Source organism: Scleropages formosus, chromosome 17 (assembly GCF_900964775.1).
Source record: "Scleropages formosus chromosome 17, fSclFor1.1, whole genome shotgun sequence".
Classification (NCBI taxonomy): domain Eukaryota; kingdom Metazoa; phylum Chordata; class Actinopteri; order Osteoglossiformes; family Osteoglossidae; genus Scleropages; species Scleropages formosus.
Genome location: NC_041822.1, coordinates 2,821,934 through 3,110,291, shown reverse-complemented (window position 1 = coordinate 3,110,291; position 288,358 = coordinate 2,821,934). Strand labels below are relative to the sequence as shown.

Here is a 288,358-nt window from a genome sequence, read left to right as displayed (position 1 = left end):
CTTAAACTAAATAACTAAATTAGACCTGGAATTATCATGGACCGCTATAATCATTGCACTAGGGACTAAATTCCTCCCCACTCCAAAGCTGACATCACTAGACAGGAACATGAGTTTAGGAGAAATGAACACTGTGATGGACTGGTGTCCCATCCAGGGTGTTCTCCTCCTAGTTTAGTACCCATCGATTTTGGGATAGTCTCCAGACTACCATGACCCTAAGAAATGCACTCCATAAATAAGTGTGAGCGAGTGAGTAAAAATCATGTAATAACACGACACTACGATAACATGTGGTTGTTGTACTGACTCTGATTTATAATTAAATTTGAAAAAAAATGTATGTCATGTTCCTGGAGTCAAACTAGTGGAGTAATACAAAACTTGTAAGGAAATAGTGCTTAAAACACATATTATAACTCAGTAGGCAAAATAGTGGTCATTTAAAGTTATTTATACACATATTAAAATGAAATCATCTTCATTTTGAAATTAAGACACATTTATACATGCATATATATATATGAAGTAAAAAATCTCCCTCTCACCCCCCACTTGGAGTGGTGTGTGTGTGTCTTCCTCAAGCTTGGCTCCTCTACCAGAGGCCTTGGAGTTCGAAGATCTGTGAAGTATCTTAGCTGTTCCTAGCACTCTTCTGGACAGAGACTTCAGATGTTGCTCCCGGAATCTGCCGGAGCCTCTCTCCCAGTTTGGGGGTTACAGCCCCCAGTGCTCCTAGTACCACTGGGACCACTCTGGACTTCATCTTCCACATCTGTTCCAATTATTCTTTCAGCCCTGGGTACTTATCTATCTTCTCACACTCCTTCTTTCTGATATTGCTATCACTTGGGACTTGATGTCACAAATGCAGACGAGAAACAGGTGACGTGTGGACCCAATTGCAGGTTCGTTTATTTCGGGACTTGACAAGGCAGCAGACTGGAATCATGGTCTTGGACGGGCATGGGTCTTCCGAGGTGCAAACATGGTTCTGATGGACGTGACGAGTATCCAATACAATCAGGCAAAGCAGGAGGTATAAAGCTGAGAGGTCCGAAAACAAGGGACAAAGGGACGGAGAGGGACAAGGGTGTTCAAGGAGTTATGCTGAATCGCAAGCCAAGCGGGTGGGTCCCCTTGAGATTTCGCAACCCAGTGAGTCGATGCAGCTTCTTTTATACCTGGCCATGGGTGCGACACTTGGGAGCTATACATATATATATATCTTGATATTCAGAATACATCTTTAATGTTATGTAACTTACTGAAAAATTGACAGCACTAATATTCTGGAGTTAACTTTATCTCAGTGATGGAATTTTGTGGTTATTAAAATACTGCCATTTGTGCAATCAAATTTGAATGTTAGCCATAGTTCGCAACAGCGGTTAGGAAGCAAGAAGTCCAGGTCCCTGTGGTAATACAGCAGCAATGCTAAATTGTTAATGAACCAGCACCCTTCATTCCACAAGTTCATATTACCAGGAAGATGAATATGCTACAACAGTTACGAGGGACTAAATGATGTCAGTCAAATGAGGAGTATTGCGGTCCTGTTTTATTATTAAATGAAGAAAACAGTGACTGAATTTACATTACAAAAAGTAGTTGGACACCCAAAAACTACAGAACAAAATTATGGGAAATCAAAAAAAAAATCAAAAATCTGTCAGTTAGAAAGTGATCTATTTAGTGCTTACTCCTATGTGTAATATACATCTCACCATTATTTTAACTGTAATTTGCAGCTGTTTGTCTTTTAAGTTATGAAGACGTATTTGATGAAATTACTCAACTGCAGATTTCAGGTCAATGTGAAAACAGGACTCAAAGCTGAATGTACATTTACAAAGAAAAAGTCGGGCAGCTTGAAATTAAAATACTATTTCATGCAGTATTTGATGGTCAATAGAAAATCAAGGTTATTCAGTAGTTATAATTACTGCAGTTGAAAAGTCTCTCTTTGAAGAGACTTTGGACAGAAAAATCATGTAAATATATGAAACGGTTGTGAGACTTTTTTTGTTGTTTTGTTTGTGAAACTCTCTTTGAACATGACCTGTAACAGTAAGTTTTTTCATCATTAAATTACTTACAGGATCGCGGGGGCAGTAGTCCAAGCAGAGCCCCTGAGACTTCCCTCTCCCCGCACACCTCCTCCAGCTCCTCTGGGGGAACCCCAAGGCATTCCCAGGCCAGCTGGGAGACGTAGTCTCTCCAACGTGTCCTGGGTCTGCCCCCAGGCCTCCTCCCAGTGGGACATGCCCGGAACACCTCCCCAGGGAGGCGTCCAGGAGGCATCTGGAACAAATGCCCGAGCCACCTCAACTGGCTCCTCTCGATGCGGAGGAGCAGCAGCTCTACTCCGAGCTCCTCCTGGGTGACTGAGCTCCTCACCCTATCCCTAAGGGTGCGCCCAGCCACTCTGCGGAGGAAACTCATTTCTGCTACTTGTATCCGCGATCTCATTCTTTCGGTCATGATCCAGAGTTCATGACCATAGGTGAGGGTAGGAACGTAGATCAACCGGTAAATTGAGAGCTTCGCCTTACGACTCAGCTCCCTCTTCACCACAACAGACCGGTACAATGACCGCATTACTGCGGACGCCGCATCGATCCATCTGTCAACCTGCCGCTCCATTTTTCCCTCACTCGTGAACAAGACCCCGAGATACTTAAACTCCTCCACTTGAGGGAGCAACTCCCCCCTAACCCGGAGGGGGCAATCCACCTTTTTCCGACTGAGAACCATGGCCTCGGATTTTGGGGTGCTGATGATTCTCATTCCCGCTTCGCACTTGGCTGCAAACTTCTCCAGTGCACGCTGTAAGTGTTGATTCGATGAAGCCAACAGGACCACATCGTCCGCAAAAAGCAAAGATGAGATCCTGTGGTCACCAAAACAGACACCCTCCGTTCCCTGGCTGTGCCTAGAAATTCTGTCCATGAAGATAATGAACACAATCGGTGACAAAGGGCAGCCCTGGCGGAGTCCAACATGCACCAGGAACAGGTCTGACTTACTGCCAGCAATGCGAACCAAGCTCCTACTCCGGTCATACAGGGAACGAACAGCTCGTAGCAGCGAGCCCTGAACGCCATAATCCCGAAGTACCTCCCACAGGATGCCACGAGGGACACGGTCGAATGCCTTCTCCAGGTCCACAAAACACATATGGACTGGTTGGGCAAACTCCCATGAACCCTCCAACACCCTAGTGAGGGTATAGAGCTGGTCCAGTGTTCCACGGCCAGGGCAAAAACCGCATTGCTCCTCCTGGATCCGAGGTTCGACTATCGGTCGGATTCTCCTCTCCAGTACCCCGGCATAGACTTTCCCAGGGAGGCTAAGGAGTGTGGTCCCCCTATAGTTGGAACACAATCTCCAGTCCCCCTTCTTAAAAAGAGGGACCACCACTCCGGTCTGCCAGTCCAGAGGCACTGTCCTCGAACTCCACGCAATGCTGCAGAGGCGTGTCAGCCAAGACAGCCCCACAACATCCAGAGACTTGAGAAACTCGGGGCGGATCTCATCCACCCCCGGAGCCTTGCCACCGAGGAGTTTTTTGACTACCTCAGCAACGTCAGCCAGGGTAATGGACGAGCCCTCTTCCGAGTCCCCTGCCTCAGCTTCCTCTACGGAAGGCGTGTCGGAGGGATTGAGGAGATCCTCAAAGTACTCTTTCCACTGCCTGAGGACATCCTCAGTTGAGGTCAGCAACGCACCACTTCCACTGTAAACAGTGTTGGTGGAACACCGCTTCCCCCTTCTGAGTCGCCAGATGGTTTGCCAGAATCTCTTTGAGGCCGACCGAAAGTTTTCCTCCATGGCCTCACCGAACTCCTCCCAGGCCCAAGTTTTTGCTGCGGCGACTGCCAGAGCCGCGTTCCATCTGGCCCGCCGGTACCCGTCAGCTGCTTCAGGAGTCCCATGAGCCAGCCAGGCCCGATAGAACTCCTTCTTCAGCTTGACGGCATCCCTTACCTCCGGTATCCACCACTGTGTTCGGGGATTGCTGCCGTGACAGGCACCGGAGATTTTATGGCCGCAGCTCCGAACCGCCGCCCCGACAATGGAGGTGCGGAACATAGTCCATTCGGACTCAATGTCCCCAGTCTCCCTCGGGACCTGGTTGAAGCTCGCTGACAGGGGCCTCCACCAAACGTTCCCAACAGACCCTCACTATGCGTTTGGGCCTGCCAGGTCTGTCCAGCTTTTTCCCCCACCATCGAATCCAACTCACCACCAGGTGGTGTTCAGTTGATAGCTCAGCCCCTCTCTTCACCCGAGTGTTCAAGACATATGGCCGAAGGTCAGAAGAAACGACTACAAAGTCGATCATCGACCTCCGACCTAGGGTGTCCTGGTGCCAAGTGCACTGATGGACACCCTTATGCATGAACATGGTGTTCGTTATGGACAAACCGTGACTAGCACAGAAATCCAATAACACCTCACCACTTGGGTTCAGATCAGGGAGGCCGTTCCTCCCAGTCACGCCACTCCAGGTGTCACTGTCGCTGCCCACGTGGGCGTTTAAGTCCCCCAGTAGAACGACAGAGTCCCCAGTGGGAGCGCTTTCCAGCACGCCCCCCAGGGACTCTAAAAAGGCCGGGTACTCTGCACTGCCGCTAGGCGCATAAGCACAAATGACAGTGAGAGACCGTTCCCTGACCCAAAGGCACAGGGAGACGACCCTCTCTTTCACCTTGGGTAGACTCCAACACATGGCGGCTGAACTGGGGGGCTATTAATAAGCCCACACCCTCCCGCCGCCTCTCACCCTGGGCAATGCCAGAATAGTGGAGAGTCCCTGGATAAGTGGAGGAAGATGGATGGATGGAAATTACTTACATTTTGGTCAATATCATGATTTATGACTAAAATATTTTATCTTACATTGACTTGGTTTGAGGGGGTGAGGTGGCGCAGTGGGTTGGACCAGGTCCTCCTCTCTGGTAGGTCTGCGGTTTGAGGCCCGCTTGGGGTGCCTTGTGACGGACTGGCGTCTCATCCTGGGTGTGTCCCCTCCCCCTCTGGCCTTACGCCCTGTGTTGCCGGGTTAGGCTCCGGTTCCCCGTGACCCCATATGGGACAAGCGGTTCACAAAGTGTGTGTGTGACTTGGTTTGGTTGAATTCAACTCAAATACACATGAACAAATGAATTAAGAAGCTAAATTATGTTTCACATGGTTTCAGTTAATGCCGTTGTTCAGAGCATGGAAATTTTTAGATATGTTTCACTTACAGTTTCTTGCCGTCTAATTTTTAAACCTTGAGTTATTTCGTTTTGTGGTATTTTCGAACAACCCAGGTGTAAACTTATCGAAACCGCGCATAATCCATCAGTAGCTTCATCAAACATGCTGGCTTCTCTCCGAGTGATTGAACCATAAGTTAATATAGATCAGGTGGCCCACCAACTGATCTAGGTGGTTTTCAAAAGCAGCAAAAGAGTGACAGTAAGGGACGATGCCATGTCCACTGAGAAAATTGGCAGGATACTGCTTAAGGATCTTATTACTAATTAAGCGTAGGTGTTAAAAGCACCGTGAAGTTCTAGGTTCTAGTTCTAGGTTAGGCTACTTGTTAGATTGGAAATATTGTGCACTTTAGGGCATTCATCATATTTGGTGTTGTGAGATTTTGATTCATACACTTTGTATGATTAAATGAACAGAGAAAATGAATAAACAAGTCCCTTTATTTTTTGTTTGTGGGCTCAGAAACAATTAAAAAGCCATTTTTCTCATTTTTCAGCTTTAAATATTAAATCAAAAAACAAATGAAGGCATTGTAATTTGCATTTTGTGTTTCAATTTCGAAGCAAAAAACGAATGAACACAACATACACGGACCAGAAAGCTGGCACCACAGTGGACACAAAGGTTGCAGGTTTGATCCCCATCTCTGGCTGTAGTACCCTTGTGCAAGGTACTTACCCTAAAATTGCTCCAGTAAAATTACCCAGCTGTATAAACAAGTGAATAATTGTAAGTAGCTTAACATTGTAAGCTGCTTTGGAGAAAAGTGTCAGACAAATGAATAAATGTAAATGTATGTACAGAAAGAAAAACACAGGGATGTTGAACTGTTATATCAGAATTCAATCTCGATCCCATTGAGACGACTGAATTAAAGGAGTTGGCAGAACAATGTTCATTCTTTCAGGGGGCCCTGGGTTCCTTGCTACAGCCCTGCCTAGAGGCTTAGTGCTGAAAACTGGAAGCTGTTACAGCATCACTGTGTCTTAGCCCAGCCAGCACTGCATTAAGGCTGGAGAGACAGGATCCTTGGCTCCCAAGTAAAAGCAAGGCTTCCAATCCAGATGTCCTCCCTTGTGGTGTTGGGATACTGCCTACTGTCTCTTGTTCTCAGTTGTGACACAGGTGGATCCTGGCATGCTCATGGGCAGCTTGGACTTCCTCCAATGACTCCCTGCAATGTTTGATTTTTTGGTAGAAAAAAAAAGTCCAAACAACATACCTTTCTTTCACAATATATTTGCTTTTAAAAAGGTTGGTGATATGGGAGGTGAGTGTTCCACATGCATAAGTTTCTTCAATGTTCACTAGCAAAGTCTTTCAAATTCCATAAAGTGGCCCACCTCAGATTACATTCGAGTCCTCTTAAAGGTGACACCTGGAACCTCACCTGACCATAACAACATCAGAATCAGAATGGGTTTTATTGGCCAAGTGTGCTAACACACAGAAGGAATTTGCTGTGGTGCTTGATGCTTGTAGTATTACAGACAACAGACAAAACAGACAGCTGACAGCAAATTACAGAATAAGTAAATAGCATATTTACAGAGTAAGAAAAAATACACAAGAATATAAATAGTAGTATAAATACAAAAAATATAATTAAATAAGAAGTAAATTAGAAAAATGATAGTTTAAATTACATCTCTTTAACAGGTCAATTGGCAATGCTGTGACTTAAAAGCAACTTGTATCTGAAAATATGTAAAAAAAAATTTGCTGATGTTCACACCCACAATCATTTTACAGCTTCACATATTGAAGTTCAAGTTTATTGTCATAGATACAGTACCATGTACATGTATCATGAAATTCTTCCTGAATGCTTCTCCACAGACCATGGACAAGGACAGAGACAATAGAAATACTGCACAAACAAAACAGTGACAATGACAGTGAATAGTGCAACAGCAATAGCAAAAAATAATGGTAACAGTAGTAACAATAATACCAGTTGACAGCCAGAGAACTCAGAACGAGAGAATGAGAATGCTCATTCTGAGCATGAGAATGCTCATATCAATGTGCTTGGGTGTAGCAGTCCAACTTTAGTTACTAGAGGTAGCACATTGGTTAGTGTTGTATATTCTTACAGCAGTGGGGTAAAAGCTGTTCCTGTACCTAGCTGTGCAGGTTCGAATAGACCTAAGCCGTTTTGCAAATGGTAGGGAAGAGAATAGTGCCTGTGCGGGGTGACTATGGTCTCTCATGATGCACATCGTCTTTCTGAGGCAGCGTGTGGTGTAGGTGTCCTGGACTGCTGGTAGCTGTGTGCCGATGATTCCCTGAGCTGTTTTGACCACCCTCTGTAGGGCTTTCTTGTCCTGTACGGAGCAGCTGCCACCCTGTGAGGACGGACTCCACAGCACACCTGTAGAAAGTGGTGAGGACTGTAGTGGACATCCGGGCTTTCTTCAGACGCCTGAGGAAGTGGAGGCGTCGATGAACCTTTTTGATGGTCGATGCTGTGTGCTCAGTCCATGTGAGTTTGGCAGTGAGGGTGACCCTGAGGAATTTGAAGCTGTTGACCCTCTCTACCATGTCCCCTCCTACGTATATGGGTGCCTGAACCGTATCCTGTTTCCTGAAGTCAATCACCAGCTCCTTAGTTTTACTGACATTGAGAGACAGGTTGTTGTCCTGGCACCACTCTGCCAGGAGCCTCACCTCTTCTCTGTAGGCCGTCTCATCGTTGTTGGTGATCAGACCCACAATGGTGTTATCATCAGCAAACTTTATAATGGTGTTGGAGCTGTGACTGGCCACACAGTCATGTGTGAAAAGGGAGTATAGCACTGGGCTCAGGACGCTTCCCTGTGGAGTGCCAGTGTTGAGGATCAGTGGGGAAGAGGTATTACTGCGGATCCGCACACGCTGGGGTCTGTTGGTGAGGAAATCCAGGATCCAATTGTACAATGCAGCACTCAGTCCCAGCCCTAGTAGTTTCTGGATCAGCTTGGTTGAGATGACAGTATTAAATGCTAAGCTATAGTCTACAAACAATAGCCTTGCATATCAGTTTTTATTATCCAGGTGAGACAGAATGGTGTGAAGTGTGTGTGATATCGTGTCTTCAGTGGATCTGTTGTGGCAGTAGGCAAACTGCAGTGGGTCCAGAGTGTCTGGGATGGTGTCCTTAATGTGTCCCAGCACCAGCCTCTCAAAGCATTTCATTGCAATGGGGGTCAGTGCCACTGGGCGATAGTCATTAAGGAAGCTCACTTTGTTCTTCTTGGGAACGGGGATGATGGTGGTAGTTTTGAAACAAGTGGGTACAGTTGAGCTTTTTAAGGAGGTGTTAAATATGTCCGTGAAGACAGCAGCCAGTTGCTCACTGCATGCTTTTAAAACTCGCCCTGAAATTCCATCCAGACCAGCAGCTTTGCGGATGTTACTCGGCTAAAAGTTTTTCTCACCTGTGCCACAGAGACGGTGAGACCAGCGTTATCATGTACTGTGGGGATTCGCAGCAGGGTGTCTTCGTTCTCGAACTCAAAGCAGCCATAAGACACATTCAGTTCATCGGGGAGAGACAGAGCAGCACCTGTCAATGTCCGCCTCTGTGGTTTATAGTCTGTTAATGTTTGGATTCCCTGCCACAGCCTACGTGCATCTGGAGTGCAGTTAAACTGTGATTCCACCTTCCTGCTATATTTCCGTTTCGCACTGGCGATGGCTTTGCGGAGCTCGTACTTGCTCTTCTTGTACGCGTCTGTGTCTCCGGACTGAAACGCGCAAGTTCGCGTGCGGATCTTATTTCGGACTTCGGCGGTTATCCACGGTTTTTGGTTGGGGCATGAGCGGACTGTTTTATGTGGTATGCAGACATTTACATAGAACCCGATGAAGTCCGTGACCACTGTGGCATACTCATCCAGACTGGAGGATGAGTTTCTGAACATGTCCCAGTCCACGGAGTCAAAGCAGTCCTGCAGCCTTTCCTCCGCTTCTGGTGTCCAGCGCTGCACAGTGCGCGTCACAGGGTCCTCTCGCTTGAGTTTCTGCTTGTAGACTGGGAGCAGCAGAATTGAGGTGTGATCTGACTGCCCGCGGTGTGAACGCAGCAGGGAGCGGTACGCACCTTTGTGTGAAGTGTAGCAGTGGTCGAGGGTGTTTGAGCCTCTGGTGGGGCAGGAGATGTGCTGATGATACTTGGGGTACACGTTCCTGAAATCGGCTTGGTTAAAGTCCCCAGAGATAATGAACAGTACATCTGGGTGCTTGTTCTCTTACTTAGTGACGACATGGTACAGTTCGTACAACTATTCCGTCATGAAGGCTACAAAGATCATAAGAAACATTTTGTAAACAAGACCATAAGCAACATAAGTTACACCTCACATTTCTGCATAAACGTTAAACTGCATGTCTCTGTAAACAAATAGAACACATACACAGCATCTGAACCGCTTGTCCCATACAGGGTAGCAGGGAGCCAGAGCCTAACCTGGCAATACAGGGTGTAAGAGGACACACCCAGGACGGGACGCCAGTCCATCGCAAAGCACCCCAAGCGGGACTCGAACCCCAGACCCACCAGAGAGCATGACCCGGTCCAACCCACCGCGCCTCCCACAAATGGAACATAACAGCACTAATAATTTTACTTAATAAAATAACTTTGTCCTCTCAGACTCTTCTATACAACTTGAAACCTCAGAAGTGTAGCACAGCTTTGTGGGGAACTTCAGGTCGAGAGCATAAATGAGACCAAACAACATTGCAGTTGCAAAAGCCACATTCTTCTTGAGGTCTTGAAGCACAATCACACCCTCAAAGAAAAGAGAGCAGCAATTAGTCATGAATAACATGAACAACAATAAATAAGTTTAACTATTACTAATAATTTGCATCGAAGTTACATTAACTTGTGTCAGTAGTGACAGTGAAGCAAGTGAAGTAATCTAGCTATGGACAGGGTGGGTGTAACTGTAACTGTACTCAATGGAAGCTCTTAGTCTAGGTCTTGTGCTCATTACTAATCGTGACAGTTGCTCGCGATCGCGACAGTTGCGGGACTGTTACAACTATCATGATCGCGGCCACTGTTGCAACTATCGCGAGTGCGATACGATGATCACGATACTGGGCGAAACTATATAGGCCTAATCTTTTAACGGTCGACATGATTTAAAAAAAGAGTGTAGCATTTTCTTAACACAATTTCTTGTATTTAATGTTAGCTGGACAGCTATTATCAGAATACTGTCAGATTTTTATTGCAATTACCTTCTATTGAATTCCAGGTCCCCGCAGGTGTCACTCTCCAGACCAATGCAACGGTCGTGCTTTGCAAAGCGCACATGTGCTCGCTCACTTTGAAGTTGCTCCCGAGCAAATGAAAAAAAAAGAACTTGCAGAAGGCAGAAACAAAAATATGTGAGGAATAAAGTTGATATTTCTTGAATACAAGCTGAATACATGGGCATTGTTTCAACAGAAGTCCATCTATTTTTTTTTCCCCATAGAAATGAAGCTGTGATAAACCTTAGTGGAAACACGCATTCTCAAACTGAAGCCAACATTTTCTGTCTTGTTTTTATCATCTCGAAAAGAAGCTTGAGGTTTTCTCTTTTTTCGAAAAAAAACAGAAAAACATATCCTTATGTCATCTGCATAACATTATTAATTATACACACACACACACATTTTCAGAACCGCTTGTCCCATACGGGGTCGCGGGGAACCGGAGCCTACCTGGTAACACAGGGTGTGAGGCCAGAGGGAGAGGGGACACACCCAGGACAGGACGCCAGTCCGTCACAAGGCACCCCAAGCGGGACTTGAACCCCAGACCCACTGGAGAGCAGGACTGCGGTCCAACCCACTGCACCACCGCACCCCCATTATTATTAATTATATTTATTATTAATTACATGTCATTCATATATATTTCATAAAGTGATAGAATGTTAAACTATATAATAAATTATACTATATAATACAATATACTAATATATATACTTTTCAGTTCAGTTTCAGCAATACACTGACCCAACAACTATTATTCACATAGTCCTAATACAACTGGATTAAGTAAATGTAGATAGATTGTACACAATGAAATTAAGTAGAGACAAAATGCAAAAGAATTGTTGCACTAACTAATTTTAATAAAGCAAATTGAACAAGCAGTGAAAATCATGTTGAGTGAACACTGTTAGAAATCTAAATAGATTGGAGCATTTTTACTGCAGCGTGATCATATCTCTTTATGATGACTGTTGCATTTCACTTGGACTTTATGCAATATAATTATGTTCTCATCTCAAACATACATGTATTAAGTCGATTATAAATGGATTGTTTTAGTATTTTCAGTAGAGCTATTTTCCATTTTTTTCAGTGTATGCACTAGTAAAATAAACCCTGTAATCGATTTTGAACTAGTCAAGCAGCTAACCAGTATATAATTAATTGGTAGTTTTAAATATAGTAGCTTATGTATTTTAGTACTCACAAGGTTCAAAAATATGGAGTGGAATTAAGACATTTGCTTACATTTCATAGTTTCCGTATTATTCTTGGGTAAGTTCCTGCCAGACTCACATGTTCCGAATACATGCTTTCTCCCTTCCAGCTGCAGCCTGCTTGCATTGCTGCCGGCAACCAATTAACATTACACTAACACTCAAATTCTATATGAAGAATGTCCCATAGCCGTGGAAGTCATCACATGTTATACTGGTCACATTTTATGAGCGGTATTTGACACCAAAAAAGTTTTAATGTAATTTTTACTGCTCTAGCAGAAATTTTCTTCCGTATGAATGGGTGAACTGTTCACATTGGAAAACTGTGTCAGATAAATGTAAAAATTAATGGTATAACGATCTGGGGCAGTGGGTAGAGTAGTACTAAGAGCCATTGAAATCAAAGGATACAGTTTCAAATCCCTGCTCATACTGCTGTACCCTTCCTTGATAAAGGTATTTAGAACTACTCCACTAAAAAGTATATACCGAGTTGTATAAATGTGAAAATACCATTTCTCAAGAGAACTTACAAAGTTAACAGTTAAATAATACTTATGACTATGGCATTTTTGTTTTCTATTTATTTAGTCTACTTGACACCATAATTTTAGATTTAATTTATACAAAAGATATAATAAATACAAGAAAATGAGGATAGTGAAGATGTGTCACAGAATGTTATTTATTGAGTGACATGATTGACACTTGTTCAAAATTCCAAGAAAGCAACTTTTACAAACTGTTACAAAAAAAGCGGTCCAATATGTAAATTAGTGCAATGCTATAATCTGTCAGACCTTTATAAACATTGTGCTCTTGTCATAAACATTGTGGCAACATTGATTGTTGCACAGAAACATGTAGAGTACCAATGGTGATAGCTGGCAGAGCCAACCAGTAATAACCAAACCAAGTCTTGGCTATGCAGTTAATATACCATTTTTTTTTCCCCCATTTTGGACAGAGCTACTCCAGAAGTACTCCAGTGTGTTAGTCAAAAGGTTATAGGGTAATGTTGGTGTTACATGTGTCATGCGGTGTGTGACGGCTGAGCCCTGGAGGTGAGGTAGAGATCCAACTGGAGTCTCATGCTGTGCACACACTGGGACTGCAGCTCCATGATCTCTTCAAGCATCAACACATAGTCATTGAAGTCCTAAAAGAGGACCACAACACAAATCATTTCAACAACTGCTCGAAATGACACACTGCATTACTTCAAAGTTATTAGAAATAGTGTTAATATAAGCTTTTTAATTTGTGCGAATGGGGTAAAAACTTTTGCAACCATAACAGTACAGTAAGAGCCTAATGAAATTTCAAGGACATGAATGTTGCGCAATCAATCTGACCACTGCAACCAACATCCTTGTTTGTCCAAGTTTCGCCTAATAATGAACTGAAGTTCAGTAAAAAAAAAAAAATTCTCACTGTGGCTGAATCTCACATGGCACTTTGTTTTGGAACTACACATTTACTCTTTGTGAGTGAGCTGAGGGGGGTGCGGACTCTTACCATGTTTGGCTGCATGCTTAACAATGCTTCCTCTCTCCGGCACAGCAATTCCATCTTTGCGAGCTGTTCGCAGTGGGCCTGGACCACAAATCTCCTAGCGAGAAAAGAAAAGAAAAACAAGCGATCATAGAGGCTACTGGGCACATTTTATTTTGCTGGGAGTATATTGGAAATGCTTAAATGTCTCCCAGTGTACCAGAAATTTGGCTTTTTCACTGTACACTTCCAAATGTAGAAAATTTCACACGGAAAATCCTCAATGCCCACTTTTTAAAAAAAAAAAAAAAAAAACAACTTTTCTTTGTTCTGAGTAATTCCTATAGCAATTTTTCCATTCAATTACTAATATATTGAATATTCATTAACTTTACTAATTGCATGTTTCTCGTGATAAGCAAATGCGAATCTGATTGTACAGTATATTTGAATGGCAGGCTTCACTATTTTTCCTAATTGTGTTTTGAAAAAGAAGTACATCAGTTACGTACCGTGCTTCGCCCAGTTTAGTCTTGCATAAAAGGGCAGTGTTTGGCTCTGCTGCAGACATGATGCTCTCAGAATGTGAGGATGCAGCACAGCTGAGCCAAGCTGAGTCCTGCCTGGGGCTGTGGAGAGGCTCCTCTAGACATCCATCTTTCAAAACTTGATCTGCTAGGACTGCCTTCCTACTTGAAGTATCAGACACGAGCTTCTCCAGACCTACTCCTGAGATATGTACTGCATTGCTGGAGTCCCAGTTGCTCACCTTTCCTACATTTCCACTTGCCCCAGGGGAGCCTGCACATGGGAACCCGTCTATTGAAGTGGCAGCATGCTGCTTTAACAGGTCAACATCTTGCGCAAACTCTAGAGCTACCATTTCTCTACATAGGTCAACCTGGACTTTTTTTGCAGGACTGTAATCTTGCTTGTGGGTAACTCCAATACAGACAGTGGGATCACTGTGCACTTTCCCACCATGCTGAGCAGCAGTCTCCAAGGAGTTACCTGGAAAGGGAAAGGGAATCATGTTAAAGGAGAATTATTTGCTTGAGTCAAAAAAAAAAAAAAAAAAAAAAAAAAAAAAAAAATATTTACTTCTGCAAAACGCTATTTATGCTGCAACACGAAATTAGGCACATGATGGTATAGAAATCTATTTTTCTAGTATTACACTATACAGGTGGTGTCCGATTTACAATGGGGTTACATTCTGTGAAACCAATAAAAAGTCGAAAATACATTTAGTACACCTAATACACATCTCTGTCTGACAGACTGGGAGATGTGGATCACTGCCCGGAGGGGAATCTAAATTCAAAATTCAAAGTAAAGTTTCTACTGAATGTCTATCACTAGTGCACCATCATGAAGATGAAAAATCATAAGCCGAACCATCGTTAAGTCGGGGACCACCTGTATTTATATAAAACCCAAGAATCTCCTAGGGTTTTACATTAAACTCACCGTTCAAGAGTGAGGGATCCATAAAGCTCCACTGATGTCGTGTCTGACCCTTCAATTTTACAGCACTTTTAGAGTAATTAACACCCCTTGCAGCGTCTGAGAAAAATAGAGGCGCTTCTTCTTCAACCCCTTCTTCTTTTCGTTCTCTCACAGAATTGCAAAGTGGACTGCAGTCGTGCTGAAAGATGGAATCAGTGGCTGCTTGTCTTTCAACATCTAACAGTGAGATGGAGAGAGGGCCCATAGTAGTGTTGCTGCAGGTAGAGGTGTCTGTTGAGTTGTCTGAAGTTATCTGAGGTATATTTAATGGGGCCCTTGAATATGCATCTCCCTTAATTTCTTTCAATTCTTGAGATCCTTTCTCTGTCTCTGCATCAGGTGATCCATAAGCATCTGCTTCAGATGACGCTTGGCCTAGTGGGAACACCTCACTGGAGAACAAAGGGCCAGTTTCCACTCCCTGTGCAGAAGCTATACACTGGATCCCTTTCATCCACCCAGCTATCTGTACCTTATCAGAGCTACATGAACATGAAGGTTCATGACTGTTAATATTGCCCCTCAGTAAAGGGTAAGATGGAATATCAGAGGTGTCATGGAGATCTCTGGTGCATAGTCCATCCTGGACACCATGACTGACTGCTTCGTGGTCAAGGGATACATTACCATGATCTTCTGGATTAAGGAGTGTTTTGTAAATAAATGAAGATAAAGGCTTCTCGGCTAGTACATTAGAGCTGCCATTGCTGCTTTCTGACAAATCACAGGTGTTCCACGCTCCATTGCATTCCTCTTCTATGCTCCATTTTGACAATCCATAAGTGTTGCTCTGTACCATTCCTTCACCCTCTCCTTCCCAGGAATCAGATTCCTCTCTTGCTGGCAGCTGGAGCCTCTCAAATGTTAAGTCATCTACAGTCCTACAGATGGTTGGCACCTGCGCTCCCCCACTCTCCTGTTTGTCTACATCTAGCCTTTCCATTTTCCCTTGGAGCATTGCCCATCTGGACGCAAACAGTCCATTCTGTTCCAACATTTCTCGCGTACCAGCATATCCTGAAAAATCAAGTTGATAACTGCTCGAACTCTCCTGACTGCTGCCAGTCACTTCAGCACTTTCTTCTCTTCTGGACAGGATTTGTTCAGGTATTACACCTCTGGAAAGACAATCTTTAGTTTCCCATACAGTCATAATGGTTTGTCTACTACTCCTACTGCACCAAACTTTATCCGTTTCTAAACGGTCTTTACAAAGATTATTGGTGGGGTCTTTATCTTCACCTACCCAAACCACAGGTGTGATCTTGGGGGAAGTGTGAATAGCAGTGCCCCGATTCACTGCTTGGCTTTGTACTACACATTTATTCATTCCTACCAGATCTGCTAAAGTCTGCTGAACCAGTCTGCCTGAGAGTGAAGCAGGAGGATATGGAAGCTTCTGCAGTTGTTGATGATATCTTCTCAGATGTTTCACTGCCTCTGTCTCTTCCTTCTGTCTCACTTTCTGATATTCCTCCCATCTGTCTTGGTCTTGGTTTTGGTTTTTTTCTCTCTTGTCCATGAGTTTGTCTTTCTTTGTCTTGATAATGTCATGGACATCCCTCTCACCAGGAAACTTTTCCTCCAGCAGAAAACGCTGCTCAAGTTTCTTCCAGCAAATACTTTCCTGTACCTCGTGTTCTCCTGACTGTTTTGTGGCCTGTTCTGCATTCTTAGCTGAGCCTTTGAGATAGTGTCCCACATTATTTTTTGTACCCTTTGCTACCCATCTCTTTCCCAATTCTTTAGAGTGCTTACTCATCCCATTTCTTAGTGTCCCTCTCACAGGCGTAGTGTGATCTAGAAAAACTTCTCCTTTTTGTTCATGATGTTTTTCTTCTGTTGCAAATTTAGGAGTTGAGCAGAGAAGGGCATCAGCAAAGGGAAATTCTATCCTCAATGGAGAAGATGCTGGAAAACAATCATCTATGCCTGTGGTGTATCCCCCTGACCTTACTTTTTTCAAGGGGCTCTTTTCCATCTTGTTTTTAGAGAGTTTTGGGGAAGGACCATCTGAATATTTACTATTTGCTGTGGGAGGATTCAACAGGTTTGTGTTTCCCTTTTTCAGTTCTTTAACCCTGTTTGGGGAAGTAACACCACTGAGAATGACTTGTGAAAATTAATTCCAAAGCACTTCACACTGACAAATTCTCTCATCAACCAAGTAACAAAACCAGTGGATATTACTGCTACCCATTCAATGAAAATAGTGTGGCTTATAACACAATTCTATAAGATTAAAAATTTTAATATTTAGTTAAAACAAAGAAAGCTAGCACTTAAATAGGGTTTTAATAGCAAGAATGATAAATTTCAAGCATGTTTTTGTAGGAACCTTACCGGTCAGCATATCGCAAGGTATTGAGGGTATGCTCTGTAGCCAGGTGACTGGGAGAAATATTAGCTATCATGCATGTTTTTGAATTCCCAATAAAAGAATCTTTCAGGACCTAAAACAAATCACACATAAGATGAAATTTAGTGGTAAATTGTATTGTACATAAGTGTGTATATTACAGGTGGTCCCCGACATGGGTGGTTCAACTTACAATTTTTTGACTTTACGATGGGGAGCTGGTGATAGACATTCAGTAGAAACCGTACTTCAAATTTTGATTTTTTCCCAGGCAAGCAATATGCGAAGCTATACTCTCTTGCGATGCTGGGCAGTGGCAGTGATCCGCATCTCCCAGTCTGTCACGCAGGTGTGTATTAGGTGTACTAAATGTTATTTTGAACTTACAGCATTTTCGTCATACGATGGGTTTCGCAGAATGTGACCCCATCGTAAGTCAGGGACCACCTGTATAAAGTGAGTCCTTCACGAACTTTTGAGTAATTAAAATTCATAACAGAGAAAAGTTAAGTATTTATTTTTCATAAAGAGAACTAGTCTATCAATTCAAATGCAACACCAAAGCTTCACCCGAACTACCGGCAGATAGTAATCATGTTTAGGAAATGCAGCCTTTAAAGAGTGGAGAAGCAAACAGCTGGCAAACAAGCTCTAGATGATCCTATTGCTTCTAAATCTCCCAGTTCTGAGCTGTCACTGAAGCACTGCCTCTCCATCATCCTCCACCTCCACGTAACACCTCCGGTTCAAAAGTGATGTACAGCTGTCTGTGCTTCAAGGTAAATAACATACAGCTTGCATTGTTTTTTCAATTTGTTAAAATTATTATTTCAGTTCTTATTATGCTTTCATTGCATGTTACTGAATTTCATGCAATGTGTGGGGTACAAAAAAACAAAAGAGCAAACACCCACAGATGAGCACAAACACCATGGTCCTGCTCTGGGCAAGGTTCATTACTGTGCTTTCTTATTTACAATGTGTTATAAATAAATATCAGGGTCCAAGTGCATACAGGAGCCACCCTGGTTAAGAGAGATAGAGAGATGGTCTGTCCACTGTTCTGCTCTGTCCAAAAAGCCCCATAGTTTACATTTATTTGTTCAGCAGACGCTATTCTCTGATGTTATGTAAATCTCATGGCAAATAAATTTGCATTTAACCAGCAAACACAGAAATACAGACAGACATGCGATTCTCAGAAGTAGAGCCACTTATTTCCAATAGCACCATTACTGCTGCCATACATTACAGGAGCAGCCGGATATAGAATCATCCAGAACTGATGAGGAGCCCTTGCCTGCTCTGTGTTACAGTGAACCTACAAACTTTTCAAGTAACAAAACCAACAACATCAAAATTAAGTTAGCAAGTTGGGGACCAAGTGTATATATACACACACACACACACACACACACACACACACACACACACACACACACACAAAGACAAATGTTCATTAACTGCATACTGTATAATGCAATTATACATCTAAATACTAGACATGAGGGTTGTTACCTGTGTAAGTTTGCTCTGCCTGAATGGTGGGTGCATATGCTCTTGGTCCAAAGCTCGAATACACTCCTTAAGCTAGAACAAACATATTCAAAGTAAAGTGTACATTTAACTAATCTACAGGTGTAATATGTTCAGTTCTATAAACAGCATACGTATGAAAGCATTTTCGATTTACCGCTAGAAGGCTCTGGTTGATCTCTGCTCCCTCTATACGATTCTGTCTGTCTGGCTTTCTGGTGTCGGCCGCCCTTTCGCTGCCTGCTAGGTCTACGAAGGAGATCCTATAATTCGTAGCAGAATAATGTCTCAGTAAAAACACCGTGCTCATTCACAATTGTACATCATCTATTTAAAAACTTAATGAAGAAAAAAAAAAATATATATATCATTCAGTATCTACACACCACCCTGAGTCTTGAGTCAAGCCTCTTGCTGACTCTGGATTTGTGACATTAAAATTCCTTAGTAAAAGAAATAAAGAAGCGTGTATTGATGATACCCAGACCTGCCAATTAGCTGATGCTTGGAGTCCCTAAGGTGGATCTGTAGTAGGGCATGGGAACGCGAAGAGTCACAATTTACACCACTTGCACCTTGGCGTCTCTCCCGGCTGCCACAGGAGATTACCTGCTCAGCAATGAAAAGAGGAGGGAATCCAACCAGTTATGAAGACACAGAAAACAGGAAAGACACCATATTAAAAAGGAAAAATGCTCATCACCAAACTGTTTAGGACATACAGTATATACTTGCTGTATCCTTGAGAAATACACGGAACTGCAATTTACTATGTTTAAAGAAAAAAAGAAAAGTGAACCGCTTGGGGGGAATAGAATGCTGCAAGAATGTGAAGATAAAGCAACAGTACAGACTCACCTCCAGCAGGTTATCTACACAATCCACCATCACCTCCCTCAATCCTACAATTTGGACCACATGGTGTTGATCTTCTCGGGCAAACAACCTAATCAGACAGATACAGCAACGACAAATTTGAAGAAAAAAAGGAAAATATTTTTAAAAATGTTCTTTAAAAAAAAAAAAAAAAAAAAAAAATTATATATATTTCATTCTTAGAACTCCACACCACTGCCAGAGATGGAGGATACTTTCTTACCGTTTTCTGTGATCTAATAGGTCATATAACTGTCCACAGTAAATCTCGAAGAAGCTAAGGAAGACAAGGGGAGCTTCAGGAAGTTTGGTTACACTTGGTTCAGAAAGAGACTGCCCAAGTTGTGCAAAGATGTCACGACCTGCCAAGGCATACAGCCCTGGTCTCTGTGGTGACCCCAGCATGGTGTATGTCTTCCCTGCACCTGTCTGGCCATACGCAAAACACGTGGCTTTTCCCCTGTAAATACATAGAACTTATTGTGAAAACAATCAAAGAAACATAGATCCTACAAATGGAACAAAAATAAATAAATAAAAATTCAGGAGAGCACGCATGTTCCTTACAATGAACCATTTGCATACCCTGCGAATATGTGCTGGATCAGAGGGCGGGCAGTCGTCAGATACACATCCTCATTCGTGCAAGCTTCACTAAAAACTTCATCATAATAAAATTCATGCTTTGGGGGTAAAGAAAGAACAGGCACTAATTTATTATGCACATACAGCTTTGTAATGACAGGAGAGTATAATTAAAGTTATAGTTCATGTTTGGCCCAAAGAACATTCATTCAACTACTACGCAGGTAATTCCACACCCATACCTTTCGTGGCTAATGATATCAATGCTAGGCAGTATATGCTGCATATAATACATCAAGAAGTATCACACTGCATTGATGAAACCCTATGCCACAGGATTGTCTAGCAGGGAATAATTATTTCTGGAGAAGGATAATGTATGCAGTACATGAGAGGCAGACAATACATCTCATTTACCTGCAGAACATACTGACTGAGGTCCACCGCTTCTTTTTTCTCACTGATCAATACACAGTCTCTGTGTTGAGCCACAACAACATCAGCCTCCCCTCTCCTCTCCTCTGAACAGCTCAGTGGTCTCTTCCTCACACACACCCGAATCCTTTCGAACTCCACTCTGCCACACCTAGCCACCCTAACAAGCACACAAAGCAAGAAGAATACCAACATGCGACGCAACATGGCACTTAAGGAAGTGAATTAATAATACATCTACACAGAAATTATTGTACTGCCAAGACTAATTTTCCAGTGCCTTACATAAATGTTATTGCTATGGGTGGCACAGTGAGTAGCACTGCTGTCTCACAGTGCTTGGGTGGAGCAAGAGGACATGGGTTTGATCCCCACTCAGTCTGTGTGGAGTTTGCATGGTCTCTGTGTGGGCTTCTTCTGTGTGCTCTGGTTTCCTTCCACAGTCCAAAGGTTCACCCATAGTGTGTGAGTGACAGAGAGAGCTTGTTCCACTGATGTATGGATGAGTGACTCAGTGTAAGTAGTGTATCTAGCAGTGTAAATCACCTTGGTGAATAAGGTGTGTGGGCTGATAACACTACATAGAGTTCGTTGGAAGTCTCATTGGAGAAAAGTGTCTGCTAAATAAATGTAGATGTACTCTGACTGCTTATAAATTATTATTCAGTGCATTCCGAAAGATGTCCAAAGAAGAACATGGGATACCTTGTAGAGGAAACTGGAGAGGAGTTTGGCAAACCATAGTTGTAACCTTGACTGTGTTTCACCTTGTACACTGGAGCAGACTGCTGTTGCATCAGAACCTTCCTGTGCATTTCTTTCAGGCATCCAGCCTGTTTCTTTGTTTTTCTGTTCTGGGGTGTTTCGCCGTCTTTATAGATGTGGCGTCCCATAGCGGCCCGGTTAATGCAGGAGGTGCTCTTGGGAGTCTCCGTGGAAGTGCAAGCCTTGCGCCTCTGGTTCGCTGTCATAACAGGAGTGTGACAACTACCTGCCTCCTTGTCTCTCTGGGCAGCATATCTCATTGTGTGACTCTCATCTACAGATGTGTTGGTTTTGCAATCTTCAGCGAGAATGTCAAGCTGAGACTCTGGAGACGAGGGGCCAAAATATAACCGTCTTCGTGGAGCAGTAGGAAAATCCATTACCCCTCGCTCTTCGTCATAATCGCCATGATCTTCACATTCATCATTTTGCTCTTCATCAAGGGCTTTCATAACCTGCACCAGGTAGAAAAGCCGAGTCCGGTCCTCCATGGGATGTACCCCCAGTTGGGGGTAATCGCTCATTGTGAGCTTTGACAGCTGGGCAGGGTGACTGAGGCCAAGGCTGCTGAACTGCGCATAATAGCGCTGCAATCCAACCTCACGTAAGCACTCGTACAGGAAGGAGGTCATCTTCCCTTCCACCCCACAATGACCTCAGACACAAAACACTCCCCAGGGACCCTGAAAATGTCAAGATTGCGTTACCAAGCAACAACTGTTGTACTGTAAGTGTAGCACAAGTTCAATGAGCTTCAAAGAATTTCTAGTGCTACTTACTCGGACCCGGCGTTCTGTTCTTAAAGATGACTCACTTCTTGCTGCAGCCTCACGCACACCAACAGCTCTGACAAATAGTACAGCCTGTTAGTCCACTAGAGAAGGCAAGATCCGAACAACTGGGCTATTCCAAATGTTCATCGGCTCTTTGGGTTGTATCCAATGAATGACCGAAATAAACCATCTGCTTGAAGTTCAGCTACACCAGGCACTTTGGAGGCATCTAGGGTAAGTAAACAAATAAGTAGGCTCCTTTGTGGTGGAACAACCTCCCCCTCTCACTCAGAACTGCTGAATCCCTGTCTGCATTTGAAAAGGGTCTTAAAACTCATCTCTCTCTTCCAGACTCACTTTGCCCATCATGATGATCTCTTAAGTTCAGGTGTAAATGTTCATGTACTATAACTTTAAGAACATGCCCGAATAAGCTTCACGCAATTATATCTCAAAAAAATATATACTAGGAAGGTGATCAGATATCGTGGATATTCGGCAGTTATGCAGCTACTCGTGTGATAAACATGATCATTGATGGTTCATCATCATCATGGTGGAAGAAAATAAGAATCACGCATCTTTAGACTAAGTCTCTCTTTCGTTATGAACACATTGCTTTTCTATGTACGTTACGTCGCTTTGACGAAAAACGTCTGCTACATTAATACATCATGTAATGTAAGTTAACTGGCGCTCGCGCTGCCGTTGCTAGGGCGCAAAAAGAAAACTAAATACCTACCAGGCTACCTACCTAGTTTGTAAATTCAACTGGGAAGCTTGTCAAGTTGACTGAGGTAACAACAGCTGTGTACATTTTCAGCCTAGTCAGTCCACGCTATCGTTAAAATCCCCCAAAAAAACCATTTTTTCAACCATCCGCATGATGTGCTTGGTCTAGTAAACACTGTAGCTCCGCACACGAACAGCTTCCTTGGCGACGGGAAACGGTTCGAGCAACGCGCTTTTATTCCCGCTGAAGATTCAAGCCAATGGGGTTGTAGAGTTTCCCTTGAGTGACAAGAAGGACAATCCAATCAGCACTCCTCTTCGGCACAGGATGGAGGGCGGGATAAACTAAAAAAACCTGAAGGTTAGATGTATGTGTCGTAATGTACGATGCATCGACGAGCACAAACAGAAACACAGAACAGGCCTTTTTAAAAGTAAAACTGATTGTATTAGATGGGTATCATTGAATTTCTCAAAGGTGCTATTTTGTTTGACATTCTCGAAGCTTATTCCTAAATATTATATATGCCCCAAACCACAGTTAGTCTAACAGTATTTCGACACATTATTCTTATTATTACATAACCCATTGAAGAAGTTTTGTTAAAAACTGATAAGGTCTAAAACAAGGTCTAACATTTATCCTTCATCCAGATAAGGACAAAACTCGTAATGATATAGTATAATCGACAAGTTTCCCTTGGATTTTTTACACGAACAAATAATAATAAAACTAGCTGGCGGTAAATATTTTGTCTTACGAGGCTGCATAGTGATCAGAGCTGTCGCTTTTCAGTTGACGGACTCAGACTCATATCCCATCTCTTGGCTATAGTACCCTTTAGCAAAGTAGTTATCCTGTAGTGTTTCAGCAAAAAAACACCCAGTTGCATTAAAAGGGTAAATTGCTGTAAGTAGTCTTGTATATAAACGTAACGTAGTAAGTCTTGCAGGACAAAGCCTGACAAAGGCGTCTGCAAAATAAATCTTAATGAAGACATGAATTATGATAAAAAGTTGTTGCTACCAGATATTTTGCTAACTTTTGATGTTCGACAAGCTAAGCTGATTTTGTAAAATGTAATTCCTTGATTTTTCATATCGTAGTGACCTCAAAACTACTAGCAATATGGAATATCACAATGTCCCAAACAAAAGTTTCTATTAGCTCCATTTCATGTCTCGTTCTTTTTAATAAATAAATAAAAAACACAATTCACCAGAGGTGTATTATGACTGTAAGAATTTAGATAAATCGTTCCCAATTAGTACTGAAGTGTGTGCCGGTTACGCTGAAGTGATTTTATCACTTAAAATGCTAACGGAAGAACCATGCGCACCCGTTCAGTTAGAACGGGTGGCGCACGTTGGAGTACGTCTGTGCACGTGGGAGCACGTTGGACTACGTCGGTCGGTGTACGTCATACGTGCTCCTCGGCGTGCGAAAGAGTGGCGGCGGCTACGCGCCGACGTGACGCTGAGGTGTCGAAGCGCATTCTGTCAGCCGGAAGCAGAAGGAAAGACAGCGCGAGCTAAAAAAGCAGATGGAGTGAAACGAGTCCCCTCTTCCTCCCACCAGCGTACGCATTCGATACGTGTGTGTATTGCGAAAACCCCAATCGCCAAGCTTCGGCGTTAGTTAGGGAGACAGAGCGCCCGGTCGTACGCGGTGCTTATAGTTACAGCTACGTGTGGCGAAGCGGACACGCGCACAAACAAATACAAACACGGCCGGATCAGCTGGAGACCCGACCTAGCGGGAGGAGGAGGAGGAGGAGGGCAGATGGACAGCGGAGAGACGCGGCGACACGACGCACGTTGCCAGACTCTGTGTGTGTGTGACACTTCTGTGTTTGTTTTCACCCCGGACAGTCGGAAACGCAGCCGCGTGGATAATACAAGTGTGAGCACACAGGAGTGAGCGTGGGGGGGGGAAGGAAAAGACGCTGTTCTGTTCGCCAGCCCCTCCCTGTTTTCTTACTTTCCTGATCATATAGGAGTGTGGGGGGGCAACGGCGGGGTACCGAGTTGCGGGATCAACTCTGTCGACAGGAGCGTAACTGAGAATCGCCTCCGACTCGAGTCCGAGGGCTCTGGAGCTGCGCGCTACCGCTAGCCGCCGGCTCCTCGCTTTGTTTACATCGGCTCGACGGAGCGACACGTCGGAACGGGCTCGCAATACACCTCGTTCCTTGTCCTCCGCTCGCCTCCTCCTCATTAGTCGTGAAAATTCGCTCACAGTTGCTTTTAATCCGAGCGAATCGCGCAGGAACGAGCTGGCGATGAGCTACCGACACTCGAGTCGCGGCCGTAGCTCTCAGTAACACGAACTAATGTTTTCCCTAAAATTCGCGGTAACATTTTTACTGCCCCCCCTTCAGAAAAATATCAATAATTAGTTTTGTCACTGACGCCGATGTTTTGACAGAAGAAAGAATCTTAACACTTTGTGCCATGGAGATTTAACTAGCTGTCCCTCACTATGATTTTTTTTCTTTTTTTTTTCTTTTTTTCTTTTTTTTTTCTTTTTTTGGTGCCCATTGGCCTGTTGTGGGGTTCCAAGTCCGACATGTCATTTGGCCGCACTTAGCTGTGTAAATATGTTCTGAAAGAGCCAACAGGAGTGTGAATGGCATTGCTGGGAAAGCTGAATTTGCCCTGTGAAGGTTGGCGGTGAATGTCTGCTCAGTGTTGTGTCTTTTGCCACCCATCGTTCCCTTGAAAGGTTTTTGTTGAGGTGCGACACCTGAGCTGAGGAGCGGGAGTGTCGGCTTCACCGAGGGACCCGCATCTCGGTCGCCTCTGCATCTTAACGCCGTTGGCTCGAGCCTTCTCGTGGTTCATCGCGGCTGAAACGTCAGAGAAGCACGCTTGTATTTTTCTCCCGACTCTGAAAGTGAAAGTGACGGATCTTCCCAACACTGCCAAGATAACAAAAAAACAAAGTCTAAAGTCTTTAGTCCAACTTTGAGCTCTCCTTCTACCCTACTGGTTATTTCTAAACAACCCTTTTGGCTTTGACTTTGGCCGGCAGCATCAGCATGGCGCAACAGCAGATGCCAAGTTCCCAGAAGGCTCTCATGCTGGAGCTGAAGTCTTTGCAGGAGGAGCCGGTAGAGGGGTTCCGCATCACGCTGGTCGAGGAATCGGACCTGTACAACTGGGAGGTGGCCATCTTCGGACCGCCCAACACACTGTATGAAGGGGGCTATTTCAAGGTAAGTTTTGGATCACCCAGACCTCATTTGGGAAGGGCAATATTTGAGTCACTGAGAGGCGGAGGATCGAAAGAGGGAAGAATGGACATTTCTCCTATCTAGATCGCACCTTGTTTTTTTTTTTTTGCTATTGTTACATCTACTCAGCCTTTAAAGTCAAAGTGTGGTGAAGACAGCTGGAGAGGTCAGCAGAAATGTCAAGATGAATTTCTTGGAGTTGAACTGCCTTTTGCTTTACTCTGTTAATCAATAATGTTGATCCCCCCCCCTCCCCATCACCTCACACACTTCAAGGTAGACTTGAATGACCAGGAAAAAGGCAGCAGGCAAGAATGAACAGATTCTGACTAATTTTAGGGTAGTGTACAATCAAGTATAACTCAGTCAGTTTTCAATGGTGATCCATTATGAACATCTTGTTTCTTCTTACTGTCTTTGGTAGGCAGTTCTGGTGAACTGCCACCTCTCTCTCTCTCTCTCTCTCTCTCTCTCTCTCTCTCTCTCTCTCTCTCTCTCTCTCTCTCTCTCTCTCTCTCTCTCTCTCGGTTTTCAGGATCTAGGGGAATTTTCTTCTGTGTTAAACAATTCTAGGTATTGGAGGACATGGTTTTCACATGCTGAGTTGATTGTGAGGTATTGCTTTGTGCTGTGGTGAGAAATGTTTACCTGTTGATGCGATACCAGTGGCTGGGAAACACAATAGCACAACGCTGACCCAAACCAGGCACTCACTCGTGTCCTGCCAAGTGGGGTAAATAATTCAAAGTGCATTGCTTTGTAACAGGGGACTGGCTTCTCCCTATATACCAACGGTGCAATGTGAAAAGCCGTGAACTAGTGTCATTTCTGTTTAAACCATTTCAGAATAATTCATCAAAGAACTATGCACCAAGTTCTGGTGGCAAGTTATTAAACAAGTTGTCAGTAGGTTACAGAAAGGGAAAACAACCTGTCATCAGTAATATATTTTGGCATTAGGCCACAATATCCAATAGAATGGTATAATATTGAGAATTGCAATAATGCCAGAGTCTGAGTTAAAATGCCTGCTCTCCCTGCAGTGCAGTCAACAGGACTGTTCTGTGATTTAGCATTGTCAGTTGGTACCAAGCCAGGATCAATACTCTTTTAGTCACATCAGGATGTAATGAGAGAGCAAACTGAGTTTCCTCCTCCTCTTTCCACTGAGGAAGGGCTTGAACTTCATCTATAGAAAACATACACAGTTCAGTGCCAATCCTGGCTGCCTCTATTCAGATATTTTTGCCAACGATAAACTTAATAAAATGCAAAGCCTGTAGGCTGCTCGGTTGGCAAAGCTGAAGTGCATTTTGTTCCCTGTTGAACTTGGCATGTAATATGAGAATGGCCTAATTTTTTACTTTTACGCTACACAAGTAATTTGCTGTTCAAGTTTGTCAAACACACATTTCCTTTCCTTAAGTATATTTTCTTCAAAGAACGGCATTACTTGAGATTTTCGGTTAACACACCAGTTCTCCCATTAAAGTATTTTTTTATTGATCAGTTAAAGCCAAGGTGAAATAGTGAGATACTGTTATGTAATCAGCACCATAAGATATTTAAAATTATACATTAGCTGTCAGTTATTAAAACTACAGCTCATCTTGTGACCAAGTTAAACATTTGATTTTATTAATTTAAGCTCCACAGGATTGGTTAAATCGTTTTAAAGTGATGAATAAATAAATACTGCTGCTGCACAAGTATATTTTCTTTCAAGGTTTTCTTTCTGATGAAGTAAAACCTTTGTTTACCAAAACTTAGGTCTTTGGATTTTTTAACAAGATTGCTTTATTAGATTGTTAAATGATTTTGTTGTCTCCTTGTCCTGTATCTTGAGGCAAACTTGTCATGCAGAACTAGACCTGAAGTGCAACAATGTTAATGTGATGACATATGATTTTTAAAGTAGCCATTGTAAGGCTGCTAATGGGACAAAAAATTGCATGCTTTGGGTTTTTCCTATTTATTTTTAGGTGCTGTGTTTCCAAAGTATATAGTGTATGTTAAACCGACTGTCCAGAAATTAACGGGAGTAATTTAGGTAAAGTAACTGTGTTTACTTTGTAAACCATTGTTGGATTTTCACCTTGTTAACCTTTGTACCAGTGTCTACATTTCAGTACTTCTTATTTTGTCCCTTGGGTTGGGTTGACCTGCACCAAGTTGTACCGTAAGTGTAGCAGTTGTTGTCAGTTGTTTTCAGAATAAATTGAAATGTAAGGAATCTGTAGACTTTGATTTGTCACAAAGCAGAGGAGTCACAAACTTTCAGTTAGCAGCGTTGTGCTGGGGGGGGAGTAAGATAATGGCAGGTAATCAAATGAAAGTAAGGAGCTGTAATTACGACGATAAGTGGAAAAAGGAAGACAAATTAAGGAGTAAATACAGCTTGTTTTCATTCAGAACACAATCAATATCAAATGTGATATGTGTGTTGAGGATGGAGGGGTGGGTGTAATAAAGATGTTTATGAAGAAGAAAAGCAACAGTTTATACGTTAATAAAGGCACTTATGAAAAACACAAGCAACGGTTTGTGTCTCAGCAAGGAATTGCGTGGTGTGTTTGTACACGAGTGCTTGTTTGTGATCTTAACACTCTTTTCTGTGGGACTTGGACTAGTGACACAATGTAGACTGCTCCTTTAGTACCGTTTTTCTCCCTCCCTCCTGATTCCTTCATTCCCTGCCTTTCTCATCCTCTCCCTTTGGCCCCTTTTCCTGTCAATGTGATTCGTGTCTCCTACTTATAGCTCCGCGAGGATATTAATGGTATCTCTAAGGACAAGAAGCGAAACTGAGAAGGACGGTGAAAACACGTGCATCTTGTTCTGTGATCCTTGATCGGGTTGTTTTGGGATGTGCTCTTGAATTGTACCATTAGATGTGCAATGGTTTGTACAACACATCGGAGGAGCCCTCTGGGTGCTATGGTTAGGTTTTGCTAAGTTTTTTGCAAAGCTGATCAAGGTACTTCAGGTAATAAAAATGACAAGAACAAAATTGAACAAGTTGCCTCTTTGCGCTCATTCTGCGGGCGAAGGCTATACATCAACTGCAACCTTACAGGAGTAACTGCTTTAGAAGGGTTTCTCAATTCCAAAACTGCTGTACCCTGTGTCAATAGTTCTAAAAGGCTTTTTAAAATATGCTGTAAATAAGTGATGCATGTACTTGATTTATTTGATCTTATTGTTTTAGCAGTTGTATGATTTGAAGTGGTGTCATTGGAGCTCTGTGAGACAAAGTGTGGTCAAAATATTTCCACCAGCTCTTCCTGTACCTCCGTGAAGAATAGACTGGTGAAGTTTTTGTGCCAGCTCATTCTTGGCTGTTTGGCAGTGCTGTCCTTAAACTAGGTCACCATGCAAAAATTAAAAAAAAAAAAAAAAAAATCAAGACAGTAAAGTGTTACTGTCTTCTGACTAGCAGCTTGCTGTGTCTGTCTCCTGGTTTTCAGGAACAACTTGCTATTATTTTCTCATCAATTTGACCATAGCCTTTTCAGTCCTATCATGTTTAAAGTTTTCTGTTGACATTATATAAGTATTTTGCTTTTCCATAAAAGATTCATTAGCTTTTTCTATCTTGCTGCCTAAAAACAAATTACCTTAAGCTTATATGTAGCCATTTGACATGGGGAAATACTTATGATTCTAAATATTCTGAAAATGAGTTTTTCTGATTCTGAGGTAGGGGCATCAGATGTTACCGATAAGCAACACTCTGTGGTTTCATGTTTTTGCAAAAATCTAGATAAGCTGTAAAACGTGTTACGTGAAATATATAACATAAACCATAGTTTTTATAGTTACTTGCTTTCACTTATGTTACTACAGTTATTAAATTTTGCATAGAATTACATTGACACAGTTTTTGCATGTGACAGGTATTACATTTACATTGTGGCTTTCCTCAATAATCCATCTTTACGGTCTGCATAACACTCAAGAATGAAAGCAATTTGAGACATCCACAGGTACACAGAATGCAGATGACTGAAGAGATTGTGCATCTAGACACACGATCTCTAAAGAAGAATGAAGCTGGTTAAAGTTGAGAGAGGGAAGGGTACAACTTGCTGACTGCAGAATTAATAATGCATCTGATCAATAATCTATAAGCAAACCTGCTTGTCCTCTATTGGATCCTTAGTGTTCAGGGTGGGCAAGGAGAAGGGTTGTAAGGGAAGCAAGGCCAGGCCAGCAGAGCACTGGTCGCTTTCTCCTGCCAAACTGGAATTTGGTCAGTAATAGCAGTGATAAACAGGACAATTTAATGGATTGTCTCCCCAGTAGAAGATAACCTGCTGTAAATTTTGCAATGCTGTTTGAGTGTTCTGATGTGTGGTACCCTGCCAGTTCCTCATTAGCGTTGCATTCCCTCTGCCACCTTGTCAGGTCCAGAGTTTAGGGCGTCAAATGATTTCTGTACCGAACTTGTTTCAAACCACGCGTCTTTCCTCGTAAAAAAAACTTCTTCCCCACCCCCACACTGCTCTCACACACATTCATTTCTCTCCCTTAAGCCAAGTTCTCCCATGCCAGCAGCAGTTACGGTGTGTGTTCATTGGAGGGTGGGTGGAAAAATGATCTCTAGCAGTACCAGTGTACCTTGCAGACCTTGTATTTTGAGCTCTGGGTGTTGATTTACTCAGACTTGTTTGATGATGTGTTCATCAGTGACTCTGCTGTCAGCACAGTGTGTCTGTCCAACCAGCTGTGTTGTATAGATGAGGTGCTTTATTGTCATTATATGTAACCCAGTGAAATTTTGTGTGGCAGCCTTCAGAACAACAGCAGCAGAAAGAAAGAACACTTAAAGAAATCAGTAAATAAATAATCAGATTGAAACTTAGAAGTCCTTTCGTGTAGCTTTTCTAAAGTTAACGTAGCCTCGGCTTGTTGGGCAACGTATAGCTTGTTCTGTTCACAAAGACGCACAGTCCTCCACCTCTTCCCGGAGCCCCACGTCCGATCCACGTCTGATCTCCTCCTTCTCATTTGTAATAGACCTGGAAGTGGCAAGGAACAGGCTCAGAAGTGCTGGTCTGTACGGGTTAGCCTTTAGCCGAGCGTTTGGCCCGGGCCACGTCCCTGCTTCTGTTTCCCCTCCCTCCGCCACCTGCGCTGCCTCACTGGTGAGATGAAATTCAGATTGGCTCTGAGGGAGGCATAGGATCTCCAAGGTGATAAAGGTGGTGTCAGATCTGAAGCTGGAGTTGGTGAGGAACGGGCTCGGAAGTGCTGGTCTGTGCGGGTTAGCCTTTAGCCGAGCACGTGGCCCGGCTCATGGCCCCGCTTCTGTTTCCTCTCCCTCCGCCACCTGCACTGCCTCACTGGTGAGATGGCAATTCCGATGGGCTCTGGGGGGGCGTAGGATCTCCGAGGTGATGAAGTTGGTGAGGAACAGGCTCGGAAATGCTGGTCTGTACGGTTTAGCCTGTCGCCGAGCACGTAGCCCGGAGAAAGGCGTATACATTCGTATTTTGGTTCTTTACGTTTTTTTTTCCCCCTCCCTGTGTGAGTGTAATACACTCACACTTTCTTTCCCTTTGGAGAAAGAGAAACAAGTATTTTAGATGAAGGTTGGTGCACACTTGTGAAAGTGTGAATTCGTGGACGTGCAGACTATGTTGAAAAGTCCGATAGCAGTATCAGTTTCCCTCCAGAGACCTCTGTCCCTCCCAGAGGTGCAGGCGATAGGCCTCTTCAGTATTAATTCTGTCTTTTTTTTAATGACTCTGCTGACAATTAAAATATAATGTGTATTGTATATATGAAACCTTTGTTTGCAGTTACTGGGTATAGAACATATAGTTGGCAGGGTGTTCTTTACAAAGTTATTCGTTTCCTTTCTTTTATGTAGTGCAAAATGTGTTTTGAACATGAAGGTGAATATGTGTCTGAATTATGAATCAGCTGCGAATATTTGCTAGTGCTAAATGGTCATTATGTCTAAAACATAATGTGTGTGATCGATTTAAAAGAAGTGTAACAGTATGGAGCTAAGTAGGATGTTTCGTCTTGAAGGAGAATAAGCGTAGTTGAACGCCAGCGGTAAGTGGAAGTCTGGAAAAGAAGTTGAATCGCATGGTGGGGTTCACCATGAGTGTTTGAAAGGAGCAAGTGTGTTGCCGATCCGGAGCTAACGGCTGAAATGGAGATGGGAGTGTTCTGTGTACAGAGAGCATGGGGTTTAAGGAGAGCGTGCATGAATTTCTCCCTCCAGCTTTCTGACAGCTCTGTCCTAAATGCAGATCACTCTCCAGCAGAGACCCTGCTATATTTAGCACAGAGAAAGACCAGCCTTCCACCTGCTGTCTCTCTTTCCCTGGCTCCCCTCTAGATCGGCCCCCTCCCTTATCCCTCCCCTCTCTCTTTCTGTGGGGCTGGAATTCTGTTGTGCAGCATGGCACAAAAAGGCAGCTCATCTCGACATTCACAGTGAGTCAGCAGTACTGGAGTTCGCCGAGGGTGTGGGCCACGGACGTCGAGTCTCTCCGTTCAACGAATACCCCGTTTCGTTTGCTTGAAAGTGCTTTTATTCCTAGTCTCTCCTTGAGTAAGTGTTCGCAGAGCCAACATCTGTCATCCTCGAATAAAAGGAGCTTTGTTTTGGATCAACGCCTAAATCTCATTTTGAATGAAGGTTTTTGTTTCGATGCTGTCCAGTAAGGTCTTACCCGTTTTGCAGCAGTTTAACTAAAGCTTTCCGTAGTTTCTTTGAAAACATGCGTAGTTAACTGTAGTAAATCCAGCAATGCAGACGGGGTTATTACCCTTTTCTCCAGCTGCATATTTGCCGCAGGAAATGAGGCGCTTACGGTAGTTCTATACGTGTGTTGTAAGTGACACGAGTAGGAACAAGAACACTGCAACATGATTTCTAGAGCAAATGTAGCTGCACCACTGTGGCCTCTTGTCATTGTTAATTCCCCCAGATGAGTTCTCCTCCTGACCTGGGTGCTGCGGAGAGATGGAAGGGCTGCTTTGTTCTGTTAAATGAAAAGTAACACATAAATGACATTTCTGGTTTGCACACTGTAAAGAAAAGCTGATTCTTTATGTATTACATGTCAGTCACACACTACTGTTGGATATCATTCAGACTCTTACGTGCACGGTACATTCAGTTGTGTAGTGATATTTACATTTATTTATTTAGCACTTTTCTCCAAAGCGACTTTCAATGAACTTTATGTAGTGTTATCAGCCCACACTCGTTATTCACCACGGTGACTTACACTGCTAGATACACTACTTACACTGGGTCACTCATCCAGACATCAGTGGAACACACTCTCTCTGTCACTCACTCACTATGGGGGAACCTGAAGAGCATGTCTTTGGAGTGTGGGAGGAAACCAGAGCATCCGGAGAACATGCAGACTCCACACAGATCGAGCGGGGATCAAACCCGTGTCCTCTCACACCACCCAGGTGCTGTGAGACAGCAGCGCTACTGTACACTGTACCATCATGCCATCCATATTGACAAGGTCTGGAAAGGGAAAAAGTACCATTGCTTTAGTCTTGGAATAATTCCCTCATCATCATCATACCCTTATCTGTTTTTGGTCCACAGGCTCACATCAAGTTTCCCATAGATTATCCATACTCCCCGCCTACCTTCAGGTTTCTTACCAAGATGTGGCATCCCAATATCTATGAGGTAAGACCCTCAATATACCTTTTACAGAACCTATTTTATCTGGGACATATTGCTACAGTTTCACCATATTATTACTTTTTGAGCTTGATAGTGCAGTTTTTTTTTCTCTGGCTATAAATGTGATTATAGTATAACTGACATAAAATGTTGTACTGTGAACAAGTACATGTATTCCTTTAGCTGACACTTTTCTCCTAAGCAATGTTAAGGTATTTACAGTTATTTAGCCATTTATACAGCTGGGTAATTTTAATGGCACAATTTAGAGTCAGTACCTTGCTTAAGGGTTCTACAGCAAGAGGTAAGAATCAAACCTGTGACCTTTGAGTCCAAAGGTAGTAGCTCAACCTCAATGCTACCAGCTGTCTAGTATAAATACTGTCAATATTTCTTTTTCCAATTTTCTCCATTTCTGCAGATTTTTTACGTATTTTCGTCAGTTTTACTGGTATAAATGGAGCCTAAAGGAGTATTGTTTTCATGTAATTTTCTTAAAGTAGGAGGTAATGAAATGTGCATTCATAGGTGTCAAAGTAAATGCTCCCTAATGTTAATCCGCCTAGTTAAGGGTCTAGTTAGCATCAGCTGTCTGAACATTCAGTCCAGATTTGGGGTACGTCATCCAATATAATTCTGTAAATTTCTTAACTACTTAAACCACTAAACAACTACTTCAGCCCTTACCAGAAAAAGTCAAGTTGGCAAAACAGAGATTCATAGAAGGTCTCAACCTCAACTGTTCAGAGCTGTACTCATTAAATGGAGGAAGTCTGGAACCGTGGTGAATCTAAGACTGGCTGTCCTGGTAAAATTTTTCCACGTGCAAGGCATAAAATCAACGAACTCGAAAGACTCCAGAGCAACATCCAGGGAATTGCAGGATTGTCTTATCTAAACTCGTGTCAGTGTTTATGACTCCACAATAAGAAAGGCATTGTAAAAATAAGACGCACAGGAGAGTGACAAGGCAACAACTACTACTTTCAAGAACATGAAAACTCATTTTCAGTTCACCAGAAAGCACCGTCTTGTCTCAAGACTTCAGGAAGTATGTTCTGTGGGCTGATAAATCAGAATTAGATCTTTTTGGACCACATTTTTGGAAAATTAGATCTTTTCAGTCTGGTGAAACCCAAACACGGCACTGCAGAATAAGAACCTTCTATCAACAGTCAAGAAATGGTGGCTTTCTTATAGTTTGGGGATTTTTTTTTTTTTCCATTTTTGCTGCCACAGAAGCTGGGTGTTTTGCCGTCATTGAAGGACTGATTAATTCCTCTTCGTATCAGAAAATTCCGGAGGAGAATGTCAAGCTATCAGTCCACTGAAGGACAGCTGGGTTACGCAGCAAGACGGTGATCTCAAACATACAAGCAAGTCAACCGCAGAATGAGTGAGGAAAAAGTAATGGAGTACCCTAGTCAGTTTGCTAACCTGAATCCAACCAAGATGTCATGGCAAGATCTTAATCAAACTGTTTGTACTCAAAACTTGCAAATGTTGCTGAGCTAAAGGTGTTCTGCACGGGGGCTGAAATTGATCCACAGCGATGTGTTACCCTGGCCAACAGCTACAGGAAGTGTTTTTAGTTGTAGTCACTGCAGTTAAGGGTGGCACAAGCAATTGCTGACTGTGAAGGGGCAATTTCCCCCCCCCCCCACTAACAGTGTACATTACATTATCTCCAGAACCAAGGAAACGATATAAAAACCATCGTGGTGTAATTTTTCTCTGTCTGTCTGCATTCACATGCTGCTAGATCTGACAAAAGATGTGGTCAAATTTAAAAAAAAAAAAAAAAAAGGGAACTTTTACAGTTCAGTGAATTGTCACTTGGCTTATCCCGCGTGTGTGTGTATCCCTGCACATCTAATCAGCTGTACTGTTTTGCAGAATGGGGATGTGTGTATCTCGATCCTACACCCGCCTGTGGATGACCCGCAGAGTGGAGAGCTGCCATCTGAAAGGTGGAACCCTACCCAGAATGTCAGGTATCATAAAAGAGAACACTCCCATTTACTTTGGTTGAAAAGTGAAATGAACCTCCAGTGAATTTTAGGATGTTAGTAGACACACATACATGGGCTTTTCTGAATATCTAGGACCATCCTGCTGAGCGTGATTTCGCTACTGAACGAGCCAAACACCTTTTCACCGGCCAACGTGGATGCTTCCGTGATGTTCCGCAAGTGGAGGGATAGCAAAGGCAAGGACAAGGAGTATGCAGAGATTATCAGGTTAGAAAATGCCCCTTAGTTGCACACACTCCATCTGTTAATGCCTTTTCATGTAAATTTGTTGAAGTTTGTAACTTGGGAAACAGCTATGCTGTTTAATTTCAAACTTGCTAGTAATATATAACATTATACAGTGTAGCAGAAGGTATTGCTTTGTTCCCAATAGGATATGTTTTAATACACATTTGTCCATGAAGCAAAAGTGTAACTGTCCACTTTTCACACTTGCAAAATGTCTATAATAAATGAAAAGTCTTTCTTAACTTACATTTATGTCAGCTGAGTGTAAACTAGTTGGTTATCACCTGCAATATCAATGCTCCACTTCAATCAATACAAATTTCTTTTTATGATATGTGGAGGGTAGAATTTTGCAGCATAAGGGCAGTGGAAGATGTGAAATGGAGTACCTTTGGATTCAAATACTGGACAAAGGAATCATCATAGATATGCCCAGTGGTCCAACTGTGTCTCACTGCAGTTTCTTTTTGGACACAGGAAGCAGGTGCTGTCCACTAAGGTGGAGGCTGAGCGGGATGGAGTCAAGGTCCCCACCACGCTAGCTGAGTATTGCATCCAGACCAAAGTGCCTTCCCACGACAGCAGCTCTGATATGCTCTATGATGATCTATACGATGACGACATTGAGGAAGAGGAGGACGATGAAGATGGGGAGGTGTGCGGGGCCGGTGGAGAGAACAGTGGTGAAGGAGGAGACTGTTATAATGACGAGGATGACTCTGGCAACGAGGAGTCCTGACCGTCTTGCCCATGACACTCTCACACCTTGCCCTTCCCCTTCTGCCCCCATGTGTCCTATTAATGTCCCTCTGCAGGAGCCCTCTCCCTGAATACGTGCTCACAGGAATGCACGTGTGCTCCTGCCTGTCTCTCCTTCCTAGTACTCACTTTTCCTTGATTGCCATGCTCCTGTCTTCTCTCTTGCTGAAGAAATGCATATGTCAATAGTGCTGCTGGATGATCCCAGTGCTCACCTCTTCCTTCCCAAAGAATACGTGTACCTGTACACTATAGCACAGCCACGAACATGTCTCATAGCAAGGCTGCTTGGCCACCGATTCTGTCCAGACACATTTACTAAGTGACTAGAAGAGCCCCCAAATAAGTAATGTCTGTCTAAAACAGTCCTCCCCATATGCCATGGCCCTCTTCCTTCGCAAAGTCAAATTAGTGTCTTGCCCCTGTTTAGTTGAGCTGTGCAATGCTCTGTACTGTGACTCATTTCCCCATAATCATTCTCCTCCAATGTCTTGTTGACCAACCCATGCAGATGTACATGCTGACTTTGGCAATGACATTGTTCACTTCATTACTGGCCCTATCATTCATCAGATGACTTTAATTATGAGAGTCAAAGAGTCCCTCTTACAGGACTGCAGCAGTACACTCAAAATTCATATTGACAGTAGGTGTGGCCTTGCTCTTTGCACTAGTGGAACTATCTACCTGGAGGCACGGCTTTTGCCGAAAGTGCTGATGAATCTTTGCTTCTGGTTTATTTCCATGTTTAATTTTTACTGCACTTTCTCTCCTTAAATATGTTTCAGTACAGCTTGTTATTCATGTTACCACTTTTTACGGTGCACTAAGGCCCCATTGGAGCGATCCTTTCACCTCCCCAACATTGGAGTGTCAAAATGCAGCTGATGAGAGATGGAAGTGGCTTCTCTCCGCTTTGTGTGGAAGACTGCACATGCTCTTTTCTACAGCAGAGATGTGGACTTGAAAATCCTATTTCTCCAGGCCTGTCAAACAGTGCACCAATGGGGCTGCTGCCTTGTCAGTGGAATGTACAGGAACATGACCCCACCATCAGGAGGTGGTAGGTTTTACTGACCGGAGGTCTGGAGGTGCATGTGCTATGTGTTTACTCATTCTAAAATTTACCCTTTAGGAAGGACTAATCACCCTGCACCCATGGAAACCTTTGCATACATAACCACAAATAAAAATGCACTTTTTAATACGGTAACACAGAGCATGACGCCTCCAGACACGATGGTGTTTTCAGTGTTACAGGAACTGGCAAGTGTTCAGCAGGTACATGGGTTTTGAGGAGCCTCCCTCTTGTGTCAAGCCACCTTTCTCTTAGGAAGAACCTGCATGTCTTGGAATTTCCTTTCTTGTTTTTTGGTCTTGATCTGAGAATTATCTGGACTGAGCAGCACATCAGATGAGGGAGTCTGGGAAGCAACACTTAATTTTAAGCCCCGGTTATGAGCCTCATTTTGTTTTTGTGCGGTCTGCTCCTTTAAAGCTGTTTAAAAATAGTGATTTAAAAAATTTGGACTTGCGCAATGCACTCTGTATGTGCTCTGCTGTGATGCTGTAACCATGAACAAAAGGCCCAAGCCTGAAGGACAGAGGAGGACGCACTCACACAACCTTGGGAACACAAGTGCAAAGGAGGATAAGGTTTCAAAACGGCAACAATAATTGTAGAAAGGTAGCAAGTGGACAGTGCTACGGATGTGTGCTATATGTATACAAGGGACAGTGCTCCACACCTAAGGTAAATGTACCCAAAGGAAAATACTATGGAAGCAGGTTTTTGAGGAAAGGCCCTTCCAGGCGCCACACAATACTGACTCCTGCCACCAGGGAGCATATTGCAGGTTTTGGATGTTAAGTATGTCTGCTGGCCCCTGCTCCACAAGCAGAGAGAGAACATGAGAGTATAACTCTGAAGGACTGCTGGATTGAGTTTGAGATCTTTGAGGGACTGCCAACAACAAAGTCATAAATGAAACACTTTTTTCTTCCCTCCCCCCCCGACACGGCAACAACAGAAGCAGTAAATTCATTTCTTGGAAAGTCTTTCCTCACCTGTCACACTGATGTTGAGACATCTTCTTTTTAAACAGTCAAATGCAATGATGGACAAGGAAAAAAAGAACGCATACCATAAATACGCTCCTGAATAGGATTTGAAAGCATTAGTGTTGCTGGGCGCTGTGCATAGCTGACACCAGCCAATTTAGCTGTTTTTGTTTCATTCCCTGTAGTGTGTGTGTGTGTGTGTGTGTGTGTGAGAGAGAGAGAGAGGTGATAACTTTATGAAAGTATTGAGTCACTTTTAAAAATGAAAAATTTATATTGCATAGCTTTTTAAAAATGTCCTGAAAATGTATCGCTGGAGTGTGGAAATGGGATTGCTGAAAACAATACAAGTCTTTTGGTTTTCAAGTCGGTGAACTTTGCTTAGTGAAGCCTACTGCTGAGAAACTTCATTCATTTTGAGAAGGGTTTTAAAAAAAAAAAAAAAAACCTTGCCTGTCGGCAAAATAAAATCTTGTTCATCCAAATGCTTTCGGATGACAAAGGCCTGATCAGGGCCAACCCAACATATGCATGGATGATTTATTTGAACACAACAGCTTTTGACAGTTTAATCATTTACTATCTTGTCAAAAGGCTTGGAGATCAAACTTGACACGATGCAGTTTGAGGTGTGTGTGTGTGTGTGTGTGTGTGTGTCTACAAGCGTACATTTCAGTGATACTGATATGGGCCAAAGGCAATTTAGTGACAGGCACAAATGACGAAGCAGTGTTTTTTATTCTGAGCAGGAGCTGTCAGCATGGCCTATGATACTGTGAGATCATAATGCATAAGAATTAATGAAACAGGTAAGCATGATATGCAAAAAGTAGTTTAGTGGTACTGCTGGATTAGGAAGAGATCTTTAAAGGGTTGTACAGCTGATGTAAATGTTTTCAGAAGTCATTGTCAGGTAAAAGCCATGCAGTATTTCATACAATTCTGTGGTGTGTTCATTAAACTTAGTCTGTGTTGAAATTATGTTACATTCATGGATTGCTTGCCAAATTTTAGTGTAATTAAGAAGAAAAATTAAACCCGGTGTTATAAATACTGTTTTAACTGCCGCTCTGCTGAAGCCAGTGGTTCCTCTTTAGTAAAGACTAAATTAGAAATGTTTACTTAATAAAACTGTGGAATAATGTGTTACATTTTCTCACATTGGCCTTGTATGTTGCTTTGGATAGGAGTGTAGGTTGAGTGAATAAAGTTTAAATGAGTAGATCAATTTAAAATGGAATGAGTACCAGGACAAAGACTCAAGGCTATTATCAAAAAAAAAAAAAACATCCGCCCAGTGTGAAATACAAATACGTAAACGATCGAACTATAGAAAATGTATGCACACTGTTCTGAATGAATTTGCTTCTGCACCCCACTCACATTAGTGGCACAACAGCCTCTTATTTTTGCATATTGATATTTAAAGTTATATTTGATTATACATATGCAGAAAAAAAATCTCTGGTTTCATAGCAACATCTGCAACATGTTTCAACCTTGGAACAAAGCTGATCTTGCAGACTAGAAATGACTGAAAGGTTTGCAATCTGGAGCAGTAGAGAAGTAGAAGCTCTGGGATGCAGAAGCACTGAGGTTGAGTGTGAGTGTCGGAGAAAAGATGCAAGACATCTTGCTCAGTTCTGGTCGTATGACCCTGTGCTCTTGCTCTTATTAAGCTATAAAGCTGGTTTAATATTTTTCCTTAGGGGATGGATTTGAAAAAGGTTGGACTTTTGTGTTAAACGTGTGAACAAATAGTATATTTGGCTGGGAGAATCTATTTCAAGTGGTAAAAACAACAACCGTATAAGTCTACAATTTCCATTAAAGTTTCAATTGTGTCTATCTGAAATTTTACTGGCCTCAGTTTTTGTCTGATGATTGATTTGTGTTTATCAGATTGTTTTGAATTTTCCATGGTTAATAAAGTTTCCCCTTAGTACCTGCAGTTCTAGTATAATCTTATGCACTCTTTCACAAAACTAGTTTTGTCTCTGCATCAAGTTAATGACAAGTGAAATAAAGGATGCTGTATTATTGATATAGCCCATCACATTGTCCTTTTCTGTACCCGGATTGTAACTTATAAACCTGAAAGGTGTGTGTGTGTGTGTGTGTGTGTGTGTGTGTGTGTGTGTGCGTGCGCGTGCGCGTGCGTGCGCAGTACTAGTGAAAAGTGTGGACACTTGAATTTGTTTTTCATAAAGACTCATGCTTAAATGTTTTTTTTTTTTCTCTCTGAGACAAACACAGACAGTTAAGTTGATGCCTATGTCTGATTTCTATGTGTGATAGAACTTTACTGAAATTTAGAGTTGGAAATAGTCACCTGCCCTAAACCCAGGAGTGAAATTTGGACCAGGGTGAGAAGCAGCCAACTAGTGCTCAGCATATGTGGGAACTCCTTCAAGAGTGTTGGAGATGCATCTCAGGTGGCTCCTCATGAAGCTGCTTGAGAAAATGCCAAGTGGCTCCTTTGAAGCAGCTAAAATGTTACTTTTCATTTATTCAACACTTTGTCACTGCATAATTCCATACGTATTATTTCATACAGCAGAAATAAAAAATTTATTGGGCGCATGGTGGCATACTGAGTAGCACTGCTGTCTCACAGCGCCTGGGTGGTGTGAGAGGATGTGGGTTCAATCCCTGCTCAGTCTGTGTGGAGTCTGCATGGGTGTCCTCTGGGTGCTCTGGTTTCCTCCCACAGTCCAAAGACATGTTGTTCAGTTCCTCCCCCCATAGTGCGTGTGTGTGTGTGTGACAGAGAGTGTATTCCACTGATGTATGGATGAGTGACCCAGGGTAAGTAAGTGTATCTAGCAGTGTAAGTCACCTTGGTGAATAAGGTGTGTGGGCTCATAACACTACATAGAGATCATTCAAATAAATACATGTAAAAAAAACCCCTTCTGAACAGGTGTCCAAACTCTCTACTTACCGTAACTAGGTGTATTTTTGTTTAACCTCAGCAAACATCACCACTCCACGCAAACAAAAAAATTTACACTTATTACAAGGCTAAAGCCTTTTGTGGAATAAAACTCAACAGCTGTGTGGTGTGGGGTTGTCTTTTGTAAATTTCTGTAAACGCTAAAGTTTATTGCGCAGCCGGGTGGTGGGCAAAGTCCGTTGGGAGACAGCAGCGCATTTTATCGTACTGTAAAGAAAAATGTGCGGTCATTTTATTATAAAAATACAAGGTGTATTTTTTTTTAATTTTATGCATAACGTATAAAATTGCTTTGTCAAACACCAGCATATTCTGGAGATACTAGCTTATGCTAACTACTCGAGCTGAAGCCACTTCCGGGTCCGCTGCTTGAGGGAAGGTGACTTCCGGTGTCATGGAGGTCAGTAAAGAACATGGCATGTGATCGTATTATTGTCACGTACACCACTGTAAACCAAAATAGCTTGTTCAGATAATCTCAACAGGACAAGTTTATGTCTTAATTCACGCATATTTAAAAAAAAATGCGATCGTCATACCATACTCAGTAAAACCTGATACAACCACTCGCTAAACTAAGACTCGCAGTTTTTAGTACGTACTTTAAATATGCTTAAATGATGACGTTCTGACCGAGCAGTTTCCTAAAACGGCATACTGTGTATTGCAGGAGCGCCCGACACTTCCAGGGAAGCAAGACCACGCCCATCACGACTTAATCGCGCGCTGAAACAGACGGTGTTTCGCGAGCCCCTACATATGTGTGACAGCGATAAAGTCCCACGTGTACGAGCTGTCGTGCGCGTGCATCGTGTCCTCGGCACAGCAGCAGCGTCCCGATTGGGGCTCCTTTCCTCTGCTGTCCCTTGTCCCCTTGTCCCCTGTCCCTGTCACAAGCCCTGTTCAAACCCGGTCGCACACCCCAGGCTGCTACTGTATATCCATAATTCTTTCACTAGTCTAAACCATAGCGTATCCACCGGTATAAAATAAAGGTAAGTCAGGCTGTAAAATGTCATATTTTAATACATTTATTACCATCCAAAGGAAACCTTTGAAAGAACACGTAGGAATAATTCACTTTTTATCATAATGCGCTTGCTGAAATGTCAGTAATAACTTGTAACTGTAGGGCGATGTGAAAGTAGCTCGTTCAGTTTGGGCGGGAAAAAAAGCGCGGTTTTCCTCCTTTTTTTTTGTATTACCAAATAGGGCCTGTTAACTTTTCCTTTTTTTCAGTTTTGCGATCCTTTTTGCGGTGATCTGCGGTAAATGGCTACAGAAGGCGTGTTTGGCTTTAATGTTTCAACACAAGTTCTCTTTTTTTTCTGTTTCCCTTAACAGATTGAATAGATTTTTGCTGCTGTCATGTCTTCAGAGGGGGGTAAAAACTCATCACCGCCCTCATATTTAATAGGGAAAAGGGAAGACATCGTTCACGCCAAAAAGGTTACAAAATTTATTAATGGAAGAGATGTCCTGGTTCTTTACCATGATGGTGTGTTCCATGCTGTCGACATGCGTTGCTATCGTAAGTACAGCACGTGTTTCCTTGTGAATTATTCAGTGTGATTTTGAACATATCTTTGTAGGCAATGCAGTTTTCTTGATTTTTTTTTTCTCTTTTTTTTGGCTGCAATGATTTTATTGGAGGGATTTTACTGCATGTACCTTGAAACAGCAATTCCTCAACATACGTCCGAGTTACGTTCTGAGCGACTGGTGGTCCCGAAATGGACGTAAGTCGGACGTATGCTCGAATGGCACGTACAAGTGTATACCTCTACAGCATTCTTTTATCCTACTCAGTTTCTATCATGATTATGTCGTTTTTTATTAACCAGCTTTATTAATTGAAATTTTATATGATTCTGTAGTTTTTTAAATATTTTATTTAAGATTCTTTAGTTCATATTTCATCATTTTTATTTTTATCTTATGCAAGTTTTATCATGATCATCTCATTTTTGTTTAACCAGTTTTATGAATTGACATTTTTTAAAATCACTGTATGCTTTATTTTTTTTTTTTTTTTTTAAAAAAGATTCTCTGCATTATTTTTTACCTTCTTTAATACACTAATGGGGGTTTAATACAATAATGGTTTAATCGTGCATGAAAATTTGTTAGACTTACTTGAATAACGCTCGCTTACCGAATGGCAACTGAGGACGAGAACTGAGAGAGATGCTGTGATGTACACAATGCCTGGGTATCGTCTGACGGTCACTATCGTACGCACGCAGCCGTTAACACTGGCAAACATACGACCAAGCATAAATTTTATATTTACATATATTTTTTCTTTATTTTTTAAAATTTTTACAGTATTTTTTTCGGTCGTGTGTACGGATGGTCGTAAGTCGCATAGGTCATAAGTAGGTGAGAGGCTGTACTACCATGATTCCCTTTTTTGCTGCCTTCTAAAACCTCCCTATGCTGACTGAAACTGCAGTGCTTTCACATTGATTGTTTAATTTTATAATTTTGTTACATATTTTTTCTTTTTTTGGCAGACTCTGGGGGACCATTGCAAAATGGAGATATTGAGGTTGGTCATGATTTCTTCATGATTTTTCCTTCTAGGATTTCATCTGAAAGTGATCATCCAGAAGAGCAATTAATGCACTCCTATTTATCTCCCCCTATTCTGTGTACAGGAATTCAATGGCCAGTTGTGCATCGTATGCCCATGGCACAAGTACAAGATTACACTTTTGGAAGGGGAATGTTTATACCAAGCTGTAGATCCAGCAGCAAAGGTCCCCAATCCCACATGGATCTCCAAAGGCAAGAAGCAGAGAATCCACACAGTGAAGGAGATCAATGGAGATGTGTTTGTCACATTAAATGACTCGCCCACCTTCGTCGAATCTGACTACTATCAGACTGAAAAGTTCAGAGCCACTCTCCGGAAACCAAAGAAATGACAAATTATATAGAAATGACGGTGCATTACAAATTCAAATGTTTTTAGTAAAATAATTGCATTCCATTTATGAAAACCATGAGGGATCTGCTATGTAAAGTTGGTTATACCTATAGTAAAACTCATTATGTTTACCAGGGGGTTGTGTCTTGTGACCACTGGGGAAGTGGGTTTCTTCTACTAAATGCAGTAGTATGAGCATTTTTTGACCACTAGAGGGGGATTTTACTCAACACATAAATTGAAGGGAATATTTTTTCATCTCTGATGTAAAAATGTCAGGAATTTTGAGGGTGTGGTGTTTTCATTATTGACAAGAAAGCCAAGCCAACATTCCTTACGATATACTTACTCAGCACTGGATGTAACTACGTCTTATGTCTCATTTTAATCCTTCTCAGTTCTGGATTTGGTCAAATGGGTTGCAGAATATCACCAATGTTATGGTATCTATGTTTTCAATGACATACAGTTGTTAAGCGCAGAACTTGTGCTGAAATAGTTTGTTATCTGTAAGCACAGGGATACATTTCATTTTAGTGAGGAAACAGGCTGCCTGCTGATAAAAATCACAAGATGGTGCCACAGTGCCTTAGAATTTGACCAGTTTAACTTGTTTGTCAAGTACCATTTGTGAGCATTTCAAATGGTAAGAACGAAGAACAATCCTCTTAAAAATATTAGTGCGTTAAGAACTGTAAAGAATTTAGAGCTTCAAATGGTAGTTGTTGCAAGTTTGGTCTTGCTTACCCTTAGAATTTATTGTGTTTGACACATGAATGGAAAGTCCTTTTTTCAATGCATTACACCTTTATTGTCTCTAAGAAACACAATAAATACAATGGCAGTTACTAAATAATTTCCAGAGCAACTTTGTTAATAAATTACATTAAAGTTGGCATTTGGGTGTTGGAGGAATGCAGAGGGGAAAATGTTGTTTCCATTAAATCACACCACAACACTTTATCCTTCTCTGTCACCGTCACCCACCTATTGCCACCTTCCTACATTTGTTAATTTATTAATTTCTCAAACACTTTTCTCTAAAGCGATTTCTAATGAAAACTATGTAATAGTACCAGCCCATACCTTATTCACCCAAGATACAGTGCTTACAATGAGTCACTACACTGGTGAAACTCACTTTCTCTTTGTCTCTCACACTATGGATGACTTTTTTTTTTTTTAAAGAGTCACCAATTGACCCGAGCAGCATGTCTTTAGGCTGTGGGAGGAAACCCACGCAGGCTGGTGATATTGCTTTTATTTGTTTCATATTTCTTTTTTATTTGTTTTCTTTCTTTTCATTTAATTTGTTTAATACTTGTCAGCATGTGATTCTATCTATCTATCTATCTATCTATCTATCTATCTATCTATCTATCGCCCAAACTTCTTAGGCCCTGCTGACTACTATGAAGTGAGCAGCCTAGAAACCCTGCTGTTGTGATGATCAAGAATAGCATGATGGCTTTAGGGAGATTTAAACTTATCCTTAAATGTCATTTTGCTTTGTTTTTCGCACATGACTTTTGAACTCTTGGATGTCATTTGGTTGAATATGAACAATTGTTTAAAATTGAGCTTTTATCATTTAACACAGAATCAAGACTAAGTTTTCAGCAGCACTCACATTTTGCAAAACATATGAAAATATCAAAGGCAAAACACACACACTTTCTGAACCGCTTGTCCCATAGGGGGTCACGGGGAACCGGAGCCTAACCCAGCAACACAGGGCGTAAGGCTGGAGGGAGAGGGGACACACCCAGGACGGGACACCAGTCCATCGCAAGGCACCCCAAGCGGGACTCAAACCCCAGACCCACCAGAGAGCAGGACCCGGTCCAACCCACTGCGCCACTGCGCCCCCCGATTGGGAAACAAAATGTGGTTTTTTTTTTTCAGTAATGCACCCAATTTTCACAGAGAAGTGATAATTCTGGGAAAGTGTAATTTTCTTTGTTTCCCATAAGTCTTTGCCAGTTTCTACAGATGAAACTAGTTTTGTAACTATGCCATACAAAACTTGTCTAAAGCGCATATTTAAAACTTAAATGCATTAATGCATAGCTTGCTTTGTCCTACTAAGTTTGCTTTTATAAGATGTATGCTTTTAGCATAGATATTTGCCAGCACAGTACAAAGTAGGCCTTTGGCACTCACTATGAATTGATAGAGTATAATAATATCCTGCTCTTTTAATGACTAGAAGCATCAACACCTTCTTAGTGTTCAAACATCACTGAATGCTGATTTGGACAAAGGTGTGAGATAAATAAAAGCTAATTACTATAATTATAACTATAACATAAGTGCTTTGCTGCGATGGAGTGATGTGCCCTCCTGGCTTAGTGCTCAATGATCATGGGATAGGCTCCGGAGCTCCGCGACCATGACACAAACATGCAGTTAATGGAGTGAACAAGTCAGTAACTTAGAGCCACGGATGTTGCTCTAGACTGGTGAATGTCCGCGGGTTCCCACAGTCCCGCTGTCCCATGTGGCGCCTTGTGTAAGAAAGGCAGGAGGAGATGCTTTTTTTTTTTTTTTTTTTTACATTTACATTTATTTATTTAGTAAATGCTCTTCTCAGAAGTGATTCCCAATGAACTCTGTGTAGTGTTATCAGCCCACACACCTTATTCACCAAGGGTCACTCATCCATACATCAGTGCAACACTCTCTCTGTCACTCACTCACTATGGGGAAACCTGAACAGCATGTCTTTGGAGTGTGGGAGGAAACCAGAGCACCCAGAGGAAACCCACAGACAAGGGGAGAACATGCAAACTCCACACAGGCTGAGTGGGGAACGAACCCACGTCCTCTCGTACCACCCAGGTGCTGTGAGACAGCAGTGCTACTCTTTCTTTATTATTAAACAATTCAAACATGCACAAAAACAGTCTTAATAGCCTTCATATTATCACACTCCTTAAGTCTTTATGTACTACTTACATTCTCTAAGAGCAACAGAAAATATAGGATTTTTATTACCAAATTTGGACCGGTGTGTATGATACTTGGCCAAAATCATCAATAAATTAATGACATATCATATGCCTGTTTCTTTGTACTTCTATCAAAATGTAATAATCCAAAGTGCAAAGCAAAATCCTAACACAGTTTAATGAATTTAGAAACATCTCTCCACAGCTTTTCGGTATAACGACACTGCCAGAATAGATGAGGATACGCTCACATACAAGCAGCGCCTGGAAACGCGTCAACGACGGACCATGAACGCGCGTTACATAAAAGATACTCTGCCCCCCCCCACCCCCCCAGCAGGAACCGAGGTCATGAAGCAAAACAGTTTAACACACGAAAAGGCGGTGTCGAAATAATAGACCCAAAGCTCATGTGATTTTGATGATGGGCAGCAGAAAAACGGACACGGCGCTAATTGTGCTCCGCGAGGAATTCAAGGCAGCGCGCGAGCGCGGAGGGGGAGGGGGTCGTGTGCGCGCGCAGCGTGCGGCGCTTTAAATGACACCATCCTGACGGCTGAGGCGTCGCGCCGGGCTCAGAGTCGGGCTTTCTCTCCTCGTTCGTATAGCCTGTCCGGACCGAACCAGAATGCCGAGCAAAAAGAGAAAACATCGTCGCCGTAGGAACAAGGTGCGTATATATCAGTCGGTACTCTTTACTTATTTATTTATATTTTAATTAATACCTATTACCAGTCCGTTATTCGCTGATGATTAAATCGGAGATGCACACACACACACAGTGACAGCAGCTCCGACTTTTACACAGCAGTGGCAAGGACTCGGACACAAGTAACTCCATGAAATACTCGCAGTTCCTTCGCCACTGGGGAACGGGCGTTGAAAGTAATCGTGACGTATTCGTGGAATTCGCAGCATCCGTGGGGGAGTTCGTGAGACGCGCTCGCTCGCCTGCGAAGTGGGGTTGTTGTATCGTATGTTGACGTGCGGTGGATTGAGGCGCGCGCCGCTTTACCGACGCTCGGTGCGGTGGGAGTTTAACGCGGCCGCGTTATTGGAGTGGAGGTGAAGCGCGGCGCGGAGAGCGGAGAGCGGAGAGCGCAGCGCGGACGGAAGGCGGCGGCGGGAGAGGCAGCGCTGTGACATCATGGCCCTGCAGGAGCCCCGTCACCGCCCATGCACTTTGGCAACAAACTGGACGGGACTCGCCCTCCCACTGAGTGCTGCGAGGAGCAGCGTGGACGGATTGCGGGAGCCGCTCTTCTCTCTCTGTCGTCCCTGCGGGCTGCGATCGGGGCCGCTCAGCGCTTCCTTCCGCCATGGCTTACGCAAAGTACTGGATATGGCTTGTGAGTAGGAGCGCCCCGTCCCGATGGCGGGGGCCGCACCCAGCGTCGTCCCTTCGCCTTAGTTTGTAGTTCTTTTCTAAACTTTTTTTTTTTTTTTTTTTTTTTTTTTTTTACTACTACCACTCTTGAAAACGCGTTCAAAAGCGCGCGTGTTTGCCGTGGGACACCCCGTGCCGCGACGCCTAATGCTGTCAGGTGTCCCAGCCGAGTGGCTCTTTCTTTCTTTTTTTTTTTTTTTTCCCCCGCGAACTTTAGAAACGTCCACGCGCGTTAACTGAGCTACGCGAATGTGCTGCGCGACGGCGCTTGCGATGAGCTCTCGCGCGCCGCTTTTGACGCGCATTCATTTATTGATTCAAAAATAGCTCTTCACCTATATAGACGGCGAGGAAACTTTCGTAACGGATGCCACTGGATTGTTCGTGTGGTTTCGGATATTTCATTTAGCAGTTTTAAGTACATTATTCTAAATCAGTTACAAATGTGGGCCAATAATTTCTTTTTCAAAGAAAAATTGTATAAGTGGTGTATGTGTGTGTGTGTCACTCTATGATGGAGTCCTGTCCAGGTTGCACTTTCCCAGGACGGGCTCTGTACCACAGCACTTCCATCTGATTTCAGTGGATCGAAGCTGAGAATCAGAATTAAACCTGATAATGTAATCTGTGCCATATTTATGCCAAAAAACTGTGCAAAGCAATATATATTGCATATTTTATTCAGCAGAAGAGTCACAAAGTGTGTGTGCCCAGCGTGCTGTCATAGGTTTGTAGTGTACAGCAGAGGTGCCCTGCCCAGGTCCTTTTCAACACCCTTGACAGCTTTATTATAGTAATTATTTGGACTGTAATTCAGCCTTTCAGCTATCTGAAACATCCTGGACTCTGGACCTCCATGAGGAGATTGGAAAGACTTCCCTGCCTATTATGATTTGCCCTTGCAGAACCTCTGGACGTTTATCCTAAGGAAAGCGTGCTTGTCAAGTAATATCTCTGGTACACAAACTTGATGTTGCAAGATGATACCGAAGAGCAAACATTTCAACACTTCGAAAAAAAAAAAAAAAAACTTGTTGGGTCTTTCATTAGCAGCGAATCATCTACTAATTTCCCCATATAACTATTAAATTATGTTAATTAAATTAATATTTTAGAAACTAATGCAAAACTTACTGTGACTTTATGAAATTCATGGTGGAATTTCATGTATACATTGTTCTAAACCGGGGGTCACTAATTGTCATTCTTTGGATTAATAGGGTTTTCAAGAAATGTAAAAAGTAAATCCTCTAAAACCCAGAGGAAGGCCTCGCAAGATCATTTTATTCGATCGTGTAGCTTTTGTCTTGCTTCCACCTTCAATTTGAGCTTCATGTACTAATCTACCGAGAATTGTTTCTTCCAGTTGTTTAATTTTGCATTTATCAGTTTAAGGTAAGTAGCTTGCTCAATGGCATTACAGCAGAAACAAGAATTTTAACCTTTATTTATTTATTTATTTAAAATGCAAAATGGAAGCTCTCACCCCTGTGTTACCTGCTGCCCCAAATTTATTATTTTTACAAATCAGTTGTATATATGTGTGTGTGTGTAATAAACGGCAGCGCAGTCCCTAAAATTCCCCTTGTTATTTTGTTTCGTAAAACCCTAGGGCCTCTGTAGTACTGTAAATGTAAGGCATGTTTTCACACCCAGAAACTGGTTCCTCCAGTTGTATATGGCTGTCGGCAGTTTGATGTAGCATAATGAAGTACGTTTCCATCCTTGTTAATTTATTTTCATGTTTATGAGCGCAGATCCACTAGGACTGCTGGAAATGCGTCTGATGCATCTCATTAGATTTAAAATTTCTGAACAACACTTAGGCTGCACCCACCGTATCTACCCAGCCACCTGAAAGGAGATGGTACCGATTTTGGTTGCCAGTGAGAACTACGAAGATACAAAGGTCTGAAGAATGATCGAAGATATTCATCATTCCGTTACCTGTGTACAATCTTGTTTTACATTGATTTACTATGTTATAACCCCAAGGAACAGCAGCAACAGGACAGATGAATAATGTTGCTAAACTGTAGCTTGGGGGGCACGGTGGTGCAATGGGTTGGGGTGGGTCCTGCTCTCCAGTGGGTCTGGGGTTTGAATCCCACTTGGGGTGCCTTGTGATGGACTGGCATCCCGTCCTGGGTGTGTCCCCTCCCCCTTCAGCCTTACGCCCTGTGTTGCTGGGTTAGGCTCCCGTTCTCCGTGACCCTGTATGGGACAAGCAGTTCAGACAGTGTGTGTGTGTGTGTGTGTGTGTGTGTGTGTGTGTGTGTGTGAACTGTGACCAGCTTAAAATGTATATTATTATACATTTAAATTTTAATATAGTGCATACACTGCTGGACCAAAGTAAATGCTCTTATAAATTCTGGTAAATCTGGTTTTTGTGCTACGGAAAATAAAATAACTTTTAGGCCTTACACACTGATGTGCTACACAATATTTTGGAAATAGTGGTCTGTTTTGTAATTGGAAGTGTCTTGTTACGATGTTGCACGTTAAACAATGTTAGTGAAAATAATGAACAGTTTTAATAATTTTAACTGATTTGCAGTGATTTCGATCCTCAGCACATCTTACAGGGAATGTGCGGCATTTGTGTGAACACAATACTCACAGCTGTCACGCCAAAGAAGAGCATTTTTGTTGCCAAAAAGCATCATGTTTAACCGTACTGGTTAAACGTGTCTTCTTTTTAGGTATGTGTTCTGTTTGCACACATCCATAAGACTTTAGAGATGTACAAAAATATGGAATCGCTTGTTGCCAAGAGCTTGCGACACAATTATTACCAAATATGAACTTGTACGTTCCTGTCACTCGTTTTCCCAGTAAGTGGGAGTGCAGTAATCAGGGTGAATCAGGGTGAATGAGGGTGTATCTTTGGTTAAAATGAGTTTCCTGTGTTTTCCCTCTCCTTGTGTGATGCAGGGTACCCAGAAGAATGCTACTGCCAACACCAAAGACCCAGGGACAGCAGGTATTCTAGCCAAGGTAAAGTCCTCACCCCCACCCCCCACCTCCACCAAGCACAAAGCCATCTTGTTACTTCCTTTTTACCCCATGCCTGTGGTGCACAAGGATGACTGAAGCCAAAAAAGCTGGAAATAGTTTCCCTTATCTGCAACACTCTTGTGCTGAGGGACTGTTTTGCTGTTTGTGTTGCGCAGAGTTTCAGCCCCATTCCTGTTCTGCCCCTGCTGACTGCAGATTTGAAGCTCAGGGTCTTATGAATGATGTTAGAAATAAATAAATAAATAAATAAATAAATAACTGTTAGGGATCGTTGATATTCGGACAAAGTTTCATGCAGCTACTCGCGTGATGTACATTGGTTCATATGGTGAAAAGAAACAAACCAGCTGTACTTAAGAATCTGTATCTAAGTGTCTCTTCCTGCTAATGTAATGAACACATTGTATTTTCTACGAGATGTACGTCGCTTCGGAGAAAAGCGTCTGCTAAATGAATGCACGTAAATGCAAATGCTAACATGCAGTATGAGTGAGGGGGTTAGGGTTAGGGTTAGCTATGTCCAAGACATGGCTCACTAGAATGAAAAAGATAACCAGTAACTGTTACTTCTAATTATAGGAAGGAATGGATATAGATTGTTTTTTAATGCACAGTCTATGGCATGTAGCCAGGCCACATTCTCAGCTCCCCCCCGGCGGCTGAATCCACCTATGAGCAAATCGGCAAAGTCATCAGGCGCGGCAAGTTAAATCCTGTTTGAAACTTTTCTCATTTTTCTTATTATTTCTTCGTGTCCTGCTATGTACTGCTTTTCAGGAGTGGCCAGTTAAAACTCGTTTCACTAACTTACATACTTCGTTCTGCTTCTTTTTGCATTTACCACTTTTCCTTATAGCGTAGCAGCAGCCAGTCTCCCAGTTATTGTTTTAATCTCAAAACGTCTCATAAATGCAGGTACACGCTTTCACTCTGTATATGTGTATCACGTGGTCTCTGTTTCTTTTCGCTCGGCATGCTGCACGGATCCCCCGAGTGACACGACACCCTGGGAAAGTGCTCTTCACCCAGTTCCGCTGAACAATGTGGTGTAGAGAACCCTCGGTTATCATACGCACCCAAGGAAACATAACTTGATTTAAGGACAGTGGGGACTCGTATTTAGCGTGCTCATTCATAAAGCAGTGATTGACAGCTGGATCATCACATTAGGCTGTCGTGACGTAAACTGCATTAGCCTGGGAAGACTTTGTGGTCTCTATACGAGGCCACATCCCTGTAATAAAAACCTACGGCTCGTTGGTTTATGATCATCGTTTTTGTCACGTGAGCGTAATTGAACATTGGATGTTTACCAGAGACAGGTGAGGAATGTGAGTCTGTAGATGTGCAGGCCTTGAAACCTGTGGGAAATGCAAAATCCTGGCGCTGCTACCGTTTTGCCCCGGCACACAAACAGCAGGATGTCACACGTCGTAAAACTGCAGCTGAAAACGAAATGAAAATTAAATGTGTGCGAGCTGAACAGTTGCGCGGCTGTCACTCCCCACCTTATCTCAGAGGCCGGTGATCCTGTTATGAAAAATAAAGAGCAGATGTAAAGTGAAGCAGCGCACGGAGCAGTGTGTTTTCAGGCTTTTCGCACTCTCACTTGTCCTGGTCAGGGTCGCGGTGCCTATCCTTGAATCGCTGGGGGAATGTTGCTTGGGGGGTCATTCTGGATAAACCTTTATCAGCTACTCCTGTAATGTAATGTAAATCTTTATATATATTTCCAAAAAAAAAAAAAAAATTAGTAGGATGGTGGTCGGGAATCGTGGATATTCGGATAAAGTTTCATGAGGCTGCTCGTGTGATGAGCGTTGGTTCATATAGTGAAAAGAAGCAAACTGTACTTAAGAATCACAAATGAACACATTGTGTTTTCTATGAGATGTACGTCACTTTGGAGAAAAGCGTCTGCTAAATGAATAAATATTTCAACATGACACTCATATGTCGCCAGGCAGCCACACACACACACACACACACACAAACGCAATATTACACCACAGGCAGTCCTTTAACCATCTTTACATTTAGTCAGTTAGCAGATGCTTCTCTCCAAAGCCACTTACAATGTTAAGGTTCCAATTATTGACTCATTTATACAACTGGAGCAATTTAGGGTAAGTACCTTGCTCCAGAAAGCTACAGCTGGAGGTTGTGGTCAAACCAGCAACCTTTGGATCCAAAGGGGTGTAGCTGTAACCACTACGCTGCTGGCTGGGCGCATGTGTCTACCTCTGTAGTTTTACTGTCTGTGCTACCAGTGTGCACAAAGTGCGGCGTTTTGCCTTTTGTTTTTAGATATTTGCAATAATATCTAACAGATCTGAAAGTTAAAAGGGAAAGGATGTGCTGGAGGTGGGGTGTTTTCCGACAGGATGTCTTGTGCAATCCCGGTGGAGTGGGCTGGGTTCCATACGTACGGCAGCGGACAGACTCAGGTTTGTACTCATGCTGAAAGGGCCGTTTTAAGGAAAAAGGGAGTGCCCTGAGATTTTCATAAGCCTCACCTCACATCCAATGTTTCTCCCAGAGCTTTCCCTCACTACTGCGAAGTGAGAGGGAATGCTTTTTGCAGCAGACTTGTTGCATGGCGTCTAGGTGTTCACGCTTGACTCACCTTGCATTCCATCCGGGGAGACAGAGCCCAGCCTGTCTCCTGTTGTTCAGCACAGTTCATTAGAGCAAGACGTGATTCAGGGTTCACACCCAGATGCTGTTTTGGCTTACTAGTGTTTTGAATACTTGATGTAATCAGTGCTGTGCATTCGGAGTCGTGGAGTCGGAAGCAATTATTGGTGTACTGGAGACTAAATGCACCGTATATGCGGCATATGAGTCGATCCGGCGTATAAGTCGACCCCAAAAAATGAGAGGTGTAATATAGGTTGAGGCCTATATTCGCCAGATAAGTCGACCCTCAAAATAATGTGCAACTTTTGGGCAGTGCTGTAGGGTCGGAGTCGGAAGCAATTATTGGGTTGCTGGAGTCGGAGTCGGTAAAAAGTACCAACTCCAACTAAATGGCATATAAGTCAATCTGGTGTAGGAGTTGACCCCAAAAAATGAGAGGTGTACTATAGGTTTAGGCCTATATTCGCTGGATGAGTCGACCCACAAAGTAACGTGCAACTTTTGGGCAGTGACATAGGGTCGGAGTCGGAAGCAATTATTGGGTTACTGGAGTCGGAGTGACTCGTGCCTTGCGATGGACTGGCGTCTCATCCAGGGTGTACTACACCCTTCAGCCTTGCTCCCTGTGTTTTTGGGATGGGCTCCGGCTCGCCGCAACCCCGGGGTTGGTTGGTTTGTTGGAGTCGAAGTCGAAGGTTTTGTGTACCGACTCCACAGCCCTGTACGTAATGGAAAAATCCATATGCGGCTACTCATGTAATGCATTCTGGTTCATGTGATGGATTGTGGCGAATCGATCGTGCTCTAGAGTAACACGTCTGCAACCGAAATCACTCCTCCTCTTGATGTCATTCACTTATTGTGTTTTTTTTTTTTTAGATGTGATGATGCTTTGGAGAAAAGTGTCTGCTAAACGTAAATATGTGCTCAAAGGTTTAAATGCGGTTTTAATTTGAACGCAAACCTCTGCAAATATTTTGAAATGCATGTGCAAACTGCCGTAGAGCTTATCTAAAACAGAGTACACTTGTAGAGTTGCCACAACAGCTCTATTAACATGTAAGTGACTTATTTATTTATTCCTTTTATACAGCTGGGTAATTTTTAGGGGTCTTGTTGGGCGAAAGTACCATGCTTAAGGTTAGTAGACCATAAGATGGCACTCAAACCCGGATCCTTTTGAGCTCAACTGCACCGCCTATAACCATCATGCTACCTGCTGCCATGGAGCGCAAAGAGGCTCGTTTTTTTTTTTTTTTTTTTTTTTTTTAAGAAAAAAATTCTGTTCCAGAGAAGGTTCTAGAACTTGTATTTTTTTTTTTTTTGCAGAACTACTTCTGCTTCTGGGGGGTGCGGTGGCGCAGTGGGTTGGACCGCAGTCCTGCTGTCCAGTGGGTCTGGGGTTCAAGTCCCGCTTGGGGTACCTTGCGACGGACTGGCGTCCCGTCCTGGGTGTGTCCCCTTCCCCCTCCGGCCTTACGCCCTGTGTTGCCGGGTAGGCTCCGGTTCCCCGTGACCCCGTGACCCCCCCCTTCTGCTTCTGTCTTTCTTAGATAATTTTATTTAGTAGTCATAGTGCAGCTGCTAAAACTGGTACTGTAGGGGTTAGCGCTGCTGCCTTTGGACCCAAAAGTTGCAGGTTTATCTCTGGTCTCCAGCTGTAGGCTGTAGTACCCTTGAGTAAGGTACTTACCCTAAATTGCTCTTCTACAAATTACCCAGCTGTATAAATGGGTAAATAATTGTAAGTAGACTAACACCTGTAAGTTGTTTTGGACAAAAGCATCAGCTAAATGAAAAAATGTAAATAAGACAGCTTATCTGCTTCTGATATCAGAAGAATGTTCACATGATTCGATGTTTACTTTATTAGAACATTTCTAAGCCACTGTGGCTGTTTTCTGGTGGTGTTTTAATGCTGCTTAGGTGTGTGTATGTATCTGCGTGTTTTTTTTTTAATGGATTTTGTAGTCGGCTGACAAGGTGGTGCAGGGGTTAATTTTGGTGCCTTTCAGCTCGTGCTCCATAGGTTTGGATACTGCTCTCATTCTCTCTGTGTGGGGTTACCATGTTTTCACTATGTTCACATGGGTTTCCTCTAGGTGCTCTTTTTTCCCTGAAATCCGAAGATATGTGACTTGGTTGCGTTCCATCCATGGTATTCCCTGCCTCATGCCTCCAGGATAAGCTCTGGTCCATGGCCACCCTGCACTGGACAAGCAGTTATTGATAATGGATAGATGGACGAATGTGTCTGTAATTACTTGCATCCCCCATCCCTCCAAATGTATGAGTTCAGTTCAGATCCCAGGAAAAAAAGCCAATATAGTTCAGTTGTTATTAAACAGGACTCATCTGTCAGTTGGTGTATCTTGGCTCACCCTCATTCTGGTTACTGTGCTATCTGTGTTTTGCCTCTGTGCAAGGAGTGTGCTTTTGATTTTTAGCATTCCAGAGAAGTGTGGATCACTGCCACTTGCTTGCTTTTTTTTCTTTTAACTGGCGTCAATAATGTGGTTTCTGTTCTGGGTTCCAGTCCCTTTGCCTTTCCCTGTTTATTACACACACACACACATTTTCAGAACCGCTTGTCCCATACGGGGTCGTGGGGAACCAGAGCCTACCCGGTAACACAGGGCATAAGGCCGGAGGGGGAGGGGACACACCCAGGACAGGACGCCAGTCTGTTGCAAGGCACCCCAATCGGGACTTGACCCCCAGACCCACCGGAAAGCAGGACTGTGGTCCAACCCACTGCGCCACCGCACCCCCTACATTGTTTATTACACATTGAACCTTAATGTAGTGAAATACTGAGCCAGCCAGTAAACACAGAGTTTTTGAAAAGGCCGTGCCCCGTTGCCAAGCGGGTTCAAATGAGCATAACTGTCTGTGGGAAAAGTGAGTATGAATAACTCCTTTTTTCCCCCCTCTTTATATAGTAGAGCAAATTCCAGGTACAAAAAGTGGCTCTTTGTGAGTTTTGCTGAAACGGAAATGTGGGGCAATTTTAAACCGGCATACCGTGTCCTTTTTTGCCGTATTTCGTAGATGTTACTGTTTATTGTTGAGTATTGTATGAAAAAACAGGAATCGGGCCATCACACACAAGCAAAAACATGGATCCACATGACTTAAGTACCCATTTTCAAAGAACCGGATGGTAGAAATTTTATTTATAGGTGAAATTACTCGTACTTCTCAAAATGTAGTTTAGAAGGAGAACGACAGATACCAAAGAACTAGAATGCCAGTGTCGCTCCTTGAAATGACCCAGATGAATTGGGTAAGTGATGGGTTGACCCTCCCAGCGGCCCTTAGCTGATGTGAGCAGCCCTGATTTCTGCCGTTTTCCTGCGGTCTGCTTTGTGTCGTATGCACTTCCCTGGGGGGGGGGGGGGGGGGGTTGTGTCAGTCAGAGACGCACAGGTCATGGTGCAATCGGAGCCTTTCCAACATGTGCTGTTTACGCATTGTTGTTCTCGCCTGGCAGCTTGTAATAATTTAGCAATTCTGTGAGAACATTCTTTACCATTTTACATGGAATTTCTCCCAGAGATTCTTGTCTCTGTATGCTAGTTAATCGTTTTGTGAATATTACTTGTACTCATTACATTTATTCATTTTGCTGATGCATTTCTCCAAAACGACTTACGGTTAAGGTTACAGTTATTTACGCATTTACACAGCTGGGTAATTTTACTGGAGCAGTTCAGGGTAAGTACCCTGCTCAAGGGTCCTACAGCTGGAAGTGGGGAGCAAACCTGCGATCTTTAGATCTGAAGGCGGCAGCTCTAACATCACGCTACCAGCTATCCCCCGGGGACTCTGAGTACAGTCCACCAGCTGTCTGCTCATGTTTTTTCTTAAGTTATGGAATAATTTAAAGGAAAAACATTTCATCTTGTCAGATCATGTTATTCTCCAGCACATTTATCAGTCATGTATGGACTCCTGGAATGACAGTTTAATGTTATTTTGGTCTCTTAATTAACAGTCCCACCTACCCCCCAGGGACTCGTGAGTACAGTTGGTTTTTTTTTTTTTTTTTTTTTTTTTTTTTTTTTTAACTGAAGGCAATTGAAAAATCTTTTAATCCCATTAAACAACAAAAAAACCTGTCTTGTTAAATTGTCTTCTTGTGTTCAGAGAGAGGAACAGCATTCTCTTTTAGTGAGAGAAATTTTGCCAGTCAGTCACTTTCAAGGCTCAGTGCACTTCACTGCGAGATCCACAATGACTGGTGACTGTGACATTAAGCTGGGTTGAGATCACTTTATTAGAGTGTTTTTGGTCCTGGAAGGTCACAGTGGATGAAGGTATACCAGTCCTTCATTTTAATGGCTAACAACCTCAGCGCTCAGATAGAAGGATTAATTAACTGAATTAATGGAATACAAATTTCTATTTATTTTTAGTTTTTTCTTAAACTGACCCCTTTGTCCAAGACTGCTGATGCCATTAGGTTTGTGTCGTATATAAGGGCTTAGAGATTTACAGGGTAACAGCCATACTTGATATTCCAAGTTGAAGTACTGTGGTGCAATTCACACAAGGTAATCATAGCTCTAGATATAATTTACATTTGCATTTATTCATTTAGCAGACGCTTTTCTCCAAAGCGACGTACATCTCGTAGAAAATACAATGTGTTCATTACATTAACGGAAAGAGGCACTTAGATGCAGATGTGTGATTAAGTACAGTTAGCGTGTTTCTTTCTACCATATGAACCGATGTTCATCACATATGTAACTGCATAAAATTTATCCGAATATCCATGATTCACGATCACCTTCCTAGAAAGCTTATCTTTTTTGGAGATTCATACAAACATTTCCATTTCATTACAGGAGTGGCTGCGTAAAGGTTTATCCGGGCATGATCTTAAAGTTATAGTGCATGAACATTTACACCTTACATGAACTTAAGAGATCATGGGTGAAGTGAGTCTGGAAGAGATGAGTTTTAAGACCCTTTTTAAACGTGGACAGAGATTCAGCAGTTCTGAGTGAGAGGGGGAGGTTGTTCCACTGCATCGGAGCCAGAATCGAGAACCTCTGTGCTTTATCTTTAGTCCTGGCAATTAGCCCCACAAATGTGAGAAAATGAAAGAGAATTTATGACTAACAGCATACCGAGGTGCGCTAGAAGAGCTGATGTTAGAGAATTCCAAATTGATGTGTGAAGAAGCAGTTCTTTAGAAATCAGCAGAGTTGAAAGTGAGTGCAAGCTCTTTCCACACCTTTGGACATAGAAGGAATGAATGATCATTTTATTGTGTCTGGGCATAGACAGCAGGATTCCAAAAGTGGAAATGCAGATATGTGGTATACAGTAGGGACAGATCAGTCTTAAAGTAGTGATGAAAAGAGCTATGGAGGGTAGCATGAGTAAGCTACCTAGAAACGGGAGTAGCTAGGTGTGGCCATTTCTTTCTCCATTCCTCCAGATGGAGGAAGACCTCCCAGTAGGGAGTTACAACAAGGGCAAGAAGTTGAACAGCATAATCAGAGCGAAGGGCTGGATTTTTGATATTGTGTAGGAAGAAGCAACAGATCTGGCCCTGTGAAGAACTGTATTGACTGTAGGTGAAGGATTCTTGAAATGTAATGTGAGTTTTGTCTTTTTTTAAAATTTTCAAATAGCAGTTGGTGATGGTGAATTTTTGAAGATTTGATGTGAAATCTTGGGTGCTTGAGCAGGCCTTAACTGACCTCCTGGTTTCAGTGGAAGGCAATCTGAGAATTGCTGAGTCCAAACAGCATGCAAATGAATTCATGTCTACCAAAAAAGCATGCAGAACATGATCTTACTGTAGTATTTCTCATTGACCTGTACAGAGATTAATCGACAAGATGGTATAGTAGATCTTCATGGAAGCGCACGCGGTGGCTCCCAGCGAGGAGGATGGTGTTTGCCCATGATTTGGGCTGATTTTTCTTGTGAAAGGAACTGTTTGGCGGGGTTTTGGGAGGGATGGAATACTGTGGTGTGGTTGGTTTGTGTCCAGCCCCCCCTTGATTTTGGCACGAGGGATTGAACATCTTTCCCTGTTTATTATTGTATGTAGGAGATCTTCATGGTTTCAGGACGTGAAGATGGTGACAAGTGATTTTTTTTTTTTTTAAATACCATTGGCTGAATTATAATTTGAAAACAAGTGATTATTCCACATATCATATGTTGTAGTGTTTGATATTGTAATGATAGTTGAACAGATTGTGAAAATCTATTAAGCGCAACCCATTTCATAATTTAACTTTTCTGACAGATGTGTCATCTGCACTAACTCTCATGTAGTGCCAGTAGAAAGCAAAATGTAAAGTGAGGTTGCTTTTAGGGAGGGTTGCTGAGGAGCAGTTCATCCAACAAATTTCCTTTTGGGCTTTAGTTTAAAATAAGAAATAAAACAACTGTAAGTACCAATATCAATAGTATCAAGTAAGTATCAAGTATCATTACAGACATTCCTCATTTAAGATTCCCGTTCAATGAAAAATCACTAGAATGCCTTAAGAAAATATGTACCCATCATAATATTTCAGTACATTTACTTATTTAGTAGACACTTTTCTCCAAAGCAACTTTCAGTGAACTCTATGTATGGTTATCAGCCCACACACCTTATTCACCACGATGACTTACACTGCTAGATACTCTACTTACACTGGGTCACTCATTTATACATCAGTGGAACACACTCCCTCTGTCACTCACACACTATGGGGAAACCTGAACAGCATGTCTATTGACTGTGGGAGGAAACCAGAGCACCCAGAGGAAACCCACGCAGACACAGGGAACATACAAATTTTACACAGACTGAGCAGGGATCAAACCCATGTCCTCTTGGACCACCCAGGTACTGGAAGACAGCAGCACTACTCGCTGTACCACCATGCTGCCCTGATACGCTGGCATTTTGCCATTTATACAATTGTTGTCATTCTGCTTCCATATATGGCCTGTGTGCAGTCTTGACAAAAGTGCAAAACAGACTGTGCCATCACACAGCCATACACTCAAACCCGCATAGCTGATTCCCAACAAGCCAAATCCTGTTAACAGTTAAGATCGGTCACTGAACACAGCAACAACATAGACATAAAATAAACACTTATTGGAACATTTGACACATTTTTGTGTCACAGTGAGGAAGGCCCATAACCGAAACACGTTTGTGTTATATCGTCACTTTTGCGTTACTTTTAAAGAAAAAGTAAGTGTGTGTGTGTGTGTGTGTGTGTGTGTGTGTGTGTGTGTGTGTGTGTGTGTGTGTGTGTGTGTGTGTGTGTGTGTGTATAGAGTGCTGGCTTTGTTTCCATTTTTTCTGGAGGCTTCAGCACCGATTGTAACTGTTTCTCCTGCATTTTTTGGTGAGCACGTATTTAACTTTTAGCTCTATACAGAAATTTAATTCTGCTTTGGGCAGAACATTGGGAGAACTGTTTTGTTACCTTGACATCTTTAATCAATCACAACCATCGACTGGTGTGAATGTGATCTCATAACCGAAACTGCAGATTTATTAATTTGATTCATTTACCTGATGCTTTACTCATCAGCTTTCAGTGTTAAGCTACTTACAGTGATTTATTCATTTATAATGTAGGGGTTTTACTGGAACAAGTCAAGGGTACTACAGTAGGAAGTTGGGTTTGTACCAGGGTGTTGAGTCTGGATAGAAATAAACTATAAACATGTATATATCATCTGTTAACTTGGTTGTGACATGCAGGGTTCTTTCAGGAAGCAGGACTTCTTCCTTTGTGCTGCTGTGGCCACAATCATACTGACAGCTTTAATAATACGAATATGCCTACATTATCATAAATAAAGCCTTCAGCTCACGATCCAATAAAATCTAATGTCAAATACTTGTAAGTAACATTACACAGCTTTTAACAGCTTGGATCTCTGCTCTGATCCAGTCTGATCTCTTAAGATCATGATAAACATTTAAATGTTCATGCTTAAAAATTGTGTGGTTAGAAATTGAACTATGGATAAACCTTTATGCAGCAATGTGTGTGATGTTTATGTTTAATGATCGTGTGTTTAGAATTGTAGAATAATGGATAAACCTCTTCATATGGTGGAAAGTAACAAATTAACTGTGCTTTAGAATAATGCGTCTACATCTATGTCTCTCTGCTAATGTATTGAACACATTGTATTTTCTATGAGATGTTTGCCACTTTGGAGAAAAGCGTCTGCTAAATGAATACATGTAAACGTAGTACGGTGTTCTTGTACTTTGCTGAGTGAGAGTCACAGGCAGTGATCATGGGATCTTCACTTTTTTTATATTATTAACATTGAGCCAAGTTCTCGAAATGTTTCCATTCAGAATGTGTGTTTCATCTTACTCCCTTTACTTCTGGGTTAGACTGCAGACCTTCACGACCCTGTTTCACACAAGCTGATAACGATGAATGAATTAAAATATAACAATAGAAGACAAGGCAGAAATAATTTTGTTCTGAATATGTTATTTTCATGCGAAAAAATTTTTTTTTGGTATTTGAATTTATTTTCGGTGACGTGATTTTAGTCTGGGTTCTGATTTTAAGTTCTTTTTACAATAAAGTGGTATAATGGTAATTTTACCTGCTTACACCAAAAATTTGTCTGACAGAGTGATTTCACGGACTTCGTTACATTACTCTTCGCTGCATTCCCACAGGATCGCGCCATGCCCTTGAGCGCTCTGAGCGCTCTTGGGGAAACGCTGCCTGCTCCAGAGTCAGTACTAAAGCCTTGCAAGATCAGCCCTGCAGCCATTATTGAGGTACTAATGAGAAAGTGGTAAATGCTAAATAAATCCAGTAAAAACATGGAAATGTGCTGAACTAGTCCTGAAGGGAGTTGAAATACTGACACCCCTCTACCTACGTAAATTTGACTTACGTAAATTTGGATTTACGTTAAATTCCCGGCATACGCATAATTTACGGATAGCGCTTTTATTTTACGTAAAACTTCTGAAATACGTTAAGTGCAAGTCGACGTAACCAGACAAGGCAGGAAGCTGCATCTTCCCAGTTCTCACATGTTTTGAGCCATGGACACATCTCCTCTCATTACTGTAGTGCTTTTTCCCCACATTTTTTACTCATTTCATTATTCACAATGCCTGGTGGTAAACGTGCGCTTGAAGGAAAACAAGAACCATCTCGCAAGCGTAGAGCAATCGATTTGAAGATTAAATTGAAAATAATAAGGAAGTATAAAGGTGGACAAAGATTATCGTCTATAGCACGGGAACCAGGTTTAGCTGCATCGACTGAATGCGAAAGTGAAGGATGCTGTACATATAAAGCAGCATGTGAAAGGAACAGCTAGCATGAAAACTACAATAATAACGGAGAAACGTCAAGGTGCAATAACTGAGATGGAAAAATTATAAATTACAGCACCCTCTTGTGTGCCAGCATACTACTAGGTATAAAGTAAACATGCACAGTACAATACCGTATGCGTTAGTCTATTTTTTTAAATTAAATTTATACTGTATAGAAATTTAAAAATTTATTTGACTCGGCCTATGTCTTATAACAATATTCAATATGTCTGACATTTACAGGTGGTCCCCAATTTAGGATATGGTTACGTTCCGCGAAACTCATCATAAGTCGAAAAATATCATAAGTCGAAAATGCATTTAATACCCCTAATACACACCTCTGCGTGACAGACTGGGAGATGGGGATCGCTGCCGTTGCCCAGCATCGCGAGAGCGTATCGCTTCGTGTATCGCTTGCCGAGGAAAAAAGTCATAATTCAAAATTTGAAGAACGGTTTCTATTGAATGTCTATCGCCAACTCACCATTGTAAAGTCGAAAAAATCGTAACTCGAACCATCGTAAATCGGGGACCACTTGTACTAGAGATTTATATTGTGTAATTTTTTTTATACCCATGTTTACAACAAATGAGAAGGCTTGGCTCTGTATCAGAGGGCGAGGGGGAGTCCGACATACGGAAATTTTGATTTACGTAAGGGGTTTGAAGAACGGTCTATTTGCGTAAGTCAAGGGGTGTCTGTATAATTTATCTAAGTTGGTCAACATTCATTAGTTGACTCTTTATTTCCATGAGTACAGCTAAGTCATCTTGTCACTTTGTACTTTTTATGCAATTTAAGGTGTAAATATGTATTCCATATATCACATTTATATTGTAAATTTTGTTGTTGTATTGTCATTCTTTTATCGTATTGTATTGTCCTTTGTACCCCCCGACCCCACCCCAAAATGTGTGTTGTTGTGGGATGAAAGGACTATATTCACAAGAGTCTCATTCTGTTTGTCGAATACATATGACCGTAAACCTGAAGTGTTTGAAGAGATCATGAAGTGTTGCCGACATTATTCTGAGATGCCTTCATGATGGCTCTGTGGGCATGGATGATGAGACAAAAACAGTGTTAGTTCAGTCATCATCACTTTTGTCTGCGTGGGCTGCAGGAGGGCAGCCTGAAAGCTTCGACGGCCATACGAGTGGGCGAGAGAGAGGACAGTCTCCCACCAAAATACAGGACCCCTAAGGAGACAGTGCCACAGCCCCCGGCCCCTGACAAGATGCCGGTACGTCGCGATTTCTCTGGACCTCGGCAGTGCTCAACTCTCATGCTCTCTTACACGTTTAAACCATTTCATCAGTGGTGCATCATGTCTGAAATTATAGGACGAGCAGGTTTTCCATCGTGCATATTAGCATAGGTGAGCGTTTAACTAATGTTTGTCAAGCAATGATTGTACTGCAATTTTTGCAGAGATCATTGCAGATGAGACATACTCCAGGTTTTACGGTACAGATGCTCCTCGACTAACAATGGGGTTACGTTCCGGTCAAACCATCGTAAGTGGAAAAAGAATACAGTATTGCACCTACTGATCGTGGGCGTGATCGTTACAGAGACTGCAAATGTGGTTGAGTGGATGCTGCGGCTCGCTGCCATCGCCCAGCATCGGGACAGAGTATCGTACCGCATATCGCAAACGCGGGAACAGGTCGAAATTCAAAATTCGAAGTACAGATTCTACCGAATGCGTATCGCTATCGTATCATCGTAACTACAAAAAATTGTATGTCGAACCATCGTTGAGTAGAGGAGCGTCTATTCTCGTGTTGTTTTTCAGGTATGGTTCAGCATATAAAAGTAATGGTGCATCCTGCCGGAATATATATGTCCTCTACTTTCAGCCTTCGATGGACTCTGCTGGTGCTCTGGACATACTGTCTGGAGACTTCAAGTCCCCCGAAGGTCTCCCTGATCACCAAACGTGTGGAAACACACCCAAAGCATCGAATGAACGGGTATGGTTACAAAGTACTGCATCGCCACCCAGAGGATCACTCTGTCATTACACTGTGGTACTACAGTATATGGGGTCCACGAGAACATTTGTCTTTAGCTTTATACTATACCCACCATAAATACTATGAATTCTGCAGTTATAATTAGACACACATCTGAACACACTGCACCTAAATAAAATGCAGTAAAATTAAAAATGTTCAATTTAGACATTTAAGGTTCAGTGTTTCACTTAAATGATGTTCGCAAGTGTGGCCCTTAAGTCAATTCACTATAATGATTGGGCCCCTGGGCCAGAGCTGGTTTGCATCGTTTCAGAATTTCGTCAGACAGTTCATCATTCTGGGAGCAGCTGGTAGCATAGTTGTTAGAGCTGTTGCTTTTACACCTGATGGTTACAGGTTCATTTCCCACCTTTAAACGTAGTACCCTTGAGCAAGGTTCATACCCTAAATTGCTCAAGTAAAGTTATCCAGCTGAGTAAATAATTGTAAGTTGCTTCACACAAGAAGTGTCAGCTAAATGTGAAAATTCTGAGATATGTTTTCAGAGGTTTAAGGCCCGTTGTGGACTTCTGTGTTTTTTTTTCCTTTTAGCCATCAATGGACTCTGCAGAAGCTCTCAACATACTATCTGGGGACTTCAAGCATCCTGTAAACCCCCCTCCTGATCAGCCCTCTCTTGTTTCTGCATCCACCCATAAACTGGTATCTGGAGCGTGACGCATTATACTGTAGCGAAGCATTGTTAAGGAGTGTTTTTATTTCTAACAAAATGTGATTTGTTAGTTCTCCAACTCTAATTCTCACTTGTGTATTCTTAGTCCCTTGTAGATGCTGCCCTTGGTAGCCTCGAGGAGGATTTGCTTGCCCAAGCTGTCACACCAAATTTCAAGAGTAGCATGGAAGTGCCAACCAAGGCTAAACAGCAGGTGAAAGGCATCCTTATGGATAATTAACTAGGAACAGACAGCAGATAATTGGGGACTATAGTGGTATACAGTGTGTGTGTGTGTGTGTGTGTGTGTGTGTGTGTGTGTGTGTGGTGGCACGGTGAGTAGCGCTGCTGTCTCACAGTCCCTGTGTGCTGCAACAGGACGTGGGTTTAATCCCCGCTCAGTCAGTGTGGAGTCTGCGTGGGTTTCTTCTGGTTGCTCTGGTTTCCTCCCACAGTCCAAAGACATACTGTTCAGGTTCCCCCATAGTGTGTGAGTGAGAGAGAGAGTGTGTTCCACTGATGTATGGATGAGAGACCCAGTGTAAGTAGTGTATATAGCAGTGTAAGTCACCCTGGTGAATAAGGTGTGTGGCTCACAACACTGCATAGAGTTCTTTGGAAGTCGCTTTGGAAAAAAGTGTCTGCTAAGTGAATAAATATAAATGTATTTTTTATGTAAAATAAACATTCTTATTCTTTACCTCTGCATAGTTCTCTGCTGGGCCAAGCGATGCTTTTGATGCTTTGTCCAACACCTTGATGGATTCTAGCTCCGGCTATGACCCCACACCTGTCCCAACGGAAGAGATCATTGAGGTGAGTCCTGCCATTATCACATTTGCACAGTTAAATGCAGAGAGGAGGGAGTGGAGGACACATGAGATGGCCTTCCAGCCGTCCTTTTTCTGAACCTCATCTCTGTCTTATGTTTGCTGTATAGAGTAATTTCTACACATTTACATGTAACTTTTCCTCATTTCTAAGTTGTCCTCCCCAGCAGACTGTCCTGGGCTATTTCCTGTAAATTTGAGTTGGGTGGAACAGTGGCACAGTGAGTAGTGCTGCTGTCTCACACCGCCTGGGTGGTGTGAGAGGATGTAGGTTTGATCCCCATTCAGTCTGTGTGGAGTTTACATGTTCTTCCCCTGGGTGCTCTGGTTTCCTCCCACAGTCCAAAGACATGCTGTTCAGCTTCACCCATAGTGAGTGACAGAGAGAGTGTGTTCCACTGATGTATGGATGAGTGACCCAGTGTAAGTAGTGTATCTAGCAGTGTAAGTCAACTTGGTGAATAAGGTGAATAAGGTGTGTGGCCTCATAACACTACATAGAGTTTGTTGGAAGTCGCTTTGGAGAAAAATGTCTGCTAAGTAAATGTGAGTTACACATGTTTTTATTTACGTGTTCACATTTTCCCTGTTCCATTGCAGAACATAATTGTAGAAAAACATGTGGGAAAACTTGGAGAGAGAGACGACACGCTTCCACCAAACTACCGATTCCCAAAAGCGCCACTGGTTGGTATACAGTCTTTAAGAAAGTGGAACAATGTGTTGTGTACGCATTCAGTACCCCGTTTACTTTAATTACTGTGCTTGAAAATGAAGCAGTAGTGATGAAGTGGGTTATAGTTTCATAGCAGGATGGCTTTTCCTTTCTTTAAGGATGGAGGGCAGAACCAAGAGAAAGACACTGCTTTCAAAAAGGTAAAATATGTCGAGCATTTCATCCAGGCTGTGTTTAGTTTTAACAGAGTACAGTAAAACCCCGATTTACCGCGAATTCGGATATAACGCGATGGGTCATTGGACCCTTTTTTGCTCTTTCCATAATGTGAGAAGCTACTGAAAATTTCAAAAGTTGGCAAAGTTTAAAAACTCAGCACATCGTCTTCCAGCGCAAGTGGGTTAGAAATGCTGAAATGCCTCTTAGTTTTACAGCTGTCTGTCTCAGCACCCGCCATCGATTCATCGTCGCCAAATCATACTTACCGAACTTTGATGTCAGTTTCAAAAGGCTGTTCTAAACTAATATCAAACGCAACAAGAACTTTTTTTCAAAACGTCCAAAGAACGCAAACAAGTTTCGCGTTAATCTATCAAAATTAATTTTTATAACTTACGTGAATGTAGACGTGGTTTTAAGCCCAAAGTGCTTTTTGTTGTTTATTTGTTTTGTTGTTTAAGTAAAAAATATGTAATTAAAATTAATTTGTGTTTAGCTTTCTACTGTAACTACAACCATTAATTCGCGGAATTCAATTCAAAGGTAATATACTAGCCAGAAAGTAAATGGATCAAATAGGGCGAAAATAGGGTTGATTTAGGATGTTTGGTCAACATTTGGTTAGTTTTAATGCTGGTTTTTCTTGAACCCTGATTCAGCACTACCCCGCTTTTTTCACAATGACATTTTTACGGACCCCAACGATCGTGTTATAACGGGGTTTCACTAATTCATACTGTATGTGTTGCATGTATAATGTTGGATTGATGGTTACGTTTTACATCATGAAAATACATTTATATAATTGTAATGATATCATGATTCTAATTATACCCTTACATGTCATCAAAATGGAACGGAATTTGAACAGAAATTAATTTGGCATATTTGCATGTTTTGGAATTGTTCGCTTCTAGTGAATTAGTATGAGAACTGATTTTCTTTGAATATCATAATATATCATAATATAATTTTTCCCTGGAAAAAATGCATTGGAGGTCATCTAGTCGGAAATAGAATAACTGCAAACGTGCGAGTCTCCACAGCTGAAATACAGATCCCTTTAGTTAAATCTTTCGCAGTAAAAATAAAATTTTTGGTGCTTCACGTTTCATTGTAACATGGTTGTCTTTAAAAATATGGCTTTCCTTTCACAATGATAATGCAATACATGTTCTGTAGTACTGCATGGGTTGTTGTTGGATTATATGATGCCCTGAGTTCCGTTTGCAGGAAAGGGGAGGATAAACATTTTTTTTCCCCTCATTTTGTTACCCCCCCAAATTTCAGGAGTCAGAGAAAGTAGTGGAAAAGATGCCAGCCAGTGGTGAAGGTCCTGGTCAAAATGGATCAGATGTGTTGCCTGTTACAAGCTAGACCCATGAGGTAAGGGCCAACAGCAGAGACACCGGCTGCACGGTCATACATTTACGTTATATTGTACACACATTTGCATTTATTCATTTAGCTGACACTTTTCTCGAAAGCAACTTACAATGTTAAGGTCATAAATATTACAGTTAAACACTTAGTTATTTACCCATTTATACAGCTGGGTAATTTTACTGGAGCAGTTTAGGGTAAGTAACTTACTCAAGGGTACTACAGCCAGAGGTGGGGATCAAACCTGCAACCTTTTGGACCCAATATGAAGCAGTTGTAACCACTACCCTACCAGCTGTCACTGGTCATACTGTCATAGTGCGCCAGAGTAACAAAAGTGATGCATGTTGTCATTCTTATTATTATTTATTCATTTAGCTGACACTTTTCTCCAAGGGGATTACCATGTTAGGTTTTTATGTTAAGCTACTTAAAATTATTGACTTTTTTATTCAGCTAGGTAATTTGTAGTGGGGCAATTCAGGGTCAGTACCTCAATCAGGGGTACTGCAGCAGGAGCACCGAGTCAAACCTGTGTTCTCTGAGCACAAGGTGGCGGGTCTAACCACTACACCATCTACTGTCCAAAAAGGGACCAGCAGGGACTTTAACTGAGGTTCTCTAGACACCGAGCAGCACTTCAAACAGGGCATCATCTTAAAACATTTTTTTTTTTTTTTTTGTTCAAGTGTAGTGGTTTTGTGTCTGGACATACAGGTGGTCCCCAATTTATGATGGTTCGAGATACGATTTTTTTGACTTTACGATGGTGAGCTGGCGATAGACATTCAGTAGGAATCGTACTTCGAATTTAGAATTTTGATTTTTTTCCCTGGCAAGTGATATGCTGTACAATACTCTCTCGTGATGCTGGGCAGCGGCAGCAATCCGCATCTTCCAGTCTGTCACGCAGAGGTGTGTATTAGGTGTATTAAATTAATTTACGACTCACGATATTTTCGATTTATGATGGGTTTCGCAGAATATAACCCCATTGTAAATCGGGGACCACCTGTAATCCTGCTTGTTCATGAGAAGGAGACGTGTTAATCATAACATCTGAGATTTATTGATGAGTAAATGATTATTGTGGATGAGAGGTGATACCTGCACAGGCACCACATTGCCATGCTGACAACACACACTTATTGTCTCTTTTCACAGGCTAGAAAATGTCAACCTTTAGGCCAATAGGTGACAAAACTTCAAGGAGGAAGCTGGACAAACATTCCCGCTTAAGAGTGTCGTAGGATGCAGAAGACCTACTTTCCAGCATATTAACACGTGTGTGTGTGTGTATGCACATTTACAAAAGTGATGTCATAAGGGAAACAGTTGCACCTTTAGAAGCAGAAGCCATTCCTTTAGTTGTGTTAGAGAAATGCTGTATAAGAAGAGAAATTTTTTGGGTATAGGTTTAATACTTGTGCTTTCATTCTTAATGTATTTCGGGAACTACAGAGAAAACAAATATGAGTTGGATATGGATTTTATATATTATGTAATTTGCATATGGAATATGTTTAATATTCTGGGTAATATCCCACACTGAGCCTGTTTTGTGTGTCAAGCAACCAAATGCATTCCGATTCCATACTTAAAGTGAAATTTTAGGAGGTTTCAGAGAGAAGTGTTACACCAGCCCTTATCCTCAGCAACAACTTGCCCTGGTCAGATCTCCTTAAATTCCTATGCGATCTCCTATGTTCTTACTGCTCGTGGAATCCCACCACCTGTACATCATCCATCTGTGAAGACATCCCGGTGGGGGTCCAACAACTTCACCCATCTGCCGCTGTGAGCCAACCATTGGACTCCGCGCCAAAAAAACTGCAACAAGTATTCTCCTGTTGCTACTGCTGTGGTCTAATACTTCTAACTGTTGAACGTGTATTAAATCGCAAACAAGTTTTTTTTTACTTTTATCACATTATTTTAGTACCACTTAAAAGGTTTAGATATTTGGGCACCGTGATGTATCTGAAAGCACACAGGTGATGGATAAAATTTAGTATACACAGTAGAAAACTGCATCTATTATAGAGTGGGTTTTTTGTTCAGGTGGTAGTTGTTTGAAAACTGACTTTTTCAAGTGTTATTTCAAGGACAATAAAACAGGATAGAGCTTTACTGTTTTTGTGGTGTGTGATTTAAAATAAAAGCACACATTCTCACTCTTCAGAGGGAACATCTAACGTAGTAGCTTCCTGCGATGCCTAATACAAGGTGGTATTTTTAAAAACCTATCAGCTTGTGGCGTTTATTTGAACAGTGACATTTTACCAAATGTGGTTAAATTTATATTATTTTCTTGGAATTGGTGACCTTTTGATAACTGTTCTATCAGAATGACTCAGAGGTGCCAAAACATGCGTTTGCAGAGATGTCTATGGACCCAATTTGTGTAAGAAAAATGTTAGAGGTCCGCCAGTCTAATCTCTTCACTTGTGGGTTTCCTGGAACCTACCTGGAACTGAATAAATTACCACTGAAGAAATGTTAATTAAAAATAGTTTTACTACTTTGAATCATGGTATATAATTAACTTGAGTCATTAATTCAAAAACAAGAAGATAGTAAAAGAAAAAAAATCACTGAAAGTTCCTGAATTGCTGGGTGGCTCTTGTAGAGCCATATGATGCGATGCCAAGGGTGGATGCAACCTGACAGACCACATCTTCGTTTGTTCTGCTGCTGTTTTACTCATTGAATTTCTCTCTACTATAGTTGCACAGTGTTTGACCTTTAACACAGCAAAATGTAATATCATCACTAAGAAAACTGCTGAGGAATCAATTTCTGAGTACCTGCACTCAAATTCTGTAAAGTTCTAATGATAATGAAAAGGTGATGCGGGATGGCTGGTACATTTGAACAGGTTTGAATCTCACCTCCAGCTGTAGGACCCTTGAGCTAGGTACCAACCAACCAATGTCAACAACTGCTTGTCCCAAGTGGGGTCACGGCAAGCTGGAGCCTTACCGGGCAACGCGGTGCAAACCGAAGAGGGAGGGGAAACACCCTGGATGGGATGCCAGTCCATCGCAAGGCACCCCAAGCAGGGCTTGAACCCCAGACCCACCACACAGTGTGCCCCAGGCCAAATTGAGCAAGATTTACCCTGAATTGCTCCAGTAAAAATTATCCAGCTCTATAACTGCCTAAGTAAGCGTAGGTAGATTACCATTGTAAGTTGCTTTGGAGAAGTGTCAGATAAATGAATGAAAGAAAATGTGGGATTTGTATTAAAACTTTAGCACAGTGTTTTTAAGGTAGTGCAGTGTTCCATTTCCGTACGTAAGCTGTGTCTTGTCAAAATTACGATGACATTATTAGCCTGTAGTTAGCAGATGCCTGTTGTTCAAGCAGACTTGCCACATTTCATATGCAACTTCAGAATGGTTTTCCTTCAGGATAAGTACCTTGATCAAGGGTAATACAGCAGGAGTGGGTTTTGAAGCGAGAACCTCCGTAATGTACATTTACAATTATTCATTTAGCTGACGCTTTTGTCCAAAGTGACGTACATCTCAGCAAAAGTACAATTTATGCATTAGGATCATAACCCCAAGCCCAACCCTGAAGTTTGAATCCCATCTTCAGCTGTAGTACCCTTGAGTAAGGTACTTACCCTAAATTTCTCCAGTAAAAAAAAAATTATTCAGCTATGTAAATGGGTAAATACTTGAAGGTAGCTTAACGTTGCAAGTTGCTCTGGACAAAAGCATCTGCTCAATTAATACATGTAAATAACCATTGAACTACCTGACAGGGAAACTTTGTGCTATGATTAACTACCCCTTTTGTCTTCTTAAAAGAAGAAGAAATGCCAATACGACTAAAAAGTGGCAATAGCCTGATCTGGGAATATATGAGATGTATTATAGTGGCAAAATCAAGGGCTGCTGCATTGTCAAGGAAGTCCAATCACTGCTGGGGTCACCGCTGAGGCTGGCCTGTATTCAGTGGCCCATTCCATGTATAGACACCCCACTACTTACGCAAATTTTATTCATGTAAATCTGGATTTACATAGAAAAATTTCCAGCATATACATTATTTATGGATAGCGCTTTTATTTTACGCAAAACATCTGAAATACGTTAAGCGCAAGTCGGCGTAACCAGACAAGGCAGGAAGCTGCATCTTTCCAGTTCCCGTGTGTTTTGAGCCATGAACGCATCATCTTTCATTATTGTAGTGCTTTTTTTGCATATTTTCTACCCTATTTGTTATTCACACTGCCTGGTGGTAAATGTGCGCTTGAAGGAAGACGAGAAACGTCCCAGAAGCATACAGCAATCAGTTTGGAGGTGAAATTAAAACAATAAGGAAGTATGAAGTTGGACAAAGATTATCGTTTATAGCACGGGAACCAGGTTTAGCCGTATCGACTGTGAATACGATTGTGAAGAACTACAATGATGTGTCGCGATGATGTTGAATGATGGGGGAGGAGGGGGAATCTGACATACGTAACTTTTGACTTCCGTAAGGAGTTGAAGACGGTCTTTTTTGCATAAGTCGAGGGGTGTCTGTATCGGGAGATCTACTTTCAAGAATACAAAAGCCCTGTCTCACCTTAACTACATCTGACAAATGGCATAAAAACTATATTTTCATACATATGCTTATACTTAATAGCCATTTGTGTGTTGATGCATTTTAACAGTTTTAAGCGGGGCAGATGATATTGACACAGTTTGGTTCCCAGTTGTAGTACCCTTGAGCAAGGTACTTACCCTAAATTGCTATAGTAAAAAAAAAAAAAAAATCACCCAACTGTCTAAAAGGGTAAATAATTGTAAGTACCTTAATGTTGTAAGTTGCTTTGGGGGAAAAAAGCATCAGCTAAATATAGCTACTCTTAAGTCATCAGTTGATCTGTATAACTATGTATGTCATTTCTAGTAGCTTAATATTTCTACTTAATTAGAATGGTATTTTTAAAAATCAGATTTATTTTGTGAGTTATTTCTAATAAGCATAGCAAGGGAACGGTGGGTGGAGAGAGGGTTCGAGACCTCTCTAGAATCCCGTGTCTGCATCCAGATCTCTCTTTCTGTCCATGCGATGCACTCTTTCTATTGTTCTCTGAGACGTACCTCACTTTGGAGGTAAATGAATAATATAAAGGTCAATATGTCCGATCAGTGTCTGTCTCAGTATAACTCAATTGATTCCTACTGATATAATATTTTGGGTCCCCCACTACCTGACATGTAGTTCCACCACCTGGGTGGCTTCCTTAGTCCGTCTGTAGGCGTTAGCAGTTCCGTTGGAAACACGAGAGCCCCCTCATAGAGAGTTTGAGCTTTGAGTTCGCTCACTTCTCATTCTGTGTCATTTGGGTTATTTTCTTTAACCGAGGCGTGTTGGAAACGCAGCCCCCCCCCGCATCACATCGCCTCCCCCTACGTCAACATCAGTCGCTGAGCGCGAGAGACACTGGGGAGGAGCTGTGTCTCCACATCCGAACACATCCTTTTACACACTTCACATTTGGGTTTCTTTGCTAGAGTACTACTTTACATTTTTCATAATTCACTCGTTTTGATATTCACACCTCATGTGTCACTTCAGCACATTTACTTTTTTTTTGTTCACCTGATGCCGTTGTCCATGGTACACAGTTAGGTTTGTACACTAATTTACAATTATTTACCATTTGTACAGCATGTTAATTTTACTTGAAGCAATTCAGGGTAAGGACCTTGGTCAAGGATTCTATAGCTGGAATGTGATTTTAAACACAGTTACCTATATTAAAGTCATTCGTTTAGGAATACAATGGAGCAAAGAATGATGCACAGAAACTATCCGTAGTGAACATTTATGGGAACACCAGTGTACTGTAAGGGGTATTGGCAAACATATTTACATTAGTTAGTTCAGCAGACACTTTTTTCCAAAGCAACTTGTAATGTTAAGGTTACAACTTTTTACTCATTTCCCCAGCTGGGTAATTTTACCAGAGCAATTCAGGGTAAGTTCCTTGCTCAAGGGTACTCGAACCAGAGACAGGACTCTAACCTGCAACCTTTGGACCCCAAGATGATGATACTAACCACTACAGTACCTACTGTCCCTAATACAGGACACTGTGACTGCTCTCAGTCCCAGGAGCCACCTTTCATCACAAACCAGCTCTCAAGCCATACTTTTATAGCTTTCAGAAGTGCTCACCAATTTATTGTCCCTGATAGTCCCCTCTGCGGTTGCACAACTTTTGTACACTTCCCAGCAACCCTTGCTCACATCAGCTATTCAGATTCAATGACCCTTCCTGCTCTATGGGTGCCTTCAGTAGTGTGGGTCGCTATAATATATTAATGAAGAATTATACTTTGCAGGAGACTGTTATATTCTATTTGTTCTTCAAATTATAATCAAATTAGAATTTGTTCTTTGAACAAACTGCTTTCTGAGAAATTAGTGGTTTCATGGAATGTCCTCTGATTTACCGTTTGTCACTATTCGCACTGTGGCTTTTTATTTGACATTAATGGGTTTTGTGAGACATGGGTAAATGATAAGGGATCAGATTCATCCCTTACATCTCCTAATATATTTGTTAATTTTCAAATGAATATAAATATTTAGATGATGAAATATGTCCCTTTTCCCTAATCTCACTCATTTTGTAAATTTAATTAGTTCTGAACAATTACGGTGTGAGGACTACTTCTTTGAGTTTTCAGCTAATGTGATGTGCCGTCATAATTTATTAGTGCTAACGTCACTAATTTTTGCTGATGCTGTGAGCTACAGTTAACCTCGTTAAGGTAGACTAAAGATGAAGTTGCCAGCTGGAGCCATACAATATTGTTTAAATTCCATACTTACTTGCACCTGAGCTGGAGTGTCTATATTAAGAACATTTAAATTTTGATAAAATATTAGCTTGCAGGGGGGTGCAGTGACGCAGCGGGTTTGGCTGTGCCTGCTCTCTGGTGGGTCTGGGGTTCGAGTCCTGCCTGGGGTGCCTTGCAGCAAACTGGCATCCTGTCCTGGCTGTGTCCCCTCAACCTCTGGCTCTGTGCCCTGTGTTGCCAGGATTGGCTTCAACTTGCCATGACCCTGCTTGGGGCAAGTGGTTTCAGCCTGTCTGTGTATTAACTTGCTCAAGTTACTTCATTGCTACAACTACATTAGCTAGTACTAGGCTGAAATAAAGAGAATTTCCATATTGTTTACATTTATTTATTTAGCAGGCACTTTTCTCCAAAGCAACTTCCAACAAACTCTATATAGTGTTATCAACTCATACCTTTATTCACCAAGGTGACTTACACTGCTAGATACACTACTTAAAATGGGCCACTCATCCATACATGAGTGGAACACACTCTCTCTGTCACTCACTCACTATGGGTGAACCTCAACAGCATGCCTTTGGACTGTGGGAGGAAACCAGAGCACCCAGAGAAAACCCACACAGACATGGGGAGAGCATGCAAACTCCACACAGACTGAGCAGGGATCAAACCCAGGTCCTCTCATGCCACCCAGGTAGTGAGACAGCAGCACTACTTGCTGTGCCACCCAGAACTGTTAGCTTGTTATATGAAAAAGAATATACATTTACAAGAAATTATAGTGGTCTCTCATTATAGGGGACTCTTATCTGTGGGATGGGTGTAAATCAAAAATTAATTGCAGTGGCACTGGAAAAGAATAACTTGAGGTGCGCATTGGATCTTTGTTCCTCAACACTTGGTTTAAATAGAAAGATAATTCATGGCCACCTCTTTGAATTTTTCATATAACTTGTCCTTTTTAATCTGAAAACTGTCATTCTACAGCTGAAATGTAAATGTTTGTGTACGGAGCATCCTGTGTAAAGTTCAGATTCATCTTTATGACTTCCGGCTAGAGCACTACAGACTTACAATGTGACATACAGTAGGCAGGTGGTGTAAAACAGTCGAGCCTCGGCTGTGCAAGGACACCAGGGTACGCATTGTTTTGTGCTAGTAACTGCGTTTTTTCTGTGCACGTACCCTGGCTTCTTATTTTACGAACACGGTTTATAGTAGACGGCTGTTTGCTGTTAGATTCGTTTGTAACTCCAGAATCACTTTTACTACGAAGTCGCTATCAATTAAAGGTCATTGATACAGATGTACCTCCATTTATTCACTGGTTGGGTTCTGTAAAAACCTTTGACATAGCTACAAAAAGAGTTGCAAAACTATGAAAATATTTCACTAACCTTGCACTATGTTTAAATGAAAATGTAGGAAAAGACTGAAAATAAAGTTGTTGGTGACACAAACACCTAGTCAACACTGGCTGTTGACACATTTATCCCATAAACTTATGTAACGTTTGTCATACTGTTGTTGATGAAGAACACACACGGATACAATCCTGAAACATTGTGGAAGTCAGTTGGACCCACACACACTCCTATAGGTATAGCGCATCTGTCTTCGTTGTATTTATTCATTTACACTTTTCTCCAAAGCAGCTTATGAGGTTAAGGTTACAATTATTTACCCATTTATACAACTGGATAATTTAAGGTAAGTACCTTGCTCAAGGGTACAACAGCCAGAGGTGGGAATCAAACCTGCAACCTTTGGATCTAAGGGCAGTAGCACTAACTCCTCTGTTACTAATTGTCCCCTTACTTATGCCTTCTGTTTGCTGTACAAGAGATGAGATTCTGAGATTTTGTTTCGTATAAAAAGCTGTCATGTTATACATTCATAATTTATTTGATGCTGATTGGTTAGATAAGATGAGAAGCTGGGTAGTTCAAGTCCAGGGATGAGTATAAACCAAATGTTTCAGAGGCTGTCTGGGGAAGACTGTGTGATGTCTGAGTCAGTGAGCTTGGCAGGGGGATTCTGTTTTTCTACAAAAGGTGTAGGTGTCCAGAGACAAAGGCAGACAGCAGGGGTTTACTGTTAGCCAGCCCATTCATGTTTCCATCACCACCTGCTGCAGCGGGGGTGAAATGAGTCAAATATTCTTCGCTATGAGTTTCTCTTTCAGTGCAGAGGCCCACATGGGGGACCCCTTTTTTGAGTCACCAGGGACGCAAGAGTTTGGGATCCCACCTGAAACCAGCCCCAATGACAGCGATCTCCCGTGATACAAGTGGACGCTCATGAGCTTCAGGTTCTCCTGTTTGTTGCTGTTCCTGCACCGGACCTCACTGCGTCCATCACGGAAGAGGAAAAGACATAGGGACTCATTTTGTTGAGCATATGCAAACCAGGAGACTGATCAGTAAGTAAAACTGAGAGCCAAATTTAAAGAGAGGGAAAAAAAATTGGTCCGGCTTAAGTTTGACTGCAGTCTGCTTGCTTAAAAGGACGTGATCAACTTAGTAAATGTTTCATTTCCTTGTTTATAATCTTATTTCTTCATAGTGTTAGTTTCTGTAATCCAGTAGATCTCTGGATCAGGTGCATGAAAAATCGTTTTAATATTGCACTACATGTTCCTGATCTTGGTATCGATGGATCTTTCTTGAGTTTGCGCGGCAGAAGGTTGCATAGAAGGTTGTTTCTGTGGGCCAAATTCATCGTGCTTGATTAAGCTCCTTTTTTAAAAGGCCTGTAGGGACAGAATCCTGGGTCTGTTTTAAGAGTTATATTATAGTCAAAGAGATTTTTTTCTGTGCTCAGCTTTTTGCAAGTGAATATTAAGCTAAAATATAGCTAAAAATTCTGAAAGGGATGGAGGGACTACAGAGGTACTTTAAAAACAATAATCTATAAATAGCTGTGTGTATTTTCTATCTGCACTTACTAAATTGTTACAGAATTATGTACATTTCATGTAATGTATAGGAAATGAAAGACTAATTTTTACATGTGCAATCCAAATCCATTATCTTGTGCTCTCGAGGAACATTGCTAGTGCCATGAACATTTTTCTAATATGAAGGTCTCTTATAGAACATACAGTATTTATTATAGAAAATATGTGGATTATATTTGAACATACATATATATGAAATGCCAGACTGATCCACAGTGCCAATGCCTGACTACAGTGCTGCGTGTAACTTGAACAGTGCTACTCCTGGGAATTCCCAGCAACGTCATATTTAAAATTATGTTAAGCTCTTGCCTAAGTGGTGATACATTCATTGATCAAAATTTATTGTATGTTTACTACTTTATAACGTTTCTCAGCTGTTAATGTGTTCCTATAATAGTGTTTACAGTGAATATGTCATGTACTTTAATTGATTACAAGTGGCCTGTGTGGTGTATTTTATGTATTTTTTACATTATCAAATCTACCCAATGGTGCAATTTTTGATGTTATTCTAGGTTAATGTTCATAAAAGGCTCACATTGATATCAGACAAATACTTTTCACGAAAGTTTCAAACCTCCTTATAAACCACTTTAATTTCTGATCTAGATTTATAGTGTCAACATTTTTTCTTTGACATTATAACGTCACACAAAACATACTTCGTACATTACAGTGCATAGGATTTAGTATAGCATCTTTTATTTTGGGCAATGGAAACTCGGGGGATACCTGGAATGTTTTGGCTTTTGCTACTATGAATGTGTAATTATATTAATTATGAATGATGAAATAAACAGGTCACTTTCTGTTGATTTCATGTAGAAATTTAAAGTTGTGCGATTCATGAAAGGTCTGAATGTTACAGTGTCTCGAAAGTGATGCAAGCTACTTAAGTGGTTGTTGACAATGACATGACATGACAATGACATGTTCTGCTTTTGGGATAAAACAAACTGAATTGGGTCAAATAAATTTAAATTGAATGAATCCTGATGGTCCCTCAAAGCTCCTGGACTGTTGGTTTGGAAGTCGTTTCAGCTGGGTTCGGTCTGCGTGGTCTTTGTTTGTTGCTTCCTCCCACAGTCCAAAAACACGTTTCTGGTAAATGGTGTGTGTGTGTGTGTGTGTGTGTGTGTGTGTGTGTGTGTGTGCGTGTGTGCGTGTGTGTGTGTGTCTATCAGTGAATGATTACCCAGTGACACGTTGGTACCTCATCAGCGGTATATCCTGCCTCGTGCCCTATGCTTCCAGACCATTGAAACTGACACTGGGTGGATGATAATGAAAAAAATTCAGGAGTGAACTGGTGTCCATTAAATGTCATTGTAGAAGAAATTACAGCTTGTGCTAATGTGTGATCCCAGTAATGACATTTCATCTTCCGCTCAACATCACTCCATTTGTTTCCCGTTTTGCATACTAAGGAAATAAGAGTCACGAAATTAGCTATAATATATACATCCATTCTTCGGTTTGCAAATCTGATTTGTTCCTGGAAATCCATTTTTAGGGAAAACATCATAAGTCAAAATGACCATTATTAATGTACATATTTATGATTTTAAAAGCCATTTGAAGCATTAGTCAGATATACCCTAAACAATCACCAAAAACTGATATTACTCCTATCTCACCAGAGTAACGTAACGTAAGGTAATATAGGAGAACGAAATTTAGTTTCTCTTTGGACCTCTGTGTCACACAAAACATACTGTTCATACACACTGTCTACAACCCAAATGGAGTTGCGGCAAGCCGGAGCCTAACCCGGCAACACAGGGCGCAAAGCTGGAGGGGGAGGGGACACACCCAGGGCGGGACACCAGTCCATCACAAGACACCCCAAGCAGGACCTGAACCCCAGACCAACCCCAGAGCAGGTCTCAGCCAAACCTGCTGTGCCCCCGCGCCCCTGCAAACAGTTCAGTTCGTAAAAAGATAAATACAACAGAACAGACAAGTGCAGAAACAAGACAAGACAGTGCAGTACGCAGGCCAGAGTCTGGCGACAACATACACAACATATAATACTCACAGACATTGTACACAATGCTATAAAAACATTAACATAAAATATAAATTCCGTATAATATAAACACAGAAAAGGCTATACAGAACATCTAATTTAACTGTAAACTAGAACAATTAACAGACACTCTCATTAAACAATTACAAATACTGTAATAAAATACAGTACTGTAAATACATACAGGTCTGGAGGGTATGTATTTACAGTATCTATGTCGTGTATGTATGGTGAAGAGAAAATGATCAATTTCAGCCAAAAGATGAATTATATTTGAAAGATTATTCCTACTTTATCATGAATTAAGCTAAACGTAATGAACGATCAAGTTAACTTGTTACATGGTTAATGAAACTGAGAGGCGAGAAGGTGACTAGCCCAGTGAACAGATTATTTTCATTTTTGGCAGTAAATAATCACAACGCACAGCATAAACAGCCACCATCAAGAAACTGCTGCAATACGACGGAACTGGACTGCAAATTCAAAACGGGGCACCGACCGAAAAAGTTCACGAAAAAAACTACGAGCGGAAATGTTTGTATCTGCAAAAATATTGATCATAGAGCAGATTTAAAGGTTTAAATACAATGGGTTCACGAACATGAAAACCCTTATTTTAGATGTTATGTTTCACTTTAAATATTATTTTAAAATTTACGACTGACTTCAGGGTAGCTTATGAATATCCCCCTTATTATGAACTAGAACTCTAACTATTATTAGGTCACACAAAATACTGAAAAAGTGTTTAGTTTTTATGTCGAACATTGTTCGTGGAAAATGGGAACTTTTCTGAGTGCGACGTTGTTAACTTTTTAAAATAAATTAGTGCTAAACCCTGTGATCTGATGTGTGTGACTGTGCGCTGTGAGTAAGAATAAGCGCATGCCTTCTTTGGGGAGGGAGCGTGGCCTCTGTGTGGCCTACTCTACATAGAGCCGACCACGAAGCTCAAGCACACACATACACACACACACACACACACACACTTATCCACGGAGACCGACAGGCACATGTGCAGCTGTACTGCACAGCTGTGTTCCCTCCCTTGTGTTGGAAATCACCCCAATGTACTATACGTAGCAATGCACAAAACGCGTGCACTGGATTCAGAGCTCACACACAGTAGGTGCGCTCACAAAAAACTGCCAGAAAAAACATGCATCGCACAGCCACCCAAGAGACGCTCTTATTTCGATGCATAGCAATGCATTTTTCAACACTTGCTTCCAATAACCACAAAAAAAATTCTGTATCTAGCGGTGTAAGTCACCGCGGTGAATAAGGTGTATGGGTTGATAACACTACATAGAGTTCGTTGGAAGTCGCTTTGGAAAAAGCATCTGCTAAATATATAAATAAATGTAAATGTAAAACCCCATTTATATAACGCAAGAACATGACGACAGTGTCCCTAATGGGACTTTGACCTTCCCACTTTTAAAATGATGTTCCTAACTGGCGCAATATTTTGTGTTCTTGTGCGGTCTGGGCTGAGGACCTAAAGCCAATTTGTAACGTGTTTTTCTCACTAAAATTATTTTTTTTTGCATTTTAGGAGAATTTTTATGTGTATTACATAAGAAACTAACTCTCCTCCTCCCACTTCTCAACCCACCCCCCCTTTTTCTCGCTCTGTCTTTCTCTCTTCCTTTCTTTCTCTTTCTCTGCATGTGGCGAGGCCTGTGGTCTGTGTGTGGTCTCTTTGTTTCTGCGTTCTATTGAGAGGCTCAAAGTCAAAGCATTGCTCTGGGTTCGGTTCACAACCTGATGTAGAGATAGCGTCGCAAAGTTCGCCTTCCTTGCTCCCCCCCTCTCCCCCTCTCTCTCTCCCTCACACACACGCATACAGGAAAGTGTTTTGATCAGTTGTGAACTTGATCATGAACGCGACATTAATGCAAGCACCGCTTTCCCAGTAAGTGTATTAATAACACCTTGAAAAAAACATGGTGATAGCTTAGAGGAACGGTGGAAGCGAGACATAATGAGTAATAATGCCATTAATTCGACGTGTGTGGGCACAAAACACCAAAGACCCCCGTTTAATAGGCGTGTGGCAGGAAACGCGTCTCAGAATAAAAACAACAGACAGTAGAAGCCGTTGCATCAGTCTTGCTTCAGACCGCTGGGATTTTAAGGGCTCCTTTCTCCACCAGACAAACGTGTATCAAGAGCCGTCTTATTTATCCAGCTTTGTTTTACCAGCTTGGATTCTTTTTTTTTTTTCGTTTGTCCATAAAGTCTGTTTGTGTAGGTTGAGCAGAAAAAGAGGAGCTAGAAAGTCCAGAGAAAGCAGGTAACCTGTGGGAGGAAGACAAAGACGCGCCCCCAACGGACCCCTGGCTGCAGTCTCCACGGGAAATACTTAGTCCGTGGATGTACGGCCTCACACACACACCAACGAGCCACAGGCAAATTCCCAGATCCACAAACAACAATCACGTCATCTTCATACTCCTTTTCTTTTCTTTACTCCTCGTGGCACATACTTTTTTCCGCTTCTTCGTATGTGGCGTAATACTATCGGCATTGTTAGTTCGAGTGCATCGTGAATTTTTCTTTGAAATAGGTAGGTCTTCCTGAAAGTAAAACACTGTAACACATCTACAGAAATGCATGATGTGAAATGGAAAAACAGTATGAATGTACGGCATAGCAACTGTGGAATCCAGTTTTTCAAATGCAAGTATCATCCCACGCACGGTCCTGATTAGGGTCCTGAACATGGTTCCCTGTGGGCGGGTAGGGAACCCCATATAAGGTGGTGTTTTCTGGAACCCACCAAACAGGAAGTGTCAAGCTATCTGTTGACATTACACTGGTTTTGTTCTGAGTGGTGCCTTGATGAGATTCCATAGAGAAACCAAAAAATGATTCCCCTAAATGTTGCTACACAAACACGCCTTGGCTCTGTCCTTTGGCCCAGCAGGAGACCGCAGTTCACGAGTAGGATCTCCTGGATAGACGTTGCTGGAGCACCTCCTGAGCAGGTGTCAGGTACTAGTGTATCCCTGGCAACCAACTGAGAGACACCGAGAGGTTCTGCAGAGCTCATGCGAGTTCTCAACACGGGCTTCAGTTCGGAGCGGCAGCAATCGGCCTGGCAGGGACAGTGACCGAGGAGCGCCTTCCTCATCTATGCCAACTTCAACGATGATAGACAGATTTAACAAACAGATCAAGGAGGAATACATAACAAGAAGGTTTAAATGTTACAGTGGATGGCATTAAAAAACAGCTTAATGATCACACAGAAACACACATTAAAGTAGAGAAAACTATGTATATTTATTTACAAATAAAACATGGCAGGTATTTGATGCATAGAAAGATACAAAAATATGCAGTGACACAATACTTGTTTTCCTATAAAACATTGCAGTAGCATATATTCTTTATAAACGATTGAGGCGACGACATTGGGATTTTAGAAGTTATAGAATTTTCTGGAACTAGTTTTATTTCTTAGAGAAAAGCAAGGGCTGGAAGGGAAAACCACAAGAAACTGATTGCAACCTAGGGGTTGGATAACAACCGAACAACGAAACTCTCCTGAGCCGAAGAAAATATTTTCACTGAAAGCCAGGATGTTAAAATATGAAAAAAGATTTATGTATTACAGTGCTAGCCATCATACCTTTCTTTTTCCCATTAAATTTAATTTTTTACTTTATTTCAGTTTTATGCCCTCATACACAGTTATGTGACTAATTAGCATATTGTGTAGAATTTTTTTAAGAAAAAATTGTTTCATTCACAGAGGCGAACACTCTTGAAAAGAAGAAAATACTTTTCTTTTTTGAGTTCTGTGTGATAAAAGTTTCCAAGAAAGCAAGTGTCATCTTCTGCATGGGCCATATATCTAAAGACAAAAAAAAACAGTAAAACATACATTGTAATTATTTCCAAAACCATATGTTATAACATTAAAACATATGAATTGAAAACATTTTTTTGTGTTGCAAAGATTTTCAAGTGCAGTACCTGTACCTGTAACATCATCTTGTAACAACCACACCAAGATCACATTTATTCCCACAATACATGGTACCGTTGTTCTAAAAACAAGGGTTGCCGTTTGTCGAATGTGTGTTAAACGTAGCACGTGTGCAGCCATGTGTGTATGCTGATGCTCCGCTGTATACTATGTGTGCATGTGCAACGACCAGGTGGCAGACCAGAGGAAAGACCCACCTGTATTGGTCCACCTCGACATCACATTAATTGCTGTTTTCTAAGGGCACAAAAATAGATGACGCGGTGATCAACAAAGGAATGATTTTGAAAGCGCACAAGAGCAGAAGCAGACACCATATGTCACTGACAGTAACTGTATTGACTTGTATATTTTAAATCATAGTGAGGAGGGGGAAGCGGTAGGGATGTGAGAAATAAAAACAATTTAAATGGATGCTTTGTGTGGCTGTCGGTGGATGAAGGAGTGACGGATTCTTACTTGACAAATTTGTGTCGACACTTCTTCGGAAGTCCTGAAAGTCAAATTTTCAGATCACGTCAGAAAGAAAATATCCCACAATCATATTTCTTGCTTGATTTTTCGTTTCAGCATCTCCCAGTTTGACCACCTCACACAGATTGCGTTAAAGTACAACCACAGGACAACTACTGGAGAGTTGCTGGAAAGCACAACATTCGGTCATACTTTTATCGTACATCTACACGTTAAAATTCATCTTTGATGCTCTCACCATGGTATGAAATTATTTACATTCATTCCTTTAGCAGCTACTTTTCTCAAAGATGATGTACAACTCAACGCACTAAGACAACTGCATAGTGTAAAAACACACTCATGTTCAGCTCTTTTAAAAACCATTTATGATTACGGTTAGCGCAGCCTTTACGCTCTATGTCAAAAATAAATGTTATTTTTGATGATTACCCATCAAATCAATAATTCAAAAAAATCACTTACGGCTGAAGTAATAAAGTGTGCCGATCAAAACTACAGCCAAACCGAGGAGCACTCCAACCAAAGGCCACAGAATTTCGGGATGACAAGCTGTGGAATCACACACATTACACACTCAGAGAAACACATGGCATTTTAAAGACAACAGGTGGACAAAATGCAACCTGATGGTTTCTTTATTGAAAGTAAAATATTGGCAAATATAAGCATGACCAGTATAAATATCAGTACAGCTTTATAATACCTGCAATCACAGCTACATGTATTTTATTTCAAATGATTTGGATACCAATAGGTGAGGGTGACATGTATTTTTATTTACTGTGAGCGATTTCTCGCAAGGTTGTCCTGATGTGTGGTTACTATGGAGTGGTCAATGGGCCTTTCTGGTCACCTACCTCGCAGTGGTTCCTTTCGTACGTTTCGTACATGTTTCCGACAATTGCACGGTGTCGGTTTCGTCGGTCTCTTGGTGGGGGGTGGACTAGTTGGTGGTGATTCTGGATGAATATTGGACATAAGAGATAATCAATGGATCCATCGGTGGATCCGTCAACAGACTCTCTATTTGTGGGATCTGAGATGGCAAAAAAGGAATATGGCAGATGGAATGCACCAACAATGTTTTATTACCCAATATGGAAACCCAAACCAAAGAAGAAATGAACACTAAACTGAAGGGAGTCCCTTACTGTTGGGTTTGATTTATTTACTCAAATAGAATCAATATAGAAGATTTCGGTATGCACTCCTGTTTATTAACATATTTAAGGGGATTAAGCAAAAAAAGCATTATGAATATAAAGATACGCATAAATACAATTGTACATATCGCGGAAGTTTAAAATTAAGAAACCTATTCAAATGTTTACGTTTACACACACGATGGCTAAAGCTGCTTGTCCCAAGCTGGATCGTGGCAAGGCAGAACCTAATCCGGCAACACAGGGTGCAGGGCTGGAGGGGGAGGGGACACACCCAGGACGGGACGCCAGTCCATCACAAGGCACCCCAAGCGGGGCTCGAACTCCAGATCTGCCAGAGAGCAGGACCTGACGAAGCCCACTGCGCCACTGTGCCCCCCTCATTTATGTTTAGTAGAAGTTTATTAGTATTTAGTAGGCAATAAGTAATAGGAATATAAGAGTTTAGTTCTTTCAGAAAGCAAAAATGTTGACTTTGTGACCCACCTCCTGGTCTCAACTCAATCCCAGCGCCCCCAGGTTCTATGCCACCTGGGTACTGGATGAAGCAAAAGTACCGCCCGGCATTATTCTCCTGGACAGAAACAATACTCAGCGTGTAGATTGTGGTCGATCCCTCCCTTTTGCTACTCTTGAAATTGCTTTTCAGGGCGTCGTTGGCGTACTCAACCCGCTCTGCGTTGTTGTAGTACAGGAGAAACTGCAGCTTGTTTCCGGTGCCTTGACCCATCCAGCACCAGAACACAGCCTGACAGGCCTTATTCTTGCACTTGCAGTTGAGATTTTCTCTTTTGCCTCTTGCTGGGTATTGGATCTCCAATGCGTGCCACACAGGGACGGTCACTACAATGGATAAGAGGGGAACATGCAGTGGGAAGGGGAAGGGGGTGTCTCGTAAAAGTGATTTTTAAGGTCTTTTCAGTGAATATAAATACAACCAACCAACCAACGTCAACGACCGCTTGTCCCAAACGGGGTTGCGGCAAACCGGAGCCTACCCGACAACACAGGGTGCAAGGCCGAGGGGACACACCCTGGACGGGACGCCAGTCTGTCGCAAGGCACCCCAAGCAGGACTCAAACCCCAAACCCACCACACAGTGGGCACCGGTCAAACCCACTGCGCCACACACCACACCTCCCCAATATAAATACAGAACAATGCAATTTCATCTTATTCATTTATGCATCATCAACAGCTGCTTGTCGCAATGCAGGGCTGTGGCGGTTCAGAGCCTATCTCATAAACAAAGGACAAAAAGGAAGGGTACACCCTGGATGAGAGTCCTTCACAGAGAAAACCCATGTCCAAACCCATAGCCTAGGATCTGAGAGGTGCCAGGGCTACCTGCTGTGCCACTGTGCTGTCCAATTTGAGTTCGCTGCTAAATAAAGAAACATTACTGTCATTTTATTGTTGTTATTATTGAAATCTATCATTTAGAAAAGGATTTACTGTGGACTGTGTACCAAATAAATTTGCCAAAAGTGAAAAAAATTGCAACAGCAGACACAACTATATTTATTCATTTAGCTGATGCTTTTCTCCAAAGCAACTTACAATGTTACGGTTACAATTATTTACACAGCTGGGCAATTTTACTGGAGCAATTCAGGGTAAGTACCTTGCTCAAGGGTACTACAACCAGAAGTGAAGCTCAAACCCGTGACCTTGGGGTCCAAAGGCAGTTGTTCTAACTACTGTGCTACCAGCTGTCCGAACTAGTCTCTAATTTAACCCAAGACATTTTTTAGCGGTACTGAAGAGCTGCCAAAATGGCCGATAGAAATGTCGATTCGGTACAGCTATTGGAGGAGAGAATGTTTTAATGCAGACAGTAAATTTAAAATGAAGGTCAAATAAAATTCCTGAAAATGTTGTCTTGGATTTTTAAGGAGAAAAACCTCAATTTCTGGAGTTGGAAGTCTTAGATGGTGACCCTACGACTGGGCGAATGCCCTGTGTACTTTCCATCTGAATGTAGAGTCGGATGGAGGACCTGCACCTGCTGCCGAGCGAGATTGTTGAACCATCGTGAACAAGGGGAGGTGGAGATTGGACGGTGGTGGACGCAGTGTAAGTGGGAGCTGGAAGGACTGTGGGGCCTTTATAACTGTTCTACAACTGACTCCAGTACCTCTCTCCCGAAATTTCGTTTGCACAAAACTCCAAGTTGTCTAGCTAAAAGCAATTTTATCGATAATAAATAACAAACTACCTGAGGAATCCGTCATCCACCATCGACCTTATTCGTTCTTTCCATAAAAGACATTAAACGAATGCAATGTTTAACAAAGACGTTCACAATACGATATTATTTACCATGCAGCAGTTACGGCTGTCATGGATTGATAAGGTGTTTCCTATCGTCCTATTGGCCTTGTCGGACAACTTTTGTTCACGGTCATTAATCTTACTGTGTATATATGTGTAAAAAAAAGTGGAGTTTTGCATTAAAATACGAGCTGGAATATTTTTAAAAAGCTGCAAAGAACTCATAATTGTTAAAACTTATTATACTCTTCACAGTACAATGTAAAGGAAAACATAACATGAAATATTTTAAAGCCGTAGTTAGAAATAATCTGAGATAAGAAGTCTAGTGTCAGGAACAATGGTACTGTGCAAACGTGCATAACCTGAGAAAACAGCAGAAAGCAGAAAAATTTCTAACGATCAGCAGACTCACTATTTCAGGCCTTCGAGATAAAAAAACAAAACAAACAGCAGGAATGTGCCATTGATACCCAAGATAAAGAACATACACACCCTAAACTTAGTGTGGGAAGTGACAGGATTATAACTGTTGGATCTGATTTATTGATTCATGAAAAAAAGTTGGTAGATTTTTGAGCATGTATGTATTTATCAATTTTTAAGAATTAACAAGGCAACGAGGGCACTATGAGACAGTAGTCCTGCCTAATTTGAATGGAACAGAATAACATAAGGATGAAAAAATTCAGATGTCTGATTTTAACGCTGACAATGACAATTTAGATTAAAATACTTTAATGCATTCCAATTCACATATTTGAATGTAATGTATAATAGACGTTATACGTTACACGTTAATCTTGAAATACAGAATGCATTGCAAAGCATTAAGCATTAAACTCATATTTTAAGTCAGTTCAGATACTCCATTTGAAAATTATTTGAATATAGAACTTATAGTGGCTTTTGATTTTTGGTAGTTAACTTGTCAGAAATGTTTTTAAAATACGGCAGCTGAGGACATTGACAGGTCACAGTAAATGACTGCCCTCAACAATTTAAAATGGATCAAAACATAAATACATTTTATGTCATAAATCTGAAAAGATATAGGCTACTTTTCAAATCAGTTCAACAATTAGCCATTTTGTCTGACAAAACGGCGGAACAAAGTCAAGCGCTGCATTAACCATGACCCTGGAATAGTAGATCTCGCAATTTCCTTTACCTTTCATGGCATTTCAGTTGCGTAAAAAACATTTTAAAAATTTTAATAAATACGTAATATGCGTCTATGTCAATTTTTTTTATTAAAATAACGTTTGAAAGGGACATGTGCAAAACGTCCCGTGCTAAAGGCCACGCTCTTCGAAAGAGAAAGCATGGAAAAAGACAGCCGAGGGCATCTTGATGACCCCCAGTGAACGAGATTGTTATGGGGCCTACCTGCTGTCCACACACAGACTGTCCATAGAGACAGCCGGGCCATGGTTCCGGTGTCTCGGTGGTGTCCGCAGCCCTGTCTCCGTCTACCGTCTCCGTCTCTGTCTGTCAGGGCCAGCTGAGGCAGGGGAAGCAGCTCTGCCTCTATAAATGTGCTCACTGTCATGTCCCCTCTCAGCCAATCACAGCTAAAGCTTCTGATCACAAGCGTAGACGAAAAAAAACGAAGGTCTAACAAAATGGAAAAATACCCCCGGTATTAAAACAAAATAAGCTGCACGTGTGCGTTAGTTGCAGGCTATCGTTGAAATACTTTGTAACATCGGTACATTTCCCTTGAAGGGACATGTAAAGATGGAAAGATGCTCGGGTTGCATAACAGGAGAAAGGCGTACTTGTAACCTGGGGACATTTATTATAGTCATGCGGCAGAGCTCCTCATGAATCATGAACATCATAGATCATGAATTAAAATAACAGTTCTGCCTGTTTATATAAAAGAGTGAGGGCTGTTGTTTGACTGGCACACGGTGGCACATCATGGGTGCACCTGTGGCAGTGGTTCTGTGGGCTCGCAGACCCCGGCTCCAGGTGCTCTTCATGGAGCTTGCAGACCGAAGCTGCAGGAGCAAAGGCTGAAGTGCTGCCAAAAAGTTCAACCTCGCAACACAACGACAATAATACACAACGGTACTTAATATGATATGTGCACCTCTGATTCATCTGTTAAACAGCAAACTTTAATCAAAGTGAATGAATTTCAGTTGCGGAACAGATTTAGTCAACGACTTTTATTCCATTTCCCTGAAAAGGTCAACAGTTCCAGTGCAAACTGTAATAGAAAATAAGTATATATATATATATATATATATATATATATATATAGTATATATATGTGTGTGTGTATATACATGTATATATATATAAATATAACAACATAAATAAACCACAGATTACTGTCGCTCTATCACCAAGAACAGAATCAGTATTAGTAGAGGTAACAGCAAGTACTCAAGGATGACAGCAAATATTAAAGGACAGATTAATAGTTAACTGATGAGGTATAAAGTGCATATCTCTTTTAATACAAGAACAAACTGAAATGTATAAAACAGACTTTAAAAACAGTCAACAGAAGCAGGAGACGACGCGTTGAGTCAGAAAACTTTCTTTCTTGTGATAGAAAAATATATTGCAATCATATGTTATTTTAAACATTATTATTATAATAACTTGATTGTAATAATAAAATAGCAAAATATAACACATGGTTTAGCTTATTTATTTAATTGTGAACTTTTTTCACGTTATATTTAACCTCGAAAAAGCATCACGTTTGATACGATGTTCATATGCTGGTTAAAGATAGTGATTTGATGACAAGTAAGTTATATTTAAAAAATCAATTTTTTTAAAGGATGTAATTTTTTTTTAACTTTTTCAGATTTTTATAATTTACACTTATAATTTAATTCATAATTTAAACTACAATAATTCAGATAGCAGTTCAATTGGAATAGTTGAGACGGAGGAAAAAGATGGTAAAAGACTTGATTTCCAAAAATGTGAGAAATTAGAGCTTTCAAGATTCAGTATAAGGGGGGTTTTTAATTCTGTTGCATTCGGACAAACAGCGTATGACGGAGAGGTTGGTCGTACCCTGTGCAAAGTACATATTGAAGTTTTTCAGCTGTCAGCGCAAGATCCAGGAATAAGTCAGAATTGAAATTTAAGGTCAGTGTACAGGTGTTCAGCACTGAAAATTGTGCAGGTGAAGCTGAGCTCAGTACACAAATGTTCAGGTGTGTTGGAGCTCATGTCACCCAACGCTCCGGGCAACGTGACGCCTCTGAGCGGGTCTGCGGGGGTCTCGGAAAGGGAGGATGCGGGCGGGCACACCACACCGTCAGGGGGTCTTGAACACGACTGCATGGTGTTGCAAAACAAGCCGCACAATTCTTTGAAAACAGGAGATAAAAAGTGGCTTCAGTCTCCATGAAAAACACAGCTCTATAATATGAGCTGAGGATGTCAGTTGTAAAGGTACAAACTCTTAAAAACAATACAATTATCGTAAATAGCTATAAGAATGTCTTGGACTGTAGGATAGGCGTGCAACTTCAGATTGACAGTTCTTTCAACGGGAGCCTGGTTAAACTAGCCAATAAATCTCATAAAATGAAATGTACAGTATCACACACACACCGTCTGAACCGCTTGTCCCATATGGGGTCGCGAGGAGCCGGAGCCTAATCCGGGGCGAAAGGCTGGAAGGGGAGGGGATACACCCAGGATGGGACGCCAGTCCATCCCAAGGCATCCCAAGCAGGACTCGAACCCCAGACCCACTGCACCCCCCATGTACAATATCATTGCATCCAAATTCTATGATATTTTTTCATTTTGCTGACACTTTTCTCCAAGCCAACTTACACTGTTAAGGTACTGACAATTATTTACCCATTTAAGTAACTGGGAAATTTAGGGTAAGGACCTTATTCAAGAATAATACAGCCCGTGGTAGGATTCGAACCTCTAACCTTTGGGTCCCAAGGCATCAGCTCTAATCACCACACTACCAGTCATCCCACAAGCACATGAATGTGTTTAAATTGTCGTGGTAAAATAAGAGCTTTAAGACAATTTTGGAGTGTAGCAGTTACAGCTGCTGCCTTTGACCCCACAAGGCTGCATGTTCAAATCCCATCTCCTGCTGTAGTACCCTTGAGCAAGGTACTTACCCTAAATTACTCCAGTAAAATTACCATAAGTACCTTAGCATGCAGCTTTGGAGAAAAGTGCTGAATGAATAAATGTCAATTTTCGTTTGGCAGTTTGACTGTAAACTGTGATCATTTTAAAATATTTTACACCGGTTTCGTGAATCACTCTTGATGGTTACTAAAACATTTCTTCTGAGCCCTGAACAAACATCTGTGCCAAAGATGGCTTGTAAACCACAGTTTGTACTGCGGATTGTATGCAAACGTGCATCATTCCACACTTTGTGCTGAATATGAATTATGAAATATGTAAAGAGCAAAACAGGGTGTTTGAAACGGTTATGAAGTGTAATATTCCAGAGCCTGATAGTGGTGCCAGGGCTCATTGGGCATAATCAATAACTTCCACTACCATCTCGTTGATGACAGAGCTGATCGCAGTCAAACTAAAAGTGCACCTGATGGATCTGTAAGCTCCTGAAAAACTGTTTTTGACTTCAGTCCCCCCCCACTCTACTCCCCACCACCCTGCAAAGTGGGCGGGGGGGGGTTGGCCTACATCCTTCTGACATCATGCATAACTCCTTAAGAAGCCATTGCAATACCATCACTATGAGAAGTTGCTTATAACCAGATACCTTCCAACTGCCTCCAGTAGAGCATGAAAATAATATTTACATTTACATGTATTCATTTAGCAGACGTTTCTCTCCAAAGCGATGTACATCATCTCATATAAAATACAATTTGTGCATTAAATTAGGAGAAAGAGACAGTAATATGAATACACACACAGTAATATTAATACAGACACCCCTCTACTTATGCAAATTCAACTTTCGTAAATCTGGATTTACTTTAAATTCCCGGCATACACGTTATTTACGGATAGAGCTTTTATTTTACACAATACATCTGAAATACCTTAAGTGCAAGTCGGCATAGCCAGACAAGGCAGGAAGCTGCATCTTCCCAGTTCCCATGTGTTTTGAACTGTGAACGCATCTCCTCTTGTTAGTGTAGTGCTTTTTTCCCGTATTTTGTACCCTTTTCATTATTCACAATGCCTGGTGGTAAATGTGCGCTTGAAGGAAAACAAGAACCGTCTCGCAAGTGTACAGCAATCAATTTGGAAATGAAATTGAAAATAATAAGGAAGTATGAAGGCAGACAAAGATTATCATCTATAGCATGGGAACCAGGTTTAGCCGTATCGACTATAAATGCGATATTGAAGGATGCTGGAATCTGACATATGTAACTTTTGACTTACGTAATGGGTTGAAGGACGGTATTTGCAGAAGTCAAGGGGCGTATTAATAGCCCTGCAGATACGGAAGATGTTGAACAAAAAGATTTGTATCATTAGAATTTGATTTTCTTTTTCATGTTCGTTCTCCCATTTATAAAGAACGTTTCCACATCTGTTAACATCTGGACATCTTGTTCGCATGGGAGGTCTAACGAGCCATTATTTTGGAACTTAATTTCTACCGACTCACCTGAATTGATTTTGCTGGCTTATTACTGTTACGCAACCATGGTTATGTAAGCCTGCGCATCACAAAGAACGTCTGACATGTTGACTCGTATTTCTAACATTACAAGGTCTTTTTAACAGGTCCAAACAAGATGAATAACACATATGTATTGGTTCCCAGTTTCCACTTTGAACTGCGTAACAGCACTAGTGAACATTTTGGTGTAGTGAATCCTGAAAAAAATCACTACCAAACACTCAAAATAAACAGTGCTAGTAGACTTCAAATCTGATGACAGCATTTAACACACTGTTGTAAAAGCATGTTACAGAGCGGTGTTTGAAAATGCATTTATGTATGGAATATTTCGTATCTTGCCATAAATTGTTGCATGATTTTCTGTAACAGGTATGTCGAAATACATCAGTCACAATATTTAGTGACGTTTATGCAGCAGTGAAAGAATGAGCCCATATGAAGACAGGAAGGGGGGGGGGGGGAAATTGTATTCTTGTACTCTTACACTGTCCCACCTACATCTTTCTCCAGGACCCTTAACTTCTAACTCTCTCCCAGGCGGTCGCTCGCATTACAGAAGACAAAAGTGTCTTACGCCACATGCATCTACCTTAGATGTTTTAGACTCCATTTTGCAAGACATGCATAATGGAACATGTGCGATGCTAAAAGTTTCCTAAAAGTTTACCAGACCTCTTGAGTAGCTCAAATGTAAAGTCCCAAAAAGAGTGAAGTCTACAAAGGACTTGCTGAAGACCACGTGAACACGGCCTTTTCAATGGATCCAAAATTTTTTATTTTATAGGGAGGATGTTCAGACAAGTTGTTGAAAATGTTAAATGCGATTCAAAACTTTGAAAATAATGGATCTAAAAGTGCCTTTGGCAGAATTCAGCATTTTAATGCACATTCACTCCGTTTGCTACTATGCAAAAACCAGTTATATCTAGAGCTTTCAAACAGTAAAGAACATCCCAGACACATAATACTTTGACTATATACACAGTAGGCAGACAATGTCAAGAATTAACACACAACATCCATCAGCAGTGTACATGAGCCACACTTTTAGAGCGTTTCTCAAATGCTCAATTCATTCAAGACCCTCATTTAAAAACTTGATATTAGACCAAAATTGAGAAATGTTCAGCAAAAAGAAGCCGTAAGACTTGACAACATAAAACGAGAACACATTTATTGCATAGTTTAATAGGAAATACAAGAAAGGGTTTCAGAACCAATTAAAATAAAAATTCAAACATTAACGAAAATGCAGAAGTATGCTTGAAATGCAAACAAAAAAAAAAAAAAATTGACGACTAATAAGGCTTTAAAATTTTGTCAGACTCCGATTAACAACTTCTTTAACAGATAAGTAGCATATTTTTCTGAAGCAAAGGAAGATTTCAAAACTACTTGAGCAGCAGTCTCCAAGGTGTGTGTATATACACACACACACACACACACGGAGCAAAATTTACTACAATTTTAAGGCTAGAGGTGATATTACGAGGAACCTTTCGCATGCATGCACACATTTTTAAAAAGAAAATAACCCATTCCCTTGAATGATGCAAGAAATAGCTTCCTTCTACCGCCTGAGTTCGTTCATTCAAAACGTTATCAGGCACAAATAACGTGCAGGCTTTTCCATCGCATGTGTAACACAAGTAAATTCCCTGAAGCAAAGAAACAGTTTGCATATAGAAAACTGGAATGTAGAGACCTACATCTTATCCCATTCAAACCCCAACACCCCCCGAACAGAAAGAACAGCAAGACATGTGTAGCTAGAGTTCAGTCAGAGTCTTCGTCATCAAGGTACTCCTCTGCGTTGCTGTGCGTTCGAGTGATGTCTGTTGAAAGGAGCACAAAAAGACAATCACACAGCAGTACTAAAGAGGATGTGGTTATAAAGTCATATTTACAGTAACACAATCAGCTACGGGTTACCTGTTATAGAGCAAAGTCCACCATACATTTCTGTAAGTGTTATAAAAGTTATACTTCTAGCTGTAAACTTCCTCCAGTGCTGTCAAGTGCACTTTGTCAATACGGTGCTGTCAAGCTCCCAGGAAGGGGGTTAGGGAAATGCAGTGCTGCTCTCTGGTGGTCGGAGGAACTTACTGCTTCCTAGTTTTCGTTTCAGTAGGGAGGCACACTGTGCGTTGGTGGCCATATCCAAGGCCAGCTTCTTTTCATTGTTCAGGACGTCTGTTCGGGCATCTGCAGGACAACAGTAGTGACTGAACATTCATAATTAGTACTTCAGCTTATGAGCTATTCTGGTATTTTCACTCTCAGTTCCTGACACAAAATGACAAAGTGAGAACGTCACCATTTCTTCCACACTTGCACTCTTTACAGTTCCACGTGTCTGTACCTCAAGTGAGTTTCATGTCAGTCCCTCAAAACAAAAAACAGCATTTAATATAATAAGCTTGACACCATCCACTCCCTACAAAAACTTAACATATTAACCCAAGTTATAAAACACTCCACTGATGTATGACAATAGTTCCTGTAATAAAAGTTTATAGTTTTATTCATTAGAAGTTTCAATAATGAAACATTCATACTGTTTTGAAATAAACATTGTAATTTTTTATCAACGCTTCATATCTAAGAAACAAATTCTATCACAGGAAAAATGAGGAGAAATTTTGCATCACATTTGAAAGAAATTTGCTTACTGATTAACTCCCACTGGAAATTTCTGGAAAGCTTGTTACCACACACAACCATGCCTTCATGTACAGGAAAGCAACAGTAAAAAAATACTGTTTAATCCTGTCTGATGTTGAGTATAAAAAAATAACCGCCTTTAAAGCAGAAGCAACAAACTGGCCTTTGCTTTTCATGTTTTGACATTTTAAAAAAAAAAAAAAAAAAAAAAAAAAAAAAAAAAAAAAAGTTATGTTGGGTCATTTACATAAGCTGAATTTTAAGGAAAAATGGCTGAGCTAAAACAGCCTTTGGTACTGACAATCCAGTGCTACAAAAAAATTTGAATGCAAAAAGGGTGAAACTTACCTCCCTGAGTCAGAAGCAGGGCTGCAAGAACACTAGAAATGTTTGCTACTCAAACTTATGGTATGCTTAAATTTTATGTGAAACAATGTACAAAATTTGTTTGCTCAACTAATACTCAAACAATGGAAAATTTTACAAAACTGGAAAAACTCAAAGTGCAGAAGTAGAGGAAAAATAAAAAAAGAAGCATTAGCTAAAGAAGAACATGAAGAAAGTGCAAAGTTTAAAAAACAGCACACAGTAAAGTAATATCCTGTGATGTAGCTTCATGTTGTATATTTGCTGCATTGTAACCAGTTCTAATAAAAATTTTCATTGCATTCAAATGCAGTGAAAAAGTTTTTTTTTTTTTTTTTTTTTTTTAAAAAAAAAAAAAAAAAAAAAGTCTCAGTTTCAGCACCATTTTTCCCCAACAAAATCCACGGGTTCCTGAGTAGTACCCTGATGTTGTGACACAGGGTTAATGTGGTTATCTTTGTCAGTGTGGACGCACTGCAGGCTCCAGTGACAGCACAGTCCACTGTGTGATACCTGGGCTTATCTCAGTTTTGTAGGAGGTACTTACTCTTGTTGAGCAACATCTCCACTATGTCGGCGTACCCTTTCCATGCTGCAGCATGCAGTGCCGTGTCTCCCAGTTTGTTCTGTGAGGGAATTGAGGAAGAATAAGGCGGCTGCTAAACTTACTCATCTCCAGGAGTAAGTTCTTTTATGTCTCAAAGAACAAGCCTTAGACATTGTAGCAGGGCATTCTGTTTACAGTAAATTACAAATATTTTTGATATTTTTACCAATACAACAGTATGTTCTGGGAGTAAAAACTGACTGACTCAAGTCTCTACTTCTCCCAGCATAAGGCAGCTGTAACCCCATCTTGCAGACACCTGCTCTCCAACATCCACAGAATCCACCAGTACCTCACACCACACTTTGGCTAACCCCTGGTCCAGTTTATGGTGATACAGTCGGGTGGTGTCAGCACAGTATCAAATTCAGGACTCTGGTTATTGCAAAAAAAAAAAAAAAAAAGTAATTTGAAGGGTCAGTAGCCTGATACCTATAGGTTCTACAGGTTCAGTCCCTTCACTGCAGTAAGAGCACTGTGCTCCTCCATCTCCGGCCACCTGCTTTTACCACTCAGAGGTCCAAAAGCAAAAGCCCGCTGGTTCTCAGTTCTTCACCCCAGTGTGGTGGAAAAACACTGACTGACTGCCTCAGAACTGCTGAATCCTTCCCAGCATTCAAGAAGAGTCTCAAAAGTAAGAATATAGGACCTCTTAGACTCATTTCTTACATCACAACTTTATAAAATTACATCCATTACTTGCGTATAAGTACTTGCTGCAGGCATGTAGCCTCTAAGTAATGTGGACAAGCAAAATGTTGGTTTTACACAAAAAAGGTATAATTATGACAACTGACAGTGTAGTGGTTAAAGCTGATGCCCTTGGATCCAAAGGTTGCCTGTCTGAATCTTTTCTGCTGCTGTAGTATCCTTGAGCAAGGTATTCATTCTAAATTGCTCTAGTAAAGTTACCCAGATGTATAAATGGGTAAGTAACTAAGTTACTAAACATTGTAAGTCGCTTTGCAGAAAAGTGTCAGCTAAATAAATAAATGTAAATGTGTGTTTGTATCTGAAGCTCTGTTGCTGAATGCACTTCTGTACACAAAACCATATGTCACTTTACAGAAAAGAAAAGAATCTGTCAAAGACTCACTGGCAGATATCTCTGGAGTAAAACCTTTCTTGAAGCACAACAGTGACACTGCTCAGCTAAAACAGCAGCAGCACACCAGCCTCACTTTGTCTTCTCTAAAGGGGGTTTTCAGGCCTTCCTGCGTCTTAATTTTCCCCATGGGAATCCCCTTACAACAATTTACATTAAGCAATTAAGCTCCAAAATAAAAATTCATCTAATCAAAACACTCAAGCTGTGCATGAATAACTGCAACAGGTAAAAGGTAGAAAACAAACAAGTGAATCATCCAAATTAGCACATCACAGTGCTATTGGTCCTACAGCCTTTGTTCTGAAATGTTCTGAAATGCAGAGTGGATACCGTGCAATAACTATTGTCACAAATATGATTAATTGTAATGGTTTGATCAGTATTGGTCTGCACTGTCTTTTTTTTTTGGATGTTCTTCAGATTTTAGGTGCAGCTTTGTGATTCTGGGAACACCTTTTGTGCCATAAAATAATTATGGTACTTTAATGCCATATAACAGTGTCCCTTCTAACAGGGTGAATTCACTGAATTAATTAGTTCTGTTAAGATGGGGGAAAACCTTCACTTTCTGTGTATGCATGAGACAAGATGGCTTGGACAAGTAAGACGTACCTGTTGATTTAGTTCAATATTAGCATGCCCCAGTAAAAGCTCAACGACATCTGCAAAAAAAACAAAAAATTCAAGACAAGTGTTAATAAAACTGAACCATAAAGAGCTAAAAATATAATTACAACCCTGTTTCATTCTCTACGGCATGGTTACACCACAGGAGAATAACAATGCATTAAGTTTATGTAACTCCATTAAATGTTAATTACATAATGGAGCAACACTGAAAAAGGCAAGATCTTTTGTTCTGTACAATAAAACTGAAAAGTAATCATTTTGAACTGAACACTGACACACAAAAGCTAGTTCTACATAGAGACATAGGTAAAGTATGAATTTTACCTTTGTGTCCACCATGGCAGGCCCAGTACAGGGCAGTATTTCCAGCCTTGTCCAGGCCATTGATTCCCACCTTATTGTCCAGACACTCACGGAGCCAGCTGAGATTTCCTAAAATTAACATTCTTTATTTTTTCATTACAATAACATTTACCTGTATACTGTGCAAGAGATGAAACGAAAGAAATGATGACATGAGTCTCCCACAATTGTCCCCTCACACAAAGTGCAGCCAAGAACCGTTCTTGTTAGTGCACTTCTGCTTACACTTACCTTTCGCACTGGAGAAAAGCATGTTGCTAAATTTATAAATGTGAATGTGAAATGTTAAAACTGCACATTTAACACTGTTTGTGAAGATTTTAATATTTCCCTTATAAAAGGGATTTTCTGGAGAAAATTAATTTGTTTTATCCTTTAACTTATTTAACAACTACGGATTATAGTTGATCATGAAGACCCCACCATATACGTTATTCTGTCTATATATGAATAACTGTCACATTCTGGGCATCCAAACTGTTTTTTTTAAATTAACAAATCAAAATGTTATGTTAAACACTTCGTTCAGGCATGGCTATGGGACACAGCACTTAAAAAGGTTCATACAACAGCTGCAACAAGAGTGACATGTATACGTTTTGTAAAACACTGATTATGATATAGATGTTTACAATAACTTTTCTAGATTATCCTGTCTCTGAGGACCTCAGAACTGCACCCTGATCTTATTAATACTAGGTTTTTCTCTTTAATGTAATGATACCACAGAGTTTAACATGGAACGGAAAGCGTGAATGCAGAAAGAACACAAAAAGACAGGGAATCAACACTAAGATGTAAATCAGTGTTTCCTACCTCGTTTTGCAGCTTCATGCAATGGATTATCTATTGATTCAGCCTGTTCAGCAACTGGAATTCAGAAAAAAGGCAAAAATTAAAAAACACATATTGGTAAATTTGTAGGCAATAAGAGTAATGTGCTGCCATCTAAAGTTTGAATACCGTTTTGAGATATTTAGATTTTTTTTAACGATGATATACAAAATTTCAGTCTGGTCATATAGTAAAGCAACATGAAGGCATTGGAAAATGGCCACTCTGATGCCTGTATGCAATACCTCTGATTGCTGTAATCTTGAATGTCCTGGATACTTTACCACAAATGATCAGTTGACTCAAATTCCTGAAGCAGCACAACTCCAGGAGAAATAGGAGTTGTTCTATTCAGGACTCTTTTGCGTTTTTACATAATTTTGTCCTGATAAACTTTAATTTATCAGAACACTTAAGGCAAAACAGACCTTCTGAAGAAATGACCATCTGAAACTCAACCTTTCTAGACCAACTATGGCATATAGCCACTGGGTAGCTGTGCCAGTGGACTGAATAAAGGTCTTTCTTTAGTGCGATAAGAAGAGAAGTTATAAACCTCATGAAGAAACGTCACTCTGACACATCTTCTCTTTTTCATTGCTTTATGGAACTTCACTGAATTCAAAAATAAATTTCTTTAAATAGAAAACTTGAAGAAGTTGAATATGAAAAAGATACAGAACAGCATAGTATAGGCAATTTTATCTGACTTTTTTCCAGATCTGATCTCATAATTAAAATCAAACAACATCTTGGACAGATACACCTGGTAAACATTTTTTCAATCCAACATTACACAGCGGAAATCATTTATAAAAGCACATCTGTCTGGCAGGTTGGCTACGTAGAAGCTTCACCCTACACCTTGTAAAAGCAATCTGTACTAATATGGCCTTTGTGCCATGATTACAACTGTCTACATTAAACTGCTCTTACCATAATTGCTGGGAATTAAGCCTGTCCTTCCCCTGCAGGTCCCCTTCCACCAGTTACTGTCACTCTGCAAAAGTTACACAGCAGATGACCACCACCAACCAAGCGTATGGCAGCATACAGTCCTGAGCAAACAAAATAAACAAGTACTACACAAAATCAAAGTAATATCCAGTGCACTTGTAGAAAAGGAACTTACAGCTCTGCCTATATGACCTAAAACAGAGTCATTTTTCATTATTGTACAATGCAGTGACAACTGTGTGCTGTAGCAAGACTCACTGTATCAGAGATGTACAAAATGTCTCCTTCTTCAAAGTAGAGTTCATCAGGCTACAATATAGCAAAAAGAGACAATAAGATTATAGAAAACATAAAATCTCTTTATGAAACACTGACATGCTGACTCATTATGTGAATTCTAGAGACAAAAAGACATAAGGTTCACAAAATTTTTCTTGCTTGTGTCAAGTAAAATTTGAGTTAAAAAATAAAATAGCTGTAATATGTACTGACTGAAAGTATGATCTATAATTGGGTGGCATGTGCAGAGTTCAGAGAGGCAAAGACAACTACAGAAAGACCTTCAAACCATGTCTACTTAGTACAAATATGGCTTGATGGGGTGTACAAATACAAATTTTAACATGATACAAGAGATCAATCTTATTACAAGCAGCGTGAGCATTTTATCGATTGGTAATTAGTACAGCATGTGTACCTATTGTTATAGGAGTTTTTGCCCTATCACAAATTTAAAAAAAGATTAAGGCTGTAATAAATCAAGAAAACACATCTTTATAAGAAAGCACAGCCCAATACTTACAGTTCTTGGGTCAAAGGTGAATAAAGCTCGATACACTTTGACCTGACCTAATGGGCAGAGAGGAAAACAAAAAACATTGTTCATAATTATACATTGGGGTCTCATGTTATTGAGAGATGTCCATCAAAAATACACATCTAAATCACACTTCATCACATCACATCTCTCAGATTGGAAACTGCTTTATTAGTTAAACTGCAGAACTGAAATTAAACAAGAACACTACAGATAACTGCTAAAGTATTGTTGAGCACTGGATCTGCAAACATTTGCCACCCTTCCCGCTACCAACAATTACTTAACTTGTATAACCATTAAGGCAAGGCCTCTGTAATGGTCAGATTTCAGCTATGGTGGTTAACACTCAAAAACAGCTCTAATCAACAGCTGGTAATGTAGATAACTTTGGACCTAAAGGTCGCAGGTTTGAATCTCACCTCTGGCTGTAGTACCCTTAAGCAAGGTACTTACTTACTAAATTGCTCCAGTAAAAAAATCACTCAGCTGTATAAATGGGTAAACAACTGTAGGTAGATGAACACTAAGATGCTCTGGAGAAAAGCGTCAGCTAAATGAATAAATGCAAAATGCACTGAGTATCAAAGCCTGGGGTGACAGATCTACACCCATGACAGATAAACACACACACACACAATGTCTACAACCGCTTGTCCCAAGTGGGGTCGCGGCAAGCTGGAGCCAAACCTGCCAACACAGGGCGCAAGGCTAGAGAGGGAGGGGACACATCCCGGACAGGACGCCAGTCAGCCGCAAGGCACCCCAAGCAGGACTCAAACCCCAGACCTGCCACACAGCTGGTCCTGGCTAAACCCACTGAGCCGCCACGCCCCCCGACAGATAAACAGTTGACACATTATGTCTAATACTCTTCTTCAGCTATGGGGGGGAAAAAAAAAAAAAAACAGGCAATGAGAGATGAGACAGACTGAGCATTGTATTAACATTAGTATAGACAGTTATTGCTTTGATCTTGAAGTTCCTCATTTTGACACAGAAGACGCAACCAAAGCCAACACCCAACATTTGGTCATTGTTAACCATTTGCTCATTTCAACACATTCTCTAGATAAACTCCAGCTTGCATAACAATGCATTCAGTATAGATAAGTACAAATGCTGAACTAGTCTATGACTTCAAAATGATGTGCAATCATGCCATCTTTACAGTCTTAACACATGTTTAATTGCAACAGGAGTCTCTGTTGAAAGAATATAAAGGACACGTGTACTGAAACAACTAGGTTCTCAATGCAGGTATATCTGTGACAGAGCAAAATGTCAGCAATTTTATTAGTTGGCATTTGATACCTGAAAACATCGCAAGGATGATAACTTTTGCACACCAAGTTCATTTAGAGCTGTTAAACACTGTCAGAAGCTTATTCATTCTTTACATTTATATATTTAGCCGATGCTTTTCTCTAAAGGGACTTAGAATGTTAAAGGTACAATTATTACAGTTACACACATAATTATTTACCTATTTATACAGCTGGATCATTTAACTGGAGCAATTTAGGGCAAGTACCTTGCTCAAGGGCACTACAGCCGGAGGGGGGGATCAAACCTGCGACCTTTGTATCTAAAGGCGGTAACTCGAACCACTACACTCCAACCTGTCTTTCTGTGACATTCTGCAAACCTCCACAAAAATAAAACTGGTTTCGTTGGAAGAAAGTGGAGAAAGCACAGGGCCAGCATTAAGTCCCTCTGTAGCTCAACGAAAAGCGAGGCACTTCAAACATGTGTCCTGGGCACGTCACGGCGAGCACAGGCTTGCAAAGGCACAGTGAGCCAGGAAAAAAAAAGGGGGGGGGGGGGCAAGGGGATTCAAATAGACAACAACACATTATTTGCCTCTATTTATGCAAGGAACGACTTGAGACGCCATTGAGAAGCTGGAGATGTCACTGGTGACCAGTCTGCACACCCGGATGGAGTTCGAAGTGCTTCAGGGCTCCCTTCTACCCATACTAAATTTCCATTGGCAGAACGTACTTACTTGGAAAGTATAACAGATGCGGTATAAGCGGGTCCACACCTGGTTTCTTTACATATAACATAAAAGTTTTCGTCACAATATCACCTGTAACCTTCTCACTCATCCGCCACTGACTGTCTTGGACACCCGGCAGTCCTAACAGAATACGCGGCCATTTATCCCTGAGACTGCCTGTCGCCTGTATTATATTATTAGTACACCAAGACTAAGCAAAGGCAAGTGAGTTTTACGAGGATGAAAGTAGGGATGACGATGATTTAGATGACAGTAATAATAATAATAATAATAATAATAATAATAATAATAATAATAATAATAAAGCTCGCGAAAATGGGAGGAAGGCCGCTTTTTCAGGCAGCTCACCCCCCGTATCCGTAAATATTAGCCTACTGCCTAGGCGCTGCCTTCGTCAGAACTCCGTGGAGAGGAACGGGAAGTGAGACACTAAGCGGGTTTTAACGGCTAAATTGCAAAGGAAACACAGTACGACGCCGAGGAGTTTTACGTGGGAAGGGATGTAAAACTAACCGACACTTGGTGCTGGTGGTCTCAAGTCACACGGACGGTTCGTGCAGAACGCTTCGGAGACGCGTTGTCTCAGTGTGCAGCACAGCAGCTGCTCACGAACGAGCTGCTCAGTCTCGGCTGCTCGCGCCGCGCGACTCGTTCAGCTCTTACCGGGTTTCGCGGGTTTCGGAGGCGGTTTCGACATCTCGGCTGCTCCCGATGACGGCGTGAATCGCGGCAACGAAGAAAGGGCGAGCGCGCGAACGGCACGAGAACTCGTCTGTTCTGGCTGCGGCGGCGACGGACGAGGAAGTGGCGGAGGACAGTATGCGGAAAAGCCGCACCGCGCATGTCGCCCCGCGGCGGCAGGAAACGCGCGGGCCGCTCACGACGGAGAGCGCGGTCACCTCACACCCACTTCAGTGCTACAAAATGACAGGGGACCACTGAAACGTGCGTTCTGTCAGAATTATTTAAAGCACCTTTGGCAACACACCATGCCATGCACTGCGTTTTATGTGACGTATACTTAATTAATGTCAGCAAGGTTTTTTGATGAAAATGTGTCATAGAAATATGTCTGCATGCAGCACTGCCATGACGTATTCCTTCCCAAGTTGTTAGCATACATTTTTTTTTTTTTTTTAAAAGGACGTGTAACGTGAGCGTAACATTTGCTGTGGGTAACAACTTAAGTTCATGTCATGATGCGTCTTAATGAATTCGTCATTTCTTTGTAATGTTTCAGAATTCGGTGCGTTATTTACTTCTGAAATCGTAATTAGTCGCAATATTTCACACCTCTCCGACGGGAAAAATCAACGCAGTTAAAAAGCCGATGAGTTCACGGAAGGTCACGTGACTGTCTCAGCCCCCACCGGAGCGTTTGGCTATGCATTTAGTGAGGCTCTAATGTGCAAAATTATAATGCCTTTACGTAATAACGTTTGGGTTGTATTTTTTTTTCCTGCATCTTACCACTACGGAAAAAATATCTCATCACACCTCTTACCATTTCTCAGTCCAAAAGAAAATGAGAAAATTAATTATTGGCATCGGAGGGTGAGTACATGATGACATGATGATGTGAGGCTATAGTATTTTATTTGGTCCAAAAGTATTATGTGTGTTTGTGTTTTCAAAGCATGAAGCATTGAAATTTGAGATGCTGTACTTCCACTCGATTGTTTTTAAGTACATTGCTAATTAAAGATTTGATTTTGTTTCAGAATAACCAATGGCGGAAAAAGTACTCTTGCGAGGAGTCTCCATGAGCACATTGTCAACAGCTACATCATTGCCCAGGACACTTTCTTCAAGGTTTCTTTATTGACACTGTTCTCTTTTAACTGTTATTTCAATTACTTTTATTATAGGCAAAGGATAAAATGAGTTACGAGTGCTTTCTCAAAATATGCCAGTACAGGCAGGCAGTTTCCGGGTTACGAACGTCCAACATTCGTAAAACCCGTAGTTACGAACCACCCCCTGCAAGGCCTCTTATATTAAATATTCGAGTTACATGCAATGATTCGTAATAGCAAACAGGTGCTACTTTTGCGACGCACCTAAAAACATTGCGTTTCTACAGCGGTTTGTAGCGGTTTGTTGGCTGTATGGGCCAGAGGTAGGACAAAGATTCTTTTCAGTCAGACGATGTTGCTGTTAACAGTGTCTCGTGTGTTACTGTATTTGGCTTTAATTTTTTTTTTTTTGTTTTTACCCTCGTAATCATGGCACCAAAGCGTAAATGTGATGAAAGTGATGGTGATGCATCAAAGAAAAGGAAAATGATCACGGAAGTGGAAATAATAATGCGATCGGAAAAGGTGAAACACCAACGAACATTGGAAAAGCATTAGGCTACAGTCAGTCAACAATCGGGACAATTTTAAAGGACAAAGCGAAAAGAATGCAGCATGTAAAAGGCTGTGTCCTGATGTCTCTCTCGCTTATGAATACTGTAGTAATATTTATTATTACTGTATTATTATGTTAAAGATGTTTAGTGTACCTGGAAGTGTTTCTTTAATGTTTTTTATGCATAGAAAGGTACACTATATACTAAGACAAACATTTGACTAACTGACGTTAGATACGAACCGTACCTAACTGTTCCGACTGTTCCGTACAAATTCGACTTAAAGACAGTCTTAGGAACGGAACTCATTTGTAATCCGGGGACTGCCTGTATACTTTAAAATATGTAAATATTTCCTTCTCAGTCTGAACCACTCGGATTTTAGACCAGAATCACAGGTTGATTTCCCCACTAAATGGGCACTTTGCTTCATGTGTTCCACTAAGTATCCATTTTATGAATAAACTCTATTGTATTCACAGGGTTTTTTTATTATCTCAGGTAAAGGCATCTGATAAGCAGTTGGTAGTAATTAACCCATTTGTTTTTAAATTTAGGATGACTCATTGGTAGCAGTTGACAGTAGAGGATTTAAACAATATGATGGTAAGGGTAGCATTTTATAAGGTTCCCTTTTCTTTTTTTTGCTTCCTTGTTTACTTTTTTGTGCTTATGCTCCTAAACAAATTAAAAAAGTAAAACAAGGCATATACTTGTTTTTGCTATTCATAAAGTTAAGAGTAATACATTTTAATACATATATAGGTATAATACATAATGAAATGTATACTTTTAAAAAGGCAAAATCTTATTTACATCAGTTCTGAGTTTTATTTTAACTCCCAAACTGTCCCAAACGCATTATCAGGTTAATGTTTGTTGTCCTATAACTATCAGTGGGCATTCTGTAAAGAAGCTGAATGCTCATGTTGCTCTTTCACTGTAGTGCTTGATGCTCTCAACATGGATAAAATGATGAGTGAAGTCCAGACCTGGCAGAAGGACCCAGTGTCGTTTCTAGCTTCCCATGGACAGAGAACCCAGAGTTCAAGGGTGTCAGAGACCCCGGAAGACATGTATGTTCTCATCATAGAGGGTTTTCTCATCTACAATTACAGGTAATCGCGTGCATGGCAGTCAAGTCGTTTTATTAGCGGTGGTCTTGTATTCTCTCGTCTTTTCATATGCTGACATATCCATGTGTTTCATTTCCAGGCCCTTCAATGAAATAATTGATAAAAAATACTTTTTACACATTCCTTATGACATCTGCAAGGCGAGAAGGTGGTAAGGACACATTTGATTATAAAACATTATATTTGCTCATGTTTAAGTCATGTTGTAGTTTTTTCCAGGCATTTGTAATTAGAGTGCTCCGTTAATATTGTCTGGATCGATGTAGTGAGTGTGATTCCATTCATATGGTGTTATTTCATTAAGTTTTTCAGTCATACTATGAATGAAACATTTTCTGTCCATGTCTTTGCAGTGGGCGTCATGTAGTGGCACTGCAAACAATGAATTGTGTTCTGTGTCTGATTTATAGTAACCCTTGTGTGTTTGTTTAAACTTTAACCCACCTCTGTCTGAATGAGAGCTCACGGACGTATAATCCTCCTGATCCAAGTGGATACTTTGATGGACATGTATGGCCCATGTACCTGAAAAACCGAAAAGAAATGGAGGATACAGTCTCAGACCTTGGTGTGTTTTTAATGTTTCCCTAAATTGATCTGTTAAAATAATCTACAGTTATTTGGTGCTTTGGTATCAAAAGCAACATAATCTTGGCCTGTCAGTGTATAACCGATGACTGCACACTTACATGCTGCACACCTACCTATGGTAAAATCAGTATTACGTTGTAGGGTGCTTTTTGATGTGTCGTCTGTTAGATGGAGCTAGAAAGGCACAGGGTCATACTGGACATTCAAATCTAATGCCAGATAGACACTGACTAAATCGGCTTAATTATGACTCTTCATTTTTAGTGTTCTAAATACTTTCTCACATTGTAGTCTTTTTGGATGGAATCCAGACAAGAGACCAACTTTTCTCCATAGTATATGAAGATATTAAAATGGAAATGCAAAGGCTAACAGGTAGGACATTTTTATGTCATTTAAAGAAATTGTATCCAGTGTTTTGCTTCAGTGAAACTAAAAACTAAACCCTTTGTGTGAACTGTTGATGAAAAATACGTTGTAAAGTTTCTCAATTAAATTTTTTTTGTGTTTAAAAGCGACATCCTTTAATTTTACAGCTGATTTTTCTTTGATTTTCAGGAAATGACTGAAGGATTATGTGTGGACTTGTAAATAATTGCTTTTTTTTGCCCAAGTCACCTGCTGCGGCACTAGTTTATATAGCTAGTTAGTGCCTTAATATGATCAAACCTGAGAAGAAAATTTATACAGAATATTATTTAAATCCATAATTTTATCTGTGCTTTTTATTCCTAATTGTCAATATGTTAATAAAATTGAATAAATCATGGAAAATTATACAAGTGTCTTTCTGTTAGGGTGTTTTGTGCATGCATATTACTATATATATTGTACTTTACAAATGAAACATGATAATTGAAAAAAAAAAACTATTAGCAGCACTGTGTGGTTATCTTTTGTGAATACTTTGAAGTTAAATGGGAGAGGAAAAGGAGGCAGAGGATGCCTTTGAGTCAGTATTTAAATCATTTATAATAAGTACATGAAGTTGTTGGCATGGTGGTGCAGTGGGTAGTTCTGCCACCTCACAGTGTCTTGGCTGTGCTGATTTTGCATTTTCTCCTCATGTCTGTGTGGGTTTCCTACAACATTCCAAAGATATGCATTTCAGGTGATCTGGTAATGCTAAAGTGGCCATAGTGTGTGTGTCTGTGTGTGTGTGTGGTGTCTCTGTGATGGACTCTTGCCCTGCCTGGAGCGTACCCCTCGTAGCCTAGCACCCAGTAATTCTGATACACTCCAGGCCACTGCAGCCCTGACCAAGACAAGTGATTAAAGTGAGTGGGTGAGTGAATGACATATGTAAAACATCAAAGCATTTATGCTGAATTAAATTCATTTAAATATATGCTTCTCGAATTATGAAAAACTAACAATGCTGATTTATCTTGGAATTATCAGCATTCTTGTTTGTTGGTTAATGATTCTGTAAAGCAAATATAATTTAGAACTCAAACAGTTCAAAGTTTTACACTGACTTTGCAAAATAAGGCCTTTCGCCAAAATATATAGATTTAGACAAGACGGGAAAAGCAGAACTGCTAAGTACGGTATTACGGTGAGTTAAATGAATTCTCTTCTACGTTTACATTTACAAAATGTTTTTATGCAATGTAGGGACAATTTTATAAAATATTTGAGAAGTTTAATTACAATAATTCAATATTCTACAATTACAGGAAAGATACCAGTTCTAATTTTGCATACTATTACAAACAATTGCTTAGTTCACAATCTAAAACTATTTTTTTTTTTTTTTTTTTTAGGTATTGACACCGTTAGTAAAATGAGGCTAGTTCTCTGTTTGTACATCGTGTTGGCAGTGCTTTACATTCCTGTCCAAGGTGATCACCATGACCAAAACGATGGGTCCCATGAAGAAGTGCATGGACAAGGCCGTGACATTCTGAACATCTATCATAAGAATGCCAACTTTGCCTTCCATCTGTACCAACAAATTGCCAGTCAGTCTGACTCCCAATCGAAGAACATCTTCTTCTCCCCACTGAGTGTGTCACTGGCCCTGGCTGCTCTTTCTCTGGGAGCAAAGGGCGAAACACACCGGCAGCTCTTCAGAGGCCTCGGCTTCAATGAAACAGAAATCACTGTGGAGGAGGTGAACGAGGCCTTCCACCAGATCCTCTTAGACCTCAATAAGAAGGCAGATGTAGATCTTTCAGTGGGCAGCGCTCTTTTTATGAATGACACCTTCAAGCCTCGGCCGGAATTTCTGGAGAACATGAAGCGTTACTACCACTCAGAAGCTTTTACAGCAGATTTCACCAAGACCACTGAGACCAGAGATCTTATTAACAAACATGTAAAAGATAAAACTCATGGCAAAATTCCTGAACTGGTTAAAAATATGGATACGAGTACAGTGATGTACCTGATCAGCTACATATATTTCAAAGGTAAGTATCCTCATGTAAGGAACTGAAAATTTTATGACGAAAATAGATAGTGTACCCTGTCTGTCTGTCTGTTTGTTTATTTTATAAAGCCCTCTGTGTTTTCCACCAGTATCTTAACTAAACATTGTTGCTTCCACTACAGGTAAATGGGAGTTTCCATTTAGTACTCATGAAACCACGGAAGATATTTTTCATGTTGATGAAAAAACAAGAGTTGCTGTTAAAATGATGTCTCAGAAACGATATTTTAACATCTACTACGACCAAGAGTTGTCTACTGATATTCTAGAGCTGCATTATGGAAAATCTGTTTCCATGATGCTGGTCCTTCCTCGGAAGGGACTAAAGGCATTAGAAGATGTTTTAGACAAGTCACAAGTGGCAAAATGGCACAAATGGATGAAGAAAATGTAAGCAAATTTCCTGCTAAAGTTTAAAAAATTGTTGAAAATGAACATTTAAAATTAAGATAGTGGAATACAGTTAGAGTGGCTGTAATTATCACTGATAACTTAATTTTGAAGATGTTCTTTAAACATTTGTGAGTTTTTTTCTATTTGTGTTCAAGATATAAATGGGGAAAAAAAAAAACTCAGCTTTTGGTCTAACAAATTCATGCCAACTTTATTTTTGTAGGGAATGCCAAGTGTTCATTCCAAAATTTTCTATTTCAACATCTTATTCTCTTCAAGAGATATTGACTAAAATGGGAATCACTGACATTTTCGGTGAAAGAGCTAACTTTACAGGAATATCAGAGGAAGAAACACTCTCAGTCTCCAAGGTAAGAAAGGTTTATAAATTTTAATATAAAAATAGAAACCAAGGAAAAAGACAGTTTCTCTGTGTGTGTATACCGGTATGCATATTTCACTTTCCAGATATTTTGCACATAGGATGACTGAGGACTGAATCTGATTCCCTAAACTTTTAAATCTAAATTTAAACTTTTAATTTTCAGATTATTCACAGGGCTACTTTAGATATCGATGAAACTGGAACTATGGGATCTGCAGTGACACACATTTTGCTAAAACCGCTTTCATTCAGCTCATCTCTCACAATGAAATTTAATCATCCTTTTATGGTCATCATATATGAACAGGATGTTAAAAGTATTCTCTTCATGGGAAAAATTGTGAATCCAATGGACTCATAGTGTCCTGTGTTTACTGTTTTAATTACAAATGTCACCATTAAACTGTGAACCAAGAAACATTGTTTTATTGTGTTTTATTATCTTAATGTTATCATTAAAAATATGAAATATGTAATTTACACATTACATGAACTTAGGAGATCAGGGGAGAAGTGAATCTGGAAGAGGTGAGTTTTAAGACCCGTTTTAAATGTGGGTGGAGATTCAGCAGTTCTGAGTGAGAGGGGGAGGTTTTTCCACCACAACGGAGCCAGAACCGAGAACCTTGTCCTTTACCTTCCGTACGTGTAACCACAAAGTGGGCAAATGTGGAAGGGCGTAGCAGTCTGGTTGGGGTGTAACGGATGATCAAGTCGTGTAGATACCTAGGAGCAGTTCTATTGATGCTTTTGTAGGCCATAACCAGGGTCTTAAATTTGATCTGGGCATGGCAGTGGTCAGTATGAGCTGAGTTTGACTCCATGGCACTAATCCCAATCAATCCCAACCCTAAAGGACCCCAAATCCAGTTTTTTACAAAGTGAAAGTCAGCCCATGACTCAGATAGTCATACTCATAGACGTGTGTACCGCAGAACAGAATTAATACAACACAAGCATAGGACGACAGGTGACGTGTGCAGTTCTATTTTAAAAGTTAAAGTGCAAATGGAAATGAGACGTGAAATACATTAACGCCCTCTTTTTTCATAATTTAAACAAGTGTGGTCCATGATTATTCTCAAATAAGCCACGTAAACACATTTTTTTTTTCTTCTTGTGTTCCCTTGTAGCACTAAGTTATACCTGAGAGAAACAAACAAAAAAAACCCCTTAAAATTTTATTTTCAACAGCTTTTATTAAAGTCAGGAAGAGATAATCTATTTTATTTATTTGCACAAGCGACCCCGATAAAGATACTAGGCTACGAAGCGTACTAGAGTTTTTTTTTTACCGTTTGCGCGTGAAGAAAGTGCCCACGTGACCGCCACAATTCCCTGACTGAAGTAGTTTCCGTTCACGTTCAGACTCGATTAGTTATCCTGGCAGCATATGCCCGGGAATATTGAACACTTTGCTCAATTGGTTCCGTCTGATGACGTCAGCGTTTTAGCGATGGCTGAAGGAACTGGGCGACTGAGTGCTGATCGAAAGCAAGAAGAAACGTATCGTTGTAAAGAGAGGGGTAAATGTTCGAAGGAGGAGGAAGAGAGGCTCGAACGGCAGCACTTTTGGAAGGTCATCGACGCTTTCAGATATTACAGGTAAAAAAGGAGACGGCAATCAGCGGACTGAATCTGTCTGAGGGCAGCTCGGGCCAGCTGCCTAGCCTTGGCTGTGTGTGTGTGTGTGAGTGAGAGAGACAGAATACTGAGTTTTTTTAATGGGTCTTTGTTCTTAAAAGATGTTTGTTATGAAAGTGATCATCATATCCTCAGACAGAATGGCTGAAACATTTTCGTGTATTTGCTATTATAGGTTTGGACTTTTATGCAGTATAAAAATGGGACAGTTGCTGGTGGAGTAGCAGTTGATGCCTTAGCAGCTTAGGTTGCAGGTAGGGCTGTCACTATCGATTATTTTGGTAATCAAGTAATCGGACAATTATTTTGGCGAGTAATCGAGTCTTACTATCGATTATTTTGGTAATCGAGTGATCAGACAATTTTGGCGAGTACTTGAGTAATTGTTTTTTTTAGTCACAAAAATAGAATCAAGTGAACAATAATGCTTTGCATTGCAAAACTGAAAATAAAGCCATGGTTAATTTTTGTAGGGATTATAATTTCTTGATTTGTGTGATTAGTAACCAAACATGCTAACCCAAGCGGGAATTTATGAGTTATGAAATCGCGATGAAAAGTAATTTGAACATTTTTTTTTAAACATTGAATATAGTCACGCTTTAGGCTTAACTTCACATTTCGTGAATTTGTCAGAGTTATCATCTACATTCCATTATTCTGCTCTCTGATGGGTGTTTAAGTGGTAACTCTTTAATGCAAATATATCATACATATGATATTATATCTTGAACTTCGGTCTTGTGTTTAAAACGGCGCGCAAATTAAGAGTATTCAAAATGATTAAATAAAGCTAATAGTGAACTTACCGTGTTGGCGGAGCATTACGCCGGGTGGATGTCGCCTTTTCAGCCAGCCAGGTGCTGCAGCATTACAGATGTGCTGTTGTTGTATTTAACTTAAGTTGGTTTTTCGCACAGACTGCAGACAGCTATGTTGTTCTTTTCTTCTAACGTAAAGTGTTCCCACACCGTTGACATTTTTTGCACGGACCCCTAGTCTGTTCGCCGCCGCCTTTTCCGCCATTTTGCCGAGTACTCGTTTTTTTTAAACCGGGTACTCGAAATTAATCGAGTAATCGTGGCAGCCCTAGTTGCAGGTTTGAATCCCACCCCCTGGTTGTTGTACCCTTGAGCAGGATACTTACAGACTGAGGGACCGCTCTCTGTGCTATAAACTATATAGGCTTCTTATGGCAAAAAATTTTCTACCATCAGGTACATTTGCCTAAGAATACATCTCATTTTTTAAAGCAATGAATGAGAGGTGTGAACCAAACGTGATGTTAACATGTTTCTATTAATATTTCTATTATATGTATGATGTTAACCTGTTACACTAATTAGACTGAAGTTAAGAAATACAGCATCGTGAGAGAGTATCGCACCCCGTATGATCACTTGCCCGGGAAAAAAATCGAAATTCGATGTACGGTTTGTACTGAATGTCTATCGCCAGCTCATTGTCGTAAAGTCGAAAAATCGTTAGTCGAACCATCGTAAATCGGGGACCAGCTGTATGTAAAATATGAAATCATTTACAGTAATGTGAATATATTATAACTATATATAGTAAATAAGTTCAAGTTGTTTCTGTCATTACCCTATAGCTTGTACGCAGTGGAGCGTGTCGTTTCTCCGGAGACCATGGCATGGGTGCAACACAGGAGTACAGGACAGGAAAAGAGGGCTGTAAATGAAATATAAAACTTAAAAAATTAGAAAATAGATCTTTTCATTTATGGTACAATATATATTATTGCATACCTAGCGAAATTTGAAGGTTTTCGTTATTTTTTTAATTCGTAAGTTCGAGTTTCGGCACGTTCCATTATGCGGGAAACCATCTATTATAAAATATGTTGTTGTTTTCATTGTCATAATTTTAGGTGACATATTTTTCATACAGAAAGCAATTGTTTTATTCTCCAAAAGAAAAATGGTAATACATTAATGCCCTGCTGGGGGACTCACCTGATCTGTGATTTCATCCAACAAATTAATGCTGTTATGTGAGTAATAAGTGTAGATATATTGTGAAATTTTTGTTCCTTGCAACAATATTCTCTTTGTAGGTGTCTCATGGTGTGGAATACTGATTGGTTTACGTGTGGTGTATCCAGCATTGCTAGTAAACTGACGGAAGCTCTTTTCCCTCTTTCTTTCTCCCAGGATTCATGTCCACGAACGAGTGAGCCGTGCAGAACGGCAGTTCCGATTACTTCCAGAGCACCAACAGCAACTTTTGCCAAATTTCTTGACGCACCTGGCGAAGATTCGTCGATGTGTTGACCACAACCAAGAGGTGCTTCGAGCCATTGTGCTGAACTGCGTCCACATGTTTGAGAATATGGAGTATGGAGAAGATGTAAGTCGAAGGCTTTATGGCTGCTGTTTCTGTGTGTGTGTGTGTGTGTGTGTGCACGCACGCTTTGTTTTTTTGTGTGCTGTGGTAGGAAGAAAAGACTCAGTTCACCAAGACAGTCAGATTGCAGAAAAGTTCATTTATTCATGTGCGCACATGGGTGAGCCTCCTAGAGAGAGAGTCACACACTAGCGACTAAGCAAGCGGATATTTATACATTTCAGGGCGGTTCTTCGCAGGCATAGGTAAGACATATATCCGTTTTTGTTTCAACATTCCAGGCATGTCACTGTGCCCCTTAACCTCCCATCCCCTTAGAAAACACTTCCAGCAGTCACCGGTGTTATCTCTTTCATTGCGCACAGTCCCTGGGGAACTATGCAAATCTACGTTCAACAACTGGCACCAGACTGCTGCCTGGAATGTGCTTCCTTGCATAGGTCATTTCACCAGTTATTCATCCTTGAACATTCTAGGCATAGTAAAGCTTTAAAACCAAACTTTCATTCCACACTCCCCCTTTGAGATTTCTTTGAAAAGTCTCACCAAAAAAAGCAGAAGTTCCTCGCCAGTCTCCAGACACCAGGCAACCTTCAGGGCCGGGCATTTACCTGCAGGCTAAACCCACAAAGCCTCAGTCACCCCTACCCCCCCAGGCAATGTAGATTTTTCCCACTAAAATCCTTGAGGCAGGTCAGCCACCTCAGGAAAGTGCTGCAAGGGAGTGTACATTTACAAGTACAAGGGAGTAACAGCTCACCAAGAAACGTTTCAGACAAGAAAAAGCACAGCATAATAACATAAGAAAAACGAACAGAAGAACTCCAGAAATTAGAATAGGGTGAAGCCAATCCGCCCACCTGGCGAAAAAGGAATCAAACCAGGATTTTCTGACTCCGTAATCCTGAAACAACTTCCCTACTGCAGAGATGTGATCAGCGAGGGAATTAATGTGCTCCGAGTGATCCGGGATATATGTACAACACTCTTTACCCATAACAGCACACGTACCTCCAAATGCTGCTAGGAGATAGTACAGAGCTGTCCGGTTCTGGAGTTCAACCGTGCGAATTGCAACCTTTTCAGCAGAGATGTCCTTAAGATGACCTTTATATAAACTTTTTTTCTTTGTTCACTGTATATTCTTCACACAAAAATAAATTTTATATAACACTAGATGGGGAAAAAAACAAATTCCACTTGGCATATTATTTATTCATTTAGCCAACACTTTTCTGCAGAGCGACTTACAAGGTTAAACTTTGTACAATTATTTACCCATTTGTATAGGTGGGTAATTTTTACTGGTGCAATTCAGGGTAAGTACCTTGCTCAAGGGTACTACAGCTGGAAGTGAGATTCAAACCTTTGGGTCCAAAAGCAGCAGCTCTAATCACTGCATTAATAGCTGTCCTGCCTTGTTGATTAGATGAATGAAGAGTATAGGACCCACAGTCCCGTCACATTTAGTGGTCCGTTTTTTTTTCAGGATAACTTGAGAAAGGTGCGGCCTTCGTCAACCTTTGACATGGATAAGCTGAAGTCTACAATCAAGCAGTTTGTACGAGATTGGAGTGAGGCTGGCAAGGCCGAGAGAGATGCCTGCTACCAGCCTCTCATCACTGAGATTCTAAAGCTCTTTCCAAGAGAAAAGTGGTAATTTTGTGCAGAGACTTTGGAAAATATAAAAGGATGCATCAGGTGTTTTTAATGTAGTCTCAGTAGTACATGTAGGATGCCAATAATCTGATTCTTTCTACTGGCTCCCAGTGAGGCATCGAAAGTGAGGATCCTGGTGCCGGGGGCAGGGCTTGGGAGACTAGCTTGGGAGATTGCCCGACTGGGCTATGCCTGCCAAGGCAACGAGTGGAGCTTCTTCATGCTCTTCTCTTCCAACTTTGTTTTAAACAGGTAATCTTTCCTCTTACCATGTTATTTATTATGTATTGTTTAAGTTACACAGACTGTATGCAATGATCTAATCTAGTTTAAAACATTCACTAGTTTTGCCTCTAAAACACGTTACTTGTATATTTCATTTCACATGTATATTTAAACTGATATATGCAGTTATCCATCTTCTATATTTTCTAGTATGAGTAGTAAAAGTTTATACTTGATTTAAAGTTGACAGTAAAAAATGATGAATAATAATTATAATCATTATACAAATAAACCGTTGACAGTTGGTATCATTTGCTCTGAATCTGTTGTAATGCTGTCTTGAATAAGTTAAAATGATGTTAAATGTAATCTGTTTTGGATATCGAGCAAAGTGAAAATGGCAGAAGGCAGGACGCACCAAATCAGCTAATGTAAGATGAACATCTAATGTTACTTTCAGGTGCGATGAGGTGAATTCCATGACCCTTTACCCATGGATCCACCAGTTCAGCAATAACAAAAGATCACTTGATCAGATCCGACCAATTAAATTTCCGGACGTCAACCCACAGAGCCTTCCAGCAAATTCTGACTTCTCCATGGTGGCAGGAGACTTCCTGGAGGTTTACACTGAACCAAGTGAGTAAAACACATCATATCAACAAATAAATGGTTACTCTGTCATACGGGACATGCCTGTACATTAGTTACAGTTACTCATTTAAATGATGCTTTTCTCCAAAGTGACTTACAGTGTTAAGGTTACAAATTATTACAGTTCCAAGTTTACTCATTTATACAGCTGGGTATTTTTACTGTAGCAATTGAGGGTAAGTAGCTTGCTCAATGGTACTATGGCCAGAGGTGGGATCAAACCTGCAACCTTTGGGTCCAAAGGCAGTAGCACTAACCACTACACTACCAGCTGTCCCTATATCTGTCCCATATATAAGTACTCTTACGTATTACTGTTTACATTTTGTTTGAAATATGAATATGTATTCTTCATAAACGTATGGGGAAAAATGTACTCAATTTCAGATACGTGGGATTGTGTCACTACCTGTTTCTTCATTGACACTGCTCATAATGTCATTGACTACATAGAAACTATATGGAACATTCTTAAACCAGGGGGAGCATGGATTAATTTAGGTGAGTTCATTACAAAATTTGACTATTTGCATATAAAATACTCAAATATTACTGAAAGTCACTGTGACCTAACATAATAAAAGTGTAATTGTACAAATTATATTTTTATCCTAGGCCCTCTGTTGTACCACTTTGAAAATATGGCCAATGAACTGTCAATTGAACTCAGCTATGAAGATGTAAAGGCAGCCATTTTACAGTATGGATTTCAGATGGAGGTAAGCTGTTCTTTATGGCATTTTCATTATTCACGCTATTGATAATAAAATTGAGTATTCAGTCTTTGGCTCTTCTTTCTCTCACAAATCAAAACATAGTGTTGTGTAGTTGTATTTCCACTGTGCCTAATTTTCTCTTTCTGCAGCTTTTTCACATTAAATTTGATCATATCTTTTTCTCAGTTCTAGCAGTACAATATATCTTCGACATTGCCGAATTTCTGTTAAATCCAGATGTCTGAAAAAAGTGTCTGATATTTAATGGTTTCATACAAACACATGAAACACAATGCCACCCATATTTCCATTAAAAAATGGCAGATTTGCATATCCACATTTATTATGTATCCTGCATTACAAAATACAATAAATTACCAATGCTCTTTAGCAGTAGAATGACTTGTATACTACATACATTTTACATTTGCGAGGCAGTTCACAAAGCACATATCGACATACAAACCGGACTATTACAGGGAAGTATTAAAAGTACTGATCTCTCAAATCAGAAAATAACAGGGAAGTACTGACATATGCACTGTAGAATTTTGTCTGATAAATCTAAAATCTTTCAAATTGGGGCTAAATTGAGGATTTACTGTATATGAAGGGAGCTCAGGAGAGGGGAAAAAAAAAAAACACACCAGGATTGTTTTTGTCATTTATCTGTTTAAGGCATGGAATCATAAGTGTAATTGTTAATCAACCTAATTAAGGGACTAATTTGACTCAGCTATTTGAACACAATGAAGTGTGATTTGCGCAGCCCTGTCCAATATGATTTTCAACTACTTAAACCCTTACAAGATAAATTAGAGATTCATAGAGGCACATCCTGCCACATTCAAAGGAAATTTATGGAGGGCTCCAGAGAAGAATTGCTGAAACCTATAACTCTGGACAGTGTTACAAAGGTTAAAGCTCTGAACCTGAGCCCATGGTCAGAGCCAGACTCATGAAATGAAGAAAGTTTGAAATAGTGGTGTTCTGTCAAAAGTTCTCCACAAACAGGGTCTAAAATCAATAATGAGTTCACAAAGGACCCAACAACAGCATCAAGAGAACTGCAGGCCTGTGTCAGTGTTCGTAACTCCACAGAATATTACAAGACAGTATGGAAAAATGGGATATGTGAGAGAGTGGCAAGGTGGAAACAAGTGCTCACTAAAAAGAACATAAAAGATTGTCTACAGTTCACAAAATCACATGTCTGTCTGACTTCTGGAAAAATGGTCTGTGGACTAGAATTTTTTGGATAACATGGGCCTTGCTACATCTGGTTTTTAAAAAAAAAAAAAAAAAAACCACGTTCAAATTTTATTTCGCATACACAACCATACTTAGTAGGATGTGCAGTGATGCTTTTCCAATTGTCCGTAGTACAGATAAATAAGGCAATTCACATAAAGTAGAAATTAGAAAAACACTACAGAAATATGAGGAATACACACACACACATCTTCAGAACCGCTCGTCCCATACGGGGTCACAGGGAACCGGAGCCAACCCGGTAACACAGGGCGTAAGGCCGGAGGGGGAGGGGACACACCCAGGACGGGACGCCAGTTCGTCGCAAGGCACCCCAAGCGGGACTCGAACCCCAGACCCACCGGACAGCTGTCCAACCCACTGCGCCACCGCGCCCCCCTATGAGGAATATATAATGATAAAAAAGGGGTGCGGTGGCGCAGCGGGTTTGGCCGGGTCCTGCTCTATGGTGGGTCTGGGGTTCAAGTCCTGCTTGCGGTGCCTTGTGACGGACTGCCGTTCCTGTCCCAGGTGCATCCCCTCCCCCTCCAGCCTTGCGCCCTGTGTTGCTGGGTGAGGCTCAGGTTTGCCACGATCCTGCTTGGGACATGAAGTTTCAGACAGTGTGTGTGTGTATAATGATGAACATGTACATCATTTTAGAGTAAGAGTTTTCTACTAATGGTGGTAGCAGTGTAATGGGAGGGGTGTTTTACTGCCACAGGATCCTGGTGATTTAGTATTATCAAAGGAGCCATGAATTCCTTTTTACCTCAGAAAAATTAGAATATTGAGCCATCATTCTGGAAGTTGAAGTGGAATCACAATTGGGTCATGCAGCAAGACAATGATGATAAACATGCAAGCATCAACATCAGAATGGCTGTAAAAAAAAAAATCAGTTATGGAATGGCCTAGTCAAAGTTCTGACCTGAATCAGATTGAGATTTTATGGCAAGACCTGAAAAAGGATGTTTTGTGCTTGAAAACCTCCAAATGTTGCTGAGCTAAAGCAGCTTTCCATGGAAGAGTGGACCTAAAAAAGCTTCTTTCAACAGGAAGTATTTAGTTGCAGTTGATGGTAACGCAACCAGTTATTGACTGTGAAGCACCAAATCCTTTTTCAAACTTATGTACTTTTCATTGCCTTCAACACCAAGGAAATGGCATAAAAACAATACAGGTATAACTTTCTGTCTTGCATTCCCCTCACAGACGACTAGAACAGACAAAAAGATGCAATCAAATTTAATGTCAAAAAGCTGTAAAAACAGAGAAATTTAATTCACTTTATAATATATTCAGATGCTCCTCTACTTATGATGGTTCGACTTACGATTTTTTAAAGTAATAATGTTACGATAGCGATACGCATTCGGTAGAATCTATGCTTTGAATTTGGATCTGTTCCCGTGCTTGTGATATGTGGTACGATACTCTTCCCGATGCTGGGCGATGGCACCGAGCCTCATCATCCACTCAACGGCGTTCACAGTCTCTGTAGCGATCATGCCAACGAGTGTAAACAACCGATACTGTGTTGAAAGCGTTTTTTTTTTTTAATTTATTTTTGTGTTTTCCCATCCCATTATGTCTACTAAACACCCATGTGTGTCTCCTGCTTAAATTTGCCCAGCTGTAGTGTAAGTGTTCTAAGCACGTTTAAGGTAGGCTGGGCTAAGCTGCTATGTTCAGTAGGTGCGGTACTGTATTCTTTTTCGACTAACGATTTTTCCACTTATGATGGGTTTATCGTAACCCTACCGTTAGTCGAGGAGCATCTGTACTTTTTTCTGCACTGTAAACTTACCAGTAATGGACCTTAATGTTACCTTTGCTCTTATCAGCGGTAAGTTGTGGTTTTTTCCAGGTAGAATTAGGACAAAGCTGTATTGATTGTGGTTACATTATAAGACAAAATGTAATTATTTTCCTTTAGGTTGAGAGAGATTCTGTTCCTACAACCTACACTGAGAATGACCAGTCCATGCTGAAATACCTATATGACTGTGTCTTTTTTGTGGCAAGAAAACCAGCTCGTCAGTTTTCCAATGGCTTCCAAGATGAAGATGCTGGTCAGGTTGAGGAAACACAGCCGAAAGAAGGCAATGACTCTACGACATGACACCGCTTGAAATGTGTCAAGCTGACAATAGGAATAATGCTGACCGAAATGCAGATCAATTTGAATTTATTTGCTCAGTTTTTTGTGTTGGAATGTGCTGTCCTTGAAAGTTTGAGCACTCCAATTGTACAGATGAAATGTCCTAAGGATATACATATACGGTGTTACCAGTGACACTTTTTCTTCCTTCTCATTGAATGAAGACTTATTAATCCCAGCGGGAAATTGGATGCGGTTGCAGCAGCGTACAGTATACGCCATATATGCACACATGCGCACGTGCATATATACAATGACAAAGTAGACAAAATTAAGTAGAGGAGTTAAAAAGTGAATAAGCAAACATGTTTATAGACTAGAAGGGGCACGGTGAAGGGAGGTGTTGTAAGATCAGTGCCTCGGTCACTAAGAGGTCACCTCTATGGCAAAATGAGGACTTACTGTAGAGGCTGATGCCTGCAGGTAGAAATGATCTGCAGGACCTCTTCCTGGACACCATAAATGGACTAGGCTTTTGCTCAAAGTGTCCCCATGTTTACTCCAGTGGCCTGCAGAGGATGACCATTGTTGTCTACGACAGATCCGACTTTGTTCTGTGTGTGCTTCTGTGCGATTTCCAGCAGGGAGTCGAACCTCACTCCTAGGTCGAGTAACATGATTTTGGTGCCTTTTGTCATCGCAGTCTTTCAGTCCAAAATAAGTACAGTAGTTTCTTATTCTGAAGTGCTCAGTTCAAGTACATGCATTGCAGAAGTTTTCTGTATTTATTTTCTAAGGAATATATTTGTTTTTAACTTCACGTGTGACTGGATATTGATTTCCAGCTTCATAATCAGGTTAAAGTGTCAATTCTTTACAATAAAGGTGAACATTTTTAACTTTTGAAGATGTGAATATTAATGTTTGGTTTATGTGATTTTTTTTTTTTTTTTTGCCAGTAAGATGCATCATTTGTTAAGATCCCTCATGTCATGTCATGTAATAATGTCTGATGTATCATTTCAATATATTCTTATTCACCATTTAGTTGGCATCTTTACCGAAGCTTCCCAAGTGTTATTTTGAAGCAACGGCCGCAGGGGGCGCTGCGGGAAGATCGAACACGCGTTAGTGGTGCGTGCGGAGGGAGCTGCGCGTGTCCGTGTCCGTGTCCAACGGCCGCACGTGTGGCCTGGGATGTGAGCGACCTGCGCGCGCACGGTCTGTCTCGCGCGACGTCTTCGGGGGAGCCGCACGAATGACGAAGAGACGCGCCGGAGATGCGCCGCAGCACGAGACGCCCTTTAAGCGGCCCGCGGGCCCCGCGTGCGGCGCCGAAGCGAGGCCGTCCGCAGTGGCAGGATTCCGGGCACCCGCCGCCCTGCCGCCGGCCGCCGCTCGGACGGGCACCCGCGAGAAGAGGCCGCGAGTTTGGGAGGAGCGAGAAGCGGAGACCGCTCTTCCGCGTAAGAAGGCGCGCGTGAACAGCGTGCGCGTGTCGAGAAACGGCAGCGTTGTTGTCGTACATTCTGGAAGCTTCCAAGACGAGAACAACACAGTTGGCGAAGCTGAGGCATTAACGTTACCTGCAGGGGTTCCCGAAAGCCGGCAAGAGGAGGGCGCCGCGCCTAATAATATGACAAAGTCCGATAAGGTGAATTGTCTGGTTTATTCGCTCAAAATATAATACGGTTGCACGCTGCAGAGATGAGTGCAGTACCTGCAGTGTCCACGCGATGTCGCCAGAAACACAACGACAACCTGCCTTGTCTTTCTTTAGTCACGTGAGCTAGTGGTTTATTTCCCAAAGACTTAATACGATTTTCTAAGGCCTGCAGTGTGTAGGAACAAATGTAGCAGTATTTAAAAAAAAAAAAAAAAAAAAACATGGTAGGCACCCATATTTTATACTGGAAAGTGATGCTTGGTACCATGACACATATTGCTTCCTAAAATGACATACATAATGATATACATATTAGGTCTATATATTGTCATTTAATGCTTTTCTCCAAAACAACTTACTTTTTACCCATTTATAGATCTGGGTAATTTTTTTTTTTTTACTGGATCACTTCAGGGTAAGTACCTTGGTAAAGAGTACTACAGCGAGGATTCCAACCTGCGACCTTTGTGTCTAAAGGCGGCAGCTCCAACCACTGCACTGCCAACTGTTCCTGCCCTGTTGATTAGATGAATGAAGAGTATGGGCACCACAGTCCCATAAAACTCAAATGTGTTATAAAGTTCAAATTTACCATGGTTTACTTCAGTATTCACCCATGATCTTTTAAGTTCATGTAATGTGTGTTCATGTTCATGGTATATAACTTTGAGATCAGACCTGTTAAACAAAGGATAAACCATCATGCAGCTACTGGTGTAATGTGATGTCAGTGTTTATATAAAAAAAGTATATTATTAGGAAGGTGATTCTGGATCTTGGATATTCTGATAAAGTTTTATGCAGCTACTCGTGTGATGAACATCGTTTCATACGGTGGAAAGAAACTAACTGCACTTAAAGAATCACACGTCTACATCTAAGTCTCTCTTTCTGCTAATGTAATGAACACATTGTATTTTCTATGAGATGTATGTCGTTTTGGAGAAAAGTACCTGCTAAGTGAATAAATGTAAATGTATCCATTAATTTGCTTAATGTATCAGGTTCTCACATTTTGGGGATCTCCATTATCAGTTATCTCAGCTGTGGACAAAGCAGTGTTTTTACATTTAACAAAAACTAATTGTATTGCACCACTTTTTAAGTTTCTGCCAAAGTTAGAAGATAATGCAAAGAGGTAAAGCTGTTTATCTTTTCTTTTTTTTTTTTTTTCCAGGGGGTCCCTACAGATGATGATGATGATGATGATGATCTTTCTGCTTTCAATTCATTCCAGTTCTGGAGAGCCCCTCTCCCTGATCTAGACTTTTCCGTTCTGCAGTGTGATGATGGAGAACCTGCCAGAAAGAACTCTGTGTTACTGGAGGGCGATGCTATGGAAACGTGAAGAATTTAATAATAATAAAAAAAAAACGAAATTTTTTTGAATATATTGTTTTATAAGTTTGGTTAAGTGCAACTGCTAGGAAGATCCACAGACAGAAATGACAATAGCAAAGACAGTTGTGTATAATTTGTGTTTTACTGCAGTCACTGGATACACTGCAAGTTCTGACCAAGATGTAAAGGAGAACGTTACTTTCCAGCTCTGGAACTTACACGTACATTTTCTTATTTACTTAACTGTTTTCGCTACTGATGCCTTTGTTCAATTCTGTGATTATTGGTTCGGCTGTAATGAAAGGTGTTTGTAAGATATAATACAATACGTGAAAATTTTTTTGAGTGTGGCGTGTTGTAGGAGCTCGATTGATTTTCAGGCTTGTCGTTGCTGGGTTTAGTAAAAGCACATGTGTCACATGGGCATGGTCTGATCAGAGCACCCACTCTGAAATTCATCATCTGTTTCTTTCTGCAGTGTGTAAAATTACTCCTTATTAGCAACACTGACTACAGGCAGTCCCCGCATTATGAGTTCCGTTCCTTAGTCTGTCTTTAAGTTGGATTTTGACAGAAGTTGGAACGGTTAGGGTTGTGTCTGTCAATTAGTCAAATGTCTGTGTTAGTATATAGTATAACGTGTATCTTTATATGCATAAAAATCATTAATGAAACACTTCTGGATACATTAAAACATCTTTAACATACAGTAATGATAACAATAATAATGATGTTACTATAGTTTTTATAATAGAGGGAGATATCGGGACAGAGCCTTTTACATGCTCCATTATTTTCTCTTTGTCCTTTAAAATTGTCCTGATCATTGACTGACTGTAGCCTAATGCTTTTTCAGTGTTCGTTGGCGTTTCACCTTTTTCTGATCGTGTTATTATTTCCACTTTAATTTCAATCGTGATCGTTTTCCTTTTCTTTGATGCATCGCCATCACTTCTTGCATCACATTTACGCTTTGGTGCCATGGTTACAAGGGTTAAAACAAAAAAAATTAAAGCCAAATACAGTAACACACACGAGGGACTGTTAACAGCAACGTGGGCCAACTGAAAAGAAAGAAGCCTTTGTCCTACCTCGGGCTCACGAGCCAACGAACTGCTGTAGACGCGTAATGTTTTGATGCGCGTCACAAAGTAGCACCTGTTCGTTATTACGAATCATTGTATGTAACTCGAATTTTTAATGTAATAGACGTTACGGAGGGTGGTTCGTAACTACGGGTTGTACATAAATCGGACATTCGTAATCTGGGGACTGCCTGTATTGGAAAAACAGATTTATTACTTTTAAGGTTAGTTCTGGATTTTACAGCACTAATAAAAAAACTCTAAGCTACAGTTTACAGGTTAGAAATTCAGTTCTAAATGTCAGTCTTTTGCAGTCTTTTTCTTAAAATGTCTATATAGTATAACCACAGTATAATCATTTTAAAATTGAAAGCTGAATTTGAGGCGTGCTGCTTCAAACATTCTTAAGATACACTTTGCTAGGAATAATGTGATCGAGTATGGAAAATTTCACTGGTAATGCTGGCAGCAAAGTAAATAAAATACCATGGAGATGGTAATTACTAGTTTGATGTTTGCACCTTTTTAAAGCATGTCATTATGTTCTTCTGTTAATGTTTCACCTTATGTCCATATAACTATATTACAATTCCCAATCTGAGCAAGGTTATGATTCGTCTTTAGAGGGTAACAGGCTGAGTTCTCAGAAGCCAGCTCTCATTTTGTGAATTCACGGTCATAATAGTCTTGCAGAGTTAGGTATGAAGCTGAATATATATACACACACATATACAGTATAAACAGACTATAATAGAATATAATTGAATATGGAAGCTGAATAGGGGCGGCACGTTGGTACAGCGAGTAGCGTTGCTGTCTCACAGTGTCTGGGTGGTATGAGAGGACGGTATGGTATGGGTTCGATCCCTGTTCAGTCTGTGTGGAGTTTGCACGTTCTCACCGTGTCTGCGTGGGGTTCCTCTGCGTGCTCTGGTTTCCTCCCACAGTCCAAAGACATGCTGTTCAGGTTCACCCATATTGTGTGACTGAGAGAGAGAGAGTGTGTTTCACTGATGTATGGATGAGTGACTTATTGTAAGTAGTGTATCTAGCAGTGTAAGTCACCATGGTCAATAAGGTGCGTGGGCTGATAACGCTACATAGAGTTCATTGGAAGTCGCTTTGGAGAAAAGCGTCTGCTAAATAAATTAATGTAATATGGAAAGAGGTGTCGAAAGCCTTCCGGAGCTTGCCGCATGGATCAAATAGAATAGAAGTCCAGCATCCCATACTCTTCTTAGCACTTGTGAAGGATTTAAAAATGAGTGTATGTGCGACGTACAGGCTGTATTCCCCAGACGTAACCTGTCCCATGTTCCTCCAGCTGACATTTAAGTAAATAAAGTAAAATGTGCAAGTTTCATTCTTTAAATACCACATCTGTTACCTGTTGTCCCTTGTAGTAATTCGGCAGAGTTACGCTTGTTTGTCAGCCAGAGTGAACTTCCTGGCCTTCTTATGATAGGAGACAGGCACTTCTTAGTGGACTTTAAACAGAAGCGACCCAAGGATCACAGCTGCTGGTCGGAGTGAAGAGAAGTGCTTCTCAAAACTGTCGCTGCAACTGCATGTGAGCAGGAAGCTCTGGAAGAGTTTTGCCAACGTTAGAAGAAGTTTGCGAAGAATGGAGCTTCAGAGGGAGGTAATAAACTTGGGTCTCATTTGAGTATCACATATACTTGCGCACTGTGCGTAATCTGTAGATTATTAATACATTACTTTTCTAGCGATAGCAAGCCTCGAAAGAACACCTTATAATGACTGTTAAAGACAGATCCTAAATAGCTGCGAAAGCAGAGGTGTGTTTACATTTATACTGAGTGATTTTTGTCTTTTTCAAATCACACGTAAAGGTTAACATCAATGGTCTGCAGGTTGGGTTTCTTCATTTAATTGTTTTTTTTTTTTTTTTTTCCCAGCTCTTGCAAAATGCTGTCTTTTTGGAAAATGCTCAATGTACTCTTCACATAGTGAGGCCGTCACTAAAAATCATTATTTGCTCGTTCCCATTTTCGCAACGTTACATAGCTGATTGTCATGCTGAACTTCATAAAATAGTGAAAAACCGCCAACTCTACAATCAGCCTTAGTATAAATGCTTTTGGCATTTTGTTTTGATGCCAGTCCATTGCAGGGTACCATATGTTATTTCGTATATTATTATAGACACCGAGGTTTATATATTATTTGAGAGAGACGACTAAACGTAATGTTTAACAATACATAGCGACTAAAAAGAAATGAGCTGTGTTGTACATCAGATCCCGTTTGTTAGATCTGAGTCGACTGCATAATCATGGCACATGTTACCAGGGCCGTGGAGTCGGTACGCAAAACCTTTGACTCCGACTCCAGTACAGACAGTTCCCGGGTTACGAACGCCTGAGTTATGTACAACCCGTCGGTACGAACCACCCTCTGTAAAGCCTATTATATTAAAAATTGGAGTTAAATACAACGGTTCGTAATAGATGCTACTTTGCGACGCGCATGAAAACATTGCGCATCTACTGCGATTTGTCGGCTCGTGAGCCCGAGGTAGGACGAAGACTTCCTTCTTTTCAGTCGGACCACGTTGCTGTTAACAGTGTCTCGTGTGTTACTGTATTCGGCTTTAATTTTTTTGTTTTTACCCTCGTAATCATGACACCTGTCACAGTCGCAGACAGGAGACACGAGGTAAGGCTTGGACCTAATGTGGGTTCGTTTATTTTGGGATGGGACATAGGAATAGACAGGAATCGAGGTCGTGGGCGGCTGTGGGTCTTCTGAGGAGCGGATGTCTGTTTGAGGGGCGAGGCAAGTATCAAAACCAAGTGGATAGGCAGGAGGTCAGAATCCAGGAAATCCAAGAACGAGGGACAAGGGATATAGAGGAGGAAGAAGTCGTGCTGAATCACAAGCCAAGTGGGTGGACTCTGTAAACATTCCGCAACCCGGTCAGTTGATGGCACTTTTACACCTGGCCGGTCTGATCTGCGGCAGGTGTGGCCGCGACAACACCAAAGCGAAAATGTGATGCAAGTGATAGTGATGTACCAAAGGAAAGAAAAACGATCACGGTTGAAACTAAAGTGGAAATAATAAAACGACTGGAAGAAGCTGAAACGCCAACGAACATTGGAAAAGCGAACATTAAAGTTTTTATAATGTTTTTCATACCTACACACACATTCTCTCTCGCCTCCTCCTCTCTCTTTCTCTTATGAATACTCTAGAGTCTAGTAACATTTCTTCTTCTTCTTCTTATTATAATTACTATTACTATTATTTTTATTATTATCGCTATTATTATGTAGGGGGATGTGGTAGCGTAGTGGATTGAACCGGGTCCTGCTCACCGGTGGGTCTGGGGTTCGAGTCCCACTTGGGATGCCTTGCAGCGGACTGGCATCCCGTCCTGGGTGTGTCCCCTCCAGCCTTACGCCCTGTGTTGCCAGGTTAGGCTCTGGCTCCCCGCGACCCTGTATGGGACAAGCGGTTCAGACAATGTGTGTGTACTATTATTTTTATTATTATTACATTGTATTATTACTATTATTACTGTATTGTTATGCTAAAGATGTTTAGTGTATCCAAAGTGTTTCTTTAATGTTTCTTATACATAGAAAGGTACACTATACACTAAGACAAACATTTGACAAACTGACGTTAGATACGAACTGTTCCTAACTGTTCCGACTTACGTACAGCGTTGTACAAATCCGACTTGAAGACAGTCTTAGGAACGGAACTCGTTCGTAATCTGGGGACTGCCTGTAGCCCAGTAATTGGTTCTAACTCCACAACTCCGACTCCACAGGACTGCCCAAAGTTGCACATTTTTTTTGAGGGTCGACGTATCCGGCGAATACAAGACTAAACCTATATTACACCTCCAAGTTTTGGGGGTTGACTTATACGCCAGCATATATGGTACATTTAGTCAGGATCGGTACATTTTTTCTGACTCCAGCAACTCAGTAACTGCTTCTGACTCCGACTCCACGACTCTGAATCCACAGCACTGATTAAAACTTTTTAATTGTTATTATGAATGGTCATAGGCAGTAAGTAAAACTACGCTGATATTGCAGTTAAACATGAGATAATTGAATGGTTAACTATTGCAGCCCAAGAGATCTTGGATCGAAGAGACCTTCTGCAAGAGAGACTGCATAAAATTTATTCCAACATCACAAAATCCCCACAGGTAGGAAAATACACTTGTCAGAAGCTGAAAGGTGTGCATAGGCAACAAGGAGTTATTGCTGAAGCTGATTTCTCATATAAAATCCAATAAGCTCTAAATATTTGATTTGAGGGGGGCGCGGTGGCGCAGTGGGTTGGACCGGGTCCTGCTCTTCAGTGGGTCTGCGGTTCGAGTCCCGCTGGGGGTGCCTTGCGATGGACTGGTGTCCCGTCCTGGGTGTGTCCCCTCCCCCTCCAGCCTTACGCCCTGTGTTACCGGGTAGGCTCCGGTTCCCCGTGACCCCGTATGGGACAAGCGGTTCTGAAAATGTGTGTGTGTGTGTGTGTGTGTGTGTGTGTGTGTGTGTGTGTGTGTGTGTGTGTGTGTGTGTGTGTGTGTGTGTATGTATTTGATTTGATCCAAAATGAATGTTCGTTTGTAAATACATTTATATGTTTAACAGACACTCTTGTCCAAAGTGGCTCCCAGTGAAATCTATGTAGTGTTATGAGCCCACACACCTTATTCACCACAGTGACTTACATTGCTAGATACACTACTTACACTGGGTCACTCTTCCATACATCAGTGGAACACACACACACACTCTCTCTGTCACTCACACACTATGGGTGAACCTCAGCAGCATGTCTTTGGACTGCAGGAGGAAACCAGAGCACCAGAGGAAACCCACACAGACACAGGGAGAACATGCGAACTCCACACAGTTTGCCTACAAACTCCAGATAGTTACAGAATCAGCTGAAGAGACGTGTGTTTGCAAGATGACAATTAGATTAGGTCATGTTTGTGTTCAGTGACTTTTTTGATGCGGAATAAGATAATATTTCATCTGCTCTGGAAGGAAGAAAAAAAAAGGTTTGCTTTTCTGAGATTTCATGAAAACTGAAGCTATTACATAATTTCAGATCTGAATATGACAAGGGAAGTAATCAGAGTCCTGTCAGCTGTGGATTTATTATTTACTATGAAATATTTACTATGCTGTTCAGCTTTACTCATTGTGTGTGAGTGACAGAGAGAGTGTGTGTGTTCCACTGATGTATGGAAGAGTGCCCCATTGTAAGTAGTGTATCTAGCAGTGTAAGTCACCGCGGTGAATAAGGTGTGTGGGCTGATAACACTACATAGAGTTTGTTGGAAGTTGCTTTGGAGAAAAGCGTCTGCTAAATGTAATAAGAAGTGTTTTGTGCTCTTGAATGCAGTCTCACTGCTACATTAACATCTTTTTTTTTATTATAGGTGCTACCCTTTGTGCCAGATATGCCAAGGCCTCATCAGGTATAACCATCAAATATGATATATTCTCCCGTTTTGTTTTGCATGTATGGCTTTTTCTGCAAGACGCTCAAAATATGAATAAGACCTATTCATAAAAAAGCATTCGGTGACTGAATATGGAACATGCAACAAGGCTTTGGAGTACTGCACTAAATATCTATGTCTAAAAGTAGATTTACATTGCTAGTTAGATCTGTATGTTCGTTGACATAATAATCTGACTAACCCAAAGCTTCCACCGCCCAAGTTCAGGAAAAGGTTTTACTGGAGGACTCTAGTGAAGGAACAAATTCGGTGGTAACTATCTGAAACTCAGACTGGTGTTGAGCACGGAAAGGCCGTAACGTTAGGTGAGACACTGGTTCCACTTCTACAGGTGCTGTTGTGGGCGCCTCATAGGGGAGCACCGTGGTCTTGATGTCAGGCTTCCCAGATCCTCCCCAGACAGCCCGAGTCCTACCCCACTGGAGTGGCCAGCGACGGATGGGGTTGAAAGGTGGTCTGTCAAACAACACACGCAGGCCAGCCCTACTGATGCATTTGGGACTATTGATTTCCAGGACAGCGCTCGATCATGTCGTGCAAAGGTCAGTAGGGCAGGACAGGGGTGGGACAAGGACAGCACTGGAGCTGGGGTAGAGACGAGATATTAAAATGTAGAATACCATTAAAGTTGTTAGGTGACTGGAATTTAGTGCCACCTTTGTTCAGGAACCAAATGGTGAAGGCGCTATGAGCATCATACCAATGAGCTCCAGAGGGAAACGTGAGTCCATCTGTTACAGCTAAAGTGAAAGTCTGTGGAGTTGACCCCGCTGAGATGTTGTGGCAGATCCTTAAAAGAGCTCTATATAAATAAATAGCCCTGAACACCAACAAGCTGAAACTGTCTTGTAAGGAGAAGTGGCCCAGAATTCTATTCCAATCACACAACGCAACAAAATTTTTCTTGACAGAAGATCTTAGTTATGTCGAGTTTTTTTTTTCCATTGATTATGATTAGTTGAAGTTTACTGATTACAAAAATAAGACTTCTTCTAGAGTGTCAGTTTTTGCCACGGGAACTTGCTTTCGCTATTTTAATGAACATTTTCAAGAATTTATGAGAATTTTCACTCTTACATACCATATAACAAACACTATACTGAAAGATTTTAAAAGCTATTTACTATTTATTACAGACCATACATGGTGCCATTTGCAGTCGAGGGAAATGTAAGCAAACGTAAAGATGCAGTATCAAATCATAACTGCATAAAATTAACTGAAGTACATACTGTAATACTGTAATAAGTAGTCTATTTTTATCATTTACTACCATAAACTACCCACATTTCTTAATAAAAAGAAACAATTTTGTGAAGCAATCGTATCGATAGCACTAGGCTACTGTAAAGCAATCATTGCTTCTTCTTCGTTATCAATGCAGTATTCTTATACCTGTAAATAAATATGAATTTCTTTTTCACATTATCTTTTCATTTTCGATGTCTACTGTTAGTAATAGATATAACATCTACAGTGCTTTGTATCATATAAGACAGTATTGACGTAGGTACTGACAGACGATTCATCTTGTAAACAGATGACGTAAAATTACGGTATTGATAAATACAGTACGGTACTGTAAATGTATTTTCTCTTCCTTTTGATTTTCTTTACATTTTCTTTTCTCTACTTTATTGTAAGAATACAGTATATAATACACATAACATACAAAATATGTGTTAATCGACTATTCGTGTTATCAGTAAGGCTTTCGGTCAACCGAAGGCTATTAGTAGTTAAGTTTTTGGGGAGTCAAAAGTTAGTATGCGGATTTTTGACTGCGCGGGGGGTCTTAGCCCCTAACCCTAGCGTTGATCAAGGGTCAACTGTTCTACATTCAGAAAAGCAAAATGTGACTACTTGTATTGTCCGCTATCGTCCCTCAGTACCTCCGGCTGTCGTGCGACACCAAACCCGACCAAGTGCTGCAGCTGATGCTGAAGGAGTGGAAAATGGACATGCCAAAGCTGGTCATCTCCGTGCATGGTGGTACAGAGAACTTTGACCTTTCTCCGAAGGTGAGGCACACCTTTGGCAAAGGGCTGGTCAAAGCTGCTGAGACAACTGGAGCTTGGATAGTGACGGAGGGCATCAACACAGGTGTGTGTCTATCTGTGCTCGTGTGTGCGAGAGGCAGTAGATACCTACGCAAAGGACAATAAGAACAGCAAGGATTGTTTTGCGTGAAGTCCTTATTGTGATTTGACAGAGCAACATTGCTTTGCGTGTGTCCCCGTATGTCTGTACGCCCTCTGGGGGATGAAGGATGATGTCAGTGACAATACTTTTACATTGTTCTTACGTTACTCCTCCAGGGGTATCGAGATACCTGGGAGATGCAGTGAAGTTGTATGGCACTCGTGAGTTCCGTAGGAGATACACCGTCGGAATCGCTCCGTGGGGGATCATCCAGAATCACAGTGACCTGATTGGAAAGGATGTAAATATGCCGTTTGACCCTCAAACACAACCGCTGAGCTGTTAGCGGGCAAACGTTCCGGTCCTTTTGTCTTCGAGCTGCTGGATTTTTGATTGTTTTGTATTCGGAACATAATGCAGCATGTGCTGTCTAATCTTCTCCTGCTGTGCTCATCTGTGTCGTGGCAACTGGACCCAGCTTGTGCGGTCGTACCAGACTCTGGGGACCCCCGTGTACAAGAGAATGAGTCTCAACAGCCAGCACTCGCACTTCCTGCTGGTGGACGATGGAACTGTGGGCATCTATGGTCGCCAGTTGGAGCTCAGGAGAAGACTGGAGAGACACATCAGACTCCAAAAGATCCACCCCAGTGAGTGAGTGTGTGTGTGTGTGCGCATTTATGACACGCAGACATGTGTCTGCTTGTGTTGAATGTGTGGTGCATGTCTCCTTTACTCTCTCTCATCCTCAGGACTGCGAAAGGGGGTACCTGTTCTCTGTGTGGTTATGGCGGGGGGCCCGGACGTCATCTCTGTAGTGCTGGATTACGTGAAGAGCGTCCCCCAGGTACCAACAGTTGTGTATGAGGGGACTGGACCAGCCGCTGACCTTCTGGCATTCATGCACAAGCAGACCTCCACTGGCAGGTGGGGGACATGTCTAGAAGACCATCTGAACGCTTCACTTGGGTGCTGAAGCTGCAAAACTCAAACGTGATTGGTGTTTGGCTCTTTTTAAGGCAACTGGATCCAGACATCAGAGAAGACATTCTGCTAAGGATTCAGACGACGCTCGGCTTGGATAAAGCCGAGTCCAATCACATCTTCAAACTTCTCATGGAATGTATGGACTTCAGGGATTCAGTAAGTGAAGGGCAGAAAGGAGATGTTTTTAGACATCCCAGGTGGCGCTTAGCTTCTTCCCCCCATTAAATATTTTTTTGCCTATGTGGAATTGCTGCGATTATTTACATTTGCATTTACATGTATTCATTTAGCAGACACTTTTCTCCAAAGCGACATACATCTCAGAGAAGATACAATGTGTTCATTACATTAGGAGAAAGAGACAGTTAGATGCAGATGTGTGATTAAGTACAGTTAGTGTGTTTCTTTCTACCATATGAACCAATGTTCATCACACGAGTAGCTGCATAAAACTTTATCCGAATATCCACGGTTCCTGATCACCTTCCTCGTAATGATTTTTTTTAAAGATACATATAAACATTAACATTACGTTACAGGAGTAGCTGTGTAAAGGTTCCTGTGATCATCATCTTAAAGTTATAGTGCATGAACATTTACACCTTAAATGAATTTAGGACATGATAGGTGAACTGAGTCTGGAAGAGGTGAATTTTCAGACCCTTTTTAAATGTGGACAGAGATTCAGCAGTTCTGAGTGAGAGGGGGAGGTCGTTCCACCACAACGGAGCCAAAACTGAGAACCTTCGTGCTTTACCTTTCGTGTGTGGAACCACCAAGCGGCCAGATATGGAAGAGGAAGGGCTCTGGTTGAGGTGTAGCGAATGATCAAGTTTTGTATTTCAACTTCAGATGTATTTTCCTTTGCCAGAAACCGCCAAGCCCCATTGTACGATTAATTTCTTGGTGCTGTCACACAAGAATACACACAGAGCCCTTTGTTCTCTCGGGTAATTAATTACTTCTGCTTATTTTCACATGTCACACAGCCTATAGTCTCTCGTTTTTACCCCGTGTCGCATTTTGGGAGAAATACACGGGCTTTTCTGGCAGCCTCAGCCCTCGTTTGGACTCCGCCGCTTGGCGCAGGCGCCATTTCCTCTCGCGCTCTGCTGAAAATAATGATTGTTTTGCGCGCCAAGCAGAGGCTGGCAGGCCCGGCGGCCCGCTGCGGATTGAGAGGGCCTCGACGCCCGGCGCCAATCCAGCGCAGCGGCGCTCCCAGGCTGGGGATGTCAGCTCCGCTTAGATCTCAATCAAACAGAATGGGATAGTTCACAGTCAGCCGCAAATCAAAAGCTTTTGGATTTCTAAATTGAGAGTTAACAGAATAATTGGAATAATAAGCACGAAGTGTACTTGCATATTTATAAAACGGGGGATATTAATTTGTTCCCTGGACACAGCCGGTACGGAACAATCGGGTACGTATCACTGAAACGATTGAATTTAAACTGCAGATGTACAATCATGTTTATATTCTGATATTCTGTGTCGTCCCCCCCCCCCCCCCCCCCCCAAGTACCTCGATGTTGAATACTTATGCAAAAGAGAGAGTACATGTGAGAATAGAGGTTGTATTAGATGATATATGGAGAAATTTAATGCCAATTAAAGGAAGCTTCAGTAAAATTTTATTTCCAAGTTTTTTTTCACTTACATTTATTTAATATTTGAAAAGGTAATAATGATGAAGTATATTGGAGGATAAATAAATGAAATTCAGTTAATCCTATAAATTATTGAAATGCTGTAATATAAATGTATTTTACAAGTTCATTTTCTGCTGGGATGAAAGTGTGGGCTGACAGCTGGCGGAAATTTAGTTTCACTGGTGATGCTTGAACATAAAAAAAAATTCTTGTACTTATTTGTTTAATGTACTTATTTGTTTAATCTATGTATTTGTGCATGTTTTGGGAAAAATAAAAACAGATAACCATAGTGGACCTTGACTCTGAAGACCAGCAAGACTTGGACACATCAGTTCTAACAGCGTTACTTAAAGGTACTGTGGATATGTTTGTATAACCAGAAAATATTCACTCATGTAGATCATAGGTATAAAGGGGGGGGGTGCCCCCCAATATTCAAGTATTTCTGTTTAACTCCTTCACTGCCAGTAATATTTTTAATCCCCTTAATGCCTGTGAAATTGTTTTGCTTCTGATATATATATATATATATATATATATTATCTGTTCCTTTTTTACACACAATAATTACTTGTGCCAAACATGACCCTGCAATAATGATTTGATATTGTCCTTATGTGAGGTTATCTGTGATAATATGTGCTCTGCATCACGTAATATGTTCTTTATGGAATTTCCACCCTGGTGCATTATGCAAGTCATAAAAAAATGAGTTTTTCCTTATAGCCACAAACACAGAAAAATGAGGTATAGAGATGTGTCCTCAGCGCACGGTATAAAAATATGCCTTTCGTGCTCTGCATTCTTGTCGGCTGACTTCCCCGCTTCCCTCTGAAGGCACAAAAGCATCAGCCCCTGACCAGCTCAGCATCGCATTAGCGTGGGACCGAGTGGACATTGCCAAGAAGTACATTCTTGTCTACGGACAGCACTGGAAGGTACTGTAGGTTTGCTGTGAAATGCTCTTTTGCAGTGTGGGTGTGCAACAGGTATCATAGTTACACATTATTGATCTATACAGCTCCTATATGGCTATACGCCGTGTACAACTTGTAATCTGTTTGTGATCTGCAGCATCTACACTTATTTTCCATTTCTTGCCGTGTGTGAGAGGGTGTAACTGAAGTGCAGTGCAAAGGTTTGCGCGCACAGCTGTGTGTCGGTGTGTTTCATGGTCATGTCTGCTTTGCCGGTGTGTTGCGTATTTTACTGTGTTTACGTTAAAGGAGGGCTCCCTGGAGCAGGCCATGCTCGATGCCCTGGTCATGGACCGGGTCAGCTTTGTGAAGCTGCTGATCGAAAACGGGATGAACATGAACCGCTTCCTCACCGTGTCTCGACTGGAGCAGCTCTATAACACGGTGACACAAACTATAACCAGACTTTTTCTATCATTTTGCTTCAGTTGCAGTTTTGCAGTTGTTAAAGCCCATTAGTTAAAAAAAAGTTTTGTTTGTTCTAATTATAGGTAAGATGCAATGTTTACACCCTGTACCTAGCTGTTATTTCAATATTCTCTTAATAAAAACAATGATCGATTAATTCTTGTTACTCTGGATTGCACTAAATACAATTAAACAACTTGTTATAACATAATGATACAATAATGTCATGAACACCATAATTTAGGTTTAAGGAAAATTTAGCTTCTGAAATGGTTCTTAAAAATATATATACAAAAAATACAAACATTGTGACATCTTAACAACTCTGTGAACTCGTAACATACAGCAAACAAAAGAATGCAATAATATACAGTATCTGGGTACAAAATGTAGCATAAAGAAAATTATGCACAAATCAGTGCAACTCTGTTTTAAGAAAATATATATGTATTTGTAAATTTCTATTGATTCTAAAAGATGACTGAAATCATCTTTTCTTTTTTCAAATTTTAAATTATTTGTTTAATTGTGACACAGTGTTTTTCTTATCTATCTCCTATAAGAAGTATTAGCGCCTTTTTATTAAAATGTTATTTTATTGATGTTTTATGTATTAATGGTTTGCAGATTTCTTTTTGAAGAAGTTTCACAAAGTGCTTTTTTATGGGCCAAACTGTTCTTTTCTTCACCCAGAAAGGCAGGGCTGTTCTTTTTTCTTTAGCGGAAAAAAAAAAGAAAATCAATAATTAATATTCCTTTAAAAAGCAAAAATAATTCCCAGCTCTCCTTTATTTTTTACCTAATAAACCATCTCATTATGGAGATTACTTAGATATTGCAGATCGGTTAAAAATTCAGATAAATTCTGATCTTGCCATTTTTTATCCACAGAAAACAAACCAACAATATATTTATTGCAGCTTAATGATCTTTTTTTTAAGGAAAATATTAAGCACAATGAAAAGAAATCCTACACAAATATAAATATCTAAATATTTATAACTGTTTTGTTAATCTGTTTGTTGTAAATATTTTAACATTGTTTCATTTATATTTTATTTGTGTATCTTTTCCGTTAATGTCATGTGTTTGTTTATTTCTTTATTTTTCAGCAGGAGCCGACAAACAGTGTTTTGTATCATCTGCTGGAAAATGTGAAACAGGTAATTGCTCCCTCTAAAATCAAGCTAAAAAAGTAAAACTCGTTAAGTTGTAGCTCTACACTGAATCAAGTGCAGTTTCAAGCTGTTTTACCATACAACGAGCACACTGGATATATACTGAATGTGCAGACAAATGAACAATACTCATGCTATCCTTTCAAACATATCATGAACGTTGCTCTAACCTTTTCAATATACATCTCTTATTTACCTTGACTTTAGAGTGGCTATTGGGGTTTTCCTCAGCAGTGGCGTCACTAGGGTTGGTGTCACCCAGTGTGGTAATTCATGGTGTTACACCCCCATGGACCTCCTCCCGTACCAGACCGTTAAGAATCATTAGTAATTTTTTATTTTTTTATTTTTTTTTTACTAATGTTACTCGTAAATCGAAATTTCCATATATCACTGAATGTAATGGCAATAGCAGTGGCATAAATTACTAGCAAAAGTAAAATTACACCTTTAAAATACAATATCACATGCACAGCCTAAATGTATTTACATTTACATAGTTTCATGTGGTTAAAGTGAAAATTCGGTAAGAAGACAATAGAATTCAAAGTAAAAATGTGTAAGAACGACATCAAAATTATGTTTATTTTAACGTTATTGATATTGGTTCAGAAATACTAATTACTACAATATTGTAGCTAAAACACCAGAAAATGCGGCAAAATCAGCAACTATAAAAACAGCAGCGGCAACGAAAACAAGAGCGTGTGCTTGTAGCGTGTGGAAACAAAACCACGTGATTCGAAGCGTCACTGCGTTGGGTAATAATGAGAGCTCTGAGCGGAGTGCATTGGAAGGGTCAAAAAGTAAATGAGCACAGTTTTACCCTTGTAGGTATATTGATACATGTCATCTGGGCTTTATTACGAAAAATGTTTCTGTTCTTATAACTAACTACAGAGATATTTTTCTAGAAAATAATACATTTCTGCTGAAACACTGCACACAAATTTTATAGACAGTCATTTTGGTGTCACCTGATGCGGTCTACACCCCCCGCACCCCCTATTGATGCCCCTGTTCCTCAGCAACAGTTGTCTGTACCTGTCCCCAGAGCCACCTGCCTGCAGAATACTGGATCTCCCTGATTGATGTTGGTCTGGTGATTGAGTACCTGCTTGGCGGTGCCTATAGCAGCACCTACACCCGCAAGCGTTTCCGTGCCCTTTACAGAAATATTAGTGGAAAGCACAAGGTACCGTCTCTCTCAGTCTTCAGCCAAAAGGGCAATCTCATATTTTACCTAATTTAGCTAATTTAATCCTGCATAAAGATCAGCTATTGTGGTAGTTTTATCGAAATGTCTTTTACATTGTTTTTACATTTTTTCCTTGTTAGCTGGAGGAGAGTGGCAAAGAGAACATGGGCCAGTTTAACAAGCTGAGCGTAGGGCGCAGAACACAGCTAGAGAAGGAAGACAGTGGCTCGTCCGGCTCCCACTTCTTTCGGACTGCTGAGCCATACAAACACAAGGTCATTAGAGCCATCCTCCCTCATGAGCCGAACCTTGGAAGTAGTCATTACTTTGAATAAAATCCAACTGATTACAGTGCAGACATAGAGATCCTTTGACAAGCAGAGAAAATATAAATGATGAAAAGTAAATGCCTGTTTTTTTGTGTCTCTTCCTTAGGAAAGTAATATTCTCTCTCTGGGATCGAGAATGGGTAAAGACGCGGAGATGAACGAGCTCCCACTGTTCACGTACAGTTTCAGCGACCTGTTTGTGTGGGCGGTGCTGAAGAGGCGACAGAAGATGGCACTTTTCCTGTGGCAGCATGGCGAGGAGGTCATGGCCAGGGCCGTAGCGGCCTGCAAACTGTACCGTAGTATGGCCTATGAAGCCGTGCTGGCTAACATGGGGGACAGCACTGCGGAAGAGCTCAAGAGCTATTCACTGTCAGTCCCGTCTTACTTCCGTTTGGTGTCAGCATCAGTCACTTGCTCACTAATGGTAACCACTTGTCAAAGCCAGAGTCACAGTGGTCCAGCGCCTATCCTGGAAACCCAGGACCCAATGGTGGTCAGGGCACACCCTAGATAGGATGCCACCTCTATTAGTACCTTCCACTGTAATTCTTCTGCTGTCAGCATCACCTTATATCCACTGTACTACACTTACTTCCACTGAGCTGTCAATATCTGTCAATATCATTTTATCATGCCAACTTTATGGCGCTACTCATACTCACCATTTAGTTTCCACTATTGGAACCTCTGTAGTTCCTCTTCTGCCGGTTTCATCTTCCTTTCATTGATCTTCTTACTGTCAGACCATTTCATTCTCATCATAAAACTCACACACTACCAGTTTTAGTCCATTGAAAATGTCTTGCAACTCTTTATATTAATCTTAAAATATTTTATGCTATTTATTTCATTACAGTTTCAAAGTGTGATCTAAGATCAATTATTTCTTTTATCCAGTCAAAGAAATAGCAAAGTGTTCAAAAGAAATGTGAAAAAGAGACATTTAAATATAAATAAGCCTTGGATAAATTTTGATGTCAAACACTACATCACAGTTAGACACCCTGACTGTCATTCTCAAACATCATATTAGATTAGGCAATCTAACTTGGAACTTTTTTTGTGTACTTCTAGAGAGTTTGGTCAGTTGGCAGTGGATCTCCTGGACGATGCCTTCAGGCAGGATGAGACAATGGCCATGAAGCTGCTCACCTATGAGATGAAGGACTGGAGTAACTTTACCTGTCTGCAGATGGCCGTGTCCTCTGGCTTGCACCACTTTGTCTCCCACTCCTGCACGCAGATGCTGCTGACGGACTTGTGGATGGGGCGACTCAACATGAGGAAGAATTCCTGGTTTAAGGTAAATCAACCCCAGGATGAACACTGAAGTGTTTTTAGTCAAAGGTGAGGTAATATCACAGAGAACACCACAGTGTATTTTTTTTTCTTATTCATCTCTAGGCCAATCAAATCATAAAAATTTTTTGTTGTTCGTACTGTTGACCTTAACGCAAGAGTCTGAACACTGCATCAGTTCTTCGTGACTCTGTCTCAGATTATTTTGAGCATCCTGCTGCCACCGGCCATCTTGATGTTGGAGTTCAAGAGCCAAGCAGAAATGTCACATGTCCCACAGACACCCGAGTCCCTTCAGTTTGACCGAGAGAGTGGAACTCACGGAGATGTAGACAATGGACATACAAGCATGGTAACCAGTTCAGTGCTTTCGTGGAGATGTAATATGTCCTTCACAGTTCTCCAAACACCATGTCTTGCTAGAATCATACTGTGAACATGCTAGATGTTTCATGAGATTCACACAGGTGGTTTCCATTGCACTGCATGTCTTGCTTATCTATTTGAGTTCTTTGTTGAGTTCTTCTACTATCTGAGTTGTAGGATGAAAGGATCAGGATGAAAGGCAATGTGCAGTGTTGCTCGTGTTCACAACACATTTCAAGAACTTAGCTCATTGAAAAATTGTTGTTAATTTCTAAAACTTCTAAAAAATCTCATCAATTCTGTCTCTTAAGAGTCACTGTGACATGGAAAAAGGACCTGAACACATCATATCACAGGACATGCCTTGGACCAGGAAGGTCTATGAATTCTACAGTGCCCCGGTGGTTAAATTCTGGTTCCATACGGTTTGTGAGCTCTCGTTTCAGTGATACAATGGTCTTTTTCATCATGCTTCACTGGTCCACTGTGACTCAGAGTCTGCTTTTCTGTCATGCTACAGATGGCCTACTTAGCGTTCCTCATGTTGTACACCTACACTGTACTGGTGAAAATAGGACCTGAACCCAGTATCCAGGAATGGCTGGTAATCTTTTACATCTCCACTACAGCCCTTGAGAAAGTACGAGAGGTAAGAGCCGCAGAATTTGAGCTGATTAAACCAAATGATATTTCTTCAGAAAAAATAAGATCTTCTAGTATCTTATCTCTGATGTGCTCGAGTCAAAGGTTGGAAACCTTCTCTCCAGCACTATTCATAGTTTAGACTGTAAACATAATCTTTACTAACGTAATGAAAAACCCATAACTGAATTGTTCCGTTTTTCAGTTGACCTGAAAACACAAACAATTTCCAGTGTTTTTCGGCTGTAGTAATTTATTTATGAAATCCTTTTGAAAGCATAGTTTAATGGAAATATGCTTAAACTGTTTAAAATTACAATCTTAGGAATTTAAAGTAAACAACAAACATCAGCAATTTAAAAACTGATTAACATCATATTCAACATTCCCTGACGTAAAACTTTAGATTGCTTCTGTCCATTTGACATTGACAAGTAATTATAGACCTTTTTAGGTGCTGTACGTTGATGCGCTGCATTAAATTGCAGACAGGCACATGCGGTTAAAGTAATTACATTATAGGCAATCTATATTTTGTTATACTCTTGGTTAACCCTCTGCTGTTTAAAAATACTGCATCAACCCAGACCACTCTACTTATTTAGCTTCCTTTTGTGAAACTACTAGCATTTTTTTTTCATTAACATTTGTTCAAGTGATCTGTTTTTGTATGGCCTCACTAAAAATAGTCTTGTAGTATAGTCCCTGTACACCTGGACATGGATGTCCAGGTTGAAGGCTACTTTTAGTATGAAAAACTTAGTTTGCATACTAAGTGATCAGATTTTCTGTGGAAATTGTGTGGATTGGCAATTGAACATTGACAATTCTGCAAGCCTAAGATAAATTAACATCATACTCTTATTTGTTTAAAGGTATTAGTTTCAGAACCCAGAAAACTAAGCAAGAAACTTGAGGTGTGGTTCAGTGAGTATTGGAACGCCTTAGATTTCATAGCCATCCTCCTGTTTTTTGGCGGCTTTGTGCTGAGGTGCCATGACCCTGACTTGAGGATCGTGGGTCGCATATTTTACTGCCTTGACATCATCTTCTGGTACCTGAGACTTCTAGACCTGTTTACAGTCCACCAGCATGTTGGACCATACCTGACCATGCTCACTAAGATGGTACGTTGCAAAGCTTTTACATTTGTTTGCTTTATGCATTCATTGAGTATTCTTCATTGTATTAACTTTACCTTTTTCACGTTTTTCATGTAGACGACCAACATGTTTAACGTGGTGATAATGATGGCCATTGTGCTCGTCACTTTTGGGGTATCTAGAAAAGCCATCCTTTCTCCAGAAGAGCCCCCATCCTGGACTCTGGCCAGAGATGTTGTCTTTGAGCCTTACTGGATGATATTTGGTGAAGTGTATGCGGGGGAGATTGATGGTTGGTTATTGGCATTTCACTTTGAAATACATGACAAGTTACAGAGTTGTTGAGAATAAGTTGTAGCTTGAAATGAACACTCTTCTGTGGTGTTTTTATATCTCTACTGAACAGCTTGTGCAGACAACCAACCGTGTCCTCCTGGGTCCTTCATAACCCCATTCTTACAGGCAGTGTATCTTTTTGTTCAGTACATCATAATGGTCAATACCCTCATAGCATTCTTCAAGTACGTGGTTTTGCCATGTTTACGTTTTTGTGTGATGTTACAGTTTCCAATCAGTATTTGAATTTCACATTGTTCATATGGTGTCTTTCTTTTCCATTGCAGCAATGTGTATATGAGCATGAAATCAATATCAGACAAGATCTGGAAGTGCAATCGCTACAGATACATCATGACCTACCAGGGAAAGCCATGGCTGCCGCCTCCCTTCATTGTTTTTAGTCATCTTACCCTTTCGATTGCCTCCATTTGCAAGCCTCAACCCAGGAAATATGAGCAGGACAAGCAGTGTGGACTGAGTGAGTGTTTGAGCTATTACATATTCGCACAATAATTTTTTTAAGTTCCAAATTAGATGGATTAAACCAATAAAATGCAGTATAGGTTGTGTTCAAGCAACTGATCTATGGTTGAGCACAACCCTTTTTGCTGTCCCTTTATTACAGTGGTTATTAAACATCTGCACACCCTTATTAAAATTTTGTATTTTGTCAATGTAAAGGCTGACATCAAGACATGTCACACCTTTTTTCACTTTTTCTTAGATATTGTAGCCAACAGTATTTAAAATGAAAAGGGTGGTGTATGGGGTACCTCTTGCATTTTTACTGAACTTGAACTCTTTTACAAAGAAGAGTTGGAAAAAATTGCAAAATCCAGGCTGGTTAAGATGAAAGAGTCATGTGCAAACAGACTTAGTGCAGTAATAAAGCAAAAGGTTCTTCCAGAAAGTATGAGCAAAAGGGTATGCATACTTAAGCACTTATGCAAAATTCCAAAACATTGGAGTGTTTCTTTTCATTTTTCTTAAAATATATTCATTTAGGTGACACTTTATTGCTGGTTTCAGTGTCTTGGTAAAGCTCTGACATGATTTTCCTTAATTTCAGTCTTTATGTGAAAAGCTTTACACTTTGGTCATTATGTTGTGTACACTTTGGATATTGACTATATGTAAGTTTCCAAAAAGATTTTAGGCCTTGCGCCTATGCAGTAACAATCTGTGTGTGAAAAAAGCCACTAAAAAGTTTGCATTTCAAAATGTTGTGAGTATAAAGGGAAAGGACTGGAGACTTGGACTTCATCTGTGCACTCAACTTCATGATCTGTTCTAAGGTGATCAATGACATGAGAAGAAAAATAACGCATTAACAATGTACGCTTCATTATTTGCAGAACTTTATTTGAGCTACGAAGACCTTAAAAAGCTCCACGACTTTGAGGAGGAATGCATTATTGCCTATTTTCACAAGAAGAACCAAAATCTGCACTGCAGTGTTGCTAGCAGAATCAGAACCACAAAGGAAAGGTAGGACCTCATTAGAGCAAATTACTACCTTTCTCCCTGTACACTGAGTTATTATGAGGTAGAAGCTGACAAAAGTGTTTCTCATTCCTCATTACAGTCATGCCTCTTAACAATGTTTCGCTTAACAACTGACCACATATACGATGGTGGTCCCATAAGATTATAATGGAGCTGAAAAATTCTTATCGACTAGTGATGTTGTAGCCGTCGTAACGCAATGTGTTCCTCATGTGTTCGTGGTGGTGCTGCTGTAAACAAACCTACTGCGCTGCCAGCCATATAGAAGTATAGGACATACAATTATGTACAGTACATAATACTTGGTAATAATAATAAACACCTATGCTACTGATTTATGTATTTATTATAGGGGGGCGTGGTGGCGCTGCGGGTTGGACCCACTCCTGCTCTCTGGTGGGTCTGGGGTTCGAGTCCCGCTTGGGGTGCCTTGCGACAGACTGGCGTCCTGTCCTGGGTGTGTCCCCTTCCCCTCCAGCGTTCCGCCCTGTGTTGCCGGGTTAGGCTTCGGCTCCCCGCAACCATGTATGGGACATGTGGTTCAGATGGTGTGCGTGTGTGTGTGTGTGTGTGTGTGTGTGTGTGTGTGTATTTATTATACTGTACTTTTTATCATTATTTTAGTGTACTCTTTTTACTTATATAAAAAAAATTTACTGTAAACCATTATGCTGTGTTACGCCGGCAGCAGCGTCATAAATCTCATGTTTACCGCATCTCTTGACTGGATCGGGGCTATACCATATAGGTGTGTATAAGTATGCTCTATGATCGAGGCTATACCATCTCGGTTTAAAAAGTACAATCTATGATATTCACAGAACGACAAAATCACCTAACGACACATTTCTCAAAATGTAACCACATCGTTAAGCGACGCATGTCTGTAGTAAGATGTCAAGTTTTCTATTTTAACGATCCCTTGTTTAAATCACTCAAAAATTTTGCTCCTTCAAGGTATCCTGTAAGGATTTGTTCGTGGATTTGTAAATGGCTTTTCAAGATTATCATTGTTAAAACGTTTTGTAATCTGGGGTTGACTTTTGATTGAAAGTGAAAAAAATGCAAACCCAAGAGCCATAGGTCATCTCAAACTGTAAGGTAAGGCACAGTTAAAATAAGTAACTTAGAGAGTTTAGTGAGTTTGTGGTATGTGTGCTCTGTGCTTTAGGGTTGAGGAGGTCAGCGGGGAGCTGCAAGACGTAGCAGAAAAGGTTAATCTCATCAAGGATGCCCTTCAGTCTCTGGACAGCCAACTTGGACAACTACAGGATCTGTCAGCACTGACTGTGGACACTCTGACAGTTCTGTCGGCAACGGACACAGGGCAGGCGGAGGAGGCCTTGATGGCCAAGCGGCGGTCTGTAGAGGGTGCCTGTGGCCAGCTTCCCCACAGCTGGAGCCACGTGGGTCACGTGGCTGCTGGTGTTGAGAGCTTTCGATGCAAACTACACAAGCAGTACCGCAGCACTCCATCCTCCTTGTTGCGCTGCCTTGTCCGCAGCCCAAAGCCATCTTTGGACGAGCAGGACTGGGGCTCTGTGTTTTCACTGCCTGAAAGTAAAGCGGACAGCATGATCTCTGGGCCTCTGTCCATCACGTGTAGTCAGAGTCCGTTAATCAGTCCACACTATGCGTTTCCTCTAGGGAGCAGGGAGAGGACACCTTGTTGGTCATGTGATTCATCGCAGAGCTTCCCTCCGGTCTTTGCTGCTGAATCATCAGAGGCTTTACACGACAAGCACAAGATGCATAAATCATATTTTCACCGAAGTCGGCAGGTCTCGGTAGAGGAGGAAAAAGAAGGGGAAGAGAATAGGGGAGACACTGGCGTACACACATCCTTGGAGGACAGCAATCAAAGTGAGGGTGCAGATGGGAGCTCGGGGCGACTGAGAAGCACCTCCAAATGGATCCACTCCTCCATTCCTGTGTCCAATTGCCATTCGAAGAGGAACAGCTCGGCAAGAAGACACAGCTGCAGTCTGTGGACCAAGAGGGGCAACGCAACACTCAGTCCGAGTCAGCAAAGAGGTGGGGCCACCTGGGAGAACATCACCACTTACAAGTTACAGGGTCACTTTCGACTGGCTTTTTCTTTCAGACAGATTGCAATGAAAGGTAGACAATGCTGACGTCAAAAACCTGATATGAGCTGTTGTCCAAACCACTGACACCCAGATCCAAATGTTTTCCTCAAAGGATTACCGAGATTTTCTGAGATATGCCATGTGAAGAGACGAGGGAGCAAGATGAAAGCACGGAACATGAAGACTGTAAAGATTCTGGAGCACAAAGCAGCATCTGTAAGGTTTCGTTGTTTATTTTAGCGGCCTGAGTGGTTCAGCATCCCTACCGGTGTCAGTATTAATATAACTTTTTTGGCCTTTTTTTCTGTTCAGAAAGCTGTGGTCACACAAATGTTAATGGAAGATGCCTCTGTAACTGGTCACATACTGAACGTATTGGTGCATGTCTATATGTACATTTTCCATCTTGCTTATATTCGGTCATTAGTCTGATGTTTTTCTCCAAAGTTACTGGCACTGTTAGTAAGTTACTTAGTCATTTACCTGTTTATGGATCTAAGTGATTTTACTGGAGCACTTTTAGGTTGGAACCTTGCTCAGTTATACTATTGTTGGGATTTAAACCTGTGACTTTTAGGTCCCAAGGCAGCAGCTCTACCCACTATGCTACCAGTTGTCCTAGTTATTGTTTAAAAGGACTATATTAGTATAAGAGAACTAAACACCTTAAAAATAACTCTAAATGCTAATGCACCTGACAGTTCTTGTAATGTTTCAGTTTTTTGGCATACATGTGGGACAAACACTTTGCTTCTAAATGCTTAAAATGGGACAGCTGGTAGTGTAGTGGTTAGGGTTACTACCTTTTGACCCAAAGGTCGTAGGCTTGATTCCCACCTCCAGCTCTGATACCCTTGAGCAAGGTACTTACCCTAAACACCTCCAGTAAAATTACTCGGCTGCATAAACAGGTAAATAACTGCCGGCACCTTAACGGTGTAAGTTGCTTTTGGAGAAAAAGTGTCAGATACCTGAATAAATGCAAACGCTTTATTAGCAGCTGACCTAAAAATAGGCTCATGAGAGACATTGCAGGTAGATTTAACTAAGAAATTGTTTTTTTTTTTTTTTTTTTTTTTTTAAGGGTTAGGGTTACTACTACTTCAGGTAAGGATTAGCAGTTGGTGCATCCCTCAGTCTTATATATTTCAGGAGTCGAGCGTAAGGAGACGTCTTGGAGGAGAGACTGCCGAACGTAAGAACTGGTCAGCTTCTGCCAGCCCAGCCCAGCTCAGTATGTATGGGTGATGTAAAGTGACACATCTTCTGTCTGGTGTACACTCTTTACATTGTTTGTGCTTTCGAACAATTGAGGTTCCAGTGCTGCTTGAAAGAATGTGCACTCTATAGGGATGGTCATTATTCTTGGATAAAATATTAAAATAAACGTATAAAATGAGTGTTAAATCTTAAACTTATAAAATGAATAAATGGTGATGATTTACACAGCTGACTCTACTTAGCTACTTGGTTTAACCAGTGTAACTTGGGGTTCACTTATTTTTCCACCTGCTCTACTTTCGTGATTCTACTACACACATGAGTTCGTCTAAAGCAACATATGGAATTGATCATTACACACCTTTTATCTCAGATGGGAAGGACTGCTTCTCATTAATAACCATTTTGTGGTAAAACTAAGGGACTCAATGTGTTCATGTACTTTCAAGCAGCACTGTATGTGTCTGAAGTGAAAATCTAATCTATCTTGAATTAAGTTATATGAACTGACATGCATTGCTCCTATGTTATTGCAGATTTTGGATCTGTGGATATGTTGCAGAAATGTGGGTCTTCTTGCCAGGTAAGACCAGGATTGCCAGGTAGGGGCTTAACGATGCTGGAGAAGTTTTTAGTGTGTGTCATACCCAGGATACAGACTCACAGCCAGAATGTTGCTGGTCCTTCAAGGGGTGCTGTTGTAGTACCCTGAAAGAAGATACCTGACTTATGTTGCTCCAGTCAGGCACTGACCTATATTAATGGGAGAAACTGAGACCCTTTAGTGAATTCCATTTGAGGAATAAAATCAACTATTTACCCATTTACAAGGAGAAATTGTGAGTCTAATCCATCCATCCATCCATCCATCCATCCATCTCTAATTCTTATCCAATATGATGATCCACAGCGTATTCTGGAAGCCTAGAGTGTAAGGCAGTGCACACACTGGACACACACTGGGCACTCTGTGATTATTACTTAGATGATACATTTGTCCAAAGGTGTCTTAGAGTCTTAGATATGTAGAATGAAGAACCTAAAAAGGCCCTTGCCTTACTATAGTGTCTCCTAAGCCTCGTAAATTGCCATTTTTGAGCTGTTTCCATACATAATGACCCACAGTGCTTTGGAACTTACCAGAGCGCTCAAGATCCAAGCTATGGAAAAAAAAGGCTCATGTACTGACTCTAATTTTACTCATACTCTTGTGGTCCTCCACATGATTAAGGAGCACAGTTTTCAAATGTCTCCTTAAAAGCTTTTTATTCTGACAGCTTTTACATGGAGTTTAAGGCACACATTTAATTTGCCAGTACAAGTGCATTCACATATGTTGTAAACTGGACACTCAAAAATCAGGGCAATGGTCTAGCATTAAAAACAAGTCTATTCTGTCTTTTTTCATGCACCATGACAAGAATTTAAAAAAAAAAAAGCTTCACATGAGCTTTCTAAGGTCTTTCTCTGCTCAGCACTGATGTCAGGCACATTGAGCAGTGTTTGTAATTTACTTTTCATTTTCTGCCAGCAGTGGCAAGAATAAAGGAGTGCTTTTCATTCAAAGCCTGTAGTGATGCATTGTTTCTCTTCCAGGAATCTTGGTGTTCTAGTTCTTTGAACAGCTGGACAAAGTCCGTCAGCTGTGCATCTTTGTAAGTCCCTCCACGTGTACAGGTGGTCCCCGACTTACGATGGTTTGAATAACGATTTTTCAACTTTACGATGGTGAGCTGGTGATAGACATTCAGTAGAAACCGTACTTCAGATTTTGAATTTTGATTTTTTTCCCTGGCAAGTGATATGTAGTACGATACTCTCTTGTGATGCTGGGCAGCGACAGCGATCCACATTTCTCAGTCTGTCACGCAGAGGTGTGTATTAGGTGTATTAAATGCATTTTCAACTTACAATATTTTTGATGTAAGATGGATTTCGTAGAACGAAACCCCATTGTAAGTTGGAGACCACCTGTATAGCATTGTCCCAAATGTACAAGTGTGTATTCCTCTATTTGTTCACACAGTGCCATGGCTTCATAAATACTATTCTTTCTCTTGTATCATACTCTATCCATTGTAGAGTGTAGGTTTTCTGGTGTCTGATGTCTGTCTGGAATCATTTCTAGAATAACAGCTTCTGTTTAATCTACTTGGAACAATGCAAAACTAACCCTAAACCTCATTACGCTGCTCTTTCTTCTCCCAGGGTGCACAGTGGAGCTAGGTCTGAGGGTAAGATTTCCTTTGTTTCATTCAGTTATTGTCCTTTTTTTTTTTTTTTTTTTTTTTTTTACTTAAATCTTTCGAGACACTTCTCATTCAGAGCCATTGAATTTCTCTCAACTTTCAAGAAAGGTCTCAAAACTCTCCTCTTTCGGACTCACTTCTGCCCTGATCTCCTAAACACTTGATAAATGTGAACTTTTTTTTTTTCCCCTCTCTTTGAAAATTTGTCATTTCATTTTCTTAAATAATGGAGAAGCCTATATGCAGTTACTTGTGTGATGTACACTAGTTTATATGGTGGAATGTGACAAATTAACGTATTCTAGAATCGTGTGTCTGGATCCAAATCTCTTTTTTTTGATGTATTGCACTTGTTTATTTTTTCTGTGAGATGTACGTCACTTTGGAGGAAAGTGTCTACTACTTGAATAAATGTAAATGAAAGACTGATTTAGATAAAAGGATGAAATTTTCAGTGGGTGACCATTTTTCTCTTATAAGACTTAAACTTGTCAGGCCAGGCTGACTAGGCTAACTCTAAAAATATAGTTTTACGGTTAGAAATTGTAATAACTATGAAATTTAAAGCTTTATTATCTACAAAGATTAATAATTGGTACATAACAATAATAAAGCAGCAGTGTTTTTTGGGGCTGCTACTTCATTTTTAATTTATTGTGTGGACATGTATATATAGAATAAATTTGATTATAGGTGTGCATGCAGTTACATTTATGCATTTTGCAGTTCAATACCTCAATCACTCATCTGCACACTAGAATGACACACTCGCACTCAACACACAATGGGCAGTTTAGAACCACCAATTCACTGAAATGCATGTCTCTGGACCGTGGGAGGAAACCAGAGCACCTGCCGGAAGCACAGGAAAACATAGGGAGGACATGTAAACTCCACACAGACTCAGCAGGGATTTCACCCGTGTCCTGTCCAGGACAGCAGTGCTAGTCGGTGCATCATTGTACTGCAGTGAATACCTACAGTAGAAATGTAGAAACAGTAGAAATGACATATGAGCAGCAAAACTTGTAGAGGAAAAGTAGCAGGTGGTGAAAGGCTAACTTACAAAGGTGTCAGGAATCTCAGATCTCAGGAGCTGTGAAATAACAGGTGATCCATAAGATTCATTTAAGATTCTCGATTTAGGAAAGCAACCATTGACTTCACTCCACATTTCTGAATACATTTTAGTTGTGAACTGTACTATATAAATATAAATGATCTTTGATATATCCTTGTGCTAATGCATTTTCACATGGTGGCTGAATTGGTCTGTCTTTCAGTGAAGAGCCCAACATTTCAAACTGTTGAAGATTTTAATCCTCATTATTCCGGTGAGTTTAGCTGATTTTGAGTGTTCGGTTTTGTTGGAGATGAAACAGAATGAAAGTCTCACCTTATCCGTTGATAATAAATTTAAGTCGGTGTTAATGTGCTTCATAATGAAGACTGTCCCTGAAATGCATTGCTGTTTGTGCCTTGTTTTAGCGGTGGAGAGGAATAACTTAATGAGACTTGCTTATACAATACCGTTCCCTCCCATTTGTGGCCTCGGTGAGTTCCCTCCAAGTGCAGTTACTTGCTCCTCAGCCTCTCTTCAATTTCATCTCTTGAAAGAACATCTATTTTGCACACTAGACATCTAGACATGACCCGCTTTATATCTCTTTTCGCTTGTGTCTCAGAAAATTTCCCTAATGCAACCTTCATTCACACGTATCATTCGTTAATAGTCTAATATTTTATTATTCCTTATTTTCCGTTGCTTGGACAAGCATGTGCGTGAAATATATTTGCAGGTATTTTTAATGACCAAGCTACCTGTGAATGGAATACTTTTAATTGAGCAGAAAATGAAGCTGTAATCAATTTTTAATTTATTGTTGTAATGTAAAATTTATTATCACATCTCACACCTGGCCTTTCCTTCATTGTCTATTAAACATTCTCTTGTTTCTGTATTGGGTACATTGGCACCTCTTCAGTCTTCTAATGGTTCTATTATTAATTTATTTTATTTATTAAAGTCAACATGGGTACATGTGTATGTGCTAGAAATTATAGCCTCTTTCATCTGGTGCCGTTGTTGAAAGTGCTCTTAAATCCTCTTGTACAGTATTACCAGTGACCTTCCCTTCCCTTTATGGTGAGCAGCTGGTGAAGAGGTCAGTGTTTACAGCCTGGACGAGAGCACAGCGGACAGCCAGGGACGCACTGCTTCTGCGTGGTCGGAGTGTGGCTTCACAGCCATGCTGCAGCCTGTGTCGTGGGAAGGGATGGACGAGGGTTTGCACAGGGCCGTTCGTGTGGTGTGCACCTGGGCGGAGGGGCCCCTCCTGAAACCGAACAATACCTACATCGTCAAAACCTTCAGTCCTGAGGTGGTCGAGAAATGGCAGAAGGTCTTCCACAGCAACACTCCTCTTCAGCTCTGTCTCAGGGTACTGACGCATGTTCTCTGTTCAGCACCTTTTCTGAGGTTAGGGTAAGGAAAGTAGAGTTTCATAGGACCTGATCCTTCAATTAGTAGTGCTCCTCTCCTCTGCTCTCCTCTCCACACACAGTTTTCAAATACAGATGGTCCCTGACTTATGATGGGATTACGTTCCAATAAATCCATTGTAAGTCGAAAATATCGTAAGTTGAAACTGCATTTCATATACCTAACCTACTGAGCATCATTGCTTCTTATCCTTTAAGATGGTCAAGATCATCAATTGCAAAAGTCCAACTTCACGTGCGATGGCCGTCATGGGCTTGCCGCCTTCATCAAAGTCAAAGTGGCTTGTATTGTCATTTCAACCATATACAGCTGGTAGAGTGTACAGTAAAATGAAACGTTCCTCCAGGCCACATAAAACAACACAAAGCTACTTACACATGACCGCATAAAGTGCACATGTGCAAGATGTATGCAAGATGTGTGCAAAATGTGTGCGAACAGCACAAGACTGTACAATCATTACTAAACAAGAAACAATAAACACAGTAAAAAAACTGAAAATATTACAATATAATAATAAATACTATAGATATAGACATACTAATTAGAGTTTGTCCTCAAGAGGAATTGCCCTTCTCTTCTTCTTCCCACCAGTAGCAGGAGACACAGATGGCCGTTTCGTAGACATGATGGATGCACAAAACACAACGTAGATAAGGGGGGTATCCAAAAACACCCTGGAAACACAGAACACTGTAGAGTATCAATTGTATACACTAGTGACCGTGTGACAGACTGGGAGATGCGGATCGCTGCCCAGCATCACGAAAGACTATCACACCGCATGTCGCTTTCCCTGGAAAAAATCGAAATTCAAAATTCGAAGTACAGTTTCTACTGAATGTCTATCGCTAGCATACAATCGTAAAGTCAAAAAATCATATGTCGAACCATCGTAAGTTGAGACGCATCTATAGTTACGATTAGGGTTCGGATTATGAAGTTTTGTAGTTTTTGCAGAGCTCCTTTCTTGTATATGGCGTAAATCCAATATTTGTTTCTCTACTAACACAGCTATGCTTACTGAGCTCGTTTGAATGGCAATTCCATAGTGTTAGTGTGTGTGTGTGTGTGTGTGTGTGTGTGTGTGTGTGTCTGTGTGTATATATATATATATATATATACTGTATATACACACACACATACACACCTCATATTAGTATCAGTGTATGGCTAGGGTTAGGTTCAGTTCTGTTCCAAGAAATCTGTTAAGATTTATGATCTTGAGGATTCTAAGAAGGTTATACAAATTAACCTCTGCAGTTTATGAGGTTAGGATATTACCTTTTTATTACCCCTAGAAACAAATGTCCATAGCAGGTCACTGTCCAATAGATTTATTTGTTATGTTCATCCTTCTTTTGCCTCTGCCTTTCTTTGCACAGTTTTCAATGAACTGTCACTTTTTCACAGGAAATACAACAACAGCGAGCTGCTCAGAAACTCATGGACCTATTTAACAAAATCAGACCTCATAATATCCCCTATGCTCCAAGGTAGGCTAAATACAGCGCTTATTTGTTTACTGGTGGCCTGGTGGCACAGCAAGTATCTCTGCTGTCTCACAGCGCCTAGGTGGTGTGAGAGGACATGGATTTAATCTCTGCTCAGTCTGTACGGAGTTTGTATGTTCTTCCTGTCTGTGCGGGGTTCCTCCGGGTGCTCTGGTTTCCTCCCACAGTCCGAAGACATGCTGTTCAGGTTCCCCATAGTGTGTGAGTGACAGAGAGTGTGTGTTTCACTGATGTATGGATGAGTGACCCAGTGTAAGTAGTGTATCTAGCAGTGTAAGTCACCACGGTGAATAAGGTGTGTGGGCTGGTAACACTACATAGAGTTCATTGGAAGTTGCTTTGGAGAAAAGCATCTGCTAAATAAATGTAGTTTTTTTTTTTTAATTCTTGATCTCAGAACCCTTAATTGCCAGTGTAGTGCATCACGGGACTGGTTGCGGTTTCGTGCAAAACATGAAACATAAGTCAGTAACAATACACACCATAGTCACCATGTACAAGTAATAAATAAGACAGCAGTAGTGCAAATAATATACGACAGTGGAATTGACAGCAGTGTGGTAATGACTACTGCACGCAAACAGGAGTGCAGTTAAGGGATATATTTCAAAGGTGGACAAGATTTGGGACATAACAAAACCAGAAGTGGATGGGGGGGCACCACGGTAATTTTTTCTCAACGGTAATATCTTCAAGGCAGTTTTATTTTATTCATACATTCGCACAAATAATGTAAGTATGATGTGTTAATAATAATGCAGATTAATTATCACACTGTTTTCAGCAATTCAGTAAATTCAGATTCATTAAAAAATGTTTTGGATCATGCAGTTCCAAAGGAGGTACTGAGTAGCAAGCAATGCTTAATTATGCAATTTATAAGGTGTCAGTAATAAAATATATTGTAAAAGTATTTAGATTTTCAGTGTGTGTATTTAGAGAGGGCGCGGTGGCACAGTGGGTTTGGCTGAGTTTTTTGAAGGAACCCCACACTCAATTTTTTCCTTCTTTCAGATTCCTAGATGTGTCCCTGCTGTACTGGCACTCGGAGGACAAGTGGTTCACCATCCAGAAGTACATTGCAGGAGATTTCCGAAAGTATAACAACAGAACTGGCGAAGAGATGACCCCCAACAGCTGTCTGGAAGAGACCATCCTTGCCTTCTCTCACTGGACGTACCACTTTACCCGAGGCGAACTGCTGGTTCTGGACCTGCAAGGTTCTGGTCACTGCTTAGTTTTCTTGCAGTTCGTTGGAAACTGTCTAGAGGTCCTCAGTGTCAATCAGGTGAGAGTGGCCGTGGGATCGCCAAAGTGAAGTTTTTTTTTCGTATTTCCGCAGGAGTTGGCGTAGAACTGACGGATCCATCGGTCATCAGATCAGACAATGAAAGGTATAACCGGAAAGTTTCTTGCGATGGACAGCTGCATGACATTTACATTTATTTATTTAGCTGATGCTTTTCTCCAAAGCAACTTACAGTGTTAAGGTTACAGTTATTACAAGCTTACTAATATTTACCCATTTATACAGCTGGGTAATGTAGCTTTAACCACTACACTACCAACTGTCCCTTAGGGGAGATGTAGAAATCCAACTCCTTGACCAAGGTACCTGATAAATTTAATTATTCAGCTGACACTTCTCTCCAAAGCAACTTACAGTATTAAGGTTACAGTTTTTACAATTACAGGCTTACAATTATTTACCCATTTATACAGTTAGGTAATTTTTACTGGAGCAATTTAGGGTAAGTAGTTTGCTCAAGGGTACTTCAGCTGGAGGTGGGGATCAAACCTGCAACCTTTGGATCCAACGGCAGTAGCTCTAACCATCAATCACAGACTACCAGCTGTTACATGAATGTTGGGAGTCACGTTATTTTGGTCATAGCTGTTAGGAAGTAATTACAAGTTAGAAAGATGGTTGAAGGCCCTTGTGATGATGCTTGATATTTACTGTATGCCTTGTGCTTTGCTACAGTGGATCTGGTGACATGGTGTTTGGGCCTTCCAACCTTGGGGACGATGCTATCCAGAGATTCATTCAAAACCACACGTGCAACTCGTGCTGCAGAAAGCTTCATCTCTCAGGTGAGGGCAGTCGGTGGAGGACATTGGGGTCTGTCCTGGTGAAGGCATTCTGTAGATGTTCGATCCAGGAAGACCGCTGTGAATCTGACAGATTGTCTTCTGGTGCTCCGCTCTTTTTTGTTGAAATTCATCTGTTAACTTCAAATAAATGAAAACCAACTAATTACGCCTGGAATGTTAGGAAAGTGTTTATGAGATATAAAATTATTTCACTTCCATGACAACACAAAGGCAGATGTGAGGGTAGGATCTTCTTTTGTGCTGTGCCCATGTTTACTTTGATTACATATTAATTACAATCTCATGGTAAACACAAGATGGTGTTTAGATCTAGGGGGAACATCTCCTAAGAAGTTTAGGAAAAAACAAACAAACAAAAAAATAAAAATCCCCATCCTTACATGTTTTTTTATTTCAAAGGTGCTTTCTTTTCATATCTTCTTCAAGAAGTTCGGAGCTTGTTGTTTGTAAAAAATATCTGGCCTTTAAGTTTCGAAAGATGTCTCATTTATAGTAATATTTTTGTTTTAGCTGCCATTTATTCAATTATGTTTTCTTGTCAGATTTGAGGAGGAGCAATATCATCGAAGGAGAGGTAAATCTTGCGTATGAAGAGGAAAGTGACTTTTTCACGACCCGTCTTTGACCTCTGACCAGTATTTAAACTGTTTTATTTCATACTTCATAATAGTTTCTTTGTTTTTTCTTTTTTGTGTTAACCAGCTTTATTTCTTCATATTTCCATTTATTCATCCAGATGATGCTTTTCTTGAAAGCTGCCAATAACTTGAAGTATAAAGGAGTGCATTCAACAATATTAATTGATCAACTAATATGAAAGATTTGTTATTGGTAACTCTTTTAATTGGCCTTGTAATTTTCATGTACAGTTAACCCTTGAACAACACGGGTTTGAACTGCACGGGTACACTTATACATGGATTTTTTTCAATAAATATATTGAAAAAAACTCGCAGACGAACCGTGTAGCCTAGAAATACCAAAAAATTTAAGAAAAGTTAGGTATGTCATGAACGCATAAAGTATATGTAGATACTAGTCTATTTTATCATTTACTACCATAAAATATACACGTAATACGTATAACATCTACAGTGTTTTGTATCATATAAGACAATATTGACGTAGGTACTGACAGACAGACAATTCATCTTGTAAACAGACGACGTAAACTTATGGTATCGATAAATACACTACAGTATAGTATTGTAAATACATTTCCTCTTCCTTTTGATTTTCTTAACATTTTCTTTTCTCTGCTTTATTGTAAGAATACAGTATATAATACATATAGCATACAAAATATGTGTTAATCCACTGTTTATGTTATCAGTAAGGCTTCCAGTCAACCGTAGGCTATTAGTTAAGTTTTTGAAGAGTCAAAAGTTATACGCAGATTTTCAACTGCACTGGGGGTCGGCGCCCCTATCCGCCCTGTTGTTCAAGGGTCACCTGTAATTAACACTTTTGCAATAACATAAATGATAGAATAATAGAAAACCTGGAAGCAACCTAATCTGATCCAAATATGTTGTTATTAACATTTTTGTAAGTTGCTGGGATAAAATTAGTAACTTGTCTTTGTCAAAGTTACACCACCATGTGATATTCTTAAACGGAAAAATACCAGCCGGATTTGGAGGGCCCATTTGTGTACTCAGTGAAGTAACTTCACTTTTTTAACAAATCGTATATATTCCTTATATTTTTATATTTATATATAAATTATATTCCTTCCACTATATAAATGTATACAATGGATAAAAGATCCTTGGCCATCAATGGATTTTAAAGACTTTATTTCTTATCATCAAAGAAGGAAAAACAAACATTGATTGTCATTTACAGTAAACATTCAGAATATTCTGTACATTATAAAATTATTTCTAACAGGATCAAACTACATTTTTAAGAACTGAAAAAATGTTTTTACATTCTAAAGCAATGTAAAACATTAAATGCTTTACATAATTCATTTTTCTATTTACAATGACAATTTCTTAACTTTTACCTTCTGTTTTACTTGAACTAAAGCAGAGCAATTGCTGGGACATAAACACAGAAAAACCGATTTTCTGTTGAAATAATTGTGCACAGTAATAGTAAAATTGCATTTTTAAAATAAAAAAGAACTCTCAGGAGAAAAGCAAGCATAAAGAAAATTTCATATAAAAAGAAGGTGTATGCCAGAAACTACAGAATAAAATAGAATACAACTAGTCCCTTTTGTAAAAAGTTTATTGTCATAACCCCAGCATAAATTACATTTAAAAAAATCATATCCAAATAAAGGTTTACTATAGAGCATAGAATGCATGTCTTCAGTAGGGTTTTTGTATTTGCATGGTTGTACTGAGGGGTAAAGAGTAAATAGACAATGGATTTTGCACTGAGAGCCTCATTTGACCTGTTGCTCCAAGAGGGAGTGAACTCTGCATATGCTGGAGCACTGCTGGGCCGTTGTGTGTGTGTGTGCACAATGTCTACTAGTGACTGCATTTCCACCTCTCGTGTGTCCAGAGCATCTAAACTGCAAACAAATGCCAACGGCGCTGAACTTCTCTTCCGACATGGTTTTCTGTGTTGTATATATGACTTCCAACAGTGCGTGATGAACCATTTGCATAAGAGATGCAAAATTGCTTAGTACTAACTGAACATTCAGTTCATACTCTTTGGAAAGTCAGATAAGCTAGAGGAAAACGATGCTCTTGTCTAATTTCGTCTGTACACTACCCAACGAAAAAAGGACGGCTACTTGAAAAGATACATTACAATCAGTTATGTTAGAAAAAAAACAAAATAAGATCTCAGCACTATAAAGTGAGGAAATGCATCCATAAAAATGTCCTTTATTTTTTCCCCCACAGAAACGTCTACAAAAGCATATAGGATTGAACAAAATCAAGTCGGAATTTTGCGTAACACAACTAGAAAACAGAAACGCTACGGAGTGTGTTAGTTTCGAGCTCAGACACGTTGCAAACCCAGCATTTCAATATTTCATGGCGACCTGCTGAAGAGGCTTAATGTGCTTCCCGCACAGGGGCTGCATTTGTCAGTTCCCCGGAGCTCCAAACCTTTTCCCAGAAATATTCCGTTGAATTACCTTCATAGCTGCTTATAAATTCCCATTTTATAGGCTCTCCAGTAGACTTACAAAGTAAGGGATCGATCCCATGATGGCGCTCACACTTATCCACTCTAACTATGGCACTTAAATTTTTTTTTTTTAAAAAAAAAGTTTTTTTTTTTTTTTTTTTTGTAAATTTTAAAAGAGATTTTTAGTTCTAAAAAAAAAAAACTTGTGCACTAAATACCCTTAACTGGTTTTGGTTACAGATGCTACATGTTCTGTGAGGCAGAAACATTCTAATCAATAAATTAAGAAAATGCAAAGAGATTTCTATCCCAATTACATGCATATGTTATGCATAAGTACATTTATTCATATGTGATATTGATGCCTCATGCTGACCTTGGTCCCACACTCCAAAATACCCCGGTGTGGGTGTTCACTATACCTGTCTAATAAAGAAAACCAGTAGCAGAGCCAGGAGCCACCGCGATGGGAAGAGCTGCTGCCCCAGCGAAAGCGAGTGATGAGCCCTGCAGAGGCACACGAATCACAAGGCATTCAGCACAGCGTGCGCCGAATGCAGCGAATCCAGGACATTCAAAGAGAGGAAATCCCTGACCCCCCTCGCCTTAAACCCGCACATTGCATCACGCGAAGAAAACCCCGAAATTGAAAACGCTTCATTGCAATCAGACAGCATGCAAAAGAACAGTGAGAACAACAATAGAATTATAATAACAAAATAAGGAGAATCTTACATCGCAAACATGACGGTAATAAATGTTTACAGTTATTGCTACGGTACCTAACAGTGTAGAACTTGAACCCAGAGCCCCATGTTCACAGTCTATTCCAGAAGAAAAAAAAAAAACAGTAAAAAATAAGCGAATCTGAACACAGGTTCAAAGGTTTTTAGCTGAATTCACTGTTTTGTATGAATGGAACAGAGGTGACTGGCTCAGTTTTGTCACTTTAATCATATGACACTTAAACGTTTCTCCGAAAGCGATAAAATCTGTAAACCTACACTAAAAAAAAAAAAAAAAAAAAAACTTATTTTAAACATACATTTATGCAAATCCTTTATTTACAGAAGAATGTGAGTTGTATCATTTGCACTGATTATTGCCATTTACTCACAAGCACGTGAAGTTATTATTCAGTTTTCCCACTGTGAATTCAGCTAATTGTGTTTCGTCAATAGAAAAATACACATGAAAGCCTTGTCTGGGTATTTCCTACTTTAAACAAAACAGGTAGAGTAAGTTCTCCCAAATGGTCACGACATTTGTTCTTGTTTAAGCACAAATATAGTTCCCTGAGAAAGGTTCCCCCATGCTATGGAGACATGGAGATGTGATTGTCTTTCAGAGGTGTCCTCAGACAGGTGGAGCCTTGAGAGTGTTTGCAGTGGGACAAGAGGCAGAGATAGAATGTGAATCTCGAGAGGAAGAAAAGAAAGAGCCTTCCTGCTGTGCTCAAATTAAACTGGGGAAAAAAAAAAAAAAAAACAGCCCATGAAAAATAGATTCAGATGAAAATTTCAATGCTTAATGATGTCCAACCAGGCATTCTGCATTTCCTTCCTGGTGGTCAAACTGTCCACTTAATCAAAAATTCTTCCAGAAATGGCTATTAAGCACATTATCAGTTAGCGTGTCCTTTTCGCTTATTTACCTATTATAAACTTTATTGATCACATTAGTGAAAACCAGGGCTGTGGAGTCAGTACGCAAAACCTTTGACTCCGACTCCAGTAACCCAGGAATTGCTTCCGTCCCCGACTCCATGACTCCGACTCTCGACTCCACAGCGCTGCTCAAAAGTTGTACAGTATTTTGGGGGTCGACTTATCGGGCGAATATAGGCCTAAACCTATATTACACCTCTAATTTTTGGGGGTCGACTTATACGCCGACATATACGGTACATTTAGTCAGAGTCGGTAAATTTTTACCCACTCCGACTCCAATAACTCAATAATTGCCTCCGACTCTGACTCCGCAGCGCTACTAAAAACCAGTTGATGAATTTAAGCATCAAAGCAGGGCCTAAATGAATATGCTGGCAAGTATCCCGATGTTCTGCTATTTCGGAAATGCGTGCAAGTAACAGGGCGGAAATAAGTAAGAGGTGGTGATGTATCCTCATAGTATGGCAGTGTGAAATTGCCAAAATTGTTTCATAATGCTTCCATCTAGTGGTATAAGACTGTATCATAACATATATAGATATCATCTATTAGCTCCTGTCCGTAAGGAGGGTATTTATCACTACAAATGGAAAAAAATGCTGTATAAAAAGTTGTACATATAAACGAAAGCCGTGAACTGCTATTCCCATCCACAGACTTGTATTCAACCCACAACTGTCTTGACAAAAAGTTAGTGACTAACCTACAGGTACCCTGAGTAGTCAAAAAAGAAATACACTGGAACATACACTAACCAAAGGCAGATATTTTAGTGGCCATACAATTTATTTTAATTACATAATGAAGAAAAAGTATTGACAAACATGCTTATAGTTTCAGATAAATATTGTTTCACTAAAAATAAATTAACACACCGATTGTCTAGCACAGTTTACTATAAAATTCAAATAAAGTATTGCAACTGTAAACTGCAAATGTAAAGTTCCAGTGGAATGACTCGATCACCCTGTGTCTTAAATACGAACGACTAAGTGCTTTTTAGTGAGAGAGTTTCAGAATTGCGTCCTTTTGCCTTTGTAAACCGGAGACAGCAGAGGAATGGCTTTACACGGAAAGCATCCGCAGTCAGACGCTTTCATGTGGACACTGTCCTCGCTCAGATTTTCCCGGGCACACCGATTTTAAATAAACATTACGTCACTGTACCTATCTGCATTTCAAAAAAAAATAAAAAAATAAAAAAATAAAGTACTTTAACACAAAGTATGAACCTGTGTCAAGTACTTTATTGTACTTGACATATAAATGAAACACCTCCAGGTCCCTTGTTGCACTTGTATTGGATTGTAATATATCCTCATATATAAAAAATTGTGTGTAATGTGGGTTACGCATTCTTTAATCCCCACATTGTGCTTTCTTTCTTTCTTCGAAAAAGTCCAACAACCGTACGCGTCCAGGAAAGCGTTGACGGTACAATTACCACACATGCTCGGACCACACCACGTGGCCGCGAAAACCATACGGTGGAATCAAACAGCTTAATGCATCTTTTGGGTGTGTTAACACATCTAAGTATCTGAATGCTTTCTTTAAGACTGGGCAAATTAATCAATTATTTAAAAAAAAAAAAAAATGCAGCGATAGCTAGCAAGTCCGAATTTAGAGAAGAAAGAGACACAGCTCTTGCCATTTTGTAGAAAATTTAAAACAAGGATTGTACAGTGAATAACAAGCACTGTTGAGCACTTCATAAGCATCACGCTACAGAACCCACACACTGCTGCCCACTGTTGAAACCACACAAGACACATGTCCCACGCAGAATTACTTGTAACATTGCAGGAAAATACTATTTACCAGTAAAGTGAATTAATTTCATAACGTTTCTTGTCCTTTTGCGAAAAATGCTAAATACACGTTAAAATAAAAAAAAAAATTTAAAAAAAGCTTTTATCAACGATTCTGGTGAAGGTTTCAACATTCTCCAAAGACATTTATGCCACTAGTGAAATAAATAAAAACAAACAGAAATAATGCAAAGCTAAGAAAGGTGAAACTTTGAAATCATTACTTTTAAAGTAACATTTAAGTGATTTTGTTGTAATACGGTATGCCTTTTTCCTGTTAAAATATCAAACTGCATTAAGAGAAACTATGCCCTGCTAGCGGTTATTATACTACAATTTGTGGATTAAAATAACGCAATTATTGCTGTTCTCCGACAGTCCTTCACTAAACCAGCTTCGGACAGGATGTCGACGCTGGCTGTTCGTGCAAAATTTCGTCAAGTGGTGTTCTACTTACAACATCATCCCTCACGCAATGTTGCCACGATGCTTTGCGAGACGTTGCGTGTTGACGTTACCTCACCGTGGCAATATTAGGAGTAGGTTTAAGATAATGCCATATGTCTGAAGTGCAATAAAAGTTTGTCCTACAAGTGGCTTTCAGTGATTGTTCAAAAGCAGTCCAGCAGTTACTGACAGTATTGCAGCTACAAAAAAGTGATTGACAGGACAGCAAACTTTGTTCAGTCAGAATCTATTCACAAAATATATATCTTCGTGTGGAAAATTAGTCATTTGAAAAAAGGTACAGTTCTATACTCCAACTGAAAGTTGCAATACCCTCTTAAGGTGAATATATCTACAGTAACCAGACAAGGCTTTTTAAAACGTACCCGACCTACTTACTATGTTCCCATTTAACCACAAAGTTCTTGTACAAGTCAACTTTACAAATTCTGTACATGTAAAACTAAAAAAAAAAATAAAAATAAAAAAAAAAACCACACTCACACGCACGGACAAATCCTTAGCCTTCCAGGCCAAAATTGTTTTAAATTATTCCTAAATTATAAACAGAACAATAGTTAATACTGAAGATCTGGGCTACACTAGTATATATATCTACAACAGCTTTCTGGATCAATTTTTTTGCACACCCTCCCGCCTCCCGCCCCCAAGAAAAAAAATATCAATAGTCACCCATCAACTTGTAATATCACATCAGGAAAAAAAAAAAACAAAAGAAAATGGAAGATTAACAAACTTACCCCATGAAAAGACAACTTAAATTGCTCTAAAGTCTGTACATTTCTGGTCAGTTCTCAAAAGCTCCTCTTAGCAGGTGCATATTTACATTCTTAGACTGTATCGGTGAATTAAACTGTATTAAGTGCAGGACATTCCCAGTAATTCGCTTGTTACACATGTTTTGCCCCGTGTTGTCGCCGCTGCTGTCGCTCCATGACCGGCCTGGCTCTGCTCCCCGACGGCTGGGCCCGGGGGCGCTCACTTGGGCCCGCACGAAGAGTCCGGGTTGAACAGCTCTTTGTAGAGCGGCGGGAAGAGCACGTTCACCGTTTCGGGGTGCGACTGCTGGAACGCCTGCAGCTCCTCCGTGTGCAGGGTGCAAAGTGCCGACAGCGTGGGGATCCTGGCAATGAGCTGTGGAGGAGAAGAGGGGACCTCAGTACCCGGCGCCACGCCAAAATCGACCTCCGAGGAGCTCCGCGAAAACAAGGTTTTTCTCGTGGAATCGGGACAAAATGAACGCGCCGCTGTTAACGATGCGAACGACGCCCACCCTGCACCTAAAAAAATGCCGGGCCGTTAAAGAGGACAGGGTTCGGAAACAGTTCACGGTAACAGTGACGATGTTTGAAACTCCCTTATTAACTCGAAAGTGGGAGGGATGTGGGTTCTGGGGGACCTCCAGAGGCAGGCAGCTGCGGGAGTAACGGCACAGACTGGAACGCTTCTTTTTGCGGCACTGTTCTACACCGTTGAACTGGTGCTTGAGAACTTTCCAAATGTCCTCCTGTAGGAAACGGGGTTCATAACCACGCCGAAGCTGCGGCGAAGCAAAATGCCCGCGATATAATCGGATGACTAAAACCGGAAAAGTCTGGGGCTGCTGAGGTCCGCAGCAGGGAATCTCAAAGCAGGTTCTGTGAAGGAAATGTGGCTTCCCATCCCTCGCTTCTTCTCCTTTCCTAGCTAGTAACTAGGACACAGCACTCCTCTCCTGAGCTCCTGGATGCATCACGCCCTGTCACTTCACTGCACCCGTACATCACTGTGTCATAAGCGCGAGTCAGACAACGGAACGTGACACACTGGAGGCCGTGGATACGGCAGTCATGCAAACAACGTGAGAGAGGAGGGAGTCCTACTTTGGCCAGAACGTCCTCGTCCAGGTGGTTCTTCTGCATGACGTGCTGCAGGGCGAAGTAGATCTTCTCCTGGAGTTTCTGGACCTTCCGTGGCTCGATCAACCAGGGCCGATCTGAGACGAAAGGGAAGCGAAACACTCCTAACTCCTTGGCTAACTGATAAACTCGTAATTATTGTGCTCTCTGGTGGGTCTGCGGTTTGAGTCCCGCTTGGGGTGCCTTGTGATGGACTGGCGTCCCATCCTGGGTGTGTCCCCTTCCCCTCCGGCCTTGCACCCTGTGTTGCCGGGTTAGGCAATGGCTCGCCGCGACCCCACTTGGGACGAGTGGTTTCAGACCGTGTATGGGTTAGTGTATTTAGCGTTCATCTTTTTCAGGCACGTGCTCTCGAGAGACTACTGAAACCAAGGTGATGCTCCCAATGCACTCAGTGACATTTTTATGTTATTTCTACACACACATATATATGTGTATGTATGAGAAAAGCCTGTACTACAGGAATAAATGTAATTTCAAGATATGCATCTGCTAAATGAATAAATGTAAACAATGTAAATATAAGATGTGAATGCAGTCAGAAAGATGCGAGTTCTTTCTGAGACTGTGGGCGTTTACTGGCCGCACGGTTGCCTCCGCCAAAAAATGTATGGGAAAAAAACACGTCTCTTCGGCACCAACGCTGTTTCTAGAACTCTCCTTCTGTTATTTAATAACCGTATGCATACGCGTCAAAGTGGGGCAGCCAATAGTGTCGTGGCGGGGGGGTGGGAGCTGAAACGCAACAGGTTTTGGCAGAAAATAGGAGGATTTAAATCCAGCACTGGAGCGGCTCCGCTCAAGACTGCAAACGGAAGGAAGGGGAGGGACGAGAACCCCTAAGCTACGGCCACGCCGTTTACCTGTGGAGATGAGGACGGCGGCCGAGAAGAGCGCTATCTCCTCCTCCGTGAGTTGTAGGGAACACAGGCTCTTGGCAAAGTCAAACACTGCGCTGACCAAGTCATCGCACCCTGATGAAAGCGGAGGGAAGCAAAGAAAGGGAGAAAGACCAACGGGGACAGATCAGCACACGTACAGTTCCGTAAAAACAGGCGATCGCGTCCTTCCGCTTCTAAAATGTGTCCAAACATGTTAACGCACCCTTTCGCACGCGCAAACCGAGGTGGCGCACGTGCCGTCGAGACGAATCCGACCCACTGCGCCCACCCGCGTGGCTTTCGTGGGTAGGGAAGGTGCGGACAGAGGTTTACCAGCACCTTCTTCTGCACGACTCGCAAGCACAAGGAGGACGTGCAAGGTGCACACACACACACACACTCTGAGACGGATTCAAACCTACACCGAAACACTACCCTCTGTGCCACCACCCCTTATACACCCCGACCCGAAGCATCGCAGTAATTCTCTCATCCTGCTGAAATTTCAGCGCAATAAGTGGTGTTACGTTTGCCCTCGGCAGGACGCTGGCGCAAAGCACGAGGTCCAGAAAAGCACACGAATTTCCAGGCAGCTCTTCCGGCAGGTTACTCGGCGTACCCGAGTCCAGGTGTCAATGGCGCCTCCGCCCGTCCCCTGCCACTGCTTGCGAATCCCCCACCCCTCCGCACAGCCGCTCCACTTCTCTGACCCATAAACAGCATCACACAAGCTGGGAGCTCTGTTCTGCTTTTTATTTCCTGTTTTACTAATTATCTAATCATCAGATGCCAGCTTTCTGACCCAAATTCGAACACTGGGCCCCCGCTGCAGTACCTAGGGCCTTGAACATCTGCATGCCACCGTACTTTCCCTCAAACAGTACGGTGTTGTTGAGAGGGTTGAACGCGCGGCACATCCTCACCAGGACCACCTCCAGGCAACCTTCGGAGACATGGGAGAGGGGAGAGGACAAGGTGACTTAGACTCACCCCCGGCAACACGATAATACTGCGGAATTATGGGCATTTACCGCAAGCCGGATTCATTTCAGTGTCACCATTATTACTATTAGAATTAGAATTACTATTAGAACAAGAAAAGTTTCTTTCCTCAGGCCATCTACCTCATGAACAGCTAAATCCCCCCTAGAGAGTAAACCAGCGCAATACACAACGCTATTTATATTTATATCTATTTATCACATCATATGTCTTACTCACATTCCCTTGCATTTGTATAGAACATACATATAATGTCTAGTGGCTATTTTTTTTGTATATTGTGTACTTTATATTTTTTATCCTTTATTCACATATTCTATCTTCTCATCTGTGTCTTGTCACTGTCATTCTGTCTGTGCTGTGGAAGTTTCTGTCACCAAGACAAATTCCTTGTATGTGTGAACATACTTGGCAATAAAGCTCGTTCTGATTCTGATTCTAATTTTTTTTAGTCAGTGCTACGGGACGAATCATTCACGGGCATCCATCGTAATAATGGAAGAGGAAGTGCCAGAAAGCAATCCTAACAACGCAAACTGGTCATGCTGGGAGTTCTGAAGTTAGCATCTAGTGTGAACTCTTAAACGTGGCCCGGCGTACCTGACTTGAGGAGGAGGATCTGGTCGTTCTGGCAGAGCTCCATGAAGCCATTGATGCGCTTGGCAAACTCAACCACGTACTGTATTGCGTGCGTGATCTGGATTGCACACTGTTGCCACAGAACCTCCCGGGTCTGTGAAGGCAAAATTTAAAAATAAAAAATAAAAAATAAAAAAAATCAAAGATGAAAGACACCACAAAGGAAAAACATCTAAAACACAAGTACACTGTTGTTCTACAATGACTATTTAAGGATTCCACGTTATAGGTTTTCCTGCACTAAGTAATATTTCATTACTTTGCTTTTTTTAGCCGACGACTTCTCCAGGATGACTCACGATGGCTGACTCATTTATAGGGCTGGGTAATTTTTAAAATGTCTCTGATGAGGGTAAGGACCTTGCTCAAGCAAGCCGCACACACACACTTTCTGAACCGCTTACACCATACGGGGTCGCGGGGAGCCGGAGCCTAATCCAGTAACTCAGGGCGGAGGGCTGGAGGGGGAGGGGACACACCCAGGATGGGACGCCAGTCCGTCGCAAGGCACCCCAAGCAGGACTTGAACCCCAGACCTACCGGAGAGCAGGACCCAGGCCAACCCGCTGCGCCACCATGCTCCCCAAGCAAACCGCAATGGGACTCAAACCTGAGTCCAACAGCTCCGACCAGCTCCACCCTACCTGCTGCCCCTACAGTACAGTACAGTAGCGCATCTTTGCCCAGCATTTGCTGAGAGGTGTAAGAGCAGCCTCGGCTGTCAAGGCCCGTGGGATACGGACCGATAAGCCGAACACACCGTGCTCCTGTTATAGCGCAGGCAGGAGGTGCAGTAGGACGGCGGTGTGAAGCCAGAGACTACAGCTCCAACGTTATTATTCAGAGCATTAAGTGGAAGCCATTCATCCGGGAAATTACAAGCAGTCGCTGCTTTTTTAAAAGTTACAAAGTAGTAGCGAAAAGGACACGACAAAGAATATGATATCAGCAAATGTTCTGTAAGTACAGCATAAAGCTCTGGCGCTCCTTGTACCATGTCCTGCGGTAATTTCAAAGAATCGATTTTACGCAGAGAAAGGCTCTAAGTACTTTGCATGTTTCTTCTATTCATTCCACGGGGGGGGCTATTAAGTGGCGATCCGTGCATTTAATGAAAAAGAAACGAGCGCTCCTGCACCGGGAGGCTACTTGCAGAGCGGCTCGCCCTCGCACAATAGGCCCGCGTCGCTGAGATCGTCTCCACGTTTAAGTTGGATTAGATCTGGTTTAGGTGTTTCCTTTTGTCGCAGTGGAGCCTCGGGGCGGTTACGCGTTACGTTTTATACGCTATAAAATTTCACAGAGTCAATGGACCGGTTACTGGAGGACACATCTGGCTTTAAAGATGCTGCAGAGGACGGTGCAAGAGCACCGGAACTGCGAGATTGTGGGAAATGCCCGAGGAGGTGCTGGAGCGGACGGGATCTATGGCCGAGGGCGGAGGGCGACAGCGCGTAAACACGGCTTGGAGGCACAGTGAGTGGCGCTGCTGTCTCACAGCACCTGGGTGGTGGGAGAGGATATAGATTCGATCCTTGCTTGGTCTGTGTGGAGTTTGTATGTTCTCCGGGTGCTCAGGTTTCCTCCCACAGTCCAAAAAACATGCTGTTCAGATTCTCCCATAACGTGTAAGTGCCAGAGAGTGTGTGTTCCACTGATGTGTGTATGAGTGACCCATTGTAAGTAGTGTATCTAGCAGTGTAAGTCACCACGGTGAATAAGGCGTGTGGCCTCATAATACTACATCGAGTTCATTGGAAGTCGCTTTGGAGAAAAGAGCGTCTGCTAAATGTAGGGCGGGGTGACTTTGAGAAGGTGCGAGGCTCTGCAGAAGCTGGGACACCCACCTTACTCTGGTACAGCTTGACCTCCTCGTAGGTGTGCGTCTGCCAGGCCAACTGCTGCAGCTCCTCCGCTGTGTACTGGCAGGTCTCCAGGTGGGACTTGATGATGTTCTGCGTAATCCGATCTGCAGGGTGATGGGATGCACGGAGAGGCGTCACGAGGAGCACATCACGCGAGGGGGGAAAAAAAAGACGAAAGACCGCTCCACCGCCGCTTCGCTCGTAAGCACGGACATTGCAGCGTGTCTTACCACCGATCATGTGCAGCGGGTTTCTTTCCCAGGTTGTCGCACGGTGCTTAGTGACAGTGCAATTAAATGCAGTGATTGCTAACAGTTCCTCTTTTTGGCACCATGGTAATCAAGTGCAACAAGTGGCTCTTTAGGTATTTATGTTGGAGAAAGAAAAAGCTTTCAGCCCATTCACGCTTCAGCGGTGACTGGTCTGAATTTAAATGCCAGTAACACATATTGTCAGAAAGGACAGCTAATGCACATTTCCTCATAAATAACTGGAAAGAGAGCAACACTTAAAAAAGATGTTCATATGTGCATTTTGTTGTCAAACAATTAAAAAACAAACTGCACACATTGAAACATGGGCCTTTTAACATATGTTACTCTGCCAATAAATAACATTTCTAAGACTAGTTTCCATAGATTTTATCACAGTATTTCCATGTGGTTCACCCACACACACACACACATTTTCAGAACCGCTTGTCCCATACGGGGTTGCGGGGAACCGGAGCCCACCCGGCAACACAGGGCGTAAGGCCAGAGGGGGAAGGGACACACCCAGGACAGGACGCCAGTCCGCCACAAGGCACCCTAAGCGGGACTCGAATCCCAGACCCACAGGAAAGCAGGACCGTGGTCCAACCCACTGCACCACTGCACCCCCCTGTGGTTCACCCCAAAAATGATAATTAAATTATTTACAGTACGGTGAAATTTGACAAAAGCACATTGGAGAAAATAAATGGTGACTGTTAAATATTATCGTGGTTTTCTCACATACCAATCACACCTTTGTCACACACACGTGTGTACAGGGGATAAATGTCAACCATCCCGCAGTCCTTTCAAACCACTGATCTCCGAGCGGACGCGCGCCAGTCATCGTTTTGTTTAGCCCACATGGCTCTTAGTCGCCCCTACTTTCCGTGGAGGTAATCTACCACCTACCGCTAAATTCAGATTTTACGCAAAAAAATCAAAAAAATAATATTTCAATTTCAATATTTCTCAAATCATACCCCAAAAGTAGAGATGGTCATTTCAAGAACTCAATCAGTATTCACTGTCTTATGATGACTATCATATCCATATGACTGATGACTATCATGACTATATGATCAATTTGTGTTCACAGCAATACATTTCGTATCCCTCACTTTCCACGGAGCCGCAGGTACAAAAGAAGGGAAATGTTTCAAAAACAGGCCATTTTCAGTCACATGCTTCACTATGGATTGCAGCTTCTGTTCCACCAAGCTGAAGTTCTCAACATATGGTTGATTCCACTGTGAGCGATCGCCTATAGGCCCTCAAGGGCATTATGGGTACACTCTACCAGCTCAAGATGCGAACCCATTTTTTTCACATTGCTTTTCATTTGTGGAGACACTGGGAGATAAAAAGCTGTGGCAATTCAGTACAACGTGAAGGTTTGGCAACATCTTTCGTACCCTTTCTGACTGGACACGAATATTTAAGGCGTCGTCAGAAGGTCATTTGAATGAGGGTGCTTGAAAAGTGCTCGTTGACAGTTCACCATTTGAAGAAGCTGTTTTGCGCTCATTGTCTTTGTGCTCTGAAGAGAGAAGAGGTACCCACCTAACTCTGACATGGTCACCCCGGGTGCCAGCTGACCGTCTGGGTACGAGCTGTACGTGAAAAGGTTAGGCACGGGCGTCAGGTCGTAAATGGGCTCTTGCTTGATCTGCTTCATCCCAGACATGTCCAAGCCTGACTGGTCCGGAGACGGCTGGGTGGAGTCCACGTTGTAGAAGCCGTTGGGGCCCTGGGCCTTGGGCAGGTCCACCACGTGCCCGTTGGAGTAGGTGCCCCCGATTTCGTTGTGCAGGTTACTGAGGCCATTGCTAATGCTGCTGGTGTAGACACGGGCGAGCGCCTCCGCCTCCCCGTTCTGCTGCTGCCGCTGCTCCTGCAGGCGCTGCTGGTGCTTCTGCACCTCCGCGTACAGGCTGTCCCGCTGCTTCTTGGACATCCGGCCAAACTTCACGGCTGCAGAGAGCATAGAGAAGCCAGAGGGAGGGGCTCAGGGGGAGGATTGATGCTCGCTCATGCCACATCTCGTTCATCCATAAAAATGGCCCAGTGCAAAATTTGCTGCACAATTATTCAATTGCCAGCTGATGTCTGGTGTGTTGATTTCTTTATATTTTGTATTATCAAACGCTTGGTTACTCATATAACCTCCAAAATAATTCAGAGAGTAATCTGAAGACTGCCATACCAAGATTGTGAAACGAGCAAACTGAAATCTCTTGATGGATTTTCAACCTTTGAACATGTATCTTGATGAGCGGCTGTGCTGAAACATGCAGATGGAACACGTTCTCATGTGACCGTACCTCAACGGTTGTGTGCACATGCTCTTAAATCAGCGTACAGCCATGTGCCGCTTAATGATGTTTCACTTAAAGACTGACCGCATATGTGGCGGTGGTCCCATAAGATTATAATGGAGCTGAAAAACTCTTATTGACTAGTGACGCTGTAACGCAACGTGTTCCTCACGTGTTTGTGGTGGTGCTGCTGTAAACAAATCTACTGCGCTGCCAGTCATATAAAAGTATAGCACATACAATTATGTACAGCACATAATATTTGATAATGATAATAAACACCTATGTTACTGATTTATGTATTTACTATACTGTACTTTTTACCGTTATTTTAGAGAGAACTCTTTCTACTTATAAAAAAAAGTTTACCGTAAAACATTATGCTGCGTTACGCCGGCAGCAGCGTCATAAATCTCGTGTTTACCGCGTCTCCTGAATACATCAAGGCTATACCATCTAGGTTTTATAAGTACACTATGATCGAGGCTATACCACCTAGGTTTGTATAAGAAAAATCTATGATCGAGGCTATACCATCTAGGTGTGTATAAATATACTCTATGCTCAGGCTATACCATCTAGGTTTGTATAAGTACACTCTATGATGTTTGCATAACGACGAAACTGCCTAACGATACATTTCTCAGAACGTATCCTCGTAGCTAAGCGACGCATGTCTGTAGTAAGACAGACGACGGTTGCGGCTTTGTCATGAGGCTACCACTCTGAAGTTGAAGCACGCTGCTAGATTCTCACCATCTCTAGACATTCCAAGGGCGAGACACTTCTGTAGCCGGCAGTGTTGACATCGGTTCCGGTTTGTTCTGTCGATTAAACAGTTCCTCTGTCGAGGGCAGGAATATGAGGCGTTGTTCTGTTGGCTCCTTCGGAAGAAACCCTGGGTTGGCCCAGTGCACAGGGACATATGTGAATGAAAGAGTACATTCAGAGCAGGTCCTGTACTAGCACTAGGTCAAAAGTGAAAAATACGTTCGTTTCCACATTTAGCTCTCACCACCAGTTATGCTCTATCGTCTTTGACTTTGATCTTAACAAACCCAAAGACAGAAAGTCAGATACCCATAGAGAAGTACAGCAATTATTTCACGCCTTTTGGTAACGGGAGAAAGGAATTGGCTAAACATTTCAAAATAACTGCTGACTTCTAAAGTGGCTTTTTGTTTCTCATCATTATCTAGCTGACGTCTTTCCTCCTTATAATGTTGGGAATGCAACTTCACAGTGATTTACCCTTTTAGACAGTAGGATATTCTCAGTCCCTATTTGCTTTATCCAAATCAGGGTTGTGGTGGTCCGGAGCCTGTCCCGGAAGAACAGTATGTTAGTCTAATAGATTAAGTACTTTATTGATCCTGGGGGTGAATTTAGTAATCAGCGTACACCTGTACTGGGATGCCAGCTTATCACAAGGTACTCACACACACTACAGGCAATTCAGAATCACTGGTTCAGTTGAAACACACAGTCTCTTTGGATTGTGAGAGGAAATCGGAGCACCCAGCAGAAACTTGTATAAACGTGGGGAGAGCATACAAACTCCACACAGAATGAACTAGACTCGATCCCCTACCCAAATAGGCCACGTGCCATGCCACAGCAGTGCTACCTGTGGCGCTATCATCCTGCCCAGGGTTAGGGTAGGTCTGGTAAGTTCAGGACACGTACTGAATATTGATACAGGGCACTACAGCAGAAGTGGAATTCAAACCAGGAACCATCAGATTTTCAGGGAAAAGCACATAAGCTCACAGTGCACTATGAACCCCTCAGGAAGGTTCATTACCAGGGCTGAGAACTACCAAGGCAAAAAGTATCGATAAGGACGCGAGAAGAAGGTGGACAAGGACTTCTTCTCTAACTCACCTTGCAGCCCTCACATGTAATGACGCCATAGTGGATTCCTGATGATTTGTCTCCACAGATTTTGCATGGTATAACTTCAATTTGGGCTGAAAAAGAAAAGAAGACACAACTGTTTCAGCAATTAACCAAAGAAAGGCTTCTGTTACCTTTCTGAAAAAAATCACGCCTCCGAAACTATATGTGCGGAACGTCAGCTCCATTCCTGCTTATTTGACTAACCAGTTAACTGCATTCGCAACTATATGAAGAAATACATAAATGTATCCCACGTGAAATAAATATATGGCACGTTGTAGTATGGCTTAAAGACTGATTGATAAATTAACAGCATGCCAGCACTGGAGGGCCAGGCATTTTCCGATCATTGGAAAGATTTGACCAACACAACATGTTCACTTGTCTTGGTTCCCCTCAGATACAACAATGTAATACATATATTTATCTGTAGTAAATTTCCTCCTTCTCATCATAACTGCATTACGTACATATAACCATACATTAAGAACCATTAAGGCCTTGACATTCAAGGAAACCTGCCGTAGGCATTTTCCAGTACTATATATCAGGGCTGTGGAGGAGGAGTACGAAGCGATTATTGGGTTACTGGAGTCGGTAAAAATGTAACGCCTCCAACTAAATTACCGTATTCGCCGTCATATAAGTCGACCCCTGAAAATTATAGGTGTGATATAGGTTTAGGCCTATATTTGCCGGGTAAGTCGACCCCCAAAATAATGTGCAACTTTTGGGCAGTGCTGTGGAATACGAGTCGTGGAGCCGGAGTTGGAATCAGAAGCAATTATTGAGTTACTGGTGTCGGAGTCGGTAAAAATGTACCGACTCCGACTAAATGTACCGTATATGCTGGCCTATAAGTCGACCCCCAAAAATTAGAGGTGTGATATAGGTTTAGGCCTATTTTTGCCTACCCCCAAAATAATGTGCAACTTTTGGGCAGTGCTGTGGAGTCAAGAGTCGGAGTTGGAAGCAATTATTGGGTTACTGGAGTCGGAGTCAAAGGTTTTGTGTACCGACTCTACAGCCCTGCTATATATTGGCCTTTTTGTTTGACTTTCATAGAACAGAATGCAAAAACTCCACATTACACAGTTTTGTTATATTTCCCGAGATGCATTCATGATGTAACATCTACACGACATGATGTAATTATATTGCAAACAAACCAGCAACTAGTTCCCTCCGACACCTAATTCTCATTGCATGCAATGTCATTTTAGATTCGACTTTCAGAACAAACTACGATCAGAAGGCTATAAAAGCCCGACGTTAACAGAGGATGAGGAATAGCCCTCGAAGGCTGACGGAGTCCCGTAAAGTGGCCCCAGGTGAGAAAACTCTGAGAGCCCATGCTGAGCCTGCACACTCACTATAAAGAGATTAGCTACACAATCTAATCCGACACTTTTCTGCACATGCCTGTCGCACTTCACACTGTCACAAATAAATTCCTCATTTATCACCCAGTGCTACAGTCTGCTCTGTTACCTTCTGCACAAAAATGAGCCATTCTCGTGGAATACCATATCCAAACCACGGTTTCCCCAAGCACTTCAACGTCAAACTTGCAGAAGAAGACGAAAACTAATTATATTTTCCCACATTATAGGTGCGAAGTGAACTGGTGGTCCCAGACGTATCCCGAACTGTGGTGTCTGACCTTTGGAACCCATAGGAGTGCAGTCGCAAACAACTTAATAAGCACAAGAAGAAGGAAACGGTCACTACGACACGGTGGTAGGCAGTATTTATGAACACTGTGAAATTCTTAGAGTAAACACGAGTGTCCAGAAACTGTGGACGATAAGCATATCTCGAAATCTTTGCAAGCAGTCTGTGGACATACGTTGCCAGACCACATCCAATATTCACACCGGTCTCTTTCACACCCTCGCCCACGGAGAGGAAACCTCGCACTTACCCACAATATCGGTTTTCATTTTCGCTCACGGCTTTACGCGCGCAAGGGGGTCTCGGCGTGGTAAAGAACTCGGCAGTGCCACAGAGACCATCCGAGCAGGTACGAATGTGCGAGCGCGCGCATGTGTGTGTGCGTGTTCATGCGTGTGTGTATCTGTGTGTATGAATGATTGGATGTGTGAGTATGCGCGTGCGCGCATGTGTGTGCGCGCAACCGCTGTCTCTGGTCTGAAAGGATAAGCAGTGGCAGCAGCCTCATAATAAGATTAGAAAAGGAAGACGTGTCGAATATGGAATGTTCCATCTCGCTAAGCTATGGATCGCTCTGCCGGGGACCTGCTCCTCGCCTGCGCTCTGCCAACTTTCATCATCTACGACCAGTTGCGAAAGCGGCCACTCTGGCTTAAGTCTCGATCGCGGATGGCTTTTCGACACAGATGAAAGGCTGGACCCTTGATCTCCGGATGCTGAACAGAAGGTCATTTACTTTCCTCTCCAAAACACCCTTACCACAGAACTACACAAGTGGAACAGTTCTCCCTCAAACAAAAGCAGCTTCTGCAAAAAAGAGAGGTTTTTAGTAATCTTCTTCCATAAAGTACCAAACTCTTGTTGTACTCCAGTTTATTATCCCCTCTCTTCCTACTGGCATAGGGGCAGCAAGCAGCGGAGTGGTTAGAGCTGCTGCCTTTGGACCCAAAGGCAGCAGGTTTGATTCCCATGTCCAGCTGTAGTACCAAGCAAGGTGCTTACTCTAAAATGCTCTACTAAAATTACCCAAACTCAGCCATGGATGGTCCCAAGCCTGACTGAGGAGGGTTGGGCATGGGGCTAGCTACCCCACACTGTAAAAACCTTGCCAGGTACAGAAATGCCAACAAGGAAACTTCAAGATGTCTCAGTCCTTGGACAAAGGACAAGGATGCCTGGAGAGCCCTTGTTAGGAGCCACCCAGGAGGGGTAGAAGGTTTTGATGATGCTGATGAAAATTACCCACCTGTATAAATGTAAGTTGCTTTGGAGAAGGAGGGGGGGGGGGGGGTGCAGCAGTGCAGTGGGTTTGGGTGGGTCTGAGGTTCGAGTCCTGCTTGGGGTGCCTTGTGGTGGACTGGCGTCCTGTCTGGAGTGTGTCCCCTCCCCCTTCAGCTGTGACCCCCGCGTGGGACAAGCAGTTTAGAGGGTGTATGTGTGCACTTTGGAGAAAAGTGTCTGCTAAATAAATAAGTGTAATGTAAATGTATGGTGTGTTCACTATGGCCTGTTCATAAATAAAACCCCAAACCCCTTGTGTAGGGATTTATAATAAAGCATGGATGGTACAGTGCTGTTGACCAGAGGCAAGATCCATGAGAAGATCAGTGTTGCATGCACATGATCTCATTGTCATCCTGCATTTGTGTAGTCAGTGTGATGTTAATAATTTAGCTGCCTTGTTGTTAACTTGCTGTGTAACTCCCAGTGGCCACATGGGTTTGAATCCCTGCTTTGCCATGGAGGTCCAGTGAACACAAAATGGCCCATGTTCCCTTGGGTGGCTGAGATTGTTGAGGTGTTGCCCTCCTCCTGGCTCACAGTAACCACCAAGGGGGACATATGGGACATTTTGCGCTTTCCTCCAAGTATATTAAGATTGTCTGATGGTGCTTATGGTGAAGAGAGTGAAAAAACATGGGTCGCTCACTGTACGCGCATCAGACGAGGTGTGTACCTGTCTTGACCGCTCACAAAACTTGTCCCAGCTCATGTTGTACGCCAAGGAAACATAGGAGTTGGGCCAATGACCATGACTTGGTGGGAGGAAGAAAGGGTAAAACACAAAGTGAACCTGGACAAAGGTGTAAATAACAGGCAGTAATTAACCCAGTCGCGCCTCAAAAAATACAAGAGGTTTCTTAAAAAGTCCTTCTGCCCATCTTTGCTACTCTTGACGGTTTAAAGAAGATGATGTTTTAAAGTTTTTTTTTAGTAACATGGAAATTATGGCATTGTCAGGGCTAGGGCTCTTCATCTGTTCGGAGGTGGGCGGAGAAGACGTGAAGGAGACTGAGTGCGAGGACTCAATAGAAGGTGGAAATCAATGATGTCCTCACCTCCTCCAGAGTCTCGCTCGTGGCCCTGATTGACACTTTCTCTCAGGGGGTGCCGGAGCTGCCGGCCCAAGCACACTCCATGAGGTAAAGCGTGAGGTCACGATGTTCGGACCCTGCTGAGGACCAAGGACAGAGTCTCGAGTGGTGCACAAGTGAGAAGTAATCAAAGGTGAGGAGCTCGCTCCGCTCCTGCGGCACACTGTACATGTGTGGCTCTACGTTGTGACTCTGCACTTGAGTTTTATTTTTTTTATTTATTTATTTTTTTTAAACGCTATACAGGGAATTATGCAAATTTATTCCAAAGTAGCTAGAGACCGCATGACACAGTGTATTCACACACGAACACTGATGGAGCCCCATCAACGATTTCAAAGTTGCAAATTCTTCAAGGAGAAATGTGCGTTCGTCAGCTGCGATCCACCATGACCTCCCGACCTGAAGGACATGTGCAGATGTGAAGCACGTCATTTCATGCCTAAGGGCAGTGAGCATTCAACCTGTCCCACCAGACCACATTGTGCCCTGTCCACATTCCCACACTTACCGACAGACACGGTGATTTAATGCAGTGTCAAGTTACAAACGGAATAAAACGTTCATTCTTTGCAGCAAATTACATAAGGGTAACAAAATATGAATATATTTATATCGCACACAATGCTTTTCTGACCAGCTTTTACAAATTTATGTAACTGTATCTGCTTTCTTGGATCTGCTGAAATAACTAAAATAAGATGCATGGAATTTCGAGTTAAAATAATTCGTTGAAAGACAAAACTATCCTTTCATCTCTTGTGGTGACTTGGCGCATGGCTGGAAATGGCAGAATTTATTGGTACTGTGATGGACTCACGTAAACCAACAGTGGCTTCTCTTGTGGATGAATGCAGAAAGTGAACAAGAACCTACATAACTTCTGAGGAAGATCTGAGAAAAGTTGACTTTTTTTCTAATTTTTTTTTGCACAGTTCCTTCCTAATCAAACCCAACCGGCAAAAACACTGACGTGAACAATTTAGCGAAGTCTTTTATCACCCGAGTGCGTTCGTCACATTAATGGCAGTTATTAATTCAATCGTATAAACAATGCAGAAATCCACGGCCTTCAAGCAGACAATATATTTCGATTTTACAGCGAAGTTAGCAATGTAACAAGAACTGGCACTACTTTGAAGCTGCCATCATAAACAAGTCTGTTTCCAAGCATCTCAAAATGATGAGAAATTAACAAAAAACATTCTCTTTAAATAATTATCCAAAAGTTATCCACAGGTTCTGCGCAAATTCACCTGCGATTCGGTAAAACTTACAATCCAGCCAATGCTGAAGCTGGGATTTAATTTTAACGAATAAGAACTAGAAGGAATATGACCAGAAGAACTGATGTTTTCTCATATATAGAGGCGGACATGCATTTCTGTCAACTCTCCATGCACCTAAAACCCAACAAAACAGGTCTGCACTCTTGTCAACGTAAGACTGGTGTCATTGGCAAGAGTCCGGGTAACTGGACCTCTTCTTTTTACTGACCCACTTTAACCAGGGCATCTCTCCACCACCCAACGGTGCCAACTGCAAACTGGGTCAACAAACTCCACTCAGGGTGACCGCATAAAGAGAATGTCATTGTGAGGACTAACATTATTACCGCATCAAGACCATGTCCGATGGCCATGTGCTATAAATAGATCCAGAAACAGGTCATTAATGTGGACCAGGAAGGGAGTGCCTCAAATGAGGATGCTATGCAAATCACATCTTTATTTTTGTGCGATTTATTGGTTAAATGGCAATCGACATGCAAAGTAAAAATGAGCATGAGGAGAATCGAAGACAACGAGACTCATCAAAATATTAACACGAAAACAGTTTTGAATTAGAAAAAAAACTAGCAATAAATTTGTCCATCCAAGGATAAATTGTGAGTCTAATCCCTCCATCCATCCACCCCTCCATCCATCCATCCATCATCAATAACCACTTGTCCAGTGCAGCGCCACACTTGTCCGGAAACACAGAGTGCGAGGGAGCGTAGAGCCTGGTTGTACACTTCTCTTAAAAAATGTACTGTTTTACATAACTCCCGGAGATGCATATACTGAGCCATGTACTATGTTCTTGTTTTAAAGATTTGCCCCGGTTCACCCCAGTAGACTTGTTCACAGTTCTGCCAGGGAGCAGAGGTCAGTGGGGTTGCACGCCCACTGGTCACACCGCTGTCGCACCCACTTGCGCCCACCCGTCCTATTCGTTCCGGACCGGCTCATCTGCTCGCCCCAACCCCCAGCCGTCTCACTCAAACCATATGCAAAGCGATTCCTTTCTTTCCCTCTTCTCAAAGCACATTCTTTACCTTGCTCCCATATCCTTTGTACCAGGGTATTATGGCTCTTTGCCATCCTACAAATAGTTTAAAGTCTTACTGCTGCTCAGGACCAGATACCGCAGTATCTTATCCTCATCACGTACTGTTTATATTCGAAGGCCGATATACATAATATGCTCTAATCTAATACAAATTTGGCACATCTCTCAATGCAAACAGAGCCGCACAGCCTTAACGTAGCTTTAATGCGATGAATAATGAAGCAATAGAATGGCAGGGACGATAAAGGCAGCTCGCAGCAACATACATAATAAATGCAGTGTATCCAGCAGTAGCTGTGCACTTGACAAATGCGTACTGGCATCTCCTTCCGCTTGACCTGAGGCGCCCGCGGAACGAGCCTTTGCCTGCACAGCGCCCACTCCTATTGATCCCGCAGACCGGGGTGTCAAACTCATTTTATAGAGCTGACCCACTGGGATGCGTTGCTCATCACACAAGCGATGGATGGGAACTATCAAATGGAGGCACGCACAAAACAATAATAAAGACGGCAACAGGCACGGCAACAGAGTGCGGGAAATAAAACTGCTACAGGCAGTCCCCTGATTACGAACGAGTTCCCTTCCTAAGTCTGTCTTTAAGTCGGATTTGTACCTAAGTCGGAACGGTTCGTATCTAACATCAGTTAGTCAAATGTTTGTCTTAGTACAGAGTGTATAGTGTACATTTCTATGCATAAAAAACATTAAAGAAACACTTCCAGATAGACTAAAACATCTTTAACATAACAACACAGTTATAATAATACATAATACAATACAATACAATGTAATGGTATAATGATAATAACAATAATAATAAATGTAACCATGTACAGTATTTATAATAGAGAGAGACATAAAAAGAGATAACAATAAATGTTACAAGAGTATTTATAACAGAGTGACAGAGAGAGAGACATTGGGACAGAAATTAAAATTGTCCCAACTGTTGACTGACTGTAGCCTAACGCTTTTCCAATGTTCGCTGGCATTTCACCTTTTTCCGATCGCTTTATTATTTACACTTTAGTTTCGATCATGATCATTTTCCTTTTCTTTGATGCGTCACATTTACGCTTTGGTGCCATGGTTGAAAGAATAAAAACAAAAAAATTAAAGCCAAATACAGTAACACACAAGGCACTGTTAACGGCAGCGTGGTCCGACTGAAAAGAAGGAATGTTTTGTCCTACCTCGGGCTCACGAGCTGACGAACTGTTGTAGATGTGCAATATTTTGATGTGTCGCAAAGTAGTGCCTGTTTGTTATTACGAATCATTGTATGTAACTCAAATTTTTTTACATAATAGGCTTGATAGAGGGGGTTGTTCATAACTACGGGTTGTATGTAAGTCGGATGTTCATAACTTGGGGACTGCCTGTACTTATTAACTAAGTGCTCTGTCTGAACAGGGAAATTGTATGCATTGGTCTTGACACAAAGGGGGGCGCAGTGGGTTGGACCGGGTCCTGCTCTCCAGTGGGTCTGGGGTTCGAGTCCCGCTTGGGGTGCCTTGCGACGGACTGGCGTCCCGTCCTAGGTGTGTCCCCTCCCCCTCTGGCTTTGCGCCGTGTTACCGGGTAGGCTCCGGTTCCCCGTGACCCCGTATGGGACAAGCGGTTCAGAAAATGTGTGTGTGTGTGTGTGTGTGTGTGTGTGTGTGTGTGTGTGTGTGTGTGTGTGTGTGTGGTCTTGACACATATTGATTAGTATTTCTATGGTAATATGTATTTACATGAATTATTAAAGAGTATTGTCATAAAGTTAATAAAGGGCTTAGGGTCGCAAAGTAGCGCCTGTTTGTTATTACGAACCATCGTATGTAACTTGAATTTTTAATATAATAGACATTTCGCGGGGGGGAGGTTCGTAACTACAGGTTATATGTAAGTCAGACGTTCAAAACCCGGGGACTGCCTGTATTGCCATTGCAATGCATCGAAAAGGGCTACAGCAGATCTTCACAGGACTGCATTGCTCGTGGGTTGTTGTGTTTGATTCCTGTGCCCCGTACACTATTTCCGTCCACAAATCTCTAGTTAACCTGTCGAGCCCATGTATCCTTGCGAGAGCCTTGCAATAAATACCATGCTAGCACTCCAGTAGTGCTGGGTTAAAACCCTTGCCTCTCTTTTAGAGATGCAGCGTTCCAAGTGGAGCCTTCGTTTCAAAAACTAAGCATCTGTTATTGTTATGGGGAACATTTCATATCTAAATTGATCTTTGATATATTCAGCTTTACGACTGGCTTGTTCAGTGCAGTCATTCAGCAATCCATTCAGGGCATAATGGTATTGCAGCTGGCAGCACTGGTGTCTCATAGCTCCTGGGCTGTGGGTCTGGATATGGCTTTCAATTGGGCTCTGCCTATGTGGAGTTTACATGTTCTCCCCATGGATTTCCTCCGGGTGCTCTGGTTTCCTCCCACAATCCGAAGACTCAAGGCTGTAGACTAGTTTGCAAACTTCACCTTCACAGTAAAGCTCCAGGTGGAGTTCATCTCCTTCCAGCTGGTGGGTCCAGCCACGGTCCTTCTTCTCACCCTTTCTGCACACACACCAGGTGCTCCCCAACCCAGTGTCATGCGAACTGGTCACCTGGTCATAGTGTGTCTGCATCACTGGACATGTTACATGTGAATAGTTGCAGGTGGAATGATATGGTATGGTATGGTATGGTACACCCAGCAGTGTAAGCTGCTTTGCAGAAAGAGGGCTGTTAAATATGGGTTCAGGAGTTGGAAGTATGACACCGTGATTGTGCGTTTGGGCAAATGCTTAGTGCTCATTCCATGCTGACTTATGGTGCACTGAAAGGCTTACACTTGCTGTTGAGTGAGGCTCTTGAGCAGCGATCCACCCTAACCCTAACCCAAAGGGAGAGGTGCAGGTGCATTTATGGAAATCAGTGCATGCTGGGGTGTAGAAGTTAGTGGGTGCTAATATACACTGTGAGTGACTGACAGCTGGGTGTGGCCAGGCACCTGGGCTTATGCTTCCTTCCAACATTTTTCTTTTTCACCCATTTAACATCAGTGCTTTACCGACCAAGGATCTCTCCTATTCGGTTTTGACCGCATGACCATGATGCCACTAACCGAAGCGACTAAAAAGCAGCTAAAAGTAACTCCAGTTGTTGCCACCTATGAATGAAACGGTCTGCCCCCACAAATAGGTGGGTGGTCTACTAGTGCTTCTCTGAGAAGCAATGCCTATTTACAGCAGCTCCATTCTTACAATTTTCAGCAATGCTTGAACCTCTGAATTCTTTAAAAGGGGATTTTGGGACAGTCCATCACAACGCAGATGACATCGTCCTACATCAGGGACCACGAGAACACTGGTCCCCGTTAATGTCGCCACTTTTCAGAGCAGCCGACTGAAGACAGGTTTAAAAGTGCCCCTCCCTGATTGCACCACTATTTATTTACGTAATTTATATTTATCTACTTGACTCTTCTCCAAAGCAACTTACATTTACATGTATTAATTTAGCAGACGCTTTCCTCCAAAGCGACGTACATCTCATAGAAAATACAATTTGTGCAATACATTAGGACTCATCTATTACATTACATTTATTCCTACATAAATGTAATGTAAATGTAATGTAATTACGTGTAATGTACAAAAATGTAATGTAAATGTGATTACATTTATTTAAGTTACAATGTTAAGGTTACAAATATTTACCTATTTATACAGCTGGGTAATTTTACTGGAGCAATTTAGGGTAAATACCTTGCTCAAGGGTACTACAGCTGGACGGTGGTTCAAACCTGTGACCTTTGGATCCAATAGCAGTAGCTCTAACCACTACACTCCCAGCTGTCTCCTGCTGTGTATTTATAAGTCTAGTGGACCATGAGTGCCAGCTTCTACAGCATCGAACTTTTGTGTATGTGTAGTGGGAGAGTGTGTTGCTGGGAGGTGTTCCACTGTTTACCGTATTCATCAGCCTGCTACCTGCTCAGCAGTGATTAATGTTACGGCTGCTGTATCTCAGTGAGGATTGGCAGCGTCAGCTTGTCAAGCGGAATAAGACAACAGCCTAAGACACACGAAGGCAGCCAGGGCGCCGGTAGGGTTACAGGAACGACCTCCTTCTGCTTCCGTATGCACTCCCGCTGCCAGTCGGGCAGGTGGATTTCAACAATGATTACGAAGTCCTGGGCTGCAACGTGAAGTCGGGGCCCTCCTTTCCAACTGTAAGAAAAAACCTATCACCTTCACACGGTGTCAATGCAGCCCATGTGAAGGTCTTGCCGGTCGAAGCGTGGCAGTCTCGGAGATGGCGGACGTGCAAGGTGGTCTCCTGAAGCGGACCTTCTGGAACGTGCACAGGAGTTCGGGGGCTGTTACGTAACCGGAGGGAGTGCAGCGCTGGCTTTTCCGCTTTAAGTAAGGCTCAGCTTGGCAATCCCATCAGAACCCTCTTTGTTCCATGTGCGCATAATCATTAACACCATTACCCCAGCTGACGCTCACTTTATTACACTTGGAAACTTCATTCACACAGGAGCTGTTTTTGTTTTTGGTACAAGGAGCCATTATGCAGCTATGATAGTCCATTATGTGAAATCACTGCAACGCGCATCTTCTGTATTAATGACCACACTTCACAACAGCAGCGGTTCTAACAAAATAATAGCAAGAAAGTCTAACTGCTACTGTCGTAGGTCTTTAAAAATATGTTTTTGTTGCATTGAATCACATTGCTCAACATTCACAAGATTTCGAATTTTATCACTTCACTACCTCAACATATACACAAGATCAGCCGCAACATTAAAGTTGCTGAGAGGTGAAGCGAATAACATTGATTATGTCATTACAATGGCACCTGTCAAATGGTGGGATATATTAGGCAGCAAGTGAACAGTCAGTTCTTGAATCTGATGTGTTCAAAACAGGAAAAATAGGCAGACGTGAGGATCTGAGTAACTTTGACAAGGGTCAAATTGTGATGGCTAGACGACTGGGTCTCCAAAACGGCAGGTCTTGCGGGGTGTTCCCGGTATGCAGGGGTTAGTACCTACCAAAAGTGGTCCAAGGAAGGACAACCGGTCAACTGGCGACAGGGTCATGGGCGCCCAAGGCTCTGAGTCTTATGGAGTCCATGACTCAACAGGTCAGAGCTGTTTTGGTGGCATGAGGAGGACCTACACAATATTAGGCAATATTTCTGTTTTAATGATATGGCTGATCGGTGCACTGTCCAATTTTATACTCATTATTATTATTCCCGCATGCGCCCATTGAAAATATTGGTCTGTGCCCTCAAAAGTACCAGCGAACACGCTACCTGCTGCACTCTGATCACGTGCATTTATTAATAAGGGATTTTGCAAGTTGTGTCTGCATCTGGAGAAACACACGGAACTTTATTTATGATACTGCAATGCCTTTCTTTAACGTACTTGAATTCAATGACCTCAGTTAATACTTTATTAAAAAAAAAAAAACTTTGAAAGTCACGCGGATGAGACATCTGAATCATAATTAAAACACATCCATATTCGAGCTGCATAACAGAGCTGTATTCTTCCGAAATGTGGCACCCTTTCCAAGTCAGCCCGGCGAAGGAGAATTGTCAATTAACTGCGCCACAAAAAAAAATGCTTGCTGCAACGGCACATCGTTCAGCCCCTCGGCTTGATTTAACGGAATATTTCTGCTATATTATCATTTGATGTAATTGTACACAATGTATTTTCCGTGAGATACGCGTTGCATTGGAGAGAAGCATGTACTGAACGAATAAACGTAAACGTAAATATCGCTCCTGTCTGGAGAAATACGTGCGGAAAATGCCGGCATATGAGGGACCTGCACAAACAATGCAGCGCACTCAATGCTGGATGAGAACGTGTTTGAGCACTCGGTCTGTATGGTTGCCCCAGCGATATGAAGTGGCACATGAAGTGTGCTAATTGATTTCAAATCATCAGAGGTGCTCTCCATCTCTGGGGGTTCTCAGTCTCTAAATAGTTACTTAATTAGCTTAATTAGAGGACATGAGCACCATGATAATTCAGTTCAGTGTGTGTACTGCAGGCCGTATGTAATCATGCACTGTATACACAGACGGTTAAGGAAATGATGAGTTGCCTCTGCGCACCACGCATTAAAGCATGTGCCGTGTATGGTGTGCCATGTGCCGTATGCCATGCCATCCCCTCTGCACTGCTGCAATCCAAATGATCTAGAGAGGGAAACAATTAATTAAATCACAGAAAAAAGGGGGATCGGTGTCCATGTATGCAAAGGTGTCATGTTTCTCATGTTCTTTTCCAACCATTATAATGCAAAATTAATTCACACAGGTTATGATAAATTATGCTAAATCTGGCATAGTGTACAAAACCTTCATGATAAATATTGGAAAGGCCTATCTGTGGACCCCAGCACAGCCACCCTCTCTTAAAAAATGTGCTAAATACAGTTCCTGTAATGATGCCATAGGGGAATTATTTTAGGTTGGAACAACAGCAAGAACAACAACGGAAAGTAACAATTACATGTAGGCCACAGAATGACACTAATTAATTATTCATTATTTTTAAATTCCTTTAGTACCTTAACAGTGTGCACTTCATAATGAATGAAATAAGCAAATAAGCAATCTCACGATTTCACGACAGCACATTTTTGTCAGCCGAAAATTCCGAAGTCCTAAAATAGCAATAAAAATATCAAAAAAGTTTTTAGACTCTCAGTTTTGTAATGGCAATATCACAGCATTAATAAGTTGCCAATGTTTTCATCCATGCATACATAACTTGCTTATCGTTTCATGCGTGAGTTTTGATTAAAAAAATTCATTGAATTGAATTCATTTTTGCGCAACACATTTTTTTTTTTTCTCAGAAGTATATTTTTCTTATTAAAACATTGAGCTAAATTAAGGGAAGAAAGGAATTCTGTGTCATCTTGAACAGTTTCACGTGTCGCCCTAGGCTAAAACAAGATGTCTGTCACAGTAACCGGTACGTTATCCTGTTTTACAGCATGTAAAATTGATTCAGAAGGAATATTACATTGAAAGCCTTTGTTTGACCCTGAAGACTTTTTTGTGCTTTGAAGATCCTGGTAAAACACTGAACTTCAAACAAAAAAGGAGTATATCTAAGAATTAACAAAAAAGATTATATCATCTTTTTCGATAAATGTGGACCGATCATTTAGCAGTTAGAATTAATTTCATGCTGAGATGAAAATAGATTACAACAATCTGTGCGATGCGTTCTTGCCTTGAAGTAACAGGAGTTCTGGTCAATTTGCAAAGTGACCTGTTGTACAGGTGTAGCATGTCTTTTACCGAGCGGCAAGGATGCGACCCTCGACAACACAACGATACTTGTTTAGGACATCTACTTTGTCATGCTCAGAAATTTATACGGCCTACTTCGTGGATTACCTTTATTTTTAGTAATAAAACTAAGAACTGTCGTAAGAAGTGGACGAAAGGGTGCAGACGGCACTCCATCACTCATTTTTACTACACTCACTGCGTTTCGCTACATCATTGCAACAACTGCACATATAAAAACTTAATATTGGAAAAACGATCGTAGCTATGAAAAAACTTTTTTATACATTTATGTGACACTTCTCTCCAAAGTACGTGACCATGTGAAGGTCCTTAGAATTGTTTCACCCATTTATACAGCTGGGGAATTTTTACTAGAGCAAGTTAGGGTAAGACCTTGCGCAAGGGTACTACACCTGGAGGTTGGGATCGAAGACCTTTGGGTCTATAGACAGTAATTGTAACACTACGCTACTAGCTGAATTTATCTTTGTAGCATTTGTGTTGAAGTTTCAGAACAGTAAGCATCAATCACCTACCTAATTTTTAAAACAACCACAATCAAACTGTAGGTGAAGCAAATTTGACAAAGCCAATGAAAAGAGTCCATAACAAACGAGTGTTTTCATAGTGTGTCAGTGTCTCTTTGTTTTATGCCCGGTAAATTGTCCAAAGCTGTAAAACGCTATCTGCAATCACTATTGTACCTAATCACGACTTAGAAATTCTGTTTCTAGAGTTACTGCAAGGCTCCACAGCCCTTATGGTCTAAAATATTCAGGATTTGTCATTGTCCTCCCATCTTCTACTGACCGCCTCACTGGCTTAGACACGAAAAAGTGCTATGCATTTCAGCACTACGGTTTTACGCCTCGGATTCGGACTATTTAAGGCAGCTGCATGGCAAAGTACTTTCCAAGAACTGGATTAAGGACCTCTTTTGCATTTTGACTCTTGAGGAAAAGGGTCATACTATACTATAACACTCCTACAGCCAGGTTGAGAAGCTCTGCTGGTCTCCCTCCATTCGCTTCCGGGCCAGGAATTGTGATCCAGGAGCAAGGTCGAGGGAGCCCGGTATTAAGATATCCTCCTTCGGAGCACAGCAGCGTCCAATTACATCAGTGGAATCACCGATGCACATCAATGGCCCCTAATGAGCGGGGAGCGAAGGCCTTTGCCATGACCTTTGAGGAGACACTGTGGCCTCCTTGACAGAAGGATGCAAGCAGGAGACAATAGAATAAACTGTTCACTTCTTCCCATTCTTCTCTCAGGGATTATGGTGAGACCTATTGCCATAACTCAGAAACGTGCAGACTAATAAAGACTTATGTAAAATCCTACAATCCAATTATGTGCAATATTAAGTGAGGGCAGAATGACCTTTTAGCCTGTCAATATTGTATTGTAATTTTAGCCTTGGATTTGTGCATTTTCCTTTGGAATCAACGAAGTTTTCCGTCCGACCGACCAACCGACCGACCATTAATTCAGTGCAACATTCAAAGTGTTTTTTTGTCTTGTGTCATTTGTTTAACAAGAACCCTTCAATTTACATTCACAAAATACAAATCTTTGATTTATGGTTCAGTAGCATTGCTGATATACTAAGTGCCTGCATGGGTTGGGGGGGATATTATTACTAAACTGACACTCACACAAGCGTGTGTGACATGCTGGGGCGTGTGGGGTTTATAGAATGGCTACATATGGGTCAGTAGTAGCTGGATTTCCAAATGCTTTTTCCAACAACAAGATCTCAGTGCAGCAAACATGCAAACACAAATCTCTCCAGCCAAACTAATCAAACAGAAAAAAAAAATGCATTTTACTCCTAAGGGATGAATAAACCCAAACAGTCAAGCATTTCACATTGCAGACATGCAAAAATTCCTCGCTGGTTTCCACAATTCAGTTTGTTTTTATGAATCCTTCAATGGCCCATTGGCTGCACCTGGTTCTCATTTCTCCTTAAAGAACCACCTTCACATGTGGCTGTCAATCTGGGAAGTGGGCGTGGCCAAGCTCCACCCTGACACTGTCTACATCTGATGATACATATATCCAGATTCTTTAACTGCCGTATAACTCAGAATTCGAGAGGCTTTCAGGGGTCGAAATTTAGCATGCTGGAATGCACCTGTGAGCATAAACAGGTTTGTGAGACAGTGCTCCTCAGGAAAAGGGAGACTGTAGAAAATGAACCATGCCAACGGGTGACCATCTCAGCATTGCCCTGTCTAGTTGAAGCCCCTTTTCATCACGTTACTGGCTCCCATTATTAACTCATTGCATTTTTTTATGTACATTACTATAATACAAAGGAGGACAGACAAGACATGGACATACTCTGGAATGTGTACTGTATGTCAAAATGACATTATTTTGTTTTCCATGCAGCTGTGTTGTCTGACCAGAGGCCTCTTGTATCTCATTACTGGCGGCCTGAACCGACAAGGCAGGATGGAAACACAATAATGGTCCCTCTACTGCCATGTCTCTTAGGATACGTTAGTAATAGCTTGCCTTGGGACACAATTTAATTCAGTCAAGCTTTTTGTAAAGTGCCTTCAAGGGGCTCTTTCTAAAAGAGCAAATTTATCACAAAGACAATTTGGGACCTCTCTTCCTCCATATGGCGACGAACGAATACACATGTCAAAGCCTTAATTCTTAGATGACACAAAGTCTACTTGTTTCACATAAACTTTATCAAATGAAAGAGAAATGCTTATAGAAATAAGAGACTCAAAGCAGCAAAATACAGTCTTTCTTTAAAGTTTAAGCCTAAAATAACAAAGGAACCTAATAATAAATGAACGTAAATTTAAGGATGCCTAACTGCCTTCTTCCTCCCTGAATGTACTGGCTGATGGGCACAAGTATGTCAGTTTTGCAATGGGCCTTTTCTGGAGTCCACTTTTATCTATCAATCCACTTGGGCGTTTAGCCAGACATTTACTTACACACAAATACACACACAATGTCTACAGCCGCTTGTCCCGAGCAGGGTCGTGGAGAACCAGAGCCTAACCCAGCAATACAGGGCGCAAGGCTAGAGGCGAGGGTGGACACCCAGGATGGGACGCCAGTTCGCCGCAAGGCACCCCAAGCAGGAATCGAACCCCAGACCCACCCATTTATTTACGCATACCACAAAATGATATTGCAATACGGGTATTCGAAAGTTCGCTTTACGCTTCACTTAGCTTTTACAAAAGACCTACATTAGTAACTGTTTTCGCTAACTGAAAGAAATCCGAAGATTTTCGCATCTGTGTTTATCTCAATTTATTTTGTGCATCCGTTAGCCATATGTGTCCTAAGGTATCAGAAAACCCAAAGAGAGCTCGTAAGGGTATTACACTTAGCATAAAAATGGACGTATTAAAGCGTTTAGTTTATGGTGAACAAAATAAAGACATTGTGCGTGTGTAGAACTTGCTTGCATCTACCATTTGTACTAATAGGTTTTATGTATTATTTGGTATGATTTAGTAGGTTATTTTTTGTGTCTGGGAACGCTCAAAAATTTTTCCCATAGAAATTAATGGTAATTGCTTCTTCGCTTTACACCATTTCAAGTTACCAAAGGTTTCAGAGGAACACTCTACTTTCGGGTAGCAGGGGAAATCTGTATAGTTAAAATTGTCAAGCACAATGTCTAATTTGAAAATGCTACTTAATGTAATTTAATGTGTGCAAAGATTTTTAATTAGTATCTCCATGCCAGATATGAAATCTCCTTTCAGTGTCGCTCTTCATTTTTAAACTAGTTGACGTTAATGGTAGACGAATAATAACAGGTTGTAAAACTAATATCTATGTTCATTCCTGTTTAGCCTAATACATGGAAAATACACTCTGCACTTACAGTTGACTTTAACGGAATAAGTGTTTTTTTAAAAAAAAAAAAAAAAAAAAGACTCCCAAAGAACGTGTGCAGGCTTATCCTGATACTTCACCTACTGAATCCAGCTACGGCACCAGTCAAAAGTTTGGATAAATGTCCTGGAAACTAAATTTTTTCCCCCAGGAAGCATCTGTTTAACAATTTTGAGGAAAGAATGAGGTTACATGTCTGGTCAGCTCTTCTGCAGCACTTCCCAGAGCCGTAGGACACTTGTGGGTTTCTTTGCTTCGTCTCCTTTGTCCAGTGCATGCCATCAAAGTATTGCCCAGCTTGACCAGGTGTACTCAGATCTACAGAACTCAGACTGATACAGTAAGCCAGTTTATAACAGGAACCAAGACCTCAGTTATGATGGTACTTGTGTGACAGAGTTAACCTCAGGTATGGGTTCGTCAACAGTGCCGTCCTTAAGATTGCCTGGAAAAGCGAGACACCGGCTGCAAAATCAACCGGCGGAGCCTTAAAAAAACGGTCAAGTGAAAAAAGCAGCAACTGGATTGCATTTCATTTATCGCAGCTGATACAAATGAGAGTGTAAGAAATAGTGTGTCGGCAAAAAACAGCAGGTCTGATTTTTTTTAAATGTGAATACAGCAAACTTTGCATATTGATGAACTCTGCCCAAGCACACCTGCCCTCCAAATATCTTTGATGCAATACATTTACCTGATGTGTTTCTCCAAAGCAACTTAAATTTGGGGATTTGGAAGTAAGTACCTTGCCCAAGGGTACTACAGCCAGTGGTGGGAACCACACCTCCAACCCTTGGATCCAAGGGCAGTAGCTCTAACCACGATGCTACCAGCTGCCCCTAGAGAGGTGAAGAAACTCTGGCAATAAAACCAAAAAGGCAGTATCTTCCAGCTCATCTACACAATCCTATTTCTCTCAAGTTACTATTCACCCAGTTAAGAAATGTGTCCAGAGAAAATCTGGAAGTATGCTTGGTGTCAGGGTTTCTTCACCTCCCTGGTAAATCAGCACCTGCTATGGACTTGTCCGCCACCTGGGCACTGGCAGGTGCTTGAAACGTGGTCAGCGGTGTGTGAAAAGGGCGACCGACTCGGAACGCTGCACACCAGCAGCCTTCAAGGTATGGCTACTGGCACCGGGAAGACATCGGTGCGAAGAAAAGCACGCAAACATATCACTGTAGATGGCGATGCTGGTTCCTCGGTCTGCTGAAAGGATTGCGGGGAAGTCTTACAAAGAGTGTGTGTGTGTGTGTGTGTGTGTGTGTGTGTGTGCGCGCGCCAGGCTTTGGAGAGAGACACCGAGAAGGGGTGCAGCCATATTGTATATGTGAGAGAGTGCCCTCAGTCGGCACCGGCATTACCACAAACCAGAATGAACAGCTCACCGGATCGGATTTCAGCATTATGTAACCGCTGATAGTGTTTAGAGGTTCTCTCACACACTCTGGAGAGACAAGAAGAGAGAGATTAGTCCTATTTATACTGGGCTACAGAGGTCCTATGGGGAGCCTGAGCTTGTCAGCAGCACCGGTCTTAAATTAAAGGAGGAATGGCAGCGGGCAATCGCCACCTCCGCCTGCACCTGCAGACCCTTTCATATACCTTTACCACAAAGTAATGTTGTAAGGAGCAGATGAGCTCAAGATTTGCTTTGGAAGGGTAAACCCACGGTGCATCGGTTCCCCGTGAGCTCCCTCGCGTCGGCCCACCTAGCCGAGGATCGATGTTAGCCGAATGCTGCGACTGATTCCGAGCGACGGGTGCCTCCTTGCCGGGGCCGGTCCGAAAGAGCAGTCAGTCACCCCTCGCTCACCACGACAGCATGAAAAAGCCCAGCAGTAGCGCTTCCGGGGGGGGGGGGGGGGGGGGCGACCGGCGATCCACCAAATTGCGGGAGACAGGTTTTCAGAATGCATTCATCGGCCTCTTGCTACACAAAAACAAACACGGCGGGATCTGCGGAGAGGAGCGCAAAAGCGCTGGACGGCTTTCCTGAGAACCGCGCAGCTGGGTTCAAAGGCCGGCTCCATGTGCCCCGCTTCACAAACACACGGTTTGGGTGGAAAAGTGCACAAGGTCAAGGGTCAAGAGGCCCTGTTTAACCAGTGTGACCTCTACATATATAGGGGAAGTTTAAATTACAGTATGTATATTTAAAAAAAAAAAAGGATTTTTTTTTTTTGTAGAATTAGCCTTTTATTACTCAGTGCAAAAAAAAACGTACCATTTCTTGCAGACATCTTTTAAAAAAGCATGAGATCAGGATATACTGTGTTTATTTACTTTTTCATTTAATTCATGGCTTTAGGGAATTCAAAAAAATAAGCACACTTATCAGCTAGTTTGGCTGTTTATGGAAGCTGCTCTCTCAGGCTCACCGAATTAAATCAGTCACACAGCTTGTGTAAATAGATAATGTGCACACAAACACACACAGATACGCACACACACACAGAGTTATGTGCCCTCTTTTCTTGTTGCCACTATTTTTTCGGGAGCATTTACGCAATTTTCATTGTTAAAACACTTCCTCTCGTTTAGTTTCCTCCAAATTGAATTAAAGGGCTATTTAAACAAATCGGGTACAAGGCTGTCGAGTGCGCTGCTTGTTACCGTTTCACGCGCATATTCGTCCACATCCGAGCAGCTGTTTTTATCCAAAGCCATTTACAGGTTTATCCGTTTTTGTCAAGTCAACAAAACAAGAGGTTTACAAAATCAACAGCAGAAAGGAATATTCTGCAGGTTGGTGTAGTGCAGCACTGCAAGGGGATAGGAGCAGGTGGTGATGCCTTTGGAACCATGGGTTGCAGGTTCAAATCCCTTCTCTAGCTGTAGTACCCTTGAACAAGGTACTTACCCTACATTGCACTGGTAAAGTTGTCCACCTATATAAATAGGTAGATAGGTGCAGGTACCCCAGTGTTGTACATTGTTCTGGAGGAAAGTGTCATATAAATGATTGGATATTTGTGGGACTGAGGGGTTATCCTTGGGCTGATCTGCTACTTGAGGGACAGATGAACCCCCAGTACAAGTGCAGCAAGACACAAAGGGGATGGAGCTGTGCTCTGATCCCTCCCAGTACAGTTCCTATGGCACAACTTCTCTGGATTAAGGATTCTGGTGCAGCTTTGCTTAATCTTCTCCAAGTTACATAAATCTGAGTCAGCGATGCAAAAATCACAAAATTGTTATATCAAATAAGCAAACGCAACCGAACGGCTTAAAACACATAGCTCCGTGCAGAACGTACCAACAACACAGCAGTGAGTGTCTGGTACCATATCACTGACACATAATCTGCATCTCATAGTTTCTTCCTTTCACATTATATATCCTATATATTTGGAGTCTATATATTCAGGGGCAGCTGGTAGTGTAGTGGTTTGCTCTACTGCTGTTAGACCCAAAGGTTGCAGGTTCAATCCCCCATCTGGCTGGAGTACCCTTGAGCAGGGTACTTACCCTAAATTACTCCAGTAACATTATGCAGCTATATAAATGGATAAATAATTGTAGGTAGAATAATAATGTAAGTCACTTTAGAGAAGAGTGTCAGATAAATGTAAATATTCTGTTTGTTTGATTCAGGCTTAATAAAATCAGGGAGGTCAATATGGAGCACAGACAATCCCCTTTTTTCGAGGCTGGTGAACGATTTATTGATATTGTGACATCACTCGTGGTAATGACTATATATCCTTGCTTGTTTGAGCACACAGCCTCTGGAGTGCAATGGAGCGTGGAGGTCACACCGCTGACATCCGGGGAGGTTCAAAATATCAATGTCTGCCCGCCATGGTAAAACCAAGCAAAATAATTTCCTCGGGCAGCACACGACAATGCCACGTTACATCTCTCACCGGGAAGCTGCTCCGACACTGAAATTGCTGACACCGTAAACATTTTTTTAAATGAAATTCTACCCCAGGTGAGAGGCACAGCCGAAATAACGGCGAATCAGGTTCAGTGAGTACGTGTAAAAGAAACGGTGTACGTGGTAGCTGCTCCCCGTGAGTAACGGAGCAGTTCCACAGCGCATCGGAGGAGCTGCAGCTAGAGGAACGAACAAAAGAATCAGTCAGAGACACCAGACATATTGTACTGAGACTGACATTTAGCTAGATATGTTAAACACATATAAAGATACAAAACTTTACACCTGATCTATGCGTCCGTAAACTTAACCCTTCGGCTTTGGATTTCCCTCCTTGGTAAAATAGGCACAAACATTTGGAATAAGGTGACCGGTCGTGAACTTTAAGATGTGTGCTGCATTTCTGCTGTGAGTATGTGTGTGTGTGTGTGTGTGTGTGTGTGTGTGTGTGTGTGTGTGTGTGAAGGGACTCAGAATGTGATCCTGGTGGGAAGGTGGAGTTATAAAGTCAACAAAAGCCCCAGAGCAGTCAAGTGCCAGGAGGAGAACAGGAGTTTCACTCAGGAGGTAAATCAAACTTCAGTCTTTGTCCAAGCCACTGCCACAACGCATCCGCTGCTCCCGAAAATCCTCACACACCTGTTTTTAACCTATGAACGCTGTCAGCATGGAAGTAAAGAGGATGGTGTGGTTAAAAAAAAAAAACTGTCAAAAATGATTAAACTTTTCATGCACATTGTTTCCAATTTTAAGAAATGAAGGAAACTAATAATTTCACTATAATTTACTGAAGTATGTATAGTCTTTACGCAAAGTGACAGATTATTATTATTATTATTATCATTATTATTATTATTATCATCATCTACTCCTGCTGCTGCTATTGCCACTATTACTACACACTTTTATCCAAGGAAACTTGAAGTTTAACTGGAACATCCCGGTAAACGAGACTACTAAAGAGTAACTACGGTAGGGACAACCCTAAGGGTACACAAGTGTTTACAGCAGGTTACCTCCTGATAAAATGAACACATGATCAGGGGTAAGTGTATGTTCACAGTCAAAATGTATAGAGAAGCCTTGCATGAATTCCTACAAAGCTCCTACAAAGGGTTACACTGTCCACGGCATGTGACGAATGAGCGTGTGTTTCGGCTCTGCGAGGGAATGGTGTGTGGAGGGAGAGCACACACCCTAAGCAGAGGATGCGGCTTCCAGCTGAAAGTCGCCTTCAACACTCGTCCCATCTGCCAAGACCGCCGTTGCAGGACTCGAGCAGATATTCTGCATAAGGGTGTCATTTGTACGAGGGGCATCACTACTGGCTGTCACCGGCACTTTGTCACCTCTGTCAGAAAATATTCCTTTTATATTTGCCCACTAAAAATCATTTAGGTCCTAACATACAGATCAACTAGATATATCGCAGATACATCAAGAATTATTCAAATGAGATCAACCTATGAAACATACTAAAACATTTACAATAAAACAATACATTTAGTATTATGTGTATATATATATATTTGAGTGTGTGTATAAAAATTAAAGCTTTGTGCCCTCATTTTTATCTGAATCACAGGTTTGAAAGAGAACATGTACAGTGTGTTTTGGAGAAAAGTTCTTGAGTGCTTTAATTGTAGATGATAAGGAAACCCCTTTAGTAACAGACAGAAGGAGAAATCACTGACAGCTTGTGTCTGAATTGTACTTCTGATGTTGAGCTGAAGGCTAAAGTTAGCAGTAAAAGTGGGAAATGCTGAGAATATCTTTGAGAGAAGACAGAGAGGGAGCACCTAAAGATTCAGGAAGGAACATCCATCTATGCAATGCCAGCATTTTCATCTTTACACTTAATCACGGTTTCCTAAATTAACTTCTATTAAACTCATGTAACTCAGACGGGAGGCTACAACTGAGAAGTGACTTTTTAAAAAGTGCACTGCGTCTATTTCAACAAAATATTAAACCGAGAGAATGTACAATGCCTGTTTTTAGTTTGGTCTTTTTCAAATTCAGTGTGTTCAGAAGCAGCGAACAAACCAAATACAGACTAATTCAAATCTAAGTAAATATTTTTTTCTTAACCTATTATTGTGTTATTTTTTAAACAAAAATACCACTATATCATATATAACATATATATATATATAATAATATATGTGTTTGTAAATATAATCCTCATAAGCACTACTGCTTATATATTTAACCATAAGTCTGGATGTATGGGTATGAGGTTTATTTATTGATTTCAAAATAGGCAACACCAAAATGATTTATCATTATGGTTCTCAATATTTCTGAAAATTTTTTTACAAAAAAAGCCACAAAACATTGATTGAAATGATGGTGGAATGACACAAACTGGCAGGGGAATGTATCGCACATCATTTTTCTGTACAATTGTACGTATTTGCACTGTTTTGTCTATGAACTTCACTGTCTGAGGAAACTTTTCGAGCACAAATCCAAGTTTCCTTCACTATCACCGAGATGCTACGAACACGACCAGTACGTCCACGCGTGAAATCCATTATTAAAAAGCTACAAATGAAAACAAACGATTCGACTGTTAAACATGATGTAAAAAAAGGTTTTAATTGCATGAATTTGTCGAAGATTAATCGTGACATTTTCCGCGGGTTCAACTGTTTTGTCAGTTGTTTGTCGGTTGTTTTCACGCGATCGCTTTGAAATGACTTTTTTTTTTTGCATTGAATTTGTAAAATGAAGCGTTATTCGTTATCCTCATTTTCGGGACTGACTGGCAGAAGCGCAGGTGCCTTCTTGTACTCATTTCTCACACTTACTGAGAGAGAAAAACTTTTTTTCGTGTTTTTATTATACGCTTACTATTTATCAATAAACTTAAATGTATTTCAAAATTTCACAAGACAAGATTTCGCCGAAACTCATACCACTTCCAAGCCTCTACCAAAAACTATTAATCATTAATTCAAATGTAGGGTTTTGTGTGAAAAACTGCACTTTATTTCATCATGAGACACGATGGAAACACAGACAGGTATCGAAGGTCGCGGTGAGCGAACGCCGGAGTCTCCGGAAAGCCTTTTGATCCGACGCACATGACCGCGCGCCCAACGGGAAGCCCCGCGAGCTGCTCGGCGCGCGAACCCGCGTCCGAAGTCCTGCACGTCCATGCTGCACTTCGAGGCTCGAGCGCCGAGCGGCGCCTGACTGACGGAAATGGGTCAGTGGAACTCCTGACAGACAGAGAGCAACGGCGGACGACGACGGCAGCAGCCAACGCTAACGTTCGTTCCCATTAGCATGAACTCGGCTTCGCTGCTGTGTGTCTGGACTTCACGTCTTCACTTTCGCAATTAATTACTTCAGACAACTCGCCGTAGGGGCGCGCTTCTTCGCGTGAATTAACTTTTTGCTATTACTTTTTATGCCACCACCATATCATAATGTTATTGCTTGTAAAAAAAAAAAAGTCTGTGGGCCGCGTGTGCTTAAATTGACAGCGCGGGCTACTAAAAGGGTAAAGAGCGCAGGAGTGTTGTGAGAAGGTGTGCGAGAATAAAAGCTGTTTTGCTGACGCTGGAGGGGCGCGCGGAGCACTGAGCGCGCGCGGAGCGCGAGGCGCCGACGGCAGGTTGCGCAATGTGCGAGTGTATGAACTGGGAGGGAAAAGAAGAGGAGCCGCACGACGCAGACAGACAAATCACAGAGGTCACTTTCACACTCATTTGCACACTGTAACGGTGCTAAACTAAAGAGCATGGAACTGCAGGCTCGTTTAAAAAAATACTTGATACGTACAATTAACATGGCATGAGAGTATGATCATGCAGGCTGCACATCCATGGTGTTACTGAGTTCGATAAACAAATAGAAATAAAAGTGAATATGAAATACATATGAAGTGAGCACGCGAAGGCATACCGCGCCTTTTTGAGCAGTGTAACAACATGAGATGTCAAAACAGCTGCCTTCCTACCTCGCATGGTGGTGGAGACTTGCTTCTGAATGCAGTCATGAAGATACGAACATAAATTATAGAAAAAAATAATAATAAACAAGATCCAGCAAAAAAAGTTTAGCTGTGCAAAAAAGAGCGCCTAGGAGTCAGGGTGTTTGTTTAGAAAAAAGCATTCCAGAAGGCGACGAGCGCTGTCGGTCGGTGTTGGGGGCAGTTCTGAGAGAGGACATGCATGCGGGTTTTTCACATGACATGTGTGTCCGTGGATCCGAACTGAGGTTTTCTCTGTTTCTAGGCGCGAGGGGGAGAGAGAGAGCGGGGTGGAGGTGGGGGTAGGGGGGGTGAGGTAGAGCGAGAGAAAGAGAGCGCGCGGGGAGAGAGCTCGAGAGGCTTACCGCAAACCCGATTGGACGGACACTTTCGGCTCCGCCCACTTTCCACAGTCTCCGCTCTTTAAATTAAACTCACAGTGTATGACAGCGGCGCGGCGGCGTCCGGCTCGTGCGCGGAAGCACGTGTGTAAGCGAGGTTAGGTCTATCCAGTGTTTTTTTGACTCTCTTACGTTATGTTTCTTCAGGGCGCCTCCCAAACACCTCTCGTTCAGCCCACTGCACTTTAACCAACCTAAGAGAGGTTAAGCCGAACCTCATGGGACTCGAAGTTCAGGGTCAGCGGGTCAGCCTGCTGCCCTCCTGGGACTGGGTTTAACCCGTGCCGCCTGCCTGGGGCATTTATTTAGTTTCTTACTTTCAAATATAGGATCATGAGCTGAAGTTTTTTTTTTTTGAAAAAATGAAATCGGTTAAATCACTTAATTGTTTGTCTGAAAGTAATAAAATTATGGCAATGCATTAGAAGCATTCACTGAAGGGTTCATGGACACTATTCATTTTCATCCCCACGTGTGTCAATAGATTCATTTACTGTTATATACTGTACTCAGCCTATTTGCCAGTAGAGTATTTGTGGGTGGAGTTTAAAAGTGATTTTTATTGCATCCACTGTCCCAGTTCAGATTCATTTTACACTCTTTAGCATTTTATAGAGTTGTGAATACATTTTGACTGCTGTTCTTAATTTTGTCAGCAGTGAAAATCATACTTCTTCATATCAACAGTTGCGATGTTGTAACTCAGAGGTCAAACAGGGATGATAGTCACGCTTTCTTAACATGTATCATTCAAAATTACCATTATGTATTTATGCATATAAATTGATTTTTTATAACATATAACTCATTAAATTTTTGAAAAATACGCCCAATGATTTATTTTTAATGAGTCTCCGTGAATCCTGAAAGAATCATTATCATTTGCTTGGATATTTGGCAGCGAATTAAGCATCGCGATGAAGGGTTTGCAGCATGAAGGTTGCTGGTTCAAGTCCCATGAGTGTTGCTGTGGTGCCTTGGGTGTGAGGTACTTAATTTGACTGCCTCTAGTAAAATACCCTAAGGTGCAAATGAATAAAACTGTAAGCTCCTTTTTGTATGAAGCGATCCAACAAAACAATCAAAGCGCAATACTAGCACGTTTCATGTTTATGTGGGAGATCTTTCCTATTCCAGACAGGAAATGGATTTTTTTTTTATTTTAAATATGTCAGGTTAAAGCAAAATCTACACAATACATTATTTGTTTGTTTATTTTTTACACATTTCACCTTTAGTAATGTGCAATGCTGTTCCTGTCATCAGTAGAAATTATGTTGAAAAATTATGTATGAAAGGTGAGCTCTGATATGTGGTGCATTAAGGTCCAGATTTACTCTAGCATTTAAAAACGATTTGTGTACGAGCAGCAGCTTCAAGAGGAGTGTGTATTTTGTCAATGTGTTTTTAGGATTAATTGTGTTCATTCTAGCTTCCGCTCATGCATGTTTTGCTGTTCCAGTTAGAAAGAATCACTGTCTGTTCAGAACTGCAATGCAATGATACAGATGCTGTAATATTTCAATTTTACACATATATTTTATTAGGAAGTTAATGTATTTTCAATACACAAGGGGTTAACAGAAAGAGGCAAACCAATCCCACCATTTCTAATTTGACGAATGTGTTCTGGGGATGATAATAGAAACAAGTCATCCTGCATTTATGTTTCGCTGCAAGTATGAACTCAGAGTCATTTTCTGACATGTTAACATGACTGTAAACAAACAAACAAACAAGAAAACAAATACAAAGGAAAAAAACTGCCTCAACAATCATCACAGTCCTTCCTGCCCACAGGAAAAAATAAGTTAAAGAAACATTGCTTTCACATCAAGTGTCACTTTGAATAAATGTCTAATAGACACACAGCGGATCATTCGCTGTATGTGCAAATTATCAATGCACAGGCTCTTTTATTGAGCTCTGGTATTTCGATAAAGTTGAAATAATGCCAGTATTTGAGCCTTGCTGGAGAAATGACATTGTTTCTTACATCCCATTGAACACAGTGATTCAACACAACACTTCCGTGCTGGATTTGTAAAAGAGTTTGTGAAAGAGCTGAAGGCTCAGATTTTGAAGTTTTCTTTTTCTGTTGTTACCTGGCTTCATAGTGAGAGTAAAATGAAGTGAATAAAGCTACAGGCACCCACGTCATTGTTTTTTATTGCAAACTCATTGTATTTGATTGTTAGCCTGCTCAGATTAATTTAGCTGCATTATACAGTAGGTTTGGATCAGTGTTATTTCATTAAGATCTATACAACATAAAAGGCTGTGTAATGCGCACAGGGACTCCTACAGTCTTTTTGATGTGGTAGATATTCTCATTCAAGGCCTCTTATTGAGCATCTGATCGTAGACAGTCTGATTTAGTTGCTCATTGATGGTATAAGGAAAGTATTTTATTCTGCCAGAGTTTTGTTTGAAATAATTTAATTGGTTGATTTGAATAGGTAATGGAGTTATTCAAAATTTTGCAGTAAAAAATATACATATTTCTACTTTACTCCAACGAGTGAATTTATGCCAAAAAATCAGTCGAAACACTCAATAGATAACTTTAAAAAAGATTTTTAGATTACACAGATCTCAAGTAGGTGACAGGTAATGAGAATAAAATAAAACAAAAAGGTACTATGACCTAAAAAATTCAGTCTAAAAGTACAGTATATGTATGTAATAAAGAACATTTTTAGATATACATTTACTTTTGATAATGCATCAGCTTCTATATCATATATTGCATAAGGTGTGTTGATATTACTGAATCGTTTTCTGAATAATTCAAAGTAAAATGTAGATGTAATATCCTAAATGTCTTGCAGAAGTGTGAATAACAGTAACATGCATAGATTTGTTTTGAAATGAAATTTAGACATGCTTAAAACAAAAATAGGACAATATAGTTGTCTGTTATGGGAAGACATGTATGACATCATTTTATAATTTAGTTATCCCTGTGGACTCTAAATTTTGATGGCACACTCATGTTTTGAAAAAGTTTGTTTATCGTTGAACGCATGCTACCAGCTATGAGACAGTTCACACAAAGTTTGTTTCGCCAGGAGCTGCTGCCTCACAGTGCCTGGGCTGGTAGGTCGCAGGTTCAAATCCAGCTCAGTGTGTGGAGTTTGCATGTTCTCCCTGTGTATGTGAAGGTTTCTACCGGCTACCCGGTTCTTTCCCACAATCCAAAGAGATGCGTTTGCATTGCATTCAAATTGCATTGTGTGATTGAATATTTGGCTCCCCTGCAATGGACTGGCATCCCGCCCGATGTATACCCATCCTCGGCTAGTGCTCAGTAATTTCGGGATGGGCTCCTGATTGCCCTGACCTTTACATGGGCAGTTGAGTGAGAGAGAAAGTATGTTCTGCCAGATTTATCAAGGAATGAAAATGGAAAATGCCCAACCCTCACCAGGAGGTTGAGGACACAAATTCATTCATAACATTGATTCATTTACCATCACATGTGATCGATAAGGGTTGTGAAAGATGAGATGGACAAAACAGTGACAGCACATTCTCCCCGTTGTTTCTTTCACCAGCCCCCACACCGTGTTCTGCCTCAAAAGGAGGTATTCTGACCAAGTAGATGGAAAAGCACAGAGGTAATCTGACAGTGCCCAGAACCACGTTATGGGTTTGCATGAAAAAAACATGTGGACGTCAGTCTGTGGCCAGATCCATCTCTTGACAATTCGTGAATTTCTGCCCAGATTTGCCAAACCGAATGCCATAAGTCTAGAGGTACAAGGGAGACATGAAACAGTTGCGGATGTGCATGAAGGAGCGCGATACCTTTGAGGTGAAGCTTGACATGGTCCTTGTAGGCCTGTCATCGGAAAGGCAACTGTACTTCAATGCACCGAGAAAACAGGTGAGCGAGACCTCGACTTGAATGTAATCGCATTTGTGCGCAATCCACCCTCCGTCTCTCCATATGGGGAATTCTCCTCTCTTGTGAGGCAGGTGCTGCCCTTGTTGGATGAGTCAGTAATTCATTTAGAAGTGTTCATCCTCACAGATCAGCAATGCTTTCAAGAGTGCCAAATCCCTGGGCTCTCTTTCGGGTCTCATGTTCTGAGGAACACAACAAAATGATGAAACTGTATTTTGCACAGGATCTTGCGTGTGCTTCGGCTGACCTACAAATACGAATCTTTTTCTATGACAAATGCCATCAAGACGCACAGATGGAACAGGGTGTCATACAAGTCAGCGGAGGACTGCCTGAACATTGCTCTGACATCCGTGTCACCTGATGTGTCAAAGACTCGCAGAGGGAAAATATACAACTTTTTACTGTAAGTTTCTCAACTAAGTTTATTCTCCCTTGCGATTCACGAAATCTTCAGGTAGACAGGGAAATTCCACAGCATTGTTTATGTACATATGCTAATACATATTTAATACTGAATGTGTGTGTGTGTGTGTGTGTGTGTGTGTGTGTGTGTGTGTCTGTGTGTGTGTATTTTTATCACAGACATGGGCACCACATTTTGTTGCAATAATTGACTGGACTGATGAGCCAGGCAGCTTTTTGCTCTTTCTGCTAATCTACCAGTATTGTTTTCCATTATTATCAGATGGAATTTAATCTGAAAATATTTGGACATTTTGATTCTATTTTTTCCCCAAGGGTAAATAGTTCTTTTTCTACTGCCACTCGACTCTAAAGGAGAAGTGGTTAAGAAAATGGATGGATGGATGGATGGATGAACAGATGGATGGATGGATGGGCGGATGGGTAGATGGGTAAATAGTTGAATACTGCAATATCTGGCAAAGTTATGAAAAACAGGAATAAATAAATCAGTAAAAGAAAAGTTGAAATATAACAGATAACTGAGGAAGATCATGACAGAATCTGTGTTTAAAATGCCTTTCCGTACGTTCATTTAATCGTTCCTGATGAGTGAGAATTCTTCCAAAGCGTTACTGCCACAATAAGTAAATTGAATATGATCCTTGCAATCAATAATAGTAGAAGTGCTGTTTCAGTTACTTAAAAATATGTTCAGAACTATATATTTTTAATCAATCACTATTGATTCAGATGTGGTTGAGTTGACAACCTGTGAATTCCTGTGAATATTGATTTTAATTAACGAGCATAATTTTGCTGGAATAAGACTGCTGTTATGTTCTAATGTCCATTAATTTCATTAGCGTAGAATGTGCCACAGAATTCACACTGGAAGCAACATGAAGTAAAAGATTTTAAGATTTTATTTTTTCCTTTCTGCATGTCACTTTCAGTCTTCGTCACATTCTTTACAACATCCTATGAGGTAATCCTAATTTAGCCTGCCAAACCATCTTTTAATCAGTTTTGACTGGGCACTTTGGATTTTCACCGCATCATGACATGTAGTTTATTTTAGATATGTATTTATTCACACTTTAGGAATTAAAGATCACTTAACCTGTAAATATTGTATGCTTTGCTTTTATGTGCATCTATCTATATTTTCTTGGGAAAAATCACATGAGAGTATAAATATGATCTGAGTATCTGGTATGTCTGTTACAGCAATAAATTACACTACGAATTATGTTCAGAGTATAAATACAAAGCGTGGAGTAAAATGAAAGCAAATTCTTATGATTTTTTTATTTCACCTGTTCTATATTCATAACTGTCAGTGAAATTTAGAAACTGACTTGCCCAAACCTTAACAGCTAGGATGGTGCTTTCAGTCTGACAAAAGAGAATAGAGGGGATTCAGAGAGGATGGAGCAGACCTACAGAAACATACGGCACGGCCTGCAGCGTATTGCCATTGACCTATTTTCATCTTTCTTTTTCAGGGCCTAAATGAATGAACAGCTTCATAATTGTGATGTAATGACCACACCAAATACAACAAAAGCCCAGTGGCTGAAACAGGATTGTAAAAGTACAGTCCTGACAAAGGAAATTCATCTGTGTGAAATCTGAAATCCATATTATTATTATTATTATTATTATTATTATTATTAAACTCTGCAGTTGTTTAGTTGATGTTGACAAAAATAAAGAATAACTGATTCAGAGATTCATTTAAAATGTGTGATGTTGATTTTTATGAAAGTATATTTGTAATTAATAATATTACTGTTTATTAGAGGATTCCTGTACATCTAAATATCTAAATGATAATAAATTCCGTTTATTCCCTGAAGCATGAAGATGGTCATCAACAATAAAACAAACTTCCAAACCAATGATAGATACTGAGGAGTTTTAAACCATATTGAAAGTTTTTAAAATGAAATCTATTACCTTTCACACAGAGACATGGGAAAGATAGAAATATGATATTAAATAATGAGGAGACATTTTAAAAGATGGTTCGTTCTCATTCTCTCCTGTTTCACTCCATTTCCCATTTGTTCACACGAGGAGTGAAATTAGAGCTCACAGTGCTTAAATGAAGACTGAGACTGTTTGACCTGTCAATGATATGAATTTTGACCTCAGTTTGGCGACAGAACTTTTTACATTTCCCCACCCCAGTGAAAAAATGAAGTAAACACTAAATACTTGTCTGAAGTCATTTCAGGGCTCTGGAAAGGGTCTCTCATTCTCAGTTTTGTCCGTGTAGACGCAGTAAAACTATAAAACACTGCAGTACCGTTTCTCAGCTTCCTCGGAGGCTGGAGATTTCGCATTCAGGTCCTGCAAGTGGGTTGTGCACTTTCACAGAATAAGACCTTCACTAGAGCGGAAACCCTCAGCCTGACTACTAATGGAATATCAAACAAGCAGGTTGTAAAGGAATCCAGGCAGATAGGAAATGTATCATCTGATATTGTACTGAAAGACCTACGGCTCTGTAAACAGGATGTTGAATACCTGCCACCGGTGTACCTTTATGAATCAGTCAAGGTCCCTAAACTCATCCTGTATTTCCTTATAATGTATAATATATTATATATTATATATTATATTATAAGGAAATACAGGATGCTCTCTGGCTGGTCTGGGGTTCAAGTCCCGATTGGGGTGCCTTGTGACGGACTGGCGTCCCATCTGGAGTGTGTCCCCTCCCCCTCTAGCCTTGCGCCCTGTGTTGCCAGGTTAGGCTCCGATTCGCTGCAACCCTGCTTAGAACAAGTAGTTTCAGCCAGTGTGTGTAATATATAATATACTCACCCTGTTTATTACAGGCAGTCCCCAGATTATGAATGAGTTCCGTTGCTAAGTCTGTCCTTAAGTCAAATTTGTATGTAAGTCAGAACAGTTAGCTACAGTTTGTATCTAACGTCAGTTAGTCAAATGTTTGTCTAAGTATATAGTGTACCTTCATATGCATAAAAACATTAAAGAAACACTTTGGATACGCTAAACACACACACACAGACTTCCTGAACTGCTTGTCCCATACAGGGTCACGGGGAACCGGAGCCGAACCCGGCAACACAGGGCGTAAGGGGACACACCCAGGACGGGACGCCAGTCCGTCGCAAGGCACCCCAAGCGGGACTCGAACCCCAGACTCACCGGAGAGCAGGACTGTGGTTCAACCCACTGCGCCACCGCGCCCCCTATACACTAAACATCTTTAGCATAACAATACAATAATAATAATAATAAGAAGAAGACGAAGAAGAAGAAGAAGAAGAAGAAGAAAAGTAACTACAGCATTTGTAAAAGAGAGAGAGACATCGGGACAGAGACTTTTAAATACTCCATTACTTTTGCTTTGTCCTTTAAAATTGTCCCGATCGTTGACCGACTGTAGCCTAATGATTTTCCAATGTTCATTGCAATTTCACCTTTTTCCGATCACTTTATTATTTCCCCTTCGGTTTCAGTCGTGATCGTTTTCCTTTTCTTTGATGCATCACCATCACTTCCATGACATTTACCCTTTGGTGCCATGGTTAGGAGGGTAAAAGCAAAAAAAATTAAAACCAAATACAGTAACACACGAGACACCGTTAGCAGCTATGCGGTCCAACTGAAAAGAAGGAAGTCTTAGTCCTACCTCAGCCTCACGCGCCCACGAGTCGACGATGCACAGTAGATGTAGATGCACAGTGTTTTGACGCACATCACAAAGTAGCGCCTGTTTGTTATTACAAACCATTGTATGTAACTCAAATTTTTAATATAATAGGCTTTACGGGGATGGTTCGTAACCACGGGTTGTATGTAAGTCTGATGCTTGTAACCGGGGGACTGCCTGTAGTCTTATTAACATTACTGTTCACTTAAAACAACCTTTGGTTACTTGTACAGCACAAAACAATTACACTGATTGTAAGAGTTTACCCGTATATCAATAAACAGGGAGGAAATAGTAACATTTAACCCTGATCAAGGGAGATACTCAATGAGTGAAAAGTGTTTTTGAGGCTAGGTGCACGTGCCCTTCAGCACAGCAAAGTGATGTTGTGCTAAATATAATAAGGTAAGTTTGTGTTGAAAAGAAAGTGGGGCACTTAGTCTCATGCAGAGCCCTCTGCTTCGAGGCGACGCATCCAAGGGCGCTTCTCCGCCAGTCACAGGCAGGTGTGTGTCTGCGGCCCTGTGTTCTCTTGCATGCCGGAACGAGAAACCCGGCATCATTTGTGAGTGTCTATTCCAGGCCCATTGTATATATCTTATATCGAGGACAAGCCCAGAAAACCACACAAAGGACAAGGCACGATATTGACACGGGTATGAAGAAAAGGTTTGTATATCAAATGTAGAGCACATTTGTATGCAGCTTATTGAGGACTTTCTGTAACTGCTATTTTTGAAACTTCATATCAACAAAATTGCTTTCCTCCTCATGACAACTTTTTCGGCATGACACGTCTATACAAACAGGTTAAGAAAGTAAGCAACGCTAGATGTGGAGGGATTCGGAGAGACACATTTGCCCGGATGCATGGGCGGTGGGGGGCAGGAGGGGACTAAAACTCACTTTGAGTTTAGAATTGCTGACTGCTTCCATTACACTCCACCCACAGAGGTAATTATTCAGTCATTAAGTCAAATCGATGCTTTTAACGTATTGCTTGCTGTTGATTCGCAGTAACTGGAGGCAACATTCGTTTTCTGGATGACTGCATTCGGACCTGGAGTTTGGGAGCTTTCTGGTCTCTCCTTTTCAACAACAAAAAAAAATGTAAATATGTAAATCTCAAGTACTTGGAAGAGCTGTGATGGATGGGAAGAAGTTTGCCACCGCTGAAAACAAACTCTTAAAACAGCTGGATTTTAAACACTGAGGAATGCCCAAATGAGTGCAGTGCGCAAACGCGTAAACAAACAAGCAACAAATAAACGCCCGAGCTGACTTAATAAGGAGACTATAGAAATAGTATGAGCCACTTTTTCAGTTGTATGTCTCTGCAGGAAAACGTGTGTGTTCTGCGTGAGGCGCCCGCCAGTTGGGGCGCGCTCCGGGAGATTCGCCATTAACCTTATTCACCGTGTTTCGCTGTTTCTTCGAGAAACCATGACAAAGAACTGTAGATTACACGAACGTCCAATTCTGGTAGAAATGACATTGCCAAGGTGTCTGGGGCTTCCTTATTGAGGAACGAAATACACTTGAGAAATTTGTGGGAGATACCACAAGCGACACGGATAATTTCTGAAAAACTTTCATCATTATTTCAGCCCAAATAGAATTGGAAAAAAAAAAAAAAAAAGCCCTCAAGGATCTCCGCTGTGTCACCTTGAAAAAGCCAGAGAAACTATCTCTGAAATTTCTGTCCTCTCTCTACTCCAAATAACACCAAGAATAAGACAATCTTTGGTAACCTTTGCTTAACATTATGCCTCCAGAAGCTACTATAGACAAAGCGTTTGTCTTACAGCAATTGAGCCTTGATCTCTATAAATAACAGTATGAGACAAAGTTTTGAACGAAGACTAATAAATGTGGGATCTGAAAACACGTTGTATGATTGTTCACTGAATATGATACTTAAAGGCAGACAGAGCATGTGGAATTGCTTTTATTTTATGTCATGGTACAGCATTTTGTATTTGTATTTAAATCGAAGGCATACCAAGTAGAGGTAGCGGGAGAAGTTGCTCCAGTATTCAAGCAAGAGCATGTCGAAATGAATACTACTGCTAACATTTTTCGGCTCTCGTTATTTGGCAAGGTATTATACCGTTGATTTAAATCACTGTGGCTGCTTTCATTTGTGCTTGAATCTCCATTTTAAATAAACTTTAAAAGCTTACTTTTTAAAAGTATTATAGTGTTGCTCAGTATATTCTCTTTACATGTTCTCCACATCGTTTAGACCAGAGCCATAAAGATGCTGAAATCATGATTGTTTAAATCAGAACTTTTATATTCTGTAAAAATAGAAGCATATACAGTAACTATACGGGGGCAGCTGGTAGTGTAGTGGTTAGAGCTACTGCCTTTGGACCCAAAGGTTACAGGTTTAATCCCCATCTCTGGCTGTAGTGTCCTTGAGCAAGGTACTTACCTTAAATTGTTCTAGTAAAGTTACCCAGTGGTATAAATGGGTAAATAATTGTAGGTATACTAACATAAGTCACTTTGGAGGAAAGCATCAAATAACTGATTTTTCTGCTGTGAACTTAAGTGGGACAGGAAATGTAAAATATTGTAGCATCCATTCTATTTAGTTCTGCATAATAATAGATAGTCAGACATAGTTACATTAATGTTCATGTAAATGTATAAGTATTACCCGAAGAAAGAGCACTGGCTATTTTATTTTAAACAGTTCTATTTTGTAATTTTCTGTTAACTGTATTCATATTTACTCTTACCATATTTAAATTAAAACACATATTCCTTTCCATTGTTACCAGCTGATCATGTATTTATGGCTATTCAAACTTAAAACTTGGAACTTTGCATTATTCTGGAAACTTGCAAGTAGATTCATTTCAGAGAGATACAATGCTTGCAGTAAAAGCTCATAAAAGTATAAATATAAAAGTCAACAGTATTTATATTTCATACGCAAGCTATATAGACAAAGGATACTTTAATTCAAACGGAAAGAGAAGATAATACAGTACGCCACTGGTAGATCTGAATTATTAAACACATCCTCTGAGAACCTGGATAAAGTCAAATATCAACAGTCTAAGTGGAATAAGTGAAACTACATATTGTATATAAACATACAGGGAAGATAACTGTTTTTACAGTAATTCTCCCTTGTTGTGCCTTCTCATTATCATATATTCTCATTTCCCTTTAATGAGGTTTAGTGAAGACCAGTATAGTCAGGTGATATATTCACTGAGTAGCTCTGGAAATCACAGAATTTCTTACACATTGGACATGACATTACAGATTCATTATTGAATCATTATTGATTATTGATTATATTATCATGTTATCATTTTTTTTGGTATAATGATAACATGACCTTAGACTGCTACATTTTCAAAGTTTAAGATGAACTTTTTGGTCTAAAAAAATCATTCGTTTAAAAATATGCTACTGCTTTAAATGTATGAAGTACTACAGTGTTAATGTAGCTCTCTGGGTTTTTGTTCTAGTTTGTCAGGCATCTCTGGACAGGGGGTCTCTACAGTCTGACTTCTCTGAAACAGATTTTCCTCTGATGCTGTAGCATGATAGCAAGAGTCTGCACTGAAGGACCTTCCCCAACACTGCATTGTAAATACACTGATTAGCCATAACATTAAAACCACTGAGAGGTGAAGTAAATAACATTGATTATCTCGTTCCAGTGGCACCTGTCAAGTGGTGGGATATATTAGGCAGCAAGTGAACAGTCAGTTGTTGAAGTTGATGTGTTGGAAGCAGGAGAAATGTGCAAGCGTAAGGATCTGAGCGACTTTGACAAGGGCCAAATTCTGGTGGCTAGACGACTGGGCAGAGCATCTCTAAAATGGCAGGTCTTGTGGGGTGTTCCCAGTATGCAGTGATTAGTACCTACTAAAAGTGGTCCAAGGAAGGACAACCGGTGAACCGGTGACAGGGTCATGGGTGCCCAAGGCTCACTGATGCTCGTGGGGAGCGAAGACTAGCTCGTCTGATCTGATCCCACAGAAGTGCTACTGTAGCACAAATTGGCGAAAGCCTTAATGATGCCCATGATAGAAAGGTGTCAGCAGTGCATCGCAGCTTGCTGCGTATGGAGCTGCGTAGCCGCAGACCGGTCAGAGTGTCCATGCTGACCCCTGTCTACCGCCAAAAGCGCCTACAATGGGGACGTGAGCGTCAGAACTCGACCATGGAGCAATGGAAGAAGGTGGCCTGGTCCGATGAATCACGTTTTCTTTCAGATCATGTGGACGGCCGGGTGCGTGTGCGTCGTTTACCTGGGGAAGAGATGGCAGAAGGATGTAGAAAATAAAAAGCCGCATTTCGAAATTCACTGCAAAGTCGAAACAGAGACAGAATTAAGCAAACTGAATCGACAATGTGAATGTCGTTACAAGCATCTAATAACTTATTCTGCTAGAGTTCACTACGAAATTACCGTACCATTACTCCATTCTTATCCGTAGCCTTCTGAAGGCCCTGCTTTCATTTTGAACGGGTATTTGTAGGTCTAATGACACATCACTTAGAGTGCAATACATCATCAGGAAAGCCAGCCCCTAGCATGGTCAGCTTTAGGCGATTAACGTGTTGATTCAGCAGCTGCCAAGGGAATCATCTCAGAGGCGGCATCGGGTGCTATTTACAACATTTTGCTCTTCCTCTGTCTCTGTCTCTCCCCTGCTGTCCCCTCCCATCCCAACCCCCAAATCTCTCTCTCTCTCTCTCTCTCTCTCTCTCTCTCTCTCTCTCTCTCTCTCTCTCTCCCTCCTTCCTTCTCTGCCTCCATCTCTCTCCAGCCCCCCCCCCCCCTTTCCTCTGTATCAACCACGGTCCTGTCGCACAGCACAGTCGATCACCTCCACAACAGAGGCTCAGGACCCATCCCAGATGAGTCCAGTTTGAAGAAAAGCAGCCGAGGATCAGAGCTGCTGACAGAACTTCTCGCGGACCTTTGTTACAGTTCACATATTCGTTCATTTATTCATTTGAGCATCTTTCATCTGTATCTTTTGAAAACATAAAGAAGCATCGCGTGGCGGAGAGAATCTCCTTTAAATGTGTGCAAATTAAACTTAAAGTTGTTCAAATAAAAATAGGGAAGTCGTAAGAAAGTAAGCCAGAGCACGTTTAGTGTGCTGCTCTAATTTTATTTTTGAATATAATAATAGACCATTATCCATGTGTCCATTGTGATAATACAGGGTTTTCAGCACATGGAAATTTTGGTAATCAAAAAAAACCCCATTTTACACTGAAATCAACTGAAATCAATTGTTCTGTTACATTTGAGATGCAAGTAATCAGTTAAATATTTTAAATAACTATTCATCAACTGAAACTGCTGCAATCATTTAAAGAAACAAAGAAAGTCAATAAATATATAAAGGAGTGAACTTCATTTCACTCTCACACAGCCATTATAAATATCTCACATCTGCCTGTGAGTATATGCGTGGGGTTTTTTTTTTTTTTCTTGCTTGAACTCCTAAAAATTCTGAAAAAGAGAAAATAGATTCATGAGACAACCCATGAGCCTTTCAGAATAGATAAATAAATTAATAAATGCAGCACTGAGATGAAACTTGTACAAATGCGCCATGTTGAAAGCAGAGCAGTTCTCTGTGCTGGTAGCCACTGGGGGAGCGAGGCCTGTCACAGGAATGATGGGTTTTGCTGCTCGTCTCATGTTTTCTTTATTAGAGCACTCGGGGACGGCTTGTCGTGCAGGAGCCCTACCGCACAAGGTATCTGGGGTTGTGTCGTGACAGGCGCTGCCATGGTGCAGCAGATCCGGAGCCTGGTTCAGAAACAGTCATGGGTCTCTGGAGCGTACAGGACTTCTGGGTCAGGACTAGTGGACAGGACGCTTTTTGAGCATCATTTATTGATTTACATTACATTTATTTATTTAGCAGATGCTTTTCTCCAAAGTGACTTCCAATGAACTCTATGTAGTGTCATCAGCCCACACACCTTATTCACCAAGGTGACTTACACTGCTAGATACACTACTTACAATGGGTCACTCATCCACACATCAGCGGAACACACTCTCTCTGTGTCACTCACACACTATGGGAAACCTGAACAGCATGTCTTGGACTGCGGGAGGAAACCAGAGCACCCGGAGGAAACCCTCACAGACTCCACGCAGACCAAGCGGGGCTCGAACCCACATCCTCTCGCACCACCCAGGCGCGTGGAAGGAAAACAAACGCACACACCTTCTTTCTACATCAGATTTCAGAATTAATAATAAACTGTAACGCTATTACCCTCTCGCCACCCGTGCCCTTCACCGTATAGGTCAATCGTAAGTGCTTATTCAGTGTATTACACCAGACACTTGTAATATTTTAACGTCAAGTTGTCTTACTGACTCTGCAGATGTGCTGAAATGAAGTGTAACTTCAGTGCGTACACACCACTCCCACGTCCTTCACAGCAGCTGTGTTGTTTATGTCCCAATAAGACTAATGTATCAATAGAGGGAAGGAAGCATGTCAATGAAGAAAAAAAAAGATGAATTTTTAAGTAATAACTTAATCCTATTAATCTCTATGGAAACTAGAGTGCCGATAGCGATGATTTAGAGAATTTGCTAATTCTGCTACCCGGATTTCTTGCCTCCCTTGTTTGTTTTGCCTCCATCAGGGCAGCGGATGGGAGCCCAGCGGATGTGGATCGGATCCTCAGAGGGGCCCTGCTGCTGGGCTGCCGGTGGGAGTGGCGAACCGGAGGCAAGGCGGAATCAGACAGCGTGACACCTACAGTCAAAGATGCGCCCCCAGTCTCCTGCTGTCGTCTGTTTACACACTGCAATGCCCGAATGAGGCCTTGTTTTGACTGACTTGTTATATAATTATAAATTATACCCAAATATTGCTGAGCCTCTTGTACCATCTCACTTCTTTTCCATATTGTTAGATTTCTGCCTTTGATTCTTCCCGCCGCTCTATGTAGGTGTTCTTGTTTTTGCCCCGTCGCACGGCTGTCGCACAAAAAGTCTCCGAGCTGGCGCCTTAATTCTTAACGTAGCGAAAAAGACACAGAGCTGTCAGCTGAAGTCGCTGGGACGACTGCAGCGACACTGGTTTGTTTGTGTTGATAATCTACTTATGTTTGAGATGTCACAAATATTCATGTAACAGTGTCTTCTGAGAGCACTGTCAAGAGAAATCCAGCCACGATAAGCTGCGCAATGCAATCCAGTGCATGCCGTTATATTGACAGGGACCAAAAAAATTCTGACAGACCCTAGCAACCGTCATGTTCCTCAAGAAGTGATTATTGTCGCCAGAAACTCGCTAAAATCCAAAGATACCATGATTTTCATACATGGCGCTTGCCCTTTTAATCATCCTCGGTGACTTAGGAGACAGAGGGCATTGCTATGGGGACCATTGTGTCATATTTTTATGACACAATGACATATTGTGGGCGGCACGCTGCTGTCTCACAGCACCTGGGTTCAATCCCTGCTCAGTCTCTATGTTCTCCCTGTGTGGGTTTCCTCCCTTTCTGCTTGGTGCTCTGGTTTCCTCCCACAGTACAAAGACATGCTGTTAAGGTCCTTAGTGTTTGAGTGACACAAAGAGAGTGTGCTCCACTCATGTATGAATGAGTGACCCATTGCAGTGTAGGTCACCTGATAACACTACATAGAGTTCATTGGAAGGAGCTTTGGAGAGAACACACACACATACACACACTGACTGAAATCGGTTGTCCCCATTGGGGGTCGCGGTGAGTCAGAGCCTAACCCGGCACCACACGACATAAGGCTGGAGGGGGAGAGGACACACCAAGGACGGGACGCCAGTCCGTCACAAGGCACTCCAAGCGGGACTCGAACCCCAGACCCACCAGAGAGCAGGACCCAGCCAAGCCCGCTGTGTCACTGCACCCCACTTTAGAGAGAAGTGTCTGCTCAATAAATGTAATGCAAAAATTTCCCTGTATGAAACAAATGATGATTTGGCTGTAAATGCTACAGCACAATTCGTATCCAAGAATTGTTTCAGCCTCATGTCACAGCTCTTGGTCGAAACTCATGATAGAGGACCTGTGGTCCTAATAGATCCTCTTACTGTGCTCTCTACACAGGCTGGGCTAAGTAGTTTTAATCTTGAAATGTCAATTGTGTGGATGCAGTAGGGGTGCATGTTTTGCCCACCCCCCTCTTAATCCAAAGTCTAGAAGAGGGATTAGAGGTATTAAACTTTGACAGTTTTTAAAGACCAGCTACTCTTATCATATATGTATTAGATTATGTGTTTAATAAAGTAAGCTTGTATGTTGTAGTAATATTATTATCAGTACAAAAGAGTTCTACTAATGATAGCTGACATTTGTACACTTTTCCTTTGCAGTTTGCCACTTTATTCTCCAGGATTATTATTATTACATTGTACATGTATGTGGGTATACGTATATACATATTTTTCCATGAAAAGTTACTGACAAACGTAGCTACGCACATGTAATAAATTAACATTAAATAAATGAGAAATGGAAAAGTTGTGTCTTTATGTATTTTCACAAAGTGGGCTTTTCCTATGTCTGCAGCAGAGCTCACACTTATGTGATATAAAACTATTATGTTTGCTAGGTGTTGATGTATAAATCATTGCGATCAGTTCTTGCTGTTGTCTGCTCTAACATGAGTCATTAATCTTTAAGGATTAAGAAGCAATCAAAATCCCAGTTCTGTGTGTGTGTGTGCGCGCGTATATGTGCAAACACATTTGTTTGCACATGTGATGACTTTTAATGTAACCTTTTCCTAAAGTGTGAAAAAACCCACTTACATTAAGGAAGCAACTGGAATGAAAGCAAATGTACATGATAGAAATATGTTTAATTTCTCATAATATTAAATACGATTGACTTGTGTAATGTTATAATAAAACATTTGATTTTTGCTGTAATATATTTGGGGAGGATCCGGCCTGAGCTGTCACCTTACCACTTTTATGATCTTGCAGCACATCCCGATTTTTATCTGTTTATGCCACGCATATCATTGATTTGCTGTTCCTTTATTTACGTGTTTTTTACTTTGAACACAAGTGATGGCCATTTTATTTCTATTTCTCTCTGCCTCTTTATCTGTCTCTCTTCACTCCTTCTGCCACCCTCTCGGTCCCCATCCGGCCCCCTCCTCTCTCTCACTCACTCTCTCCCTCTCTCTCTCTCTCTCTCTCTCGCTCTCTGCCCCCGCGATGTCACCCCTCTCTCTTTCCCCCATGGAAGTGCAGAGTAGAATAACTGCAGGATGTAGGTCAGCAGGCCAGCTTGGCTGCCTCCTGTCTAGACTCAGTCTTCAGGGCATGAAGTCACAGAGCACACGCACATTGACCAGCACAATCTAAACTCCGAAGCTCCGCTGCGCATTCAGACACGAGCGTTTATTGAAATTTCTCGCCGCGCGCCAAACCCAACCAGAAACATATGCACTGCCTCTGCCAGAAAAAGAAAAAAAAAAAAACTTGAAATGTCACAAAAATGTCATCTGTTGATATTTAAATTATGCTGATGTTTTAAACAAAAGTAACAAAGGGCATTTTTGGAAATTGTGAATAACAAATATTATTCAGCGTATATATTTGAAACATATAATACAGTTATTTTCCTCTAGAGTATTAAAAGCAGAAGCCACATTGAAAAACGTCATATTATTCCATTTTATTAAAGGCGACATTGCCTGTCCCTTTAAATTAGTCGTCCGATAATGACTCCATTTGAGCGGTAGATGTTCAGGTGATGCGCTTCCGAAGGGTGATGATGGTTGAGCTAGAATCCTTTACCGTGGCTTTCGTCCGCCTTGCCACGATGAGTAACTTTCCCGCAGGCAGTGGGGGGCAGGGTCCAACATATCTAGATGTGTCTGCAATGGATGGGAACTTCATAGCCACGCAGGCCTACTAGAAATTGGTATCCATGAAAAGTAATAATGAAGGATTTAGTGACAACTCAAACAGTATGTCAAATAATTCTCAGACTATTTCAAATTCTCTACTTATTCTCAAAAACTTCTCAAATATTCATCACTCGTGTGATGAACATTGGTTCATATGGTGGAAAGAAACAAACTACCTGCACTTAGGTATCACACGTCTGCATCTAAGTGTCTCTTTCTCCTAATGTAATGAACGCATTGTATTTTCTATGAGATGTACGTCGCTTTGGAGAAAAGCGTCTGCTAATGAATAAATACAAATGTATTTAAATGTAAATCGCTGTTTTTACAGGGGCGAAATTACAGCTCTTGCCCACCTTTTCAAATGTATCCCGCCAAACACCACACAGTGTTTCTCTGCTAATAAGCTGTATTTTACATTGCATCACTTCATTATTCTGTTATTATTATTCTTCATTCTGTTTTTCTCCTTCGGTGGAAAGTGAACTGGATGCTGCATCATTCTTTGGGTGTTTTTTTTCCTCTGAAGATCCTTTAGTCACTTTTTGCCCATAATTTCATCCCACCACCGTCCTGCAAACATCTTTTATTTGATATGCTATTTTCAGTTGTTTGTGACCAATAATGATTTGGCAAACCCACCATAACCTGTTTGGAATTAGCTGTTTAACCCAGCAACTGCATAAAGTGTTTACAAGAGAGTGGTAATTTTAACCATTGGAATATTTACTCCAAAACATCCACAGCATCTTACTCTCGCTGCAAATAAAGCTTGAAAAAGTCTGAAATTTGGTATTCTGATTTATGTCACTGGCACTTGTGTGTGGCAGGGTGGCCTGGGTGGTGTGAGAAGATGTGGGTTCGATCCCCGCTCAGTCTGTGTGGAGTTTGCATGTTTGCCCTGTGTCTGTGTGGGTTTCCTCCAGGTGCTCTGGTTTCCTCCCACAGTCCAAAGACATGCTGTTGAGGTTCCCCCATAGTGTGTGAGTGACAGAGAGCATGCGTTCCAATGATGGATGGATGAGTGACCCAGTGTAAGTACTGTATCTAGCTGTGTAAGTCACCGCGGTGAATAAGGTGTGTAGGCTGATAACAGCGTTCATTGGAAGTCGCTTTGGAAAAAAATGTCTGCTAAATAAATAAATGTAAGTTTGAAAAGGGGAGATACATCCTTGGTATGCCTCACTGCGGGAACTTGTGTGCGGTTTAGCGACTGTGACCCAGGCATGGGAGGCAGAAGAGAAATCTGCCTGGCAACAGCTGGCCATAGCCTCCGATGCTGAAATATTAATATATGCAAAAGCATAACAGCTCAAGGCTCTGCTCCTACGACGAGTTTTTCAAATGCAGCGGGAAGAAGATACCGGGAGTTTTAGAGGGTAAGTAATGGATGTGGAGTGTAGACGAATCCCACAGCCCCACGCTTCAGATGATGTCTGATAGAAGCTTCTTACAGCTACTTCTTACAGCTCTGGTATTCTCTGTTACGCAAAACAGGGCAAATACTATTTTCCAAAATGGTCACTTTTGGAAAATGTCATGCATATTATATTATTTTTATGCTAATTTTTCCTATAACAGAGATAAGGATTTGAAAAGCAGTATTACTTCTTTGCTTATCTGAGACATTTGCTTGAATTGACTTGACAAATTTATACAGCCAGATAAACTTACGGAGGAAGTCAGTTCAGGGTAAATGCCATAGTACTTACATTTAGCTGATGCTTTTCTCCAAAGGAACTTATATTTATATAGCTGGGTAATTTCAGGGTAAGTACCTTCCTCAAGGGTACTACAACTAGAGGAGTGCATTGAACCCACAACTTTTGGATCCAAAGGAAGGAGCGCTAACCACTACATTACCAACTGTCCCCTACTTGTGGAGTGCGGGACTTGAACCAACACCCCTGACATTCCAAGGCCAGCATGCTGCTCATTATGTTACCAGCTGCCCCACTTATTCTCACCAGTATGGCTTTATACTTATACCGAACACATGAAACACTAGTGTATGTGTTACCGAAATGATCACGGAAACTGTAACAAATGCTACCAGTGAAATAATACTTGCATCATTGAAAAACCAGTTTGAAACGTTTTTTAAAGGCTAAAATATTACTTAAGATCTATTCAAAGGAAGAAACAACACGAAAATATCACTATAAATGGTAATAAATACATGCTGGGCCCGGAATATGAAAGAGATTACATCCGATACACAAAAATGTCCAAAAATGGCTATGTGTGCACTCGTGAAAGAATTAAAACCTTTTTGAAAGAAAACAGGATTTAATGTGTTATGGTAGGATTATATTTCATTTTGTATTTAAACAGAATTACATACCACGTGTCACAACAGATACACTTCCAAATCTGACTCATCTTACTAACCTTCTGAAACACAACAACACACAGCGCAGTTATTCAAAGCCAAAAATGCAGAACAGAATGATGACTAGTCTACTTAGTAGATGACCACAATAACTTACATTTATTTAGCAAACACTTTTCTCCAAAGCATCTTCCAATGAACCCTATGTAGTGTTATCAGCCCACACACCTTATGTACCACAGTGACTTACACTCCTAGATACACTACTTACAATGGGTCACTCATCCATACATCAGTGGAACACACTCCCTTTGTCAGTCACATGCTATGGGTCAACCTGAATGGCACATTTTTGGACTGCGGGAGGAAACCAGAGCACCCAGAGGAAACCCATCCAGACAACATGCAAACTCCACACCGACTGAGCAATCAGGGGATCAAACCCCTGTCCTCTCACACCATCCAGGCGCAGTGAGACAGCAACATTACTCGATGTGCCATCATGCCATCCATAACTGCACACTTACACATGGTTACAACTATGCCAAAATAAGTGAAAAGCATAGATTTAACCCTGCATCTCCCTGTTCTGAGATTCAAGTCTTGAAACATTTAGCCACTTAGTCTTTATTCTGAAGAGGACTTGAAAAAAGTAATATTGCAGAAAACTGTATATATTTACATCTCGCCCACTGTCTATGTAAATAAGCTCTTGTACTGTTTTCCTGTCCAAATTGATTTTCATACAGACATAAGTTAGCATAGCATGTGAATCTGCTGGCAGAGCTATATCACCTTGGGAATGGGGTATGATTTACAGGATTACTTACAAATTTCACCATGGAATCATGATTAAGGAAATAAGCAGAATCCAGAATGCCTCAGGTTCCAGTCCTGACATTAGGGTACCAAACAGCTATTGTGAAATTCTTACATATTCTGTATATTTATACTTTCTAAGTAAATAATGTTTGTTGTTTCTTCTTAGTGTTTACATTTTTCTTACTATTAGGCTGATTTCAAAAATTAAAACTGTAAGATATAATGTATTTATCTCTGGAAATCAGAGCTGAGATCAAATTAATTTTGCCAGCTGCTAAAACAGCAGAAGTTGAAGAGACCTGAAGTTCAGGTCATAGTCATTGGCTGCAAGTCTAATGTAAACCCTAGATATGGATGCTGTGGGATCGCCTCAAATAGCAACACACACACACATCGTCTGAACCGCTTGTCCCATAGGGGGTTGCGGGGAGCCGGAGCCTAACCCGGCAACACAGGGCGTAAGGCCAGAGGGGGAGGGGACACACCCAGGACAGGATGCCAGTCCATTGCAAGGCACCCCAAGCGTGACTCGAACCCCAGACCCACTGGAGAGCAGGACCCGGTCCAACCCCAAATAGCAACACCATATCGGTCATTATGATCTCACATCTGTTCCACAGCAGTATTTCAGTTTTGCCAAATGGAGGGAAATGGGGTGAACATTTATCCATTTCCGTTGCAGGTGTGCCCAATATCCTCATTTCTTTGAAGTTTAGAATTTTAATCATTCTGTCTCTCCATTCCTTGCTCCAGAATGCCCCCGTCTATGTCTTGAGCATCCAAGTCATTGAGGAATCATTGCTCCTGAACAACTAAATATGAACTATGGCTAACGCAGTTCCCCATCTCCAGCCAGCCACAGATAATGTTATCGAAACCTCCCAGGACATATCTACCATCACCCATACACCCAAACAATGTAATGACACCAAATAAACTTTGGGATACCTTTACATTTATTCATTTAGCTGACGCTTTTCTCCAATGCAACTTACAACGTTAAGCTCCTTACAGTTATTAACTCATTTATACAGCTGGTTAATTTTTACTGGGAGACAAAGCCGACCATGTCACTTGAAACTCTGTCAATGAAATTATGCCTATCTTACTTTGGCCATACGATTAGAAGAGAATGATCAGTACAGAAGAACATCATGACTGGAAAGATTGAAGGAACAAGGAGAAGAGGAAGACTGGCAATGAGATGGCTCGATACATTGATAAGAACAATGGGGATGACACTGGAAGAGCTTGCTAAACTAGCACAAAACCAATTTCTTTTTAGATCTTGAATTTATCCAAACTTGATTATCGACTCGAACCCGATTCGATAGCACTTAGCTCACGAATTTTTACTGGAACAATTTTAGGGTAAGTACTTTGGTCAAGGGTTCTACAGCAGGAGGTGGAGATCAAACCTCCAACATTTAGAGCCAAAGGAAGTAGCTCTAACCGCTACAGTACCAGCTGTCCCTGTTTACTGTTAATATGTTATGAAAATGGGATCTCAAATGTCTTCTTCTGATGTACATGTGTATATTGACTTTGGTCCCAAAGGTCACAGGTTTAATCCCCACCTCTAGCTGGAGGACCCCTGAGCATGGTACTTACCCTTGTTCCAGTAAAATTACCCAGCTGAATAAATGGATAAATAATTGTAAAATTATAACCTTAACATTTTAATTCACTTTGGCGAAAAGCGCCAACTGAATGTGTCTATGCATGCGTTTTCGATCTGGTCTCGAAAAGTCCTTGTGACCGTTTTGCTGTAAAAAAGATGCCGCACCAGGCACAATTCACTTGGTTGACTGAACTGGGTCTGCCGTCTTTCCTCTAGCTCCAGCCAGGGGAAAATGTATTGGACGTGAAGTTAATGAAGGTCCAGCCATGTTCTTCTTGATTTCCATGCCATTGTCACTTTTGACACCTTTCCCATTCCTAGTGCTTTTAGAACAACCTAGTGACCTGGATATTGCTCAGTGGTCTATAACACATTTGTATGACAACCAGTCTATAGACACACAATATGATGCACACATGCATTTTGGTCATGCGACAATACAGCATACAGTAGGATGATACATATTTGCTTGGGAATAAGATATATGCAAAACAGTCATGCTGTTCCATATATTCTTTTTGTTGATAACCAATATTATCGTATTCTAGATCAAAATTCACATATAGATCATACTTAACAAAGAAAAGCAGACAATTTTATTTGTTTTTGGTCACTTTACGTCATTTTGTAAGCCCTAGTACTGTGGTGTGGTGAAACTTGAAGAATTTTTTTCAAATCCCTTACCAAAATTCTTACCTCGCATTCATATTCCTGGTATTCCATGAAAATATGAATGATATTGTTTCTCTTCATGTCATACATGCTTACAACCATATTATAGTAGAAGTACCATTAGTATGCTGTCAGGGATATTATTAATTGAGTCTAGCTGCCTTTTAAATTGTGAAGTTTACAAAGTCAGAGGCATAATAGGTGTTTGGTGACCTTAGTAATGCTCAAGCAAATTTTTATTTGCCTACCCCAGTATTTGTGTATTATGGCACTGAGAACTATTGATAATATTTGTTGTCATCCTAGTACTTGCCAAATTGTTAAATCCCTGTTATTCTGGGGTCTTTCTCTAGGCAGACCTGTGATGAGAAGGGAAGATTATTTCCACGCAGAAAAACAAAAATCATAGTAGAAATTGCAAGGCGCAACTATTTCTCAGTTAGAATCAGAGCTTAAAAACTGCCAACCCTCTACAAGCTTTTGTTTTGTGAACTCAGCAAAAGTTACCATTTTAGTGTTTAGAGATCAGGTTGTATCAGAATGTCCAAAGAAGAAAACTCCTTATTCTGATCAATAATTCATTCCTCCTCATTATCATCATTCAGGATCCTTGTTTATTGCTCCAAACGCAAAAAAAAAAAAAAGAAAAAAAGAGAAAAAGAAAAGGGGAAAAAAAAAAAACATGGGACAAAGTATCAAGAAACTATTCTGCAGGACTTGTAATTAAAACCCTTTGCTGCAGCCCGAGAGCTGAGGATGGGAAGGGGAAGCTGGGATGAGAAGCACCTTGATCATGTGTTTTTTGCCTTTTCAGTGGAGGGAGCGCGCGTTTGATTCGCGGAAGAAACGGGGGCCGCGCGCGCTCTTCACAGCGCAACACACACACGCGCGCACGCTCACACACACCTCCGCGGCTGCCTGACAATCCTCGGGAGGCGCCGTTTTTCAAAGGCTCTCCGAACGCCTGCCTCCCCTCCTGTTTTCCTGTTCCTCACTGCGGGGACGCGCACAGGGGGCTCCGCTCGAACCGGGAGGGGGGATTAAAGCGCATCGCCACGCGGCTGCACCCAGCAGCGGGGCTCTCAAAGGATCGGGAGACGCGTCTAAACACCGCCCCCCCCCCCCGCATCCATCCCCCTCACTCACTCACTCCCCCCCACCACCCCGCCCGAACCGCTCCCTCGAACCCGCGCCGGCGGGGTGTGATCGGGCTGGGGACGCGGTGCGGGGAGGCCGCTGCTGCCGCTGCGTTTCTGATGCTGCGCGCGCGTTTCATCTCCGTTTCAGCGCTTTGAGCCGCGCTTGTCCCTTCAGAGCAGCGTCGCGTTGCCGGCGCGAGCGCACTGGCTGCCTCCGCTCAGCCCGACCGACACGCGCTCTCATCTCTTTTACACAGCCGTGAATGGAAACGGTTGGGGGGGGGGCGGGGGGAGCCTGTGTTCATTTTGTTATCAATATTTATCAAAGACATGGGGCGCAGCAATTAGGAGAAATCGACAGTCTCATTGCAATGAGCGGGAACTGCCCCCCGATTTCCATGGCGTTCCAGTGAAAAGTCTGATGAAAAAACGTTCCCTGCTTTTCCATCATCCCATCCATATTGTAACATTACACTTTTGTTGGTTGCAGCACGTGGAAACTAGTTGAAGAGTTGCTGCCTTTCCTAGAATTCCTTCTTTTTAAAAAGTGTCCTTAGTAGGGATGCTTTAGGGAGAGGGCTGAGGAGCAGGGTTTTGGGAGCTACCTAGATCACGCTGGCTTTGCCGTCTTAATATTTCCAGTTATTAATTTAGCAGCGGCAAACTGCTACTTGGAGCAAAAAAGGAACTTTTCGCAGCAAAGAGTTATACATGTGTGCAGACGATTCTTGTACCGCAAGCGGTTTGTCCAAAATATATAATGGAAGATGCCACTTTAGTGGTATGTGTATGAACGTGTGGGCCAGGTGGGATTATTGTGCCATTAAGGTTCAAGCAAGGTGAACTTGTCTCTGTCCCTGATATTTGTCTAGAACTCCTCTGACTGTTATTGCCGATGTCTTCGTCCGAGAGAAAAAGGATAGCGGAGCGTGCTTGAGCTTAGTGAGATTAATACTTTAATTTGTAAGTGTGTGTCAGTATTATTATCACTAAGCTTGAGTGTATTCCCTCATCTTTTTTTTTCTGACTCACTGCATGTTATTGGGATTCAAGCACCTAAGCTTGTTAACATACAATTCTGGCATTTAGTTGCACATGCCTTCTGATAATTCTAACATTTTTGGCCCCAGTACCTGACAAGTTGTTGCACCCCTACCTCACCTGTAATGCAACTACACATTTACATTTCTTTAATTTAGCAGATGCTTTTCTCCAAAGCAACTTCCAACAAACTCTGCTATCAGCCCACACACCTTATTCACTGCAGTGAATTACACTGCTAGATACACTACTTACAATGGGTCACTCATCTATGCATCAGTGGAACACACTCTCTCTGTCACTCACACACTATGGGTGAACCTGAACAGCATGTCTTTTGACTGTGGGAGGAAACCAGAGCATCCAGAGGGGAAACACACAGACACAGGGAGAACATGCAGACTCCACACAGACAGGGTGGGGATTGAACCCACATCCTCTCACACCACCTAGGCAGTGTGAGACAGCAGCATTACTCACTGTGCCACCCACACACCCACTTGTACCTGCTGACATAGAAAAAAAAGTGCTTGGGAGGGTTGCACACAGGGACCCCGGTTTTCATCTTGTTCATTTAGTCACAGAGTAACAGTACAGTCTGGTTCTTGCTCTGCTCATTCACTGGAAAAAGACCGATGGGTCCATCTCATGCGTAGGGGAAAAGGGGGCACAAAGTCTGCACTAATGAGATTCATCGTTAACGGATATCCACTATTCATTTCCTTATTTAGCCTAGTCCAATTATCTAGGTCTTAAGTGCCCCTGGTTAACAGTTCTCCTGCAATGTTGGTAATTGCTGTGTTACTGCTGTGTGGAGCACCAATATCCCATTATGTATAATTTTGCACAATACTGCTCAAAAACCCCAGAAACCATATAAATGTCTGCAATGGAATATTTAATCATGCCACAGACTCCTTACTCTAACAATACACTTCAACAATACCATTTTTTCTCACACAATTTTTTTTTTTTTTCAAGTAATTATCAGCAGGGTAATACACTGGGTTCTAGAAAGCTGAGCGCTTTGTCTTGATTTGCAGGGATTCATGACCGATTTATATTAGCTGCAACCCTTGCCATGTAACAAAACTTAATACTGCTGTGAATTCATTTATACCAAAGGCAGCAAATGGTTTGGAACCTGAGGAACCAGCCAACTTTATGGGTTCAACACCCAGCAGTGATCTCAGTGTACTTCACCTAATTTCCTTCAGCAAATATCTTTTCTACATAAGCGGACATAAACAGGTGAGAAATGAGCGGAGTCAATCATACAAATAAAAAAAAATGTAAATGTATATCAAATTTCTTTAAAAGAAATCAGTTTGACACATACATGTGATGAATTCAGAACTACTTATCCAAGCAGATTTATTGTGCAACTGCATATGCTGCCCTTTCAAGGTCTAATTCTAATTCTTTGTGACCTCTGCTGTAATAATGTTTCAAACACACACACACACACACACACACACACACACACACACACATTTTCAGAACCGCTTGTCCCTTACGGGGTCACGGGGAACCGGAGCCTACCCGGCAACACAGGGCGTAAGGCCGGAGGGGGAAGGGGACACACCCAGGACGGGACGCCAGTCCATCACAAGGCACCCCAAGCGGGACTCGAACCCCAGACCCACCGGAGAGTAGGACTGCGGTCCAACCCACTGCGCCACCGCACCCCCCCTATGTTTCAAACATCTATTAAAATTACAGGTGAACTCTTCAGTTCATACCTTCCAGCTTCTAGGCCTTCTTAGGGATGGCTATTTTGGCAGCTCAGGCCTAATAAATGGGATTTCTCAAGGGAATCTAATGAATATTTAAGTTCCTGAAAATCTTGTTATGTAGAATTCAAACACAATACAGGTGTCTTGCCATTGTGCAATGAAAGACTATCCATGTACCTGTATTGTTATTTGAGGTGCGTACTTTCACTTCCCTGAAATTCTTTGTGCATATTTTTACTCCAATAATGTACTTACAGTGTATTACTGGCAGGAGCCCACCAGGATGATATTTCTCATTGTTTTCACCCATGAATGTGCACAACAGAATGACCTTTGCTCAAACCACATATTCATTGCTATTAACTAAAGGAAACTGGCACTGTCACAACGCTCATTTTTATCTTAGTCTCGCCAAAGTTTACAATGAGATATGCTACAGAGAAAAAAAAGTACAAAAAACACTACCGGAATAGTGCCGCGGGTTCAGCTGGTATCTGCTTCCAAGTGGGTCTGGGGTTTGAGTCCAGCTGGGGGTGTCTTGCGATGGACTGGCGTCCCGTCCGGTGTGTATCCCCTTTGGACTTGCACCCTGTGTTGCCGGGTTAGGCTCCAGCTCTCCGCGACCCTGCTTGGGACAAGCGGTTGTTGATGATATATGGATGGACTGCTGGAACAGAATGGCATATTTTCTTACTTTGCTCCACATTTTACGCATGCAATATTTTGTATATTGCTACGTCGTTTATGCCTTTAAATGATCAAAGACTAGACTGCAGAGGAAAATACGGCTGCTGTCGACGCTGCAAAAAGACCAGTCACTTTCACTATGGATACAGTGGTGTTCTGAAATATGCTGAATGCCATACATGTTATCAACAGGGAAAGAGACTAAAGTGGGTGTCTTTTTTGTTCCTTTAATGTCTGCACAAAACTGTGGATGTAGCGCAAGCTGAATACATAGACTTAGAAGCAACAGGTATTATAATAATAATACATAAAACCATGTTGTTTTTATACCTGATACTTCTAAGTGGCATGGTGGCACAGTGTGTAGTGCTGCTGTCTCACAGCACCTGGGTGGTGTGCAAAGACAAGGGTTTGATACCTGCTCAGTCTGTGTGGAGTTTGCATGGTTTTCCTCCTGTTGCTCTGGTTTCCTCCCAAAGACATGCTGTTCAGGTTCCCCCATAGTGTGTGAGTGACAGAGAGAGTGTGTGTGTGTTCCACTGATGTATGGATGAGTGACCCAGTGTAAGTAATATATCTAGCATTATAAGTCACCGTGGTGAATAAGGTGTGTGGGCTGATCATGGAACTTATTGGAAGTCACTTTGGAGAAAAGTGTCTGCTAAATAAGCAAATGTAATAATATGATCGGACTGAATTTCTTGTTATTTTTTTCCTGCAGCACACAGTGCATTGGTTTAGTCTTTGAACACTATAACAGTGACTGGTGGCATCTCGTTAGCAGAATGCACATCAAATCTAGCAAGTAGGCCATTTCCTCCAAAGAAGTTTGTGTTATAAACAGGGACTGGACCTCAGAGGTGGGACCCAAGCACAGGATCTTTTATGTAGCTCAACAGGCAAAGAATTACTTGTGGTCGGGGACTGGTGTGGATCCAGACACGAGGTGTGAATGTTGTTCCCAGGGATGATCTGGGATCTTGGTCCATGAGTTGAGGTGAAGGTCGAAACTGTGAGAAGCAGGGCTTGTGAACGAGGAGGTGGACAAGGAAGCAAGGAAGGCGAAAGTTAGGTGAAGGTCGGGCAAAGGTGAAGGCGAAGAACGCAGGTGGGACGGTTGTCTCTTAGACAATCTTGGAGAGAGGGAGTGGAGCCTTTATACTCTGCCCTGCTGGTTATGACCAGGTACTTGTGTGTTGGATGTGATTATGGGCTGTGACCTCAGATGTCAAATCCCTCCCAAAAATAATTTTCACTGGGCAACATCCACAAGTTTTTTTATGAACTGAGCTAATAAGTGTTATTCCTGCCTACGATGGATGAATACACACACTGACCGAAAGCACTTGTCTTGAGTGGGGTTGCAGCAAGCTCGAGCCTAACCCAGCAACATAGGGTGTGGGGCTGGAGGGGGAGGGGGACACACCCAGGACAGGATACCAGTCCCTCACAAGGCACGTCAAGCAGGGTTTGAACCCCAGACCCACCCGAAAGCAAGCAGGGGCCAAATCCACTGTGCCACTGTACCCCCACACCCCTGTGTTCTCTATGAATAATTAATGACAGTATTTTACAAAAGGTTTCTGATCTCATGAAACATTTTTTACATGCTGTTAATTGTTTGAAGTTTGAAAATTTTTAAAATATTCAAAGCACACTAAATGTATGACTTGAAACATATATATATAATTTTTAAAATAACATTTTACTATTTAACACTCATCTACTATTTAAGTTTCACTTCCTGAGATTTATAAATACAGAATAAGTGCATAGTTTGTTACAAGCTGCATAAAAAAATTGTAAAATATTGATAGGACCAAAAAACTAGGAATAGTAGAATTAGTAACAGTAGAGCTTGACACAGATACTGGGGGATGCAATGTAACCCCAACCTCCCACTAGTGGTGCCCTTGTTTCTTACTAAAAACGGTGGGTCCTCATGATGCGAAAATTCAAGTTACACATTTTTGAAGATGCTAAGATATTTCTGTTTTAAAATTTAACTGTCAATTGCATTTTCCTGAGTTATCCTGCAATGGACTGGCGTTCATGTCCAGGGTCCATTTATCCTCAGTATTGTGCCGAATAATTCTGAGATAGGCTCTGGACCGCTCAGAACAAGCAGTTAATGAAAATGGATGGATGGATAGATGGATGAATTTTCTCAACTGAAAAATAGTTTGTTGAGTAACAAATACACCCAGCCATTAATTAGCAACAAAATGTACTCAGACAGAGTAGGAGTGTGGTGCCGGATAAAGTCAATTTATTTCCACTCCGTTTACAGCTTGCATTTGAAGTTCAGAGCATCAGTGATCAATAATAAGATGAGAGAAGTTGCTCATAGGATGGATCATTTAAAACTGGTACTAAAATTGAGTTTATGGAGATAAGACATACTGTATTTCCAAAAAAAATCATTTTAATGATTTTAACTGACAATAGTTTTAATTTTAATGTAGCTAAAACTAAATAAAAGTAACAGTACGGAGAACATAGCATACAGGTGCTCCCTGACTTATGATTGGGTTACGTTCCGTAAAACCCATTGTAAGTCGAAAATATCGTAAGTCGAAAATGCATTTAATACACCTAATCTACCGAACATCATAGCCTAGCACATGTGCGATGGCCATTACGGGCTTGCCACCTCTGCCCAGCATTGCGAGAGAGTCTCGCTTGCCTGGGAGAAAAATCAAAATTCAAAATTTTAAGTACGGTTTCTGCTGAATGTCTATTGCCTGCTCACCATCATAAAGTCGAACCATCGTAAGTCGAACTATGATAAGTTGAGGAGCATCTGTGTTTCGGAATGTGTTATAGTGATAGCCGAGGCTTTCATAGAATGTAGCCAGCGAATAAGCTGACGTAGGTCTCAGCTATTGATTTTACTCATGATGAAGCAAACACAAAATGCCAAGAAGCTGACCATGCTTGTGTGACAAATTACTCAACAACTGGAACTGAGTCAGAAGTTGTGGTAATAATTTTTATTTTTAGACATTTTAAGGTAGACAAATTTAATGTTGTTCAAAGATAATAAAATAATTAAATAAAAATCCTGTGGCGGACTGCCATCGCTGTTCCCTTCTTCACGCCCTATGATTCCAGCAACAGGCTTTAGAACACAGTGTCCCTGTACAAAGAACCATTGATGAAAATGGGGAAAAAAGTCTTAGAGCAATTTTTAAATTCATTACAGCTTCATCTTAGATTATTATAGAACCTATCTGTGAACGAATCAAGGTAGGTCCATATTACTAAGTTGTTTTTATCGTCATGTCCAGTAGTGGCAAACCAGATTTTGGATTTGCAAACAAATGAAGATACTTCAGGGCAGGGATCTCATGCATGTTTCTGAAAAGCTGCACAGCACTAACTCTAGCAGGAATATAGTATGGCTGCTTCAAGGCCTTTATGGGGCACATTTAAAGCAGTAGGTCCTATATTTCACAGTCACACTGTTGTCTGCTGAACCCTCAATGACCCAACACCTACTAATGACTTAATCGCTGGGTCCACTGTTTATGTCACTTTACATATACAGTTGGTTTTAGAAAAATAGATGGCCTTTCACAGATCTCACCACCATCCTTCCCAACTCTGGCAACTATCACATCTACCACCCAAACCTCCATGAAGCCTACAATCAAGCATGACTCAAGAAATTCAGCCTTGAAATAACGTGAACCCCCAGAGGCACATGTCTTGTTAAGACATGGCACAGACTGTTTGGTTACTCTTTCGTGTTTACAAACACATCTGATAATAGCCAAGACCTTTAAACCAGCTAACCAGCATTACAAACACAACGACCCTATTGGGGGAGCCTCAGCAATTTGCCAGTCGTATTTATTTTGTGCTCTATTTCTAGCACAAGTTTTGCAGTGTTAATTTGCATGGAAGTAATTTCTGAACAGCAGCCCTGCCACAATAAGAGCTTTGGGAAACTCATCACTTAATTTAAAAAAAAAAAAAAAAAAAACACAAAAAAACTGTGTTTCAGAGGTGTTGATTCATTTTTATTTCTCAGCCCTACCCAGTGCCAATCATCCCTGATAATGTGCTGATTTTTGAATTTGTTTCACTTATAACATTAAATAATTTTGTAGATTTTGAAACTCCTATTTGCAGTTCAGACACCGGCTACTTGGTATCTCTATAACCTGATATTTACTGTATATTGTTTAAGGAACTCATATAGCTCTATTACTATTCTGATTATAATATTGGTGTCAGGTATTATAATGTTTCTCAACTTCTTACTGAATTGTTATTCAGCTAAAACACCTTTGCAGTTGAGATTTAGTCACTTAAAGCTCCTTTTCGTATTTTCAAATATTTTGTCTACCCCTGCCTTCCTAGACGTAAGTGTTGTAAGGAATGTTTGGTTTTTCCATGACATGGGAAGTTTTTAGGAAATTATATTGCGAAATTCTATTATGACATTTGTGATATTGCAAATAACTGAAATAAAGTGATATAAGGCCAGCACGCACAATACTAACCATATATACTGTATGCTTTTCAGTTTTGTGTTTACACTGAATAAAAAACATATATATTTAGTTACTATGGTGAGTGCCGGCCTCATAGCACTTTTTTGCTAATTATTTAAATTTTGATGTCATAAAGCATATTAGCTTTAGGTATATCATAAGAAATACAGTATAGATTTTATAAAACAGTTAAAAACTTGATCGTCCAATAATGATGACAAAACTCGTTTCACCCAATGAAACGATGAAAAGAGCAGAAATCTATTCTATTTTTTCCCGTTGATGGGATTTGGGTATATTTGGTGTTTGACTAAGTTTTTCAGCCATATCATTCTTGAGCTGTATTTGTTATATTATATAAACTATGGTAATAATGCCTTTTCTAGTTCCTGTTCTGAAAATCTTGGTGCATTTTACCAGCTTTTGGGCCACCTCCCCACATGTCTCACGGTACAATAGACAAATGCTTTTTTGATGGCTTTTGACTGAATTTGATAAAAATTCAAACAGTTTTGCAGCAACACTGCAATTTAAAGTGAGGGACAAATGATTGCAAGTCCACAACAATTCAGACTTTCAATTTATATAGTGGAGTATAACAAAATCTGTAATTGCTATTTGTAATATAACTCTCTACATATTATTAATCTCCATTGTTTGGTTGATTCATAAATCCCTGAGCGTCCATCCAGAACACTAGTAAATCCCTGAGCATCCATCCATCCAGAACACACACACACACACACACACACACTCATTCACTCCCCAGTTTACACACTGAACTGCATGTCTCTGGACAGTGAGACTGCGAGAAAGAACCCACACAAACACCGGGAAAACACATCAACTCTACACGGAATGATCCGGATTCAAACTTATGCCCAGACAGCCCAGGTGCTACTCACTACCCACTACTGATAGCAGAAATGCCACAGTAAATTAAAGTACGACTTATTTTACAAATATGCTAAAGTTCATCATTAGTGTGTTTAACATATTTTGGTTTGTGCAACACTAACTTATTTTATCCTACACGTATGCACTGTTCATTAGCTTTTGTGATCTCCCAGCATTTAGGGCAAGGACACATGGATTTAATTTGCACACAATCCAGTCAATAATACATCTGTCTAAAAGAGTACATGGATTTGGAGGTCATCTTATGTGACATGAACTTAGAGTGAAACCTAACTTTCTCCTTTCATTCTAAAAGGAAATACAACTTAGGAAAATTATAAATTATACATATGGAAAAATAATTATATTTACTCATTTAGCAGATGCTTTTCTCCAAAGCGACATACATCTCATAGAAAATACGATGTGTTCTTTACATTAAGAGACAGAGACACTTAGATGCAGATGCATCATTAAGTTCGGTCAGTTTGTTTCTTTCCACCATATGAACCAATGTACATCACACGAATAGCTTCATAAAACTTTATCTGAATATCAACGATTCCTGATCACCTTCCTAGTAATATATTTTATTAAATATATAAACATTTACATTACATTACAGGAGTAGCTCTGTAATGGGTTATCCGTTGTTTAACAGGTATGATGTCAAATTTATAGAGCACGGACATTACTTGAACTTAATAGATCATGGGCAAAGTGAGTCTGGAAGAGGTGAGTTTTAAGACCCCTTTTAAATGTGGACAGAGATTCAGCAGTTCTGAGTGAGAGGGGGAGGTCGTTCCACCACAACGGAGCCAGAAACAAGAACCGTCATACTTTACCTTTTGTCTTTGAGACCACATCCAATGTGGACCAGCGTAATCTATTAAAGGTTGCATTCCATGCTTTACAACGTGAAGGACGTGTTTTGCGACATTAAAGGAGTCATTACAGCTCCTCTTTGTGAAGTTTTTGGAGTGGCTGTATTTGAAGATGCATGTATATAAAGTATAAGACTGTATTTAGTATTTAACTGAACATCTGATTGTTCAGTGAAAATAATCCTACTACTCCCCTTGGGATTTTGGAGCTATGAATATAGTTTTGGAGTAAGTCAACAGGTATTTGAATACAATGCACAAAGAACACTAAATGTTTGGTTACATGTATATGTGTGCTATGAGCAGGCATAATGGATGAAAAGAGTTGGATACTGCTAAAGACCAATTTGTTTGCCTTATTTTATTCAGGGAATAATGGATGTGGCAATTAGGACTAAACTTGTAACCTCAATAAGACGTCCACTTTGACTGGAAAGCCCAAGGCTGGTGTGTCTGCCAGGCTCCTGAGGACTCTGGTTGGATCTGCCTCATTGTTCAGCCGTCTTTTCCTCCAGCTTGTGTGCCATTAAAGATTCAAGTGTTGCACAGACCATACATATTTCATAGAGCATTTTGCAAACAACAAATGAATAAAAGATTGAGAAAACATGTAGAACCCTGTATCAGCATATTATGGTGTCCTATTTCTATAGTGAGCAATGTTTACCTCGGTAATATCTGGTATTGTTAATATGTGGCTGGGTGCAGTTCTTGTTCTTAAACCATAAAATAGTGACTAAGATGTTTAGCAGACAGTTATTGCGACCTCTGTTCTTATCAAAGTGGTTATACTGTATATCTTCTATGTGTTCTCTCAACAACTCTAATAAGAAAATAATACATTTCTGTTACAAGACTAAATTATTTAATTACAAGATTGAAAATGAGCACCCATTATGCTGCTGCATTAAAGAGTGAGTGAGTTTTAATGGCTTTCCGAAAGTCATCAAGCTTTGAACCACAAAACAAACAGTGAAAAAGGTAATATTCTGTTGGGAGATGAGGTTGCTAAGAGACCAGCGATAGCATCAGACTTTTGGAAAAGTATTTAAAATCTAAAAATAAGGAGGAAAATATAGAGAATATACTTCATAAACACATAAATGTAGATCAGAAAATGTATTCCACTGTAGTAAAAAATATAAGGAATAAACTATGGCAAACTATAGTACACATATAGCAGCACGGTGGCACAGCGCCTGGGTTGTGCGAGAGGACATGGGTTCAATTACCACTCAGTCTGTGTGGAGTTGGCATGTTCTCCCCGTGTCTGCGTGAGTTTCCTCCGGGTGCTCTGGTTTCCTCCCACTGTCCAAAGACATGCTGTTCAGGTTCACCCATAGTGTGTGAGTGACAGAGAGAGTGTGTCCCATTGATGTATGGATGAGTAACTGCTTGTAAGTAGTGTATCTAACAGTGTAAATCACCTTGGTGAATAAGGTGTGTGGGCTGATAACACTACATAGAGTTAGTTGGAAGTCACCTTGGAAAAGAGTGTGTGCTAAGTAAGAAAACATATAGTGAATAAATTATATTTATCTATGAATATATTTCTGAACCGCTTGTCCCATACGGGGTCATGGGGAGCCGGAGCCTACCCGGCAACACAGGGCGTAAGGCCGGAGGGGGAGGGGACACACCCAGGACGGGACACCAGTCCGTCGCAAGGCACCCCAAGCGGGACTCGAACCCCAGACCCACCGGACAGCTGTCCAACCCACTGCGCCACCACACCCCTGTCTATGAATATATATAATTATATATTTAATATATTAATAAAAGGGGGTGCGGTGGCGCAGTGGGTTGGACCGGGTCTTGTTCTTGAGTGGGTCTGGGGTTCGAGTCCCGCTTGGGGTGCCTTGCGATGGACTGGTGTCCCGTCCTGGGTGTGTCCCCTCCCCCTCCGGCCTTTCGCCCTGTGTTGCCGGGTAGGCTCTGGTTCCCTGTGACCCTGTATGGGACTAGCTGTTCAGAAAGTGTGTGTGTGTATATTTATAAATAATGTTTATGGGGTGCGGTGGCGTAGCAAGTTTGGCCTGTGCCTGCTCTCTGGTGGGTCCGAGGTTAAAGTCCCACTTGGGGTGCCCTGGGGCAGCCTGGCGTCCTGTCCTGGGTGTGTCCCCTCCCCCTCCAGCCTTATGCCCTGTGTTGCCAGGATAGGCTCTGTCTCCCCCGCGACCCCGCATGGGATGTGTGTGTATATAACATTTTCATTTAAATGATGTCTTTGTTCAAGGAGTTACATCTTTAAAGTTTACCTTTGCATAATTATGGATACATTTATAAAGCAGAATATTCTTACTGGAGTAATTCAAGGTTTTCTCACAAGTATAGATAGAGGACTCAGATTTGAACCCAAGACCTTCAAGTTGCTGATAAGGTATAGCAAAGAGCTCTGCCCTCTTTCCTACCCGCTGTCCTCAGATTCATGTGCACATACAGGCAGTCCCCACGTTACAAACAAGTTCTGTTACTAAGTGCATCTTTACATTTGTTCACTTAGCAGACACTTTTGTCCAAAGCAACTTACAACAGATACTATATAGTGTTATCAGCCCACACACCTTATTCACCAAGGTGACTACACTGCTAGATACACTACTTACAAGGGGTTACTCATCCATGCATCAGTGAAACACACTCACACACTATGGGGGAACCTGAACAGTATGTCTTTGGACTGTGGGAGGAAACCAGAGCACTCCAAGGAAACCCATACAGACACAGGGAGAACATGCAAACTCCACACAGACTGAGCAGGGATCAAACCCACATTCTCTTCCACCACCCAAGCGCTGTGAGTTAGCAGCACTACTGGCTATGCCACCGTGCCCCCCTGAAAGAGTCAGATTTTGACGAAAGTCAGAACAGTTCAGTACGGTTTGTATCTGACATCAGTTTGTCAAATGTTTGTCTTAGTATATACCATATAGTGTACCTTTCTATGCATAAAAAACATTAAAGAAACACTTTTAGATGAACTTAAACCTCTTTAATATAACAACACAGGAATGATAATAATACAATATAATGATATAATGATAATGATAATAAAAATAATAAATGTAATCATGTACAGTATTTCTAATACAGAGATGCATAGAAAGAGATAATAATAAATGTTACTACATTATTTATAATACAGAGAGAGAGAGGAGGAGGAGGAGGAGAGGGAATGTGTGTGTGGGTATAAAAAAAACATTAAAGAAATTTTCATGTTCACTTTTTCAATGATCGTTGGTGTTTCACCTTTTACCGATCGCTTTATTACTTCTACTTTACTTTCAGTCATGGTCCTTTTCCTTTTCTTTGATTCATCACCATCACTTGCATCACATTTATGCTTTAGTGCCATGGTTAGAAGAATAAAAACAAAAAAATTAAAGCCAAATACAGTAACACACAAGGCACTGTTAACAGCAACGTGGTCCGACTGAAAAGAAGGAATTTTTTGTCCTACCTCGGACTCACGAGCTGACGAACTGTTGTAGATGTGTAATGTTTTGATGTGTCGCAAAGTAGTGCCTGTTTGTTATTACGAATCATTGTATGTAACTCAAACTTTTTACATAATAGGCTTGATGGAGGAGGTTGTTCATAACTACGGGTTGTATGTAAGTCTAATGTTCGTAACTTGTGGACTGCCTGTACTTATTAACTAAGTACTCTGTCTGAACGGGGAAATTGTATGCATTGGTCTTGACACATATTGATTAGTATTTCTATGGTAATATGTATTTACATGACTTATTAAAGAGTATTGTCATAAAAGGCTTAGGGTCAAGAGGTGCTTGTGATAGAAGGACACAGAAAGGACAGCAGAATCCAATGCAACAACCAAGACCGATGTGAATTTTCCGATCCATAGAGCTTTGCAAAGTAGACAAAACTGTTCAGTGACATTTAGTTAGTGCAGCTTCAATCCAGGGGTTTGGCAGTTTTTACTGTTATCATTTTTTAATGCAAATGTCACAGCGGTGCAATCAGTCACCTTACTTGACTGTATGTATTCAGCCAGAACCCTAGGTGCCCCAAAGCTTTGTTTCAAAGCACACTTGTTAAATTAGCACTGATCAAAGAATAAAACATTTATCATGCTTATTAGTGAATAAACCTAGCAGTAGGTGTCCCAAGTGAGGAGGCAACCCCCCCCATTCCACTGGCTCTTCATTTTCTGTCTAACCAAAGAGGATATTATGCAGGGCTGCAGACAAAATTTATTCTGCTGTTTAACAATATCTGAAAAACAAAGAAATTATTTTTGGTAAGCATTATTAAATTGCTGTCTTGAATCAGCTAAATATTGTTTAGTGTATTTTCCAGCTGTACGCAGTATGTAATAGCTGAACACATTAGCATTTTGTGTTGTGGAAAACAAATATTTCATTAATGCTAAAAAAAGATTTTTTTTTTCAAACTCACTTCATGCAAAAAGTCACAAGGGAAAACCATGGGAAATGCATCACTGTCATGTTGCTATGGCAGTTAGATGTATAAATTCCGCATATTCATTGCAGTACTGAAACAGCTCTTTCCACATGATGGTCATTAGCAGCTCATGTCAGATTAGAGTGCATGCTGGGATTTTTGGAGGTTTGTCTCAGAAGAAAAATGGTCACAAAGTTCAGACAATGCATGTTGCCTACAGCAGAAGCTTAGTGTTAGTGGTATCCTTCCAGGCTGTGTTGTTGAGGGTACTATACATTTTCACTAATCATGTATTTTGGTATTTTTTGTTTTGTGTGGCTTCATATATAATAATTGTGAAATGACATGTTTAGTCATAATACTGACTATATTTTTACAAAATCAGGAGCTATGACTGAATGCAGATCATCTGCATCACATGGCTAAAAACCATCTGGATATGGCTTTCAAAAAGCTCCAGCTGGCCAGCACATAGGTGATCATGCCACAATGAGCATATTGTCTTACAGTAATAACATTTCATGAAGGATTTAAAATTATTTTAATAAGTTAATCGTGAAAAAATGACATAGACAGTGGGTTAAATGATCGAATGCTTTGTTTCAAAATCTGTTTTTGATATTCGAAAACGTGTCCATTACAAAAAATACAGTAAGGGAAAATTTTTGCCAGTGCTATGATTTCATCTCTTTATGTAAGTTCTGCGATTTTGCCTTTTTAAAAAATAATCTTAAGAAGCGTCATGTCAGGGGTATCGTTCTCATACTGGCCTGAATGACTACGAGAGAGAACAGACCAAAGAAGCCGAAAGCAAAGGCATAAGAAGAAAAGTCGGGATACTTGATGTCAGATCCTTCAGTACCCCGGTTTCCCGCAGGAAAGTCAGGTGATTCCGCCTTTTGTGTGTGAATTCTCTAAGCCGATCCTCTAAGTAGTGATGTTGTGAACTGAGGTTTCAGCATGCCTTCATGGAAAATGCAAACATAGCTCATTCCCAGGGTATCGGTAAGAACCATTTTCTATTTCCAATGTCTTGTCCCCTGTGTGCTGAGCCAAGAAACTCTTCACTCCTACTGCACTCTTTCACCTGCACATTTACCATGTTGACACGAAACCATCGGAAACTCGAGTCCACTGCATGCTCAATAAACGTGACTGAACGTTAACATGTAGACGAGAAATTTAAACTATCTTGGACCAGTTGTCTGAAATGTTTTCCTTGACATATTTATTTTAGATTAAAACCTTCTCTAATAATGACTGCAAAGAACATTTTGTATGAAGCTGAAAACACCCAACCTAAGGTAGTTCAACACCACATTTGAAAGGACATAGTGCTCACTGTGGGTTTCAGTTCCTTTCATGGTTTAGAAACAATTCCTCTGCTTGTAATGAAAGGGGGAACCAAAGGAACCAAAGAAATGTTTTAAAAACAGGTGTTGTGCATCACTGCATATCTTTTATTGTCCTCCACACACAGACTGCCAATGTATTTTATTAGTTTGTTCAGTTTAAATGGAACTGTATATGGAAAAATCTTTTAAACTTATAGGCTTCTGGCAAAATGACACAGATGTGATTAAATGGATGTTTTTTTTTTTTTTTTTCCTTTTAAGCCATCTCAGTCTTGATGAGTAAATCAATTTGTATTCAGTCCTGAATTAAGAAATCAATTTTTAACCACTGCAATTCGTCCTACAGTTACAGTTCAGTTACTCTTCATCTAGACTTGGGCAGTCTGGTTGGAATACACATTTGAATCTTTCTCTAAGGTTCGTATTAAAATGAATAAAGCACACATAATTTATGCATTTTTATTTGCTTAACTGAAAGTTTAAAAAAATGCAAATTAGGTTCATATAGTGAAGGACTATAATGTGTCGATAGAGTCTGCGATAATTTTGAGGAGAAACTCAAATGGAAACTTTCACAGAGCTTTACTGTGGCTTTTGAGTCAGGAAATAAGAGAACATTGTTCCAGAAAATATTTTTTTAGTGCCTTGACTGTGTAATGTTCTCAGTTCATTTAGTACTTATTCTGGGAACGTTACGTAAGAAACAAACAAATAAAAACATTTATTTGCATTTGTCCAGGAAAAACTGAGGCTGAACGACAAACCGAGTCATTTTTTTTCTGCAACTGCCACTTGAATATGCACAGTGTACTTGTTAATCGCCATAACGTAATCGAACCCTCAAGGTCATTTCAGTCTTGTGTCTAAAAATAACCTCACATTAAAATAAATCATTTTTAAAAAAAATATGAAATGCGACTTAATCCGTGATTTTTGACAGCCTTGTAAAAAAGTTATCAGAGAGACCTTCACACAGCTGACAACCAACTGTAATTGCATCCCAATTATTGCTATATAAAACTGTAAACATTGCACAGCAAACGCATTCTATTTGCTCAGCCTGTATGCCTCATTGTTCAGTGACTAAATGAGTGCACGTGTGCTTCAATACTCGCACGTCTGTTTGTGTTAACACCCGAGAGAGGATGAGCTTCCATGCTTAATGGAACAGCTTGGGAAATCAAGATGTCCAAATGATCAAAACAGGGATGTAAAAGCATACATTAGCTGTATGATTCATTTCATTTAAAGTGGAAATTTTGCAGCGAATATATTAAGTTTAGTAACGTTTGTTTTCATTTTATTTAAGTCATTAATATACAGTACCGAGAAGCTGACTTTTCACATAATTTGTGTGCGGTTATGTTAATATATGCAGTATTACCCTTAAATATATTTACCTTATTAATGAGCGACAAAAAATCCTGCATTAAAACTGTGTGCATTACTGCGTTTAATGTTAAATGTAAACAAATTTCATTCATCAATATTACTTTTAAAAGTGTGCAAAATACCATGTTAAAATCCAAAAATCATGTGTACTCACAGTACCCAACTTGTTATGATGTTACAAATGCCAAATCCAACCGTCTTATATTTAAACAAAACAGGTTATTAGGAATGCAGTAAAACTGATAACCCCTAAATGTGGGTGACCTGGTGATGCAGTGAGTAGCGCTGCTGTCTCACAGTGGCTGGGTGGTGTGAAAGGACATGGGTTCGATCCCTGCTCAGTCTGTGTGGAGTTTGCATGCTCTCCCTGTGTCTGTATGGATTTCCTCTGGGTGCTCTGGTTTCCTCCCACATTCCAAAGACATGCTGTTCAGGTTCCCCCATAGTGTGTGAGTGACAGAGAGAGTGTGTGTGTTCCACTGATGTATGGATGAGTGACCCAGTGTAAGTAGTGTATCTAGCAGTGTAAGTCACCACCACCTGTGGGCTGATAACACTAAAGGTGTAACAGCATTGATCGCACTTTGAGCATCTGAGACATAAAACTGATCAAACTTTCAGTCATGTATTTGTGCAGCACACACTGTGTAAAGACCTTTTCCCCTTCAGCCAGCACATTTATGTGCGTTCTCAAGCTGTGACAGACTATATGTTGTGACATCCAGACTCCAAAGTGCCCCAGGTGATATTTAATACGGCGCAGCGACAGAAGCGTGAGTTCAAAGGCGTTCCTGCGACAAAAACCAATGCATCATATTTTCCATGGTAAATTGCTTTCAGTTTATGAGCATTTAGTTTACAGTACAACACTGTTCTGTTCTATTGTCTAAGCTGCCCCCCCATAGAAGAAAAACACAAGCAATTAAAAATTTAGTAAGAATATTGAATTATTAATGACAACTGGCATATGTAAAATATCTGTTGAAAGGGTACATTTGATTTGTTTTGTATACAAACTATCTCCAAAGATCGGCCTCGAGAGGATTTAGCTGGATCCAGAGGTGTACACTTTTTTCAATTTTGATTTATTCAGCCAACTCTGTTTCGCCACATGACTTTTCACTATGGTTAAACATTATGGTCCCACTTTAAATACGAACAATTTGAACAGTTTAATATAGAATAATGTAACCATTTTTTCCCCTTAGTTACACAAAAGTATCTTTCTTGTGTGTTTCTGCTGACTCTCGCCGTAGTCTCACGTTACACAACGTACTGAAAGTGCGAAATCAATTACGTTCTGAAAGCATGAGACGAACATTGAATTCGTTCACTTTTGGGGTATGCTACACCCTAGGTTTATAGGTAAACTGATTTGAAGTCCAGCTTTATGCTTTTATGAAAATCATACAAGTGTTCACCTGGTAGTGTAGTGGTGAGAGCTCCTGCCTGTATACCAGGTCACAGGTTCGAATCCCACCAAAAGTTGTTAACTCAAACAATATTTCCCAACTGTTTCTGTTGGGAGAGGGACGTGGTGCCACAGTGGGTTGGACTGGGTCCTGCTTTCCGGTGAGTCTGGGGTTTGAGTCCCGCTTGGGGTACCTTGCGGCGGACTGGCGTCCTGTCCTGGGTGTGTCCCCCTCCCCCTCCAGCCCTTTTCCCTGTGTTGCTGGGTTAGGCGCTGGCTCCCCGCGACCCCGTATGGGACAAGCGGTTCAGATGGTGTGCGTGTGTGCGTGCGCAAGCGCGCTTCTGTTGGAGCATCTGGTAGTGTAGTGGTTAGAGCTGCTGTCTTTGGACCCAAAGGTTGCAAATTTGAGCCTCACCTCCAATTGCAATACTCTTGAGTATGGTATTTATCCAAAAATTACCCAGCTACATAGTTAGGTAAATAATTGTAAGTTGCTTTGGAGAAAGGCATTAGCCGAATGAAGTGATCTTATTTTAAAGTAAAAAAAATGATGTAAATTGGTATGAATTGTTTTCCATACCTTTTAGTTAATGAATTTTGCTGATACCTACAATTAAAGCACATTTTAATTACATAGGCAGAGTTATAATTTAAGCAACTTTGAGCACTATCTAAATGAAGCAGTGATGAGTGGGGTAACACTTTTTTTTGTCAAATACAATGGCTGGATTTTGCTCTAAAGTCAAAATAGTTACAGATAGGCTTCACCGCAGTTATGTGGAGGCACATGAAGTCCTGTCGGCATTGTGGGATAGATAGATCTCCTGCTAATGTGGGTAAAATGTTTATTAGTTTACTGGATGCAAGAAAGTCTCAGTTGTCACAAAGTTGGAATTATATATGAAACATCTTGGAAAATAAGTGGTGTAGGAGAGGGACTGCTGCTCTGTCATACAGATTATAATTATAATGTTGGCAGGATCTAAAGGATTAGACACATCAATAGTTTATGACTCTGTTGAGAAGCGCACTGAATTCCCATATCTATAAATTACTAAATAAGAGCATTTACAACACAGTTCAAAAGTATAATGACCTTAAAGACAACATGCTGGTTGTCCACCGAAATCTGACAACTTCTTCAGCGTATTTCAGCCTTGCAGGGAGGAAGAGCATGATCCTTGTTAAATAGTTCTTTTGTTCATCAAAAAAAAAAGCTTCCTGAAGATGTAAGCACCTAAAAAGAAAGACATAATTAATAGATGCTGCCGATAAACATGAATAATGCAACTTTTATATTCTAGAAAATTACAAACAAAACCCATAGGGAGAGAATGGAGGAAATAATTAACTGCAAACGAGAACCTTTGTAAAATGCAGAAAATTTTAATAATTTATCTGGATAAACAAATATCACATGAATAAAAAATACTTTAAAAGAAAATTATTCTGCCACCCAAGCCACAGGAGTTGCAGTAACTTCCTGAGCAACTTTTTGCTTCTGGAGAAAATAAAACAGAACATTAGTTGTGAGCAGTGATTACGGGAAGCACACAGACGTGTTTGCAGGTTGTGTGACATTAAATATAATTATCTCACTCAGTACGGATCTTAACTCCAATGTTATATAGAAATTGACTACATTCAGAGCTTTGATTAAAATCAAGCAATAGATCATAGTCACTACTTTTTTTTCCACAGTATTTATTTGGGGTAACATGGGTAACGATATTTCAGAATCACAATCAGAATGAGTTTTATTGGCCAAGAGTGCTGATGCACACAAGGAATTTATTGTGCTTCCAGATTCTTCCAGTATTTACAGACAGCCAACAGCTGACACAAAATTGCAGAGTAAATAAATAGATAAATAACATTTGGGGTAAGATTTAATAATTTATTATTATTATTATTATTATTATTATTATAGAGATGGGGGCATGGTGGCTTGGCGGGTTCGGCCAGTGTCTGCAGTGAGGCAGGTTTGGGTTTTGAGTCCTGCTTTGGGTGCCTTGAGATGGACTGGCGTCCTGTGCTGGGTGTGTCCCCTCCCCTTTTGGCCTTGAGCTCTGTGTTGCCAGGTTAGGCTCCAGTTCGCCTGGGGACAAGCAGTTGTTAACGATGGATGGATGGTTAACAGTGATGTTTTTACTGCTAGTTCGGCCTTATTCTATTGTAAGTCTTATTCTACAGAAAGACGAGTAAGGTTCTTGTTCACAAGTTATGCTCTCCATTCATGCAAATAATTTTCAGAAAAACAAATATGCCTAAATTCTTTGCATGCTGACTTGAATGATTTTATGAACGTTGATGACCATGCTATAAAAAGTTTTGATGTTTATCAAACATTTATTACTGGCTTTAATTAATGCTGTACATGTGATATTGAGTCCTTGAGTGGATATGTGTGTTGCAATGTCTTAAAGCTCTTCTTAAGGCATACATATTAAAAAAAAACTTGAACATACTGGGCACTATAAGGTGATTTATTCTGGATTGATTTGAAATCATAGATAATACTACCTTTAAATTACCACTCTTATTCAACTATTAAATTGTTACTTTCTCACTCACTTTCTGGAACCACTTGTCTGGGTCAGGGTTGCGATGGATCCTAGAACCACTGGGCCTAAGGCAAGGGGAAGAACACCCTAAGTGGGATGCAAGTCAATCACAGAGCTCTGTTAAATTATCTTCTTATTATTATTTAAAGCTATTTATTTATCATACTGTACATTGTAACTATAGTGCTTACATAGAAAATTATTACACAAGAGAACTCTAATGACAAAAATCTTACAATTGTTCACAGAGACTTGATGTCATTTTCCAAGTTTGCTCCAACATTGTAAATATTCCTGCAGGATGAGAGCAGGAGACTTAAGTTTGTACCCGAGCATTGTTCATTGCCTTGTGTATCATTGCCTTGTGTATCATTCATCACTTGTCAAATTTGCTGGATAAGGTAACCATCATCCTCACCTCAGTCATGTTCCATGTTTTACTTCCTTTTCCCCCATAGCTGTTTATATTATAATAGAAGACTGCACTGAACCACTTCTGCCAATCACATTTTCCTGGCCTGTAAATCCAGATGGCAGTTTGTCATGGGATGAACTGGAAGTGTGAAATGTAGTGTATAAATGAGGTATACAGATATATATAGGTATATATTTGCACAAGAATGTCATGTACAGAATATTTCAACATCAGTACTGTCTTGATGAACTAGTACCATTTGACATGAAATTTTTATCACGTATTAAACTGCGGTATTATACTGTAATTCCATTTATTGCCTCACTGAACTGACACAGTAGTGCAGATCACACTACACTCCTCACTTTCTCCTGCAGTACACATCCCGAATAAACGGCACTGTGTACGTTCACCACCCTTTTGTGACCTTGCCTTCCTGCCAAGTCAGAGACGTTGAGAAAATCAAGGTCATTTATCAGCTGCTGTTAACCAGAACGTCAATTATGTGTGGTCGCGCTGTGAATCCGTCAGAAGGGGTTACATGGGGGCCAGAGATGAGCCCCGTGGCGTTCTCACGGGGAGACCCTGGAGATCTGGCTGGAAGTGGCCAGCACCGCTGCCCTTCACTGGACTCACCCTCGACTTACTCACAGGGGACTCTACTCATTTTCCATGTGATTCTTCATTTTATGACTTTATCATTTTATTTCCACGGAGGCCTTCGAAAGGTTTTCTTTTTCCCACCTGAATGTGCTGCATTGCATTACAGACTGTCCTCCTCTTTGCCAGATTGACAGGTTGAGGCGATCGGTGTCCGCCACTGCAATCCATAACGTGTTGGATATTTCACAGCTTTGTATTTTGTTGTATAACATTGTGCTTAATCACTCTGCCTTACAGTGGAGGAAAGGAAATGATAGTAATTTTCCATAAATGGAAGCTGTTATTTATGAAAATCAAATTCTGTTTCAAAAGGGTGATGTTTGACTTTTAATGTGATAATGAAAGTACTTCCTCGGAGTGTTTCCTTCCCAACTGACACAACTTCAGTGCTAATGTACTCTTTGTGGGTGAGTATCAGCATATTTCTCAGATGTTAAAGCCCTGAGTCTGTGATCTGAAAGTTACTGGTTTAAGTCAAATGATCATTTAGTGCTATTTTTCAGAAAAATTCATCTGAATTGCTACAGTAATACATCCAGCTGTATGTTCACACAAAATTGTAAGTCACTTTGGACATAACCATTCAGTAAACAGCACAATACTAATTCACACAAACACTTGCTACTATCCGGTAAAGAATGTAATTTTGTTCCTTGCTCAGTACTTGTTTGAGTCAAATGCAAATCTCTGAATTCCAAAGTCATGCAGGTCAGAAAAAAATAGAGCCAGACTGCTGGGCAAGACATAATTCAGTAATTTGGGTTTTTTTTTTTTTTTAACGTTTTGATTCACCTATATATTCACTCGTTCATCCGTTATCATTGCTTGTCCAGTGCTGGGTCACAGCGGTCTAGAACCTCTCCCAGAAGCACAGGGCTCAAGGCAGGGTACTTCTTTAAATGTGAGCCCATCAGTTGGAAATCACACATCCACACACAACAGGCAAATTAGAGCCACCAATCCACCTGAAACAAATATCTTTTAAACGTGGGAGGAAACATGCATGAGCAGGAATCAAACTCAGGTTCAAATGTCCAGCTCAGGAAATACCCCACACCACTGTGCCACACAGCTACAATGCTTAAGATTGTAGTTATTCTATGCTTGATAAAAAACAAAAATGCTTGGAACAAGTGAACAAGTAAAAAAGGATATACAGAATTGTCATTTTTGTATTTATTAAATTATATATCTGTAATCATAGTTTCATGATCATCATAAACATGATCATCATATAATCATAAATTCATAGTAAGGCTAGCGTATCAAGGGACAATGGACACCTGCGCAAGTACATCCACCTGTGAGTCATTGCAGCATTTTTGTATTAGATGTACTGTGACCATCCCTACACCAAATTTTATCGTAAGTTAGAGATATGGGGTTTTTCTATATACATATACAAGGACAACAGGAGCTGCCAACAAGATATTAAGGCCTTACAGTCATAAGCAATTTTTTTTTTTTTTTTTTACACTGGGTAATTAGGGGTGGCTGGTAAATGACTGAAAGCAAATGTGGGGAATTATGTGTTTATAATATTGGTTTAACATTCCCACTCAGCTTTGTGGGCGGAATCAGTCTTTTTTAACTCTTCTGTTTCAGAAAAGGTAGCTGCACAATGTAGGGAATACTGTATATTGTATACTGAATATAAGGTCACGTATGTTTACGTTTATTCATTTAACAGACACTTTTCTCCAAAGTGGCTTCCATTGAACACTATGTAGTAGCCAGCACCTTATTTACCGAGGTGACTTATAATGCCAGATACACTACTGATAATAAGCATCCATACACTCGTGAAACACACTTTCTCTCTGTCACTCACTAGCACACTAAGGGTCAGCTGCTATTATAGTGGTTAAAGTTACTGTTTTTGGATCCAAAAGTTGCAGATTTGATCCCCATCTCTGCCTGTAGTACCCTTGAGCAAGGTACTTACCCTGAATCGCTCCAGTAAAATTACCCATCTGTATAAATGGGTAAATAACAGCAACCTTCAAATTGTAAGTTGCTTTGGAGAAATGTGTCAGCTAAATGTAAGGGCAATTTTATAGCTACCAATCCATCTGATCAAGATGTCTTCGGACTGTAGGAGGAAACCGGAGCACATAGGAAATCTACCCAGCCATGTAAGAAAACTTAATGAAGAATATAAACCTGAAGCAAAGTTTCATCATTGTAATTTAAGAATTTATCTTGAATTCCCTTATCTTTTAAACACACAATTAAAAACCAAGCCCAAAGTATTAGAACATCTCTGGACACCTTTAAATCCTGGCTTAAGACCAACATGTCCACAATCACACATACACGTTTTCAGAACCGTTTGTCCCATATGGGGTTGCAGGGAACCAGAGCCTACCTGGCAACACAGGGCGGAAGGCCGGAGGGGGAGGGGACACACCCAGGACGGGACGCCAGTCCGTCACAAGGCACCCCAAGCGGGACTCAAACCCCAGACCCACCGGAGAGCAGGACTGCGGTCCAACCCACTGCGCCACCGCACCCCCTGTCCACAATCACTCAATGCATAATGCAGTTTGCATGCCCCTCTATTCCCTTTATCTTTTTCCTTTATGATTTATCTTACTACTTGCTTGTTTTGATTTGTTGGGTTACTCTGTTATTCTTGAGGGATAGGATGATGCAGAGAAGGCCTCAAAATTCCTTGGCTGTGGATTCTGACATGGGTTCAAAACTTGGTCAGTCTGTGCTGAGTTTGGATGTTCTCTCCATGTTGGGGTGGTTTTTCTGGATACTCCCGATTCCAGAAGACCAAAGATGCATTTTCGGTGAATTATTGAGGTGATATTGCCCATAATGTGTGTATGGGTAAATAAATAAGTGTATGACTTCCCTGTAAACAGATGTGCCTCACACCTTGTACTTCCAAGATAGGCTCCAGATCACCATAACCCTGCACTGGACTGGTTGTTATAAATAATGGACAGATTTTGCTACCTGGGTCAGGGTAGGCTTTTTAATATTCTTTTCATAATGTTCTTTTTACTGTTCTATTCTTGTATTGTTAAATGGTGATGCTATAACCCAAAAATAACTAATATCTCAATGCAAAAGTTATGGTATAAATCAGATTTGTTCATAAGTCTGAAATCAAGGAGCTTCTTCATATGGGTTAAGACAACGTGCAAATGTAAATATGCCATTAGAACCCTATTCAGGGGAAGAGAACTGTATGCAGTGGTAAAAATTTTGATTTGATTCTTTGAATTAAATGTTTCTTTAACATTAACTGTATTTGACAGCGTCCTTTCTACTGCTCATTTATCACATTCACACACACATCATCTGAAACCGCTTGTCCCATATGGAGTCGCGGGGAGTCGGAGCCTAACCCAGCAACACAGGGCAAAAGGAAACAGCCAGGACGGAACGCCAGTCCGTCGCAAGGCACCCCAAGCGGGACTCGAACCCCCGACCCACCAGAGAACAGGACTTGGTCCAACCCACTGCTCCTCTACAACCCCCTCATCACATTTAGTCTTAACAAAATTAACAATTTTCACACACACACACACATTTTCAGAACCGCTTGTCCCTTACGGGGTCATGGGGAACCGGAGCCTACCCGGCAACACAGGGCGTAAGGCCGGAGGGGGAAGGGGACACACCCAGGACGGGACGCCAGTCCGTCACAAGGCACCCCAAGCGGGACTCGAACCCCAGACCTACCGGAGAGCAGGACTGCGGTCCAACCCACTGCGCCACTGCGCCACTGCACCCCCTACAATTTTCACATTTTAGGTAAATTAAAGTAAATCTTTATCACCTTAGGACAAGTCACTGGCTTAGAGATAGGAATTACTTTTGCTTTGCACTGATGTGCTTTTATTCACAGGAAACTGGTTAAAGACACAACATAAGGACATGCACTCCTCCAGGATATCATCAATTGTGTAAATGGGTGTATTTATTCATTTTTATTTTCTTACTGAAAGACAAGTGCAGTCAATCAATAATTAATGAATCTTATTATTCTTTTAGCCTCCTGTCTACTGATAATTGAGCTATTAACTTTTTCAAACATTTTCAGGGGGGGAGGGGGGATAAATAAATAAAAAATTAGGACAACTTTAAGTCAAAAGCACTGAAAGAAGGGGAGCCAAAGGCCTACAGCAAAGTCAGAAATAGATCCGTTTTTACTGTGTATCGTTCCTCTGAGTCTAATTTTAAAACTAATTTGGAGTTGATAAGAATATCATTATTGTTGAAATTTGGAGCCCAACTTCTGATTTTGCATTTGATCTCTCTTTTGCTAATATGAAGTTGGTTTGAAAAGTGGGACACTAATTAAGTGGGAATGAATTTTTATGATTTTATGATTTTTCAATTTCAGAGAGCTCCAGTTTTAACCCATTTCATGTATGTGTACATGTGGACTGAAACATTCATTCAATTATATAGACATGCATTATTTGTATTCTCCTTTTCTTCTTCCGACAGTTTTTCAGTCATGAAATAAATAGAAAAAACTCAAAAGAAAAAAGGAAAAAGATTTTTCAGATGTTGTCCATGGAAACTGACATTGTGTAATGATGTTTGCTTATTCTATTATATATCAATGGTCATCCTGTACAGAGACTTGGCACTAACCTGAGCCTCAATGCATTCGTTTCATGTTCTATGAGGGGGTGTTTTTTTATTTAATATTAACACTTGAAAAGCTCAGAATAACAAAAACTAAAATAAAATGTTTTAGCACTTCTAGTTTTTGAAGCTAAGCTTTAAAAAAGGCATTTTGTTTTGTGAGGACATATGCATAATGCCTGTGTATTGGGACTTGCTCTCTTTGGGATGGCTTTTTTGTCCCCTCAATGATCAGGAAAACAGAATGTGTAGGAAGACACATGGGCAAGTCATGCATACAGCTACAAAAAAATGGAAATATCAGTGTAGAAGACTGATGGGGTACTGATACAAAGCATCCGAGTGACAGTTAAATGTGAGCTATATCAGGATGTTTTACTCGCAGCTTGAAGCGTTTCAATTAAAATGAAACAATTCACATCCAACAATGGCTTTGTCTTGTTATGCTGACAGTTCAACTTGGTGAGTGAAAAAGCAAGTTGAATTGCTGTGGGATTCTTCAGTATTCAGACATAATCATTCTATGATTGTTATAGGTAATGGACTACAAACCAGAAAATAAAAATAATGAAACAAAAGAAGAGATAGCAATATTATTTTCCCATGCTGACATATGATATGATTTCAGTTTTTAGTTCTAATAATAATAATTTAAACAATTCTATGCTTTCCTTTATTCCAAACAATACTGATTTTGGATTATTATAATTTCCTTTAAACAATGCTCATTTTGGATCAAGGTTTTACTACAAAATGTTATTTCTTAACTTCTTTTAAGGAGTTGAATCTGATGTAAGATGTGCTCCTCATCACTGTAGATAGTCTTTAGCAGTTACTTTGATATTCTCGGTTGAGAATGCGATTAACCTTTTTTACTTTACATTGTGCTTTGGCACCATAGGAAAAAAATAAAATAAAAATAATAATAAGAAAAAAAAAAAACATTGTCAGTTCTGGCATACAGTACATCTGGGAAAGATGGAAATTGTGTATTGTATTGAAGGGCAGAGACAGAGCCCCTGTCAAGCGTCTGAGTGTCTATAGGTCTACGGTTTTTTAATTGCTGTGTGCCATGGAGCCCTTATAAAGCAATCAAGCAGGCAATCTCTGAAGACGCTCGAGCTGTAATACATTTAACAATAAGGTTTCCAGCCATCAGCAGTGCTGGGCATATCGAGGTCCCAGCTGCAATTAATGACCTTGCACTAGGTAATAAAAAAAGACAAAGTTACTAATGGGTTTTGCTAGTTTAATAATATGTGCGGCAGGCACAGACTTCCGACAGTAGAAAAAAAGAATGTTTTATTTTTATATTAAAAGGTTAGGGATCCCCCTCCAGGCATTTTACCACAGTAACGGAAAAAAAATAGTGAAATGCAACAAGACCAGACTCTGCAAATAAAAAGCTTAAACGCACTAAAGCTAGGAACTTTGAGAAGGGCTGTGAAGGCCCCTTGCAGGAAACTCGGGATATCGTAGCAGAAATGTACATGCTGCTTGTTCTTCCGGTGAAATCATGACAAAAAACACCGCAGAAAACAACACCCTCCCTTGGGTGTAGCTAAGAATGTTGTAGTTGTTACAAGGAGATGTGAAGTCTTCTCAGCAGGGATAAGGGATAAGGGAATATGAGAACGTCAAGCAGATGGAGTATTCCCATTGTGTAATATCTAAATAAAATAGATGTACCTGGTTTTAAAGGTACAGTAAAAAAAAAAATCTCAAGGGCTGTAACTGAAAATACCTATATATAGAAAAAGGACAGCACATGCGATTGGAATTTGGGGTGTCGGAGATTTCATTTCCACATTAGAAGGAAAAACAGGTAGTAAATTAAATTTAGCCGATAAAGACGCGAAGCTTAAGCTGCAGTCACTGCTGCACTCACTATATGGGACAGAAAAAAGCTGATACTGTAGTGGTTAGAGTTACTGCCTTTGGGTCCAAAGGTTGCAGGTTTGATTCCCACCTCTGGCTATAGTACCCTTGATCAAGGTACTTACCCTAAATTGCTCTGGTAAAATTACACTGCTGTATAAATAGGTAAGTAAGTGCAACCTTAACACGGGGGAGGGACAGTGCTGTTGTCTCACAGCACTTGGGTGGTGCGAGAGGATGTGGGTTCAATCCCCACTCAGTCTGTGTGGAATCTGCATGTTTTCTGAGTGCTCTGGTTTCCTCCCACAGTCCAAAAACATCCTGTTCAGGTTCCCCCATAGTGTATGAGTGAGAAAGAGAGTGTGTTTCACTGATGTATGGATGAGTGACCCAGTGTAAGTAGTGTATCTAGCAGTGTAAGTCACTGTGGTGAATAAGGTGTGGGTGGATAACACTACACAGAGTTCATTGGAAGTTGCTTTGGAGACAAGTGTCTGCTAAATAAATGTAAAATGAAGGCCTGTTTCAAAAAGAAGTCCAGCACCTGTATAAAGTTAAAGTGACATGAGTATGTACATAGATAGTGGTGTAGGTAAATTACAGATCATCTGTGTTAACAGTAAGAGGTAAAACCCTTTTCTGACATGGTGACACACCCCAAGGAGCGTGAGAACAGAGCAGCTGCTTTCAGTCAGGAGGAACTCGGCTGCTGTGTATCAGCTTTGGATTTCATGTTCTCCTTGTTCCGGGAATAGACCTGGCAACGGCGCAGCGAGGATGAATCAATTGAAACCGTCTTTTATTCCGTCATATCAAGCATCAGGTCAATCTGAACTTATTGTGAGCTGGAAATTTATATGGCAAAGTTAAGCATCAGCCATTTCCTTTTAAATTTGTGTTTTAAGAGATTTCCTTTCATCGGGCTCACAAAGGCACCTCTGGAGTGATCCCTTTGAAGGAACACACACCTTCTTGTTCTTATCGTCGTGATGGTTTGTCAGGCTTGCACTCCAGTGGATGGATTCCTTCTGGGAGTTAAAGCAGGAATTGATTTCTTTTAATTCTCTTCTAATCCAGTGTTATACCTCGAGCAAGGATTTGCAGAAATTTAACAACCCCCGTATTTGAGTGCTGAATTATGACAAGAACTATTAAATGAAAAAGGCTCAAAGCTAACAGAGTCTTTGCTAGAGAACCCCATGTAAATTTATAAGCAAGGAAGAATGAAACGTTCACTTTATTCTGTTCTGTACCTATATGATCACATACGTGAAATATAAGATCAGACAAAAGTAAAATTAAGGAAGTACATCCTTGTTTTACCAGAAATTACTGAATAATTTGTGCAAATGAATGTAATCTAAGTTAATGAGCTGGATATAATGACTGTTTTCATCGAGAAAAATAAAATATAATAACAATGTTTTCAATCTGTAACACCACATATGCCTTATGAGAGCAATTTCACAGGGCAAATAAAGAACCCCATTTCAGAACAATGCTTGATGGTCTCTGTATGATATTTATTATGTTTATTCATGAGCACTCACCTTGGATCCCATGTTTACCCAGAGCCTAATGATATCCCGGAAAATTAAATTACATATTCATTTTGAAGTGAACAAAAAAGTAGCTTGATCCAATGCATCATTCTGGCAAGACAATGTGTACACAATCATGCAGGGACATGCCCACAAAGTGAGAGATGTTGACCTCTCCGGTGGGCCACAGAAGCCAGATCCCTGCAGATGATTGCTGCTCCAAATCTGATGTTCACACTTAGAGATGACTTCTTTAGTCTGACCTTGTGCCATCTGTGTAAAACATAGTGCCCTTCATCGACAGGTAGGAACTAAACATCTGAAGTTAATTCATCTGAGATGATTAAACAAATTAAGAATTCTAAGTTTGAAATATCAGTCATATAATGAACGTTTGTCTGGAGTGGCAGCATTTGCCACGAGCACAGACTGAGGTCTGAGTTAAATTTTGATTTTCTGTCAGCTGATACGGCCTTATTACGCACCTTAGACAAATGTCCCAGACCTCTTGTAGTGAATATACCTACTACTGCTAAGTGTACAAACATTGACTTTGCCTGCTGAAAGTTATAAATAAATTTGCATATTATTATTACTCATTATTTAGGTGACACCTCTAATGGTAGGTTTGTCCAAAGAGAAGGTTCTTATTATTATTATCATGATTAACCACTATTTTGCTTATACTTTTTCCCAAAAGGACTTCCAGTTTTAAGTTTGTATACCAAGCTGGTTACAATTATGTCCACATTTGTACAATGGGGTATTTTTACTGGAGTAATTCTGAGCAGGTACCTTGAGCAAAGATAGTATTTTTGGACTAAGGACTGCAACAGTGGGGATAGCTGGGTAGCATCATGGTTAGAGCTGCTGCCTTGGGTTCTAAAGGTTGCAGGTTTGAGCCAATCCTCTGGCTGTAGTATCCTTAACCAAGGTCCTTACCCTAAATTGTGCCAGTAAAATCACCCTGCTGTATAAATGGGATAATAACTGTAACTTCAACACTGTAAGCTGCTTTGGAGAAAAGCATCAGCTAAATGAATAAATGTAAGTTAAAGCCCTAACTAACCCATGCAGCCACTGTATACAGCAGACATGGCTTAAACTGACATTCAGCAGTAGTTGCTGTAATTTATTCAGGGAAAAAATAGATAAATAGGTGCATGTTCCATAGGAGGTACAGAGATAGAGTACAAAATAGTCCATATTGTAGCATCTGGGACTTAGGTGCTTTGATTTGCACCAGTAAAATTAGCTTTATATGGTGGTGTATTACTGTAAGTTTATTTTAATAGAAGCATCAGTTTAGCAAAAAATTAATAATAATTTGTAATTGTTCACAATGAGGAATTTGTTCATTTGATCTCACCAGATCAAATATAGATATAGATTTTTTTTGTTGAAATTTTCTTAACTGTAATTTTAGGTGTCATGTTTATTATTAAGACTCTGCACTTGTGTACCTTGTGAACGTTTGCCAAGGTTACTATGAAGACCTAAGTAAAATGTGTATGATTTCAGTTTAAAGACATTCTTGGGAGTGGCATGGTGACAATACCCACCTCATAGTGCCTGGGATCTTTGGGTGTAGGTTTCAATAGAGCCCAGTCTGCATAGAGTTTGCATGTTCTCCCTGTGTATGTGAGGGTTTCCACTGGATTTCCACTCCGCGTTCCTCCCACAGTCCAAAGACATACAATTCAGGTGACCTGGATGCTCTAAACTGCCCGTAGAGTGTGATTGTGAATATTTGCTTCTGCAGCTAGCCTGTGATGGAAAGACACTCTCTCCAGGGTGTACCCCCTTGAGTTACACTCACTGATTCTGGGATAAGCTCCAGACCACCGTGATCGCAAGCAGTGCAAGTGGTTAACGAAAGTGAATGTGTGAATGAGGGAGTGAGTGATATTCATGTTCCCAGAAATGCTGTAGAGATTAACAACATTGCACTTTATAAGTACCTTTTCTTTTCTGAAGGTCATCAAGTAAAAGTTTGCTTTCTCAGTTCCTTGATGGTCTGTGCAGACAGAGTACCATGTGATACCCTGAGTACCATCCCCAACTTGCAGTGTAATTCTGTGAAGTACAGACACCCCTCTACTTACGTAAATCTGGATTTACACATTATTAATTATTTTTATTTTATTATTTTTTTTATGGGGGTGTGGTGGCGCAGTGGGTTGGACCACGGTCCTGTTGTCCGGTGGGTCTGGGGTTCGAGTCCTGCTTGGGGTGCCTTGCGACGGACTGGCATCCCGTCCTGGGTGTGTCCCCTCCCCCTCCGGCCTTACGCCCTGTGTTACCGGGTAGGCTCCGGTTCCCTGTGACCCCGTATGGGACAAGCGGTTCTGAAAATGTGTGTGTGTGTGTGTATTTTTTTTATTTTACGGGAAACATCTGAAATACGTTAAGCACAAGTCGACGTAGCCAGACAAGGCAGGAAGCTGCATCTTCCCAGTTCCCACGTGTTTTGAGCCATGAAAGCATCTCCTCTCATTATTGCAGCGTTTTTTTCTTATATTTTTTACCCTTTTCATTATTCACAATGCCTGGTGGTAAACATGCACTTGAAGGAAAACGAGACCCGTCTCGCAAGCGTAGAGCAATCGATTTGGAGATTAAATTGAAAATAATAAGGAAGTATAAAGGTGGACAAAGATTATCGTCTATAGCACGGGAACCGGGTTTAGCCGTATCGACTGTGAATACGAAAGTGAAGGATGATGCACATATGAAAGAGTACTGCGTACCATATGCAGTAGTCCATCTTTTAAATGAAATGTATGCTTTATAGAAATGTAAAAATTTATTCCATTGACTATGCCTATGTCTTATTACAGTATTTAATATGTCTGACATTTCCTAGAGAACTATATTGTGTCATTTTTTAAACCCGTGTTTGCAACAAATGAGAAGGAAATGAAAAGGCTTGGTTCTGTCACGGAGGGGCGGAGGGAGTTCGACATACGTACATTTTGACTTACGTAAGGGGTTGAAGAACGTTTTATTTGTGTAAGCCGAGGGGTTTCTGTACCGTGTATAGTATTTGAATGAAGGGAAACGTGTAGAACATTAAAGAAAATGTGTAAATTTGTTTACCATTTCTGAACAATTACTCTGCAAGAATCTAGCATCGTTTTTTCATGGAAATGTCTGTAGAGGTGGTCAACACTGTCCTGCTGCCTTTGTGAACAGTCCAATAAAGAGTGTGTAGGATTACGCTCTAACGATTGGTAGGGCCAAACATAATGGACACCCTTGTTCTCGTTTTCTTCGAGCCATTCAGTAACCAAAAGAACCTGGTAGATTGGAGCATTGTTCTTTTGAAGATAACCCCTCCACCCGTCCCAGGAGACAAGAAGTGCTGATTCGTGGGATACAAATGAGCACTTCCATACGTCACGGAATCTAACTTTGCCACTTCTCCAGCTTTGCTTTATAACAGTACGATTCAACTCCGGCGTTGCTAGAAAAACATTCCCCAAATCATTACAGGACTGTCACAACATTTTATGCTTGGTACCATTCATTTGGCAACGTACAGTTCCTTAGGCTGTGTCCATTTCTGGCCCCATCCATTTGTCTTAAAGAGACTACGTGACAACTTGTAAGATCACAGACTACTCTGCCAGCAGTGCTCAACACACTGCATGAACCTGTGATGAGCTTTGCTCAGTTGCAGGTTGTTCCACCATAGACCAGCGAGGGCATCATGTTTTGTGTTGCTCACTTATGAGCACTGCTCCTGGCACAGAAAACTCATAATAAACTCATAATAACATTTACATGTATTCATTTATCAGACACCTTTCTCCAAAGCGATGTACATCTCATAGAAAATACAATGTGTTCATTACATTATCAGAAAGAGAGAATTAGATGCAGACATGTTTTTCTTAAGTGCTGTTAGCTTCTTTCCACCATATGAACCAATGTTCATCATTTGAGTAGCTGATAAAAAAAAAAGATAAAATTTTACCAGAATATCGATGATTCCTAATCACCTTCCTAGTAATTTTTTTTTGCCATACATATAAACACTGATGTTACATTGCAGGAGTAGCTGCGTAAAGGTTTTTCCAGGAATCATCTTAAAGTTATAGTGTATGAACATCTACACCTTACATGAACTTACATGAACCTTACATAAGAGATCATGGGCAAAGCGAGTCTGGAAGAGGTGAGTTTTAAGGCCTTTTTTAAAAGTGGACAGAGATTCAGCAGATCTGAGAGAGAGAGGGTCTAACCAGGGTCTTACATTTGATCCAGGCAGCATAATATATATTTCACTGTGTAGCTAATTGCATGGTGGCCACTGTTCTGCTTTCATCAACTGCTACACCCCAGCCAGACCCCTTCACTTGTCTACTTCTGCTCGCTTGGTAATCCCACGCACAAAGGTAAAGCACGGAGGTACTTAGTTCTGGCTCCGTTGTGGTGGAATGACCTCCCCCTCTTACTCAGAACTGCTGAAACTCTGTCTATATTCAAAAAGGGTCTGAAAACTCACCTTTTCCGGACCCATTTCGCCCAAGATCTCTCCAGCTCATGTACGGTGTAAATGTTCATGCACCGTAACTTCATGAGCATCCCCAGATAAGCCTTTATACAGCCGCTACTCTGGCATTGTATGTGATTGTTTGTGTATCTTATATTTAAAAGAAAAAAAAAATTGATAGGAGGTTATCAGGATTCATCTATCCTGTGTTTTATGCACCTACTCGAGCGATGAACATTGGTGCATCAAGTGGAAAGTAACAAACTAGGTTTACTTAGGAGTCACATGTCTGCAGCTATGTCTCTTTCTCCTAATGTAATGCACAAATTGTATTTTTGCTGAGATGTACGTCACTTTGGAGAAAAGCATCTGCTAAATGAATAAATGTGAATGTAAATGTAAATAAAACATCCTGAATCAGTGAACTGGAGAGCATTCCACTGTCTGTCGTTCATCAGTTACGCCCACACTTCCCAACTCTTGACAAGTCACAGGAGGAATTACTTGGCCTTTGACCTGTTGTATATCCAAATGTTTCCCCCTTTTGTCACACTAACAAAGGGAGTGTATTTGAAGCATCTCTTTATTCAGACATCTTCAGTGTTCAGACACAGTGAAATGAATCAGCCACCAGCATTTAAATCTTTGTTCTTAACAACCACTACAAACTACAAACAAAATGTCACAAATTCAGAAATGTTGGAAAACCATAGGATTTTTCACTAAGGTACCTGGAGATGCAGTTACCCGTGAATGCTTGACTAAACATAGTTACCATCAATCTGTTTAAACCTACAATGAAAATCCAGACCAACCAGTCTACTACATTTGACATTCACATTTATTTATTTATTTTTTCATTTATTTATTTACTATGTAGTGTTATCAGCCCACACAGCTTATTCACCATGGTGACTTACACTGCTAGATACACTACTTACACTGGGTCACTCATCCATACATCAGTGGAACACACTCTCGCTGTGTCACTCACACACTAGGGGTGAACCTGAACAGCATGTCTTTTGACTGTGGGAGGAAACCAGAGCACCCGGAGGTAACCCACGCAGGCATGGGAAGAACACGCAAACGCCACACAGACTGAGCGGGTATCGAACCCATGTCCTCTCACACCACCCAGGCGTTGTGCCATTGTGCCACCTATATAGGACAAGGTATTGTAGTGAAAAGAACACAATTGTGTGCACAGGTAGGAATTAGCATTTTAAACACAGTATTAAATAAATCTCAGCCCTTTCCATTCTGTTGCCTGGAGATCTTCAGCTTACATGATAAACAGTTTAAATAACATTTTAAATAACATTAATTTTGACGTAAGGAATCAGCTTTGTTTATCTATTAAGCAAACATCTGAGGAGCCCCACCACTCAGAAATTTGCATAATAAAGCTTCAACTGAATGTGTACATAATAAAAAAGTAACAACTGCCATATCCTCTTAGGATGTAGCTTGAAGCTATCAAACGACACTTGTGCCTTAATGAGCGTTTTTGCCACTTAAGCATTTCATCCTGTTTTTATTGATGGTGCTGTAGCTGTAGAACAATGCAAACAATAAATGGCTTTTAAAATGCAATGATAAAACAGAAGATATTGTTTTCAGCATTCTCCAGAAATTCAGTCTCACCCACTCCCCCAACCCCTTCATCCAGCTCCCCCCCAACGAAAAGGTCCCTGTTCCAGAGAAGCGGACCATTGTTTCCCGCGACATGCACACAGTTGTAATGTAAATGAAGAAGTCACAATCAATTAAAGTAATGATGCTGCCCCGGCATGTCTTTGCGTAGCGGCTGAGTTGGGGCAGCCGACAATGAACGCGGACCCCCTCGTTTCCTGTCCCCGTGCGGATGGGGACAAACCTGGAGTTTGAAGGCTGGAATTGGACCTGCGCACAGAGTGTCCCCAGCAGGTGGTCGACTTAATGGAACAAAAAAAAAAAAAACCACGGCCTGAGAAATAACTGCTGCTGGTGGAGGGCTGGGGCGGGGGTGGTCTTCCACAGCGTGGAAGTTGTGATGTATTGTCAATGACAGAGCTGCTTTTGAGTCTAAAAGGCCTTGTCTGATAGTTAGTGCCCAGGACAAGTGGAGGAGAAGGGCCCTGGGCCCCACCTTAAACACACAGCATCCAGTCTCTGCACGTAATGCCTCTAACATAACACCCCTGCTCCCCCAACCCCAAACCCCAAATATGAAAGTCGCGCAGTGCTTTTACTGTAAAATCTCCATTACCACACCATTACTGTGGATAGCCTTGAGGTATATACCTTAACAAAAAACATAGGCATGGGGGAGATGGGCACCGTATGTGTGTGTTTGTCTGAAAGGGGTGGGTGGGTACGTGGGTGAATGGGGAGAAGGGGCGGGGGGTGGGTTCGGATAAAAGCTCAGACCAATTTTTGGATTCCCAAAGGTCCAGACAGTTCCCTTTAGTAATGCCACCCCCACTCCCCACCCACATTGTCAGTGTTTTCACAAGTGTATTTAATACCGTGTGCTGATGCCGCCCGCCTGCTCCTCTCCGTGCAGCACCAACAACAATGCCACCAAGCTCACGGGCCGGGGGGGAAATGGAGGCACACAAAATAACATGCAATACACTGAGAGAAATGAACCACGAAAGGACACTGCTGAGTACTTGTACGAGACACAGGGAAATTAATAACTTGTCTAAGTGCACCGCCGCCCCTCAACCCGCTATCACCCTTGTTCGTATTCCTGAAAACCGACCTTTGTTTAAGCTGCATGTGCCTTTCATGTCTGTTTTTTTCCCACCCATTGCTCAGACGTAATGGAGGTCCTTAGTTGGGTTGCATTCCAGGTATCCTTAAAACTTTAATGCTGAAAGTGTCTAAGAGGGCCATGTATTAATCTCCATAGGCTGCTTCAGTACAACAACACATGCATTAGCAGTCATTGCTGCTCCCCCAGTCCCATTGTATACATTCGCCAGGTTCCCATTTTTCCTGGACATACCACAGTTGTTCTGAATCTATTACACTCAGATGCGCACATATAGACAAGATGAAGAGATAACTCACAGGTGCAGAAACACAAATACCTATCTCTGTGCATTTCACACATGATTACTCATTATGTTAATCATCTGGAGGTAAGAAATTGGGTAAAACGCATGTCAGCTACTCCTGCAGCGCGTGTTGCACACTACGTTTTGCATCATGATATTTAAATAATCTTTATGCATTAGCATATACACCTCAAGGTTTGCTGCTAGGCAGCTTCAACCTTTCCAAAGAAAATTGTGGAACATCATGGCTTCTAATTAAATTTGGAACCTACATTTCTAGTGTGTAATATAAACAGCAAAACGTACAGTCTGTAGATCTTTTTTTGGGGGGTAAAGGCTGCTTGGTGCCACCATTCAGCAAATAATTATTAACATAACGGGTTAAAAGACTATTTATGATAGGTTTTGCTCATACAGCACTCAGTCAGAATAAACTACAAATAAATGACAGCCTAAAAGGTGCGTAATTCTATGGGTCCTAAAATACAGAAAATACACTATTTCGGCACATTAGGAGCAATAACAGAGCATTTGAAAAACATGGACTGGAAGCAACATTTTATTATCTTTTTGGTGATGTCCTTTTCTGTGGAGTTTTTGCTATATTATTACCCATAATACTCAGTGTGATTTCATGACCTAATCCCCATACCTGGAAGGCATCCAGTTCTTGCTCTGCCAAATGGCAACCCCCCGATTGGCAACCCCTTGAGTTTGTGGCCAGTCATCTGTCTTACAGGATCAGGAGGACCATTCTTTTATGTAATGTGTAAGTTTGGGGACTCAAGTGACACGCTTCAGTCTAATAATAATAACGCTGAGCCGAATCAGACATATTTTGTATGCAGTATGTTGCAATGTTGGAATTAGTGCAAGAATAAACTCCAGTTCAACTGGAAATCTTAGAATGTATGCTCCTTGTCCCATTCTAATTTACTGTATGTTTTAATGGTTAGTATCATCTTGAAGCCAGAATGTACTTATTAAGCCCACCTTTAAAGGTGCTGTTAATACACGATGCACTTTTGAAGGTGTGTTAAGCCATTATGCATCAGTCTCATCCATGTGTAATGCCCAGATGCTTTGGCCCGTAAAAATTATGACTGATAATGATATGACCAAGAAAAAGTTACTATTAGAATTATACACAGTATACAGAACCTGAGCTGAACCGTGGTAACTTGTACATTTACACCTAAAAGCCAAAGGAAAGTGTGGTAGAACATGATTAATTACTGAACTACCTTTGTAAGTTAAGGTGACTTTTTTGGTTCATAACAGGACTGGTAGGAAAGTAGGATTTTGGTTTGAAAATGAAATCAGCTGTATTTACTTGGCTTGATATTGTTGACTTGGTTGCACATCAGATAATATAGAAGAGCTTCACAATGTACCAGTTTGTAATATTTCAAGGTATGCTAAGGTTTTTAGGTGAACAAATAATTTAAGTACATTGCTGTTATGAAATCTGGGAGCATTTTCAAAATTATTTATTATTCGTATATTATATGTTAACTCACCTTAGCAAAGTAGGGAAAAACACAGCATAACTGCAGCTGTCACTACATTTTGTTGCTAAACTATTCAGATAGCACATCACCAGCACAACCTATGGTAGCTTTTGTATCCCAAAAATGTAGTCTTTAAAACTTCAATGATTAGTTGTTTTTACAACTCATGCATATTAAAAAAAAAAATCATGATTCTATAAGGTTATGAGAACAGCATCAAATAGCTGTCACGGTGAACCGGGACAGAAGGACCCAAGTGTGGGGTCGTTCGCCTGGATTCAGAGGATCAGGCAAGTTCTTGATGTCAGGGACAGGCGGGTGGTCAGTCGATCGGCGATCAGGGTCAGAACGAAGATCCATGGACGTGGTTGAGAAACAAAGCGAAGGGTCAACAACCGGAGAACGTGAACTGAGAACTGGAGATGAGCGAGGGGTAACAAGGAGGGCGGTTGTCTCTGACGAGATTCTGCAAAGGTATGGGAGCTGAGGAGGGTCTTTTAAAAGGTGAGCGGTTAATCTGGTGCTGGAGCAGAGTCAGGTGTTGTCGTTTGAGATGTGGGCGTGGACATGACAATAGCATGATTGAGAATATTACTGTAAAAACATGGTACATATCCCCAGTACGAACTAAGGAAATAATGTTATATTTGTCTTTCCAAATGGAAATATTGAACTATTGTGATTATACACATTCTGTTTGTTACCACTTCTATCCTGACTGTAAAATGTACCTATTTATTTAAATTAAGTATAACATATGCAATTATGCATTTATATTTCATTAAATTTGATGTGAGAGGGGAGGCACACCGCTTACAGTGGTACAACACACAGCCTCATCAAAAAGTTTGAATACTTATTTTACATAGATGCTCTTCATTGCTCTATCTGTGCCTCTTTATTCCTACATCACACGTATTCCCTCGGTATATTCAGTAAGTAGTTTTATTAACACTTCTGTTATAGGAGCCTTGTTTTCCTTCAGTCAGTCTATGTGTAAGTGTAGAAGTCTCTTTAAAGATTAAAGACAATCAAGTTTGGAGACTGGATAAAACTGGTAATTGTAGCACAGTATTTATAATTAAATTGAGGGGTTAAGCCAGCACTGGGTCTTTATCTAAGCTATGTTACCTGCTGTAGAATCAGGTAACTACAGGACCCATAAAAGCCTGTGACAGATTCCCTTTACACACTCATGTGTGCCACCCAGCTGTAACCCTAGAATTTAGCTTTAATTGAAAGAGGGAATCAAGTGGATCACACTACACACACACATTTTCTGAACCACTTGTCCCATACGGGGTCGCGGGGAATTGGAGCCTAACCCGGCAACACAGGGCGTAAGGCTGGAGGGGGAGGGGACACACCCAGGACGGAACACTAATCCACCGCAAGGCACCCCAAGCGGAACTCGAACCCCAGACCCACTGGAGAGCAGGACCCGGTCCAACCCACTGCGCCCCCCCCTATTGGATCACACTATTTTTCTCTTAATAGACTTAACTTATTTAGATATACAAGAGAATATGCAGTCTTAAATATTATTACAGGCTGCATTATTTTAAGTCCCCTGATTTATAGGCAGTGAAGTACATCCATGGTATTTTTTCAGATTTTAGAATATTAGGTACAAATGCATTTCTTTTTTGAACCCTTGCTGATAAGTTAATTTCTTGGCCTGGGAGTGACATATGTCTGCTCTGATAGTATGGAAAAAGATAAATCAGACTTGTTTTATATCATGTATATACATATACACTGTATTTTTGCTTGGTAAATAAATATTTTTTTTCTTTAGCTGAATGTACAGTAAAGCTCTGGAATAAATTTAAAGTGCTTTGCAAAGATTTAATATAAAAAAAACATGGCCCTTCATTCCCCAGCCTTATATGGTTTGACAAAATGAACACTGTGGGTGTCTAATCTGAAGTGGGACAGTGCTGTTGTACCCTTGAGCGAGGTACTTTACCTCAGCTGCTTCAGTGAAATCTCCGCTGTGTAAATGGTTTTATGACAGTGGAACGGTATATCATCCTGGAGAAGGGCATTTTGCCAGAGAAATAAATAATGTAGCCCAATAATTATTTCCTTTCCATATGAAAGCTGCATGGAATGAAAATGAACAGTTCACAACATAAATTAAAAAAAAAATAGAAAAAATATTTATATACAGTATGAGCTGCACATCCTGAAAGCCCTGCATGCAAAACATTTTTTCAAAACATGCTCAAGTTACAGTAATGGTGTATCTGCTTTATGATTTCATGATACGCATAACTTATAACCATGAAATGAAAAAGCAAAACATAATGGTCATGAATATGTAACTTACACTTCATTTAATTATAATATTCATAACCACAATGATTAGTATGTTACAATGCAATTATTGGTGTGAACATGAAAAAACTGCAACATATTTTCTAGCTTGATTAATCTCATCAGGACATCATCAATAATGGATGCTTCAAGTCACAAAACTCCAACTTATTTTCCCTCTTCAGAACCGAACTAAGGGTCAGAAGTCTGCTGAACCAACATATACCACTATACTGAATAAAGAAAATTCAGATACACAAAATTTCCACGTTATCCTCATGTGTCTGAAGGAGGAAATCTGACTGTCGCCCAGGTGACTCACAGATTATTACAGTAGCTTTCAATTATTAAAGGGCAGGTTCAGTACCAAGGAGTCTGACAAAAACGACACGAGACACAAGTTCTATGAATAAGAAGAAATAAATGATATTAATTCATTTGCAAATAGCAAAAGATAAAACGACAGTATGTGTACTATGTTTACCCCACTACACTGAACAGCAGCGAAAGATGGCTGGTGTGTGGCTGATGATACGGCTCCTCTAGGGGAGCCTGCGCACACCCATGGGTGGGATCCGGTGGACCACGCAGACATGTGTACTGAATGGCTGGGTCTAAATAAAGGCTGGTTATAGGTAAGAGAAGCGTTCAAGTATCCTACTCATGCAGGGTGCTGCTGGGTGTCTAGACAGTCTTTTGTATTGTTGTCTTGGCACACTTAAAAACCTTTTTTCTTTTTTCAATGCAACTTTGCCCAAGGACAAAATAAAGCAATCCTCTCACTTGAAGAATCTTTCAATTGTTAATAATCTCAGTGAGGTAATATTATACCCCCTTTGCATTAATACCATGCACACAGTATCATAGCTCTTCAGACATAAGAGTTATTCTGTGGCAGTCTGACACAAGTGGAAAGCTGTGACTGACCCTCAACCTTTGCTGGTTAGGAAAGTGAGTAGAATGCAATACTATGGTAAAGTGCATTGGAATTAAAACAAGACACAATGAAAACTGACAAACATGGTGGATGAAAACATATTTTGAACCCAACACTAAAGGTTAGGGTTAGGGTTAGCTCAACAGATCAAATGACTATTCAAGTATTTTAACAACATAGTGACTGAATAAAATCGCAACGGATGTAGCAGTTAACCAGGTAATAATTATTTTCTACGTGTGACCCATCAATCAGTCTAGTTATATCTGCTTTCACCAGTTTGTAAAACCTTTTAAAGTCTTTTAATAGTTATGTTTAATGGCCAGTCACAACTGCAAGTATACAAGGCTCACTGTCAATTACCTGATTAAGTCAGGAGCTACAAATCACAGCAGCTGCACTGTGTTTCTGTGTGTCTCATTGCATGTGTTAGGATGGAACATGTGGCCGTAAAGCAAAAAATTACCATGAAAATTGTGTGTGTGTGTGTGTGTGTGTGTGTGTGTGTATGTGTGTGTGTACACTGTATATAATATCTCAATTCTATGTTGTCAGTCCATGTCCATGAATGTATGGAGTAGCAGGGTGTAAGATGCAAGCTGGGACAGTTTACACTGAGAGGCATCACCAAGTAGCTGGGATAGTGTACAGGAACATCTGTGCAGAATACAGACTGGAAGTCTTCAAGTCCAAATGGGAGACACCACCAGAGGTGGTTGAAAACAGCAGAGGTAAGGTTCTGTGGGACTTCAAGCTCCACACTAACAAGCAGTTGCTGGCCAACCAACCAGACATAGTGGTGGTGGAAAAGGAGGAGAAGAGGGAGATTGTGATAGATGTGACAATCCCAAGTGATGGCAATATCAAAAAGAAGTAGCGTGAGAAGATCGAGAAGTACCCAGGGCTGAAGGAAGAATTGGAACAGATGTGGTAGGTGAAGTCCAGAGTGGTCCAAGTGGTACTAGGAGCACTGGGGGCTGTGACCCCCAAACTGGGAGAGTGGCTCCGGCAGATTCCGGGAGCAACATCTGAAGTCTCTGTCCAGAAGAGTGCAGTCCTAGGAACAGCTAGGATACTTCACAGAACCCTCAAACTCCAAGGCCTCTGGTAGAGGAGCTGAGGTTGAGGAAGACACACACACACACCACCCCGTGTGGGGTGACATATATATATATATATATATATACACACACACACACACACAACCCAAGGTACAACAAAACATTGAAAATAGAATAGGTTTCACAAGATGCTGATGTGTCAAATTGAGTTTTACATGAGCATACAGATTACCTTAACAAGTATGACAAGAGTAAATATTACATTTACGTTGTGACAATGGACCTTAATTAAACATGACATTTACAGCAAGTAGAACAAAATTACAGAAACATTGCCTTTGTCAAATTGTGTGAGGATAATAACAAATAACTAGTGCCAGAACACATGGACCAGGCCATCTGATGCCAACATCTGTGACTGTACTGAATGAACCAAGGCTTTCTATTCTGTTGCCAAATCCATTACTTCTAAATATGTATAACATTATTTCCTTTGTCACAGACATCCAAATAGCTCCTTTGAAGTCATATTTTAAGACATGTCGACTACTTAAAGCAATTCCAATTGCTATTCCTCACTTGGTCATAAAGCATTAGCATGTTTTATATCTTATTCCACTTGGCCTATGCCCTGGGAACGAGAACAGTGTACAAGTGGTCCCCGACTAACGACGGGGTTACGTTCCGCGAAACTCATCATTAATCGTAAATATTGCAAGTCGAAAATGCATTTAATACACCTAATACACACCTCTGTGTGACAGACTGGGAGATGTGGATCGCTGTCGCTGCCCAGCATCCGAGAGAGCGTCGCTCTGCATATCGCCTGCCCAGGAAAAAAATCTAAATTTAAAGTATGATTTCTACTGAATGTCTATCGCCAGCTCACTATTGTAAAGTGGAAAAAATCGTAAGTCGGACCATCGTAAGTCGGCGATCGCCTGTGTACTTTTTAAAAATGTTTCCAGAAAATTCAGATAAATATAGCAATAAATAACACTGCATAGTTTTCATTATTGCTTCCACTTTCCTTTAATGATGTTTATAAACACATTCAAATGTTATTTGGTAAACTTTGAAGACAACAGCGGAGTGCGATAATTTTCCTCGCAGGGCGGTATTACAGGCCGTCATCAAGGGGTTGTAAAAATGAACAGGATTCGAACCCAGGAACGTGCAAGGCAATGGCTCCAGAACGCTGCCCAGTGCACCATATTAGAGCTCCAGGACACATTCCTGTTCCAGTACAATACTTAAAAGATGAAGAAAACCCCTTTTTGCTGGAACAGCTGGTAGCAGAGTGGTACAAAGACTGCTCCTGTTAGACCCAAAGGTCATAGGTTCAAATCTCAACTACAATACCCTTTAGCAAGGTACTTACCCTAAAGTGTGCCCATAAAATTGCTTAGCTGTATAAATGGGTATATAACTATAAATAGCTTTGGAGAAAAGTGTCTGCTAAATATAAACACTATCGTTACAAGTTTAATTATGACATGATGGTGTTTAGCATACCATACATTACTGTAGGATAAGTTAGGCAGAAATTGTTTCTCTAAGAAAGCACAGATGCAAGAGTCATCTTTTTACACTTCATTTAAAAGGCCCCAGGTACTGAGATATTGGCCAAATTGCTTTTTTGTCACTTTCACTGCCACTGTTCCGTTGTGAAAGCGATACGTGCCAGTGTTCAGATTACCTTTTGATTCTTGTAGTTTGCTCCAGTTATACAGAACTGCGAAGGAACAATTCAGAAACAGTATCCACAAAGTCCACAAATACAAGGGGGCTGATTGTGAAGGCTTCTCTTTTCACAAAAGCAGAGCACATTCTGTTTTCTATGAGATGTACGTCGCTTTGGAGAAAAGCGTCTGCTAAATGAATACATGTAAATGTAAAAATACCACTTCCTTCAATAATCAAACTGTAGATTCAGAAGGAATGTGACTTCAGTAATAAGTGCTATATACAGTACATAAAATGAACTTGCAGACATCATGACTGACATACTGCTATGGTACACATGTTAATATGAATGCCTTTTCCAATTAAAAAAACTGAAAAACAATAGAACCTAAGGCTGGGTGAGCTGAGGGATGATCACTTCTCAGAAAGGATGCAGTTGTGATGAAACTACAGCATAGGCTAAACTAAGTCCTTTAAGGATAACACATATCTTTTTTACTTCACCTGAAAACTTGGGGAAGAACTGAATTGAATTTGGTTTAACAAAGACAGTCGTTCTGTTATCGACTTCCACTTATGTTAAGACAGGGTTGTGGGGATCCAGAGCCTATCCTGGAAGCATAGGGCTGTAGACTGGGCAGGGTACATTCTAGACAGGACATCAGCCCATCACAGGGTAACCAGACACACACTTTGACTCTCACATTTACACATACACCGTACAGGTATTTATTTATCACTCAGACACTTTCCTCCAAAGAAACTTCCAACAAACTCTATGTAGTGTTATCAGCCCACACATCTTATTCACCGCGGTGACTTACACTGCTAGATACACTACTTACACTGGGTCACTCATCCATACATCAGTGGAACACACACTGTCTCTGTCACTCACACACTATGGGTGAAGAGCATGTCTTTGGAGTGTGGGAGGAAACCAGAGCACCTGGAAGAAACCCACGCAGACATGGGGAGAACATGCAAACTCCACAGAGACTGAGCAGGGATTGCACCCACGTCCTCTCACACCACCCAGGCACAGTGCCACTGTACTGCATACCTCTCCTAAATGCATGTCTGAATATCTAGTGTGGATAGTTTTTCTTCTGCATAGCAGCTCTGAAAATAACACGTGGGCTGGTTATGTGTGGTGATGTGCAAGTATAGGTATACAGAAGAGCACAATACATGGACAAATCTGATTTACTTTTTGATTTAACTAGTATTTAAATGCAGTCCAAGGCATTTCTTAGCAGATCAAGGGACAATATTTTACATAAACTGTAAGCTCACATTAAAGAAAGATAAACAGAAAATACTTTTCATGTAAAAATTTCTGAGATATTTTCCATGTGCATTTCCTCCAAGTGCACATATACAGTTGCTTATTCTGAGGCTGGTTAGTAATTCCACTGCAGTAAAAATCTTCTCAAAGGAAATGTCACAACTGTGGTCTTTTTGATGACCATTGACTGGGGGCATGTTTAACATTTATAATTATCAAACCAAGTATATTAACATTTACCATTTTAAAGGACATTAAAATAAATTCCGAGTCCCCGGAGGACTTGAAGGGAAGCTATAATTCTTACCATTATGGTTCATTTGATCCAAGTTTCCCAAGCAGTCCCCATAATCACAAATTAAACTTTATTTATTTATTTTTTAAATAATTTAAATCTGTCTCAAGGAAAGTAGAAGTAGGGGGAAGGGGGCAGATTCCAATGCAAATAGAGAGTTTAGGACCTTCCCACAGTGTGATGTGATTAAACTCCGACAATAAGTAAAAGCTTAGAGTTCGAGTCTGTCTGCCTGCTGAGTAAAATTTTACACACCATCCGTCAACCATTCATCGTTTCCAGTGTCTGCGCTACCCTCAGCAGCTGGAAATGGGGCGACACTACAGTCCAATTACAGATTTTGTTTTTCATTTTCATAAACAGTGGGTGCCATGGTGGCACAGCAAGCAGTGCTGCTGTCTCACAGCACCTGGGTGGTGTGAGGGGATACGGGTTCAATCCCTACTGACTCTGTGTGGAGGTTGGATGTTCTCCCTGTGTCTGTGTGGGTTTCCTCTGGGTGCTCTGGTTTCCTCCCACAGTCCAAAGACATGCTGTTCAGGTTCCCCCATAGTGTGTGTGTGTGTGTGTGTGTGTGTGTGTGTGTGTGTGTGTGTTTGTTCCACTGATGTATGGCTGAGTGACCCATGGTAAGTAGTGTATCTAGTAGTGTAAGTCACCTTGGTGAATAAGGTGTGTGGGCTGATAACACTACACAGAGTTGATTTTTTTGACCACAGCAACTACGAAAGCTAATGTAGCTCCCTTGGAACCTCCATACACAGTACTAGGAAATTTTCAATTTAATCATATGCATTTCAGTACATACATTATGCCCTGCTTTTAAGATTTCAGAGACAATCACGAGTGACGCACAGTGACTGAAAAGTACATTTAGGTTTTTCATATGAGACTCGTGTTTTTCACATTTTCACGCAGAGCAATGATATATGAAATTGATGTTACAGGTTGTCTTTTCAGAGAAACATCCCGCTGTCAGGAAACAATATTGTTTTAATTATGTGCTATGTTAGTTCACACAGACACAGACGCATGCACACACACACACACTTCACTGAGCCAGTTTGCATTCCCTTTTCCAATGCCTTTGTAAAGAATAATACATTATTTAAATGGTGTATGTTAAATACTACAGTATTTAAATGGTTCCTTATTTCATGCTATTTTTCTTTTTTTTTCTCAGTGCAATCTTGTCTAGTTTAAGCTAAATTTACTGCATGGCTTTTGACAGCAACTCACCAACACACACTTTGCAGGTTTCTGTCATCATTAATTCCTATTCTGGGCTGCATTGTTTAAGTTCCCCTTTTAAGAGCTTTTTACACTTTGCTCAAAGTGTCACCGATTAGGCTGAAAACGAATTAAATGTAAGACAATAAGTAAATAAGTAAGCAAATAAGTAAATAAATAAATAAATGAATGAATGAACAGAATTTTTGGAACATGCGTGCTTAAAGGGAGGAGCAGATTCTGACCCAGCTGCTAGCAGTATTCCAGTGTGGATAAGAGTCATCCAGGCCCGATGGCGAGATAAGCGATGGGCCTCGCTGTGGCTGTACCATGGTTAGCTCTGGGCACTGCCAGGGTCCACACACATGCTGCCCAAGTGCCTTTCCCTCCCAGGGGATGGGGGGATGCTATGCTGGGCCACATGGACTCGTAAAAAGGCAGAGATTGTGCTACTTTGATACATCCTGTCAATGGGACAAGTATCTGTGCTGAGCAATATGACGTTATTATTAGTACTATTCCTTATTTAGCTGATACATTTGTCCAGAGTGACTCACAGTTTTAGATTTGTAGAACATTGCACATCGTTGTTCAGCGGAGAGAAATTAAAATTCAGAAAAGAGAAAAACAGAAATCTTGTCCTGGTTCCTAAGATGCAGCACTGTGCACTGGTGACATTGTTAGTATAACAACAACAACAACAAAAAAAAAACATCTTTAATTTTTTCTTGAAAATACAGAGTACTCTGCTCAAAAATATTAATCAGATGCCATAATGCAGGGCGACTGATGTAAGGTGACAACTGGGATTGTAAAATGTAGTTCTTCTACTTCCTCTTGTGGTTATAAACATTCAATAAAACACAAATTCTGGAGGAATTTGACATTTTCCATGTGCACCAGTTAATACCTACCACCCCCACATACCATAATGGGTAATCCTAATGTGTGGGGAGGCCATGGAAAACCCCGGTGGATTTTTAAAAGATCTTGATTGTTCATTAATAAACAAAGGATGAGACTGGCTTGCAGAATCATCAGAGAGGAAAGACACAGAGAGAGAGGGAGAGGGAGGGAGGGAGGGAGGAAGATAGAGAGGGGCTGTGTGTGTGTGTGTGTGTGTGTGTGTGTGTGTGTATGTGTGTGTGTGTGTGTGTGTGTGTGTGTGTGTGTGTGTGTGTGTGTGTGTGTGCGCGCCTCTGTATATGTGTATGTGTGATTGGGGGTGATGACGGTCATATTAGACAGTAATTAAATAATGGTCGGTGTTTCCTTCTTTCTGAGGGAATTAAATCATTTTCACCTCCTCCTCGTTGCTGTGGTGCAGACATCCATTACCACAAGCGCCTACAACACCTGTCACAACCCATCATCTTCAGCTGAGCACAGACCAACCGACATCCCTTGCAGTTAAAGTGCTCTCCTCATCTCCCAGAAGCCTTTGCGTGCTCTCTCTCTTTCTCCCCCTGTTTTCTCTTTTTTCTCTCTCCCTCTCTTTCTCACACATGCATGTAGCAGTCACAAGTCATTACATCACCACCGTGGAACTGTGTGCAGGCACAAACATATGGCGCTGTGCAGACCTCTGCCGGTTCGAGAGGTATAAGGGGTCCCGTCGTCTAGAACTGTTTCTTTGTATGTATCTGATTTCCTCTGCTGGGTGCCTGGTTAGAGCCTAAGTCCACACCTTCTGTCTAAAAAAAGACTGGGGGGAGCGGGGGGGCTCACCCTAAATGATGCCTCCTTTCCTACACGCTTTACCCCCAACCCCATCTCCAATCTTCTTAGTTTGGCACAGGGAGGATCAGTCTTTCAGAGTCTCAGATCATCTTTGTGGCCCAGGAGTACACACCAGTGAAGGCCAGTGCCCCTGGAAGCTCAGCCACTAATTACAAACAACACGCTGGGAAATACAAGATTACTGTTATCTTCAAGCTTTCCCTCGTTGAGGATTTAATTATTGTATGGCAAGGATGCAAACAAAGAGTCCTGCATGTTTGACTTGCACCCTCTTTAATCCCCTGAGTGCTTGGCTTGTTTTCTGTTTTGTTATTATTATTATTATTATTATTATTATTATTCAGTAACAGTTTGTACACACACAACCAAGCTCATAGAGAGCATTTTCCAGCCACATTGCTTGTCCCAATATTTCCATTCATACAGTTTGGGGTATGTTCATCCTGCATTGATTGTTTGTCATTTGTGTTTTGTTTTAGCCTATGATGGACAATGGCCTAGTTTGATGGGCGGCGCTACCGTATCTTCATCTTCCCTACCCAAAGCCCAGGCTTCCCTGTTTTGACCTTAAGTAAAGTAAGCAGCTTTCAGAAAATAAAACACAAAGACAATGATTTCTTCACCCTATCTGCCCAAATATGTCAGGAGAAAATGAGGCTAGATGAAATATTTGTCCTTTTTTAAATTAAACATAACACCCTCACCTGCGTTTTTATCTAGTTGTATTTCCATGTGACCAGTGCAGAGTACAAAGACGATATGTGTTGCATACATTTACACTATTAATCAATGCATGCCATCGCTGATCTGATTCTATGTTCCTATTCTCACGACTCAGCACACTGAGTCTATGTCTCCGCTCTGTGCTGCAGTATTGGAATGTGTTCACTTCACTAAAAGCTTTTATCAGAGCAGTAGTGGATTGTGACGTTCGAGCTGTGAAAACAAGCACAAACTCAGTGTGATGACATTAATTAGCTACCAGCATTGATAACATTACTTTCTTATACTGTATGTAGTCTCCTCAAGTTACTAACACAACTGGGACCAAATGTCTGATCATAACTTGATTCTTTTGTAACTTCACCATCACTTTTAGCATCATCACAATAAATTTCACTGGTTAGGTTCTATAAAAATTTCAGATAAAGCTATAATATACAAAAATACTTTTTAGATTTCCATCCATCCATCCATCCATCCATCCATCCATTATCAACAACCACTTGTCCAATGCAGGGTCAGGGTGGTCTAGAGCCTACCCTGAAAGCTGGGTACACCTTGAGTGGAATGCACCTTTGTCTTATGTTTAATTAACTTCAAACAACATTGAAATGAAAATTCATTTAAAATGATTACAAACAAATATGTCACCTTCACATTCTGTCCAGTGCCAGTTTCTGACTGACTCATCGCGAAACATATCCAGTGTTCGAGATCTTCAGGCTACTTTCAATCTGATCAACAGACCTAGTAAAAGCTTAGAAATACAGATGTTTCTCTGCTTCATTTAGGGTCTCTAAAAATCTTGAATTTAGCTACATTAAATAAAAAATACTTTGTAAGACTTTTATTATAAACATCGAGCTAGAGTAAAATTAAACTACTTAATTGACAGAAAGTAAAAACCGTTAAAGTGGCACACATGCACAACATTCCTAATCTTGTTACTGATCACCAACACCGAGGAATATTAGACATTAGCTGTTAATACTGCGGAAGCTTCCCACTCCTGTATGGTTTGGGAACGTTTTGTTAACTAACAGCTGGACGCAAAAAACACAAGTTGCGCTCACTCTGCAAAAGACAATATGTAGAAGACAGAAGAACGTAAAAGAAACTATTAAATAAACTGAAAAGTTTTAATATCCACAAAAATGTCAAATTCATATCTGTCACACAAGGAGCCAGTATACATATGAAATAATAAATTATTCATGTTCACATTAAGTGCACGTGTTTTCACACGTGTAAACACTTACGCACCGATTTCTTCTTACAAAACAGTGGTCTGCATAGAAGGAAAATTATAAACTTTAAAATGATAAATGATATGTAAATTATAAACTTTGTTTATAAGTCAAGTGGGGGTCTCCAGTATCGAGTGTGACTGACATATGCTGCACAAAGTGATCAGTAGAGTAACACTCAGTGGCAACATGTATTTTCAGTGAAGAACAAATATTGTAATAAACAAAACAGACAGCAATGGCAGACTGTTTAAGGGAGGAGGGGTGTTATTTGGCACTAATGACATGCTGTAGCGTTGCACAATTTTTCCCGACTGTCTCTTGAGAGAGAGGAAAAGAGGATTGTGTATTCCACCGTCCTAAAGAGAATCCCCTTTAGTTTCCCAAAGGGCTTAGAGGCTGCTTAATCGCAGAGTCACCAGGCTAGAGTAAATCTGAGGCTATGGGAAGGCCTCTCCACACTGGCACTAACAAACAGGAAATAAACATCACAGTGTTCTTTACTATTTCATAATGTTCAACACAATGTAAATATGAACAATAAAACAACATACAGGCAGTTCCCGGATTACGAACGAGTTCCATTCCTAAGCCTGTCTTTCAGTCGAATTTGTACATAAGTCGAATAATTGTAGATTTTATCAGAACACAGCCTTTTCCATGCTGTTATTTTTGCTTTGTATTTTAAAATTGTCCTGATCCTTGACCAACTGTAGCCTAACGCTTTTCTAGCGTTTGATGGCGTTTCACCTTTTTCTGATCACTTTGTTATTTCCACTTTAGTTTCAGTCGTGATCGTTTCCTTTTTTGTGGATGCACCACCATCACTTGCATCACATTTAAGCTTTGGTTCCATGGTTAGGAGGGTAAAATCAAAAAATTAAAGCCAAATACAGTAACATGAGACACTGTTAATGGGAAAAAAAGGAAGTCTGTCCTACCTTGGGCTCACGCAACCCGCCCATGAGCTGCTGTAGACACGCAATGTTTTGATGCACATTGCAAAGTAGCACCCGTTTGTTACTATGAATCATTGTACGTAACTCACACACACAGCCTGAAACCAATTGTCCAGAGTGGGGTTGTGGCAAACCGGAGCCAAACCCAGCACCACAGGAGCTCCCCGGACAGGGCGCTAGTCTCCCGCAAGGCACCCCAAGGAGGACTTGAACCACAGACCCACCACACACCAGGACCTGGCCAAGCCTGCTGCAACACCCTTATATGTAACTTGAACTTTTGATATAATAGGCTTTATGGGGGGGTGGTTCGTAACTACAGCCTGTATGTAATTTGGACGTTTGTAACCCAGAGACAGCCTGTACACCAATATCTGTCCATATACATGTTTGCATGTATGCTACGTGAAGCTTATAGCATAAAGGAAAATCACTGCTACGTAGAACTAAAGCAAACAACAAATCCTGTGTACACCTCAAGAAAAACTCAGAAAAAGCACTTTTGCCCAGAAGCAAAGAAGGCTTCTGACTCGCGTTCTTCTGTTTAAACCTGAGCACTTTGTTTGGATGTTTTTGAACTTTTTATACACCCTTCGGATGCGTTACGTGAAAGCGGTGCTGCACTGAATTTACGATACCTGCTGAATCTCTGTGCTGATGATGTCTGTCTTTGTTTATGCATTTATTATCCTATTCTTGTGCAGTAAAGCCACTAAAATCTGCCATATCTATGTGTACAGGTACAGTAACTGTGTACATGTGCTATTCCTACATGTACAGTGATTAGTGTGCGTACATAATTCAAATCTCTACTAAAAATGTCAACATACTACATCGATCATGAATGCATGACACTGTACCAAACTGTAATTAGGAATGTCTAACTAAATAGGTTGGGAAATATACAGAAGTCTACAGAAAATGATAAAATTGTTGCTTACACTTTGAATATGTTAAATGTTATTTGTTTCACTGTTTATAGGTGGTTTATAGGTGTTCATTGGCCAAATGTATCTGTTACAGTCTGGAGATATAAAAACGTACATTTAAAAATACAAATACAATAATTAATAAAGAACAAGAATAACATTTTTAGTGGAGCGTGGTCTGTATGTTGAAATGAATTCAAAGGATTGCTATTATGTTAATCATTGAATGAATTACTGAATCGGTATGGTGTTTTCTGAAATTACCCAGTAGTACTGTGGGGTTTGACAATTTTGATATCTACTGTAATGGCTACATAGTACAAGCTCAGCATTACGAAGCGCTGTCTCAAACTGTACAATCACAATGTTCCGGTTAGTACTGCACATTAACATCACAGTTGTTGATCTATTGTTTCTGTGCAGGAGAGAGTATGTGAAGGGCAACAAGGCAAATTCTGAGAAATTAAAATAATTCTCATGTATGTAGCATGATAATGAAACGGAAATATTCATATTAAGGGAAAACAAACTATTGAAAAATACTCATTAGACCTTATAAATAAATGCAAACACTGTTAATTAGAGAAAGGACCTTGGGCGCTACTGTTTTTCGTTCCTTTCTTTTTGTTTGTTTCTTCATTGAAGTCTTTGCTGTGTTGCTAGTTCCCTTTTGGTTGCAGCTGAGTGTCTCCTCCCTTCTGCTTCCTCACTGGTCCCAGACCACTTTTTCTTTGCTGTGGTACCGGCCTACTGTCTCCCACAAGCTGCTCTCCAGTGACAAAGTCTGGAGATAAAAACTGGTGCCAGTCCAACTTCTCACAAGTGCAACACACCACAACACAACCACATTTCAGCTCCAAGCCAACCTCTCCTGTTCACGGTCGCTAACCAGCCTTTCAGCACCAGGCCCATTATTTCATTGCCATGCTACCAGCTGATCTCCTCCGAATTGCTGGAGTAGCACTGTTCCATAGAAACCGTCCTCACGTTGTGGTGAGGAGAGGCTATACAAGGCCAGCGAGAAACATACTAGTGTGTCAGAACCAAAACAGCCATCATGGAAAACTGTTGTGATGAAAACAAGCAGGTGACTGAGTCTGTGGAGCCTAAATATAATGACGTAGGATTTGGATTAGTACTTTTTTTATCACCCACCCGGAAAATTGAAGGTTTAAAAGTACCACTTTAACAAACTTCAAAAATTACCCTTAATACCATGCTCTTGCCATCTGTTCAGACTTATTTGTTGGGAACTGGAGGTATTTGAGGTCCACATCCCAAGTAAGTTGAATAAACATGGTATAATGGGGTATATAATGTTATATAAGAGGGTAGAACAGGCAACTGGTAGTGTAGTGATTAGTACTACTGCCTCTGGATACAAAAGATAGAAGTTCAATCCCAACCTCTTGCTACAGAACTCTTGAGCAGGGTACTTATCCTAAAACTGCTCCAGCAAAAATTACTGTTTAACACTGTAAGTCACATTAGAGAAAAGTGTCACCTAAATAAGCAAATGTAAAGAGAGTGTGTTGTTGGTGTGTCTTGCCCTCTAAGTCAGACTAGGTTAATTAGCTCCTTTAATGAATGACTGTCCGGTCCAGAGTTTCAAAAGAGTCCTTTCCACAGAAAGCAGACATTAGTTGTGCTGAAATCTTGTTTCATCGAGGTCATTTTTTAACTATTACAGCTATATGGAGGACAAACTTTTGGCATTCTGTGGGGGCTCCTCCTATGATTATTTCAATGATACAAAAATACCCAGTGGATAAGGGCTTAAATTAAATGACCAATAAAATACTTTTAAAATGATCCCGTTTTCAGTTCAGAAGTAAGCATATTGGCACAAATTTTATTTTTGATTTATTTGTAACTGTTTTTTCCTTTCAATAATTCAATATTTGCTTGAATAAATGAAAAAGAAAAAATACCCTCTAATGAATGTAAAAAGTAGTAGCTAATTGGAGTTTAAGAAAGTTTTTTTTCTTTTAACTTCCTCGCATTGTACTAATGGACTTTCTCTTTCATGTTACTTCATTACATTTAATTTATTAATGTCTAATACTTAATGTGCCAAATATGTCAAATTCAAAGACACAAAAATAGGACATTTTTTTCAATTGAAACTCTCAAGCTGTTTATAAGCTGCTGTTTTGGCTATAGTGTATTCACAAGAGAGGAAGTCTGCTTTCTGTCAGGTCTAACGTCGAACTTTCGGAGTGTTCAGGGAACAGAAATCACACAGTAGCTGCATTGTGCCATGCGCTTAAATCGCTCAGGCTCTGCTGCTTAAGGCCCCACGACCCACTGTTTCTTCTTTAATGTCGGGACATCTGAGCGTTGTACTTGTGAACATATTTTAAAGGAAACAAATTTAACCAATGAATCAAAAGACATTAATATAAATCCATTATCACAATATGTTTACATGTAATCCTCAGGACAGCCAGCCCCTGACTACTATACTTTAAACACATGTATTGATCTTATTAAAGCATTTGCCCTTGACTGTCCTTAATGTCTTCAAAAAAATCCATTTTGCATTGACTCAGATCACTTTTTTTAAAAACACTACTTTACTGCAGTGTATTTATGTTTGTCGTTGTTTTAAATAAGAATAACTATAACACAGCCAAATAAGAAGCATTTGAAACACATGCACCTGTGTCTTATGTTAATGAATCAAAAGACATTAATATAAATCCATTATAGAAGTAGTTTGCAGAAGACACAAAAAATTCAAGTAAATCGTGATAGTTTTTGATTTACTGTTTGTGTATTCACAAAATTGCAGTGCATATTTGCGACGTTTGCATTTGAATATAAATCTGAAGTACCATATAGTTTCCTATGTGCCTAATTTATAGTAGCCCACTTATGTATTAGTCAGTTTCTGTCTGCTTTTTCTGCAATGGGCTGCAGTACTTTACACATTAACTTGAAATACAACACAATATATTCCTCTTGTTAGTTTGGAAAGTGAAAAAAATTGTTTGTCAGCAAAACTTTGTATAGATATACTTTTTAGTGTTAACTAGGAACAATTTTTCCTTGTTAACATAATTTCATTTGCGATCTCCAGCTATGCAGTCATCTCATGCATTATTTTTTTTCTTGGATTAGCATGTATGTGGGCCAATGTATCTGAGCTCAGGGAAAAGTGCTTTTTGTCCACTGCTGTTCTGCCATTATACACGTCCTTCCGTGGAGTAAGTGTGTACTTTAAACTCTAATTAACCCTAATGGTGGATACTGATATACATGTATAATGTAGATGGGCTGATTTAATCTGTGAAGCACAATCAGCTTCTGAATTACAACCTCGAGCAGAGCAAGAGGGCTGGTGGGGATCCTCAGTCCGGTCAAAATCCATAGGATCTAGTCACTCGGAAAATTACACGTGACTGGGTGAGCAACAGTGGATGAACCAGGAAACAGAGGTGCTACTGGGAAGAAGAGTTTTGTACCGTGTGTGGGTTAGAGCTCGCTTTTTTTACATGTGAATTAGTAGCATGTTTTTATATAAATCATTTTATTTGTAGTCTCATACACTGTAATTTACCTAGGATACTAATACCATAATCAGTCTTGCATTGACGTCTCGCAACTGAAAGTAAGAGCAAATAGTGAACACAGAGTGAGTGAAGATAATGAAAAGATTAGGTGTAATATGCTGAGAGATGTGCAAGCAGTACATTTTCTGGATGTATGTCAATCAGTCAATGGGATGCTTAGGCAGTAGCATTACTAGGGGGTGCGGGGGGTGCGAACCACATCGGGTGACACAATCAGAGGGGGTGACACCAAAATAAATGTCTATAAAATTTTTGTGCAGTGTTTCAGCAGAAATGTATTATTTTTTATAAAAATATCCCTGTAGTTAGTTATAAGAACAAGAACATTTTTCATAATAAAGCCCAGCTGACATGTATCAATATACCTACAAGGATAAAACTCTGTGCTCATTTACTTTTCGAACCTTCCAATGCGCTCCGCTCAGAGCTCTCATTATTACCCAATTACAGTGACGCTTCGAATCACGTGGTTTCGTCTCCACGCGCTACATGCATGCGCTCGTTTTCATTGCCGCTGCTGTTTTTATAGTCGCTGATTTCGTCACATTTTCAGGTGTTTTAGCTACAATATTGTGGTAATTAGTATTTGTGAACCTATATCAATAATGTTAAAATAAACAAAATTTTGATGTAGCTCTTAAAGATTTTTTTCTTTGAATTCTGTTGTTTTCTTACTTAATTTTCACTTTAATCACATGAAAGTATGTAAATGTAAACACATTTAGGCTGTGCGTATGATATTGTAATTTAAAGGTGTAATTTTACTTTTGCCAGTTGTTTATGTCACTGCTATTACCATTGCATTGAGTGATATACGGGAATTACGATTTACGAGTAACATAAGTACAAAAATCATTACTAAGGATTCTGTATGGTCTGGTATGGGAGGAGGTCCATGGGGGGTGACACCATGAGTTACCGCACTGGGTGACACCAACCCTAGTGACGCCACTCTGCTTAGGTCTCAATGAAATGCTCACTTTGTCATTTTGTCGCATCATTTCAGTAGCCGTTAGACCACTGCAGTCAGAGAGACTCAGTGAAGTAGTCCTCTTGCCATCTATGTCAAAAAAATGTTAAAGACGGTACAAGACGATTAATTGGTTAATTGCACAGGCACGGTTTGCATGATGCTGAATAACAGGTGGGAAGCTGTAAGAAAGGCCAAAGGAAGACCGAACTGAATTTCCTAAAAGGAAGACGTAGAATAGCCGAAGAACAATTTAACTGAAAGGCAGAAAGAAGGGATTTTTAAGAGTGTTATATGAGCAAACCATTGTATTTTCTGTCCAGCTGATACGTGTGCGTGCATGGGTGGGTGACGGTGTTTGAATCAATTCTTATCCAATGATAATTTCATAATATTAAAATACATGTCAGTCTGATTTGATTATTTAAATGTCTGTGTGTAACTGAGCCTGGGGGCATCATCTCTAGTCCTCGGTACTTTAGCCATAACCAAAAAAAAAAAAAAGAAAAAATAGTTTCTATGGAAACCTCCAACCAGCACAGAATGTACAAGAAGCAATTTCTTGTACCATTTGCCCATTTGACTAATTATGTCTTTGTGTCACTGAATGTGGCGGGGCTTGACTGTCTCCTCCAGTACAGAGGAGAGCCCATGTCCTGACAAATGGAGCCATTGTTTTGGCCCATTCATCCCGCTTGGGTCCCTGGGAGCTGACGGACATGGAAACAAAATGACTGTCTCTTAATGAGCTGCTGGCTGTCACAAACAGTTAGGGGCTTCAGAGGGAGGAAGGGCTGTGCCGGTGACAGCAGTGCCCACTATTAGCGCGATGATGAGGACGGTGAGAGCAGGGGGGGCCTCTGCAACGCAGTCCCATTCTGGCCCCCCCCGACCCCGCCTGCCTCTGCTCCTCCTTCCTATCAACGGAGTTCACTTGAACATAATCGAATCCTGAGACTGGCCGCAGCCCTGCTAATAAGTGTGGACAGATGTACAGATATCATTATGAATAAACTCGTCTTTGCCCCCTATACAAGGCAACACCAGGGGCAAACTGGGTGACATGTCCCGTGGTGTTTAGTCATTGCTTCACCCTTCCACTTCCCCCTTTCTCAACTGTCAAAACAGGGAGTTAAATACTACTGTCTTTGTATTCATTTGCTCATATTTTTTTTCTATTAACAGCTATATTTAAAGATAAATGTCAGATATATTGCAGTTCACCGACAACCTCATTGGTTGAAGGAGTCAGCTAGAAGGAGCTAAACACCATGTCTTCACAGAAATTATTATTATTATTATTATTACTCACTTTCATTAGTGACTTCAAATACATTTTTTTTGCCCCAGCCCTGCTGCATTTCACATGCTTACGTGCAAAATTTGAACTGAAAGTTGAAACAGCTGCTGTCAGACCGCTGATTCTGACGATCAATTGTTTGTGTGCAGAAGAAAGTTTTGTAGTGTTTCCCTGCTTCTGTTTTTGCAGTGTGTGATTGTGAGTGTGTGTTTCATGCCAATATTTCTAATGTGAAAAAATACCCTGAATTACAGGATATTTCTGATAATTCCGGTAAGAAAAATGAAAAAATATGAAAATTAAAATTAACCAGCATCTTACAACACTGCATTTTAGAGATGTGTGTTTTTCCCGCACAGTTTTCTGATTTAATACATTTATATTTCCCACATGACACTAAAGCACAGTGCACATGGTTACAGGAAGCTGGAAAAACAGATGTCCCTTCAGGAGGAGCGCTTCTCAGGGGGGAAAGAGGTCTCAGAGCTTAGAGTGAACATTATGTACGTGTGGTGTGGTTTTCCTGCAGTGTGAAGTACTTCAGCAGTTTGGGGCTATGAGGGCAACAGATCTGTATTTATTTAAATCATGTAGACACAACACTAGGCAGGGTGCAGTGGCGCAGTGGGTTCAGCTGGGGCCTGCTTTGTGGTGGGTCTAGGGTTTGAGTCCCGCTTGGGGTACCCTGCAAAAGGACTGGCGTCCCATCCAGCGCGTATCCCCTCCCACCCTGTGGCCTCTATTGCCAGGCTAGGTTCTAGGTTGCTGTGACCCTACTTGGGATAAGTGGCTCTAGACATTGCGTGTGTGTGTGTGGCGCAGTGAAAGGATGATGCTATTATGGTGCATTATGTAGTGAATCATAAGATGACAGCTGCATCGTTCCTACTGAAATGTACTTTTATTTATTCAGTAGACACTTTTCTGCAAAGTGACTTCCAATGAACTCTATGTAATCTTATGAGCCCACACACCTTATTCTCTGTGGTGACTTACACTGCTAGATACACTACTTACAATGGGTCACTCATCCATACATCAGTGGAACACACACACACACTCTCTCTCTGTCACTCACACACTATGGGGGAACCTGAACAGCATGTCTTTGGACTGTGGGAGGAAACCAGAGCACCCAGCGGAAACCCATGCAGACACGGGGAGAACATGCAAACTCCACACAGAGAGTGGGGATTGAACCCACATCCTCTCACACCACCCAGGTGCTGCAAAACAGCAGCACTACTCGCTGTGCACAAAAATAAAAACTAAGCAAGAATGAAAAATGAAATAAGAGGAACTCAAACCGAAATAAGAGGAACACTTTTTATATGCCTTTCTGCAATAACACACCTTGCATCGACATACAATATAATTTACGCACTTCTGCCATCAGCTGAAGCAGAAGTTTTTTTAGTCAAATTGTGTTCATTTGTTACACTCGGTGACTCCTGCTGTCCAACACATATGTTTTGCGTGTTCGATTCTTGCTATTATGGGAATGTGCAGCCAGATCTGAAATGATGACAACCATCTGGGCTTCGCTTATCTAACGGAGCTGCATCATTCAGAACCATTTACCTTCATTGGAGGAAGTTTACATGTGATCGCCACATATCATTTAACCTCGGTTTAGTGAACGAAAACTCACAAAGTGATAAAAGTAAAGACGCAACACATTTCAAACAGAAGGAAGCTGTGACGTGATCCAAGTACCCTGATTTTCTGAAACTGTCAATATAACACCTTCAGTATAATTTTCAGAAATACTGCATTTTAATTACATTTATACATGTTCCAGAGATGGCAGATAATGCATCAAAATATATTTGAAGAATGCTGCTGTAGAAGGAAACGGAAAGGGCCCACATCACCTATTGTGTAAGTAATCTAAGTAACTGCCTCACAGTGCCCTGCCAGCCCACATCACATTTTGCCCT

General features: G+C 41.0%; 12 protein-coding genes across 22 annotated transcripts; 7 read left to right on the top strand and 5 right to left on the bottom strand.

Annotated features, from left to right (window-relative positions):
• Positions 1–12,512: 12,512 nt before the first annotated feature.
• On the bottom strand, positions 12,513–19,926 carry LOC108938955 (kinesin-like protein KIF24). Its single transcript, XM_018759984.2, has 10 exons — positions 19,745–19,926; positions 19,504–19,591; positions 19,133–19,254; positions 18,803–18,908; positions 18,628–18,699; positions 17,094–17,203; positions 14,712–16,831; positions 13,754–14,252; positions 13,266–13,359; positions 12,513–12,906 (listed from the first exon to the last, which is right to left on the bottom strand). Exons 1-10 carry the CDS (start codon positions 19,924–19,926, stop codon positions 12,781–12,783), a joined length of 3,519 nt encoding a protein of 1,172 aa, XP_018615500.2. The 3' UTR covers positions 12,513–12,780.
• Positions 19,927–21,200: 1,274 nt separating this feature from the next.
• On the bottom strand, positions 21,201–23,006 carry LOC108938956 (kinesin-like protein KIF24). The gene is made up of 3 exons (XM_029259704.1): positions 22,822–23,006; positions 22,086–22,152; positions 21,201–21,989 (listed from the first exon to the last, which is right to left on the bottom strand). Exon 3 carries the CDS (start codon positions 21,936–21,938, stop codon positions 21,201–21,203), a length of 738 nt encoding a protein of 245 aa, XP_029115537.1. The 5' UTR covers positions 21,939–21,989; positions 22,086–22,152; positions 22,822–23,006.
• A 1,579-nt stretch (positions 23,007–24,585) lies between these two features.
• ube2r2 (ubiquitin-conjugating enzyme E2R 2) lies at positions 24,586–40,923 on the top strand. 3 transcript variants are annotated; one of them, XM_029259488.1, is made up of 6 exons: positions 24,586–24,714; positions 25,846–26,029; positions 33,642–33,728; positions 35,622–35,719; positions 35,831–35,965; positions 36,464–40,106. In XM_029259488.1, exons 2-6 carry the CDS (start codon positions 25,853–25,855, stop codon positions 36,723–36,725), a joined length of 759 nt encoding a protein of 252 aa, XP_029115321.1. In that variant the 5' UTR covers positions 24,586–24,714; positions 25,846–25,852; the 3' UTR covers positions 36,726–40,106. The 3 variants fall into 3 exon arrangements, 2 of the variants coding, with proteins under 2 accessions (XP_029115321.1, XP_029115320.1); XR_003798289.1 differs by lacking the exon at positions 24,586–24,714 and adding an exon at positions 40,908–40,923 and having other exon boundaries at positions 36,464–39,461; XM_029259487.1 differs by having other exon boundaries at positions 24,647–26,029.
• A 1,123-nt stretch (positions 40,924–42,046) lies between these two features.
• rfesd (Rieske (Fe-S) domain containing) lies at positions 42,047–45,532 on the top strand. 3 transcript variants are annotated; one of them, XM_018760033.2, is made up of 5 exons: positions 42,047–42,162; positions 42,433–42,548; positions 43,107–43,293; positions 44,279–44,313; positions 44,423–45,532. In XM_018760033.2, the coding sequence occupies exons 3-5, from the start codon at positions 43,131–43,133 to the stop codon at positions 44,690–44,692; spliced, it is 468 nt and encodes a 155-aa protein (XP_018615549.2). In that variant the 5' UTR covers positions 42,047–42,162; positions 42,433–42,548; positions 43,107–43,130; the 3' UTR covers positions 44,693–45,532. The 3 variants fall into 3 exon arrangements, with proteins under 3 accessions (XP_018615549.2, XP_018615550.2, XP_018615548.2); XM_018760034.2 differs by having other exon boundaries at positions 42,433–42,757; positions 43,180–43,293; XM_018760032.2 differs by having other exon boundaries at positions 42,433–42,757.
• Positions 45,533–48,076: 2,544 nt separating this feature from the next.
• Positions 48,077–71,975, top strand: LOC108939020 (calpastatin-like). 3 transcript variants are annotated; one of them, XM_018760106.2, is made up of 12 exons: positions 48,077–48,315; positions 51,970–52,032; positions 63,383–63,487; positions 65,167–65,286; positions 65,906–66,019; positions 66,617–66,673; positions 66,844–66,951; positions 67,449–67,553; positions 68,168–68,254; positions 68,402–68,443; positions 69,753–69,848; positions 71,010–71,975. In XM_018760106.2, the coding sequence occupies exons 1-11, from the start codon at positions 48,274–48,276 to the stop codon at positions 69,837–69,839; spliced, it is 930 nt and encodes a 309-aa protein (XP_018615622.2). In that variant the 5' UTR covers positions 48,077–48,273; the 3' UTR covers positions 69,840–69,848; positions 71,010–71,975. The 3 variants fall into 3 exon arrangements, with proteins under 3 accessions (XP_018615622.2, XP_018615620.2, XP_018615621.2); XM_018760104.2 differs by having other exon boundaries at positions 48,083–48,315; positions 66,617–66,727; XM_018760105.2 differs by lacking the exon at positions 48,077–48,315 and adding an exon at positions 48,825–48,994 and having other exon boundaries at positions 66,617–66,727.
• A 13,000-nt stretch (positions 71,976–84,975) lies between these two features.
• On the bottom strand, positions 84,976–91,094 carry cd8b (cd8 beta). The gene is made up of 7 exons (XM_018760095.2): positions 90,962–91,094; positions 87,784–88,140; positions 86,992–87,093; positions 86,597–86,683; positions 86,117–86,150; positions 85,855–85,894; positions 84,976–85,522 (listed from the first exon to the last, which is right to left on the bottom strand). Exons 1-6 carry the CDS (start codon positions 91,002–91,004, stop codon positions 85,876–85,878), a joined length of 642 nt encoding a protein of 213 aa, XP_018615611.1. The 5' UTR covers positions 91,005–91,094; the 3' UTR covers positions 84,976–85,522; positions 85,855–85,875.
• On the bottom strand, positions 88,431–106,489 carry ostf1 (osteoclast stimulating factor 1). Of its 2 annotated transcripts, XR_003798293.1 has the most exons (11): positions 106,234–106,489; positions 103,533–103,579; positions 102,989–103,039; positions 102,710–102,773; positions 101,756–101,809; positions 100,901–101,008; positions 100,559–100,608; positions 98,779–98,857; positions 97,308–97,406; positions 96,630–97,036; positions 88,431–88,435 (listed from the first exon to the last, which is right to left on the bottom strand). XR_003798293.1 is itself a non-coding variant. In XM_018760094.2 (10 exons), exons 1-10 carry the CDS (start codon positions 106,265–106,267, stop codon positions 96,978–96,980), a joined length of 645 nt encoding a protein of 214 aa, XP_018615610.1. In that variant the 5' UTR covers positions 106,268–106,489; the 3' UTR covers positions 96,498–96,977. The 2 variants fall into 2 exon arrangements, 1 of the variants encoding a protein (XP_018615610.1); XM_018760094.2 differs by lacking the exon at positions 88,431–88,435 and having other exon boundaries at positions 96,498–97,036.
• On the top strand, positions 106,443–110,335 carry nmrk1 (nicotinamide riboside kinase 1). 2 transcript variants are annotated; one of them, XM_018760093.1, is made up of 9 exons: positions 106,443–106,515; positions 107,085–107,124; positions 107,292–107,382; positions 108,481–108,529; positions 108,870–109,041; positions 109,139–109,210; positions 109,521–109,627; positions 109,942–110,025; positions 110,209–110,335. In XM_018760093.1, exons 2-9 carry the CDS (start codon positions 107,096–107,098, stop codon positions 110,217–110,219), a joined length of 615 nt encoding a protein of 204 aa, XP_018615609.1. In that variant the 5' UTR covers positions 106,443–106,515; positions 107,085–107,095; the 3' UTR covers positions 110,220–110,335. The 2 variants fall into 2 exon arrangements, with proteins under 2 accessions (XP_018615609.1, XP_018615608.1); XM_018760092.1 differs by lacking the exon at positions 110,209–110,335 and having other exon boundaries at positions 109,942–110,198.
• Positions 110,336–111,123: 788 nt separating this feature from the next.
• On the top strand, positions 111,124–113,280 carry LOC108938984 (alpha-1-antitrypsin-like). The gene is made up of 5 exons (XM_018760026.2): positions 111,124–111,208; positions 111,417–112,064; positions 112,207–112,474; positions 112,701–112,848; positions 113,026–113,280. The coding sequence occupies exons 2-5, from the start codon at positions 111,437–111,439 to the stop codon at positions 113,221–113,223; spliced, it is 1,242 nt and encodes a 413-aa protein (XP_018615542.1). The 5' UTR covers positions 111,124–111,208; positions 111,417–111,436; the 3' UTR covers positions 113,224–113,280.
• A 1,031-nt stretch (positions 113,281–114,311) lies between these two features.
• Positions 114,312–124,294, top strand: carnmt1 (carnosine N-methyltransferase 1). Of its 3 annotated transcripts, none has more exons than XM_018760016.1 (8): positions 114,312–114,467; positions 116,678–116,873; positions 118,360–118,526; positions 118,641–118,781; positions 119,215–119,393; positions 119,862–119,909; positions 120,024–120,127; positions 123,315–124,294. In XM_018760016.1, the coding sequence occupies exons 1-8, from the start codon at positions 114,319–114,321 to the stop codon at positions 123,498–123,500; spliced, it is 1,170 nt and encodes a 389-aa protein (XP_018615532.1). In that variant the 5' UTR covers positions 114,312–114,318; the 3' UTR covers positions 123,501–124,294. The 3 variants fall into 3 exon arrangements, with proteins under 3 accessions (XP_018615532.1, XP_018615531.1, XP_018615533.1); XM_018760015.1 differs by having other exon boundaries at positions 119,796–119,909; XM_018760017.1 differs by having other exon boundaries at positions 119,796–119,909; positions 123,404–123,500.
• A 4,901-nt stretch (positions 124,295–129,195) lies between these two features.
• On the top strand, positions 129,196–159,538 carry trpm6 (transient receptor potential cation channel, subfamily M, member 6). Its single transcript, XM_029259540.1, has 40 exons — positions 129,196–129,213; positions 131,684–131,763; positions 133,006–133,044; positions 133,421–133,631; positions 134,979–135,192; positions 135,408–135,532; positions 135,710–135,881; positions 135,984–136,158; positions 136,251–136,374; positions 138,154–138,226; positions 138,711–138,811; positions 139,100–139,234; positions 140,371–140,421; positions 141,491–141,631; positions 141,781–141,909; positions 142,070–142,335; positions 143,041–143,269; positions 143,465–143,617; positions 143,943–144,056; positions 144,152–144,280; positions 145,149–145,400; positions 145,494–145,668; positions 145,783–145,897; positions 146,000–146,193; positions 147,071–147,203; positions 148,393–149,255; positions 149,424–149,511; positions 149,561–149,579; positions 150,419–150,545; positions 151,069–151,115; positions 152,129–152,187; positions 152,741–152,766; positions 154,065–154,115; positions 154,270–154,335; positions 154,936–155,222; positions 156,698–156,780; positions 157,813–158,018; positions 158,141–158,192; positions 158,783–158,892; positions 159,456–159,538. The coding sequence occupies exons 1-40, from the start codon at positions 129,196–129,198 to the stop codon at positions 159,536–159,538; spliced, it is 5,715 nt and encodes a 1,904-aa protein (XP_029115373.1).
• A 6,935-nt stretch (positions 159,539–166,473) lies between these two features.
• Positions 166,474–202,404, bottom strand: rorb (RAR-related orphan receptor B). Its single transcript, XM_018759998.2, has 10 exons — positions 202,160–202,404; positions 176,706–176,791; positions 175,578–175,719; positions 174,067–174,477; positions 172,232–172,353; positions 170,346–170,478; positions 169,579–169,686; positions 168,726–168,836; positions 167,827–167,939; positions 166,474–167,098 (listed from the first exon to the last, which is right to left on the bottom strand). Exons 1-10 carry the CDS (start codon positions 202,164–202,166, stop codon positions 166,943–166,945), a joined length of 1,389 nt encoding a protein of 462 aa, XP_018615514.1. The 5' UTR covers positions 202,167–202,404; the 3' UTR covers positions 166,474–166,942.
• Positions 202,405–288,358: the final 85,954 nt, after the last annotated feature.

What these genes read in the sequence shown, in the direction of transcription:
- LOC108938984 (XM_018760026.2), top strand. Translation starts at nt 111,437, where the DNA reads ATGAGGCTAGTTCTCTGTTTGTACATCGTGTTGGCAGTGCTTTACATT. An exon ending in CAGCTACATATATTTCAAAG is followed by an intron (nt 112,065 to 112,206) that starts GTAAGTATCCTC and finishes CTTCCACTACAG; the next exon opens with GTAAATGGGAGTTTCCATTT. An exon ending in AAACACTCTCAGTCTCCAAG is followed by an intron (nt 112,849 to 113,025) that starts GTAAGAAAGGTT and finishes TTTAATTTTCAG; the next exon opens with ATTATTCACAGGGCTACTTT.
- LOC108938955 (XM_018759984.2), bottom strand. Translation starts at nt 19,926, where the DNA reads ATGCTGGGGTCACCACAGAGACCAGGGCTGTATGCCTTGGCAGGTCGT. An exon ending in CTATTAGATCACAGAAAACG is followed by an intron (nt 19,592 to 19,744) that starts GTAAGAAAGTAT and finishes CTGTCTGATTAG; the next exon opens with GTTGTTTGCCCGAGAAGATC. An exon ending in ACTAAACTGGGCGAAGCACG is followed by an intron (nt 13,360 to 13,753) that starts GTACGTAACTGA and finishes TTTTCTCGCTAG; the next exon opens with GAGATTTGTGGTCCAGGCCC.
- ube2r2 (XM_029259488.1), top strand. Translation starts at nt 25,853, where the DNA reads ATGGCGCAACAGCAGATGCCAAGTTCCCAGAAGGCTCTCATGCTGGAG. An exon ending in AACCCTACCCAGAATGTCAG is followed by an intron (nt 35,720 to 35,830) that starts GTATCATAAAAG and finishes CTGAATATCTAG; the next exon opens with GACCATCCTGCTGAGCGTGA. An exon ending in GAGTATGCAGAGATTATCAG is followed by an intron (nt 35,966 to 36,463) that starts GTTAGAAAATGC and finishes TTTTGGACACAG; the next exon opens with GAAGCAGGTGCTGTCCACTA.
- carnmt1 (XM_018760015.1), top strand. Translation starts at nt 114,319, where the DNA reads ATGGCTGAAGGAACTGGGCGACTGAGTGCTGATCGAAAGCAAGAAGAA. An exon ending in GGGAGCATGGATTAATTTAG is followed by an intron (nt 119,910 to 120,023) that starts GTGAGTTCATTA and finishes TTTTTATCCTAG; the next exon opens with GCCCTCTGTTGTACCACTTT. An exon ending in AGTATGGATTTCAGATGGAG is followed by an intron (nt 120,128 to 123,314) that starts GTAAGCTGTTCT and finishes ATTTTCCTTTAG; the next exon opens with GTTGAGAGAGATTCTGTTCC.
- cd8b (XM_018760095.2), bottom strand. Translation starts at nt 91,004, where the DNA reads ATGGCCCGGCTGTCTCTATGGACAGTCTGTGTGTGGACAGCAG. An exon ending in AGTCTGTGTGTGGACAGCAG is followed by an intron (nt 88,141 to 90,961) that starts GTAGGCCCCATA and finishes TATCCATTGTAG; the next exon opens with TGACCGTCCCTGTGTGGCAC. An exon ending in CACACTTTATTACTTCAGCC is followed by an intron (nt 86,151 to 86,596) that starts GTAAGTGATTTT and finishes TTTGACTTTCAG; the next exon opens with GACTTCCGAAGAAGTGTCGA.
- rorb (XM_018759998.2), bottom strand. An exon ending in CCTTGGAATGTCTAGAGATG is followed by an intron (nt 174,478 to 175,577) that starts GTGAGAATCTAG and finishes TGCTCTCTGCAG; the next exon opens with CCGTGAAGTTTGGCCGGATG. An exon ending in GCAGATGTTCAAGGCCCTAG is followed by an intron (nt 168,837 to 169,578) that starts GTACTGCAGCGG and finishes CGCTTTCATCAG; the next exon opens with GGTGCGATGACTTGGTCAGC.
- ostf1 (XM_018760094.2), bottom strand. Translation starts at nt 106,267, where the DNA reads ATGTCGAAACCGCCTCCGAAACCCGCGAAACCCG. An exon ending in TTTTGTACATCTCTGATACA is followed by an intron (nt 102,774 to 102,988) that starts GTGAGTCTTGCT and finishes TAACTTTTGCAG; the next exon opens with AGTGACAGTAACTGGTGGAA. An exon ending in CTTAATTCCCAGCAATTATG is followed by an intron (nt 101,810 to 102,709) that starts GTAAGAGCAGTT and finishes TCTGAATTCCAG; the next exon opens with TTGCTGAACAGGCTGAATCA.
- LOC108939020 (XM_018760104.2), top strand. Translation starts at nt 48,274, where the DNA reads ATGCCGAGCAAAAAGAGAAAACATCGTCGCCGTAGGAACAAG. An exon ending in ATCGTCGCCGTAGGAACAAG is followed by an intron (nt 48,316 to 51,969) that starts GTGCGTATATAT and finishes TGTGTGATGCAG; the next exon opens with GGTACCCAGAAGAATGCTAC. An exon ending in GCCCTGCAGCCATTATTGAG is followed by an intron (nt 63,488 to 65,166) that starts GTACTAATGAGA and finishes CGTGGGCTGCAG; the next exon opens with GAGGGCAGCCTGAAAGCTTC.
- nmrk1 (XM_018760092.1), top strand. Translation starts at nt 107,096, where the DNA reads ATGAGAAAATTAATTATTGGCATCGGAGG. An exon ending in CCCAGGACACTTTCTTCAAG is followed by an intron (nt 107,383 to 108,480) that starts GTTTCTTTATTG and finishes TTTTAAATTTAG; the next exon opens with GATGACTCATTGGTAGCAGT. An exon ending in ATCTGCAAGGCGAGAAGGTG is followed by an intron (nt 109,211 to 109,520) that starts GTAAGGACACAT and finishes TCTGAATGAGAG; the next exon opens with CTCACGGACGTATAATCCTC.
- rfesd (XM_018760033.2), top strand. Translation starts at nt 43,131, where the DNA reads ATGTCTTCAGAGGGGGGTAAAAACTCATCACCGCCCTCATATTTAATA. An exon ending in TGTCGACATGCGTTGCTATC is followed by an intron (nt 43,294 to 44,278) that starts GTAAGTACAGCA and finishes TTTTTTTGGCAG; the next exon opens with ACTCTGGGGGACCATTGCAA. An exon ending in TGCAAAATGGAGATATTGAG is followed by an intron (nt 44,314 to 44,422) that starts GTTGGTCATGAT and finishes TTCTGTGTACAG; the next exon opens with GAATTCAATGGCCAGTTGTG.
- trpm6 (XM_029259540.1), top strand. An exon ending in ACATCACAAAATCCCCACAG is followed by an intron (nt 131,764 to 133,005) that starts GTAGGAAAATAC and finishes TTTTTATTATAG; the next exon opens with GTGCTACCCTTTGTGCCAGA. An exon ending in AATGTGGGTCTTCTTGCCAG is followed by an intron (nt 151,116 to 152,128) that starts GTAAGACCAGGA and finishes TTTCTCTTCCAG; the next exon opens with GAATCTTGGTGTTCTAGTTC.
- LOC108938956 (XM_029259704.1), bottom strand. Translation starts at nt 21,938, where the DNA reads ATGACCTCCTTCCTGTACGAGTGCTTACGTGAGGTTGGATTGCAGCGC.